Source organism: Cajanus cajan, chromosome 8 (assembly GCF_000230855.2).
Source record: "Cajanus cajan strain Asha chromosome 8, NIPB_CcT2T_4, whole genome shotgun sequence".
Lineage (NCBI taxonomy): Eukaryota > Viridiplantae > Streptophyta > Magnoliopsida > Fabales > Fabaceae > Cajanus > Cajanus cajan.
This window is the reverse complement of record NC_138524.1, coordinates 7,936,034-8,207,635: the sequence shown is the minus strand read 5'-3', so window position 1 is coordinate 8,207,635 and position 271,602 is coordinate 7,936,034. Positions and strand designations below refer to the sequence as shown.

The 271,602-nt window shown below is 31.6% G+C and overlaps 22 protein-coding genes, 1 long non-coding RNA gene and 1 other non-coding gene across 41 annotated transcripts; 12 read left to right on the top strand and 12 right to left on the bottom strand.

Moving 5' to 3' along the window:
• The first annotated feature begins 2,930 nt into the window (after positions 1–2,930).
• LOC109798425 (glycosyltransferase family protein 2) lies at positions 2,931–8,241 on the top strand. 3 transcript variants are annotated; one of them, XM_029271352.2, is made up of 4 exons: positions 2,931–3,142; positions 3,889–5,040; positions 5,889–6,559; positions 6,965–8,241. In XM_029271352.2, coding segments are annotated over exons 1-4 (2,847 nt in total). In that variant the 5' UTR covers positions 2,931–3,140; the 3' UTR covers positions 7,987–8,241. The 3 variants fall into 3 exon arrangements, with proteins under 3 accessions (XP_029127185.1, XP_020214286.1, XP_082919086.1); XM_020358697.3 differs by lacking the exon at positions 2,931–3,142 and adding an exon at positions 3,205–3,793; XM_083062960.1 differs by lacking the exon at positions 2,931–3,142 and having other exon boundaries at positions 3,205–5,040.
• A 6,549-nt stretch (positions 8,242–14,790) lies between these two features.
• On the top strand, positions 14,791–19,984 carry TPST (tyrosylprotein sulfotransferase). The gene is made up of 13 exons (XM_083061869.1): positions 14,791–15,076; positions 15,152–15,220; positions 15,308–15,476; positions 15,561–15,632; positions 16,286–16,574; positions 16,994–17,134; positions 17,553–17,657; positions 17,753–17,894; positions 18,143–18,189; positions 18,283–18,351; positions 18,453–18,572; positions 19,114–19,242; positions 19,670–19,984. The coding sequence occupies exons 2-13, from the start codon at positions 15,169–15,171 to the stop codon at positions 19,802–19,804; spliced, it is 1,470 nt and encodes a 489-aa protein (XP_082917995.1). The 5' UTR covers positions 14,791–15,076; positions 15,152–15,168; the 3' UTR covers positions 19,805–19,984.
• A 1,630-nt stretch (positions 19,985–21,614) lies between these two features.
• LOC109798958 (GATA transcription factor 11) lies at positions 21,615–26,240 on the top strand. The gene is made up of 3 exons (XM_020359413.3): positions 21,615–21,800; positions 21,983–22,170; positions 25,346–26,240. The coding sequence occupies exons 2-3, from the start codon at positions 21,994–21,996 to the stop codon at positions 25,985–25,987; spliced, it is 819 nt and encodes a 272-aa protein (XP_020215002.1). The 5' UTR covers positions 21,615–21,800; positions 21,983–21,993; the 3' UTR covers positions 25,988–26,240.
• Positions 26,241–35,175: 8,935 nt separating this feature from the next.
• On the top strand, positions 35,176–55,191 carry LOC145950616 (uncharacterized). Its single transcript, XR_014428415.1, has 3 exons — positions 35,176–35,517; positions 49,773–53,998; positions 54,883–55,191. It is a non-coding gene; the product is annotated as an uncharacterized LOC145950616 (long non-coding RNA).
• Positions 55,192–55,575: 384 nt separating this feature from the next.
• LOC145950223 (uncharacterized) lies at positions 55,576–58,617 on the bottom strand. The gene is made up of 6 exons (XM_083061279.1): positions 58,441–58,617; positions 57,588–58,398; positions 56,964–57,096; positions 56,672–56,816; positions 56,171–56,548; positions 55,576–55,605 (listed from the first exon to the last, which is right to left on the bottom strand). Exons 1-6 carry the CDS (start codon positions 58,615–58,617, stop codon positions 55,576–55,578), a joined length of 1,674 nt encoding a protein of 557 aa, XP_082917405.1.
• Positions 58,618–70,377: 11,760 nt separating this feature from the next.
• Positions 70,378–74,120, top strand: LOC109799078 (auxin response factor 18). Its single transcript, XM_020359567.3, has 4 exons — positions 70,378–71,645; positions 72,242–73,101; positions 73,229–73,294; positions 73,585–74,120. Exons 1-4 carry the CDS (start codon positions 70,608–70,610, stop codon positions 73,664–73,666), a joined length of 2,046 nt encoding a protein of 681 aa, XP_020215156.1. The 5' UTR covers positions 70,378–70,607; the 3' UTR covers positions 73,667–74,120.
• A 10,061-nt stretch (positions 74,121–84,181) lies between these two features.
• Positions 84,182–94,547, bottom strand: LOC109798260 (uncharacterized). 2 transcript variants are annotated; one of them, XM_020358467.3, is made up of 20 exons: positions 94,397–94,547; positions 94,168–94,291; positions 93,467–93,570; positions 93,225–93,311; positions 93,046–93,121; positions 92,866–92,940; positions 92,716–92,769; positions 91,998–92,057; positions 91,793–91,909; positions 91,096–91,190; positions 90,807–91,015; positions 90,052–90,149; positions 89,744–89,847; positions 89,433–89,598; positions 89,003–89,125; positions 88,069–88,151; positions 87,618–87,759; positions 87,435–87,464; positions 86,575–86,645; positions 84,182–85,224 (listed from the first exon to the last, which is right to left on the bottom strand). In XM_020358467.3, exons 2-20 carry the CDS (start codon positions 94,204–94,206, stop codon positions 84,393–84,395), a joined length of 2,565 nt encoding a protein of 854 aa, XP_020214056.1. In that variant the 5' UTR covers positions 94,207–94,291; positions 94,397–94,547; the 3' UTR covers positions 84,182–84,392. The 2 variants fall into 2 exon arrangements, with proteins under 2 accessions (XP_020214056.1, XP_082917915.1); XM_083061789.1 differs by having other exon boundaries at positions 94,168–94,531.
• A 15,325-nt stretch (positions 94,548–109,872) lies between these two features.
• LOC109798301 (CASP-like protein 5A2) lies at positions 109,873–113,887 on the top strand. The gene is made up of 4 exons (XM_020358519.3): positions 109,873–110,067; positions 110,345–110,624; positions 112,881–113,013; positions 113,388–113,887. The coding sequence occupies exons 2-4, from the start codon at positions 110,398–110,400 to the stop codon at positions 113,577–113,579; spliced, it is 552 nt and encodes a 183-aa protein (XP_020214108.1). The 5' UTR covers positions 109,873–110,067; positions 110,345–110,397; the 3' UTR covers positions 113,580–113,887.
• Positions 113,888–117,554: 3,667 nt separating this feature from the next.
• REV (Homeobox-leucine zipper family protein / lipid-binding START domain-containing protein) lies at positions 117,555–124,187 on the bottom strand. Its single transcript, XM_020358518.3, has 18 exons — positions 123,386–124,187; positions 123,141–123,300; positions 122,822–122,907; positions 122,645–122,735; positions 122,386–122,481; positions 122,163–122,276; positions 122,001–122,084; positions 121,702–121,857; positions 121,553–121,627; positions 121,119–121,225; positions 120,807–120,990; positions 120,250–120,438; positions 120,007–120,087; positions 119,428–119,562; positions 118,867–119,195; positions 118,574–118,679; positions 118,266–118,415; positions 117,555–118,164 (listed from the first exon to the last, which is right to left on the bottom strand). The coding sequence occupies exons 1-18, from the start codon at positions 123,616–123,618 to the stop codon at positions 118,015–118,017; spliced, it is 2,526 nt and encodes an 841-aa protein (XP_020214107.1). The 5' UTR covers positions 123,619–124,187; the 3' UTR covers positions 117,555–118,014.
• Positions 124,188–139,829: 15,642 nt separating this feature from the next.
• DRB2 (dsRNA-binding protein 2) lies at positions 139,830–142,962 on the bottom strand. Its single transcript, XM_020359660.3, has 3 exons — positions 142,599–142,962; positions 142,271–142,490; positions 139,830–141,045 (listed from the first exon to the last, which is right to left on the bottom strand). Exons 1-3 carry the CDS (start codon positions 142,842–142,844, stop codon positions 140,114–140,116), a joined length of 1,398 nt encoding a protein of 465 aa, XP_020215249.1. The 5' UTR covers positions 142,845–142,962; the 3' UTR covers positions 139,830–140,113.
• Positions 142,963–149,986: 7,024 nt separating this feature from the next.
• LOC109799135 (vacuolar fusion protein MON1 homolog) lies at positions 149,987–157,905 on the bottom strand. 6 transcript variants are annotated; one of them, XM_083062251.1, is made up of 15 exons: positions 157,428–157,905; positions 157,254–157,333; positions 156,404–156,475; positions 156,246–156,285; positions 155,706–155,807; positions 155,421–155,542; positions 155,195–155,327; positions 155,035–155,126; positions 153,611–153,692; positions 153,242–153,306; positions 152,820–153,110; positions 152,606–152,697; positions 152,281–152,345; positions 151,103–151,227; positions 149,987–150,343 (listed from the first exon to the last, which is right to left on the bottom strand). In XM_083062251.1, the coding sequence occupies exons 1-14, from the start codon at positions 157,656–157,658 to the stop codon at positions 151,132–151,134; spliced, it is 1,563 nt and encodes a 520-aa protein (XP_082918377.1). In that variant the 5' UTR covers positions 157,659–157,905; the 3' UTR covers positions 149,987–150,343; positions 151,103–151,131. The 6 variants fall into 6 exon arrangements, with proteins under 6 accessions (XP_082918377.1, XP_082918378.1, XP_029127180.1 ...); XM_083062252.1 differs by having other exon boundaries at positions 151,108–151,227; XM_029271347.2 differs by having other exon boundaries at positions 149,987–150,337; positions 151,108–151,227.
• Positions 157,906–160,938: 3,033 nt separating this feature from the next.
• LOC114915916 (double-stranded RNA-binding protein 2) lies at positions 160,939–174,016 on the bottom strand. 4 transcript variants are annotated; one of them, XR_014428413.1, is made up of 4 exons: positions 163,131–163,570; positions 162,692–162,911; positions 161,619–161,800; positions 160,939–161,416 (listed from the first exon to the last, which is right to left on the bottom strand). XR_014428413.1 is itself a non-coding variant. In XM_083061848.1 (4 exons), exons 2-4 carry the CDS (start codon positions 163,374–163,376, stop codon positions 161,298–161,300), a joined length of 585 nt encoding a protein of 194 aa, XP_082917974.1. In that variant the 5' UTR covers positions 163,377–163,427; positions 173,999–174,016; the 3' UTR covers positions 160,939–161,297. The 4 variants fall into 4 exon arrangements, 2 of the variants coding, with proteins under 2 accessions (XP_082917974.1, XP_029127181.1); XR_014428414.1 differs by having other exon boundaries at positions 161,619–161,684; XM_083061848.1 differs by lacking the exon at positions 161,619–161,800 and adding an exon at positions 173,999–174,016 and having other exon boundaries at positions 163,131–163,427.
• Positions 174,017–180,262: 6,246 nt separating this feature from the next.
• Positions 180,263–181,211, bottom strand: LOC109799142 (protein S40-4). The gene has a single exon (XR_014428412.1). It is a non-coding gene; the product is annotated as a protein S40-4 (transcript).
• Positions 181,212–191,216: 10,005 nt separating this feature from the next.
• Positions 191,217–192,016, top strand: LOC109798772 (Ribosomal protein L11 family protein). The gene has a single exon (XM_020359163.3). The coding sequence runs from the start codon at positions 191,283–191,285 to the stop codon at positions 191,781–191,783; it is 501 nt and encodes a 166-aa protein (XP_020214752.1). The 5' UTR covers positions 191,217–191,282; the 3' UTR covers positions 191,784–192,016.
• A 9,132-nt stretch (positions 192,017–201,148) lies between these two features.
• On the top strand, positions 201,149–203,289 carry LOC109798839 (aquaporin PIP2-7). Its single transcript, XM_020359242.3, has 4 exons — positions 201,149–201,546; positions 201,872–202,167; positions 202,478–202,618; positions 202,784–203,289. The coding sequence occupies exons 1-4, from the start codon at positions 201,240–201,242 to the stop codon at positions 202,895–202,897; spliced, it is 858 nt and encodes a 285-aa protein (XP_020214831.1). The 5' UTR covers positions 201,149–201,239; the 3' UTR covers positions 202,898–203,289.
• A 5,786-nt stretch (positions 203,290–209,075) lies between these two features.
• Positions 209,076–209,858, top strand: LOC109799172 (uncharacterized). The gene has a single exon (XM_020359710.3). It carries the CDS (start codon positions 209,222–209,224, stop codon positions 209,624–209,626), a length of 405 nt encoding a protein of 134 aa, XP_020215299.1. The 5' UTR covers positions 209,076–209,221; the 3' UTR covers positions 209,627–209,858.
• Positions 209,859–210,927: 1,069 nt separating this feature from the next.
• Positions 210,928–211,929, bottom strand: LOC109799120 (zinc finger, C3HC4 type family protein). The gene is made up of 3 exons (XM_020359634.3): positions 211,768–211,929; positions 211,551–211,652; positions 210,928–211,215 (listed from the first exon to the last, which is right to left on the bottom strand). The coding sequence occupies exons 1-3, from the start codon at positions 211,786–211,788 to the stop codon at positions 211,099–211,101; spliced, it is 240 nt and encodes a 79-aa protein (XP_020215223.1). The 5' UTR covers positions 211,789–211,929; the 3' UTR covers positions 210,928–211,098.
• A 793-nt stretch (positions 211,930–212,722) lies between these two features.
• LOC109799119 (protein disulfide isomerase-like 1-4) lies at positions 212,723–216,609 on the top strand. Its single transcript, XM_020359633.3, has 12 exons — positions 212,723–213,404; positions 213,512–213,641; positions 214,079–214,244; positions 214,345–214,463; positions 214,582–214,662; positions 214,966–215,052; positions 215,170–215,244; positions 215,387–215,455; positions 215,533–215,613; positions 215,705–215,839; positions 215,981–216,037; positions 216,150–216,609. Exons 1-12 carry the CDS (start codon positions 212,833–212,835, stop codon positions 216,318–216,320), a joined length of 1,743 nt encoding a protein of 580 aa, XP_020215222.1. The 5' UTR covers positions 212,723–212,832; the 3' UTR covers positions 216,321–216,609.
• A 3,963-nt stretch (positions 216,610–220,572) lies between these two features.
• Positions 220,573–221,475, top strand: LOC109799013 (uncharacterized). Its single transcript, XM_020359487.3, has one exon. It carries the CDS (start codon positions 220,766–220,768, stop codon positions 221,279–221,281), a length of 516 nt encoding a protein of 171 aa, XP_020215076.1. The 5' UTR covers positions 220,573–220,765; the 3' UTR covers positions 221,282–221,475.
• A 3,638-nt stretch (positions 221,476–225,113) lies between these two features.
• LOC109798379 (DHBP synthase RibB-like alpha/beta domain-containing protein) lies at positions 225,114–228,415 on the bottom strand. Of its 4 annotated transcripts, XR_002239781.3 has the most exons (6): positions 228,263–228,415; positions 227,764–227,986; positions 226,708–226,883; positions 226,168–226,459; positions 225,862–226,011; positions 225,114–225,346 (listed from the first exon to the last, which is right to left on the bottom strand). XR_002239781.3 is itself a non-coding variant. In XM_020358620.3 (5 exons), the coding sequence occupies exons 1-5, from the start codon at positions 228,327–228,329 to the stop codon at positions 225,948–225,950; spliced, it is 822 nt and encodes a 273-aa protein (XP_020214209.1). In that variant the 5' UTR covers positions 228,330–228,415; the 3' UTR covers positions 225,701–225,947. The 4 variants fall into 4 exon arrangements, 3 of the variants coding, with proteins under 3 accessions (XP_020214209.1, XP_020214211.1, XP_020214210.1); XM_020358620.3 differs by lacking the exon at positions 225,114–225,346 and having other exon boundaries at positions 225,701–226,011; XM_020358622.3 differs by lacking the exon at positions 225,114–225,346 and having other exon boundaries at positions 225,701–226,011; positions 228,250–228,405.
• A 2,985-nt stretch (positions 228,416–231,400) lies between these two features.
• LOC109798378 (uncharacterized) lies at positions 231,401–237,119 on the bottom strand. 2 transcript variants are annotated; one of them, XM_020358619.3, is made up of 9 exons: positions 236,973–237,119; positions 236,774–236,858; positions 234,909–235,406; positions 234,626–234,788; positions 233,993–234,290; positions 233,180–233,252; positions 233,015–233,105; positions 232,439–232,518; positions 231,401–232,052 (listed from the first exon to the last, which is right to left on the bottom strand). In XM_020358619.3, exons 2-9 carry the CDS (start codon positions 236,852–236,854, stop codon positions 231,792–231,794), a joined length of 1,545 nt encoding a protein of 514 aa, XP_020214208.2. In that variant the 5' UTR covers positions 236,855–236,858; positions 236,973–237,119; the 3' UTR covers positions 231,401–231,791. The 2 variants fall into 2 exon arrangements, with proteins under 2 accessions (XP_020214208.2, XP_020214207.2); XM_020358618.3 differs by having other exon boundaries at positions 236,966–237,113.
• A 7,336-nt stretch (positions 237,120–244,455) lies between these two features.
• On the bottom strand, positions 244,456–249,866 carry LOC109798923 (zinc finger (CCCH-type) family protein). The gene is made up of 14 exons (XM_083062372.1): positions 249,301–249,866; positions 249,108–249,200; positions 248,706–249,011; positions 248,526–248,598; positions 248,125–248,257; positions 247,902–248,055; positions 247,687–247,767; positions 247,255–247,377; positions 246,773–246,946; positions 246,552–246,686; positions 246,244–246,339; positions 245,540–246,052; positions 244,965–245,008; positions 244,456–244,876 (listed from the first exon to the last, which is right to left on the bottom strand). Exons 1-14 carry the CDS (start codon positions 249,811–249,813, stop codon positions 244,630–244,632), a joined length of 2,685 nt encoding a protein of 894 aa, XP_082918498.1. The 5' UTR covers positions 249,814–249,866; the 3' UTR covers positions 244,456–244,629.
• Positions 249,867–256,719: 6,853 nt separating this feature from the next.
• On the top strand, positions 256,720–265,078 carry LOC109798317 (putative FBD-associated F-box protein At5g56700). Its single transcript, XM_020358535.3, has 7 exons — positions 256,720–256,850; positions 257,166–258,090; positions 258,184–258,321; positions 264,004–264,225; positions 264,580–264,679; positions 264,843–264,929; positions 265,029–265,078. Exons 1-7 carry the CDS (start codon positions 256,720–256,722, stop codon positions 265,076–265,078), a joined length of 1,653 nt encoding a protein of 550 aa, XP_020214124.3.
• Positions 265,079–266,067: 989 nt separating this feature from the next.
• On the bottom strand, positions 266,068–268,284 carry LOC109799108 (F-box/kelch-repeat protein At5g60570). 3 transcript variants are annotated; one of them, XM_020359620.3, is made up of 2 exons: positions 268,071–268,284; positions 266,068–267,887 (listed from the first exon to the last, which is right to left on the bottom strand). In XM_020359620.3, the coding sequence occupies exon 2, from the start codon at positions 267,541–267,543 to the stop codon at positions 266,350–266,352; it is 1,194 nt and encodes a 397-aa protein (XP_020215209.1). In that variant the 5' UTR covers positions 267,544–267,887; positions 268,071–268,284; the 3' UTR covers positions 266,068–266,349. The 3 variants fall into 3 exon arrangements, with proteins under 3 accessions (XP_020215209.1, XP_020215210.1, XP_020215211.1); XM_020359621.3 differs by having other exon boundaries at positions 268,077–268,284; XM_020359622.3 differs by having other exon boundaries at positions 268,083–268,284.
• Positions 268,285–271,602: the final 3,318 nt, after the last annotated feature.

The following is a 271,602-nucleotide window of genomic DNA, read 5'->3' as shown; positions in this document are numbered from 1 at the left end:
CATTTGACCAAGTTTGATATAGAATTTACTAAACTTTTAGTCTTACAAACTAAATTAAAGTATCATTTTAATTTTAATTATAAAAAATATATTAATTTACTTTAAATATAAATAGTTAAATTTGTTTATATTAACAAGTCATTCACTCATTTTTCATGAAAATAAATTTAATTATGTTACTAATAGTAAAAGTCATACTTACGCTGACCTGGTTGAAATTATATTTAATTCTCTTAAGTAAGGTCTCAATGTCTAAGTATTGTAAGTAAAAAAAATGCAATTAAGAAGAGAGACTTCCCTAAAAAATATAGGTTAGCTTTTAAATACATTAATCATTAGTTTTCTTTTATACCCTTAATTTATTATAGGTTTATTAATGAGACATCGACTCATTTTTTTAATAAAAGTAGATACATTTATCGAGTTAAGTTATATTTATATGTATTGATCTAAATGAAATTAAACTTATTTTTTTTATGTAAAATATCATGTTCAAGTATGATAAATGAAAAAAAATATAATTGAAAGAAGAGCCATTTTTTAAGATGATTAGTCAAATTAGTTATTTAATAAATATTAGATATCAATAAAATCAATAGACATTTTGTATTAATAATATAAAAAAATATTAAATGAAAAAGAGAGCATATAACTTATAAAAATTAACATAACTCTTATAAATCTATATTAATACAATGACACAAAATGCAACCTGAGAAAAAGCCACCAAGATTTTAAATAATTTCGTAAAGAAGAGAGAGAGATTGAGATATTTTGTGAGGAGCGTGTAAAGCAGTGGTTTGAAGATTTTGTTTAGGCACAAGTGCACTTTTTCATAGTAAAAATTGTTCATTTAAGACCAGAAATTTTCATAAGGGCGAACTATTGCCTATGTGGTTTCCACTACAGTAGCTCATGCATATCCAGAAACCTACCAAACACCATTATAAACATACCAAACTCAAACGTAGGAATACGAAGGAGATTCATTATGTACACTAATACACCAACGTTGACTCTCTTTTCTTTAAGACTTTCAATAGATCCTCACGAGCATACTTTGAATGAAATGAAATACATTATAAAACTATACATTTGTTGACCTTCTTAAAGTGTTTTAACAGGTTCTCACGTGCAAACTTCGAATAAAATGGAAGTTATCGTAATCTATATTATTTATAACTATTAATAAAGTCATATGTTGTTTTTGGTGTTCACATTAACTTTTTTACTTCTCAATTAATATTTACAACTATCCAATTATTGCAAACTTAATTACACATTCTCATTTTATCATCTATATTTTTATTTTTTACTTTTTAAACTAACAGTGAAACATGAAATATATCATTTTTCTCTGCTATATATAAAGAAAATAGGTGCTTTTAATACACATTTTAATGCCTAATTTTACTCTTATGATTGCTTTTTAAATCACATTTCTTTTTGCTCTATTTTTTATATTTTTTTATTTTGAAAAAATACAGAGACAAAAGTGCCTCTTTTATCCTAGTGTACATATAAAAAAAATAAAAATAAAATAAAATAAGATAAAAGGTGAAAATAAGAATAAATAATAATAATTGAGATATAAAGAAAATATCTGGTGACACGAGGAAAATTAATCTTGGCATGGATAGTCAATATTATTTCATTCAACTTATTCTTGACTATTTACTTTAATTGTATAATTATTATATACTTTTCACCTAATACACTTTCTTCATGTATTTTAAGGTGTCTTTTTGGAAAATGGATTTCTATTAGGACTTGTCGGCCGTAGCTTAGCACAAAATTAGTGTTTGGATTAGTGCGATACGTACGTAGTGTAAATATATTTTTTTAATTTGATATTTTTAGTTTTTTTCGACAGAATGATATTCTTAGTTAATATATATACAATTTTTTTAAAAATTAAATTTTGTAAGGTTAAAAATACAAAAAAAAAAAAAAAAAAAGTTAAGAAACATACATAAAACAAATGAAAATAAACTAATAAAATAATGCACCAAGATTGTAAATATTCTTTACAGTATTTAACCCTAAACTATTATTTATGATAAGTTGATTAATTATGATAATTACTTTAAAAGGTTCTACAAAATATTTTTTGTAATTAATTGAAAATGTAAATATAAAAATCGTTGCCTGTTAAACTCAGGTCTTAATATTATATATAGATAGATGCTGTCAAAAAAAAAAATATTATATATAGATAGATAAGAAATATAGATTTTTTCCTTAAGGTCCTATCATTCCCTTCTTTCCATGTGTTACTCTTCATTTAAACATTTATATATAAGTTTTGTAGCAAACAAAACTCATCATTTTCACCAAATGTCATTCGATCATTACAAGTGATCCCTTTTTCTTTGGTGATCTAATGTCTGCCCCCAAAAGGTCATGTATGGATAGGTTTAACATGATGATGAAGAAGGGCATCCCTCAATGCCTATACTAATTTAATTTGGTCCTAATAATTGACTATTCTAAGATAAATTTTACATCTATTTAGATAGTGTAAATATATATATAACTTCTTTTTACGTTCGTAACGTATAACTAGACCTAGGCATATAGCCTGATAATTTGTCATTCAATTAAGGTTCAACCCATGTGTTGATCCTTCTCTCTCCACTCTCCATATGCAACCTATAAATGGCAAAGCACCAGAAAAAGAGGAAAATAAAAATGAAAAAGTGACCAACTAATTTGATAGAAAAAATGTTGTGTGTTCCCATTATTCCAATACCTTTTTTTATAGCCTAAGCGACCAAGATACATTTGAATTCTCTGTTCTAGTGTTGCACAAGCGAACCAAGCCATGAGTTTCTTGCGTAGAACCCGCCTAAGTTCGGCGATCAACCATTAACAAAACGTTGATATTGCTGCTAATTTCATTTACGTATCTTCCTTTATAAGGTCAAGCACACCATATATGTAACATTTAATGAGTTCTAACTGTTTTATTTAAGCCTCACTCTTTGCCAGCAAATCAACCATTTATTTTGCTGAATCATATATATATGTGTCAAGCTTAAGGTCTCTTGCTTGTTTTGCTGAAGAAGCCAAGGCTCTTTTCGTTTTTTTTTTTATTCTCACCCTCTTCACATTTCTCTTTGTAGCCAAGCTAGTGTGTGATGTACGTATTACTTCCACCCCCATGTTCTTTTTCGTGTTTGTTTGTGCCTTTAACGTTATATAATATGTTTTTCCTGCAATGTAACGTCTCCACGTAGAGGTTGATTTTCGGTTTTGACTTAAGGCCCTTAAATCATGTTTTTTTTTTTCTCTAGCAGTTTAAGATATCTTATATTAATAAAATATCTTGGTTTGGGAGAGGGAAAAATGGGACAAAAACGTAACACGAAAATGATTTATGAGGCCATGCAGTGCCAAAAACGCATGGGTGACCCTTTTCTACGCCATTAAATTTGGCTTTCATTGATTTTTTAGCACAAAAGTATCATGAAGTAGTGTATAGTGAATGAAGAGAATGAATATAACGCGTCTGCTAACATTTCTTAAATACACCATAAACCTTAACCCATGTGACCTTTGATGCATTTTCCATGGGAACTTCTTAGCTTTGTCACATTTTCCACTGATATATATAATATAAAGCACACTTGCCATTGCCCTTCAAATTTCAATACCGTCACCACATTTTCATAACCACCCCCCCCCCCCTATCGGTTTTTCTCTTCTCTTCCATGATCCTCAGTGTGGTAGATTAGTTCAAATTTCAATCAAAAAAACAGTGGCATCACTTGTTGTGTTGAAAGACTAATTGGTTAGACTCAGTTGGAGCTTCCTTAGCAAAATTGTAATTGCAACATGTCCATGTGTAGGACTAGGGACTAACTTTGTCTAAGTGTTGTTTTGCAGGTTAGAGGACATTGAATCATCTAGTCCAATTTGTAACATGGGTTTTGGTCGAAATTCAAAATCATCAACAAGTGGAGATTACTTGGAAGGGATGCTTAATGACTATGTTGGAGGAAGGTCTAAAGTGAAGGCTCCAAAGAGTGCCTCAATAAAGTTTGTGGCAGCACTCACATGCCTTCAGTTTTTCTTTGCAATTTATGCAACATTCCTATTGTATTACATGGGCCCTTCCATTGATTTACGAACCAAGCCAGAGTTCACATGGGCCACAAAAATTGCACAACAATGGAAGCAACTTATGATCACACCCCACGTTGTTGGCCACTACCAAGAAGCTGCTTCCTCCCTCATCAAGGAGGATGTTGATGTTCTTCCCATAACTCCTTCCCAAGTATGTGAAAATGAGAAGATAGACTTTGGGCAAAAGAAGTCCAATGATGTCCAAATGATCAAGTTAAAGAGAGAGCTCTACGAGGAGGTGTTGAACTTCCAAAGCAAAACCATTGGCACTGAGACTCTCCAAGAGTTAATGGCAATGAAATCCAAGTGGGATTTGAAGGGTCCTAATAGGCCTAAAATCACAGTGCTGCTAAACCACTTCAAGAGAAAGACACTTTGTGCTCAGCTTGACTCTTTGCTCCAACAAACCCTACCTTTCCATCATGCTTGGGTGCTTTCATTTGGGAGCCCCAATGAGGCCTCACTAAGGAGAATTGTGGACACCTATAATGACTCAAGAATCAGTTTCATAAGCTCAAGCTATGATTTCAAGTACTATGGAAGGTTTCAAATGGCTCTTCAGACTGAAGCTGATCTTGTGTATGTTGTTGATGATGACATGATTCCTGGAAGAAAGATGTTGCAGATTTTGGCACACGTGGCAGGCACGGACAAGTACAAGAACTCTGTCTTGGGGAGTATTGGAAGGATATTGCCCTTTAGGCAGAAGGACTTCACGTTTCCAAGTTACAGAAAATTTCGGTCTAAGGAGGCTGGGTTGTATTTGCCTGATCCTGCTTATGATATCACTGTTGATAAAATTGTGCAAGTGGATTTTCTTTCTAGTTCATGGTTTCTCTCAGCTGATCTTGTCAAGACACTTTTCATCGAGACACCTTTTACCTTCTCAACTGGTGAAGATCTGCACCTCAGGTTTGTCAATTTCTACACTTTTACCATTTTGTGAAGGTTTTTTGGGCGCTGAGAGAATCTTATTTGGTGAAAAGAGATCTAACTGGCTGTGAAATTTATTTGAACGTTGGCCAAACAAGTCAAACAATCATTAATTTGACTAAGCCAAAGAGGATCTGGTAGTATTCAACTAGTTGATGGCATTAGGTTCAGAGACACTAATAAGTAGTACAAATTGCAATAAACGTCAGAATTGGAAAAATCTACCTTTTTGAGTTGTTGTCATGTGTCAAACAAAGTAAATGCGTGTCTTAATTGACCGTATCAAATACCATTTTTTTACTGGATTATTCATGTATGTAAAAATAATTTTTCTTTCTTTTACAGCAAAACAATTCTCTTGATTTTGAGACAATTTTTAATTATACCATCCCATAGAAAACTGTTTAGTTAGAAAATTGTTTGTAAATTAGGTAGAAATCTTTAAGAGATAAACGAGAATCCTAAAGTCCAAAATGGTATAAAACCTATCTTCAAACTTGTATTCAGTCTTCATTTGAAGGAACCTTCATATTTTATTCTTTCACTGATAGTCAAATTATCTTTTTACACACTTATCCACACAAAGATACGAAAATTATTTATTAATAAATCATTGATCCAAATGAATCCCTTAAGCAAAATTTTGGATTCAAGTTTTATAAATAGAAGAAAAAAAAAATAGGAAAGGGTGACACTACTAAAAATGACTAATCAAGTTTATTGGCAAGATTAATCACAAAGTTGGTAGATATTTTGTTCCAATAACGTGACTATGAAAATATTATTATTGTATGATAGTTGCTGAATTTATTTATTTTTTATTGCAGTTATCAGCTTCAGAAGTACAGAAATGCTGCCTCTTTTGTTCTTCCGGTAGACCCCAAGGACAAGGAAACTTGGGGTGACAGTGAACACAGACTTGCATATGTGTCTGAAACCACAGTGATTTTCAAGGACATAGTTCAAGTCAGAGATGATCAGTGGTGGAAAGCACTTTCTACAGGCTATGTGACTCAGTGGGCTGCAATGCACCCTCAAAAAGTTGATGCACTCTTCTATGCTCACTCAGTTGATGAAGTGAAAGCCCTTGCACCACTTCTTGAAAAGTTCAGGTCCACAGTTGGCAAGAAGGCCTACATCGCGGTCTCTGGAGGCAGTTTCTGCCCCTGTGAAGATGCTGCAACAGCTCTCAAATGGCCTTCATTGGTCTGCAAAGAACGCAGGTTTAAGATTTTTGATTTGGCCATTGGAACACTTTCTGGGGTGTCAAACTCAGAGGCACCAGTGATACAAGCAGTGTACACCAGCATGAAGGGTTTGATCAAAATTCACAATCCCAGTGTAATCATCAGTGTGGCTGACATTGACCCTCATGTGAGGAAAGCTCTCAAGATGGCATCAGAAACCAATTCAAATGCCACCACATTGGTTCTCTTACCCAGGGCTTCGGTGTCTCAAGTTCTTTGGATGGCTGATCTACGTTCAACAGCATTACCAAGTAAGAATACAGAATTCCTCATCTCTTGTTAAGTATGACTGTAATGTATATTCTTAGTTCTATTATAATAATAATGGAATAATGTGAATGAATGGTCATCTTCAATAAAAAATAAAAATAAAAATCTAAGCCACTACATAATCATGCGTGTGGGATAAGTTAGCTAATAGAATTTGAATAAATAATACACGTACTTTTATATTGTTATCTAATCACAGGTCGGTTAACTTTTATAATAACTTCTTTAAAAGTAATGCGGCTTTATTATTAGTTGAAAATATAAAAAATTTTACTACCTTAAAAGTTATACCATACGATATTTTTTATTAGTTGACAATGGAAAATCTGTTACGATAGTAGACAAATAGTGCATGTCTACTAAACTCGAAGGATTGTGTCTTGCAGATTGGAATAGGATGAGGATTTCTGTGAACATCATCACCCAAAACAGGGCCAATTCACTATCAAGGCTTCTCAAATCTCTGACCGATGCCTACTACCTAGGAGATGAAATTCCCATCACCTTCAACATGGATAGCAAGGTGGACGAGGCAACCATAAGACTAGTGGGTACATTTGAGTGGCCTCATGGGCCCAAAACCCTGAGAAGGAGAATCATCCAAGGTGGGCTCATCCGGGCTGTGAGTGAGAGCTGGTACCCATCTTCTGATGATGACTTTGGGCTCCTACTTGAAGATGACATTGAAGTTTCCCCTTACTACTACCTATGGATCAAATATGCACTCATGGCATACCACTATGACCCCCAAGTCTCTCTCCCTCAGCTCTCCTCCATCTCTCTCTACACTCCAAAACTTGTTGAAGTTGTCAAAGAGAGGCCTAAATGGAATGCCACAGAGTTCTTCAAAAACATCCACCAAAACACACCTTACTTACACCAATTACCATGCAGTTGGGGGGCAGTGTTCTTCCCCAAGCACTGGAGAGAGTTCTATGTGTACATGAACATGAGGTTCACTGAGGATGCCAAGGCCAACCCAGTTCAAATTCCAAAGTCTAGAACCAACGGATGGCAAGCCTCATGGAAGAAGTTCCTCATAGACATGATGTACCTTAGAGGGTATGTTAGTCTCTACCCAAATTTCCCACAACAAGCAAGCTTTTCAACCAACCACATGGAACCTGGGGCACATATTAGTGCAAAAGACAATGTGGTTAAGCACAACAAACAGGACTTTGAGGTGCCACTATTGAAACAAGACTTCAGAAACTTGTTGCCAGGAATGAAAATGCCACCAGCATCAAGGCTTCCATCACTAAACCTCTTTAACCAACCAGTTTCTCTAAAGGGTCTTAAAGCTGCAGGAGCTAAGTTGGGCCAGGACGTGCTTAGATGTGACAATGCCACTGAAGTTGTTGCTGTTGATCAAGATACTGGTCTACCTCACACTTGCTCCAAATTCTGAAAAACTTCATCATTTCGATTGATTAATTATTCTTTGTTGTTTTCTTTTCCTTTTTCACTTATGCTTAAGTTAAGAATTGTTTCTGCTTTGCTTCTAAACTAAGTGGGAAATTGGGTCAGCGATTTTGCTGTCAAGGGATAAGAATGAGATAACTCATGTTTCCCAATTGGACACTGATCTTTCCCAGAGATGCAATTGTAATTAATGTTCATATTCATTAATTATTATCATATACTGTAAGATTTTCGGCATAAATTTACACGCGAACTGAACTCCTAAAATAAGAGTAAACTGTAAACCCTCGTGCCAGTCTTCATAAATTTACTTCGTAAGAATCATATATGATATATATTATATTTCTAATAACACTAGTTGCTATATTTCTACTATCAATTGAGAATTGGTGATAAATTCTAAAAGCACAACAAGCAGAGATGGGAGGTATGATGCAACATTAATTCGTATAGATTAATAAAGAAAATAAAATAAAGTGTTTAAATAAAAGTGAAAAACCTTTCATTGCAGTTTATAAATTACTTTGTATTTATTTAAATATTTTGTAGATTTTTAATTTTGTTAATTCAATATCACGAGTTTTGATAATTGAAAAATTATGATGCCGTCAAAATTTATAAAATAAAAACACGTTTAAATTAAAATATTGGAAATAAAAATATTATTATACCATTGATAGTTTTCTTGGCCGCACACAGAAATGGTGTTACTGTTGAAAAGGATTGGAAAATAGTGGATTAGTGGGAATTGGGAAAATGAAGTCTATGATTCTAAGATATTACCAAAATTAACATAGATATATGTGATTTTTTTTTCCATTACAAAGAAATATTCCTATTAAACATATGAATTAATCTCTTTTAAAATTTTGACAAATATCATATAAATAAACATATTCTTTTAATTAAATTTTTCTTGTCAAAATTTAAACTCTAAATCCTAAACTTTGATATTAGAGCATCCCAAATTGATAAATATACGTGATTTAATTAGCTTAAGAAAAGGAAAGAGAAAGAGGAAGAGGAAAAAGGTGTAAGATTCCATTACATGCAACTTTCATTTTTCAATTTAGATAAGTCATAAGAAATGTGGGGTAGGAGTGAAGCGCCACTATCATGCTCAATAGTTATTAAATCAATATACAGAAAAATGGTTCGTCATGTCCAATGTGCAACCCATATATGGCAGTTTCTAAAGCTTCTTCCCTTTTAATAAAACTAATAAAAATTTATCACTATTGTAGTATTGGTATAAATCTCGCCATGTTCTTACGTTAACAAATATATTTTGCTCCTAATCATGTTTTCCTTAAATGAAAATTTTTCCTATTTAAATATCTTAGTACCGGATAAACACTACAATGAATAAATTTAATATCAGTACCTATTACAGGTCGGTGATTATTTACTAATTATTGATAATTAGTAATTATTATTTTGATTGATATACATTAATAATAAGTAACCATATTATTTAACATTAATAAAAGAGTTTTACATTTTGATTTAAATATTTTTTCCTTGAATGAAAATTTTTCCTATTTTTACAAACATTATAATGAATAAATTTACCATCAGCATCCGTTATGGGTAAGTGATTATTTACTAATTATTAATAATTAGTAATTATTATTTTGATTGATATACATTAATAGTAAGTAAAGTACAAAAAATGTTATATAATTATATAAATTCTTATATTAATATTTTTAATTTAAATTTAATTAATATTTTTGTAACGATCCATAAGGTCTCATACAATCTATAGTGTCAGGGGAAAATATATACAATACATTTCTCTTATCATACATAATGCATAAAATAAAACATCACAATTAAACAATTATATACATCATGAGAATAGACCGTTAAATCTCATATCTACATATAAAAAGAAAATGTGACATAATAATATACATAATATCTAGTAGTCACTACTTCAATACAACAAAATAAAATATCAATTCTCCTGTTGAGTCTCATCCAAAAGCCTACCTACCTACCATAGCATAGTACCTACCCACTCCTGATCTACTCGCATACGAAAGTATGATCATCACAGTCTCAACCACAAGGGAAACAGTCAAGGTAAGCTCACAAAAACAACCATTATATAAAAAGCATCAATATATAGTAAACAACTAAAAGCAACACAACATTCAACTCTTAATTTCAACCTCAACCAACAACATATACAACAATATATAACAACATCAACATATAATAAGCAACAAAAGAAGCACAAAATTCAACTTTCGACCATCAACTTAAACAACAACAACATATATATAATATACACAACATACAACTACAGTTGATGCGTCGTCACGCTTATACAACTTAGGAGATCTCTGACAACTGAGGTTGTGCAGTCTAGGTGGCATAAACCTTATTGAATCCAGCTTTAGACCTATCTCATCAACTAGGTCAGGTATAGGACAATATTAGGAACTCCGAAGAGAACCAGGTATAAACAATAATAGTTGATTGCTCAGGTGTGCCACTTAAATTTGGAGGTACAATACTACTGTCAAGGTATAAGGGTTTGGGTGTGGGCCTACCACGTAGGGTCAACCTAACATATTTTAAGGTCTAAAACGAGTTTTAAAGTCGAGCCTTTTTAAAGATGAGAGAGTGGTAAGAAAATCAACAATCACCTATAAAAAAAGGAACTTTTAGCAAAAAAATTACAATACTAGAATCGAACCTAGTCCTTAGAATGCTAGACTTAAACAATGACCAACAAACTAAAGTCAGTACTGATACAACTGTTTCATTAAGTTCTATAAGTAAAAAATAATAATTTGAGGGTCTAAAGTTAGGGCCTAGGCAGCCTTATGCTTGGGCTGACCCTGCTACCACGGCCTTGGCTTGCATCACTAATCCACATATGGAGTTAGCTCATCCACTACCCTCCAAGTACCACGTACTCTCCAATACCTAGTCAAAGGCTACATCTTTAACTAGATACCTTACTCAAATTGGTCATTCAATCATGATATGGATCGACTACTTCCATGCCATCCACATAGTACTAAGATATTCAACTTTAAAAATAAATAAAAAAACTTTCAACTTATCACTTTAGTATTATGTATCTCAACATATGACATATATCTTCATCATATGTCCCCAACTTTACAACTTTACAATAATAAACATCTTTATATAACATTACAGAGGCATCATAATATCAACTTGAATAAACAATTTGAGCAATTATAGTCATCACAATATCAACTTTAACGGCTTCACAACTATAGACATCATTCTTACAACTTTACAATAATAATCATTTTGACAACTTTAAAACAACTTAATGCAACTTAACAACTTTTAATCAACTCCCATAAGCAACTCTGACAACTTTACAACATAAACCACTTATATATCACAACATCATCATAACATCATCAACAATAGGCAACACACAACTTAGCAACTTCTATACAACTATACAACTCTTTTAACAACATAGCAACTTACAACATTAAATCAATCTTTCAATAGATTTCAACTTTATCAACTTGATAATTTAATCTACACTTTAACCTTCAAAAGAAAAGAGTGAAGATTCTCAAACAGGGTTAGTCACACCCGTGACTCACTCTGAGCAGTATTATAAAGATTGAGGAGATCACGACCGTGACTCACCAATCATGCTCGTGACTCACCTGAAAAATTGAAAACAAAAACACCCCTTTGATTTTTCATCAAATCATGCACTTTCATCTAAACGCAACACATGCAACCTATAATCTCGCCAATAACATTCACCCACAACACAGAAAAATACCAAGAATACCAACATGCAACTCAAAATCAACCCAAATCATCTATTTTCCAATGCAACCCAAAAACCCACTTTTTTCCCCTCCTTCAACAACTCAAGCACCACGAATTCAACCCACAGCTAAAAATGAACTTCTCTAACCTCGAATCAAAGTGAAGCAACTCCGAGTTACACCATAAGGAGAAGGAGGAAGAAGGTGTTTCGGCTTCGCAACCCTAGCTCGACCACGTCCGAGAAGAGAAAAAATGGAGAAGATTGAGAAATCTTCCAATCACAAAGCTTGAAGCTTCCTTACTCTACCAACTGTCCAGCCTTGAGAAGAAGAAAAGAGGATTTAGGAAGATCAAGAGAGTGAAGGAAAAACGAGAAAGAAGGGGACTTGAGGGCATCACAATTTTAGTATTGTATAAACTCTATCATGAATAAATTTAATACCATCCGTTATACATTAGTATTTATTTACTAATTATTAATAGTTATTGAAAATAATTATAAAAATATTATACATAAAATCATTATACATTAGTAATTATATAAGAATTTTAATTAGTAATTATTAGTGATGGATAAAATTATGGAAATGATAACAATTTTTTATGTTAATATTAAAATATTTCAAGAGCTACAAACTAAAATAGTTTTGGTTCTAGATTATATTATATATAATTAAACAGATAAAATTAGTTTATATTAAATACAAAGTGATTTTAATTTTTGTAACTCATTTGTTACTTGATTTTTTAATTTTCTGTTAAATTAAATAAATGTACATTAATATATATAACTATCAATATTATTTAGATCGTCTTTTGTGTATTATTTTTTATTATATAAATGATGATTTAAATCATCTTATTTATACAATCATGAGTGAGGTTATTTGTTGTTTTAGATTTCCTAAATAACTAAACATTGAGACTTTTTTTAATTTTTTTTATATTTGTTTTAATAACTTGTGCCAATTTTTATTTACCTAAATGACCTGTTTTTAGGTCCAGAGTAACCGATTTCTCAATAGGATTTGAATTTTTTTTTTTTTTTAAAATTTCATTAAGAAAACGATTACCCAGTAACCGGTTTTTTAATGGGCCTTTTTTCTCTTCTTTTTTTTTTCATTTTTTTTTTCTGATTTTAATTTTTTAAAAAATATATAATTAATTTTAATTTTTAGAATTTGGAAATGATTTATTATAATTAAATTATATATATATATATATTTGAAATAATTAGTATTATAATTATATCTTAAATTTAAAATATTATACATTATGTATAATATTTTAAATTTATGTTAAAAATAAAGATAATGTTAAAACTTATTTATTTTATTAAAAAAGAAATTTATTTAAAAAATATAGATAATTTAATTTAAAATTCACAAATAAAATACAAAAGAATAATATATTTTAATAATGAAATTATATTTTTTAAATATACAAAATTTAATATTATAATTTCGTAAATTATTCGTTAAAATTATAAATATGTAAAATATTGTTTAAGTTGTTTTTTTTTAAGTTATTTTCATTTTAATGATATAACTGTTATAATTATTGTACTTAATATACAATGCTATTAATTAAGAATACCATTGATTTATATGCGTCAGGAAAGAGTGTCACTGATGCATAGTGTCATTGATACATAGTGTCATTGAATTACACGTGTCAAGAATTTAATGTTTTAGTCATGAGTGTCATTGATGCAAAATGTCATTGATGCAACGTGTCATTGATGCAAAGTGTCATTGAATTACGTGCGTTAGAAATCTAATGCTTTAGTCATGAATGTCATTAATGCAGATTGTCATTGATTTACGCACGCCAGGAATCTAATATTTTAGTCATGAGTGTTATTGATGTAGAATGTCATTGATTTACGCACGTTAAGAATCTAATACTTTAGTCATAAGTATAATTGATTAAACCCTATCTCCACCTTCTATTTAAATGAGACCATTCTTGGGTTCAAATGCAAAGTGCAATTGAGCCAAGTATTTTTATTTTCAACATGGGTATGTAGTTCTTATCATTAATTATTTTTATTTGTTTGACCATATTTCAACAATGCTAAATTGTTTATTTTTTACTCATCTAATTTCACAGCTTATGGGATGACTAAACCAAAATTCAATTACTACTACAACACACTTAAGAGCGAACTAGAAACTGAAGGTGTAATTGAATGGCTCAACACTATACCAATAGAACAATAGACTCTTGCATGAGACGGTGGCCGATAATATGGACACATGATTACCAACTTGGCAAAGACAATAAATTTCATTCTTAGAAAAACAAGAAAATTACCAATTTTTGCAATTATCATGTCGACTTGTGAGAGATGTAATGTCTTATTCATCCAAAGAGGGAAGGAAGTCGATGCTAAACTTTGGGTTAACCATGTTTATACTGAAATAATTAATAGGGCAATGAGAGATGAAGAATTGAAGACTAATAGTCGTCATATCCTCGAATTTAATCGTCATAGTACACGTTTTCTGGTGCAAGAAATTATTAACTCAAGAAAAATACCATCAACCAAAAATTTCACAGTTAAACTACATGACAAGTGATGTGATTGTGAGAAATTTTAGAATAATCAAACATGGTACGGTCAACAAATTTAGTATGTAAAAATTATAATATCCCGTGTAAATGTACGAATATATTGTTCTAATTAATGACAAATTAAAAGTGTGTTGATTGTAATTAAAAATATTTAAAAAGTAATTGTTTCCTTGCAAATTTATGATGGGGTTGACTGGTATTCAAACCGATAAGTAATTCATGTAAGTTTTAAAATAAAAAAAAAGTGATTATGAAAAATATCCGTTCCAGTTTTTTCCATTTTTGTAAAAAAGCAAAAAAAAAACATAAAACTAGAAAAGTGGTGGTCGCTGGCATTGTTGTAGGGCGTTTTGACCATTTTGTCCCCACCCTTTCCTTATGCAGTAAAATAGTGGAATTGAAAGGGCGAGAAAAAAAAGAAAAAGAAAAAGAAAAAAAAAAGGTTCCTCTCGTTTCAACATTCTTTTGTTTCAACTTTCCAAGTAACAACAATTAATTAGAGCAGTGTCTTGCGTTTAATTCAAACGCTGCTAGCCTTCAGGTTCTTTCCCATCCATTTTCCCGGGAAAGTTTCTGTTTGGCTGGCCACAAAACAGAATCTCATCTCCACACACAAACGCAAAAAAGCCGTTTCGCCCCCAAAGTGGGTCCGCATCGGAGTCCAAACGCACTTCTGCCAATTTACGAGCACGAGATCCCGTAATTCGATACAGGTAGGTCCATTGCCTACCGTTGTTCCCTCTCTCTCTCTCTCTCTTCGTTAGGGTTTTCATTCTTCTTTCTCGCAGGAGGAGGGGTTTCGTGCATGGATCCTACTCTCAAGCTCTGCGCCTTCTTGCTCATTCTCCTCGGATTAGGTAACAATCATTCGTCGTCGATTATTATTTATTTATTCTCCGTTTCTCTGTTTGTGGATTAACTCGTGTTTGGTTTTGATTTATTAGTGAATGGCTCTTTTGCGGAAAGTGATTTTGGACAATGCCACAGCGTTGTCAGGAGTTGGGCGCGGTCTTCGCTCGATGAAGAGATGAGAACAGAAGATAAGCACACGCTAAGGGATTTGCTCTATTTTCTGCATGTTCCCAGGACGGGAGGGAGAACCTATTTTCACTGGTAATTTAATTTCTATTATGACTGTAACTTTGACCTCTTTAATTTAATTGAATTGAATTCGTTGACCTGTTGTTGTTTCTGCAGTTTTTTGAAGAAGTTGTATCCCAACAATCTGGAATGCCCTCGCTCTTATGATAAGTTGCGCTTTGATCCAAGGTGCTGCTTTAATTCATTGTTTTAGTAATTTTTGTTCTTCTTCAATTATTATGCCTGCATGTGGCTGTGGCATGTGGATTTTGTTGCTACGTTTTTTAAAATGCTAAAATGAGTGTTTTGGGTTTTGGTGGAGTAAAGTGGGTGGCACTTCTAGTGAGGGTAGTAGCCCCATCTGGCACAGGTGTGGACTGGGTGCCTTTTGACAACAAAGGTCACTAAAGCTTTTAGGAGTGCCTTTGATAACATTTTTTTAAGCTGCTGTGGCTCTTGAGAAGTTTATTAAGCTATTTGACATTTTCTCTTGCCGAGTTTTGGACCTTGTTGTTGTTGCTTATCATTATAACCCACATCTCCGTAAATCTAGTAGTTTTCAGCTGCTTTTTCTGGTTTTTTTTTTTTTTTTTACACAGTAATTTGTGTACAATGCACAGCAGTTTTTATGATATTTTCATTCAACAAAATTATGACAGATCTTCACAGCTGTTTTTACTTCGCATCTAAAGCATAGCAGCTTCTGTAAGGTCACCACATTCTCACCAATAGTCTTAGTCCATTGTCGAAAACCCACATTTTATTTTAGATGAAAAAAGTACACTCTGAATTTCAACATTCATTTTTTATTTGTGCATTCTATTGTTTCCGTGAATTTGCAGGAAACCAAAATGCAGGCTGTTAGTTACACATGATGACTATAGCATGACATCCAAACTTCCAAGAGAGAGAACTTCTGTGGTGACCATACTTAGGAATCCAGTTGACCGTGTCTTTAGTACTTATGAATTTTCAATAGAGGTTGCAGCTAGATTTTTGGTGCATCCAAACTTGACATCCGCAACAAAGATGGCTTTACGTCTAAGCTCTAAGACTAAAGGAGTAAGCACACTGGATATCTGGCCATGGAAGTACCTGGTTCCATGGATGAGAGAAGACCTATTTACTAGGGTATATTTTATTTCACTATTGTTTGGTATTGGCATATTTGTGAATTTTATTTCCATGCTTCTAAATTTATGCAAGGTTGTCAGAGTCTATTTGCTGATACACTATTACTTGTATTAAAAAGCATGGAGCCTGATTTTTGTTTTTAAAGCAATCTTGAACATGACTTTGTTTCCTATGGTATGGTTATGGATGTAAATGTGTTTAAATATGCAACTGTAGCCATTCATTTATTGTTGAAGATGGAAATAATTGTCATTGAAGTTGCCGAAAAAGAAAATGAAGTCTTTGCTTCATGATGTCCTTCTGTTGGCTAATGTATGTTTTCATGTACTGGGTTATACTAGTTGTCCATTACTTTTACATGTTCTTCTGTACGTCCATGTGATGTATATATGATTGATGTAGACCTTAATTGACAGAGAGATACTAGGTATAGTAGGGGTCAGAATATCATTGAGAGCAGTGATTCTTATGACATGGAAGATTTTGCAATGCCATTACAAGAATACATCAATCATCCTGTGGCTTTGGATGTTGTACATAATGGAGCCACATTCCAGGTACTTCAGCAACTGTTAGCAGTGTTGAGATTCTTATGCTTCATTTTTCTGGAAGTACTATGAATAGCTTACTGTTTTCTGAAATCATGATTCAACTGTAGTATGTTTCCCAGAATTTACGTTTCTGTTCTGATGCCGCTAATCATGGATGCATATATTTTTAAAGCCATGTGACTGCTTACCCATTTTATTGTTGTATGACCCACTCTCACCTTATACCTTAACACCAAATACCATAGCCTTCGTTTAAATAGTACTTGGTTAACAATATGGGATGTGCAGTGCTTTTTAGTTGTATATCCTGCTAATTTAAATCCCCAAATGCAATTGAAAACCTCAAATCATGTACGCATGGAGTTGCCTGATAATGATTTCTGTAATATATGTAATGAAGTTTGATGTACTGCTCAATTATCAGGTTGCAGGTTTGACAAACAATTCTTATATAGCAGAAGCACATGAAGTGCGCCATTGTATACAGAAATACAAGACTCTCGGTAAATATGTGCTAGATGTTGCGAAGGTATTAAATAAGCTTTTAAACTTGTGATAGTTGTTGGCTTCCCATACTGTTTCTCTCCTCAAAACTGTTATGGTATGTGCTTGTACATCTTGCAGAAGAGACTGGATGATATGTTATACGTTGGTCTTACTGAGGAGCACAGAGAATCTGCAACGAGGTTTGCAAATGTGGTTGGTACTCAAGTGATATCACAGCTTAATGCACCAAACACTAGCTTGGAAACTACTGATAATACAGGTTGGTGTGGTTAAACACTTTTATGTTTCCATTGAACTTTTTCTCAAGTTACAAAAGCAAATAAGGCGTCTAAAATGGTGCAGCATTTGAAGAATGACACAGGACTCTGTCGTGTGTGTTGTGTGTGTGTAAATATCATTTTTTGAAATGACCTTTAGTTGGTATTTTGGTGGTGACATTTATATTCTTGGACAGATTTTGGTGTGTTTTCATTTACACATGACATTGATCATATACTTGTACTGCAGAAAAGAGATCATTTTCGGATTCTGATCCTGATATCAGTCAACATAAGGTAAGACCTAACAAGCATATCTCTGATGGAGGAACCTTTTTAATGAAGTTGAATAAAGAAAGCATTCTTACAACATTTCTCACTGCAAAACAGAATAGCACCTCAGACGGGGGAGTAAGTGAGGTTACTTCAAGTGAAGGTGGAGAAGCAACAGAATCTAATGTAAGCTTAGTTTTCTTAGCAAGTGTGGTGATTTTCATGGGCTTATTAGATATAATGTGTTTCTCATATTTAAAAGGATGCTGATCTGTTATTGATTTTAGATGACGGCTGGAGAACTAATGGATGCTTATGAAGTCTGTATTTCCAATTTACGGAAGGCCCAGTCACGTCGACGTGTCTCTTCTTTGAAGAAGATTTCTCCTGTGAACTTTACAAAGGAGGTAAGCTTAGCAGTTCTCATGCTCGGAAAATATTCCTCTTCAGGTGTAGATATTTACCACTGTCCAGCATTTGTATTTCTTGTATGGGTAGGCGGTGCCTGTATTTCAAGCTATTTAGGCTTTGGTTTCAAATTTGTGGTGTACAGTCTGGGATACTAGTTTGCGCACTCTTTTAAGCAAACTTGTCTATCTCCAAAATCATTTTACAGGCTTTCAAATCAGCAAGGATGCTCTAGCATTGACATTTATGCATTATAGCTGGAAATCTCATGATTATGTGGCCAGAGTTTCTTGAAAGGGTTATTCTATATATATTAGAAATTTAGAATATATAACATGAATATGGAACTTGTTAAACATTGATAAATTGTTTCAACATCTTTTACATTTTTTTACAAATTTTTAGTTACCAATGACCGAGTCTGTAGTGTCTGATTAATGTTGACATCTGACTTTAGGTGTTGGATTGGAGTGTTCTACAGCCTGTTGTTATCTTTTACTATTGCATTATCCCTTTTTAGTGATTTTTGTGATTTTACAGGCACGTCTTCAGGTTCCTGAAAAGGTTCTCGATGAGATACGGTCTCTTAATGACCTTGACTTACAGCTCTACGAATATGCAAGAACCATTTTCTATAAACAACATAAAGCCTCATTGCTGAATGCCGAGGTATGACTGCTGGTTTTATATGTTCTCTCTTTGTATAATCCTATCCATGGGAGTTAATGGTTGGAGAAGTTTGGGAGTCTTAATTTTGGACAACTTTAAAAAAAAAAAAATCATGATCACAACAGCAAATATTTTATGCATATTATTTATTTAAATTTTATTTTAGGAGAACTTTACAACAAATTGGTGTAAATGGTTTATCTTTATTAGATTTTAATTTTAATAAAAAACCATCTATGAAATTTGGAACCCGATATCTTTCATTATGAAGCTTATGTGTGAAGTATTTATGTGTATATCCATGATAAATTGATAATCTTATTAGATCTCTCTGCTCGTGGAAGGTAGGAACTGCTGGAAGACATTTGGTGACTTGCACCCAAATTGTGTCTTGAATTTTGATTGATTTTACTATGTTAAATTGCAGGAGAGTTGGGACATATCAAGCAGTGCATATGGCCTCTGGAGGGTCGTTACGCTAGCAATTACTTTTGCCTTCTTCATTTTCTTATACTTACTAATTGTAAATGTGAGAAGAAGAACGTCGAAAGTTAAGAAGTGAAAGTAATTAAATCATAATTTGTGGGATCACAGTCTAAAAGATTTTAGAGAAGAGATATTTTAGACAAAATCTGCATCAGCCATGTTTTAAACGATTGATATTCTCATCCCCGGTCGTATAGCTTAAACTGGAGTTTGTTCCAAGTTTTGTCCGTTGATGAGAACAGAGAAGCTTAAATTCTGTTGAGCGTTTCCTCTTTATTTTTATTTTTGTTGACTAAGAACTGTGGTTATCGTGCAACTAATTCAAAAAAAAAAAAAAAAAAAAAAAAAAGAAAGAAAGAAAAGGCATTCTAAGTTTATTTTTTGTGCCAACTAACCTAAACCTGTACGCAAGCAAATAATGAGACAAGGGAGTTTCACATCTAAAAGCTGATTACAAGTACTCCTTTGTCCTACTTATCTTCTTGAATACACAGTATTGGCTCAACAATTTCTTAATAAAACGTTTTATAAAAGGTACATGGCCATGGATCCTCTCCAGCTAAAAAAACTGAATAGTGCATTTAATACATTTTTTTATGTTAAAATTTAAAATTAATGAATGTTCAAGATTTTTCCACTTATACTTTTGTAATGGTGGAATGTATTTAAAATTTTAAACTTTTTCTTTGAACTGTTATTTTAATAATTTTGATTAACATTCATGTGCATTTAATTTTTATTTTTCACCGAACTTAATATTTTGGTACATGTCAATTACTATGTTACAACCTAATTGTTTTAAACTCTACTAGCATCTTACTGATATATACTTAAAATTTGTAACCATTTGCAGTGTCGAATTTATTGCTGAACTTGTAACGTTTGAATTTATTGATCGTGTTAATGTCATCTGTCCTGTGTGGTTCCACATCTACCAATGTCAGTTGTTATGAATCAATTCATATATGTAAAACATGCTAGAGTGTTTTTAGAGTTTTTTTTTATCAAAAGATTTTTAAAGATACTTATAACTTCATATTTAATTTTTTTTTAATTTATTATGATTATTTATAAATTAAATTTTAATAATTTTAAAATAAATTATCAATAAATAAAATAACCTCTTCTCACTATTATAATACAAATTATTTATCATAAATTTAAAACATAATTTATGTGATTAAACATGATATTTATTTATAAATATAATTTGTTTTAAATTTTATTTATATAATAAATATTTAATCTATGCATTGGACAACTAAAATACTAATTTTAAATAAAAAAGGAAAAAAAATGAACCTAATAATTATAATTAGGCCATGATTTTGCTCGTCCGTGGAAATTACCATTATTTGGGGGCCCAAGGCCAAGGGGGCATGGTTGAATCAAATATGCCTAAGACAATAATTCAAATATTTAACAATTTCTAATTTGCTTCTGGTCTTGTGAATTATGTTTCTTTTATCGAGCATAAAAATTTCTAAAATACACATACATATACTTTTAAAATTTTTAGTTTTTTATCATCCAGTTAAAGTAGGTGGATTTTATTTTTGTTTACATATATTTTTAATTCACGTATTTAAACACAATAAACATAAAAATGCAAGTATTATGTAATTATCATCATTTCTTTATAATTAGACTAAACTCTCTCTGTATATAAAAACATACAACAAAGGCATGCTGGAATAAAATAAAAAAACAAAATATAATTTTTGATGTAAATTCTACCATAGAAAGTGACTCCAAATTACCAACATAAAATTTTAGCCACGCCAATAATAAAGAATGCAGGAAAAAGAATAATGTTGGGATAAAATAGAGACATGTCACATGCGAATAGGAAAAAGAAATAGTGATTAAGTTAAAAGAGTTAAGAAAGGGCAGAGGTAGGAAGAGTGCAGATAAGGGCTTCCGCATGGTAGCGCCACCGCCGTAAATAAAAATAAAAATAAATAATAATAATAATAATAATAATAAGAAAAGCAAAGCAAAGACAGAGATTGAAAGGAATCTATTTGAGACTTTGAGTTGAGTTTGAGCAATTTCACCTGTCAGCTGTCACCGTGAGTCTCTTCTATTGTCAAACGCTTCTTTCTTTCCGACACTTTCACTCTGCACCACAACACACTTCTCTTGTTTTCACTTTAACATTCACGACGTAGTACAATGTTATGTTTCCTCAGCATTATAACAATGACCCTTTCTCGGACTTGAATTTCTAACCTTTGCTGTGTTTCTCTTCAAGGTATTGTAAACATGAAGGACTGTTTGTTTTTTGACAAGAATTTCAATGGTTTGTCGGATAAGATTCTTGATGATGTCCTCGAGTTATTTGATTTCCCCCTTGAGGATGTGGAAACTGATGCTGGTGTGGACCTAGATTGGGATGCTGAGTTCAAACTCCTTGAAGAGCCATCACTTGGGATTTTTTCTGTGAGTTTCCTTTCCTCACTTATGCTCTATCAATGGATGTCTTTGTTTGGGTAACTTCCCATGTTGCCCCTTGCTTCATGTACAGAGAACCTTACAATTTTACTTCATTTCAATTCAATTTTTGACTCCTTGGATAAACTTATTCGGAATCACTTCTAGAGAAGAAAATGGGAGACTAAAGTTAAATAAGTTTATCTATAAGCTAAAATTAGCTCATACATAAGTTAAAAATAAGATTTTCGAGAAATTAATATGATAGAGCTTCTATAAATTGGTTTATGCATGAGATAATTTTAGCTTGTGTAGAAGTTTATTAGTGTTTATGGAAAAGTTAATCCAAACAGGTCCTATATCTGATAAATTAATTATGCATATAGTTTAAATGTTCAATTATGTGAAACTAAGACAACATGAATATAATTTGGTTACTAGAACGGTTGTTTCATTTGATAGGATCTGTACTTCTCAATGAGTGTAACCTTCACTGTAGACCGTAGACCTTCTTAATTGGAAATGTTAGCATGGTTATTTAGATAACTGGGAAATTTTCTTAGTCTGAATTTTTAGCAGGATTGTGATTTACTGCATTGATGTTGTTAAGGAACTTCATCAGCTTGACAAAAAAGGAACATCGGTAATTCAGTCCAAAAAAATCAGCAAGTAATGTTGAGAGAGTGAGAGGGGAGATTATCTTAATATTTTAGCAGCCTTTGACTCAGCTCTTTGTGTTCTGTTTCCCTGTTAGAGATAGATGCGTTATATCAAACTTCTCTGTGAGTAAGAGGAAAGATTTGTTGAACGAATTTTGTCTAGTTTAGAAGAAAAACTTGCAGTGAAATCATATGCTAAAGATTCAGCTTTCATGCATCTACTTGATAAGCAGGCTATGAAGCCCAAATACTCCAAAAATGGCAGTGTCAATGTCATACCCGTTTTTGATACTGATGTGGATGTGTGCATGTGTCTCCTAGATGCATATCGAAGGAGTATCCTCCATTTTTTATCTTTTGTATTTATTGACTGATACGTTTGGGATGTGGCTTTGATACTTTTTATAGGATTAAAATTATATGTCTCTATCTTGCCTTTGTATCCTTAAAGCTGTAGTAAATAGTAGGCAATTTATATGGATCTAAGAACTTTCGTGATATTTTGATTTGGGTTGGGAAAAAATGTAACTTTGAAACCTATGAAGCCCAGATACTCCAAAAATGGAAAAGTATCAATGTCGTACCCGTATCAGACATTGATACGGCTCAGATACGTCAAGATACATATCCAAGGAGTATCTGATTATTTTTTATTTTTTATAAAAAAAGTTATTGGATACAACTCTAATACGGCTCCGATATAGCTCACAATGGCTAGATATGGCTTTATAACATTTGATATGGCTTGGATACATTTTTTTTACCCAAATGTTCGTTTTATTAATATTTTAAATTTTTATTTTTAGTTTTAAAATTTTTAAACGAAAAACCTTTTAAAAGTTAATATGTGTACTCTACAAAGACACATTTCTCCCTCTCTTTTTTTATCAATATTTTATATTTGTATAAAATTTTATATTTTTTATTAACATATCTATATCGTATTGTATCCTTAATTTCAAAAAAAAAAATCGTATTCCCATATCCATGTCTTATCGTACCCATGTCGTTCTAAGTATCTAAGCTTCATAGTTTGAAACTTGTTCATAGTGGAAAGCATATTCTGAAATGTGCAATGGAAAGATTTGTAACAACCTTTTGTTGTTATGATCACATGTTGTTTTTTTGTAAACTCTGACATCATTCATTAATATAGTTAAGAAAAACACAAATATCGAGCCACTTGTACTAACAACTTTCAATTTGTCTCTAAATCTTAGGATTTGATATAAGCTATGATTCACAATTCAAAAATTAGCTTAATGATTCATGATTTGGATGTCGATCTAGTAACCAAGCCTCATAGTAAGTAGGATTATTGGGCTACTATAATTGCATAACATATTTTAGCTAGTGAGTTGATTCCATCCTCATCAGATGTTTTCTTAGAATTTGAGCTTAGAGCTTAACTCAATCTCATAAAATTGACTTGTTAGGTGAGGGTTGTCTAAGTTTTATAAGTTCTATTTTAAGTCATATCTTTAGTCAATATAGGACTAAACACCATCCTTGAGGCTGCAATTTAAAGCAGACCCTAAAAAAGCTGCTACTAAGGTGGCTTTCCAACATGTTTCCTCCAGTACAGTGACACAGAGTAAAGCTAGCTTTTCACTGATTCTTTGAATTCCCTTGAAGCGTCCTTATGCTTTTTTTGCTTTTCATATTTTTTTTGTGCGTTTTGGTTGCAAACTTGAATCATAGAGGGAACTTTTCTTATATGCTTTATTTCTATTAGTTTTTAAATATAATAGTTGACACCATGAAAATTTGAAAATCTGTCTCAAAATTATCTTGGTACTCATGCCTTAACTTTCTGGGGTATTGCCGTCAAAAAATGACAAATGTTCTATGCAGTGCTTGAAAGTTGGAAGTGTTTAGGTTATTTGGAATGATGAGTATATGGCATTTGTATATAAAAATATGTAAAATGTGCTTTCTTGGATCCTTTAGAAGTAGATGGATTGATGTCTCACGTGTGTGCTTGAACTTGGTATATGAACACAATAATGAATAACCTGCCTCTTGGCCAAAGCCTTTCGTGTCTGTATGGGTTTAAATTTAGGAAACTTCATGCATTGGCAAGGTTGCTGAAACCTAAGCCAAGACTGATAAGTGATCCCAGATTAAGTAGAAAATGTCTCATGCAAAGGGTTAAGTAACTTAAGTTGTATCATACAATTTGTTTAGCCACAAATATTAGGCAAGCCTATGCCAATCACAAACTGAAACCGCAGAAGACAAGTGGTTTTATTGACTGTTCTTATTTTGTTCATGATAGTATTGACTTTATGGCATCTGATAATTGATAAGTGTGCATGTTTTTGAACTGTAGCATTACTTTCCTGTGAATAGTGCTGTGGCATACACATGTAAATGTTGAAAGAATTACTCAGTTTCTCTTTCTCTCATTACTTACAACATTATGTGTGCTATCAAAAATTTATCGTTTTGTCAAGATACATAGGCATATCCATCATCTGTGGATCTGAATGTTTTACCCTTTTTTTTGGGATTTGAAAAAACAGCTAGCGAAGACTGGCGAACCTACACATGGCAAAACTATTCCTATCCAGAATGCCTCTTTAAATGGAAAAGATTTGCAGCAACTCCAAACCAACAGCCCAGTTTCTGTTTTTGAAAGCAGTAGCTCTCCCTCAGTTGGGAATTCCAACTCTGAGTTACCTGTTGTCCCTACGAATCATCCTCGAGGCAAACGAGGCAGACGCCAGCGTCTCTCAAACATCAATCTGCTATACTATGTTCCTGTCAACTTAACTCCACCAGATTTTCAAAGGATAGCCGTCTCTGAATCAGATTTGCCAACACATTCTGCTGGGAAATTAATATACATAGTCAAAAAGCAGCAGAGGAGAAAAGACATTTCCTTGCCAACGTACAAAATTGAGATGAAGAGATCATCATCACAAGAGTCAGTTGCAACCAGAAAATGCATGCATTGTGAGGTGACAAGCACGCCTCAATGGAGAGAGGGACCAATGGGTCCTAAGACCCTATGCAATGCTTGCGGGGTTCGGTATCGGTCTGGACGGCTCTTTGCTGAATACCGGCCGGCAGCTAGCCCCACTTTTGTAGCATCATTGCACTCAAACTCTCACAAGAAGGTCTTAGAAATTAGGAACAGAGCAACCCAGGAGAGTGTTAGATAAACCTTGTTGGAAATCCTCTAGGATAGTATTGTGTTAGATTTTATTTAGTGGTAGTCCTAAACATGATTCTCTTGATTATTGTTCTCCTTTTTTTATGGTCTAATCCTAATCTTATATTGCCTAGCAAGTTAGCATCATTTGTTTTATGTAAATTGATTGGCAGAACAATAAAAGGTAGTAAGACTATAATAGTGGTTCAATGCATGCTATGCACTCAAGATGTTGAAAATTCTGAGAGAATTAAATTAAGACACTGTTGAAGCAAAGAGACAATATGGGATGAAAAGAGCTAGAATCCTAGAAATTGGATGCTGGTTGTGTTACTAGGGCATGGCGTAGAGGATCATGCATAGTTCTTCAGGTGCTTTGTGATATTTTTTAATTAAAATTATATTTTCTTTTCCTTTACAATTCATACAATAAAGGTTAATATTTAAAGTTGGCATGGAATATTGAGGCGAAGTTTCACTTTTGATTGATAAACAGCAGTAAAAGCAGACCTAAGCGGTGTCCAAATCAAGTGTTATCCATGTAGGCAAATATGTTGGGACTGATTAAAATGTTTTAAAATTTTGCATAATGATTTTCATTATTCGTTGAAGTTGCACAGTAGCATGTGATTTTCACCCAAACGTAACTCTCAATTCTGGTTCTCCCTATCTTCCAAAATATTATATTGAAGTGTAAATTATACTAGTGTCCTTTGAGGTTTTGCGAAATTATACATAATTTCTCTTTTTTCTTTTAATGTTCGTAGCAATATCTCTTATAGGAGAATACGGTGGAATGTTTTTCAAACAATTAAGGAATTTAATGCAATATATATGTAAAGGTTGTAAGTGTATTAGTTTTCAAATTAAGGAGTTGGTGTAAAAGTAGAAAAATAGGTGGTTTATATTAAATCGACACATTATCTCCATTTTATTATATTATTTTATTTTATTTTATTGTCAATAAAATGATAGCTTCATTTTCTTTTCTTCTGGAATAAATTCATCTGAAATAATATTTATGCTTAGTCACTTTTAAAATAATTGTTCGCCGAAATTGCAAAGCAGGCCCGATTTCTGTCCGAGCTTTTTGTATATCCAAAGATATGGGCCGCAAAGCATTTGTAGCCCATGGTCAGTGGTCAAACATGTTATTTTCTCAAGGGCCACAGCCCACAATCATGTACTTGGTACAAATGTTCCCAAAGAAATAAGGCACAAGTGCTTTATAGTAAATATATTAATAAGTATAAAAAATTATAAAGTTTTTAATTGATGATTTTTTAATAAAAAATTATAATTTTGAAGTTGATCTTTTGAGTACATTTTTTTAATTTCAAAAGGAGGTAAATTATGTTCAAGAAAAAATGATCGCATGCATGGAGAGTAGTTTTCCTGCATTTAATGTTCGTCCTTTGTTAGTTGATCCAAATTTGTGAATAATATTGACAAATGAAGTTCGAAGAGTTGGTGAGATGTTACATTCAACGTAATATTAATTAGACTAAATTATAATTTTGGTGTTTCTATATTTAATTTATAGTTTAGTCACTTAATTTTAGTTTTTGCATTATATAAAATCTACAATATTATCCCAAACATTAAATGTTTATTTATGAATTATTAAAATTATAACATTAATCATGATTTAATATTAAATAAAATGATGCAATAATTAATATTTAATAATATCTAAATTAAATTACACTTTAGATCTCATTTTTACCCTATAAATATTATAAAATGAGATAAAGTGTTAACAAATGAAAATGTAATTTAGACTAAATATTATTAAATATTAATTATTTTGTTATTTACTTAATATTACAATTTGAATAAACAGTTAGACTAAGATTACAATTTTATGGGCTTGATGTGGTTAAAGTTTACTTGTAACGCATGAATTTGAAACCAACAAGAAGTCAAAAAGCACCTTCCGAGTTAAGAAGGATTAATTAGTTCCACAAAATGAGAAGATATATATATATATATATATATTAGTTCAAAGTATTTATTGATGATTAATATTTATTTTTAATTCAGAACCATTTGAACGAACTATTTGTTATCCTTCTGTTTTTTTAAGGGTTTTGTTATCCTTTTGTTATATAACGAAGGTTACTACTATTATTCAATTTATACTTAGAAGAAACTTCATTTATAATTGATGTTCAAATAATTAGTTTCATATAACCGATGTTGGCTTCTATTTTTAAATTGTACCATTTAGACAAAAAAAAAAAAGTATTAAAAATATAATCACTTTTAAGAGAAAATAAATGAATTTAAAAAAATGACACTTTTCATAATTGAAGAATTAAATTCATAACAAATATCCTTCGATGATGACCAAAGTTGAAAACAAGAGTTTATTCTGATTATTACTATGATGATTCTTGCTGACAGGTTTTTCTCAATGTTCATGGGCAAGCATTAAACCAAAAGTTGAGACCGTGTCTGTTATAGTGAAATTATACCTTTCAATGCAAGTTAAACTGAACTCTCCTCTCACAATGATCCAAACACACCTAAACAAATGGGAAAATTAGTTCAACTTTTTTAACTTTGTTGCTTTTTTGTGTCCTTTTGCTGCTTAGTTTACATAGGTTCCATTTCTAGGGAATGACCGTGAATTGCAATGTTACTATGTAGTTTTAATTAAGAAGGTGCAATTGTGTTTGTGTAAATGCAAGTTGCCAAGTTTAGGTGAATGTCCATGTACCTCTCTATTCTCTAACTCTAAAGTCTAAAAGACTAGATTTTAGTTTACATATCCTAACCTATGATGAAAAAATTGGCATGATATGAAAGCACATGCATTATTATTCATAAATTAAAGTACTTCCCATCCTCCATGGTCCATTATCCATACCATAACTTCCTATTTTGAGACAGCAACATTACCCCAATTCCTTCTCCATCATTCATATGGCCTATATAGCTATCCTAGTCTATTTATGGGGGAAAAGTGAACTAGATATTTCGTTTATCACACTTTTTTTGTACTAAATTCAATTCAAACAATAATTTCTTTTTACGTTGCATATGTAGTTTGTTAGTTCAATTCCATCATGATTCCTCACTATAATCAATTAATGTCGCTTTCTAGTTGGGGTTGCCCTACAAAGATTACCCCTTTCCTTTTCACGGATAGGAACAACAAAACTAGAAGGAATGAATGGATGATGTGTACCTACTATCTTCATTTTCTGTTCTAAAATAATATTAGTTACACACTTTTATTTTTTTTCGATACTTTTAAACTAAGGTTACACTTACACGTTGTGAAATTATATATTTAATGAGAAATTAATTTCGTGTTCCAATTTGTTATGTATAAAAACTCTTTAAATTACAAACAAATAAAATATCGTAAGTAAAATTAATCTTTGAGACAATTCAAAAGATATATATATATATATATATATATATATATATATATATATATATATATATATAATAGAATGTATATATACATGTTAAGCTTTTTTTTATTTTTTAACTTTTCATCATTTAATTACAATTAGTTTCATCTTCACTTTTATATATACTCTATTTTTTGTTGTCTTGAAGGCATAGTTGTTTGTTGTCATATTTAGGATACGTTTGGTTTAAGAAAAGGTTTTAGCTTATTCGAATTTGAAGTTAAAGAATGTTTGTTTTTCATATTTAGTTTATTATTTTTTTAAAAATACTATTATCATAAACTATTTTTTTACTTAGATTTCCAACGGAAGTGTTCTTATTGAGAAAGGCGAATCTAGCTTTCCAGAGTTGGAAACAAACATTTACTACAATAAAATTGTTATGTTATGTATATTCTCTAATTTAATGTGATAAAAAAAAATAGTGTTTTCAAGAAAATTTTATTAAAAATAATATATTATAATTAACATAACTGATATAGCTGGACTCAAAAATTAGGGGGCAAAGTAACAAAATAAAGAAGTTTAATTTTTACTAATTAATTTACTAAAATTAGTAAAACAGAAAATTTATTTTGATGTAAAGAATTTTTTTTTCATAAAATCAAGATTGGTCCAAGGTTGTCTAAATCCTTACACTAGGCCATTAGAAAGACGTTATATATTTATTATTATACTAATAATTTGGTAAAAGTTAATTTAGTCCTCTAAATTTATTTAAATTTGTTTTTAATTCTTTGATTTTTTTATATTATGTTAGTCCCTTTTAAAAATAAAATTTGTTAGGGTGGGTTCTTGTTTGATAAAAAATAAGTTTAGGATTGCTCCTTCTAAAAATACAAATAAGAACATTTTTTAATAAAAGATAGAAATTAAAACAATCCAACAGATTCTCATGCTTTATAGTTCAGTAATTATACAAAAAAAAAAATTAATTAATTAAGATTAATATGCAAACAGTTATTGATATCCTTTCAACAATATATAATATGTATAAGAATAACAGTTGAAAACATAAATATAAGTCTCTCATTGAGATTACACATACAATCAAAAGAACATAATCAACATTGGCATGTTTCTATAATAATATAATCATCACAGTTTAACTACACAAAAAAAAAAAAAAACAAGGGTAAGCTCGTAAACAAGAAATCAACATGATGTAACATGGCAGTAAGATTTCAAATATATCAATAACTTTATAAATATCACGTATCATTAGTCTAGCTAAGACTTAGATAACAACACAGAACAACATATTAATACATCTTATTAATTCCACAACATATCATCATTTCAACTTATAACTTCAACATATAATAACCAACCAGCATACTAGTTTACAACTAGTCAACATATCAACTTGGTAAATAACCACACAACTTTACCATACAACACAACAGAATAACATAGCAACACAACAACACAGTAACCCACACACAACATCACAATGTGTCATCACATATTTCAATTAAGAAATTTCTTACAACACAAGTGAACAGTCTAAGTTGTTTAACCATATAGGACCAACTTAACAACATAATCTTTTTGGACTTATTAGATTAACAATAAATTTGGACATTAATCTACAACACATCATGAATTATTGGATTTAACCACTTAAATTAAGAAAGTCCAGTATCTGTTGTCAGGAATAATATAGTTTGGGTATGGACCCTCTACAATATTAACATGCATTAACCAAGTCACATATCTGTACAACCCACTAAATATCTTTGCGATACCATCGACTTTTCTAGTAACCTGTTAAAGATTTTACCCATTAACTTCGTACCTTACTCAATTTGTTCGATCTTAAACCCATGTTCGATTCTACCAAACTCGCGTCCAACGTCATTTAGGTAGAGAGCCTTTGCCTAACCCACACCCAACGCTATACAACTTGCACTCGATGTCATTAATGAAAAAAGCCATTAACTTGATCATGTCTAACACCACTCAACCTGCACCTAATGTCATTAGTTAGAGAGCTCCCAAGGCAATCACATTTGACGCCCCTTAACCTACATCTGATCTAACCAAGTTAAAGAGCTCATAATTGACTCACCCCCAACACTACATATCCTACATATGGCATTAGTGAGGCACAGAGCCTCTAACCTACATCATGCTTGACGCCATGAAGCTACGCTTAGTATGAAGACAATTTATGCACTTGGTAAAATCGTGATTTTGGCTCAATCCATCGAAAACTTGTTCCAAACCAGCATGCATCTCACAATCTAACAAATGCACATCACATGTAATCCAATTACACAAATTTAAGCAACATGCAACAACCAAAAGGTTCCAAAATCATCATTCCTCTACAAAAAGCTTAAAAACACCAAACCCATAGCTTAAGGATTTCCACTTCTCCTTTTAATCAACACAGCCACAAAAAGATCAATTCATTCAACATTCAACATACATCACAATATTAATTAATCTACAAGTTTCTCTTACCTCAAACCACCAAGAAAAGAGGAAGGAGAAGGAAGAATGACAAAGAACATGGTCCTCCAAGCTTTCTCCCTACGACAACTCTAACTATTGATTCTGAGCTTCGAAGCTTCAAATCACGACTTTGCAATTAGGGATGGCAAATATACCCGTACCCGCGGGTAATACCCGAACCCGTCCCGACTTTGACGGGAAATACCCGGTTTGACCGGGTACGGGTACGGGTACGGGTAAAACCCGATATATTAAATCGGGTACGGGTACGGGTATGGGTATGTACTTACCCGCCCCGTACCCGTACCCGTACCCGTCCCCGTTCTTATTTTTAATTTAATATTCATTTTAAATTTAATTATATTAAAAAAATTTAATATTTTTTGTATGATTATTTATTATAATATAGGATAAAGAAATAACCTAATTATAATTATAATATAATATAAAAAAAATTTAAAATATCATTTTTTTTACAAAAAATAAAAAATAAAAAAATTGATGGGTACGGGTACGGGTACGGGTATACCCGATACCCGACGGGGACGGGGATGAGGATGAAAATCTATACCCGACGGGTATGGGGACGGGGATGGGGATGAGTTTAACTTGCGGGGACGGGGACGGGTATCATGAAACCCGTACCCGCCCCGCCCCGTTGCCATCCCTATTTGCAATACCAACTAGGCTCCAAGGGAAGGATCTGAGCAATCTGCAAAGTCAAAAGAGAGAATGATTTCCTTTGACTCTAGAGCTCATTTCTCTAACTTCTTTTTATATTTCTTAAGGAAATTAACTTATGAAGTTCAAGTATTAAAAAAGTCTTATATACCTTCTCCCAAACTTGGTCAATAATGACCTCAATTCACAACAAATAAAAATATAAAAATTTCTTAATCCTTAAAGTTTTAAAACATTAAGATAAAAAATCACATAACCAATTACTTAATAAAATTAAATAAACAACAATAAAATTCATAGTGTTACATAAATTCTATTGTATCACTATACATAAAATGATCCTAACTGGTTAACACCATTATCTATATCAGTCATTTGTAACATTCCTAAAATATTATTAAGAAAAGATAATAAAAAAAAATACAATAGAAAGGGGGGGGGGGACATCAAACCCATTTAAGAGAATCTATAATGTGAGAAGTCACATCTATCATGACTAAAACTATGTATCATACAAATATATACATAATCTTACCAATGATATCCAATATTTCTAATACAAAATTTTGTTATACTATCAACACATGAATTCCCTTCTCTATATATGTGAAAAAAATCAAAATCCGATCTATAAACACCAAAGTATTATGTCATTTGTTTCTCAAAAGACTAAGGCACCAAAGAGTGATCATAAAAATACTCGACTGTTAAAAAGTGAATTTGTCTCATGTAATAAAGCATTTCATCCTTTAACAACTACTATCTCTAGTGTGTGTATAATGGTCAATATTTCTACTTCTACTTCAAAAGCATAATTAACATTCAAAGATTTAACAATGCATCCAACTAAATCTTCATTATAGTATCTGAATATAGCAGTACAAGAAGACAATCCTTCATGCTCTACATATGCTCTATTAGTATTTCTTTTAATCTAGTCCTTAGGAGGAGGAGAAATCCAATCAACCTGTAAGACTTTCTCTACTTTCCTTGGTCGACAAGAAATAGAGAGTGCTTTAAGAATTTTTAATTCAGGTATTGTAGATTGCATATTACCTGCTGCAATAGAACCACAATTACTTACGACAAAGAAAACTCTATTTTTAATATGTTGGTAAGGCAAAAAAATATTTTCAAACTTGATTTAATTTCTATTATTCCATATTTCTATGACGACCAAGTAATACAATCCTAACAAGATCACTCCAAATTTTATTTGATAACATAGAAATAATATATGCAACTGTGAAAGATAGATCCGCTTTTGCAGCTAATCAGAACCGTAATTCGTCAACAAATGAATAAAATAAGAAATCTTATTTTAAGAAATTTTTTTAATATTTTATTTACAAATACAAATAAGAACATGCCTCTACATATTTTATTTTTAAAAGAAATAATTTATAAAAATTATAAACCAAAAAAGATTAGAGAAACTAAAAATAATTTTTAGCCGTAAAATATCATGGTTAGTTAATATAGTACAATGGTAACCGACGATGTCTTCTTAGGGAATTTCTTTAAGTCCAGAAAAAGGTTTTTTTTAATCATAATACAACTCACTGTGTCAGGAAATAAAGGTTTTCTTTTTGGTACACTGTCAGGAAATAAAGGTTAATCATTGAGTAAAACTTATATTTATTTTTGTAAGATCTTTATTTATTTTTGTATGTTATTCTCTTATAGTTAAAAAAATGTTACTCTCTTATAGTTAAAAATTTTGTAGCCTTTAATTTCGATTGAATAGGGTGTGTCTCCAAGGTAATTATAGCTCTATGGCACCAAAGGACACACACCACACCAATGGATCCTATCATTTCAATTCCGCACACATTCATTCATTATTTACTTTGAATATCATTTTCACCCATCCAAACCCAAATTTAGACATAGCAGAATATTTGATTAGTGATGAAAAGAAAGTATATATTTGAAGTGTTATGTGTTGTTTGGTGCAGCATGCGCCATGCAGAGTAAAAGAGGTAATAGTTAGAGCCTTAGAGGGTGACAGAGAGAACACAACGACAGAGATTCCTTGCATTGCACCTAAGAAGTGGGGCCCACACATTACGTATGTGATCGATGCCAACGAGGAACATCACCCTCTCCTCTATGAAATTCACATCCATAATCTATCCATATTTCATAGCATGGGGTTGTCTCTAGCTGTCACATAGACTATGTATTATATGTATTATGAATTATGTGCCATCATTCATCATTCATCATTCTCCATTCTCTTTCCCCCACTGCCTCTACCATCAAATTTAAATGCAAAGCACAACAACCTTTTTCTAGAACCCCATCCAATTTCCTCTAATTAATTACAACTATTCCACCTTTCCCCTTCCCTTTTCATCTAATTGCCTCCCATAAAGGATCATTTATAATGCCTCAAACTTTCACTTTTTTTCAATTATAAAATACAAAATATTAACATAAGTGATAGTCATCTCTCTTTCCTTTTTAAATTGTTTAAAATTAACATTGATTAATATAAGGGTTTATGATTTTTCTTTCCTTTCTAAGTTGTTTTAAATTTAAATCACAATTATTTTGATTTGGATATGAGATTTAGAGGTCAAAATCAATATTACGTAAATTATGTTGAAAAAAAAAACCATACAAACGTGCATTAATATCTTTTTCAAGATATTTATGTTTCATTAATTAAATAATTAATCTATTTTATGACTTAATGTTAAATAGTTATTAAAAATATTATTTAACTATTAATATATTAATTATGGTCGAAATTTATCATTATAACATCTAATTATGTGGTGAACGTTGTATTGAATTTTGTCCTAAATAGTGTATGATGAATTAGATTGATAGCCGAAGAAAGAATTTTGCTCTCACCCATTAAGCTATTTAATCATTGTTGCATTAAACAATTAACACAAATCGAAAATCAAACAAGGAGAGTCTTACCTCATTTTTGTTCTCTCTCGTGTTCTTGCTTTCTTTCCAGGTACATGTATCTAACACAATTTATTTTTATTTTTATAATGTGTATGATTATAGCACTTTATAACTTTGTTAATTGGGGCTTATTTTTATTTTGTTTCATCAATTGGTATGAGAGCTAGATTAGATATAGATTATGATTGTTCTATTTTTGTATTACTTAAAAACTAAAATTTGTTGAATTTTCAGTTGTTGTATTTTTAATTTCATGAATAAAACACTCTTATTATCTACATGAAATTCAAAAATTGTTTGAGGGTTTATTTTGCATGTTGTTATAATTAAATATTTAAATGTTGTACGCCTAAGATTACATACCAAAATGAAAAAAATGTACTAAGACTTTATGTGATTTCAACAACGGAATCCGGAAAATTTGTTGATCATTGTCCGTGGCTTCTTCTGCTAAACCTTTAATTTTTTGTATTTGATTTCTATCGGTCAAATAAATGTTTTTACCGATCTATTTGAGGCATTCTTAGATTAATTAATTTCGAATTAAACCCTTCAAATCAAAATCATAAGTTATGCTTGAGCCATTTGGGAGAATACAAAAGTTATGTCTCGTGTTTCATTCTTTTGATGAAAATCAGAAGGTTTTTTTTTTTTTTTTTATTTCAAGTTTTTCTGTGGACTTCTCTTGATCATTATTGATAAATCAGTGTGTCCGGAACTTGTAGCCTATTGTTGCTTGTGGTTTGTCCTTTTCTAATATTAAGAAAACAAGAACTAAAATGTTAATCTATCGTTTTTTTTAAATAAAAATATTAAATTCAAGTCACATCGATCTATTTTATAAAAATAAATTGATTAAACAAATTATGTTTTAAAAAATTAAGTGATACAAATTTTTTAAAAATGAATTATTTTTTTAAAAAAATTGAATCAGTTCAATTATTATGATTATCTATGTGACTACTTGATAAGTTCTTACATTTAATATAGTTCAATTACCACACAATGAAATATACCAACTAAAATCTATTAACCTAAGATTTTCATACAACAACTGCTTAACCATTCATACAATCTATATATGCATAGGATAGAAAATAAAATAACAAAAATCAATAAATCTCCTTATGAATTTACATATATATACCCTATATACATATATATAATCTTCAACGACTACAAAATTATACACAAAATAACTCATAGTCGTTGATCAAATGTTTATACATTGGTCATGCTACACCATAGTAGCATCAAATAAAAAGAGTCATAATTAGCATGACTCACCCTCAACATCCAAGCAAACCTTCTAATCATGTTTTGCTTTTGTACAAAATATGATCATTGTAGTTTTAACTATAAGAAATAGAAAGGGTAAGCTCGTGAAATGAAATCAACATGCATTCATAACATCAGTTTACAACAATACAACATAAATAACTTACTCAACATTTAATCCTACTCTACATATCAACTTCAACTTATAAACCATATATCATCATACCAACATCTCAACAACTTATAACACCACAACAATATCATCATAACATTTCTAAACAATTAATGTGTTGTCATGCATATCAACTATGGAGATCTTCTACCATAGAGGTGAGCAGTCCAAATGGTTAAACTCTATCGAATGACAATATTTGGCCTATCGCAATCAAGTCAAGCATAAACAATCTTAGGCCTCAAAAAGTGTTAGATTTACAACTTAAATTTGATTTATCAGGTTTTGTCACTTAAAATTATGAAGTCTAGTATTATTGTCAGAGTAGAACAATTTAGGTATGAGTCTACCACAATATTAGCTTGCAACACTAAATCTCCTATATGATTAGTCCATCAATTATCCTTCAAATACTATGCCCTTTCAATACTCAGTTAGGGACTAAGTCCCCAACCTTACATTATACTTGATTGATCATTTTATACACATATGTCTCGACTTTGCCTATATACGGATTCCATATAAAACCTAAAGGAGACAACTTAAAACAACTACCTATTTAGTAACTTGCTTGCTTACTAAAGAGTTTTCAACTGGGCTCTTATAGTGTTATAACTTATATTCACACAATGAGATATTTTAATTTCTAAAACAACTATTACTCTCTTATAGTTTTTATGTGTCTCAATAAAGACATGTATCTATACCATATGTCTAACAACTTAACAACTAAATCAACTATAGCATCATACAACTATACAACATCATCATCTATCAACTTACAACTTAACAACATAAACATCATTAAATAGTTTATCAACTCAAAACATAATGAGTATCATCATACCATCTTCATCATACAATTTAATCATCATCATTTAATCATAAAACAACTTAAAACTTCATATTATAATCAAGCAACTTGTGCCCACCATCCCTTAGGTGCCTAGCACCATTAAGACAGAGGGTTTCCTTATGCTCGATATTATTCAAACCCATGCCCAATGTAACCAAGTTAGAGATGATTATCTTTCCTCACATTTGATACCACCAATCTTGCACCCAATGCTAAGAGAATGAAAACCCTTGACTTCAAACCATGCCCGATGTCATGAAGGCGTACCCAATGTGATACTAGTTTTTGCACTTATGTAGAAACTCGACTAGCCCAATCTACATGAAATTCAACCAAAATCCAACATGCATTACAACATACAACATCTACACAACATGTAAAACACAATTTCATCCTCAGAAACAACATGCATCTATCAAAATCCAAGAATCAACACATTATACTCAAAACACCTTCAATTAACTCAACTATAACCAAATTATCACCCTCATGAATCCAATAAATATCAACTACACTTAAGTGATTATGGGCAATAGTAAACACCATGCATCAACAATTGTTCAAAAATACAAAGTTTTCCTTACTTTTTGTCGACCCAAACTGAGAAGAGAAAAAGATAAGAAATGAACTTCGTACAACCTCTGACTTGAGATTTCCAACTCTTGAAGCTTGAAATCTCCATCTTGCCAAGTGAATTGGCTACAAGAAGGACGAAAGGAAAGACTTTCAGTTTAGAAGAAGGATAAAAAAGTTTGAGTTCAAAGAACTTCTCTCCAATTTCTCTATGAAATTTCATAAAATATGAACTTACGAGGTTCACATCTTAAGAAAAATCTTATATATCCTTTTTGGGGTTGAACTGACTTAACTCTGCATCCACTACCACAATGATAATTTAACTCTTAGAGTCCTTTAACTCAAAAGTTCTCAAACAACAACACTACAACAACTTACAACTAATCATATAATTAAATTAAAAATATCTAAAACTCACAGTGTTACAATCTACTTTATACTCATATATGAATTGATTTTTCAAAAAATCAAATTGAATCAATCCTGACATGCACGAGGGTACTCCAGTAATTTTGCTACTCCTGCTGGGTCTTCGTCTTCCATGATGTATCCTAAGGAAAGAGAGGGGTACCTGAAAAAGGCACTCCAATGCTTAAGTCAGTCCTCAGTCTCAGAGATATCAATGCTAATTAACTGGTAATTATGAAAACGTACCTTTATAATCAGTCGTTGATTACACTTATTTATACTAACCTTAATGGATTTAGGCTCATAACCAAGCCCATTAGGATCCAATAATCTTGGTATGTGTAGAGTGATTTAGACTCTTGTAAACTGCGCACTCCTTAAAATATCTATGTTGAAGATTCTCCTATTTCCTCTTATGGTACTTTGGTCTTATCTATATCCGGTATGCCTAGTAAATTCAAATGTAGTATTTTTTTTAGAGATATAAATATCATACTACCTTAATCTTTTGTGTTGAAAAATTATATTCTCTTGACAAATTTGAATATATGACACACTTCTTTCTTTTTATAAATTTTTTGTTAAAGTTATGTTGCTTTTGTTTAGAAAAATATTACCAAAATATTTTTCTAAACTACCTCATTCTCAAAATTGTAATTATTGTGCTACTCTCCCTCCTCGAGTTAAAAAATTAAAATACTCATTTAGTCTTTAATTATTATTTTAAAAATTATTATAAATTATGTTAAAAATATTGATCATAAGAATTATAATAACGGCAATAAAATTTGAACTTATGACTATACATACTCTCCACCATTAAATTCACATTTGTGGTGAGTTAATTTTAAATTATTTATTTTAATTATTAATTTTGAAAAATATTTTTAAAAATAATCAAATTAAAATAATAAATACATATGAGTAAAATAAAATCAATAATCTTAAAATAGTTGTGATTTTAATCCTAAACTTTTGAGATTAAAAACATTAATTTATCTATCTATATATATATATATATTATCACATCATTTTTATTTTTCAATTATTACTTTGATAAATTTTTCTTATGTATTTTAAAATTTTTATTGAGTGAAGAAGTAAATGATAACTTAGCAAATTAAAGACATTTTAGTATATATTTTAATATTTTATAATGAATGTTTTTAGAGATATTAAATTAAAATATAATAAATTATATATTTTAGCATAAAAGAGATAAAGATAATATTTATATTTATCCTAAAAAGAAAGTGTAATTTATTTTGCATTTGACATGTAAAATAAAAGTAATGTAATGTTTGCATATTTTACAAAGACGAGAGTGTAATTTAGTTTAATAATACTAAATAAAATAAAATGAATTATATATTTGAACACAATGTTAGCAATTTATTCTTTGTCATTAATTAAAATTTAATGAAAACAACAAAATTAAAATAGAGGTATCAAAAATATGTGGGGCCCACAAACTGTTGTAATTTGTAAAAAGAAATTGATTGATAAGATAATGTGCTTCAAAATAGTGTGTTGTTTACACTTCTCTTTCAACATAAAAGGGGAGTATATTTCTAGTTTTGTCCAAAATAATTTATAAAAAAAAGGAAAAATAATTGCTCCAAAATATTTGTCATTTTAACTTTTAAAATAGTAATTTTTTTCATTTATATCCTTTATATTATTTTTAAAATACGATTTTTGTGATGCATTGTTTTTATTAAATAAGGTTAATTTTATAAATTATCATTATCATTTGACTATTTATTACTTTTTCTTAATTTACATAAAACACAAAAAATTAACAATTATTTTGTCACGACGAATAGAGTATAATATTTGCATCTCTTAGAATATACTTTTTTTTTTTTTGTTAATAGTTGTTAAAGGTTGTTGTTATACAAAAAAAAGATGTAGTAAATTTTCTTGTTTTTTATAAATGATTTTGATGCTTTTTAATATATATATATATATATATATATATATATATATATATATTATTTTTACTCAATAATAGTTGTTAATGTATAAGTTAATTAAAACTTAGGTATTACGGTGTAAGAGTATAATTGATAAAGAAAAAAATAATGTTGTATTGAATTTTGAGAATGAAAAACTGTAATGACCCGGCTGGTCACCACACACAACACAACATAACAGTGCCACTCAGATAAGAACAAGTATATACATATAACCATCTAGAATATATATACATAAGATCCAAATCTGGGCTACAACACGAAGTACACAAAATACATCCAGCAACGCTACACTAAGTAGCTAAAAACAACAAAAGAATAAAACTCCATCTGCCAACTGCAGACTCACTTCAGCACACCAACCTAACCCTGCTCTGCTCCCATACATAGTATGATCATCGTAGTCCAAACCACATGGAAACAACAAGGGGTAAGCTAGTGAAAGGAATCAACATACATATATATAAATACATGAATGGTAAACAGCTACAGCTATCAGCACATCATCAGCATACAACTTATCACATCTACAGCATAAACAGCAATAAACACACAAATGCGTCGTCACGCATATCAGCTAGATTTGGTCGCTTGTAAGCGGTATAGCTTGACCTTGCCCCTATATCATGGTCGCTTTGTACACGTGTGCCTCGACCTTACCCACACACGGGACCACTATGAACTTAGAGGAGAACAACAAGTTACCACTCCAAGGGTCAGCTTTCCAGGGAGGATTTTTAACAAATTGGACTCTAAGAGCACCACAGTCACTCAATCCACACAATGGGATGAGGAATTTCAAAAAAAAAACATCTCCTCTAGTCCTAGTGATCAACAGCTCAGCCTTACGGCCTACAACAGCTCAGTCTTACGGCTACGACAGCTCAGCCTTACGGCCTACGACAGTTCAGCCTTACAGCCTACAACAGTTTATATCAGCATGCAACACAACACAGTATTATACAGCACAGCTTAACATTATACAGCACAACTTAACATCATAATTCAGCATTTTATCTAACAGCACATCAATATTCATCATTTACAGCTCAACTCAGCATGTAACAACATCTATCAGCAATTTCAACATAATTCAACACATATCAGCATATAACAGCATGTAATACAACATCTCATCCACGCCCGGCGCACTCATGGTCGCGCCCGGCGTGGCACAACCAGAGAGCATCAGGGCTCAAGCGCGCCTGGCGCAATTCCCATTATGCCCGGCATGTTAGGAGGCAGAGACCTCAAGAGGTCTCACACGCCCGGCGTGCAAACCCGCGCTCGGTGTAGGGTAAGCAGAGACTTCCCCAAAGTCTCACGCCTGGCGCAATACCAATTGCGCCAAGTGCCACCTCTGGCAGAGACTCCCAAGGAGTCTCCACGCCCGGCGAGACGTGGTCACGCCCGGCGCCACACCAGAACCACAAAGTACCAAGTTACTTCCTGATATCGCGCCCAGCGCGGTCCCACCATGCCCGGCGTGGGCCATCTAGAGGCTCACATTCTCAAGCTCGCCCGGCGTACACACCCTTGCGCCCGGCGGGCTTGCCCAATGGAGCCCTCTGGTGGTCATGCACCCGACGCGTAGAACTATGCCTGGCGTGATGCTCAGCAGCAACCCTCAAACTTTCGAAATTTTCTTCAAAACCTGTGAAAACAACCAGAAAATCCGCATGCAAACCATCCAAAAGTTCACATTTTCATCAAAGAGTTCAAAAACATCATCTTTTTCAACATGCAACCATAAACAAGGAAAATCCCAAATTTTCACCCCAAAACCCGAAAACCCCGAAAGTGAGTTTTCTTCAATCTCAGCCAAAATCATCCAACATCAAGCAACTAATGAGCTTCTAGAGCTCATTTACAACCCAAAATCAGCAAAAACCTAGTTTCCCTTACCTCGGTGCGAGAATTCGAGCTTTCGGGAAGGAGACAAGCTTGAACAGAGAAGAAATGGAGAAGAAGGGGAAGCTTGAGAAAGCTCCGCACGGCTCAGCAAAAATCAAACACCTACTCAGCACCTTAAATACAAGCAACGAAAGTGAATCAGCAAAGGAAGAATTTGAGAGGGAAGAAGAGAGTGAATGAGAGAGTTTGAGTGAATGAGAGTTTTGGGGAAAAAAAATCCGTACGGGGTCTCACAAAAACAAATAAAAATAAATTAGTAAATTAGATAAGAACAGAGAGATTAAAGTGTAATGTCCTATTTATTTATTTATTTATTTATTTATTTATTTATTTATTTATTTACTTTTAATGTGATTTAATGAGCTTTGATAATATAATAAATTCTAAATTAATCGGGAGTAAATGAATGTCAACATTTGTGTTGTCTCATTTTTCCTTTTTTTTTCAATATTATTAATCGTTATATCGTGGAATTTAATTTAAAATAATTGGGTTTTTTTTATCCAAAATAATTTTATATTATTGATCTTGGGGTTTAGGCACTCCAAATCTTGTTGTCACAAAATTAAATCCACTACATGGTTAAATCTTACTTGTTTCTAGATTAAATAAGTGTATATATGAATTGTATATTATTTGCCATTTATGTGTATTAATAAAATTTATAATTGACATAATTTAACATTTTAATATATACATTGTGTTTTTTACTATTATACTCTCAAAATTTAGACCCTTAGTTTATTTATTCTTAATATTGTGACAAATTTTTACCAAGTATTTTTTTTAATGTTTTTATTATATATGAGAATTGAATTCAGTATACAAAAATTTATGACAATCCACACACTGTTCAACCAACTAATCTAGAATGCATTAGTATTGAATGTGCCTTGATCAAACAAATTTTGGATTGTACTACATTTAAATCATATTTATTTTATATTAATTAACATATGCAGTGACCGATGCAATTGTGCATTTTTCTATTTATAACAAATAAAAATCCAAAAGTTGGGATTAAATTTTATGTGGCGTATGTGCTTTTAAAGTGTTCACTTATAAAATATCATTAAGATATTTTATCGAGTAATCTTTAAAGCAATTGAAAATTATGCCATCCTATACTACATAAGTTGTATAGATTTATAATCAGAACCTTTTGTTTTCTTCATAATGGTTTAATGTTCATTTATTAATCATTTAATATGACAATTGTAAGTTGTTTATAATCTCGTAAAGTCATCCGAGTTCATTAGATAACACAAAGATGAATCACATATCAAGGTTAGTTCCGAAAATTGTCATCCTAAACTATATAAGTGGTATAGATTTAACTGAATATCAAATATTTCAGTATTTATTGGTTTAATTTACATATAATTATTATTGTTATTGGGCTTTTGTGAGCACTTTGATACACAAAGATTATGTTATTAACCTTTACAAATTTTAAACTTAAATTGACAGCATTGTATAGAGAAAACATACTTGCGTAGATCCGTTAATCAAAGACTTAAGAGTTGGAGTTTATTGAAATAGAGTAACTCGTATGATTTGGTTAACTAAGCTTTTTTGTTATAGGTTAGCGGAAGTTTTAAAATATATTAGACTTAAATATGTTTTTAATTCCTTAAATTTTGGATAAATTTATTTTTAGTTTTCAAATTTAAAAGTTATAATCTCATCATCTATTATACTAAAAATCATAAAAATATAATGTTTTGAACTAATGTTAACAGTTTGATCTTTACTCACAAAAAAGGTCATAACTTAAGTTAAAGAACTCCTTTTTAGGTGATTTTAAAGCCATTGAAAATTGAACATCCAAGGCTAAAACTTTCTTGAAGATCTCAACAACTAACTTGACTCATATAAGGACTCCTAAGACAATCACGATCGTGACAAATTTTGTCACACTTGTGAGAAGCTTTGTTCTAATACTGCTCATGTTTTTCGACTTCAGGCTATAAGGACCATGATCATGAACTCTGAGTCATGTCTGTGATTGACTTTGTTCTCACTCTTATAACATTTATTGACCTCTGACAGTGCCAATCACAGTCGTGACTGTCGCAACCAAAAAATTTCCGATCTCGCGGTTAATGGTTTAGACATCCTTTTGAAAATCTCATCAATTAAGGAATGCCCGGACACCAGACTAATCCTTAATTAATGGTTTTGAAAATAGGTTCATGGAGTCGCTACCAATGTTTTACTCAAAACATTGGAAAAAGAAAAGGTTTTCAAAAGTCCAATAATGGCCTTGATAACCAGAATTGGGTTCGGGGGTCGGTTACGTGTAGGGAAGGTATTAAGCACCCCTACAACGCCCTTAATTGGTACCCTATGATGAAATTAACATGATAAGAATTAATAAATTAAATATTGAATCCCCTTTATTAATGTTTATTTACATGCTTAAAATATAAATTAAGCGATTAACCCAAAATATCTACATTATGACGTTTATTATAACAAAAAAAGAGATAAAGATGAGGAATAAAAGGAAGAGAAGAAGATTGACTGAAATACCTCTTGAACATGTGACACCCTTACTAGTTCACATCACAATAATATAAATATAAAACATAAAACATAAGAGTTTTACAAATTGTTTTCAAAATAATATTACAATACCAAATGCATATAAATATTTCGTCCTAAAAATCCTCTGCTCCGATGTCACAATATCAGAGCATTTCCCAAAATAAAATGCTAGCATCTTATATGCCACTTGCAGTTGGATCCTCTCCACCTAAAATATCCACAATTTATACGGTGAGAAAAGAAAATATCTATATGCAAAGTACATACAAACACATCACAGTATAATATCTACAAGCATATATATAGTTTAAATATCAATTATTCAACATTTTCATAATCCATCAAACACGTCAATATCACAGTTAACATTATGCCCAGATCTCGCCATATCTGACACAAGTGATACGGGTTAATTGCCTCACTCAACTCACACCATACCAGGGGTACGCTCGTCCCTGAAGCATCACCTACCCAAGGTTCGTATCATCCCTGATCTTACGAGGAATACGCTCGTCCCTAAAGTATCCACCACCCAGGGTTCGTATCATCCTTAATCCTTTAGTGTGAGTATCCACAATCACATTACAATCAATACAATCTCTTGCAATTAACCCTATGTCAGGGCAGCCATAAATGACATAAGTGGTGGTGTTAACTGTCTTACTCATCACACACCATGCTAGGTCACGCCTTCCCTGTAGCACCACTTATACAGGACCGTGCCATCCTAGTCATTGATGTGAGACATCACAATCACATCTATATCACAACCATACAACATTTCAACTCATAATTCAATTTCTATCACATATGCAATTTCATATTCATAACAAATAAGACAACAAAATAGAGTTTACATACCCCTCAATCATTCTTAATAATTCCAACAAAATATAGCAAGATCATTAATGATACATGTCATATATTTATTGATTCAACACTCGACTTATTACATCACATTATATTCCCTTAATTATAATCTAAATTGTCCATTAATGCAGTTCATTAGTCCAATAATCCAAAAGTTCAATATTCCAAGGGTCAATAATTCAATATTTAATATTTCAATGGTCCAACCGTTCATGGGTCGCTTAGTTGTAATATATATATACAGATAATAATAAAGAAAATATAAATTAACTCTAGTAAAGGTGGCAGTGTCTCCTGGTTAGGAATCAATTTATATCTTCAATAGAATAATTATTCTAAATTATAAATTATATATATACAGATAATAATAAAGAAATATAAATTAATTCCAGTAAAGGTGGCAGTGCCTCCTAGTTAGGAATCCATTTATATTTTCCAAATCATGTAATAAAAATATAACAAAGATGTACATTTTAGTCTTTTATCAAAAACGTTTAAATTACAAATTAATAGGAGGCTCAGCCTTCCATTCAGATAAATTAAACATGCTTCTGAGAAATTCTACCCAATACCCTCATGTACTCTACATATAAATAACCCTCTTTTCTCCCGTACCTGGATAAATAGTAACTTGGGCAGAACCTCCTCCTCTTTTTCTTAAATCGGAACCGGAACTAGGGCAGAATCTCCTCTCTTTCTTTCTCCCTTTCTATCTCTCTAGAATTTCCTTCTCTCTAGAATTATGAATTTTCAAAACCCTAGGCCCCTATTTATAGAAATTTTGAAATTACTATGCACTATGCACTATTCATTAAAATAATATTATTTCATTATTATAATATTAAAGTTACTATGCACTATTCATTAAAATATTAGAATTAATTAAATTTTTAGAATTCTGAATTCCGCAGCCCCTCGTAGCCGCCCCTCATGCGCAGCCATTCACTATGCATGCATAGTAGAATACTATTCATACATACGTATACATGAATAGTAAAATACATATACGTAAATAGTAAAATACGTATATGTATATAGTAAAATACGTATAAAAATATGGTAACTCTTCTATTAATTCCAATACATAAAAAAAATAAAATTTTGGAATGTTACACTACTTCCCTCCTTTTAGAAATTTCGTCCCCGAAATTACCTGATGCAAATAAAAATGGATATGAAGCTTTCATCTTCTCCTCTAATTCCCAAGTAGCACCTTCTGGTATAGCTCCTCCCCAAATAACTTTTACCAAAGGAATTTCTTTACCCCTAAGTTGCTTTACCATTCGATCCTCGACTCTTATCGGGGTAGCTTCCACCGTCAAGTTCTCTTTAACCTCAATATGATCCGACTCAATCACATGCGAAGGATCATGGATGTATTTTCGAAGTTGTGAAATATGAAAAACATCATGAAGATTTGACAGATTAGGAGGCAAAGCAATTTTGTAGGCAACATTGCCGACTCTTTTAAGAATTTGAAAAGGACCAATAAATCGAGGAGTAAGTTTTCTGGATTTTAATGCCCTACCAACCCCAGTCCACGGAGTGACTTTCAAGAATACATGATCACTTTCTTGAAATTCTAAATCTTTTCTTCTCCTGTCAGCATAACTTTTCTGTCTACTCTGAGCTATCCTCATCCTATCCTGTATCAATTTAACTTTTTCAGTGGTTTGCTGCACAATTTCAGGTCCTAAGATGACATTGTCTCCAGGCTCACTCCAACACAAAGGAGTTCTACACTTCCTACCATACAAGGCTTCATAGGGTGCCATACCTATGCTAGAGTGGTAACTATTATTATAGGTAAACTCTATCAAAGGTAAAAGGCTATCCCAACTTCCTCCTTGGTCCAAAACACAGGCTCTAAGCAAATCCTCTAAAGACTGAATAGTCCTCTCAGTCTGACCATCAGTTTGAGGGTGGTATGCTGAACTAAGTCTCAGTTGGGTTCCCAAAGCTTGTTGTAGGCTCTCCCAAAATCTAGAGGTGAATCTAGGGTCTCTGTCTGAAATTATACTAGATGGTATACCATGTAATCTCACAATTTCATCAATATACAGTCTAGCTAATCTTTCCAGAGAATACCTAATGTTAATAGGTAAGAAATGTGCACTCTTGGTCAACCTATCAACTATAACCCAAATGGAATCATGCCCTTTCCTAGTCCTAGGCAAAGCTGTAACATCCCAAATTTTATTCAATGAAAAGAAATATTTTTTTTATGTATTTATTATGTGAATAAGTATTTTATTTATGTATTTTACTATTTACGTATACGTATTTTTACTATTTATGTATACGTATTTTACTATTTATATATATGTATTTTACTATTTACGTATACGTATGTATGAATAGTATTTCACTATGCAATTGCACAGTGAAGGGCGGCTGCACGAGGGACGCGGGTTCAAATTTTATAATAAATTTGAATATAATAATGAATAGTGCATAGTAATTTATAATATTATTTTAATGAATAGTGCATAGTGCATAGTAATTTATAATATTATTTTAATGAATAGTGCATAGTGCATAGTAATTTATAATATTATTTTAATGAATAGTGCATAGTGCATAGTAACTTCAAAAATTCTATAAATAGGGACTTAAGGTTTTGAAAATTTAGAATTCTAGAGAGAAGGAAATTCTGGAGAAATAGAGAGAGAAAGTAAGAGAGAGAGAAGGAGAAAGAAAAGGAGGTTCTGCTCTAGTGTCTTGTTTAAGGAGAAAGATGAAGAGATTCTGCCCTAATTCCGATTCCTTTTAAGGAAAGATAGAGAGGAGGAGATTCTGCCCAAATTTCTGTAAACCCAGGTAAGGGGGGAGTGGGAAACCTCACTTGGGGGTGTGGGAATAATTGTTAAATAGTTTGTTTGTTGGATTGGCTCCCGATCCCTTGCCTGTTGTTTATTTCTTTGAATATGTATTATTGATGTGTTTTGTTTTATATCTTATTTATTTACATATTAGAATCTGTTATTTGAATGGAAGGCTAAGCCTCCTAAGTATTTATAAATTTGTAATCTATTATTTAAATGGAAGGCTGAGCCTCCTTATTATCTTATATTACCTTTTAAGCTTCCTACTTTACTTAAAAGATCTTAATATATTATTATTGAAAAATATGATACCTAAGCAACCTCTGGACTGTTGGATTGTTGGACTGGTGGATTGTTGGACTGTTTGGACTGTTGGACTGTTTGGACTGTTGGACTATTGGACTATTAAATTGGATTATTGAAATAATTCTTAATTATGAAATATGAATATGATATGTGTAACATGCTAAAGGTTGAGTCTGTGAATGTATGACATGCATCATATGCACATATTACTCCAGGTGTGCCGCTGAGGCCGCATACCCACGACTAACAAGGTGTACCTTTGGGTCACCCACGATATGCTAACGAGGTGTATGAACACCAATGATAGGTGTACCTTAGGGTCACCGACAATTGTATAGGTGTGCCTTCGGGTCACCAGTGATGAATTCTGCAACTTCCGTATGGCGCCACATGCATACATTAGTGAGTCAAGTCAAGAAAATCATTATACATAAGCATATATGTGAGATTGATTATATATGTGAATTATATTGCGTGTGTGTGTGCTATTTAACTTTTATTTCTATATCTGCAACTGAGTGAGAAGTTTCTCACTCCCTTGTCATTTTTGTGTATATTTAAATTATGATGCAGATAATTAGCATGAGGCTGAGGATGTTGGTGGTGAAGCTTAGGCTTCTGTTTGGGTTTCGCTCTGATAGGATGTGACATCGGGATTAGCTAGACTTATTGTTAAATTATTATTATGTTGAAAGTGTGTATTTTTGTCATATTATAATTTTACTAAAAGATTATAAGTTAATTCCTAACTAGGAGGCTCTGCCACCTTTACTGGGATTAATCTATAATCTTTATTTTATTATTTCTTGACAATTTGATACTTACAGTTGAAAATTATGAATGTGCATCTTTTACCCAATGATACTTGAGATAATTATTTTATATTAGACTAAGAAAGAATTTATATATAGATGGTTTATATCTATTGTATTTATGTTGGGGTAGAGGGTGTCACATTTAGTGGTATCAGAGCAAGTCGATTTTATCAACCGTGTGTGTTATGTGCTTATCATGACTCTGTTGTGTACTCTGACTATGTCTTGTTTGTTGTGTATTATGATGATGATGTTCGTCCTGTGTTGATATTGTTGAGTTTGAGATTGTTAAGTTAGTTTGTAATCAGAGGAATGATAATCATGATAGTGTTAGCCAACTCGAATTATTAGAACCTTGGATGGGAGGTGATATATTGAGTGTACTAAGAGTTTATGATTGGTGAAGTTTCTGACATCTATAGTTGTAGCAGGTTGAATCTAAAGGTGGTTGTCTCTTTGGTGAGAGATCGAAATGATGGTAATTCCCTTAAGTGTTATTATTGGTATGTTAATTATTTATGGTTTAGGTAGCATGAGAGTTGTTTTGATTGAGAAAAGTAAGGAGAGACTTGAATGAGAAATTAAGTAGTGAATTTGGAAAAAGTTGAGGTATTTTGTGGCATTAGATATATTGATACATTATTGCTATTTGGTGTCGAAAATATTTTCATTATAGTTTGTTATGATAGTATGAGTATTATATCGACAAAATTTATATTTTGAGGTCTTTATGAAGAATATGGCTTTAGATATTATCTTTTCAATAGAACTAGGATAAGATGAAACAAAAATCTAGAACTTCAAGTTATGACTGCCTTGGTGATTAGAAATTTAGTAAGCACTGAATTTATTAGTGGTGATATTTGAAATCACTTGGATGAATACAACTCTGTGTGTCAGGCAGATATATGCTATCATGATATTTTGAGTTGTTAGGTATAAAAATAGATTTAAATATGATATTTTGAGGTTTTGTATTTGATAGGTCTATTAAAATGATATAATGCAGAGTAGTAAAAGTTGGTTCTTGTACATGCTATAGGATGTAAGCAATGATCAATTCATACATGCTTAGGAATGATATTTATGAAAAAGGTATTCTAATATGATTTGATATACATGTATGTAGAAATAAGAATAGATGACTTTATGGATCAATCAGTGGAGGGTTGCGATAATAAAATGTTTTTGACCTTAGGATGTGAGATGATCATATTAGAGTATAGATTTAAACTAGATTGTCTAAGTATGAATTTGGATTGTATGAGGTGAGTATTTTAGACCATGAAATTTCTTGCGGAGGAAGATTTACCTAAGTTGTGCTTAAGTGAGAGATACTTGAGTCAATTAGTAAAATCAGGAGTCTTGTTTGATAGTTTATATGAAAATTCAGTGAGTAATTTTTTTTTTTTAACAGCTGTTCATGGTTTAAACTGCTCTCACTATAAAAATTGCTTTTGCCTTCGTTTCTTTGGTTATTAAGATGTTTCAGTTCACTAGGTTGTTTCTTGCCTACCCTTGGAATCAACCGTAAGGATAATCTATATCAGGAATTCTTGAACCTATGTATATTTTTAACTACCCAAATCATTTCGTTGCTTACTTCTTTGAATTACTTACTATTACCTTTGACTGAATTGACTAGAAAGGAGTTACATTAGTATGGGATAACAATTGAGGAAGTAGTTTTCAAACTCTTAAGGAAAGATTGACTAGTGTTAATATTACTAGATTTTAGTAAGATTATTGTGATATATAAATATGTCTCTGAAAATAGGTTTAGGAAGAATATTGTGGCAAGAAGAAAAGATAGTAGCTTATGTTTCTAAGAAATTGAAAATTCATGAGAGAAATTACCTTACCCATAACCTTGTTAGCGACTTTGTCATTTATACTAAGATTTGGAGACACTAACTATATGATTCTATGGTTGAGGTATTTAGTGATCATAAGAACCTTAAATATCTTTTGACCAAAGGGGTTGAATACGAGATAAAAGAAATAGTTGAAATTTCTTAAGGAGTAAAATTTTGATCTTATTATTTGGCTAAAGCCATTGTGGTGATTGATGTTTTGAGGAAATCTTTATCTTTCATTATGATTAGAGAGATGAATCTTTTTGGCTCAAATTAGAAATTTAAGTTTGGATTATAAGGTTACTTCTAGTATTGTGAGATTAAGTATGAACAACGAATGGATTGTTGAAGAAAATTATAGGAGCATAATTAGTTGATTTATTTTGGTAACAAGTTATAAGGCTATAGGTTAAGGTGATGGATATGATTATGACTTGGGTGAAGATGAAATGGTGAAACTAGAGAACTGATATGGATACCGAGTGTACATTATGCTTAGGTACCTGATCTTTAGAATTGATCATAGAAGAGTTTGAATTGGTTGTAGATAGAGTAGTAAAATTAGTGATCTGATATGTGTATCTAATGCTTAGGTGTTGATGTTGTGGCAAATATCTGGATTACAATGATAACCAAATTATTATTTTGATGATTTAAGGATTGAATTTGATTGCAGAATTTAGAAACTTATGCTTGATGTGTAAGATTACCCTAGTAGCATTGAATTATTTATGTTGGAAGTAACTATCAGATTAATAGATGAGATTAGAGGAACTAGGAGTTAGATCCTTTATTAGTGACCCAAATAAGCAAGAGATTAGAAAGGACACAGTTGGATGTTTAGTTATAAAACTTGAAAGGACATAAGAGTACTCTTAACATTTATTTAGAAGTTACTAAAATGTATCAGAGTGGCGCAGGGGAAGCGTGATGGTCTAATATGGAAAGAGAAGTAGAGAACTTGAATCAAGATATGGAGAGTGAGTTTAAATTTGGAGTGGATGGAGTTTTGAGATTTAAGGATAAGTTGTGCATTCCTAGTGTGCTAGAATTTAATAAAGCAATCCTAGAAGAAGGTCATAAGAGTATCTTTAGTATCCATTCAGAAACTACTAAGATGTACCAAAATCTTAAGAAGATATTTTGTGACCTAAGATGAAGAGAGGAGTAAAGCAATTGTATATTTATGGTTAGCATACTAGAAGTTTTTAAGAATCTTGTAGCACTTAGATGCTCCATTTTGGAAGTAAGATGGTGAATAGATAGACCCTAGTGGAAGATTTGTCTAAGACGCTTAAGAAATTGATTTTGTTTGTGTTTAAGTGGATAAATTCGTCAAGATCTTTCCCTAAGCAAATCCTTTGAGGAAATTGATAAAAGTTGTACATCAACAAGGTAGTGATGTTGCATAAGAATTAGAAGTAAGAATGCGAAGAGTTTACCATTGCAAAAATTTCGGGGACGAAATTTCTAAAAGGAGGGGAGAATTGTAACATCCCAAATTTTATTCAATGAAAAGAAATATTTTTTTTATGTATTTATTATGTGAATAAGTATTTTATTTATGTATTTTACTATTTACGTATACGTATTTTTACTATTTATGTATACGTATTTTACTATTTATATATATGTATTTTACTATTTACGTATACGTATGTATGAATAGTATTTCACTATGCAATTGCACAGTGAAGGGCGGCTGCACGAGGGACGCGGGTTCAAATTTTATAATAAATTTGAATATAATAATGAATAGTGCATAGTAATTTATAATATTATTTTAATGAATAGTGCATAGTGCATAGTAATTTATAATATTATTTTAATGAATAGTGCATAGTGCATAGTAATTTATAATATTATTTTAATGAATAGTGCATAGTGCATAGTAACTTCAAAAATTCTATAAATAGGGACTTAAGGTTTTGAAAATTTAGAATTCTAGAGAGAAGGAAATTCTGGAGAAATAGAGAGAGAAAGTAAGAGAGAGAGAAGGAGAAAGAAAAGGAGGTTCTGCTCTAGTGTCTTGTTTAAGGAGAAAGATGAAGAGATTCTGCCCTAATTCCGATTCCTTTTAAGGAAAGATAGAGAGGAGGAGATTCTGCCCAAATTTCTGTAAACCCAGGTAAGGGGGGAGTGGGAAACCTCACTTGGGGGTGTGGGAATAATTGTTAAATAGTTTGTTTGTTGGATTGGCTCCCGATCCCTTGCCTGTTGTTTATTTCTTTGAATATGTATTATTGATGTGTTTTGTTTTATATCTTATTTATTTACATATTAGAATCTGTTATTTGAATGGAAGGCTAAGCCTCCTAAGTATTTATAAATTTGTAATCTATTATTTAAATGGAAGGCTGAGCCTCCTTATTATCTTATATTACCTTTTAAGCTTCCTACTTTACTTAAAAGATCTTAATATATTATTATTGAAAAATATGATACCTAAGCAACCTCTGGACTGTTGGATTGTTGGACTGGTGGATTGTTGGACTGTTTGGACTGTTGGACTGTTTGGACTGTTGGACTATTGGACTATTAAATTGGATTATTGAAATAATTCTTAATTATGAAATATGAATATGATATGTGTAACATGCTAAAGGTTGAGTCTGTGAATGTATGACATGCATCATATGCACATATTACTCCAGGTGTGCCGCTGAGGCCGCATACCCACGACTAACAAGGTGTACCTTTGGGTCACCCACGATATGCTAACGAGGTGTATGAACACCAATGATAGGTGTACCTTAGGGTCACCGACAATTGTATAGGTGTGCCTTCGGGTCACCAGTGATGAATTCTGCAACTTCCGTATGGCGCCACATGCATACATTAGTGAGTCAAGTCAAGAAAATCATTATACATAAGCATATATGTGAGATTGATTATATATGTGAATTATATTGCGTGTGTGTGTGCTATTTAACTTTTATTTCTATATCTGCAACTGAGTGAGAAGTTTCTCACTCCCTTGTCATTTTTGTGTATATTTAAATTATGATGCAGATAATTAGCATGAGGCTGAGGATGTTGGTGGTGAAGCTTAGGCTTCTGTTTGGGTTTCGCTCTGATAGGATGTGACATCGGGATTAGCTAGACTTATTGTTAAATTATTATTATGTTGAAAGTGTGTATTTTTGTCATATTATAATTTTACTAAAAGATTATAAGTTAATTCCTAACTAGGAGGCTCTGCCACCTTTACTGGGATTAATCTATAATCTTTATTTTATTATTTCTTGACAATTTGATACTTACAGTTGAAAATTATGAATGTGCATCTTTTACCCAATGATACTTGAGATAATTATTTTATATTAGACTAAGAAAGAATTTATATATAGATGGTTTATATCTATTGTATTTATGTTGGGGTAGAGGGTGTCACAAAAGCAACTACAAAGTCCATAGAAATGCTATCCCACTTCCACTCGGGTATATTCAAAGGCTGAAGTAGTCCTGAAGGTTTTTGATGCTCTATCTTAGCCTTCTGACATACTAGACAGGCACTCACAAATTCAGCTATATCTTTCTTCATCCTAGGCCACCAGAATATCTTCCTTAGGTCTTGATACATCTTAGTTGCTCCTGGATGAAAACTAAGCTTGCTCTTATGACCTTCCTCTAGTATCAATCGTCTAAGTGTAGGGTCACTAGGCACACATACTCGGTCTTTAAATCTTACCACTCCATCTGCACCTAAGGTAAATTCTCCTCCCACCCCTTGTCCTATAGCCATACGTCTAGCCTCTAGAAATGGGTCTATTAACTGTGCTTCTCCAATTTCCCTTAACAACTCGCTAGTCACTCGAGTCATACCTAATCTCACACTACTATGGGTCACCTCACAAGTTAGACTTAAGTCTCTAAATTGAGTCAAAAGATCCATCTCTCTAATCATAAGAGAAGACAAATGCAAAGATTTCCTACTCAAGGCATCAGCTACCACATTAGCTTTTCCTGGATGATAATTAAGATCAAAATCATAGTCCTTAAGGAACTCCAACCATCTCCTTTGTCTCATATTTAATTCTTTTTGATCAAATAAATACCGAAGACTCTTATGATCACTAAACACCTCAAATTTTGAACCATACAAATAATGTCTCCAAATCTTAAGTGTGAATACTACAGCTGCTAATTCAAGATCATGGGTGGGGTAATTCCTCTCATGTACCTTCAATTGTCTGGATGCATAAGATACGACCCTTCCTTCTTGCATTAACACTCCACCCAAACCCATCTTAGAAGCGTCACAGTAAACCACAAAAGTCTTACTAAGATCAGGCAATACTAAAACAGGTGCACTGGTCAATTTTTCCTTAAGGGTTTGGAAACTATCTTCACATTTACCATCCCAAACAAACACAACCCCTTTCCTAGTCAAATTTGTCAAAGATAATGCTAGCTTAGAGAATCCCTCTATGAATCTCCTATAGTATCCAGCTAATCCAAGGAAACTCCTAATCTCACTAACTGACTTAGGTGTCTCCCAATTCAACACAGCCTCAACCTTAGATGGATCTACTGCTATACCCTTACTCGAAATTACATGTCCTAAGAAACTCACCTCCTCCAACCAAAAGTCACACTTGGGCAACTTTGCATAAAGTTGATTCTCCCTGAGAGTTTGTAGTACTACCCTTAAGTGTTCCTCATGCTCCTCTTTAGTCTTGGAATAAACTAGTATGTCATCTATGAAGACAACTACAAATTTATCCAAGTACGGATGAAGAATCCGATTCATGTAGTCCATAAAAATTGCAGGAGCGTTTGTCACACCAAAAGGCATTACTAGATACTCATAGTGTCCATAGCGAGTTCTAAAGGCTGTCTTAGGTACATCATCTTTCTTAACTCTAATCTGGTGGTACCCTGATCTAAGATCAATCTTACTAAACACACAAGCACCTACCAACTGATCCATAAGATCATCTATCCTAGGCAATGGATATTTGTTTTTAATGGTTACTTTGTTCAACTGGCGATAATCCACACACAATCTCATACTACCATCCTTCTTTTTGACTAAGAGTACGGGTGCTCCCCAAGGTGATACACTAGGTCTCACAAACCCCTTCTCCAACAAGTCTTCTATTTGCTTTTTCAATTCCACTAATTCTATGGGTGACATCCTATAAGGTGCAATAGAAATAGGTCCTGCTCCTGGAACTAAATCTATGGAAAATTCTACCTCTCTTCTAGGTGGTAAACTAAACACTTCAGAAAAGACATCCGAAAAGTCACACACAACAGGCAGTTCATTTATCAGAACATTTTCTCAGAATTTAAAGAAGCTAACAACATGTATACTTGGGCATCCTCTTGCATAGATACCTTAACTTGGTTGGCAGTCAAATAATCCTTACTCACTTTCTCAACAGGTTCACCAAAAACAATAGATTTACAAGCACAGTTCAAAAGGACATGATTGGAAGATAACCAGTCCATACCCAGAATAACATCTAGTTGACTTAGAGGTAAACAAATTAAGTCAACCAGGAAATCTCTACCTTCAATAATCAGAGGACATTTTGGACAGACATTAGAAGTAATTACAGAACCATTAGTGGGTGTTTCGACAATTAACTCAAAAGATAAGGAAGAGACAGGTAATTTTAACTTAGACACACATGCATGTGATATAAAAGAGTGAGTCGCACCAGAATCATATAAAACGGTTAAAGGAGTTCCATTAATGAAACACATACCCTGAATTAAGTCTTCGGATTGAGTAGCTTCGACACCACTCAAGGCAAATACTCTTCCTATGGTTCGAGGTTTGCTAGCGTTGCCTCCATTCTCTGTTGTTTCTTTCTTATTCTGAGGACATTCACTAGCCTTGTGTCCTTTCTGTTGACATTTGTAGCATATTATTGCTTTTGGTAATCGACAATCAAATGCCCTATGCCCTGGTTTTCCACAGTTATAGCAGTTTTTGTGTGGAACAATGTTCACACTCCCACTTCCAGAAAGTTGGCTAGCTTGGTTCTTTTGCACAAAGTCTTGACTATTCACTTTAGTATTCGTATTCCCAGCGGGCTTGTTATAAGGTTTACCCTTATTGGATGAACCAAACTTATTATTTCTCATTGGTCCCCCACTTTTATAATGAGTTACCCTAGCTCGGTTGTCCTCATCATAAACTCTGCATTTATTTACCAATTCGTGGTAGTGCGTGATCCCTTGATAATTGAATACTTGTTTAATCTCTGGGCGAAGACCGCTCACAAACTTTACGCATTTGTCCTCCTCATTGCCCACACCATCATACATAGGACAGAATCTAACCAAATCTTCAAACTTGGTCACGTACTCCGCCACCGAATCCTCTCCTTGTTTTAACTCAAGAAATTCCACCTGTTTCTTATGTCTTATATCTCGGGGAAAATATTTCTCTAAGAATAACAGCTTAAAATTATCCCAACTTACTTGGGTTCCCGTAGCTATTATTCTTTTCCAAGTACTTTGCCACCAGATGCCAGCTTCTCCAGAGAGCATGAAGGTAGCCAAAGTCACCTTCTGTATTATAGGACATCCCATAGCTTGGAATATCTTTTCAACTTCAAATATCCAGTCAGCAGCTCCGTCAGGATTATAGCCTCCACGGAAACTTGGTGGATTATTTCGCTGGAATCTCTCTAGCCAATCAATGTCTGGTCGTTGGTTCAAATTACCAAGAGCCTGAGCCATTGCTTGCAGAGCATCAGCTATTGCACGATCGTTTCTACCTCCTGCCATTGTTTTTCTGTTTTTCCCAGAAAAGTTAACAATTTTGCTTTAAAACAACAATTGTCATTTTAACATATCAATTAAGTTCAATAATCAATTTACTACACCATTCATCTACCAAACAAGCACAGTAGACTCATGACTCACGGCCGATTGAATCGACATGCTCTGATACCACTAAATGTGACACCCTTACTAGTTCACATCACAATAATATAAATATAAAACATAAAACATAAGAGTTTTACAAATTGTTTTCAAAATAATATTACAATACCAAATGCATATAAATATTTCGTCCTAAAAATCCTCTGCTCCGATGTCACAATATCAGAGCATTTCCCAAAATAAAATGCTAGCATCTTATATGCCACTTGCAGTTGGATCCTCTCCACCTAAAATATCCACAATTTATACGGTGAGAAAAGAAAATATCTATATGCAAAGTACATACAAACACATCACAGTATAATATCTACAAGCATATATATAGTTTAAATATCAATTATTCAACATTTTCATAATCCATCAAACACGTCAATATCACAGTTAACATTATGCCCAGATCTCGCCATATCTGACACAAGTGATACGGGTTAATTGCCTCACTCAACTCACACCATACCAGGGGTACGCTCGTCCCTGAAGCATCACCTACCCAAGGTTCGTATCATCCCTGATCTTACGAGGAATACGCTCGTCCCTAAAGTATCCACCACCCAGGGTTCGTATCATCCTTAATCCTTTAGTGTGAGTATCCACAATCACATTACAATCAATACAATCTCTTGCAATTAACCCTATGTCAGGGCAGCCATAAATGACATAAGTGGTGGTGTTAACTGTCTTACTCATCACACACCATGCTAGGTCACGCCTTCCCTGTAGCACCACTTATACAGGACCGTGCCATCCTAGTCATTGATGTGAGACATCACAATCACATCTATATCACAACCATACAACATTTCAACTCATAATTCAATTTCTATCACATATGCAATTTCATATTCATAACAAATAAGACAACAAAATAGAGTTTACATACCCCTCAATCATTCTTAATAATTCCAACAAAATATAGCAAGATCATTAATGATACATGTCATATATTTATTGATTCAACACTCGACTTATTACATCACATTATATTCCCTTAATTATAATCTAAATTGTCCATTAATGCAGTTCATTAGTCCAATAATCCAAAAGTTCAATATTCCAAGGGTCAATAATTCAATATTTAATATTTCAATGGTCCAACCGTTCATGGGTCGCTTAGTTGTAATATATATATACAGATAATAATAAAGAAAATATAAATTAACTCTAGTAAAGGTGGCAGTGCCTCCTGGTTAGGAATCAATTTATATCTTCAATAGAATAATTATTCTAAATTATAAATTATATATATACAGATAATAATAAAGAAATATAAATTAATTCCAGTAAAGGTGGCAGTGCCTCCTAGTTAGGAATCCATTTATATTTTCCAAATCATGTAATAAAAATATAACAAAGATGTACATTTTAGTCTTTTATCAAAAACGTTTAAATTACAAATTAATAGGAGGCTCAGCCTTCCATTCAGATAAATTAAACATGCTTCTGAGAAATTCTACCCAATACCCTCATGTACTCTACATATAAATAACCCTCTTTTCTCCCGTACCTGGATAAATAGTAACTTGGGCAGAACCTCCTCCTCTTTTTCTTAAATCGGAACCGGAACTAGGGCAGAATCTCCTCTCTTTCTTTCTCCCTTTCTATCTCTCTAGAATTTCCTTCTCTCTAGAATTATGAATTTTCAAAACCCTAGGCCCCTATTTATAGAAATTTTGAAATTACTATGCACTATGCACTAGTCATTAAAATAATATTATTTCATTATTATAATATTAAAGTTACTATGCACTATTCATTAAAATATTAGAATTAATTAAATTTTTAGAATTCTGAATTCCGCAGCCCCTCGTAGCCGCCCCTCATGCGCAGCCATTCACTATGCATGCATAGTAGAATACTATTCATACATACGTATACATGAATAGTAAAATACATATACGTAAATAGTAAAATACGTATATGTATATAGTAAAATACGTATAAAAATATGGTAACTCTTCTATTAATTCCAATACATAAAAAAAATAAAATTTTGGAATGTTACAGAACAAGCTTTATTGAATCTTCAAATATCGAGAAGGTGCTTTGTGGCTACCTTTCACACTACAGTATGTCTCACAAATCTCAAGAAATACAATAGGAGGGAGAGAGAAGATAGAGATGCGACACAAATCTCAAGAAATACAATAGAAGGGAGAGAGATAGAGAATTTTCGTGCTCAAAGGAGTCTTATTCGAAATTTCTCTAGCCGCCCTGAGAACTGTGCCCGAAACTTCTATTTATAGGAATCAGAAGGGGCCAGAACGGCCTGTTCCGGATTCAGAATGGCCCGTTCTGGCCCAATCGTTATGTGCAAATTTCGTACCCTGGAACAGCCCGTTCTGAAAACGGAACGGCACATTCCAGAGTAGAAATTAACACAAATTTTCCCTTTCCAGAACGGGCTGTTCCACATTTGCCTTGTTTGGAACGGCCCGTTCTGGTATAGGAACGGCCCGTTCCACCCAAAATGTTTAGGTGTTTTTAGTTACGTTGGAACAGCTCGTTCTGATATTGGAACGTCCCGTTCCGGGGTTCAGAACGGCCCGTTCCGATTTTGGAACGACCCGTTCTGATTTTGGAACGGCCTGTTCCGATTTTGGAAGCTCCTTCCCTTCATAACGGAGATCCATTTCTTTGTTTGTGTGCCTCCGGACGAAATTGGGTGTCTACAATAACCACTAAATCAAGCTCGTGATGGCTCCCAAATATGGGGTTACAAACATGAATGCCTCAAGAACATCTACAATAAAATTTAAATCATCCCAAACTCATTTGTAAGCCCCCAAAAGAATAAAAACCATCAACTCATATGCATTCCATCAAAAAGACTCTAAGCAATATATGCAACATGAAACCATTTCATATGCAACATGCATGCACTCAATGATAAGCAATCAACAACCTTGGGGTTGGGTTCACCTTCCCCGAAAACTCTAACTTCATAACATGAAATTCATGTAAATAATTCTACTTCTCCACAACTCTTACAACTCAAAACACCACAAAAATATCACATGCAACCATTTTCAACTCAAAATCATCAACTCATCTTCAACATTTAATAACCCCAAAAACCCACAACGTAAAATTCATGCGTTTTCAACATATATGTTACTAATGGGCAAAATAACATAGAAATCACCTTATGCAACAAAAAATACATCAATCAACAAGCTCCCCTTACCTCTTGATGATATAAAAATGAAAATAAGGAAGGAGAAGACAGTGAGCTTCGTACGACTTCGGGGAGAGATCCTTAGCTTTAAGAGTTTTGATCTCCATGTTGGTCAACTGGTTCAACTATAAGGAAGATGAAGGGGAAGGGAGACTTCAAGGGTAGAGGAGAAAAAGCTCTAGTTATTTTCTCAAGTATTTTGAAAGAGTGAAAAGAAAAGAAAGACCATTGCCTCTTCTTAAGAAAGTTTTATAAGACCAGTACTCCTTCTAAGCTAAACCAATCAACTAACCATAACTCTCTAATTAATCCCACAACTTTCAGCAACTCCATAATCTTGAGTATTACAATGATCTTTTATTTGTATCAAATGAATTTGCACAAATTGATATATGACTAGGGGTGGGTATACAAACCGATCCGACCCGTTTAAGGTCTGACCCGTAAAACCTGCGTTTTATACAGATCAGGTAAGTCTGCTTCGTAAAATAAATTGACTTATTTTTCATATCCATATCTGGTCTGCCAAAATCCGTGGATAACGGATCGGTCCGCAGGTCTAAACAATGGTTCAAAAAAATGAATTTTTAAAAAAATAAAAATACATAAAATTAGAAGAAAAAAATATTTTTTATTTATAAGCTAAATTTCATCACACTAAAGTTTATCAACAGTTAAAAATTAAAATGATTTAAAATACTAAATATTAAAGTGTTAAAATAAAAATAATTACAAATACTTATATAATAATACCAAATTTTCAATAATAAAAGCATCAAAATTCATAAAAATAATTTAAATGACAAATACATACCAACTAAACATAGTTTATATGTCATAATAATTTAAAATATTAAATACACAACTTAATATTAAAGTCTTAATATCTAAAAATATTAATTAGTGAAGTCTACGGACTAATTTGCGCCTGCAGATTAAATCTGCCAAGTCTGCAGACTTCACAGACCGGACTCAAAAATGAAATATAATCATACGAATTTGAAAAAAATGAATCTGTTATCCACGAAGTTCGCGGGCTTTTGGACTAGTCCACGGACCTGGATCCATCTACCCACCCCTATATATGACTAACTATTATGCAACGTTTGGGTTGAGGTACAAGGAATGGGAAGGAAATAAAAATTTTAAATTTGAAAAGGAAGGTAAGATAATTTTTTTTTTAAATCTTTCTATTGAAATCAATTTTCTTTTTCTATTTTTTTAATTAAACAAAAGAAAATACATTGATATATCATTATGTGTGTTTTTTATTTAAATTTTTTTTGCATTTTTTTATTTTCTATTTACTTTTATTTTCTATAAAACATATTGATGTATGAATTTCACATCAATCAATAATATAATTAATGTATACAAGTAAAAAAAAACACTTCTTAATCTAATTTTTGGAGTTAGATCCAGTTTAAGCTCAAATTTATAGTTTTATATTTCCACCTATTTATTATTATATGGCTTTCAGTATGTTTTATGTAACACTACTCACAATTGATGTCTTCACTGTTTCACTTTATGGCATTTCACATAGTAATGCTTCACACAACTCCTCGTTGATCAAAATCCTTCACCAATTAGAACCTTCCATTAGTAGTCAGTTTTTAGATGTTTTTCTACCCTTAGAATAAATGATTATTCCTACAAATTAATGCAATATTTTTTCGTGTTTTGTCCCTAGTCACACTTTTCATAAAACGTTTTAGAAAGTCATTCATCCCTAAATCATTCTAAGTCAAACACGTTTAACTATAAAGTTTTTAACTGATGAGATATCAAAAATTAGATATATTTTATTGATATAGTTAGTACAAATTAATTTCTTTAAACTATCATTAATTGCATAATCCCATACATGTGTAAATCTTTATATCCCTTTCATTTAGGTGTGTCTACGCCGTTACATTTTAAAAGTGAATTGTTTTATCATTAAAAAAAACTCACATCATAGAGTTAAGGAATTTAATTTATTTTAAATTTTTATAAATACAATTAATAGTATTATAGAAATAAAACTTTTTTTATCAATGTTATTTTAGTAAAATCATTACTCATTAAAAGCATAAAAAAAATCTTTTATAATGCTAAAACATTTTTTATATATATAATTATAATTTTTTGACTTTTTGAAAATGTATAAAACTCAAGTTGTGAGAGATTCACTACTTAATTAGTGTTGAACTCTCAAGAGACCAACCCCTATTTCACGTGAATACCCTTTGATTATGAAAAAAACTTTATAATTATTATAGAATTTATACTATTATACCTCTATTTATGTATACTTAATCAAATAAAATGTGCATTTTTAATGTAAAAGCCCAAATCAAATAAAAATGTCATGTTTTTATTTTATTAAATAATTGATAATTAAGAAAATATTTATATTAATGTGTATTGTTATTAATTTTTTTTATTACTATTAGAGGAATATATATATATATATATATATATATATAATTTACATTATTTTCTATATCTTTTGAATATTTAAAAAAATATTAAATGAAAATTAATTTTATTTAATGTTTAAAAATATAAAATGTTTTTATTTAATAAATAGATAGATTGATACGAACATATTTAATCGATTTTAAAGTATTCTAAAAATAAATATTAATATTAATTAGTGTTATAAAAATAAAAGTTAATAATGTTGATTTAAAATTTTGTTAATACATTTTTATAAAAACAAACATATATTTTAAATAACATTTTTCATTAACCTCTCTATTAATACTCTTAAAATACAGGTTAACGAGATTAAAATAAATATATAATTTGTGTATTATCTACGAAATTAAAATTCTGACAATTAAATACTACATCAAATTTAAAAATAAAAAAAATAGTAGTTGACCCTTGCTTCGGTGGAGGATAAAAAAAAACAGTGGGACAATAAAATAAATAGTATATGATATTTTCATAGAAAAAATGTTATAAAATTTTCAAAATACATATTTTTTTTTTATGAAAAAAATATAAATACCTTGTTTTATGAATTACCTGCTTATTTTTTATTTATTTATTTGAGATTGTATTAAGAGATGTATTTTTGATTTAGCGTGTCTTAATTAGTATGAGAGGAATGAGACAATAAAAATTAGAAAGATAGAAATAATAAAATTAGTTTTAATTTATTATCGTTTGTTATCTCTCATAAAAGTAATAAAAGTTTTATGTGGACAATGCCTATTTATTTTATGGGGACATTTTTTTATATTAAATATGTTAAATAAAACATAAAACTTTGTGGGGGTGATTGCTCCCATGCCTCATTAATTACGTGGGTTTACCCTTATTCGCTACATTAACTAACATTTAGAGTAAGTTTACGAGTTATGATCCATCAACAAGTTGTTTAACCTGTGATTTATGTTCATCATAACTCTTGTAAAATGAGGACCATTTAAATTCAGTTTTCTTTTTTTGGAACTACTATACATAACCTTCACTTTTAATGGGTTCGGTCCCTAGACTAGTGGGTCAACTTGCAAATTATTAAATTAAAAAAACGAAATAAAAATAATTTCAATAATTAATTTTTCTAAAATCTCTATTATATAGTGGATTAAAATATTTGGTGATATTAATTATTGGTAAATAATATTATAGCAAAAGATGTTTATATATTTCTCTACTTTGATAAAACAAAGAAAGAAAAACAATTTTTTTTAAGTTAAAAAGACAAATCAACTAATCTTGATAAGATAATTGACTTAAGTGGAATCTTTTAAAATACATATATTATCCTACACACATTATATATATATATTGCATCATCTTATCTTAATTTGCAAGACAAAATGATGAATGTTCTTCATAAGTAGATGAATGTATCAAAGAAGCTTTGCAAAGTGAAAGACCCTTGCACACCTGCCTCGCAAAAAGATGCACCTCTAAAATATTATGTGTGATAAAACATAACTTTGTATTGTCACTCACAACTCCAATAAGATAAAAATAAGATAGGAATAATGTTTTATTTTATTATTTTAAAGTGATTAGTTGGTGAAAGACATTAAATATTGTATTTAATGCTTTAGCATTCATTTTCTCAAACTTCGATGAAAATCTCAAACGGTTCTATGGTGAACATTTTCTACTTGTATGCAAATACCCAGAGTTTTAATTTGATGGACAAGAAAGATAAAACTCTTACGTGTGAAAGATTGTAAACTAGGATGTGAAATCTCTTGTATTTCTTTTTTAAAAAAATTGTGTAAAAAAGACTTGTGTTTATTATTGGAAAAAACTCAAATTCCACATCGACTAGAGATTAAACAATTTTTTTTTTATCAGCCAAGCAATAAATATTATATATTATATGGAAGCACTAGAGGTACTCAATTACATATGTAAAAAGTCACAAAGCAAGCCTAAATAATAACCTACTATGGATTACTTAGCTTGTACCTCCATAGTTATAATCAAAGAGGACCTTCTACATTAATAAAATTAAAGTGCCTTAGTCGTAGTATAAATTAATCTCAACTCAATTAACAGTTTTTAAGAGAATCAAAGCAACCCTCACCCTACTAGAGATTAAACAATTAAATAGTATATAAGTAGAAAACAACTCTCACCTTACAAACCTGTTTTGTAGGGTTAAGTTAGGCTTAATCTACTAATTCTTTAAAATTGGTCACTCATCATTGATACATGCACCATGAGCATGAGGAAGTGTATTGAGAAAAATCTTCACCTTACAAACTGGTTTTGTAAGGTTGAACTAGGCTTAATCTACTATTTTAATATTTATATTTACATTCATTTAGTCAAGATAAAGTAATAGTGGTCAACTTTAAATTTTTTTTTTAAATAAAAAGAACTTGAAGCCTAGAAATATTTTGCATAAAAAAAAGTACTTGGATTGCGTATGAAGATGTTGACTTGTAAATAATATTTAGGCCATTGGCTCATTACTTAGATAAGCAAGTTAAATAATAATTGTACCGAACTTAAAAAACTTATTTTTAAAAAATACTTATAAGAAATTTATTCGTTAGCAAAAACTTGTGGTATATAAAAAAATTGTATATTTTCATTTATTTTTATCTCATGTATTGATAACCAAGTGTTATATAAAAAGTTATATGTCTAAATCGTTTTAAGATATATTTGTGTTTAAGGAGATTTCAGACAATTTCATTTTTCAAAAGTTTCGTATAACGTCAAGACAAAAATAAATACATATTAAAGAGTAAATTACATTATTTTTTTAAAGAAATAAGAGAATTTCATTGTTTTTTATTTTATGTTAAAATATATAATTTAATTTATTTAATTTAATGTTATTAATGTAAATTATATTATCTCCACTAAAAGATGTAAGTGTTACATTATTCACTCTCTATATATTACAATATCAATTAAATTATACTTTTATCCTTTAGAGAGATACATATATTATATTATCATTCTTCTATTATATTAACTTAACATTCCTAAAAAATAATTAGTATAAAATTTTTAAAAATATTTTTAATTTAATTATTTATTAAAAAAATATTCTTTTAATTTATTTATTCATTAAAAATATAATTTTAAATAAAATATATTTTAAAATATTTTTAATTCATTGTATTTGTTCACTTGATTATTATTTTTTAAGTACATAGTTAAATTTAAATTAATTTATTAAAATAACAAACAAAATATAAATTATATAAAATAAATTATATATGTGTACTTTTATATATACGTCAATATATATAATATAAATTAATATATATATATAATATTAAATTTTGTAATATTTATATTTTATTTAATAATAGATTTTTAATATAAATACATATTTAAAAATTTTAATATTTAATATACATATTTTGACATTACATTAATTAAATATAACAAATAATTTTTTTATCATAAAATACTAATTTATTTAAATATTATTAAAATAATACATTAGTAACATCAATCAAATAATACCTTAATACTTACGTATTACCTTTAATACATATAATTAATTCTTTATAATAAAAATATCATTTTATTTAAATGTTTATAAAATATTACACCTGTTTATATTGATTAAATAACATATTAGTACTTGTATTTAATTTTATTATACTTATATATATATATATATATATATATATTATTTTATATATAACAGTAGAAATATTTCATAAAAATAATAATGAAGTTTTTTTAAAGACATATATTATTAATTTTAGTAAAATTTATAATAAAAATTAAAATAACAATTAGTTAAAATATAATATGTCTAAATTTGGCAAGAGAGAAAAATGTTTATTTTTTCATAAACAGGAAGAATAGTGTAATATTTATATCTATGAAGGATGTTAATGTAAAGGTGTTTTGGTAAATTTTTTTTTTATTTTTAAAGAAAGTCAATGAAACTTTAACAAAAAATTTATGAGAAAAATGAATAAAATTTTATATATTGAAATCTATTGGAAAAAAGAATTGTAACTTTTAACATGAAAAGAGAGACCAAACAATGTAATATTTATATATCTTACAAGAAATGAGTGTAATTTACTTTAAAATAAATATTATACTAAAAGTATATAGTTGAATTCAGCCATAGAATATGTGTATGTGATATAAAATATAGTTTTTATAAATAAAGAATAAGAATAATTAGTGTAATTTATGGGTAAGAAAGCATGAAAGTGTAGGATTGTTTAGGGATGATGTGCGCAACGTACATCATTAAATTTTACAGTTTGGAAGGAAGGAATAAGGATAGCATTACATTGATTTTGCATAATGATTTCTGATTCAATGGATGACGATGTCATTCCTCCACCACCTCCTGTTCCATCTCAGCCTAGCCTGCAAACATTGTGGGAAGGGATGTCACTGCTCACTGCTTCAGAAGCTTTTGTTTATGGCCAAAATCCTTTGCTTTGTCTCTTTGCTCAATCATTTCATACATCTCTACTCATAATATACTATTTCTATTTCAAATGTGATTTAATCATTTTTTGTTCTTTAAAATTGCAGTACATCCCTGCTCATGTAGTTTCCATAATAATTGGATTGAGACAACATTGGCAAGAACTTTGAGGAAGAACAAACGAAAACCAAATGAGTTTGCGTGGTAGGGGATATTTTTTTGACAATGCTCATATTGACTAACATAACAATTAGTCTTTTATATGTTTTGTTTATATTGATGATATCATACTACATGTACTCTCTAGAACAACTTCATTACTAATTGGTTGTTATTTTGAATCAAAACAATATATCTAACTTTCAGCTTTATATCCTCATCTATTACTTAGGCTATTAAAATTGTTAATTATATTGATAATATAAATAAGGGATGCTATTATTTTAATCATAATAATTTATTAAATTATTTAAAACAATATTATCAGTGATTATTATTATTTTCTTTATTCATCAATGTGAAGTATGTATCCTATTTTTACCTAATTTTTTAGCCAAATCCCTTAAAGGTGTTTTCTTTATTCATTTTATCTTTATGTTTTTAAATTCAAAATATTTATAAATCATTTTTTAACAGTTTGTCATCATTTTTTAATTTAATGTTTAAATAATAAAAAATATTAATTTCATATAACATTAATTTTTTTAAAAAATATTCTCCTTGTGCATGGCACGGACTCTACACTAGTTTATATTTATGAAGGAATGTTAATATACAGGTGCTTTGGTAATAATTTTTTTTTCGTAAAGAAAGTTAATGAAACTTTAATAAAAAAATTTATGAAAAAAAATGGATAAATTTTCAAATACTGAAATTTATTGGGAAAAAAATTTGTAACTTTTAACATGAAAAGAAAGATCAAACAATGTAATATTTATATATTCTTGAAAAAAGGAGTATAATTTACTTTAAAATAAACATTATACTAAAAGGATATTCACCATTAGAATATGTGCATGTGGTAAAATCTTTGATATAAAATATAGTTTTTAATTATAAAAATAAAAATAATTAGTATAATTTAATCTTTAAAACTAAAAAAATATATTATTTTATTTAACATAAAAATGTTTGTGATATAAATTACAAGCTTCTCATGGTTACCCGCGTTAAATCTTGGGGTCATTTATCCCACCCTTTAAGGTATTTCTAACGTAGTGAGAAGATTAGTCACTACTATTAGCGGTGATACTTCAAGAAAAAAATAAATAAATAAAGCTTTTTATGGTTACCGATTAACCCTTCATGGATTAATTAATTATACTTCTCCTCATTAAAAACAGTAATATTCAATTTTTTGATGAACGTATATACAAAATTATTTGTGGAGAGATGTAAATTCTTTAAATTGATTTTAAAGTTTTAAAGACGAGTGGTTATTTCTTAATTACGAAATTTGTTGTTAAAAAAAAAAAAGGTGAGATAATAACGTGAGACATTGACATGTATAAGTATTAAGTATAAGGCCCAAATTAAAAATGAGATTGTATGAAAGAAATAATAATAAAAAAAGTGTTGGGGTGGGAAGAAGAGGTTGGTTTCATATGGTAGCTTGCTTGCCCACAGTCTGAGTCTGATAGTTTGAGAGATCTGAAACAGTGAAAGTGTAATTGGAGGGTGCATGTTACATGTTACATGTTACATGTTACATGGTACATGTTACATGTTACTTGTTACTTTCTCATTCTCTAACTCTCTCTCTCTGTTCCAATGAAGGAAGCTGAGAAGCTATTGGATCCCCAGCTATGGCACGCCTGCGCCGGTGGCATCATTCAGATGCCGCAACTCAACTCCAAAGTCTTCTACTTTCCGCAGGGTCACGCCGAGCACGCCCACACCACCCTCGATCTTAAGGTTCCGCCGCTCATTCCGTGCACCGTCGCCGCCGTCAAGTTCATGGCCGACCCCGAAACCGACGAGGTCTTCGCCAAGCTCAGCCTCCTCCCCAACTCCGACCTCGCCCGAGACTCCGGCGCCGCTGACTCCGCGCCGGAGGCGGCGGAGAAGCCGGCGTCGTTCGCGAAGACTCTGACGCAGTCCGACGCGAACAACGGCGGGGGGTTCTCGGTGCCGCGGTACTGCGCGGAGACGATTTTCCCGCGGCTGGACTACACGGCGGAGCCGCCGGTGCAGACGGTGGTGGCGAAGGACGTGCACGGCGAGATGTGGAAGTTCCGGCACATTTACCGAGGGACGCCGCGTCGGCACCTTTTGACGACCGGTTGGAGCAGTTTCGTGAACCAGAAGAAACTGGTTGCTGGGGATTCCGTTGTGTTTCTGAGGGCCGAAAATGGTGAGCTGTGCGTTGGGATTCGGAGGGCGAAGAAGGGAATTGGTGGGTCTGAGGCTTGTTCATCTGTGTGGAGTTCTGCTTCTGGGTCTGGGAATTGTGGAATTGGGCCTTATGGGCCTTTCTCTTTTTTCTTGAGGGAGGAGAACAAGCATTTGAGGAATGGTGGTGGGAGGGTTAGGGTGAGTCCTGAGGCTGTGGTTGAAGCTTCGACTCTTGCTGCGAGTAATAAGCCCTTTGAGGTTGTGTATTACCCTAGAGCTAGCACTCCTGAGTTTTGCATTAAGGCTTCTTCTGTCAGGGCTGCTATGAGGATTCAGTGGTCTTCTGGGATGAGGTTCAAGATGGCCTTCGAAACTGAGGACTCTTCCCGGATAAGCTGGTTCATGGGAACCATTGCTTCTGTTCAGGTTCTTGACCCCATCCGCTGGCCTAATTCCCCTTGGAGGCTTCTTCAGGTACTACTCTTTCTGAGTCATGTCAGATCATTCTTATTTGCCTTCAAATACCATTTTAGATAAATGTTCTTATGGTTTCTTGTTCCGTGTTTAGGAATTCAATCCTTTTTGGTTCCATGTGGAAACAATTACTTGCTTTTGCATTAATTTTCATCTGATTCTTACTCAAACTTGGATCATAGACATGCGCTTTATATAGTTTAGGGTTTGGATCAAAGATTTTACACTTGGTTTTACTACCGACTTGCTACCACATGACATTATTTCAAAATCATTTTTTGTAAACGTTCATCCAAACACGCGTTGGATGCTATGTCTTGTGTTTGTTTTGGTAATTAATTTGGAGAAAATGCTTTTTGAGATGTGTTGTTCCAAGCATGTTGTTGGTGAGGTGTAATTCAGATGCAGTTGTTAACCCGTGAATCTTATGATTATGAGGATGGTTGAAATGCCAAATGTTGATTGAGGAAATGTTATTTGGTTTTGTGTGCTTGTTGTGCTTTATTGCATTAACATTGCGGTTGGATTTGATTTTGTTTTGTTGAAAATTATGCTGTGCAATGTTGTTGATCTTGCTGCTACTGTTATCTCTGCAGGTCACTTGGGATGAGCCAGATTTACTACAAAATGTGAAGCGTGTTAGCCCGTGGTTGGTTGAATTGGTATCAAACATGCCAGTCATCAATTTCACACCCTTCTCTCCACCAAGGAAGAAGCTGCGGTTTCCACAGCACCCGGACTTCCCCCTTGATGTTCAGTTTCCGATACCAGCGTTTTCAGGGAACCACCTTGGGCCTAACAGCCCCTTTTCGGATAATGCTCCTGCAAGCATACAGGGAGCCAGGCATGCTCAATTTGGAATATCTCTAACAGATTTCCACCTAAACAATAAACTGCAGCTGGGGTTGCTTCCAACTAATATCCAGCAACTTGAACTTTATAGTGGAATTTCAAATGGTAACATAGCCAACCATGATAAGAGCAAAGAAAACTTATCATGCTTGCTCACCATGGGGAAATCTAGCAAGAGTTTGGAGAAATCTGATGATGTTGTTAAGAAACACCAGTTTTTGCTTTTTGGTCAGCCAATTCTCACGGAGCAACAAATTTCTAGCGAGGTGTTGTCTCACAGAAAAAATTCACTAGATGATGATAAGGACAAAGAGAAGTGCGTTTTGGATGACTCCCAATCTGCACTCTCACAACAGTTTTCACCAGGAAAAGCTTCTGCTGCTGAGTTTTCTTGGCACCTTGGCTTGGACACTGGTCATTGCAAGGTTTTCTTGGAGTCAGAAGATGTAGGAAGGACCCTAGACTTATCACATCTTGGTTCTTATGAAGAGCTGTATAGGAGACTAGCCAACATGTTTGGCATAGAAAGATCTGAGATTTTAAACCATGTTCTCTACCGTGATGCAACAGGTGCTGTTAAGCAAACTGGAGAAGAACCCTTCAGGTATAATATTTTCCCTATTTTTCCATCTTGTGTCAAATGAATCATTTTATTTGTACCTTTCAGATGCATGTTTTTATCTTAGTCCTATATTTATTGGGTTTTTGTTTCTCTTGTGATCTTATTGCAGTGACTTCATGAAGACAGCAAAAAGATTGACAATTCTAACAGATTCAGGCAACAAGAACATTAAAAGGTGAGAAAGACAATAAGTTCAGTCTTGCTACACACTTATCTTCACCTTTGTAAATGAATATATGTTGATATGTCTTGTTGGAAATGGATCATAGCTCAGGCGACCAAACAGAAAAGGAAAGTAAGAAAACTTTTGGCAAAACCATTAAGATGAGCATACCAATAAAATATCTATCATAGCGTAAAAGTAGTGATATTTTAGAATTATCCCAAAGTTGTTATGTACAAGTGTGTAACCTTACCCTCCAAAAAATAAAAAGTTATAACCTTTCCTCCTAATATTTTCTGCAGGGTCTGGATCACTGGAACTAGGAATGGTGAACATGGGCTGGATGCATCAAATAAAACAGGCCCGCTGAGCATTTATGCTTAAAATAATATATGATGCAGCATCTGAGTAGTGGAAGGACAGTTTTAACTCTATTTACCTCTGCAAAGACTGAACATGAACATGATCATGGTTACTGCTGTTGCTGTGTACCAAAATAATATTTTATCTAGGTTGGCATTGTTGGTTTAATTAAGTGTACAAATAATGATGCTCTTATGATGGTCAACTATTATTGTAATATTAACCAAGATTTGGACCCCATTTGGCAACTTGCACTGTTTTTCCATTATGCTCTCACATGCTGCTGCCTACGTGTATCCACGTCACCATTTCTCTACAAACATTAAATTGAGGAAAGTTGTAATGTGTGGACGAACATATTAACGCGTCACCAATTTTTGATAATGTCTGCCATTTATTGGTCTCAGGGCAATGTAGCTTTCATTAGTATTTAACAAGGATTGATTGTGACTGCTCTGGTAGTCTTTTTCCTCCATTTGTTTCCGTGATGTAACTACTCCTAACTAGATATATTAGATAATAAGATGCACCCTTGCTGCTATGGAATAGCTATAGCCATAGCTATAGATATTCAGTTTTCAATAAACCCATTTCTATATAAAAACCTATATAATTGGTGTAACTTCTTTCATACAATTTGATTTAGTTTCGGTTCTGATACGTAAAACTGAATCAAGTCAAACTAAATTGCAAATCACTTGTTACATATTTTGCAACATTTGTACAAATTAAACTATTCACTAGGGTGACATCACCTATCACCTTTTTCTTGTAAGCTTTTTACACACATATTTTCACCTATGTAAGAGACGAAACACACTAAATATTTAAACAAAAAAAGAAGTTGCAACAGAAACACATTTAAAGGATAGGATTGTAATTTAAGAATCTACGAAAGAGAGAGATGTACTAATATATTAAACTTATTGGTCGAGTTTCGATTCTCATAGGTAAAACTAAACTAAACACCACTTATTACATTTTACGTAACACTTGAGCAAATTTCGTTTTGATAATTCAGTTCACTATATGTATTGTGGTTATCCTTTATTGACTTTTTGACTAGTTGAATCCAATTTAAAATTTAATTATAAAAATTCACTTGGGTGATGTTGCCACGTGGTCCATCACCCTTTTATTTTAATAGTTTTTTACACGAATTTTTACCTTTGCTAGACAAAACACATTAAATATTTAAAAAAAAATTGCGACAAAAGCACAAATATTTAAAGAGAGAAGAGTGTAATCTAAGAATCTATGAGGGAGGGAATGTAATTTATTCAACTTATTTAATGCAATTTGGTCCAGTTTGGGTTCCTGTATGCAAAATGAAATAAAGTCAAACTAAACCATACTTCACTTATTACATCTTACGTAACATTTGCACAAATTTTGTTGCATTAATTTTCGCTATATATATTGTGGTTGTCCTTCATCGACTAATTTAATGCAATTTTAAAAACCATTTATTATTTTTAAACTATGCACTATACAGCGACGTTTGCCACATGACCACCCTTTTACTTTAATAGCTTTTTACATTTATATTTTCACCTTTACAAGAGATACAACACACTAATATTGTGTTGGGTAAAGAAGAAAAAACGAAGAGGAAAAAAAAGTGTGAGCGTAATGAAGAAGGGAAGAAATAAAATAAAAATAAAGGTTGTTTTATAAAAGAAAAAATTTAAAGTTAATTTTTTGAAATATAATTTTATTTAAAAATACTAAATAAAAATATTTATATTATCATATTTATTTATTTTGTTATAAAAAAATATTTTATTTATTGTCATTATTATTATAAAAATTATTTATTATTATTTTAAAATCCACTTATATATATAATTTATATCTATATTTATAATATATAATTTATAATTATAATTTCTATACAAAGAGAATACTTCTTTCAGTAACTTTCTTTCAATTTTCATTTTTGATTAAACACTTTTACCTCTAATTCACATTTTATAATTTTGTTTTCATAAATTTTAAAATCACTTATCACTCTTCATATAAAAAATGACTACCTAATTCTACTAATTTATACATTATCCACTCTTCATATATGCAAAGTTTGAAAATTATTTAATTTTTATTTACATAAATTCAAATTAATGTATTTTCATTAAAAAAGTATTATATGTTAATTTAAATTTATATAACAAAATATCAAATAGTTATAAAATTTTACAAAAATTTGTAGACTTAATCTATTCAATTATAACTTTTAATTTAATAATTAGATTGTTGAAATTTAATATATACTATGAGTTATTAAGTAAAGTAAAATTTATAAAGAATTACTCTTGAAATAATTTGATTCACATACTTATAGAGTTACTCTACTTAACAACTCATAATTTATATTGAATTTTAAAAATTAAACTGTTAGATTAATAATTCTTAATAAATATATCAAGTTCATAAGTTTTTATAAAATTTAAAAATTATATAATACTTTATAGAGAAAAGATAAAAACTAGAAAGGGAATTAAATAATGTATATCAAAAACTTGCATTATTTTTCATAGTAAAGTAATAACTCTAGTCAAATGAAGTATGAAGAGTAGTCAGATGAAATACTGAGAATTTTTATATTGGTTCGTCTCAACCATCGAGACTATATCCAGTTCTCAATCCAACCAGATTAGGTTTCACTATCTTTAAACAAAGGTACAAGTATTCTTTCAACAAATCATGTTTGGCTCAACCCTAATTATTCTTTGATTTGTCTCTTTAAGTAAATGCTCAAGTATTATTTTATCAGCAAGTCTCTCCAAGCTTAACAATCAAGTATTCTTTTACAGTACAACCTCTCCAGGCTCAAGATAAATATTCTTTTCAAACAAACCTCTATAGGCTCAACCTTATAACAATGGTTATGAGGGTTACAAGTGTTGTATATTCGTCTCACTTAGACATTATACAACCAGTACAAAACAATGAGTGTTTACAAGAAAGAATAGATTTATAGATAATATGTTTCTATACAGAGCATATGTATCACTTAAAATTTGTGTCTCTTATGTAAAAAAAAATTCTCTGTCTTTTTTAAACTTTGAATCTTCTTATATAGTAACTTGGAAAAAATGATCGTTGCAATACTTTAAGTCAAGCTCACAAGTTTGTTTTGTCTAACTTCAATGTCTTTCCTTGTGATAGCAAATGGTTGTTTGACTCATTTAAAGCGAGCATTAATATTGTATTTCACCAAATGATACCTCTTATCTGATCAAGGAGATTTACTTATTATATTTTCATACCAAATGAAGCTTGAAGAGGTAATGTCAACACAGTAGCAGCAACAAAGACTTTATCTATTTTTCTATGTGATTTCAAGGATTTTTGTCATTGATCTTGACAAAAAATATGATCTTGTTCTTTTTTATAGATTTTTGAGTTTTGAGAATATCTCCTAGTTCAATCTATTAAAGAATGAAATATTAAAAATCTTTTGTTGTTAGTTTCAATAAATAATAAACATTATTCAATGTATGAGATAGATTATATGTTTCGTTTGATTTACAACGTCTCACAGACTATCTATATCTTATGTTTCATCTGATAAATTTTTTAAGGATATTTTTTTAAGACATTTTTACAGACATTTCTTCTTTATAAAAATGTTTTGTTTATTAGCATTAAAACTTAGAGTTTAAAAAATTTAAATTATCTTTTGACTTAACATATTTTATTATATTGATCCAAATTAATGTATATTTATAAATAACGTGTTTTAAGAAAATACTAGAAAAAAAAATAATATACATGATACGGTGAACAAATTTTAATTATAAAATTAAGAATTACCTTCAACTGAAAAGAGGGAAAAAAAATAGTTGTTTAGTTTGTGGTGAGATTGTTGGATCTTAAAATCCCGAAAAGGTGATAGTATTGGTTTAGAGGTGTGATTGTTTGACAAGGCAAAGATGGGTTATTAACCAATTAATGCATGGTATGCATTGCATAGGGTTTGTGAATTGAATTGTCCCTAGAATATGTGACGTGGGACATTGAAGAGCAAGGACAGACAGGTTCAACCTTAATATAAGTGTTTTGTTGAGTCCTAAGCCATAAGCACACGTGGGAGTGGGACCAAACCAACCATATGAGGATTAATCGATTAATAGATCGAGGAAGAACTGAATACCACCATTATAAATTTGACTCTTTCGCATTCACGTGCACCTTCCCACCTATGTCGCCGTTTTCATGGCCGGCCATTTCCCCCTTTTTAATGCCCTTAACAGATTATTAATACTACTACATACCTTTAATTTATCTAAAATTCCATGTACTACTACTAATTATTGTTCTCACAATATAGTTTTTCAAAACTATGATAGGGTACATTGATAAACCGCATTAGTACGTAAACTAAGTTTATAAGAAAGTTCTTGTTAAAGATACTTGAAGATATCATATGATTCATATCGATCTTAATTGTTTGTGTTGATAAAAAAAACTGTGTTCACGCAATTATTTCTCTAGCTAGCTCTATTTTCTTCTTTCAAACCCGCAAACTCAAAATTGAGGTTGTTTCTTAAAAATGATACTATGAAATGAATGAATAGGCTTCTAGGAATGAAAGATAAATAGAGATCAAGTAATTTTATTTTATTTTTCGGTTTTTCATGTTGAAGCACGATGATGTGGTTTGAGGGGTGCTCTCTACTCAAAGGAGAAAAAAATTAAAAAAGAAGTAGCACACGTGACAAGAAAAAAGTATGGATAAAGTTAGGTATACATTATAAGTACAAGTCAAATGGTCAAAAGGGTAGGGATAGAAGTTTGTGTTATGGGGCATGGCAATGGCAATTCACAAATTGCAAAGGCAAAAGAAAACACGTTCCGAGGAGATGAATTCCTTTTGTATTCAGTTTCAAGGCCTAGTTATTGGACTTTATTTACTTTGCATGGGGATGGGGAAGCATCTTACTCCTTCATTATTATTTCTCATTTCCCTCGTCAAAATAACAAGACTACTATGTTTTTCTGTTCTTTTCTTTACATGTTTTCTCTTTTTCATACATCGCATGGGTAGGTTGGCTTTGCTAGGAACTAATCCATGTTGTTTCAACTGTGTTTCAAGTTTCAGATTTGAATATGCAATTGTATTGAGTATAAAGTGAGAGAATTTTGTCATTCGTAATAATTTTATCCAATTCAAATAAAATTATCTTTAGTGAAGGATGCATGTGATCTATTAAAAAGAAATAAATTATATTAATTGGATTTGCTAGACATATTGATCAATTTTTTTATTTAAAATAATTAACTAGTTCTCCTAAACATTTACTAAGATATTGTTTAATTAATGTAATAAAAAAAAAAGTTAGTTGATGAATATGAGCAAAGTAATGAAGAAAATAACCAATATTTTTTTCTATTAGAATCTGGTTAAAAAATAATAAATAACTTTGATTAGAAATATATGACGTTTATCTAGCATACCTACTTATCATAAGCTTTCATTTTTAAAATGTTTAAGTTTGACTTTTTTATCTATCATAGACGCTTATGATTCACATAAAAATTTGTGTTGATCTATAAGTTTATTTAGGAACTATTTTATAATAATGTAACATCAATATATAAAAGTGCACATATATATATATATATATATATATATATATATATATATATATATATATATATATATATATATATATATATATATTAGGTTTATAAAAACCGAGGCTAACTTGTTTATATGATATAAACATACTTTTAAGGTCAAATATGATATAAACTTGTTTAGAAGTCTTATGTAAATATCATATCAGACCTTAAAAATATGTGACGATGCATGTAATTGTTGTGTTGTGTATATGATATGTTGATAAAATCGTGTTGTTCATATGCAATGTCGATATGTTGATGCTTGTATGATTGCATTGAAAGTTGAGAACTTGTGTAATTGTGTTGCAAGTTGAAAATGTAGCTATATTTGGAAAGTCGTTACTTGGAGTGATTGTTGCATATTGAGTTGTTTAAGTATAGTATAGCTAGTCGATTTCTCTATACTTATTGATTTCTTTTGAATACTAGCTTACTCTTACATATTTTCTTATAGTTGGACTATGATGATTATACTTGGTATAACAGTAGGACATGGATAAATCAAAGGGATTCTTTTGAGAGTCATGTTGGTGGATGAAAATGTTGTCTTGAACTACCCTTGGTGTAGCATTTACTTTATAATGTTGATTAACCAACAACGATGTACACTTTCAATAATGGATTACTCTATCTATACACACACATATATATTTTGTATAATTATAGTTATTGTCCTATTGAAGGATTTATTTTATTATTTCAATTGTTGACAAAACTTTTACACATGTATATATTATTATTTGTATATCCAGGTATTGTTTGAATGTTAACCCTAGATAATTATATTTATATTTTTGCTGCTAGTAGTTGAGTTATAAAGTGTAGGGACCTATTGGATTTTTAAAAAGATAAATTAAATGTATGTTTGTAATACATAATAACACAAATTTAATATAATGATAACAATAAATATTTTTTATTTCATTTAAATAGGTGAGTATGTTAGGCTTAAAAAGTTCCTTAATAGTCTAGAATTTAACCTTTTTAATTAAATATATTTTAATAAAAAGTCTTAAAGTGACTTATATTCTTAAAAAGTTTCTAACCTCGACCTAATGTAAGATAGTTCATAAATTCTTGTTGAGTGGCATAACCGATTTTCATTCTTATTTTCATCGATAATCTTTAGGAATTTAAATACACAGACAAAACTAACTACGAGAAAATTATGGGACATCTGTATTGAAGAGCAACCAAAGAAATAGAGAGAGATAGGAAAATATGATAGTTATGTAGGTCCTTGATTCTTGTCTGCATAATCAGTAGCTTCATCTCCTTTATTTCCTTTTTGTTTCTATGATGGTTCCCTTAACACCCCGCGTGAAAAAGTTAACCATTAATGGCGTGGTATCATTCATATAAACAGATTCGAAATTTGTTGAAAATATTATGCAAGTAAGATTGACTATATAAAGTTATTTCAAAATTATTTATAAATTTTTTAAAATAATGTGTGAGCTATGAATGAAAACATCATATTCTTCTTGTTATAATTATTGTATGCTCTTGATACTAGGAGCCATTACATAAACACAATTGTCATTTTGTTACAATTATCTTTTTTTCTCTTAAGATATTTTTATGTGACAATCTTTTAAATATTGTTGCGAATTCCGATTACGACGTTCTCCAATAATATTTTTTTCTAGAATATGAACTTTAATTTTCTTCCTAAGAATTTGACTTGATTTTTGCCACAGTGAACCCTTATTAATTAGTGTCCTAACAGATAAGTGAAGAGTTTCAACGTGGAACGATATCCGAATCTTTGACACCATAATTCATTCACCTGTCTAATCAACCAGTTAATAACAAATTAGTGTTGAGCATTAAAGAAACTGAATCTTTGCATACTAGATTGCGAGAATAATGAGAAAAATATGTTACAGATTCTTTAAGAAAAAAAAAATAGTATAATGAAGAATTTAACGATAGTTAACCGTATAATTTTAAACAATTAACTAATAAAAAAATTATAATTTATATAATTTTCAAATTAATTATTATAAAAATTAATAAATTTATTATTTGATAAATTATAATTAAATATAATATATGTTTCATTAACGTTAAATCTATAAAAGACGAGTTTTAATAATTTCAAATAATTTTTTACTCCCTCCATCTTACCATGGATCGTTTGGGTTCTATCTTCTTTTCAAAGTATATCTCAACTTTTATCTTGTTTAAGAAAAAAAAATCATTTGCGTTCTCTCTTCTCTATTGATGTGTTCAGTGATTTGATATTTTTATGATCGAGTGCAGAAAGAATACAAAGAAGAGACAAGAAACAAATATTTTGTAAAAGAAAAAGCAAGAACAATTAATTATATTTGGATTTGTAAAGTTTATGCGAGTCCCAAAGAAAATAGGTTAATTAGTGGACATGATATGATATTGAAATTGCAGACAAAGATGTAACAAGTGCTTACAATGACACCATCAAGTGATGGGAGTTGTGTTAGTCAAATGAGTCGTTATGGGCAACATGACATATTAATGTAACCCTAATTTTCAAAATATTTACGATTCTTTCTAGAATGATGAAAATACAATTGATTACGACTTTACGTTTTCTTGAATGTCACATCTTGGCCTAACATACAATCTCTAGCAAGGATGAGATTTAACCATAGGATACTTCATGTTAACTTGAGTCCTTGTCAGAAGACAATTTTAGTAGTTATATTTTTTATTTATATTAAATGTTAGATATCAATTCTTCATCTTTTGGTTTTCAATACTACTTTAATTTTCATGTGCCGAATAGTGGAAAATAAATTATATATTATTAATTAATTAGAAATAATAATTGATATAATTTTTAAAATTATTATATAAAAGGCAACAAAATTATTATATAAGTGAGTGATAAGATATATTTATGTCTCTATATATTTACTAAGTAACATAATAATTGGTAGTTTGTATTGTAAAAGAAAAAATAGTTGGTGGTTTATAGTTAAAGCGTGGGTAGTTTAGTTTAAGAAGCTATCCCTTTTATAAAATTTGATTAAAGATATTTTATGTCTTCGTTAACTTTTACTATTTTATTTAAAAATAATTATAATAATAAGTAATTGAAATTAACAATGAGAGTGGTTAACAATGGGTGTGGATGATTTTTGGAAGTTAATTAGATAATATGATAAAAACTAAATAAAAAAAAGTATTTTAAAAATTATAAGAGTAAAATAGTCAATAAAAAGTGAATAAAATATAGTCAACAAAGTGTATAGAAAAAACATATAGTCTTTGTTAAAGTATATATTAGTGAAGAAAAAAACATATTTTGTATCTTCGTAAAAAAATAGAAAATAATTTTTTTTTTTATAATTTGTTTAGTTATTCAAGATTATACGTAATTATTAAGAGTAAAAAAAAACGAACACAAGATGAAGTTATTCTTGATATTATTAGTATAGATATAACTGAGAGAGATATTATCTTTGTATTCAATGAAAAATACTCTTGAAAAAAATATAAATAATAATTTGATAAAATAATATTATAAAAATCAAGTGTGCATATCATTTATTCTTTTAATAGTTATAATTTTTATTAAATGTTACAAATCAACTTCAATATATATATATATATATATATATATAATTTTATTTTATTTACTGAAACTTGGATAGTTATAGTAGCCTGAATCCTGATAAGAGGATTTACATTTTTTCGAAAACCAAAAGATTAACAAGAGAAACGAAAGAAAGTGGTAGCATTATTTACTATCCTATTTCTATTTAGAACCTGTCATTTCATGGTTTGGCAAGAGTAGACAGCTAAAGTAGGATTTCCTTCTCGCTCACACACTACACAGGGTCTTAGTCTTCTGTATGATCATTAATTTTATGTTTTCAAATATCACATAGTTAAGGTATTAGCTTGATCTTCAGAAATTCACAATTAAGTTAAGTGAATTGTTAAACATGTCCCTGTTATCATTAAATATTTTTTATTTTCTTTTTCCATTAACAACTTTACATAAATGTTCCTCTTTTCCCTTCTCCTTTCACTTGCTCAAATACATTTTATTCTTCTCTTTTTTCACTTATTTCGTTTTCTATTATCTGACAATGTTCTTCATCTTTCTTTCTTTAATTGTTTGGCTTTTCTTCTTTAATGATTCAGTTCATTCTTCCCTAAAATAATACGTTGAAAGCTCATTCGTAACATTATATGGAAAGAAGAAAAAAAATTGTTTTGCTCGAATTACGAGTTTAGAGGTTAAATTGTTGCGGTGGTTGTGTATGAACGTCCTTCAATATTTGTGATAATACCACATTTTCTTTTGTTTAGATAATATTATTTCAACAATGAATTTGTCCTTGTTATTTTAATGTCAAACACATACAAGACATAAATCAATAGAAGGCCTTCGTAATTCTGAATTGCGAAAATTTTTAGGAAGAGTCAAAGGATCACAAGAGGGGTCAGAAATAATAGGAAGAGAAAGGTGTATGAGTTTAGACATAAAAATACGAGAAAACTACTTGAACAAGGGATTTTTGCATCAGTTTAATTGTATCTTTGATCCTTATCTAACTGCTTTCATTACATTGTCTCTAATACTAATAACAAGTAACAAAATGAGACATTCTCCATTAATAATTATCCCATAAGCTGAAGTATTTAGATCATAAACATATCACTTTCACCAAAATAATCCAAAAGAAGGCACTATTTTTTTTATTCTACATAATTTAAAAATTAAGAAAAAAAAAAGATTATCCTGCCTAATTTATTTATATATATATATATAATATAATAAAATAAAAAAAAGTAATCCTATAGTCTGATCCTCCTAAACGCACTATTTTAATTCTACGTTTAATGAATCCTCGGGATGTAGAAACTTGCCCCTCTATCCAAGGAATGCAAATCAAGAACACTATAAAGAACTGAAAAAAGAAGACCAAAATTAATATTCAATAAATGTGGGAATTCCCTTTCAATCACTTGCAGGCAGAGGCAAAACTTCAAATTAATAAACAAGCTTAATATCTAATAATGCTGAAACATCAGAAACAGAACATAATGGAAACAAAAATATACTGTACACTAATTTGTTGCATAACCTTGTTGATCCAATTTTTCATACAAACACAGTCCATCATAACTCTAGAACAGCAACCTCTTTGTCAACCCTCCAGTAATTCGAATCGTTAAACTCCTTCAGACCAGGACCGCCTTCTTCAGAATTTTCCTTTTCAGGAACTTTGGAGACAATGTTTTTTTTCAAAGGTCCTGCTTCTCCAACTACGCCTTCTTTGAGAGCATGGTCCATTGCCTTCTCAGTACCTTCTAGTTCTACACCTACAAATTCTACATCCTCTTCAAATAGTGAGGGTGCTGCTACTGATGTTTGATTTGAGTCATTGCCCCCATTGGTTGAATCTCTAGTAGTTGCAGACCCATTTGAAGGTATGGATTCCCCACCTGAAGGAGAACTCAGACTAGGGCTGCCTACTTGAGACTCAATAGACAAATCACTGCCAGACTCAGCATGATCCAGAAAGGGATTCATACTTGAGCCAGCATGTTGTATATCTGATGGTTCACCCCATCCCACCCAATCAGGTAAGGGCCTATCCCCGAACAAGTCCTCATTGTCTGGTGCCTCAAACCTGAAGAATCCCATATCTTGTGAAGGACTTGCCTTCTCACTTTCTAAGTCTAAAGTGCCCCCATTCATGGAATCATTACCAGTTAATCCACTAAAGAAGTTCGTGCTAGAGCTAGATGTACCATTCACAGTATTATTGGTGTCAGTCAATTCTTCATCCTCTCCAACCACTACCTCATCATCACTACTGTTGCTACCACCATTTGCAGCTGCATTCAATTTTATCTCATCCATCATCTCAGAGGATGATGTGCCCCCAGATGCATCACCAATTCTGTCGTCTTGGAATGCAAACCAGTTGGAGTTTGTAAACAGATTACTGCATAAAACAAACACATCAACATTTAATGATGGATGAAATAGAAAACACCTTGGGCATCCAAAGCTAGACTCACAATTTAGGTAACAGTCAACCAAAAGGAGGGAGGATAAAAACATAAGGCAGTGCATGACTGGGTTTATGTCAGAGGTTGAATAGCTAGCACTTACAGGTTATGTCTAAATAGAAAACACTAAAAAAGAATTTAACACAACCATAACTCCAACAAGAAGCAGGGGCAGAACATATATATAGGTGTATAAATGAAACATAAGAATAAAATTGCACGAATAAGGTGAAAGAAAAAGAAAATTGAAACATGACCTTTTGGAGATGCGTGTAAAACTGTAACAGCCATATGATCATTTTACCTTGAGCATCATTTCTGTGTTTCTTTCAGTCAATCTTTATGACTTTATCACAATAATAATAAATTGTGTAAACCATCTAATTCAAAAAGTATATCCGAGCATAATTTTCAAATTAACCATGCCACAATAATTTCCTGACCATGGTGGTCCAAATTCCTAAATGCTTCCCCCTCCTTACTCTATTCTCTTATATCACCACCTAGCTTCCCCCACGATACTAGTTTCTGTACATGATGAAGCAGAACATGGAGGCAGACACTAGTCACACCATGAAGCAGAAAACCAAAACTCAAATATCTTCAGGGGTTACAAAAATTAAAAAGGCATATATATTATATACTATTTCCCATCACGCGATGTGAACAAAATCTCATGTCACTAGATGAGGTCAGCTACATGGATTACACGTGTCACATGTCATTCAGCTCAGTTAAAAATCAAATCTTCAGAGATATTATTCACCAGGATGTGAACATTTGTAATTAATTGCGGGTGTAGCTTCTTATAGCAGCCAACAAAATGGTATGAAGATCTCCACAAGCAAAGATAAAATCCCTTTATAGAGAATCTATAAGCACAACACAAAGTAAATGCCGAGTATATCAATATGTTGTTTCTCTAGTCACATATCCATCCACATTTAATTTTTCCTTAGTTGCAACTTGCAACCAAAGAATATATCTATAGTTTGTGACTGCACGCTAACTACACTGTCATCTTCATTAAAAATGCATAAAGAATTAAGGAAAGAATGGTTACCACATGATGAATATGAATAATGAATTATACGGAAAACCTAGAAAGATAAACACTTAGAATAGTAGTACACAATACACAACGCATGTTTTAATGTTTTAAAGGCATAGCAAGTGAGTTATTTATTGTATGCAAGTTATTTTGCACAAATTATCATGCCTTATAGATCCATGAGATCAAATTCGTGATGGTTGCCAGTTATCCAACAAAATAAAATACTCACCTCCCTTGATCATCACCTAATCTTAAAGATGATATGACTACTTCAGCAGAATCATCGTCAAAGTAGACATCCTGCATTCGATAAAAACACATTAGTTTATTATCAAATTAGTTAAACAAAGAGTAAAAGATTACTGTATTATAGGCACTATTATTCTAGATCACGTTTGAATTTGGGTTGTGAAGGCATTGCCACACTAGAAGGAGGCAGGAAAATTTACAGAACCTCAGATTCTGCAGTATTCTATCTCTTGTTTTCTTTTTGCGAGTAAGAATGATGAACCTGTGATTCTGATCTTATTAAGTGTTGTTAGATAGCCAATGTTAGCAGCATGCATCCTATATCCTCTAGTCATTTCTGGCGAGTCTCCAACTAATTGAACTTTTCAGTTAATATTATGTCAATTTTTATGCATTTTATTTTTATTTGCAAACAACTTAGGTTTTTATACATATATAATTGATATATACACATTTTAACTGATATGCAACTTCTGCTATTTGCCTGAGATGCTATCCGTTATATGACATAGCAGATTATTGTCTTCCGGCATTTTCCACAATTGGTAACAGTCTTTTAACAACGGTTTATCCCTATTTTCTGTTATAAAATAACTAGTTTCCTGTAGGAATATATGTTGGATGATTAATTACTGTGTATCTTGGAGACAGGCTACCAAAGTAAAGCAACTAATGCCCAAAATAGTAAAACTGCAGGGCACAAAAACGCAAAAATTGTGCTTATGAATAACAGGACCAAAATGAGAATTAGACAGTCACCTAATTTCCAAATGAGACATATATTTGCAAGTTAATCAAAGAAAATACCTTCAGGTACAATAAAAATAAAAATAAAATTACCTCATCATCTCGATCAAGACCGCCATGATCCTATACAAAACTCGTTGAATTAGTCCATTTAGGTAATAGCAGTGTCCAAGACCAAAGGCAAAAATGGGAAACTAAAACAAGGGGGAGAGGGGCAGATGATTCAAGAAGAACAAAAGGTCCAGACAGGGTAAGGAGCAACCATTAACTACAAACCTCTTCATTATCATCATTTCCATAAATTTTGTATCTAAAAGCCTGGCTCAAATTATTTGCTAAAGCTGCAACATCGTAGTCTCTGTCATGAAGGTCTTCATCATCACTATCCCTCATTCTATCTTGTAATGCAGTTGGACGCCTGTACATAACAAGGACAAATAAGAAATCAATCAAAATTATAAAGAATTCACAACATAACATCAATTCTCCTATATTTTTAATTACATACACAAAAAATCATGCCCAACCAACCCTCGTTGCTTGAGATAACCTCACTTGCTGTCATAAGACTACCCATTTTAAGGTAGCATTGTATTGACACTTTTATTTATATTGCTAAAACCAAAATTTACATAACCAACAAAGACATTATGCTGAATAAAAACACATACTCTCGGTGACGCTTCTGCTAAGAATTTAGAGCTAGATAATTGAAATTGGAACTTACCCACAAGCCCAACGGTGAACATTCTCAACCACATTACGCTGCTGAAGAACTGTAGCTTGCCACTCATTCCAATCAGTATTCTCCTAGAGCATTCATGCCAACACATTTAAGAAACAAGTTCAACCTCATCATTTAAGGCATGGGATAACAATTCAACTGAAAGCACAAGGAAGTCCAACAAGAACACACTATAATGGCAGTTAGGGCTAAAGGGTATCACAGATCAGTTTGGGTTCAATTTGGCCAAATTTGTTACCCAACCCGATCAAAATTCCAAGAGTTGGGTTGGATTTGTGTAAATTTTTTGTCAAACCCAAACTGACCTGACCTGATCATGAACTGGATCAATCAGATCCAACAATTTAAAATTAGATTAAATTTTCTGAAAATTAGAATTTTTAAAATTAAATTATTTTATATAAAAACAAACTATAATTGTATCAATATAAGATATTGCTATTAAACACATTAAATAATATATAAATAATCTTACATAAATAACATGTTTTGCGGTTGACCCAAACACTAAAAAATCTGTCCCAAAGTGATTGCTTTGGTTTTGTTCAATTTAAGTTCACGGGTTACTAGGACCCATGAACACCCACCCTTAATCCCAGTGTTTCAGAAGACCATGCTCTGGGATCTAAATCCTCAACACTGTTGATGACATTTTCATTTAAACAATTATTAAAAGCGAACTAGGCACATATGGGTCTGACTCACATCCTCCATGAAAAAAAAAAAAAAAAAACTGTTTCAGAAGACGACTGTTAATAACCATCTGCCATGAGTTTATAAGCAAAGCTGGATGCCAAGGATTAAATTCAAAGTAAACATTACAGATCTCAGATATTTATACTAGTCGGAAAAGTTTCATATACTAGATACTAAGAAAACCATGAATCTTGTCTCTGGAATTAAATACAAAACTAACCTGAAGACATGCCAGAATGTGGGTTTGGTTATGAGCCAAGTGAACAAGTTTATTGAAAATGCGGGTAATATGTCCAATGTTTCCTACCCGTGTTCCCCGTTTTCCAGCAGCAGGTACTGTGGGCTGAAAAAACACACAAATTTAGTTAAAAGATGTTCTTATAGACTTAACAGCATATTGAAACTAAGTATATAGTTACAGTGCATGAGATATCACATGAACTCATATAATGCATCTTTGTTTTCATTTTTTATCCAATAAAACATGAAGAAAATCAAGATAACTAAACAGTACAACAGAAAAGTTTTCTAAATCATGTTTCTTTCCATTCTAGGTTGAGAGTTGTAAATTAGTGGCTCAAAAATATAGACAGCTGAAAAACTAATGGCCAACCCAATCTCCCATCCATCAGTTTGAAGCATAAACTTACCTGATTGCTTTCAGCAGAAAGAATACAATGTTTATCTGCTTGGAGAAACCTTCCAACTAAATCACAATCTCGAAGAAGATGATCAATAATGGCATCAGATTTGCTCTCCAAACATGATGATATGATACTCTCTACATGATGGTGTAATGAGTTATTGTATGGATACCTGTATTAGTGCAGAATATGTCAAAAGAAGAGAAATATTAATGCAGATTTCATCAAGATTTCTTACTCAAGAATATTAATGCAGAATATGTCTACATGAAGAAAAATATACAACTCTGCAAAATTGAAAATTAAAAGTTGCTTACTCAAAGAAAAGATCAATGACTCGTCGAATGGTTCCTGTGTTGGCCAATTCTTTTTCTGCCACTTCGTTTCCAGTTTTAAGAAGTACTGCAATAAACTCCACAATCTGAAATAAAATGCAAATTGATCAGAGAAACAAAATGCATTCAAAAATCACATCGGTTCTCTCCTTTCTGAGAAATATGAATGTTCAAAGTACACAACCAAGGTTATCGATGGAATAAAATTCAATATCAACTGACCAACTACAACCTAGTTCTGGAGCGGACGGCCATACATGACATTCATTTAAAAAAATTAAACAACAAACCTTTAATCGATGCTTGCCAAGTGGAGGTCTCAATTCGCCATATGTTGTAGGCAATACCTTGTTATCGGATGACACATCCAAAAGCACAAGAAATTCACCTGTAGACAAGAAATATAATCTTACTTATAATGTGACAAGGCTGCTTCAACAAAATGTGTCAGATTTTGCAACAGAATTAACATATCATTCTTCAAGCCTCTAATTGAGGAATAATTATAAGATGCAAAACATGCACATAATTACTAAAACAGCCACCCCTCCACCCCAATGATAAAACCTGATAATAATGAAGGGTACAACATCTAACCAAGAGTACTTTGATATCAAAAAGAAAATCAATATGTTAATTATTCATTAAACATTAGAACTCAAACCACATTATAACCCATTTTATATAATTTTGTTACAAAAATGAAAATCATAAAATGCCCACATTACAGCAATCCCCCCTCCCCCAAAAAATAAGCTATAAATATATATTTCCCCTTTCTTGTAGGCTTCTTTTTTTCAAGCCTTTATATACATCTTCTAGACTAGGGTTCACCATTTGGTAGTTGAAATCTTATTTTCATTAAAATGATTATACATCTCATAACATAATTTTTGAAAAAAATTACAGCATTTACGCTATAATTTCCTCCAGTCATATTATGTTCCACATTATTCTATACAAGCAACACAGCTAAATGAAAAATAAATCATCATGAAGCATTTACACTGTTTCCACTCATGGGAATAAAACAAACCATACTTACCAAGTTTAGGTAGCATTGCACCAATAGTATCTGGGTTTACAGGTATTGGTGGCTCATACATGTTTTGACTTCGGAATGAATGGAAAAAAGGAGATGAAATAGCTGATTTTTTAGGATCCAACAAAGAAATACACACTGAGAGCGAGTTGACAAGGCTAGACTTTGATTGTGAATCTTCCAATGCATAACCCAAAATTTTTGCAACAAAACTGCAAAGTAACAATTGTAATGATCAATTTACAGGCATATTTGAAAGAGAGAAAAAAAGTAGAGCCTTGCAACACAAAACCTTGGACTTGAAAGCTTAATTGCTAGAGTAGATGATGCAACTCGAGTAATGGTACACAATGTTTCAGCTACATTGGCATGAACTTCAGGAGGACTCTGGTTAAAAACAGAAAAGACACAGCTGTCAGATTATTTTAAGCATTAACAAAAAACGACAAGGAGGCAAAGAGCCAATAAAATTCAAACACTCAACTACAACCAAAGTCAGATCTTTTAGTTTCCCAGAGTTTTTTCCTTCTTTTTTTTTTCCATTTATAGCTACAAGATGCAAAAGATGTGTTTTATGTGACCCTTATAAAGACCAACTCAAAACACCACAATCCAACTTGAGTTGTAAGTGGTAACAGCATTCCTAAAAAATTTGTGTTGTCAAATGTCAAGTAAAAAAAATTCCTTTAGCTGGCCAAAACATGCACTCACACTTGTAGAAGCGGCCTATATTCAAGAGTAAGGCTTCATGTAAGTTCAATGAACAAGACTTCAATAACTTAACACCAGGCAAGTGTAGAATGGCTAGGTGAAGTAGGTCAAAGAATATCCCATGGATCATCTACTAATAAATGAATAAACTAGCCTCCTACAAAACATGGTAAACTCTCTTAAGTTTGCTTTTGCAACAAGGTGCATATGCAACATACAGCTAATTAGCAACATCTGATTGAAAAACTATAAACACAGAATGTGGACGTTTCACTTACAGATGGACTTAATTTATCGACAATCATCTCTAGCAGGTTGCTCTCAGCCAACCATTGCATCACATCTATAAAATTGGTATATACGTGGTCATCAGCACCAACTAATCGAACCAAAACCTGTGCAAAGAACTTAATTTAGGGCTCATTCTAGCAAATCATATTAGCAAGATTTCAATAATATTAAAACTACTAGATAGATGTTTACCTCCATAATGGATGTAATGCCTATCAAATCTACCAGTTGGCGAAAAACATGTTGATGGGCCTGCAAAAAGTAACCAAAATAATGAATGGAAGATATCACAAGTAGAATAGGATCACATATTATAGAGCTTAGTTGTAAAATAGACTCCCAACTGCTTCACAGAGTGATGCTTAGAACAAAATGAATAAGTTTTATATCTGGTAGTACTTTACTGTCTCCTTAAAATTGTATAAATCATATTAAAAAAAAACATTCTGCTATGCATGTATTTGGATGGGATTAATTTTATATATACTAATTTGAATGATGGGAAAACAGTTGAGTGTTACTATTTAAATGTGTTAGGTAATTTGGATTTATAATCAAAAGATCATACTCTCTCAACAAAGGAAATAAGGTTTTTTATGATAAACAAAATTTTGCAGGTTATTTAAAAGCTAACAAATTATTTATCAGTTAACTTTTATTTTGGCATTTTATCCTCAACAATTGATTAATTTAATTTAAATACAAAACCAACTACTACAAATAACTCTACCCATTTTTCATAACGTTACTTTTAAAAAAACAGATTATTTTAATTTACACAAATCCAAATGAAATAATCTTAAAACCACTTTTCACCTAACATATCCATACATAAAACTTATTTCTTATAATCAATTATTAAAATAACCCAATACAGAAACACACTATAAAAACACATTGGTTTACTTACTTGAACATAATTCATAAGTGGTACTGTCTTTCGTATCAATAAGCAAACGACAACCTGAAAAATTGAACACAAATTATCAGAGCAAATGGTTTTAATACAACCATATAACTAATGTCTTCAATGTGTCAGACTAAAAATTCCAGCATATACCTTGCTAAAGTACCCGGCCAGTAAGGTACTATGAGATCGATCAGGCTCCAAGAAGGAGAATAATAAGTTCATGAGCTGCAATAACAAGAATAGTAAGCAGAAAATAATACAAGCAAAGCATTACTATAGGACTTCAAACAAGACTCAAAGTATGAAATGAAAATAAAATATACTACAAACCTCTTCTTCATCCACCAAGGTCTTCAAAATTACATCAATTTCACATGTAAAGATCTCACAGGCAATGAATGGAAACCTAAATCACAGACCAATGATTAGATGATAAAAGGGAAACAAGAAAGTTGAAACATTGAAATATATAGCTCTTCTGCAACAAATTTTCAGTTGCAAATGCATACTTGAAGATCCGTTTGTTTTCAGCATCCTCTGGTGGTTCTTCAATGATGTAGCGTAGCAATTGCTCAACCTGAGCTCTATCTCTCAAACTGAAAGTAAAAAAAAATCGAAGACAATAGCCTTAGTTCCCATGAGGTAGGGACAGCTAGATGGATCAATCAATTCAGTGGACTTGTCAAAAACCAAAAAGTTATGAGCAGGAAAAAAAGTAAAACCCTTTATTTCAAACTGATTAGGAACATACAAGTTAATGAGACGACTGTTTAAGGCCTTGCATTCTTGGATTATTTCCTCTTCATCGAGAATTTCTTCCAAAGTGAAGTTCTCCTTGTCCAATATCGCCTCCACCTGCAGAGCACCAACCACACAACAAGACATTGAACAAGTAAATAAACAAGGCAAGCTTTCAGCCACGTCAAAGTTTGACCATAAAACCAAGACACAGTCTTAAGATTCTTCCGGTTCAATTACAAAATTTCGCTCTAAAGATCCATCATTACAGAGAAGGCCAAAGAAATAAGATAAAATTGAATTTGCCATTAAATTCAAATATAAACATAAGGTTTTCTCCCTCTTTCCTTCTTTCTTCATTTTTCATACAATTTGCAGTAATTTAAGTGAATTCACAGTAAAACTCATGGACTTTCATTGCTAAGTAAGAATGCACAAATTAAGACACTAAAGCGGAGAAAGTGGCAAAAAAAGATTACAGAGAAAACATTAATTAAAAAGCAGAGAAAATCGCGAGAGCGAAGCTAAGGCGGATCCTGCAAATGGAAATTAGAAGCGGCAAGTGATGGAAGAATTACTAAATTGGCAATTAAAAAGACGCTAAATAAATGTGCATTCGAAAAGAAATAATTCGAGCGGAAAAAAGAAGAAAACGAAAGAGAGTTGGAATTCGCGACTATTCCATAAGCGAAAGGGGAAAAGAGAAAAACTCACGGGAGAGGAGGAGGAGATGGAGGCGAGCTTCCAGAACATGAGGGATGAGAGAGAGCGAAAGAGAAGGTTTGTGGATCTGTGAGGCGTTGGCGAATCTAGCCGCGGAACATGGAACCTCCAAACCCTAATTTGAAGATCGAAAAGGTGCGAGGCGGTGAAGATGGATGGATAGGTAGAAAAATAGAGAGAGAGAGAGAGAAAGGGTAAATAATGGATTGATCGTAGCTACCTACGGTACGGTTATGGAAGAATAAGCGAAAGGTGAAGAAAGAAGAGAGAGCGGTGTACTAGTACAAAATCCCAGAAATCAGAATTCCCATTTGCCACATTTGCCACATTTGCCACACAACACAACTTCACCATCCCAATTCCCACATACATAACATCCACATCTACCTACGTATCTATACGTCCCACTCTTTTTTTAATTTATTTTCTCATCCATCTATGTATTTCTGTCTACATTCACCTACGTATGCATATACATACATGTATGCTAATTGCTACACCTATTTCAATATCTATTTTCGCTCTCGCTTATATTATAAAAATTAAATATCACTGTCTTTAATAAGGATTTCTTTTTTTTTTCTTTCTGATGTTGCATTTAAAACCTTTTGACTAATCAATGTAGAAATCGTATCATTAAAATTCAATATTTTCTCTAAAGAGAAACCATAGGTAATGAATAAATAATGAATGAATACCAACTTATGATCAGAAAGGTTATAATATAATTTTTACGACTGAAGATTCAAACGTTATAAATATGATTGATGATATACAATATTAATATTAATATGATGCGGTTGTTTTATTATGAAAATATAAATAAATAAAAAAACTATAAAATATTATATATTGTAAATGAAATCCTAATTATAAAGATCGAATTACAAAATTATAAAAATAATAAATAACTTGATTACATTTTTCTTAATTGATATAGCTAATTATAAATTCTCAAAAAGTTTAGTGAAAGAAATAATGTATTCAACCTTATAGTTAACCATTGTAATTTCAGGCTTGCTAGTTTATAGTGAACCAAAGTTGTGTGGAGTAATAGGAGGGTAGATGGATTATAACTTTTAAATGGAATCTTGAAAACATAAAAACAAAATTGTTGTCCCAGCTTTCATTCAAAAACGATGAATACGGAACTGTAAATTGTAAAATATGACAACTCATTTTTATTTTTATTTTTGTAGAATATGACAACTCATTTTTATATCCCAAATTTGGATCCTCTTTCTTTTTAAATGAGATAATTTTACGTTGATCTCCGCATAATTAATTTTGTCCTATTTTACAGTCTACATTCTTTGACTTGAAACAACTTTTATAAACTTTGATTTATTTGATCAATACACAAAGTTATTTAATTAACTTTATATATAATATTTTACGGTGTATACATTATTTGACTGTAAACAACTTTAAGTTTGATTTATTTAATCAATACGCAAAGTTATTTAATTAACTATATATTTTGGGATATAAACACCAGCAAGATAATAATGTATTATCGAGTCGTAAAAAATAAAGTTCATTTCCGATCAATCAACCTTTAAATTGATTTGGGTTTGGGTTGAATCAAATTCAGGTAAAATTCATTGAACACATGCAAATCTAAACATTCTTTCAACTCTTAAAAAGACTCAGCATGTAACGCATTTTGTAGTGTCGTGATCACCAATAGAGACAAGATAGGTAAGGAAGGTATAGTGAAAAAGTGAAGTAGACAAAGGGGAAGGGAAAGGGTTACAAAAAAAAAACGATTCAGCAATAAATGAGAGAGAGAAGATTTACAGAGAAGAATCTAAAAAAGTGATGATGAGATTCGAGTGAGTGAATGTGTGTGGATGTGTCTCTCACTCTCTTATTCGCTTTCGCGTCTTTTTTTTACGTCGGACTTGGTAGGGTCAGACGTAAAATATAAAATCTACTTCGGACACAACGTATATCTGTCGTAAATTTTACATTTTACGTCGGATCCTACCAGGTTCGACGTAAAAAAATTTACAAAAATTACAAAAATACTACCGTATCTTTTTTACATCAGATTTTAGTGTGTCCGATGTTAGAGAGGTGACGTAATATACTAATTTTTAGTAAAAAGCAAACAACAGTGTGGCATATTGGAAATGCTTACCCTATCTTTATGCCCACTGCCACAAGCAAACGCATGGTGGAATTGCTTTCTTCTTCAATGATGGAAGAAGTTTCGATGGCTATCACATACCGCACCAACTTCTCTTCTAAAGAGATGAAGAAGGAAGAGGCAAATAGCTAATAAGGGAAGAAGTGATTTATGGAAAGTGAAACAGGTCATATGTGTGTCATTGTTTATGTGACAAGAGAGTGAGAAATTGAAAAACTGGGTGGGATAATGTGAATCTGATGTGAGGCTTAATAAACGTTTTTACTTTTCAGTTTTAGTGATAATGAGATTTGTAATTGTGATATTTAAAATTGAACTAGATACAATAGTACATGAATCAGTTTTAACATTTTATAAATATAATTTTACTGTATTTGGATAGTAAGTTAAGTCTGAGTTTCAACGAAAATATTTTCCTTAACTTGTACCCGCCCAAAATTAACCGCATAAGTTTGACTTTCTAAATCATATAAACCAACATGCAGATTTTAAACGAACAAACATTATATTATTGGATCAAGTCGTGCAATTTGTGATCGATGACAACTTTTTTGCTCAAGCCTGAGTATTACCTATTGTAACACTTTGTTGTGTGTTGTTATTTATTTTAAATTTTAATATGTAAATGATTATGATGATGTGTTGTTTTATGTTTTAAAATTATAAGGATTGAGAAATTCTCAAGAGTTTAGTTGTTTGAGGTCATTTCGTATTGGTCAAAGTTGACCATGTTTAGAGAAAGGTACCTAATATCCTTTTAAGACTTAAACTTCATAAGTTATTTCTTTAAAGTTTTTAAAGATAAGTTTTAGTGAGATAGATTTTGGAGATCTTTCTTTCTTCTAACTTTTTAAGAGTGCTCTAATTTAGGGATGGCAAATAAACTCGTACCCGTGGGTAATACCCGAACCCGTCCCGACTTTGACGGGGAATACCCGCTTTGACCGGGTACGGGTACGGGTACGGGTACGGGTACGGGTAAAACTCGATAAAAGAAATCGGGTACGGGTACGAGGACGGGTATATACTTACCCACCCCGTCCCCGTCCTCGTCCCCGTCCCTATCCCCGTCCCCGGTTAAATACTCGTCCCCGGTTTATTTTATTTTTAAAAAATTAACATTTTGTTCTAAAATGTAAAAGGGTCACGCACGCTGAACAAGAGCAACGCAAACACTTATTAGGGTTTCAATTTTCAAACCCCATTCGACGACCAAGCACTCCAGCGACGGAGCCACCGGACCAGCCACGGAGCCACCGCGCCATCCGCAGAGTCAGGGAACTCGTCGGTGAATTTGGAAATAACCTCTCCTTTCACAAGGTGCTCCTTCTGTTGCCTCTTTCGTCCAATTTCGATTCGTTCCCTACCTTTTTCTATTCCTCCATTATTTTGCTTTGTGGCTTTTGCTTTTTCTGGATTCATCATTTTCTGGATTTAGGTTTAGATTTTTAATTCGTTCCTGTCAGATTTGTGGAATTTTGGGATTATAAAGATAAGTTGAAAAAAATTTGTAAAAAAAATAAATTTTAACGGGTACGGGTACGGGTATACCCGATACCCGACGGGGACGGGGATGGGATAAAAATTCCATACCCACCGGGTATGGGGACGGGGACAGGTATGAGTTTCAGTCGCGGGGACGGGGACGGGTATCACGAAACCCGTACCCGCCCCGCCCCGTTGTCATGCCTACTCTAATTCTTTTCCGAAGCAGAGATTGTAGTGGTTGAGTAGAGATTCAAAGCTAAAGAGTTAAGAATCTAAGGTTAAGGTTGTCTTACGGTGAGGGTTTGAGAAGTCTTGTTATTTGCCATTTTCTTCCTTTCCTTGTTTCTTGCAAATTTGAGGTTAGGGAAACTTGTAGTTTAACCTTATGAACTTATGTGTTTAATTCATGCTTAAATGATGTTTTATGTTGAAATTTTAAGGGTTGAACCCAAGGTGCTTTGTTCTTGAGGTTTTCTTAATGAAATGAGAAGAATATATGATCTTAAATCATGTTATTGCATGCTGTTTATTTTAGCAAACCTAAGTTGTAAAAGTTGAAAAGATGTTAAATTGATGATCGCCTGTTAAGTTGGTATATTTTGATAGTTTAAATTGTTGTTTTTGAGGGAAAGAGATAGGGTTTAAAGATTTTGAAAATCTCTAGATGATAATTTTTCTAGGCAAATTGGCTTAGTTTGACAAATGTGACTTAGCTGATTTTGGCCTCTATCATGTTTGTTTTTAAATTGACTTAGCTTGGGAAATTTGACTTAGCTAATTTTGGTTTCAATTATGTTTTTGTTAAATTGGCTTAGTCATACAAGTTTTATTTAGCCAATTTTCATCTTTATTGTGTTTCTTGTAGAATTTGAAGATGAAATGTGTCAATGTGTTTGTGTTGCATGTTTTGATGTACTAAGTGTTGTAAGTTGAATAATTGGGGAATGGTGTTGCACTGTATTATTTACAATGAAAGATTATGTTGTAGAATATTTATATGAAGTAAGTTAAGATGATTTTTTTTAATTTAATGATATTTTTGATGCATGATACATGTTGTTGAGTTGAACCATGTTGAAAACATGCACGATGCATGTTATTGAGTTGACCTATGTTGTGAGATGCATGTTGTATGTTGTTGAATTATGTTGTTTAGTTATGTTGTTGAACTATGTTGTGAACTTATTAGAACTAAAGGTGAGAGTGTTGTTTTAAAAGACGAGATATCTCATTGCGTAGATATGTGTTATGGTGTTCTAAGAGTTAAATTTGTTAAAAAAATCTTTATTGAGTATGTTGCATCTTGAAGTAAAGTGTTGAATATTTTTTAAGTCTTTAATTGATATAATATGGGGTTAAGTCAAGTTATACTATTGATGCTGTGACTTGTTGAGTAAGGTATGAAATCAACAGGTAAAATCCTAAACCGATTACTGGAAGGTTGTGTGACATTAAGGAATGATATCGAGATATTCCATATGTAACTTGGTTAATGCACGTTAATGTCATGGAAGGTCCAAACCAAGTCATGTCATACTTGACAACGAGTACTATACTTTTTTGGTGTAAGTAACAAATTTTGAGAAATAATGTTATGTTATGAATTTATATATAAATTTATTATTAATCTAACAAGTCAAAAATTCATATTATTTTTGGTTCGGTAGGATCAAGTAATTTAGACCGTTCATTTATGTTATAAGTAATCTCTTAGTCATTATAAATTAAAGAGGAAATAATGATTTACTATTTCATGCATGACAATCATGGAAATAGATAAATGTAAGGATATTTATGTTTAAATTACATGTATGTATTTATTTTTGTTACCAAAAATTGTATGTTTATATTTTCAAATATTGAATGAAGTTACACAATAAAATTTAAATTTAAAATTATTAGAATCACCTTAAGTGGATGTTCAGGATAGTGTGTTAGAAAAAAATTATAATCTTTTTTATATAAATTTAATTAATCTAACTATTACTTATTAGATTAAGTATGTAAATTTTTTAAATTATTTGTTAATTTTTTCACATCACTTTTGTTTTGACATATAATATTAAAAATATATAGAAACATATATTAACAGATAATATATATAAAAATATAGATATATAAAATTTGATATACGTAATTAATATAATATTACATAATTTAATAATTAAATTTATTAAATTTGCATATTACAAAAGTTATTGAATGTATAGTTTTATTAACTTTGACATATAGTGCCATCCTATATTATATAAAATATAATTTATTAAACAAAAAAGTTATATTATCTACATATCTATACATAATATATATACATAGAGAGAAAGATTATAATAACACCGATATAACTTTTATTAAGTATTATACCGTTCAATAATTTTATATTAGATGTAAATTTTGTAAATCCAACCGTTAGATTGAAAGTTCATATTTCTTAGATCATATATACAAAATTTTATATTAATCAAAGATGATTTGATACTTTATTTTTATAAAATAAAATTGACGTAATATCATTTCAAAATACACTAAAATATGAACACTTTGATTACCTTTAAGTTGTTGTTCAATTTTAACAAAATTTGATATACACATATAAAGTGATATGAACTTTCAATCTAACGGTTGAATTTACGAAATTCACAATTAATATAGAGTTATTGAGCGGTGTAATACTTAATAAAAGTTACACCGGTATAATTATAACATTCCTTATATAATACGATTGATAAATCACTTCCTTAATTTTTATTTTTAATGAGATATTTTTATTCTCAAATTTATACTACTTGCCTTCCATAATAAAAAAAGAAAGACACTCATACAATTTCCTTTCATTAACACCCAATTTGAGTACATACTCTATAATTTGACTAAATTGCACATTTTTTTTTATTTTCATCAATTCATGATATAAAATTTTAGTCTTCTCGTCAAATTAATATTTATTAATTATTAAATTTTAACATTTATTTGTATTTAAGTGATGTGATATTTAATAATATAATATTTAAAAATAAAAAATTATAAAATAAGAAAAAAAATATTAATAAAATAAGTATCAATAACTCATAAAAATATATACAAAAAGATTATTTTTAAATTATTTTAAAATTTTTATTTATATACATTACATTATTAAATATCATGTCATTTAAATTATGACTTAAATTACTAAATAATAAAATTTAACGATTAACAAATATTAAATTTTTGATAGGATTAAAATTTTGTATATTTTTAAAAAAAAAAATTAAATATCTTCATTTTAAATAAATGGATCAAAATTGTAAACTCACAAAAATAAAAGATGAAAAGTATAATTTAATCTTATAACTTTAATATTTTTTTCATAACCTTCTTTTATAATTCTTAAAAAATGAATAGACATAAATCCAAAGTGACTCTTTTCCTTATGAATTTTTTAATGAAATTGAATATAATTATTTTATAAAGAATGAGACAACTCAAGATGTATCCTTGTTAAAATAAAATAATAAAATATTAGTGAATGAAGATGGTGAGATGGATAATATTGAAGATCCCACGCAAGTCTAACAACTAACAAGAGGAGTGTACAAATACAAATGTCCAAACCTCACCCACAAACAAGTACAACACATGACGTTCACACTCCCAGTCAAATGAGTCAACCATCCAGACACGTGTCATGTCATGCACATTCAGATCCTTCTTAGAGCATCTTCAGCGGGGTTGTTTATAAGCAATCCCTGTGCCACATCAACTCTTTTCTACTTTATGAGTTGTTTAAATTTTAGTAAAGTTACTTATAAAAGTTTTAGTACTAAAATTTAAACAATTCATAAAGTGAAAAAGAGTTAATGTAGCACAGAAGTTGTTTATAAGTAACCTCCACCGAAAATGCTCACATTAGTATCATTTTTTTAGTGTTTATATAAGTAATTTTTGTAAATTTTAAACAACTCACACACTAAAAATGAGACGGATGTATAGTAACCCCATCAGAGATGACCTTAGTTCTTACTAACTTACTATGCTTTTGCTCACACTCACGTGCCCATACCTATTCTAGCCATGCATATGGATGGAATGAACATATAGCTACACAAGTAAATTCGTATGTATAGTTGATGTTCCAACTTCCAAGCCATTTTAATTTCAATGTGAAATATTCGATTTAATCAATTATAGGTATAACTACAGATAATATTTATTTTATTAAATTAAATATAAAAAGAGATAAATATATATACATTTATTATGTATTATATCTATTTTAAATTTATAAATATTTAATTTATTTTTTAAGAACTTATTTAAAATTTATGAAATTTTTTATTCTATTTTTAATTTATATTAAATAAAATTTAATTAACATTATTTTATAATTATTATTTTATATATATATATATAATTAATTTTTAGACGAATATCAACAAATATAAATATATCCTAAATTTGATGGATATGAAAATAAGAACATAAAATTCATATTTATCAAATATAAAGGATAATGAGAACGAGACTAATTATACAAAAATTCGTATCCATCCTGCCATCCCATGGTACATACATGCATGCACCCATGATCAACCAACTTGCCCTCAAATCAAAAGTTATCATTTATATTTTCATGTCAACATATAAATGTATTATATATATATATATAAATAAATAAATAAAGTGATGATGGACAGTGGACACAAAGAACAAATGAGAGCACGTGCTTACTCTCTGCGACTTTTTGAATCCAAAGAAAAGGTGACACATTGCTTTCTTATCTAATTTGGTGACTACTTTTCTTCAGTTTTCTCTTTTTTATTTGTTTTCCACTTTTCTCAATTCTTAAGGCATAGCGGGAAATTTGATTTTAACTTTGTTTGGAGAAAGAAAGTCCAGGAGGGTGGAGTGAGTGTCTGGTTAATTTAAAACTATCATTTCTTAAATTTGATAAGAATCAAAAATGATATTGAAAATATAATTTCAATTAAATGAAAAGTATTTTCAAAATAACAATATTAAATACAGTAAAGTTTGTTTATATTTAAGATGAATAAGTATTATATATATTTTTACTTATATTTAAAATTAGAGGAAGTATAACCACTAGGGTTAGTCTAGTAGTTGGGTGGGGAGGGATTGGGATAGTTAGAAACATAAGGAGCTAGGTTCAATCTTTATTGCAATCATCTTTGTAATCTTTCCTATCTTTACCAAAATAATTAGAGGAAATATTACTTTAATTTATTTTTGAGATTCTCACAAACTTAATGATGTGTTGGGATTTGGAAAGAAAGATGAAGGAGAAAAAAAAAGGTGAAAGCAAATAAATAGTAAAGAAAAAAATGTGAAGCGGAGTAGATGATTTTTTAAATTGTTTGTGTAAAAAGTGAAAGGCAACAAAACTACGGGTATAAATCATTTTGAAAATCAAAATGATGAGGATCGATCCAAAAGTTAACAAAAATTAGGGTTCTTTAAGGGTTGAGTAAGTTTGAATTTAGGTAAAAAATAATTTAATTTAATTAGTTTAAATTTTATAATTTTTTATTTAATTCGAATAAGACCAATTTGATATTGATTGGGATGGTTTAGTTTTGATCATTAGATATTTAATGAAATTATTATAAAAAAAAAATTAAAAAAATATTTTTTTCTCAAATTAAATTTTTTTTTTGAACATTAACTAAAGTTAACTAAATTGATAAATTTGAAATATGATTTCTCTTTATTTCTTTTCTTAATCTACTTAAAAATTTCAGATGCATTACATTATATAAAAATGACACTCAATATATTGTAATATTTTTTTTGTTTCTTTGGGTATTTGAAAAAGGAACGAAAAATTTATATATTATAACATAAAAAACATCTTCACAAATAATCAAAATGATGCATACACATTATTTATTAACAAAATATAAATAATAATATAAAAATTAATTATTTTGATTTTAGTTGGTTCAGACTTTAAATATGTAAACACGATATCCAAACCAATCAACATTGAATTTAATTAATTTGATTTGAGTTTGGATCCAATTTTATTCTAATTAATTTAATTCAAATCGTTAGATTCTTCAAATTGATCTTATCCAATGAATATTCCTTACAAAAATCAAATTCTTTTGGAATCAACCAAATGGAATTAAATTTGGTGTTAAAATTGGTTTAAAGTGATCTTATTTTATTTTTTTTTTAAGTTTTTTTATTTAATTTAAAATATTTTTAATAAAAAAACATGTTTAATAGAAATTATAATTTAAAATAAGTTATTTTATCAATTACCTTTAAAACTTTTCTTATAAAAATATAATTTAATCATTTATATTAATTTGTAATTCTTAATGATTTATATTATATAAATTAGAGAGGTCAAGACACTCTGTATCTCTAATAATTATACAAAAGAGACATTAGATAATTGTAAGTGGTTATTCGAATAAGATATAAGAATTTTTTTTAACATTTAAGGGGTATAATAGTTCATTAAAAAGTAGAGATGAAAAAAAATTATAAACTCTAATATTTCTTGTATGATAAATATAAATTTGATATTTTTTATTCTGATTATTAATGAAAAAAATTATATTTTATTAAAATTTGAACTTAAATATTATATTATATTTAGTTTAGACTTTGACATATATATTGAATATTAAAAACTTGTAAATAATATTTTTTTTTTAATTTTTAATGTTATATAATTATAATATTATATTTATTTAATGTTATTTTGAACACAATTTAATCATGATCAAATTGTTGAATTTAGTTGTTACATTATCATCTCAACTTACAACCACAACTATACAACTTACTATCATATCATCTTAACAACTTTTCAACCTATCAACTAAGGATAAGAATAACTCAACTTTCAAACACAATATATGAACAACATCGTAACTTATAACATATAGATATATCACTCCTCATCATATCACTTAACATTTATACAATACAATTCATTTACGACATATCAACTCAGTAACACAACAACATAACAACTTATTATGTTATAACGCATTTCAACTAAAAAATCCATTACAACACAGATAAATAGTCTAAGTGATTTGACCTTATCAAATCAACTTAATAATAGAATTTTTTTTTTGTTTATTAGAACAACAATAAATCTGGATATCAATTAACAACACAACATGATTTCTCAATCTTCTCCACTTAAATTAGGAAAATTTAGTATCCGTTATCAGGTATAACATAGTTTGGGTATGAGTTTGCCACAACATTGACATGCATTAACCAAGTCACCTATGAGAACAACTCGCTAACTATCATTGTGATATCATGCATCTTTTCAATAATCAATTAAAAATTTTATCTTTCGACTTTATACCTTACTCAATTTAGTCACTTTCAAACTAGTATGGTTTGACATAACCTCCATATAATATCAACTAAAAATTTAGAGAAGACTCAACACAGACAACAGTATTCAAGAAAGATTTTCAATAATTAGACTATTGAAATAACACAACACATATCTACACAATAAAATATTTTAACTTTTAAAACAATATTTATACAATTATAGAAGAAAACTGCACATAAAAAAATGAAGTAATTTATTATCTTTAGTTATCCAATCAGTGAATCAAAACATCCTCAAACTCCAAATCATTCTTCCTGTTAGTAGCTTTATTTTTTTATTCAATTTTTTTAGTCACGCTGACGTGTGGCATAATTTACTCGTGTTGGCTAAGTTTATTTATTTATCTTTTCATATAACAAATTGTTATTTTAGTCAGTCAAATGAGACATTCTTAACTTTATATACTTAAATACAGTTTTTTTTCTTCTTGCACATTATGTGGTTGTAACTTACAAAACAACAACAGCCGAACACTTATTTTATCTAGTATGTGTTACTTTAAAATACTTTTTTTTTCTTTAAAAATAATTTAAATCAAACACTTAATCTATTAAAATTAATTATGATGGCTGACTAAAGATTAGATGGGGAAGAGAAGACCCATTGAAGGAGAAGGACGTGGTGAAATTCCATGCAAGAGATTAACGGTTCTCATTAAAAAAAATAAAAATCCAAAGTGACATAACAGTATAAGAATTAAATGAATAAGGTTGTACCTAGAAAAAATGATTTTAATAATATTTTTTTGCACGTTAACAACCACCTTGTAACGACCCGCTTAGCCGTCGCACAACAAACATCACCACACAGAATAGAGTATGCATATAAAAGAGTAATTATATATACATAAGTCTAGCCTGAAACTCAACAAGTCAATATACAAAACTACCAAAATAACTACACCAAGTAGCCCATAAACAACAAAATCAGCTCCAGCTGCCAACTGCAGTCCTGCTACTACACTCTGGCCTATCCCTGCTCTACTCCCATACATAGTATGATCATTGCAGTCCAACCCACATGGAAACAAGCAAGGGTAAGCTAGTGAAAAAAATCAGCATATAATTAAATTTTAAACAACTTCAAATTAACAGCACATCATTAATTTCAACAAAGTTAACATACAACACATAACAGCATACATCTACATCTCAGCTTCACAACACACTGCACACATACAGCTCATATCATTCAGCAAAATCAACATCAAACAGCTTATGCATCGTCACGCATTTCAACTCGGAGATCTCTTACAACATGGGTGAGCAGCTTAAGTGGCTAAGTCCTACAGAACCGACAACAAAGAACCTTTTTGGGTTTCCTAGGTAAACAACAATTTGGATATCAATCCACAACTTTATGATTTCTCAGACTTTGCTACTTAAACAAGGAAGTATGGTACTATGTCAGGATAAAACAACTGGGTTTTAGGCCTACCACAACATTAGCTAGCTTAACTAAGCCCCCTATGGAATTGGCCTACCAACTATCCTCCAAATACCACAACCTTCCGATACTCAGTTAGGAACTAAGTTCCCGACTTCGTACTTTACTCGATTGGCCGCTTGTAATCGGTATAGCTCGACCTGGCCCCTATACTGTGGTCGCTTTGTACACGTGTACTTCGACCTTGCCCACACACGGGACCAACTAAGTACTAGAGGAGAACAACACAATGACCACTCTAATGGACAACTTTCCAAGGAGGGTTTTTAACAAATTGGACTCTAAGAGCACCACAACTTCCTCAATCCACACAATGGGATGAACATCTTCGAAAAACATCTCCTCTAGTCTTAGTGATCAACAACTCATCATTTCAGCTTAAACAACTCATACAACATACAACATTTTCATAGTTATAGAGAAAGACACATCAGCGCCCGACACAATAGAATTTGCGCCCGGCCTGGACCTAACCCGAGAGCTCTAAAGCTCTTATGCGCCCGGCACAATAGAAGGCAGAGACTCCCAGGAGTCTCCCAAGCCCGACATACCAAACTCACGCTCGACGCAAGTAAGGCACAGACCTCGCAAAGGTCTCATGCCCGACGCGCTCATTCTGCGCCTGACGCCATAGAAGGCAGAGACCCCCATGGAGTCTCGATGCCCAGCGAGATCTAATCACGCCCGACGCCATACCAGTAACTCAACTCCTTGAGTCTCTATCTGGTATCACGCCCAGCGCGGTTCTCTCACGCCCGGCGTGAGCCATCCAAGGACTTCCATTCTTAAGCTCGCCCGGCGCAACCAACCTTGCGCCTGACGTGCTTGAACAATGGAGTTCTGTGATGGATACACGCTCGACGCCAAGAACTACGCCCGGTGCAATTTCAAACAGCAACCCTCATAACTTCAAAAATTTCACCCAAAACCTGCAAAATCAGTCAGCTCAAACACATGCAATCCATCAAATGAACCACATTTTCAGCATACAACTCAAAAATCAACTCTTTTTCAACATGCAATCATCAACCGCATAAAAATCCCAATTTCCCCAATTTTCCCGAAACCCCAAAAATGCACAATACTTCAAATCAGACCGTCATTCTCCAAAAATCAAGCAACATCTGAGTTTCTAAACTCAGTTCCAAACAATCTGCACGAAATCTAGCTTCCCTTACTTCGGAGAAGAAGAATTCGAGCTCCAAGGAAGTGGAAAGGAAGAAGGAGAGAAACGGAGAAGGGAGAAGCCAACTCGGAGCACTCAGTTAGCCTCTACTCAGCACCTTTTGAGACCAAGGAAGAAGAAGAGAGTGAGAAGAGAATGGGAGTGAAGGAAGATAAGGGAAAAGAGAAGTGTTGAGAGGAAGGAGGGAAAACAGGTCTCACACACCTAAGGTTTATACTTATTAGGTTAAATACCTATTTTCGTCCCTGATAACAATTTTTTGTTTCAATTTAATCCCATTTTAATTTTAGGTCTCAATTTGGTCCCCAATAATTTAAATCATTGCAATTTGGGACTTCCGTCCAAATGATTTAAACGGGATTAACTCCTGCTAACGTGGATGTCAGGTGGATGTCACGTAGATGCATAAGTGGATGCCAAATGTCATGAATACACCTGGAACCAGAACGGGCCGTTCTGAAACCAGAACGGTCCGTTCTGCATGCACAGGTTATGTGTTAATTTTGCAAATGGAGCGGGCCGTTCCAAATGCAAATTTAACACAACATGAGTGCAGCAGAACGGGCCGTTCTGAAACTAGAACGAGCCGTTCTGCTATTAGAACGGGCCGTTCTGAATTCAACACGGGTCGTTATGCTTTTAGAACGGACCGTTCTGAATTCATAACGACCCGTTCCAGAACGCTAACTTCATGCTTTTATTATATTTTTTTATTATATCTATATTAATAAAAATGTAATAAACAAAAAATACAATAAATTAATATTCATTTATGAATAAAACTAAAAAAAAATCAAATAAGATAAGACTTTCCAAAATTCTTCTTTGATTTGAACTTATACAGTTCAAAATCTTAACTAAAATGCCGCAATGTGATTCAAAATTTAAAAATAAAAATCCATAATATATCATAAATTCAAAGACAGAAACATGGTTCAGAAACTGAAAACAAAAATTCAGAACATAACATATATTAAAAAAGTTCAAAGAAATTATTTCACTCTAGTTTGACTAACAATGAAATAAAACTTGTTACCATTGTCCTTAGTGATACACTGCATCATCCTTAATGATATACTGTATAGTCCAAATGTTTAGCAATTGAAGTTATCAATCCCCATTAACAATATTACCAAATCTAGTGTTTGAAATGTTTTGTACAGTAGTTTTTTTGTGAATGAAATTCTGGAACCAGAACGGCCCGTTCTGGAACCAGAACGGCCCGTTCTGGTTATACTATTGATGTGTTAAATTTGCACCTGGAACGACCTGTTCCAGGTACAAAAATTACACACCAATAATGTAACCAGAACGGACCGTTTTGGTTTCAGAACGGGCCGTTCTGGCTCCAAGTGTCTTCAACTATTTTGGGATCCACCTACGTGGCATCCACCTGACATTCACGTGGCCACCAGTTAACTCCGTTTAAATCATTTAGACAGAAGTCCCAAATTGCAATGATTTAAATTATTGAGGAACAAATTGAGACCTAAAATTAAAGTGGGACTAAATTGAAACAAAAAATTGTTATCAGGACGAAAAGAGGTATTTAAACCTACTTATTACTATCACATTATTAATAGAAAATAATTTAATAGTTTTTTAAATATAAAGACCAAGTCAAGAATATACAATATATACGTGAACAAAATAAATGTATACTTGCTGTAAAAAAATAAATAAAATTATTGTGTTTTCAAGAAGTTAATGGTAGTTTGAGACAACGTCGTGACAAGAAACACTATTAAAAAAATAATGATTTCCTGTATATAAATTAATCATTTTTTTTAAGTACAACGTGATGCGAATAATAACCAAAATACATGCTAAATCAAACATGTATTACACAGTAACTTAAAACATTATTAAGCCTACATATGTACCAAAAGAAACATTATTAAGCCTAATAATTTTTAATATTCGGTGAAGTAAAATAATTTATCTGATATTAAAAACCTAAAAATAAAATTAAAATCGATGTGATGTTACACAAAATAAAATCCCAATCGAATAAAAGAAAATAGAAGGATTATAAAATGTGAAGATGGTTCCTCTTGCCATTTAAGTGGCTCAGCTGGTGCACCAAACAAAAACAACGACAACTCCACAACTGAGGCGTACACGAAGATTCATTCAACGACTGCGCTCTGCAGCCACTCTTCTTGTCTATTTCCCTTTTCCTTACTTCCATCGCAGATCCCACTTCCAACGATCAAACCCATTAACACTGCAAAATTCTTCTGGGTACGTCACTTTTTCTTCATACCCTCAATCGATTCTGTTCACTTTTCCTGCTTCCGAGTTTAAATTCACAGTCTTTTGAGGAAACAAATTAAAGGGCAATCGCTTTTTCAATCCACCGAAGTCAATTTTCACCTCCCCATCAAAAATTAAAAATAAAAAAAAAAGTCAGCATTTTTCGTGCTTTCTTTCGATTATATTTTTTTATATAAAATTCCCATGGAGGCTTAGATCACAGGCGAGAATGGGGTTATTGACGATGTTTGATGGGTGTGATCAGATTTGGTGAAGAGGAAAGTGTGATGATGATGAATTGAATTGTTGAGAGGAGACATGAACGTGAGCCATGCTTCGGTTCACCCAGTTGAAGAAGTTCCAACGACTGAAGGTGGTGGTGCTGACCAAAACGTTAACGCTCCGAGGGTGAGGATGAAGGATATTCAAGGCATGCCCGGCACTGCCGGTGGCCTTTCTCTGCGTATTTCTCAGCTTGTTTTCGCTGCTGCTGCTCTCTCTATCATGGCCTCCACTAGTGATTTCCCTTCTGTCACTGCTTTCTGGTAACCACTGTTGTCAATATAGTTTTTTTTCTTGTTTCTTTTGGTTTCAATTTTGATTTGTTTGTAATAGTGATTGTAATTAAGAAACCTTTCTTAAGAATAAGGTGTGTATTTTTTTTGATTCGTATGGAATCTGGTGATGGCAACAGGGTTCAAACTTAGAACTATGTATACTACCCCAAGTATCACTAGGGAGACCCTAGTAGTTCATTAGATGTGTGTAAAAGAGCATATGTTGGGATGATAGATATTAATTCCTCAAATTTGGGCATCTGAGCTCTAGAAATTAGTCTTTGATTATCAGACAAGGACATAAAAGGAGGGATTTGGTTCAATTATCAAGTTTTGGATCAAGGAGATTCCAATTCTGATTCTTTCCCTATTGGATGCTTGAAGATTCAAAATATATAAATTGTGAATAATTCGGATAAATTTTCTTTGGGACATCCACTGCATGAGTATGGACTTAAGTGGCATGTGGATCTGGATTGGTAATGTAATATTGTGCATCCCTAAATTTTGCATGTGCTTCTGATAGATGGTTATGAATTTGAAATTGTTGTTTGGGGTCTGAGTGTGTTGTTGTATGAGACTTAATCCATTGGTAAGTCACTCATCATATCTTTCATTCTTAGCAGAGTGAGTCTTATAGAGCAGGATGTATAAAATGTGCTACGAACGTTGAATTTTTTACCGTCACAACGAAGGGTCATGATGGGAAAGACACAACATGTTCAATGAAGGCGACATCAAGGGGAAAACATGGGAAAATTATTAAAAAAAATAGCCTTTGAAATTAGAGACAATTACTATAAATGAAGGATGATTTAGATTTCGTAATAAAATGATGCCATTTGCATTACTATTTGGTCCCAAAATGGATTGTAAGATGCGGGTGAGAGTCTGGTAGAGCTGTATTTTTATAACGTTCTATGTGCATCAAATTTTTCTACATAATAAAGGGTCATTTAGGGAACTATTTCTCAACAAAGTGATGCCATTCATATTACTATTTGGTGCTTAAATGGAGCCATTGTAACATACAACAACTTACTGACATGTTTAGTTCATCTTATGCGTATGATAGAGTCGACTCTGCTTGACTTTAAAATATTCTAAGATTCTTGAATTCATCAAGAGTTTGAAAATTTATGATTTTTAATTAAGATGGTTTGGTTAACTGATTACAGACACCACTTCTGTTGTCAATTATTCTTTTATACCTCGAGGAGTTTCAACATTTTCTTAACATCTACTTAGCTGCTGAGAGGACACATTATAACTTTCTTATCTGGAAGGAAATCATTAGTGTGGATTTGTTTTTGGGAAAAATAAAGGATTTATCTTTCCTGTATATCATATCACATTAATAATTTTCTATAAAACACTAATTGTTGGAATAGTATTTGTTGTGTATAGACATACGAAGGAATGGAAAGACTTGGATAATGACTCAATGTATTGGAGTATATCTTTACTCCTTAAAATTGTATTAGATATGTTAATGTATAGAGTTATTTCAGTCAGTTAGTTTCTGTATTTTTCTGTTTTAGCTTAATTACCTGTTCAACAGGTCAATGTTTCAATAGCTTCCCTTGAAGCTATTGAAACATATAAATAGGACAATTGTATTACTGATTAATTACTGAAAATACAATTCACTCTTCTCTGTTAATTCTGCTCTCTCTCTTACTTTCTTTCTCTCTGATTTCTAAGACTGTCACGATTCTAATACAATGCCATGCCCATAGGCATATGTTGTGGCTGTATGGTTGGAAGGATATTACTTAATCCAATGCGACTTTAGATAGTGTTTGACCTTGCTTTGTTTGGATTTCTCTTCTCCTTAAAAGGAGAAATTGAGTCAAGCACATTTTGTCACTTCTGTTTTGGGCATATCTTATAGACTAAAAAACTGAAAATTGGTGAGTAACTTCTACTTTTAAAACTCTTATTTTGATCTTTAAATTTAATGTAGTTTTTAAGTGGGGAAAACACAAAAATGGGTTTGGTGTTGGATAGTTCTGATCTTAGACCTGTTTTTGGCACTTGTACCTTGGTTTGTCATTGCATATATAATAGCTTAGTTCTTACGTGTATAGTCGCCCATGCTAACTTGCCTGCACTATCTAGTTGGAACATGTTATTATTGCATTTATACTTTTTTGGCTTTATTCTTTTCAAATTTCCCTTTTGTTTATGAAATGGCATGAATGCCACGACATTACGTATAATCTTTGTCTCATCTTTTATCAGTTACCTTGTTGCTGCTGCCGGCTTGCAGTGTTTGTGGAGCTTTTCATTGGCTATTACTGATGTGTATGCCCTTTTAGTAAGGCGTTCTTTGCAGAACTATCGAATTGTCAGCTTGTTTACAATTGGTGATGGGGTAAGATCTAGACTCAATAATCTTTTCACAATTTTGCAACGCTAAAATACTTGTCACTTTCTGGTTAATTTTTTGAACTCTCTTCACTTTAACTGCCATCTCATGTTCAACACTACTTTTCAAATATTTATCAGAGTAAATTATACTGAACATCCTAAGGTTTTGTGAAATTATACTGACCAATCACTTGGATGTGTTTTTAACATCCCATAACTTCAGTGGAAAGCTTATTCCACTGTTTTCTCTTCATTACTTACTTGTTCATAACTGTTTCAAAAGTTTCACTATAATATGTAACTTTAACTTGTGTTATTTTTTTCCCCCTCTGAAAATGCTGCAGTGTTAATTTCAGAAGAGCTGTGTATTCCATGCAGGTGACTTCCACCCTTACATTTGCAGCGGCCTGTGCATCAGCAGGCATCACAGTCCTGATTGATAATGATCTCGGAAGTTGTGCACAGAACCACTGTGTGCAGTTTGAAACGGCTACAGGCATGGCCTTCATTTGTTGGTTCACCACAGTGCCATCTTTTCTCCTGAACTTCTGGTCCTTGGCATCGCGGTAATTCAAAACAGTGACAACCAGAATCTTGGGTAGCTTGTAAAGTAAATGTTGGTGTCAGGGGTTTGTTTGGCTGTTATGTTTTGCACCTGTCAAAGTTTTTTAAGCTTCATGTCATGTGTTAGCACCAAATGGTTGCATGTGGTTATTACTCACTCACTTGGTCATATTTGACGGTGGAGTGAAGAAATAGGACTTTATGGTTAGTTCATATTATGCATGGTACGATGTAAAGAAACAGATTCTATATGAACTTGGTGGCGTTTTGTATGCGGAAGTCTGTGTAGTCTGTACACAGTTTTGTTCTGTTAACTAAGGGGGGTGTATTGGATTAGGATTTTAAAGGACTTTTTTAGTGAAAAAAAATCCTGCGAATTTTAAAAGACTTTGCAGGATTTTCATGACTTTTAAGATTTTGCAGGATTCTACAAGATTTAAAATCAGGATTTTAATGGATTCTACAAGACTTTTAAATCAGGATTTTAATGGATTCTGTGGGATTTTGTGGAGTTTTGACATTTGATAAGATTTAAAAAAAAATTCATACATTCAAATTTAAAAAGAGTCAAAGATAAAATAATTAAAAAAAACAATAATGTCTAGATAAATAATAATAATAATTCTCCATAATATTCTATCATCTTTTTATAGCATCCACTATCAATTATAACAATTTATCGGAATCCTCCTTGGTCCAAGCTTCATAGTTTTCTTTTTCTTTTTCTTTTTCTTTATTATTTCCATGTGAATCTCCCATTTGAATTACTAAAATAATATATGTTGAAAACCAGTTATATAAATAATTATGGATAAGAGACAAAATCAATAAAATTATATTATTATTTTTAGAAGCACACCAATTATACAAGATCGAATATATTTTGGCTATCCAAATAGATCAAATATCTCAATCATTATAAAAAAAATGTAAAAACGAAAATATAGAAACAAAAGATAATTTTTATATAAAAAAATTAGTATATTCGATACTGAGAAAATATTTAGATATATAATCTTTTTATATAAATGAGAGTATTTAGATATAGAGAATATATATATATATATATATATATATATATATATATATATATATATATATATATTTATTTATTTTAGTTATATATTATATGATAATTTTTAACGATATTTATAAATGTAAATTATTCTAACAAATATTTTAACAATATTTTATTTTTTAAAAAATAAGCTAATGAAGGCATAAATCCTAAACCCTAAAAAATTAGATACTGCAATGTCTTATGTTAATTTTCTTTTTTAAAAATATAAAAAAAATCTTAAATTCACAATATAAAAATAAAAAGAAAAATTCATAGTAAAAAAAATAAAATAATTGTTGAGTCATAAAAGGAGGGATAAGAGTAACAAATTCAAGGGAATGAGAGAGTTCGCAGTTTTTATGCTGAGAGGGTTCTTCCCCCAACTAAGATCCATTTTCATCTCATTCTACTCACAGAAACTCTAACAAATTCATCTTATATATATATATATATATATATATATATATATATATATATTTAGAGATTATGATATCAATTTCATCTTTCACCTTTTTTTTCTTCTTGACGTATGTTATAAAAAAAATTACCACTTAAAAGTTAAAATTTCAAGCATTTTTTTTGTTATATAAAGGAACAAATTCAACTACATAGAATAAAATAAAGCAAGTCAATTAAAGAGAACGAACAGAAAAATAGAGTAAGTCAATGACACTATCATTTACATATCAGAGTTTCACAAAATAGGAGAATGGGATGAGAACAGTACTACAATATTATATATGAGCAATGAATAATAGTATAGTATTATTAGTAGAGAAAAAATGGAGAAGACAGGAGCATAGAAAAAAAAAGATAAAAAACTCACTTGAAAATTATTGTAACACTTGAAAAATCACTTCAAACAATCCTTCAAAATCCGTTGGGTTTGGATGGGATTGTTTTATGAATCTGGTATTTATAGATAACACTAGAAAGTCTTTCAAAATCCCTCTCACACAACAATCCTTTAAAATCCTTATATTTTTGAATACCAATGGATTGTTTTTAAGTTGTAAAAAATCTCAAATGAATAACAGTGAATTTTAATGGACTCTTTAAAAAATCTTGAAAATCCAGATTGAATACCACTGGATTGTTTTTAAGTGACATAAAATCCTGATTGAATACCAATGGACTTTTTTACTCAAAAAAAGTTTTTTAAAATCCTACGAAATCCTAAACCAATACAGTAATACACCCCCCTAAATGTATTTTTAGTTATTAGAGTCTTTTAGCCATATGTTTTTCTATGATTATATATCATTTGTTTTTGTTGAAAGTGCCCGCCATTTTATACCCTTAGTTTAGTTTTACGTCTATAGACACAAATGTTTGACTATATTAAAATAATATTTGGTCAGTAGTTGTATCTTATGTGTATTAAAATAATATTTGGTCAATAAAAGTTATGTCTCGTAATTAATATTTAATTGTTAATTTTGGGATATTATGTGTATGGACAAAAAAAATTGTCTTTTACTCTTTTGCAAGATTTATTATTTGTTGTCACCTTATGAATCACGAGTGTTTAACACAATTGATTTTTTTTTAGTTTGGATCAAACTTAAAAAAGATCTCATAAGAAATCTAATTATATTCCATCAAATGAATGCATGAAGTGATTTTTTTGTCGTTAAATTAGAATTTTGTTCATTACATGTATATATATACATGAGAAATGTTAGTGACACTTTTTTCTAACATTGTTTTGCTTATACTTTTTCTTAGTGTTATTAGTATTTTTACACAGTGCATATGGACAGTTGAATAAGTTAAACTCAATCAATTCGGAGATAGTCCTATGCTTCATTGAAGCATGTGAAGGAATAAACCTAAGCTTTATTTTTGAACAGAAAACAAGTAATACTTTAAATTAGTAAAATAAATTTTAAAGATAAACCATAGGTTGGTTAATGCAGGTGAGGAGCAACCGAGTTGTTGGCGGTGGAATCTCTTTATACGTAAGTTGGGATTTCACAAATTTTAATTGATTCTGCTCTGATTTTACGAGGCATATGGAATAGACAAGACAAGCTTAGCTAAAACAAAAGGCATGGGAAGGACACATGTTCAGGATCACTTTATTTCCCCTTGTCGTGAGGGTGTAATAAATGGAAAATTAGAGCCACTGCTCCATCTCTGCTTCACTTTAAATATCCATAATTATTTCTTTCGTCAGAACCATCATTTTTCCTGTCATAAAATAACAAATTATTAAATGCTTATTACATTGAGAAAATCACACTAATTCTCTCCTCAGGTTAGTAAAAATATGTCTAAACCTTAGCTCTAAATTTCAACGTATCTCGCACATTTTTTAATTAATAATTTAATAGTAGAGTAAATTAGATAATTGGTATTTCTATGTATTTCTTTTTAAAATAAGTTGATTAAAACCATTTTTTTTCGCAACTCTAAAATTGCTTTCACTTTTTTAGAAACAAAAATAAGAAATAAGTAATAAAAAAAGAGCTACAAACTGAGGGGCTTACAATAAGGAAGAGTAAACTGAAAATAGTTACGGGTTACGGAAATAAAAGATGCCAGAAAAGAAAATGCTGAATCTCCTTTAAACATTGTTCTAGATTATTATTATATAATTCATAGATAGTCTTGTATTTCTTTCTGAAAATAACAAGTGTTAATATGTTAAAAAGACGCATAAAATGTGTAAATAAAAATATTTTAATCAAATTATCACTTAAAGAAAAATCATATATAAATGGTCCGTATGATTATCCCTTATATTTATTACAACTGCTGTTCCGATCTATCTTATATAAATTCCACTTCTTTGATGTACTAATGATATGTAAGCTTTTACACCCTGGCAAATATAGAATACGTAATTTAAAATTCAAAGCCATAGATGTATTTCATACGTTATCACAATCGTTACTGATGTACCTAATAACACCTCAAATTTTAAATTGCGCAATCTGAAAATATACTTGGGTTGAACAAACTACAAAGACACAGTACATCAGATACACAATAAAACAAAGTACAATCAGTAAAGATGTACTGTGTTGGTGTGACACAAGCCAGAACTTTGATTGTGTGTAAGTAAACGTTACACATGCGCTTTGTCATCACACAAGTGCTTTGTTTTACCTTAACTCGAGTTGAAAGATACACTAGAGTCAAAAACATGTGTCATTCAAGTCTCAACTTCACTCTAGCACTAAATAATTTACAAGATTAATTCAATTTGGTCTCTGCACTAAATAAGAAATAAATTAAATCGAATTAAATGCAAACCTGACCCTGTGTTAAACAAAAATTTAGGATTTCTTTTTCCCTGCAAATTTGTCTGTCTCAACTTTTAACCCATTGTTTTTATATTCAAGTGGGAAAAAGCAGGGCACACGAATTGGATTCTCATACAAAAGACCAATTTATGAAAGAGAAAGCCAAGCAATGAACATTGTTATCTTCTCCAGTAAGCACTTTCCATGCAATGGCTTGGTCATATGAAACATGCCTCCCCATGGTGGACATGCAGATTCCAGCTGGCAGATAAGCAAACCCCTGATGCAAGAATACATTATATAAGTGAACTTGTAACTTCAATATTTTGTGATCACAGGTCAAGTAAATAAAATAAGTGCGTTTGTGTGTTTAGAATTTACCTGTTCCATTAACTTGGCAAAGTCTGAACACAATGCCTTGCGTCCAGACTCATCAAATATTTTATCCAATGTGATGTCTTGTAGAGCCACTAGAGTTGTTTCCAACATGTCTAGGCCTGCTTGATTTGCAAATATGAACACTGGCAACGACTGCAATATCAAAAGGAGAAATATCACATTAGTCTCACGTGAGAAAGAATTAAATGGCTATCATAAAAATTACGCCTTGCAACTTCCTTCATGATCAAAAGGGCCACCAACACCGCCCCATGTCGAAATGAAATGAATTTGAAATCACACACGCTTACCTTCAGTGAACAGCATAGAATGGCATCCTGATGATGCCACAGATGCTTCAGCATCATGTCACCAACAAGGGAATCTGATCTCAGCAAGTCGGACCCCAAATAGTAACTGATTTTGGAAAAAACATAGGAAAAGAAACATATTAAACATGCTTTTAATTTAAAGGAAAATGAACTATAATAACTTGACCAAATTGTTATTGAATTATATAATTCTCAACCAGTCAGACTTGTGATAACATGCATGTATTAACTTCTAAGACAGAACTGCCAAACATCGAGATAAGTAGGCATGCCTGTAGCTTTGGCAGATCCAGTGAGCGAGCGTTACAGCCTCTGGAGAACCAGGAGAAAGTTTTGCTCCGACAGCTGGGTTTATACCAGATGGAGATATAGCCATGGCAACCCTCTGCACAGAGGAAATCACACTACGGACGTATTGACGTGCCATGACTGCAACATTATCTTGCAAACTGCTGTCAAATGGGAACTGGAAAGCAATAGTCAACACTGATCGAGTGTTGTGACTTGACGCGTCTGCACCTTGAGTTGTTGCTGGGCTCACTTCAAAACCAGATGTCAAATCCAGGGTCCGATTTGTAGCCACTGTATCCTTTTTATCACCCTAAGACAAGAATATAGATTGTTACAGCAGGGAAACACAGACATAAACAACAGTAGGTTCATTCTAACTTAAAAAGTAGCAGAGAAATATATCCGTGTTATTAGAGGGCACATGAAATTCAGTGATACGAACTTTCAAGTACATGTGCTCACAAGCTTGAGTGAAGATGAAAAGTGCTAAAAAATAAAAATAGGGATTATTGAAATTAAAATATAGAGGAACAAAACTTAACTGGTTTTGAATCCAGTGGGATGATGCGGAAACCAGAAGGAACCAATGGAGCATCATCCGGGAACATTTCATCAATTGGAGCAAATATGAGCTCAGAACAAGCACCCACAGCATGCTCATCAATCCCACTACAAATCTGCAAAAAAATCATAAGAACATACTTATATTAATTATATTTGTTAATGTATAAATCATTTAAGTATTTAACAGCATAGAAAAGAACTACAATGAAACGAATGCTAAGAATGAAGGCAGAAGAGAGCCCAAAACCCATTGAAAGGCATGCATATATTTAAAAGGCAAAGATTTCAAGTAGCATTTTAACACTTAACAAGTAAACAGCAATGTAAAAATCTTAATCTAAGACTGAGATCTGTCTTAATGGTATTGTTCAAAATCAGAGGTTTTGCAAGACAATGACATTCACACTTGTACCAAAAAAAAAAAAAAAAAGGACGCAATTTTGTACCAACAATGACATTCACACTTGATGTGATTCAGCTTATGCAAAAAAGAATTTAATAAAGATATACAGATACTGCTCAACATTCCAATAAAAGACAGAGGCATCGGCCGTCACCTGTAAGAGATGAATGTCCCTAGAAACAAAAGCATCTTCTTGAGCAAGAGAGTGGCCTTCAAGTCTAATAACTTCAAGCATCTGTAGTGAAAACACAAACATTCTCAGTAATGTTGCTTGCAAGTACAAATTTCCAATATTATTGACATACTCAATAACATGTACACATAAAAATGTCAAACAGATATTGGCTCAATGCAAATAAGCATCCTCCATCCACTTTTTAAAAGAATGCAAACCTACCTCTTCATGTTCAATGGTATGACCAAGAGGCATGATTATTTGACTGCCAGTGAATCTTGTAGGCCTCATCCCTGGATAGGCATAGGTGCCAGCTTTCAATGATGCAGCAGCATAAGCATCAACATTGAAATCAGCCCACTCTGAGCGGTGCTCCCTCAGAAAACGAACCAAAACTGCAGGAGGGACATTCTGCACATAATTGTCAACCATAAGTTGTCGCATAACATTGAAAATGGTAAATGTTAGCCAACTAAAATTTTAAATTAAAGAATCATAAATCCACTTGATGCTAGGATCATGTTCCATATTTAGGAATGTATCAAAGAAATCCCATATTTAGGAATGTATCAAAGGAGTCTATTTTGACCAAGATATTTTTTTTTTCACAGATCAAACCTATCAATGTCATGTTATAATTGTTAACAACTACCAAGCAATGCAAACAACAAATTAGTTAGTAAAAGGAAAAGCAGCAACTACAAAGTTAATTACACAACATGGCCTTCTCTTCTTTCAATTCATTAAAAATATCACAACATTGGGTTCTCAAGACTTACTTGAAGAAGCATAGAAGCTTTTGCACAGAGAATTCCTCCGAGGAACGTAAGGGAACTCGCTGGATTAGAAGTGCCACTCAAATTCTTGGTTGAATTAACGGCAATAATTACATCCTCAGCACCATCACAATTCAGTACAGTCCACCCATCATCATTGAATCCATTTACAGCATCATTGAAGCCTCTGCAAGTCAAATACATCAATTTTTTGGCCAAAAACTAGTTGAATTGGAGATGATATCATAAGAATCAATATTCTAGAGCTGCAAACTGAAATGACCTTCAACAAAACAAATTGTTTCATGTGGCTACCTGCTTAATCTTTGGCTGAAAGTTCGCAGAACAGCAGGCTGCCTACCCAATCCATAAACCACTTCACCACTTGTTTCCTGAGCTATTTGCCTGATATAGCGAAGTGCCTATCACAAAAGCCATTATTAAATCAATACCTATCTTATTAGAGAAAGGCATAAAACATGGGAATCACATGAATTGAAGGTAGATCCAGAAAACCTGCCAAGTTCTTGTAGAACTTGAAATGAAGAATTAAAAAAACAGAAGGGAAAAAGAGATGTGTAGATATCAGAATATTTTAGTGCAAAAGACCACTCAAACATTAAATGATATAATACTGGATTTGCTCAAGGATTGTGGTTCAGTTTGCACATTGTTCACAATAACACTAGTGAGTCAACCAGATTTTGATATAAATCCCTATTTTATGAATTCAACAATAATGAACTTACCGCAATTGTCATTTTCTGAGCTATCACCTTTGATGATTCATAAAGTGGCCGCAACACTTCAGGCACACTCCATGCCTAAAAGAAAACAATAAGCAAATTAATGTACACAGAAAAAAAAAATACATTAGCTTAGTGTGATGAAATCAAACCTCAAGATTTAGGTGGTCTACTATGTGAATAATTGACCCTCCGCCCTCACATGGTCGAATCAAGTAGCCACTAGGGAGCGTTTCAGCCCTTACAAATTGAGCAGCAGCAGCTGGATTAGGGCCCGAGCCAGAACCAGAAAGGGACCTCTCACAAACCTTCAAAAGTGGAATCAGAAGAAGACATGTAAGTCCAAAGGACATCCCTTCAAAGAAGAATTTATAGAAACCACAATGCAATACAGTCTTACATATAAACTCAACACATCTATTTCATGCATCACATGACCAAACATACTCACCACTAGACTGCCATTTTCCAAACTTGTTGTGTATCTCAGAGTCCAGAAATCCCGGGCAGGAGCCAGTGTTGTTGGAGCATATGTCTGCAGAAATTTTGAAGTATATTCACAGAAGTGACAAAAAACAATAACAAACAAAGATGCATTAAATTTGAGACTCACCTGTGTGTAAACAAGTTCAATGGTTCCCCCATTTCCAGCAGGAAACATAGTGAAAACTTCTAGGCTCCGACAGTCCCGAAACCAAGATGGACGATCTTTAAGGATCTCTGCAATCTATTGAAAATAGCGCATTTAGAAACTCAAACTCCAAACAGTTTACAGACACTGACTGAAATATCAAGTGACAAGAAAAGAAAACCATACTTTTACTTGGTCAATTTACCTTTGTAGGTTCTAAACTAACAAGACCACAGGCTCGAGCTGCCACTCCACTGCAACTTTGTGAAATGGCAAAGATCCCAACCGAATCCGGACCAGGCTGGCAAAAAGAACTATTTTTAGATGAAGAGGTAATTGGCGAGTTCAGTAAATTGAATAACAGCACAGAATCACAATGAAATTCACAATAAGTACCCTCTAGATGCCAAAGGTCACTAAATTATTAAGCAATACTATTGCAAGAAACAGAAGGAAAAAAAAACCTTCATCCCAGGCATCTGGACCCAATCTACAGCAGTTCCCGTAGCCTTTGAAAGGAACTCTGTCAAGGTCTCCTCCGCAATTGATAGGAGTCTGAAAGGATCACAATAGAAGAAATAATTGAGCAAAGCTTCATCACACAAAATGCAGAAAGTTCAATTCAAGATGCTCAAAATTACCCAGCAGGGTTATTAGCATCTCTCATGGTCTGCTGAGGAGTAGTAACCACCGAATCACAACTAGCATCAGTAGTTGCTGCTGGTGTCTGCAGGAATAACAATTGAGTCAATAACAACCCAAACAACCATCAAAACTTGTATAGTAACAGCTGCAACATCCATCAAAATCAACACAAGACCAACATGCAAGAATACAGAAAACAGATCGGTTCTTCTCTCATCTTTTCTTCCGAAGGCCCCCAACAAAGTGAAGAATTGACGATCAGAAGCAGAAAAGCTGACATGATTTACAACAAGGGTGGTCTCCCCACACACTTACAGTATGCAATTGCTGCCTCATGTAACCATTTTCACACACAAGCTGTGACACCTGCTTCTGCAACCGATCATTCTCCTCCATCAACAACTTGTTCATTGCCGTGAGTTTGCGGTTCACAGTCTGAAGCCGTGAAGCCTCTTTTCTCTGCTTCTCCCTGCACCTGCACACCATCCAAAGCCACACATCTCAGAACCACTTTGAGAAAATGACCTCATACGAGTGTGTGATTCATTGGCTAGTCTTACCTGCGGTTCTGGAACCAAACCTTGATTTGCTTAGGCTCGATGTTGGAGAGAATGGGGCACTCTCTGATCAATTGCTGCCTCCTCAAAGAACTAGGCTTAGGGCACTCAGCATAGACCCTTTCAAGAGCCTCAACTTGCTCAGCAGTGTACCTCACATACTTGCCAGAATCTAGATGCTTGTCAATGCTCCCACTGCTGCTACTCTCTCTGTGTTGAGCCACAGCCATGGCCATAATGAAAAGCAAGGTGGGTGGTGGGTGGTGGGTGGTGGGTGATGTTGGTACTAGCAAAGGGGCATAAGAAAACTGAAACGTTGAAGAGGGGAAGAAGTAGTGTGTGTATACTTGTGCAACCACCGTTATTGGTTCCTTCTTTACCGTGGAACCAGCTAAGATAATAAAAAATAAAAGGAAAGAGGGATAAAAAAACTGTCTTTCATTGAAATTGCAGGGAATGCTCCAAAGTGGAAACAGGAAACGCTCGTTTGTTTTCCCAGGTAAGAGTAGAGAACCCCCCCACCCCACTTCAGTGTCCCCTCTTTTTGTTGAGTTGCAGAGAGAAAGATTTGAGTTTGAGCTGAAATTGCGGGGTTTTGTTGAGGGAAAAAAAGAAAGGAAGGGGCTTGAAGAAGAAGGAAGGAATAGTAAAGAAACCCTAACCTAACTAAGCATGGTGGTAATAGGTGAGGAAGGTGAGTGAAGGAGTGAGTGAGTGAGTGAGTGAGTGAGTGAGGGAATAAAGTGAGTGAGAAATTGTGAGTTGAGGTTTCAGCACGAAGATCGAGAAACATGGGAGGTTCTCGTTTTTCTTTTCGTTTTCCTTTTGTTTATAATTTTCGGCGCATTTACGTCCTTGTCCCTGTTCCTGTTGTTCCTTTGATTTGACACGTGGGACCCACACTCTCACCAACTCTTTTCTCATTGTCAATTCCCGACCATCCAATTATTATTATTACACAAAATACATAATTAATCCCAATTACCTTTTTCTATATTTCATGCTTTGAATTCTTTCTACTAATAAATTTAAAACCTTTCTTTTTCACAATTTTAATGACTATTTAATATATTAATTTAATAAAATATTAATTCTTATTCTATATCCTTGTTACTGGCTTATAAACAAATTTTACTAAATCTTCTCTATAAATCCGATATAAGACAATAATAGAATTTCAAAAAGATAAAAAAAAAAAAAACTTTAATGCATCGTGGCATTCTTATTTATTTAACGTAGAAAATAGACTAACAATTAAGAGAAAATATAAAATTTTGACACCAATAATTAAGAAAAATTAATATAATCTTAAACAAATTGTTTTAAATACTATTGTTATAATTATCTTATTAATACTTAACAGAAATCTTTTGAATATTATCTTCATAGTAATTTAATTCATTCAAAATAATATAACAAAATAATATGCATTTATCATTTTACATTTTAATATGAAATTAATTAATTAATTATAGTCAAAATTTCTAAAAGACATTACATTTCCAATTCCTAATTTTTTTTAATTAATATTATAATACAAAATTATTATCTATATATAGCTAATTTCCAAAAATAAATATTAATTTTTTTACCATTTTAATTTATTGGAATGAAATCAGTGAAACAATAAATATAATTTTGACTCGTAAATTAATCATATAACCTAAATTTAATTCCTTTAGGACCTATATGAAGTAGTGCTGAGTTCTTAATCTTTAGTTTTCAAATCATAATTTTAAAATAAAATATATTTTATGAGTAAGAAATATAATAATTATAATATATATATATATATATATAATTGTTAACTTTCATAATAATTACTTTAAAAGTGGTGTCAAAACTTAATTTTTAATTTGTCAATGATGGAAAATATTACATTAATAGTGTCTATCTATTAAATTGATCTTAAATCTAATTATTATTTTTGCTAAACAAAAACTTAAAAATACCTGATTTCTGAAAGAATTACTATTACTGTCAATAATTTTTTTTCCAAAATAAAATTAAAAGATTGATAGTAACTTTTTTCTAAAACTAAAAACAAATATTGTTATTCTGGTAATTTTTTTCTTTGTTTTATATTCTCTAAAATTTGAAACCATTATTTTTAATTTTATATAATAAGTAAATTTTAATTTTGATCTTTAATCTCTCTAAAATTTAAAATCATAAATTTTGATCTATAATTTAATTTTAAGAAAGATAAATAATAATTATTTTAGACACATAAAAAAAGAGTGTTACATGATGATAACATTGGTTTTAAGAAAGATAAAACATTATTTTCATCATTTTTACTTAAAATATGATAACATTTTTTAAATTACAATATTACTTGAATATTGTTTTTTTTGTCTATTTTTATTCATCTTATTTTTTACTTTCCTGCCAAACCCACCCTTAATTTGGTTTACAATTTCTTCACCTCTCATACTATAATTCAAATGTTAATTCTTGTAAAATCATTGAATACTTGTCCATTTATTATTATTTATTTTTTCTTTAAATATGTTTTTTTTAAATAATTTTACTCGAGACACGACTAAATATTAAATACAAACAGTTATTTATAATAAAAGAGTTGAATGTTTATTATTAGTTTCTTCATAGTTGTTGGTAGCATAATGACGCTATTTATACTATTAAGTATTAACTTTACTAATCCTTTAAAGGTCAACCTAATTAATAAATATCGAAATAGTATGTATGAAATTATAAGTTTGAACTCCAAATTATTGTGCACCCAAAAACATTACTAATCTTTATTATTGATAACATGACATAAGCTTATTACTCCTAAACTTCAATCACCGTCAAATAAGGTTTAATTATCATAAATATATTAAAATGACATTGTTGTCGTTGATCATATAAGACACTGAACAACTTATTGGGTGAAGATGAATTTGAGGGAAATTAATTAAGGATAAAGAAAAATGTAGGAAAATAGTGAGGGATCCACGTATTTTTATTTTTCTACAAAATTGCAGAAATAAACAATACTTTAACTATATGAGATACGTATCGTAGTGGCTGAAAACAGTCATGCCATTTTTTGTTTACAATTTTTGAGGTTTTATAACAATTTTAATTTGTCATAAACAAAAAAAAAAACACAATTTTGAAAAATTAAAATCGATCATTATTATTTTTATTTCTCTCTGACCACGCAATCAAAAGACTATTTATATTTTTTAATTTACTGTGATCTACTTTTTTTTCTTCTCATTTTCATTCATCCCATTTCCTTCGTTCTTCCCAGACACACCATTTACTTAATTACTCACCCAATAGCAACAAGATCATGACTCATAGGTATATGTATCCAAAGAATAAAACACAAGAAATAAAAATAATATATATTTTTAAGTCTTGAAATTTAAAAAAGAAATAATGTTTTCAGAAAAACTATAAGAAAAAAAAAACCAAACAGACCATATATTTATATTTTTCTAATATTTTGCTAACTTACTGCCCAATCTCTTATATTGATCTCTAAAATAATTTATTACCTATTAATGTGTTTGGAAGAACTCATTTAAAGTTTAATTGGGTTTCACTTTCAATATAAGCACTTGTATAAATATATAACACTGGTATAAAAATATTTTATGATGCACTGGTAAATTTCTTGGAACTTTTGAACCAACTCAATTATAGTTTACATGCAGTTAGCTTAATCACATTTTTTAATTAGAAAAGCAACTTATATATAAGTATTTATATGACAAGCATTCATTTAATAAGTATTCAATTATTATTTAAGTAGCTTTTTTTACACTACTAACGATATATAATGTCATTCATCATCTTTGTGTATAATATTAGTGTTCATGAAAAGATTATTATTGACAAGAAAGATGTTTGAAACTTTAAACTTTAAAGCATATTCGTTGTACTAAACCAATCAACACTTTCCGTCCACAGTTGTCTTATACATTTCTTAATTATTACCTTAGCTGCAAGGATAACGGATTATGTGTTTATTCTTCATTACATTACAAATGCAAATCATGGTCAATCTTGGAACTTTGGGGTCAATTCAATCGACATATTTATGTACCAAAACTATTTTTAATCGTCACTCGGAATGAAAACAGATGAATATAAAGTTATTTGGAGATAATGGAAATGGCAGTGTGGAGATTCTTCAGGTAAGGAAAGGACAAATTCATATTACAAAATATGAGGGACCATTCTTCCACTTCAAGAATACCAATAAAATAATACACCCTAAAAATTTATAGGTTTTTCGATTTTTACACGAATGAATCAACATGGTTAACAGAAACCAGCAATGAGATCAGTTGACATGAGATTTCTGAACTTAGAGATCTCGATTTCTAGCAACATAAAAAAATTGCATATAAAAAATAACAATTTTAAGTATCTAGAAAGATTGTGTCTTTTATATGTATTAAGTTAATTACTAAAGTTTTTTTACACTAACAATCAATTATATATTTTAATTATGTCATGTCATTATAAATATATTTACTTTAAATAATGACATGGTATAATTAAAAGATATAATTAGTTTGCCAGTATAAAAAAAAACTTTACATTAACAGTATATAAATGATTAATTCATATACATTTGTATAAAAAAACATTTGTTAGTAAATATTATTAAAAAAAATAGTATCTTGAATCAAATCTAATTCCCAACCAAATTGATTATTGTACATTGTATATTATAGTTTTGTACTTATTTTTTAAATGAAGTTGGCACTATATTATAGTTATGAATAATCTTCCGGCGCCGACCACACCATCGGCGCACGTTAGTTATGATCGGTGAGATTTTGAGATTTATTTTTTAATTGATTGAATATCCACCAATAAAAGTAGGTGTGTAGGTATTATTATATATAAAAAAGGAAATAGAAAAATAATTAATGACGTGTCATTTATATGTTTAGGGTGCTTTTGGCATGCGCGAAAAGTAATGTCACGTGCTTCCCATAAATTGAATACTGAGATACAGCATATATAATTATAGGTATCGTAGATTAAGACTAGTTATTATTTGTTGTTTCCTCATTATACTCAATAATTAATCCAACTTTTCTATTATTGCATCACAAGCAACAACCACCATAACATAAAAATTTTGCCTTTCAACACTTCAAGTCCAAATTAATCTTTTGGATACAATGATTTTATATTGTGCCACCCTCATTAAATATTTGTTGCTGTCAATATGATCCTCTACATGCAGATCTACCTCATAAAACTCCCTACACTTGCAAAAATAATCAAAATAAAAATGGTGAATACTTCAATCAGTTATGTGTTTAAAAATAATAGATTAATGTATCAAATCAAAATCATGCATGTAGTTGAAATGAAAAGGTCAAAGCTTTTTTATTTAAAAAAAAGAAAATATAGAAAATGCACTAGTAATTAAAGTGAAAATCACCTCAGAATGGTGTGCACATATGTACAAGGCAATTAATTCGGTGGTGGTGAATGAATTGACACCATATAAAAACACTTTACATTAGAAACACAAAAGAACAAATATGGGTGTCAAAGGGAGGGTTTGAAAATGTACAAAATGACAGAAAGAGAGAAATTTGGAGAGTTAAATACAAAAAAGAAAATATATAGAGAGAGTCAAAGATGTTTGTTTGGATATGATAAGCTTAGATGGAAGAGCGAAGTTTGAAAAAAGAGAAGATGGATTTTTGCAATCTGCTCCATACGACTTTGCGTTAATTCCATTGGAAGCATGCCAATGGCAAAAACCCATGTGGAAAAAATAGGAAGCAAAAGGTCGAAGAAATTGACTTGCAACATGGGAAAAAGCTCTTCATGCTTCCATGGTGTTGTCGGCATTATTTGGGTGCAATGCAATCACTTCATATCAGACAACAATCCTCTCTCTGTCAAAGTGATCTAAAAGAATCGTTAATATTCAACATTAGTGCTCAAATCCCCCTTTCATCACAAACATATCAATTCATAATGTCTTTTCCATAGTTTTCCAACAACTTCCTCCTCCAATAATCACCATTTTATTCTTCTTTCTAGTTTTTTTTTCAGGAACCAATAATTCCAACCCATACTTCTAGAATATGTGTGCAAGAGTTTTTCATTTTAAGGGGAAAAACTTGCAATCCTTCTAATTTTGGATCTTTCTTTTCAAATCACGCATCTTAAACTTGGATGTACCGAAATTCCAAGGACCATTAATCATAGAATTGTGAATGGAATTAGTTTATGGTTAAGGAAATTGAAATATGTAGCATTGCAAAATTTTACTTAATTTTTTTTTTGAATATAGTACGACTGAAATTAACACTAACGAATCATATATTATTAATAAGAGTTTAAAAATATAGTAATATGTTAGAAAAGAATATTTTAGAAGGTTATGATTTATTGGGTAAGCAGATAGTTGGAAGGAAGTTTGATTTGTTGTTTTGTGAAGTTAGGGAAGAAGAGGGTGACATAAGAAGGGGTATATAATAAAATTTATTTACCCTAAATATAGATGTAGTACAATGAATGGTGTATGATGAGATATAAGAAAGTCAAATGGGAATATTTTCTTTTCTAAACTTTACAATGATGGGATTAACATCCTTCCACTTTGTCCCCCTCTCGTTCCATCTTTTATATGATTTAATTGATCTTCTTAGTGTCTTCTCAATGGGTGGAGGGTTCCCATCTCCTTTTGCCTTGAGTCATTGCTTTTCTCATAGGAAAGGAATATAAGGCCCTTTTGGGCCCCATCTCGGGTCCAATCACGTGGGCCCACCCTGTCTGGGCCGGCTCCCCATTCCTTTTAAAAAATTGGTTTGTTGCGTAAATCAATAGAATGCTGAGGTGGCCTTGCTTTGAGGGGTTGGTGTCGTTGAAGTGGAGACTTGGGCCCACACAAGTCAGCCACTTTGACACACACAAACACTCTCTCCTTTGCTTCAGTGGCACACTTATTATTGTCATTATCGTACCCTTCTCTCTCTTATTGTTTTCTCACATCATTTCACCCTCCCATGCTCTGTTCCTTTCACCATAAAGCTTTAACCCACATATGGATAAAGATGCCATTGCAGGCTCTCGGTGGTTAAGGGTGTTGCCTAAGCAAAACTGTCTACTTGGTTTTAATGGAGACTCTCCATTTCATCAACACCACTCCTTTACATCACATTATTTTATTAATATTATTCTACATATATACTCTATAATCTATATACTTCAGGCCAATCTTCATCTAACATCTTACATCTTATTTTCACTATATTAATTAGCATTCATTCTTTTTCATATTGACTACTTGATATTTTCAACAAAATTTATAAAAAAAAATTCAACATTTATGAGTAATTCAATAAGAATTTAATAAATTCCACAAAATTATTAAGAGTGTCTTAATACTATTTAAAATATTATTTTGATAATATCATTTCCTAGTTGCCAATTTTTTTTTATTAAAAAAAACTTGGTTATATGTAAGTAAAAATTAATTTCATCCACAAAAGTAATAAACATCTCATACTAGTTTTTAAAATTAAGAAAATATCAAATAAGCTTCTATACTCAATATTTATTGTCAATTTAGTTTTTTAATATATTTTAATATTATATTTTAGACACATATACACACACATATATATATATATATATATATATATATATATATTGTATTTTAAATAAACATATTATCAATTTACATTTTTAAGAATTTATTTGATATTTTCTTAATTATATGTACCAATATAATGCTTTCTAAATTGAAGAAAAAAATATAATTTAGTCGATATGAATGCTAGACAGATATGAAAAAATCTGGAAACAAACAATAATTTGTCCACTAAAAGACAAACAAATTAATTGATATTGTATAACTACCTGATTTGAGCTCCTAACCTGGCATAAAGAGCAGTATAAATAGGCCAAGGTTAAAGGAAAAAGGGACCCATTAGTCACTTCAAGAGAATGTAATCACAGATCACCGATGCTTAAAATCTCAATCAAAATTGTATGGGGTTCTTGTCTTATCCTTTTATCTCTTTTGCACCCTCAATATTTGAAAACTTGTTGGTATACTCCAATGTGGCACCGTATTGAATCTCTTGTTCCCACCAATAAAATGTTACCATTCAAGGTCCAAACAAACTGGCATGAATTGAATTTCAAGAATCGTATGTGTGATATGAGATGCCCCTAGGACACTTTTACCTACACTTTGTCCTTATCTGTTATCATGCATTTTACTATGCAAACCTTTCTTAATACTCTACTATCTGTTAGTGATTCTTATATTTTTTTTATTATAAAGTTAGACATAAATGTTGGCTCCATTTGCAAGTATAATAATTTCTTTCTACTAGTGACTTCCCATCATTTTCTATGAACTTGTTAAATATGCAAAGTGGGATAACGTCGTACATGCCACTTAACAACCTTAACTTCTTTATCTTAATGGAAACCAATCAAGTTGGAGAAAGAAAATTCCCCTGATACACATCAAAATTCCAAAGCCAGCTACTATAATTTTGATGGCCATGCAGCATTATTGCATAACAAAGCTAGTATCAAAAAAACCAAAAACACAGATATAACTTTTTGTTTTGCTTTTGGTATATCAGGAACTAATCGACCAAACTAAAAACCTCTAAAAGGAAAATAGCCAACCAAGAAATCAGAATCCATGGAAGTGGATTCCCAAAAACATGCACTCCAACTCCATAAAATGCTCACGTTTTGTCAAGATATCAACAATTTGGTTAGCTTCTGTAAACATAAACCTACGTGTTACTTCTTGCTTAATGTTGTGTTGCTTATAGTTTTGATGAATATTGAGTTTAGATTCTTCCTATACCCCATTTAAGAGAGTCCAAAGATAAAGAAAGTGAGGAATAAAATAGTTCTAATTTGGTAGATAGGAACCAAAAAAATGGAATATGATGCAGAATAATAATAACAAATTTGACAGATAAAAAAGAAAGAAGGCCTCGTGGCAATAAATGAATGAGAATAAGCAGTTATACATTTTGGGAATCTCTGAACTCAATTATGGCACATACTTGCAGTTTGTGATTGTAATGTTTATAGAAACGAGGACCGGAGTCATAATAATGATCAAGTTGGGAAGAATCATGGTCAGCTAAAAAATTCTGTTCAATTCAAACAAGCATTAAACCAAGACCAACTACCACCCCATGACTCATTCTGCACTTCCATTTAAGGCTGGGACACAGAAAGGTTTCAGATGATTAATCTAAGGTTCTGTTTGGTTAATTTTGGAAGCATGAGTTAAGTTAATAACCCCTTTTCTCTTGTCATTTATCTCAGATTTTGCATTATTTGCAAAGTGAAAAATTTTATGTCTCATTGAACAGTGGCTCATGAGGACTACACAGGAAGGTGTTGTAAATCAAGCACAGAATGAAAATGACTTGACAGGTTAGGAAGGCATTTCATGCGGATTAATGTGATTTCACATTTGAACTACTCCAAACAGTGCTTCTTTCGACCCGTTGAGTACAACGTGGCGAAGATAAATTAATTAGAAAAAACAAATAGGGATGAATTTTCTCCACATAAGGCAGGGTGGATCAGTATTCAATGCCAAGGAAGGTCTATGGTACTAATAGTAATAAGTAATAATAACATCAGTGATCTTCCATCTTGAGGTAGATAATCTTATCTTATGCCTCTCCAATATCAATAATAAGAGCGCATTTGTCTCACGGATTGAAATACTATTTGAATAGAAATGTATAATTTTTATATTTATCTTAAGTTTTAAAAGTATATTTTGGAGTATTGTTTATTCTTGAAAAAATAGTTATCTTACATTTTAAATCATTTCAATTTTCATGATAAGAGGTGCCAAAGTTATATTTCATCAGAATATGATTTTCGAAAATTTAATATCTTTATGTAAAACAAACACCCTCTAAATATTTAATTTTCATAAACAAAATGTGTACAGTCTTATATAACTTTTAAGATATTATAAATAAAAGTATTGTATATGATACATTAATATTCATATATTAAATACAAATTTCTATCTAAGTATTTTTGAAAACTTATATTCGATGGAAGAGTTTTTATAATTTTTTTTTAATCTTTTTTATCTTATTCAATTTTTATTTATATAATTATTTATAAATTAAATTTAAATATTTTCAAAATAAAAAAAAATATTTATTTTGTTACAATATAAATTATTTATTATAAATATAAATATAATTTATATGTTTAAAAACATCTATTTATATAAATTTTAATTATGGTATATATATAATTTATTATAAATTTTAATTACATATAATAAATATTTAATCCATTCATTACATATATTAAAATACTAGTTATAATTAAATGGTATTAAAAAATACAAAAGTCGATATATTCTACCACCATTACATATAGATAATAGTATTAATATTAAAATGTAGCTTAAAAATATGGTAAATTAAAAACCAAAAGTAAAAAAGATATAATACTATGTAATTTTATAGTCTTGGGAATTTTATCTTTTAATTTATATAATTTAAAATATTTTTAATTTCTATATACATTTTTATTTTTATTTTTACTTTTGTTGTCTATTGTTATAATAGTTAAAAATAAAGTTTATAAAACTATAAGGATTAAAAGAAAAAAATGAAATCAATACAGACTAAAAGTTGTTTTTATATTATAAGATTAAAAGGTAAAAATTTCATAAAATTATAATTAAAGATCAAATAAATATTTAAACCATAATTTTAAATTTTGACTAGACCGGTTGATTCAATTAGTGTCTCGTTTTTAAACTCAAAATAATCAAAGTGTTTCAAAATTGATGCATACAGATCAAATCGATCTAAAACAAATGTAGAAATCTAGTGGAACCAGTACTATTTTTTTTTTAAATATATATTTAATTTATAAGATTATTTAAATCACTTTTATGATAAATAAAAATATATTTAACAAAAATTACTTATAGGAAGAAATCATTTTATCTATCATTTTTAACAATTTCCTTATGATGACATAACTTATTCATTTATATTGATTTATAATTTTAATATCTTTATATTTTACAATTTTATATTATATTAATTTGACTATAATTTTTCTATTGTAAATATAAAATTCTAATAATTAATATACATTACTATATTTCATTAAAATTTAAAATTAAATATTATGTTTATATTTTTACATGCATTTTAAATGTTAAAAACCTATAAAATAATATTTTATTTTTAGTGAAAATTATGATATTATATTTATATAATATTAAATTATGTATTATTTAATTATAATTATTATTTTATTAAGTTTGATTCGATTATGGTTGAAACATTAAATCATGAACTAAATGTCTTGACAAAATCGATATTAAAAATATTGATTTGAAAAAAATATTTTTTTTATAAATATGACATTTAATATTATTAATAAATCCATCCTATAAATTTTAATAAAAATAATTTAAGTATTTTTTAAGATAATAATAATAATTTAATATTATTATTATTATTATTATTATTAAAGGAATATCTTTTATGGTGTATATAAATTTAGGATTAATTTACTCTTATAATTATTTTTAAGTTATTTTTTGTTTTATTTATTTATTCTCACTCCTTACTTTATCATTACATTTATCAATTCTTGATTTTTCATCTTCTAAATAATTATTCATTGTTTTATTTTCTTTTAAATAGATAAACGAAATGTCTTTTTTTCTCCTGTAATAATAGTAGTATAACTTAAAATTAAGAGACATTAAAATCAAACTAAATTTATTTTAAATAATTATATATATATATATATATATATATATATGAGGAGGGATTATTTTGCTCTAATAGTAAGTCTACCTAAACTTACTCTGTTCAATAACTCATGTTTTACATCAAATTTCAATAATCCAACTGTTTAATTTAAAGTTCTTAATGCATAGATCAAATTTGCAAATTTTTATAAAATTTAAAAATATTTGATACTTCATTTCATTAATTCAAATTGACGGATAATCATAAAATCATTTTAAACATAGATTCGAATTAATGAAATGAAGTATCAAATGATTTTCAAATTTTATAAAAATTTGCAAGTTTAATCTATGCATTAAGAATTTAAATTGAACGGTTGGATCGTTAAAATTTGATGTAAAACATTAGTTATTGAGCGGAGTAAATCTATATAGACTTACTCCTGGAGTAAAAGGATCTCTCCTCTATATATATATATGTCTCTATATATATATATATATATATATATATATATATATATATATATGTCTGTGTGCGCACCTGTTTTCTTATTTTTTTATTTATATATTTTTGTTATTATTTCTCACTTCTTCTATTTCAAAATGCGATTTTTTTTCTTCTATTTTTTATTTATTACTATTTCTATCTTCTTCCATCCCAAATTGTGAAATATATAGTAAAATGTATATTATTATGTTTTTGAATAATTTCAACGTGAAAAAACCTATCTAACTATTAGGTTTTGAATTGAACTACCGGTCAAGCTGATGTCACGACCCTCACACGAAGTAACTTTTGAAGTCATGTGATGGAAAAAGGAAAACTAATAGTCAAATCTAAAATATAAAAAAATGATAGACATTATTAGGAGATTAGAGAGAAAATAGTACGTAAATCACTATCTCACACATGCCTATGATATATTTATTAAATCTTCATATGTTCATTGACTTATTTGTTTATTTTTACAAATAGGACTTTTAGCTTATTTGGGCTACTAAGATTATTGATTTATTTATAAACCTTAATAAACAATTATTTAGATTTGGTCAAACTTTAAAACGCATTAAGTTTAGAAAAAGAGTCGTTACCAGTAAATGGGTCAAAATATGTTTTGCAATTAAAATTTTGGTCAAGTTTAACCGTAAAAAAGGAATACAAATTAAAATAATTAAAAATTCATAATAAATAAAAATTTTGGGCGTATAAATTATATTTAAATTTATGCTAAATAATTTAAATTATTTTTAAGTATTTGATAATTTCTTATAAAATATTAAAATTAAATTTTAATAAAAATTAAAAAGACAAATTAAAAAATATGAACAATAGAATAAATTAAAAATATGATAATGATAACAACGCCTAAAAACTTTAAAGTTTAAGAAAAACCCTGAAAACAATGCAAAAAAATTTAATTGTTCGTATTTAATCATCTTAGTCACTCAGTTGTTCGAATTAAAATCCTCGTCTCAAAGTCCAAAAATATAGCATAGGTATGACATAGTATAAAAATGTGAAAAAGAAACTTAAATAAAAATAAAATGTATAAGATGCAACTAGGGTCGATAAAAGCGTAAGGTGAACAAAATTCTTGTTTTAGGTTCCTTCAAAAAAAAAACAACTACATTGTGGTTTATATAATTTTGTTTAATGTCTATAATTTAAAAGTCATTTTTGTTTTGGTATTTTTAAAAGTTCATTCTAAAAAGTTTATCTTTATAAAATATATAAATATAATTATTTTTTGAAGATTTATCTCTAAAATATTTTTGTTTTTATCAAAAGATATTATTATTAATTTTTTAAAAATTTTACTCTAAGATTTGTTTAGGCTTAATAATATATTGGGTCAATTCTAATGATTGATGCAACAAGAGTCATTTTTGTTTTTTTTTTTTAATGTTTTCATGATTATTTTATTTTAATTTAATTATTATATAATAGTGTGTTAAATTGAACAAATCAATGATGGATAGCATCTCAATTGTATTTTGAGAAAAATTTTGTTTCCTCTAAAACTGAGGATTTGAAAGAATTTTCATCACATTAAAAAATTCAAAAGTTAAATATATATAAATATTTTATTGTGTATCAATTAGTAAGAAAAAGAGACATTTTATGTCACTATGTATTTATTTTTTAGGGAATTTTGAGAGAAAATAATTCTTAAAATGCTATAGTGTCTAATAAGAAAGTAAAAACTAAAAAAGTGATCGTGAAAATTTATTACTTTTATAATAAGTATAAATTCATAGAAAATTTTAGTTATTTCTTTCACAAAAAAAAAAAAAAACAAAACAACTCGTTTAATATATTTCAAAGCATTTGATTTATTTATTTTACTACACAATCTTTGTATACTATTTTTGACATTCTATATGGGCATATCTTATATTCCACTAAGTATGATTTAATAAAAATTCTATTTTTCTCCTAAAAAAATGTCATAAAAAGTAATTACATATTAAATAATCAAAAGAAGATGCTTGATAACACTCAATAAAATTATAAAAGAGCCAAAATGAATGAAAAAGACAGAAAAGATATTATTATTAATTTTTTAAAAATTTTACTCTAAGATTTGTTTAGGCTTAACAATATATTGGATCAATTCTAATGATAGATGCAACAAGAGTTATTTTTATTCTTGTTTTAATGTTTTCAAGAATTTTTTATTTTAATTTAATTATTATATAATAGTATGTTAAACTGAACAAATCAATGATGGATAACATTTCAATTATATTTTGAGAAAAATGTTGTTTCCTCAAAAACGGAGGATTTGAAAGAATTTTCATCACATTAAAAAATTCAAAAGTTAAATATAAATAAATATTTTATTGTGTATCAATAAGTAAGAAAAAGAGACATTTTATGTCACTATATATTTATTTTTGACGGAATTTTGAAAAAAAATTATTAAAATGTAATAGTATCTAACTATTCAATTGAATAGCTTGACATAAATATATATTATTATATGAGTTAATCACTTATAGTTAGTGTAAAGTTTTTTTACACTGACAATCAATTATATCTTTTAATTGTGTCATGTCACTGTTAAAAGTAAATATATTTATAGTGACATGATACAATTAAAAGATATAATTGGTTGTCAATGTAAAAAAACTTTATACCGACAATGTATAGGTGATTAACTCTTATTATATTTATGATTTATCATCAACCAATCAAAAACCACTGAACTGCATTTTTTTGGTAAAAATTTTAAAAGTTTGAACTTGGTGGAAAATCTGATTATGCTCCAATGTTTTACCAAGCACAGTGACTTAAAAGTAAGAAAAAGAGGCATTTTATGTCACTATATATTTATTTTTGACAGAATTTTGATTTTTTTTATATTAAAATGTAATAGTATCTAATAAAAAGGTGAAAACTAGAAGAGTGATCGTGAAAATTTATTACTTTTATAATAAGTATAAATTCATAAATTTTTTTGGTTATTTATTTAAAAAAAAAAAAAAACAACTCATTTAGGTATATTTCAAAGCATTTGATTTATTTTACTACACAATCTTTGTATACTATTTTTGATATTCTATATGGACATGTCTTATATTCCACTAAGTATGATTTAATAAAAATTCTATTTTTCTCTTAAAAAAATGTCATAAAAAGTATTTACATATTAAATAATCAAATGAAGATGCTTGATACCACTCAATAAAATTATAAAAGAGTCAAAATGAATGACAAAGACAGAAAAGATAAAAATAAAATAAAAATACCAGAGTCTAAAAGTTGGAAAATAATAGATCAAGTGATTGGGTTTATTCAAGTTGAAAAATAATAAAGTAGAAATCAATCATGTTATAATTAATTTGATTTAAACTTGAAATAATAAATAAATTAATCGAACCAATCTAAACTAATTTAGCAAGTTTTCATTGGCAACTCAATCCATAAATATCCCTAATATTGATTGAATGAAATATTTGGGTGAAAGACTTGATTTATCAATTGAAAAGTTATGGACATAAAATGAGAGTAGTTAAAATTAGGGGATACACTTAAAAACTGGTAATGAAGATATGATATAATTAAGCCACATACATATGCACCCATATTTCTTTTTAGGACACACTTACACTCATATAAGAGACAAATTTTGAAAGCATTTTTTATTTTAAAAATGTAAAACAGTAAATCTAAATTGTATAATTGCCATATAATCAAAATTAAAAGTTGGAAATAACAGACTATTTGGTAGAATAATTTATATTTACTTTTTAACCTTACCTATTATTATTCATTTCTTTAAACAAATGATCATTCTTGTTTAGTGCATAGTGACATACCCAAGTCGTGCTTAAGTTGCGTCAAATTTTCTGTATAAACTAACTATTCAATTGAATAGCTTGACATAAATCTATTATTATATTTATGATTTATCATCAACCAATCAAAAAACACTGAACTGCATTTTTTTGGTAAATTTTTAAAAGTTTGAACTTGGTGGAAAATCTGATTATGCTCCAATGTTTTACCAAGCACAGTGACTTAAAAGTATATAGATTGGTTGCGTCTAACCCATTTCATCACTGAGGCTTAATAGCACTGAATGAAACTTCTTCGTAAACGAACAAACCGGCAAGGGGGCGGTGTCCATCTTTTCATTTCGACAAAACAAACAAATAACAAATGGTGACCCAAAAAACAACCAGAGATCCAATTGCCTGCTGAAATAAAGGGAATGGAAGATGAATATGTATAATACCATAAATATATAACTAACATATATAAAATTAAAAAAAAAAAGGCAAATTATATGGTAAACCGCTCTTCAATTTCACAGATATTTGGACTGTTGATGCTGCTAACCCGCACCAACTGTCTCATTTTAACAGGGCAAAAGGAAGGGATGATATTACATCACTCATTATAACATGAGAAGCAAACTCCACATCATCATAAAACCATGACCACATTTCCATGGATTCAGATATCAGACCTCTACTCAAAATAAACATCAAATTTTCAGCTGCTCCATGCTCGGCACCATCTCAGATTCAGGTGAAATAGTCCCAGTCTTGGTTTCTGTCTCCGGAGTTTGGGCTGGCAATTTGTCTTCCAGGCTAGGGGCACTAATTGTTGGTGGATCGTCTTTTGGGGAGCGAACAGGTTCGTCCGTTCTAACCGGTGGAGCAGCAAACACTGGTACGTCTTTTAGGATGGGAACAGCTTCATCTTTTCTAACCTGTGGAGCAGCAAATACTGGAACGTCTTTTAGGACGGGAACAGGTTCATCTTTTCTAATGGGCGGAGCAGCAAATACTGGAGCGTCTTTTATAATGGGAATAGGTTCATCTTTTCTAACTGGTGGAGCAGCAAATACTGGAACAGCTTGCCGGATAGTGACTGGAGGAGCAACTCGTACAGAAGGAGCTCGTAGTACTTGATGGGACACTGCAGCTGCAGTGGCTGCTGCTGGTGGTGGTGGTGGGGAGAATACAGGTATTGCAGTCCGAATCGTTACCGGTGGTGCCATCCCATGGCAAGGTGGTCTCATTTGTCTAATGGGAACATAAGGAGCTGCTCCGGCAGCAGGGAACTTGGGGCGACGAATTCCTCGGCTATCTGGTGTAGCAGAAAGTTGCGGCATTGCAGAATTGTCACTCACAGCTGGTGCTGGAGATGCTGCAACTAGATGCCTGTTACGAGGAGCTGCCTTTTGGCAAATTAAGGGAAGAATCTTTGATGTGGCGGCAGGTGGAGGCTGAGGACTGGTTGGCCTGGGATTCTGAATCTGAAACATCTTTGGAAATGGAATTGGAGCATTTGGATTTGACATTGAAATCTTTTCCTTCAGTCGGTAGTTCAGTAAGGCCCGTGCTATAGTGATTTGTTCTAGTTCGTCATTGTTCTCTGGCTCAGTTGAAGACTTGGCAGTTTCTTTTGCCACTGCCAAGAAAGAAAACATTAGTTAATTCATAGTTGATCATTTTTATACATACTTAAGACCATAGTTGCCAATCATGGATAACATAGAACGTAGCAGTCAATCCCAGACACTTGAAAATGACCAGTATACTTGAACATTATGGATACAAGATAAATAACTTATATAGTACATGTATATGAATACTCAACAACAAAAAACTACCAAAATTGAAGACATATTTGTAATTAATTAGTGGAAGTTCTTGCTAGGTGCACAATCACACACACCCTAAAACACAATAAACAAGTCATGATCAAATGCAGCAACGCAGGAAGTAGGCGTTGGTGGAACTAGAACAGTGTGGGGATCTACAATTGTGTAACAAGTTTGATTGTTGGCCTGTCTAGGCACCCAAATGAAGAAAAAAAAAATACTCAATTAAGTAACAAGTATAATCAACTAGAAAATAAATGGTTAAATACTATATCTAGAAAGTTGTGGGAAACAATGGTGAGTGGTGACAGGGCAAAGACCTGATAACAAAAGGGCAGGTTTGATTGGAAAATGATTGAGTTTCTGGAATATAGTTGCAAAACCAACAGAGAGAAAACTGAAGTGTTAATAGGTGGGGCCTTTTTTATAGATTTCATGCATTTTTGGTTCAGCTTAATTTGGAAATCTAATCACAGATTTTGATCAACTTGCAGAGAGAATTTTTGAAAATAGGCTATTATCTCCCATATTTAAGCTGAACCAAACGTGGGAGAAGGCCGTAATATCAACTACACTCTGCCTAATGTACAAGCACAAAGTGATAGAAAGACAGAAGAGAACAATTGTAAGCAGCCATGGGAGTCCCTGCCCTGCATTGGCACTATAGCAGGGCGATTTGCTTCTATTAAGTAGTTCACTAAAAAGTTAAAACTCAATTGGACAAAAAGAAATCGGCAAAAGGAAGATTATAGCGTCACATATGCAGGTAAAACTATGTGGCACATAACACTAGGTCATCTGAAAGAAAGTCACACGGAAAAAGGATCTATAAATGCATTGAACATGATCTTGGCCTTTACCCCGGATAAGCGGGCACTACAGGCGAATTTTCGGAAGAAACAGGGAATCGACAGTGATCTAGTTTCAGTTTGTGGTATTTTGAAGCCTTATTGACAAGACAAACTGAAGCAAAGCTGGATATCCCTTTACATGAAATAAAAGCATGGAGAGAAAAGGCAGGGAGGCACTTACATTGCTTCAAAGAAGACCAAGCCGCCATGGCAGCATTTTTCTCTGCTTGTTTCTTATTCTTGGCAGGTTCACCAGTAAACATGATTCCAGCCAACTCTACCGTCCCAGTAAAAACAGGAAGATGTCCTAAGCCTGACCTGAATGTAAAGTAGTGCGGCAACGGAGCCCCCACCCTCTGAGCAATTTCCTGCAAGAGGTTCTTGTAAACCCCCGTTTCATCCTGAAAATTTGCACACAAGAACCCAACGTCAGCAATAATAGAATTAGCAGGAATGAATAGACAGTAACGTGAAGAGAGAGAGAGAAAGAAATGTGAGGATCTGCTTACGAGGATCCTGGCGGCGAGGGAGTGAGAGGGGGCGCGGTGGGAGAGGGAATTGAGGGCGACCTCGGCGGCGGAGTGCTCGGCCTGGCGGAGAGTGGAGCAGTAGTGGGGGCTCTCGAAGATCTCGCCGTTGAAGTTGACGGTGGCCTTGAAGCGGGGGGCGTGATCGGGGCCTTCCCGAATGCAGGTGTAGGAAGGGAGGTTGAAGCAGCTTCGCTGGGCCAGCTCCTGAAGCTGGTTCTTGTACATTTTCCGATGGAAGACAGCGTTAGGGTTTTGTTTTGAGTTGCAGAGGCAGAAGCGAGGGAGAAGAAGAGAGAGAAAAGAAAAGAAAGATAGAAATTGGAACTACAAGTACTTTTATTTTCTCATTATTATTATTATTATTATATTCAAATTTCAAGACCCTTATTTATTGCTATTTGCTATGCTGCTGCCAGTCAACTCAAACGCATCCATCATCCTTAAATCTTAATTACTAATTCTTGCGCCTCGTAAGTTGATTAATTATTAATCATGCCTGCTTTCACCCTTAATCAAACGCATGCGTTTCACCCTTTTTTTAATATCTGTTGCCATATACGATTATAAATATGTTTTTTTGTATTGCAAAATTAAAGTTTTAGAGTACCATTTTTCGTACAAAATACTACTTTTTATGGTTTTAATGAAACGGGTGGAAGCTAATTATGTCTGCATTAATAAATAAAACCTATCTATCATTCTCTAACCTAATTGCATTCAACATTTCAACCTAGTTCAGAATTTGTAGATTCAATCAATTTAGACCATTTTTTTTTATTGTAATTTATTGCAGCATTGTTTATTATTACTACTACGTACTACTAGTGTATTTATTTGACCATTTTCAGACTGCACTCTAATTAAAGTTTGTCACGCTGAAATATGAACCCAATTATATTAAAATCACAATTGAAGCGTGTTTCCCTTTTCTCTCTCTCCTAGTAAAAGCTTCAGTGTGCTGTCAAATTAGATGCAAGAATTTAAGTTTTTCACAGTTTCACATTTGTCTTCTTTATTTATTTCAATCAACCATTATTTATAACGTTGAAATGTTTGCCATTATCTCCTTTAACACTTTTTTCTTTAATACGGTTTTTTTATTATTAAATCAATTTTATTAAAAAATTGAAGATTCATTTTAGTAATATATATTTATATTTAATATAAAATTTATTAACATATATTTATGTACATTATAAAAGTAAATATCTAATTTTTATTAGAGAATAATATTAATTGTTTCTAAAAAATGGTGTCTAATATTTGTCATTTTTTTAGTCTTGCAACTTCATTATTGTATAAAGTTTCTCTCCTGGATTACGATAAGACTTGTTAAAAACTATGTTTTTCAACAAATAATAAAAAAAATGTTGAAGATAGTATTGCTAACATTTCTCATGTGTAATATCCTCTTTATTTCTTAAGTATGGTTCACTAATAATTAATTTGTGTTTACGGAGTGTAACCATTAAGGGAATAATATTTAACTAGCAAAAAATAGATCATAAGAATGCGAATTAATCCATGATTGTCAACTTTAAAACATCATGCATATAATATTTATGAAACAAAAAATATTTTATAAAAATTAATTAACACATACTCCCTCTGAACTAATGTATAAGTAAATATACCTAAATTTACACATATTAAAAATTTTAGTTAAAATTATTTAATTTGATTGATTTCATATAAAAACTAAAATTTACTTCCTAACGTACCCTTAATAATATTTATTGGAAATAGTAATTAAATTTGATATAAGGAATATTTTTGAAATGATAACATTAAATAGGATCAAGTTAGTTAAAATTTATTTATTTTAAAGTTTAAAATTTTTAGATACTTTTTTTTTTTTATATATGGGTTCAGAAGGAATATTATTAAAAAAAACTCTTTGAAATTTTTTTGAACATTCAACAAAACTTTTCTATTAAGTAAGTAGTTGGGAGGTTAATCTTCAAGTACATGTATATAAAAAATATTTGCTAGAAAATGTTGATGTTTTAAATAGATCCCAAAATTAAGGTCTATTTAAGGATGTGTATAGAACCCTAAACCTTAAACCTTAAATCATAGTTTTAATTAAAAATCGGACCGGTCATTGAACCGGTTAGGGTACTGAGTTAGTGGGTCAAAGGTTGAATCGGTGGGTCACTAATTGAACTGCATGACTCGGTTTTTTATTAATTTAAAAAAAAATATTCATGTTAAATATATTTTATACTTATAAATTTTAATAAATTCATATCCTATTTTAAATTTCAATTTTCATCTTATTTAAAATTATCTATATTTTTATTTTGTATAAAAAAATTACATGTTAAACTGTATACTAATACAAATTAAAAATATAAATAATATGTATATATATAATATGTTTGCAATTGATATCACAAAATAAATATGTAATATCTACATAGATATTATATTATTAAATATATAATTTAAAATTAATAATATGTTATAAAAGTTATTTAAGTTGCATATACATTAGAACAAGTAGTCATTGTTATGTTTAATAAGACTATTTGTTCTACCATTAAAAGATTTAATTCTCATTGTTATTTTTGTGGTTTGTGATCCCTTAAAAAAAAAAATTTATGGTTGAACCGGTTTGACCCACCGGTTCACTGGTCGGACCGGAAAATTGACCGATTCAATCCTGTTTGAAACAGGTCAAATGCATAACCGATCCAACTTAAGATTCAGACCGGCTGGACCACTGGTTCCCAATTTAACCAGTCTGACCGGTCAGTTCGATCCGATTTTTAAAACACTACCTTAAACTACTATAAATAAAGTTATCTCTTATGAATATTAAATATAGTTATATTCTCAAAACTAACATTTCAAATATCTGTTTAAGCATATATAATTTTGTATAAGCTAATCTATCTATCTATATATATATATATATATATATATATATATATATATATATATAAAGTTTATATTAGAATAAGATACAACACTATATAAGATTAGAGTCAATCATCAAATTTTAAATTTTTTTAGTAGAATTTCAATGTAAGTTCACATGAAGGATATAAAACACAATTTGATATAATGTTAATTTTTTAAAACATATGTATGACCTTTTAATTATACTACATCTTTTAATATTTATAATAAAGATAATTTAGGAAAAATTTTATAAAAATAACAAAACTTAATATAAATAACCAACTTTTTAATATGCATAAAATTAATTATTTATATTGATAATAAAAAAATAAAGAGAGTATGTACTAAAAAAGAAGAATATTTGGATAGAAATAGAAACATAGGTGATGGGTCCATAAAGGAAGGTGATGATTGTAAAACAGTAAGAGAGGCACTTACTTTATTCATAATGGTGAAAATAATGGAAGAGGCACTGAAGGTGAAGGACACGTGATCTGAATTAGTGAGATAATTATGGCATGTTTTATTTTTTTTCTTGAGTATGAATGCGTGGTGGTGTCCACACAAAGAAGAAGACCATTTATTTTATTTTATTTTTATTTTTATTTTATTAAAAGCACTAGGGTTCATTATCTTGGTGGAGTTAAGTGGGGAACACAACTTTTCTAATCTCCGAAATTGGTGAATAGTGGTTTTGACAAATTGGATCCACAACACAATGAAGATGGAAAACGTAAATGATGAAAGAGGCTTGGGACGAAAAAGTTTCTTCTTATTTATTATATTTTTCCCCACCCAACTAAATTTAACACACCTTATCATCATTGACATCCATGCATTTAATGGGGCATCATATTTTGGTACACATGCCATTCCATGGAACACACCACATACCACATTCATTACAATTACATCCAACACTACTGTATTTTTCAAGCAACAAAAGTACCACTACTTTCAATCAGATTCAAATACACATAATGTTTATCAAAATTCCTTAATTTTATCCTTTTTAAATTTTCATTACAAGACATTTCGAGAAAAAATAGATTACAAGTTGGAAAAAAGTATCTTGCTAATCATAACAATTAATACTTTTCAAAAGCTAATTCATATTTCAAATGGATATATTAAAACATTCCAAACACTTTTACTTTATATTTTTTTAATCTTTATTATTATAAGACACAACTTAAGATAAAATAGTGATATTTTTATAAGATGTTTTTATCATTTTTATCAAATATTAGTTTTATCATAAGTTTTGATATAGAATAATATGAATAAGAAAGTTAAAATTAAAATATATCATAATATTATTCTATAAATTCAATAAAAATAATTAATATAATTATTTATATTTATTTGTGTGATTTAATTAAAAATATTTTATAATAAATATCTAAAGGTATATCAAACTCCTGATTATCTTTTAAAAAAAACTTATATCCGTTTAAAAGCAAAGTTTTTTCTTTCTATATCATAATAATAACATAAAAGTAGAGACAAAGAAAGACAAGGAAAAAATAGATAAAGTAATTAAATAATAGTGAATTGATTTAGTTTAGCCACTTGTATCCTTCTGTTGGCCACATGACAAGTACAATTCTTGTCCTCTTTCAGTTTAGATGCTTAACAATACTGTATGTTATTTATTTACTTTTCTTTTTTTTTTTTTCTCTTTCTCATTACCACCATAATGCTTTGAAATTATCTTCAGTTTTAGATTTTGATAACATTAATATTAAAAATTATTTCAAAATAATTAATTCCAAATAAATAAAATTTTAGATTATTTTTTAAAAGTGAGTTTAAAAATTATTTAATTCATATCATAGATCAATGCACATTATTATTTTTATTTAATCACTATTCTCAAATTTGAATATCAAACTCTCAAAATTATCTATCAAGTTCAAATAAAATTATATCTAGTAACGTATTTATGGATATAATTTACATCATATCAAGATCACAAAACAAGATGAAGTAAAAATAAATAAATAAATAAATAAACAAAACTAAAATGTAAAATACAAAATAGATAAGAAAATAAAATTATCTTTATTCAAATTCATGTAGAAATATTTCCTCATATCACTTATGTAATTTAGGTTGCCTTGATGAAAAAAAAAAGAGTCTCATAAATATCAAAGTTCAATTCATCAATCTCATCTGACATTTCCATTATTTCTCGAAGAACTACATACCACTTTTATTAGACGAATCAACAACGCAGAAGTTTAATACATTCATTAGTCCCTAAACTTTAAATAGGTTGCTAAAATTTTAATTTTCGCAATAGAATCTGTTCTTACCGGGAATTGAGGTAGAGTTGATCCGCTGGGTAAGATTAGTGAGTCTCCTTCGCTGGTACGCTTGCTGCTCCAAGATGGAGGTAGTACCTGCAAAAGAGACTCCGATGTTAAAGTTAGTATTTGTGGGTGTATGAGTCTCGTATAAGTAATGCACGTACCTTTGTGTGTATTAGGGTTTTGTTGGACCTTAGGCTCGAGATCAGTTTATGACCTAATTGGATAGCGAGTCGATGTCGCCTAGCACGTGTCCGAGGTCACTCCGTGCTACCAAGCTCGAGCTCGGCATAGCGGTACGGATAGTACAGAATCTTTAATCATTTCAAATTTTTGTAATAGGACACCTAAGATTAATGGCCCTTTTACAAATTTTTGACATACGCTCATGTATCTAATTTCAAAAATTGAAAATGCATCAAGCACAAAAGCTTACAAATAAAAGATGATGAATATCATTAGAATTATGTCGATCCATTATATAATATACTAATAGTAAATAAAATAATGTTACATCATTAATGAAATAAATACATTTTATATTAAGGATTAAATATTAATTATAAATTAAACAAAAATAATAATAATAAAAGAGTTAATCACCTATACACTGCCAGTGTAAAATTTTTTTATACCGGCAATCAATTAGATTTTTTAATTGTGTCATGTCACTGTTAAAAGTAAATGTGTTTATAGTGACATGACACAATTAAAAGATCTAATTAGTTGTTGGTATAAAAAAACTTTACACTGACAATATATAGGTGATTAACTCATAATAAAATTACTAAAATAAAGAGGTAGCCTGATATTTACTTTACATATCTCTCCTCTTAACCCTAAAGAAACCCCCAATAGAGGAAGAATGGTTCGATTTTCATCCCCTTGTTGAGCCTAGTCACCAGGCCCAAATACGCTCCCTATCCCTAGCTTCACCATCTATCATTGGCCTCTCAAGGTAACATTCTTTAACCATTTTGAATATGCTATTTTCAAAAAATAATTTCAACCAGCTATTATTTATTTTATGGACCACTTACTGTGTAGCTTAATTTGGTCCGTCGGATAAGATTAAATTGGTCATTTTTATTTTTTATTTAAATTATAAATAATAATAGTAGTAGTAAATAAATAAAGTACTAGTTTAAATAAACTTGGTATATTTTAGGGTTGTTATGGTTTGGTTCTATTTGCCTCTCTTCTTTATTTTTATCGGCCAGCCCGTTGAACAATACTTTTTTTTTTTAACACAATAAATATATAAATTAGAGGCAAAGTTTACTTGTCTCATTGGATAAGGCACTAAAAATAAACATAACTGGTGATTGGGAGTAAACATGGAAAACATAAGAAATTAAGAGAGTGTAACTTGGTTGAGTAGTGTGTGTATTTTAAATTTTATTGGTACCCGTGATCAATTCCTATGGATAAAAAAAATGGAAAGCCTAAGAAGAGAAAAACCCATAAGCATGAGAAGAGTGATTTAAATTTAGGGTTTGTTTTGATTTTAATTATTATTGATTTAATATTTTAAAAAATAAATTTATTATTTAATCAATCATGTGTAATTTTTTTTTTCGCTATCATTAATGTAAAACATTGTGTTATTCACTGAAAGTTTCAATGCATTTGAACTAAAATATTAATATGCTAGAATCGTTATTTTTAACGCAATTCATGTTAGGATTATTCAAAATTATATTGAAATACTATTTAACCTGATTTTAAATAAATTTTTTACATATTTGGTTTCATGTTGAGGAATATTGATTCAGGGGTTTACGCCTGAATTTGACTCAAGAACTTTAAATAACTTTTAGGTTGAATTTAAAAATGTATACTGAATTTAACTATATACTTGCTTTTATAATAACAATATCTAAAAATAATCCAAATAACTTAAAAATCGATTTTATTCAAAATTAATTTTGTAAAATCAATTTTACAAAATCATTAAACACTAAAAAGCACGCGTAATTATTTAATCAAAATCAATTCATGTCAAGTTTGAATATCCATAAACTAAACGGACCAACCCATCAAACTCATGGCTTAACCTTTGGCCCGTTGAAACTTATTTTCTCAAGTTTGAAAAAAAACCTTTCCTTAGAAACACTTTTGGGCTTTGGCATTGAAAATGTGATCAAGTTAGTGAAACAGGGAAATAAATTGATCAATAATATTCCAATACAGAATAGTTTAAAAAGAAAGAAAAAAAAAATATCTTTAATGACCCTATTCTATGTATAGAAAAATATTTATCCAGAAAAATCAACTTCTAAAATAGATTTTAGTATATTGAGAGATTAATTTCTAATTTTTTTACTAAGAAATAGCTTGGATTACCAGTTGAGTATCATTCTATTGTTTCAAACTCGTCACCGACACAGTTCCAGGATTGTTTTGATATTAATGTTTATCAGTCCAATTTCTTCCTCTCTTTTTTTGTGGATACGCTCCATTTCTTACTTCCACGTTTCCCCTTTCGCCCTCGACTGTCTGCATCTTTGATACATCATTTTCATTAATCAGAGAGAAGGGGAAGTCGCATTACATAACAGTGGTACTATAAAAATATTAAGTTATTATAGGTTTTCTAGTAAAAATTCATCGAAAAGATAGTGGAAGGTTATACTAAGAAAGTAGCACTGACTTGGTTATATCTCTACATATTTTATAATTTTACTATTATGGAAGCACTATAAAAAAATATGGTGTAAACTCATGATGCCAGTTTATTTTTCTTTTCCAAGTGACTTATTTATTTTTTATAATAGTTATGGATGATTATAATCTGCATGAAATTGCGCAACCGAGCCTTGATGTTGAACAAATATTAAAATGTAAATCACTTTATTTTTACTTTTCATTAAAATCAGTTCTATGAAATCAAAACTAACCAAAATTAAGTTTACAAATACGTATTAACAGCTCAATAAAATAAATAATAGTAAAAAAAAGCTCTGCAAAATGGGTTCTGGAAGCAGCGCCCAACAAAACTGCACGTTGGTTTTGCAAATAATATACAAGTTGCCAATTGCCACACTGTTAGTATTAGAAGCGCAAAAATCAGTTGATTGTCTTTTTTATATGTAACTGCTCTTGAAACAGATGATGGGAAAAGAATGAAGTTAACACATCATAAATTGATAGTAAAATGGTTCTTCACGGAAGATTTTCTTTTTTTCAATATAAAATAAATAATGCAAAAGGAATACTAAAAAAGAATAAATTGTGTAAGAATTTTATTAAATTAAAATTTACCGTACATGTTTACAGCATTTGCAAGGAAATCACCATGAAAAAGGGCTAGCTCCTAGCAAAAATATTTCATTTTCCACATCTTTTATCCATTGACAAACATGGTTGCAGGTCTTTATAGCCGAGGCCTGCATATGCTCATTTTTCAAAAAGAAAATGAAAATTTGGCCCAACAGTGTAACATAAACATAAATGCAATTCATAACATTTGATAATTGGTCCCTACTTTAATATAAGCTCCCCTGTCTCTGTGTCCGTTGTACCTAAAGTAACACAGAAAAATGCTTTTCCTAGAAATCATAGGTCCAAATTTCACTAAATTGTTTCTTCCCCTTTCACCTGCTCTTATTACTCTTCCCCCAAACAAATGGACCGAATAGCTTAAAAAAACAGCAATTCGAATGATTAAATACTAAATGCTAACCCCTAACTAGTGTCCTAAGAGCACTAATTAAGGAATACAAAGTGAAAAGATTTTATTTAAAACTGTTATTAATGCACTTTCACTGAAAGAGGGATAAAATAAACTACATTAAATTGAACTTATAAATGAACTGAACTGCAGTTTAAACCAAACTAAACTGTTTGGTGCTTAGGAACTAGTGGCCCAGCCTAGTTTGATAGACCCACCAAACTTGACCAAATTGACTTGATTCTTTTTTTGGGCCACTTTTTTTTTTTGACAGACCATTTTTAACACCTCTAATTTTTTACTTTTTTTATAAAAATAATTCAGTTTAGTTCAATTTGGTTTAATAGTTCCGATCAGTTATATATATATATATATATATATATATGTGTGTGTATAAATAGTTCAGTTCAATTTTGAGTATAGTTTTAATTTTTATAGTTTAGTTCAATTTTGTTCAGTTTTTTTTAACACCCCTACTTTCACTATGATTTTCAATGCATCCTCGATGCAATTTTCAATAAAATATTCTATTTAATGATTTATTAACCAGTATCCAGAGAGCATTTGGTTAACAAGACCATATAATTTCAAAGATACTAAAGATAGTGCTAGATTCAAAACTTGTAATATTTTTTGTATCAAAAAGTTTTCATTGAAAGTCAAATATGAATCTGAACCTGGGCACTGATAGAAAACATAGGAGAGATGAGACGTTAAAAATGATAATAGAAGATAATTGAGATATCTTCGAAACAAGCAAAAATTGTACCTTGTCTGCAAGGGGATCAAAGGCAGCATAGAGCTCAAAATCCTGTGTCACCCAACAGAGAAGAACTGCCATAAAAAGAAGATCCTGTTAGTTTCATCGAAGTTCAATTGGTTTAGTCTTTAATTGGCAAAGTTATAAAGAATAATGTTAACAATACGCTCATTGAAATACTTTTTCCAATATACATTTTATGATTTATTTACAAAACCAAATGCCAAAAACGCATTTCCATACTCATACATAATTTTCCCACCAAAATGACAATGCAGATATCCATTTCAGACAAAAAACCAAACACAATCAGGTATCAGGTATGATTTATTACCGTAGTTTTCATCTCTTCTAAATTGAGTTTTGTGTGGTCCAATTCCTTTATCATGCATGGATGCAAAAAGTTTCTGGTAAGCTCTATACAGTCTGCAACAATGAAGATAAGTTATACTTCAAACTACAATAGACATGCATAAAGAAAATGAAGGGGAAAAAAACAGGGTACTCAAAGGCATGGAAAGCGAACAAGTGGTGATAACAGTTAATACCTTTTCTGCTGTTGTGGTGTGTTAATTGATGATGGAAACTCTGAAGACACGTATTGATCCAGATATATACTGCGATACATGAAATGCCACAACCCAGCAGGACCCCCAATGCCAGAATTAGCTTCCTTAAATCTGTCAGGAGAATCTGAAGGTAGCATGTGCTGGCCCAAATGAGATGATCCAGAATGAGGCAATGGTGGCAGATCCTCAACATGCATTCCCCCATTTAGCAAGGATCTCTGAACTTCACTAAGGACACTTGACTTCAAAAGAACCATTTCAACACGAAACCTACAAATGGCATGCAAATTTCTGAACCGTGCAAGAAAGATAATTGCTACACAGACACAATATCTTTTTGTAAAGTTAAGGGTAGGTACTACCTCCAATAACAGCATATTGGATTTTTAACAATCATTTACCTGCAATCCTTAAGATTATAAAACGCATCCGAGCTAGTGGTTAGCAACATCAAGTATGTGTCAGCCTGCCACATATATATAAAGCTCCATTATGTACGTTCTAATGTACAAAGTATAAGGAGTCATTTGGTTTGAGAAAATATTTTTTATTTTCACTTTAAATTACAAAAATACCGCATTTTTTCACTTTGTTATTTCAAAAAATGTGAATATGAAACGGGAAAATGTTTACTGTTTCCTACACAAATCTTTGAAAACAGAAAACAAAATATAAAGGTGAAATTTTTTAGATTAGAAGTGAAAACAAAAATATTTTCCCAAACCAAACAGCCATTAAATGTGCCAATGATGTCTTACAATCTGACTCACATCAAAATAATCGATATATGCATACAAAAATGCTGAAGGATTATATCTTGGCAAGCAAATTGGAGAAAATGATTCTGATGTCCTGCATGATAATAGCCCAAGAAATAGAATAAGAAAGTGCAGAACTGAAGGATAAAGCAAAGAAAACTATTTGAAACAAATTTTCTAGTGCAAAGATTTAAACGGTTCTGATGATTGACTGCTCAATAGCCACAGGAAATGTGAAAGACGAATTTTAAGACAACATATATATCTAGGAATGAAGCTGTAAACCACCGCGAGATTGTAACTTCATCTAAAATGCTGGTCATTCTATAATAGAACACTATTCTAAACTGTTTAGTTTGAGAAACTTTGGGAAGAATACATGTAAACATAAATTGCTTTATGGTGTGTTTGGATGAGGAATTTATATAGGGTAATTCATTTATTTGAAGAATTTCAAATTCCTTGAGGTGAAATGCTTTGTTTGGATGAGGAATTTACAAAGAATTTGAAATCCAAGCATTTGTAAATTTCCTTAAAATAGTAGAATTTCAAATTCTCTCAAAAATGGGAGAATTTGAAATTCCTCATATTTGTTTTTCTTATTTCACCTATATATTTTATCTTATCTCTTCATTCTTTTAATTATTGGATATTCAAAAATATTTTTAAAATTATTAAATATTATCTTATATTAATTTTTAAAATTATTAAATATTTAAAAATGGATTAATATTTATTTTTATAAAATTTAATTTAAAAATCTCAACATATAAATATATTTTTAAAATCAATTTTACTATGATGGAATCAAATTATCATATTCAACCTAACAATTTAAAATTTAAAAAATTTGAATTGACTCATCCAAACAAAATATTTTAAGAATGATAGAAATTGAAATCAAAGTAATTCAAATACCAAGAATTTAAAATTTCTTGAATTTGTAAAATTCCTCATCCAAACACACTATTAATGTATATTTCAGAGAAAGATTCAAGAACCTCACGATAAAACATTTCTAATTTAGGAATATTAACAACTAAAGTGCTTAGTTCGATCAATATGTGGATTAATGCTTCTAATTTTTAAATATTTCTACCAGCAGGTTTGTAATTTTGGAATACTAGCAACTCAAGTGGATTATTAAATCAGTATGAGGATAACAAATACCACTGTCGCAACTCCTCCAACATCATTATCTATTAACCACTTGAGTGGTTAACGCTTCTAAATTGGAAGGTTTTTTACATCAGGTTTTCATAAATCATAAATCACCCCATAAATATCTTTAAAAGAAAACACCAGAATGTTTATAACTTCCATTACCAAAATAAACAATCAGTTAAGCCTCTAATGAATGAAAGTAAGTTATTCCATAAAACCTTATGTGAGACTGAATGCTAACTGAAAAACAAAATCTGTACAATTTTACTTGCCTGAAGGATTCTGATGACATGACAAAGTTGGCCAAAAGCAGCATATCATCAGGATGAAGGGAAGCTTTCTGAGCACCAACAAGACTGATTACCTGCATTCAATCTTCAGCATATTATTTTCAATCAGTAATTATGTAAACAAAATCAAGTAGAGTCAAACCTTGTGCCTGCACATCAGTATTGCAAACAAAACACCTGAATCAGCAACATCTTGCAAAATAGCTCCTGCAGCTTGCCTTGTTGCATATGAAAGAGGGAGACAAGTATAGGCATGAAGAAATGTAGCTGGGTTCCTGAAACAATCAGACAAATAAAAACATTTACTACCAAAATTAAAAATAAAAAAAAATTGGAAAACTGAGCATGCTAAGAACAGAGAAACAAACCAACTGAAAGAGTGGATTAGAGAAGAGAAGACAGTTTCTGTTCCACCAAGCAAGGGTGTCATATCAAACTTTGGGTTCTTCTCAAAACATCTGTTTATTGATCTTGTTAGTATGACAAGCATCTGCACATGTACGAACAACAGAGATATATCATATAACCATCAACACAACATAAGGTGTTCACTTGAATGTCCTAAAGAAGCAACAGTAATTGAGAAGCACAGAAGCATGCATAATGAGCAAGCAAATGAACCCACAAACTTCTACAGTGCTATTCAGTTATACCTGACCATAAATTAGCTCCAACTGCCCCCTTAATGACTCATAAGGTTCTTCTGTGGAGCTGATGCAGACTAAGTAAATTGGTCCTTTAACAAGAAAAACCACCTACACGATCATTTAAAGTAGAGATTTCACAACCCTGAAACATTGTATCAGTCCAACAAGACACAATAGAAAAACAAACTCTTTCTAAGGTTTTTGAAAAGTAACATGACCCATGCAGGAAAATAAAGAGATCTGACATGGCAAATCAGCAATTTTATTTTATAGAATTTTGAAATTTTGCATCATTTGGGTAGAAAACCAGTCTCAAACAATAGTTACATGATGAGAAGAGCAGCTCACCAATGAAAAAGCAAGGATAGCCACTAAATGTCAATTACACTTCAAAGCTAAGAAAGGATTGAAATATGATTTTTCTTAGCATATTCTTCAACGTGGGGGTGGGGGGGTTCAAGGAGCTGGTTTTCAATTGAGGAATGCTCAAATGAAACATACTATTAAAGCACAAAAACATGAAGAGATAAAAACACATGACTCCACCTGATGCCTTCCAGCCCTCACCAATTTGATGGAGTCACCCCTAGAAACAGAAAACAAAGAGTCCGTTGCAAGTTTATATTAAAGAATGCAGTCTGTCAAATACATTACAGGAATACAGGCATTATCTAATTGACCAGAAACAGAAACAGCCACAATACCCGCTCTCAACAAAGGAAATAATTGCTTGCAAAGTTGCCGAAAAGCCTGCAAGCCTGTGTTCATCTCCATACCTAGAAGGAAGTAAACAGTATAAAAAAATAACAGAACAGAAATTTTAAGAGAGTAACATAATTTTCGCCCTTGAAATGGACATCATCAGTCAATTTAATCCTTAACATTTATGGAATAGCAAATTCAATCCCTAGCTTAGACAACCATCAATCAACTTGATCGATGAAATCGGCACCATTAATTAATTTGGTTTTTATAATTACCAAATCGGTCAATGTAATCCCTAAAATTGACAACTAGCAGTTAATTCGGTCCCTAATGTTAGAGGTGAAATTGACTTACACACACCAATGCCAAAGATTAACTGACTAATAGTTGACAAAACCAATGCCTAAGGGTATGTTTGAATAAACTACTCCAAAAGCACTTAGAAGAGGAAAAAATGAAATAAGTTTCTCCATAAGCTAAAATTAACTTATGTATAAGCTTAATTTGTAAAAGTTATCTGATATTAGCTTATTTAAAAACTTGTTTTTAACTTATGCATAAGTCAATTTTAAGTTATGGAAAAACTTAGTTCATTTTTTCCTCTTATAACTTATAACCTGGATGAGTTTATCCTAACAAATCCTAAAATTAGTTACAATTAGCAAAATCTAGTACTAGATTGATTTTCCATAATGTGAAACGGCCAAATTGATTGAAAGTCGGTACCTAAATCCTCTTTTTTGTAATTTCAATTTCAAGGATCAAATGGAGCAATGGTACTAAACTAATGTTTTACCCAGAAGCTAAACAATTAAAATTGAGTTTCGTGCAAACTGAACAAACACTAACCTAGAGTATATAGGTTTGCCAGAATGACTGAGAACGAAGAAATGCTTCTTTCTTTTCCTCCACGATATGGAAGCATCATCCTGCACTTTACTCATTAACGAAACGCAACACGACATTCATTCTACAGTTATCTATCATGACGGAGTGAGTGTGTGCCGAACTCAAAGCACATACCTCATCGAGGTGGCGCTTCCCGGGAATCCAGGACGTGTGGGAATCGGAAAGTGAGATTCTATCGATTTCAATTCTGGTGTCGTCCTCGATTTCCTGGTGCTGGATTTCAAATTGGGAACCGCTGGTGGCACTGGTGCTGCCTCCTTCGCCGGCGTAGCCGCTGCTGCCGGGGCTGGAGGGAGCGTCCTCGAGGGAAGCCCTAATCTCTCCCTCTCTTTCTTCGTCGGTCATGGTGGTGATTGGAGAGAGAGAGAGAAGGAAAGAGAGGATTGGGGTTTTGAAGAAATGCGGGTTGTTGCGCTGCCAGTCGCTGCTTGTCTCGGCTGGGTCTGGGTCTGACTCTGACCGGTAGCTGCAGTCAGCTCAGCGGACGTTCGCGTTCAGACCCCGCGCCACGAAATGCGATTTGCGGGCCGAGCTAACAAACTTTCTCCGTTAGGCCCAACGTTTCCCGTTAGTCACACTCGATGCTATTGCTTATTAGTTATTGCTTACCATTTACCATTGTCCTAACTCCTAACAACTTACACAGTTCCATTTTGATTGATTAAATGTGAATTCTTAACTGGTAAAATTGCATATAGTCCTTTTATTCTTTTTCAAATACTCACCCAAACATTCTTCAAATGGACTAAAATTTCGTCAGATTGCACGTAATCCATTATTTTTTTTATACAACAACAGATTATAATGTTATTTAAATAATTAAATGGAGTATTTTAAATATTGTCAATGTCACCTTTTTTAAACAATTAAGAAAAATTAGTAGAGATACATTACACCAAAATTCATTTTTAGCGACTATTAATGCTTTTAGTGGTTTTGTAAATGACTACCAAATTTTTTATCAACAATTAATTAATGATCAATATATTTAAGATTGGTGAAAATATTATCGATATTTATATCAAATGTTGATAAAGATCGTATAAATAACTGATAAAAGTAAAAAAAAAAAAAAAATTAGAGGTAATTTTTGTAGTCATTTTAATGACTACATAATATATCTTTTTATTAACACTTTTCATTCACTTACAGGTATTTATGTATTAGATTACAAATAGAATCAACTGAAATTTATATAGTTTTTCAGATTTGGTGGGGTAATTTTAGGTAGTGTTTGTTTCCAGGGATTTACTGTTCACGAGCAAGGAAAGGCGAAGAAAATTGCTATTTGTTTGTGGTGATTTGCGACGACGGAAAGACGAAGAAAAGGGGGGAGAAGCGTGGTTCGCGTCCTCCCACAAAAGCGAAGAAAGGAGAAGAAAGTCACGTAGGATTTGTGAAAACCCGGAAATGCCCCTGTCCCATGCATGCATAATCAATTATACGAAGGAAGCATAATCGATTATGGTTGGCCACATAATCGATTATGGCCTTGCATAATCGATTATGACTGAGCATAATCGATTATGACTGAGCATAATCGATTATGCTGGGGTATTTTTGCTTCCAGTGGAACCCAGAACGGCCCGTTCCAAAAATGAATTTTATGTGCAAAATGCGAACTCAGAACGGGCCGTTCCACTTTGGGAACGGGCCGTTCCAGTTTTAGAACGGGCCGTTTCATAGATGGACGATGTGGGTTAATTTGTAACCCCAGAACGGCCCGTTCTGGTCTGAGAACGGCCCGTTCTGGGTATCAAAATTTGTTTTACAAAATATAATTATCATAATATATTTTGTTATTATTATTTATTATTATAAATATTATTATTTTCATTTTTATTAATATTATTATTATTATTTATTATAATTAGTATCATTATTATTTATTATGATTCTTATCATTTTTCTAATATTTATTATTATTCTTATCATTATTTATTATTTTTTTAATAAATTATACCTATTAATATAATTTTATTGTAATTATTATTATTTACAATAAATAATATTATACTCATTTTTAATCCAACGGTAAAAGTGTAAATTATATATTCATCTATTAAATTTTTAATTTTTATCTATCATTAAATTTAAAGCAAATATTTAAATTAAATTATTTTTAAATTAATATTTTATATTTTTTTTAGTTAAAATTTATATATTTATCTTTTAATTATAATAATTAAAAATCTTTTTTTAACCAAATGGCAAAATAGTAATCTTACACAATTATTAATTAAAAAAATTATTTTTATATATCACATCAATCAATTTACTCACAAACTTTCTCTACACTTTTCACTCACTTTCCCTTAATTCAAACAACATCACTTTCCACTCACTTTCCCTTCAAATCCCTCCTTTTCCACTCCCCATTTTCCATCCTCAAATCCAAACAAAGCCTTAGTGTAGAGATCGAAATTACTTAATATTAGTTGGTATGGATATTGGAATAGGAACATTGGTCTCTCATGCTTCCAACTTATAACACAAAACAAGTATATATATTTAATATTTTGACACTTTCCTTCTTAACTTTTATCTTTTGTTAGCTTAGTATCAGTTATATCCAACCACAACTTGCAAAAAAACTTTTGAGAGTTGTAAAAAAAATCTTTGACAACTTGATGTGTCGTGCATGGACCATGGTAACAAAGAGTCTTATAATTTTCAATCACAAACACAACCTCATTAGTATTCTTTAAAAAAATCATATCGCTCTTTGAGTAAGGACTAATTGTTCAAGCTCCCCAAGGTACAATATATGTCATCAACTCTACAAATTTTGTAACTGTGAGAAGGCAAAATGAATTTTCCTTGTATACTTACCATGATTTAACACTAATCATAATTACACATACACCCTTTACTTGATACGAGTTACTTTTTAAAATTCAAACACTTAAGGTAAGTGCAAATAAGGCAAAATTTTAGAGATTTTAGTGTAATCCTCCTTTTATACTGCTTGTAGGTAACATTAAAACATATAATAGAGGTATTGGTCTTTGATCTACGACATGAGAATATTAATAACCTTTGATGAATAGAGAAAGGCTGAACATGACGAACATAAGCTAGCACCAACATGACTATAAGATGCAAGATTGTTGGTGGATGAGCAAAAACCTAGTGGAAAATGACTAACATTTTGATTATTAACCGATCTTTGGCCTCGCTACAGTTGCCTAGGATTGAGGTAATTAGAACAAGTAGAGTGTGATATAAATGTGTGTTTAGTAAATGTGGTGTTTTAAGCCAGAGGCAAAACTTAATAAAAATTTAAGAAAAAACTACCTTTTGTTCGGGGATTTTGTTATCTTAATATACTTTGACACTCAAGCCAAAGCAATGTTAAACTAATAAAGGTGTAGTTGGAACTGATGTCTAGAAGAAGTAACATTCATGTCTAGATTATGCTAACTTTGTTTTTAAACAGATCAAACAACAAACCTTCTTATAAAGGTTACAAATTTGAAAATTTTACCAATATTTGAGAAGCATTTGAGTGATAAATAACCACAAAAAAATAGAGGGAAAAAAAAACATACAAATATTTTTGGTGACATCAACATGAAGATTCAATTTGATGTACATGAATTCCTACTTTAACAAGATCAACCACTAAAAGGAATAAACTATAAATATCTTTCTCTTGAAAATCTTTGTCAGTTTTTCTATACAACCACCAAAGTCCAATGCAATGCTCCTATCAACTCATCTTTGTTAAGATTCAAAGGAGTTGTACCTAAACACTCACTACTATAATTTCTCTTATTACATGAAACTTTCTGCGAATTTTTTGCAAGAAGAAAAAAAATAAAAAGAAATTACTATTCGAATGTAATTTTTGTACAATTTCTATTAATAATTATTCAACTTTCAAATGCTTACAATGAATTCATCTAACATGCAAATTATAGGTCTAATACTTAACCATACAAAATTAACTTGTAAGGTGAGTGTTGCCTCAATTTATATACACTATAACATGTAAATCTTTTCCTTCAGTCGGTAGTTCAGTAAGGCCCGTGCTATAGTGATTTGTTCTAGTTCGTCATTGTTCTCTGGCTCAGTTGAAGACTTGGCAGTTTCTTTTGCCACTGCCAAGAAAGAAAACATTAGTTAATTCATAGTTGATCATTTTTATACATACTTAAGACCATAGTTGCGAATCATGGATAACATAAAACGTAGCAGTCAATCCCAGACACTCGAAAATGACCAGTATACTTGAACATTATGGATACAAGATAAATAACTTATATAATACATATATATGAATACTCAACAACAAAAAATTACCAAAATTGAAGACATATTTGTAATTAATTAGTGGAAGTTCTTGCTAGGTGCACAATCACACACAACCTAAAACACAATAAACAAGTCATGATCAAACGCAGCAAAGCAGGAAAGTAGGCGTTGGTGGAACTAGAACAGTGTGGGGAACCACAATTGTGTAACAAGTTTGATTGTTGGCCTGTCTACGCACCCAAATGAAGAAAAAAAAAACTCAATTAAGTAACAAGTATAATCAACTAGAAAGTAAATGGTTAAATACTATATCTAGAAAGTTGTGGGAAACAATGGTGAGTGGTGACAGGGCAAAGACCTGATAACAAAAGGGCAGGTTTGATTGGAAAATGATTGAGTTTCTGGAATATAGTTGCAAAACCAACAGAGAGAAAACTGAAGTGTTAATAGGTGGGGCCTTTTTATAGATTTCATGCATTTTTGGTTCAGCTTAATTTGGAAATCTAATCACAGATTTTGATCAACTTCCAGAGAGAATTTTTGAAAATAAGCTATTATCTCCCATATTTAAGCTGAACCAAACGTGGTAGAAAGCCATAATATCAACTACACTCTGCTTAATGTATAAGCATAACGTGATAGAAAGACAGCGAACAATTTTGAGCAGCCATGGGACTCCCTGTCCTGCATTGCCACTATAGCAGGGTGATTTGCTTCTATTAAGTAGTTCACTAAAAAGTTAAAACTCAATTGGACGAAAAGAAATCGACAAAAGGAAGATTGTAGCGTCACATATGCAGGTAAAACTATCTGGCACATAACATTATGTCATCTGAAAGAAAGTCACATGGAAAAAGGATCTACAAATGCATTGAACATGGTCTTGGCCTTTACCCCGGATAAGCGGGCACTACAGGCGAATTTTCGGAAGAAACAGGCAGTGCACTGCCTCAGAAGCCCACATTTCTTACGCAAATTTCGGAAACAGGACTGGGCTGGGAATTGCGAGTGTTCTAGTTTGTGGTATTTTGAAGCAATATTGACAAGACAAACTGAAGTAAAGCTCGATATCCTTTTACATGAAATTAAGGCATCGAGAGAAAAGGCAGGGAGGCACTTACATTGCTTCAAAGAAGACCAAGCCGCCATAGCAGCATTTTTCTCTGCTTGTTTCTTGTTCTTGGCAGGTTCACCAGTAAACATGATTCCAGCCAACTTTACCGTCCCAGTAAACACAGGAAGATGTCCTAAGCCTGACCTGAATGTAAAGTACTGCGGCAACGAAGCCCCCACCCTCTGAGCAATTTCCTGCAAGAGGTTCTTGTAAACCCCCGTTTCATCCTAAAAATTTGCACATAAGAACCCAACATCACCAATTATAGAATTACCACACAGCACACAAGGCAAATCAATAGACACTCACATCAACATAGAGAGAGAAAGAAAGAAATTAAGTTGACAACAAAAAATAAAAGATGCAAAAGCGGAATCCCTATTTTAGAAAGAAATCTCAGTAAAAGGAATTAAGGGAGGGCGAGGGTAGTATGGTAATTAGCTTACGAGGATCCTGGCGGCGAGGGAGTGAGAGGGAGCGCGGTGGGAGAGGGAATTGAGGGCGACCTCGGCGGCGGAGAGCTCGGCCTGGCGGAGAGTGGAGCAGTAGTGGGGGCTCTCGAAGATCTCGCCGTTGAAGTTGACGGTGGCCTTGAAGCGAGGGGCGTGATCGGGGCCTTCCCGAATGCAGGTGTAGGAAGGGATGTTGAAGCAGCTTCGTTGGGCCAGCTCCTGAAGCTGGTTCTTGTACATTTTCCTCTCTCAGTGTCTCCAACGCGGATGGAAGCGTTAGGGTTTGAGTTGCTGATGGAAGCATTTGAGTGATAGATAACCACAAAAAATAGGATGAAGATTCAATTTGATGTACATGAATTCCGTCTTTAACAAATAATTAACAGAGAAAAGATCAAACACTAAAAGGAATAAACTATAAATATCTTTCTCTTGGAAACCTTTATCAGTTTTTATATACAACCACCAAAGCCCAATGCAATGCTTCTATCAACTCATCTTTGTTAAGATTCGAAGGAGTTGCACTTAAACACTGTTTAGAAGATTCACCTTATAATAAATAACAACAAATCCGTTTGTCCTTCAAATAGTTGTAAAACTTCTAAATCATAAAAATCAACTAGTAAAAAAATACAGGAACTAGAAAATGAAAAATAACGCATTAAGTAGTAAGCATTCAATGAATAAAAGGATATAGTCCTTCTGGTGTTCCAACTAAAATGAGTGCATAAGAACACAACCATTAAAAAAAGATCAATCATCAAAACCTAAACAGCAATGGACACATACAAATTGTACCTGTCTGAGGGTACACTCGTAATCTTCAGGGGAATATGAGGACCGAACGAGAGCTTTAGGTGGATTCTTCGGAGTGGGAGGTACCTGCAAAAGATACTCCGATGCTTAAGTCAGTGTGGGCACGATTTTCTAGGGTAATGAATGAACAGTGACATACCTTGTTACGTGTGACCTATTTATAGCATCTGACATGGGCCTGAGCGTGATGGGCCCTCTCAGATATTTACCAAATTAGGTAATACGGTACTAATTGGTCGTTTAGGCTTTAATCATGTACTTACCTTTCTTGATTGTGATTACTTGTTATGACTTGCTTAACCCTTCGGCAAGAGGCCGAGCCGGCTAATCAATACTAGTCGGAACGGCAAATGACTGAACCGTCTAGTCCGTATACGGCAGCCTGTATACTTCCGGTATGTTCTATGTCGGCACGGTACCTGACCGAGCCGACTCGATGAATGGTAATGGTCCATTTGCATTAACCAGACTGATGTCGGTTCTCGGCCTCATGCCGAGCCGACGTTGACAGTGATGCTTGTTCGTGGCTATGCATGGGTGTCTGACGAAATGGCACGTGTTGGCCCACGTGACCGATACGGTCTCTCCGGTACACAAGCCCCCCAGCCTTTGAGGAACGAAGTGACGCGAAAGGTTAATGAAATAAAAAGAATTTTTCAGTCGGTGTCGTGAAGAAGAAGCTAAGGGTTACAACTGATGGTGGGATATGAAGAGTTGTAACCGTTGGGTATTTGATGGCGTACGCGGGAAGTTATGGTGGGATATGAAGAGTTGTAACCGTTGGGTATTTGATGGCGTACGCGGGAAGTTATGGTGGGATATGAAGAGTTGCGCGCCCTAGACCGTTGGATCTAAATGATCCAACGGTAGGCACGAGGGGGTGTCTCTTCAGTTGCCTATTAAGAACGCCTATAAATAGGTGTGTAGGAGGAAGGATTGCCACACGCAAACTTACTAGCTGCTCCGAGCCGAAGATATCTGAGAGCGTTTTGAGTACTCAACAGCAATTGGTCAAGTTCAATCATCAGGTACGTAATGTCTAACCCGGACATTGTTCATGTTGACTCCTCTGGGGACGAAGAGGTATCTAGGTTAAGGACGACGCCGCACCAGGAGGTAGCGTCGGCTTCAGCTTCAAATAGGGACGATTCCACAGAGTCGGCTTCGGGGTCCGGTCGGTCGCAAAGCGGGAATGAGTCGGCATCGGCTGTAGATTCCGATGAGCAACCTAGTCGGGGTGGAGAATCATCAAGAGTGTTCCCTCCAATATCAACTCCCGGATATTCGTGGGTGCACGGTGAGGTTGGTAGTGTATACTCTCGGTATACAAGTAAAAAATCTCTGGTGGATTTTGTATCGGCCGTGAAGTTTTTGGACTTTCCTGAAGATGAGGAGCCTTCGGCCATCTTCTTTCAACCATGCCGAGGCGACGGGGTGTCCAATCCTGATTTTGTTTATTTGAGTCAGGGGACTTCTAAATACCCCTTTTTCTATGTGTATGATTATATGTTCCGGGATTTGAAGATATCTCTCCCATTTGACGATTACTTTATGGGTATACTTCGGCTTTTGAATGTGGCGCCGAGTCAACTTCACCCGAACACCTGGGCCGCTATGCAAGGGTTCAGGCATTTGTGTCTGGGTCTCGGTCTTTCTCCTACTCCACATCTATTTCTGCACTTCTATACTTCTCGGCCGACGAGGAAGGCCAAGTGGCTGTCTTTGATTCGCCACAGTGATTGTCTACTACAACCTTTCACCACCTCCTACAAAAAATTTAAAGTGGGATTTATGAAGGTGATGATTCGGCCGGAACCAGGGAATAAGTATTTCTTTGACGCTGAGGGAAATCCACTATTTCCCTTCTACTGGACCCGGAAGCCGCGCAAGTATGACACGGTTTCCAAGTCACGCATGTCCCCAGAGGAGAGAGGAAGTCTTGATTTGTTAAACAAGTTGCCTCGGCCCTTACCATGCCGTCCTCTTGTCCGATTGTTTGATTCGGCCGATGTGGTCGAAGAATTGATCGGTATAGTACTTTTCCTACTTGTTTGAATTCAAGTGTTATCATTGATTTTGACTAATGATGTGCAGGTATAATGGCGGGTCATGACGATTTGGATATCCGCAACTTGCTTCGGAACCAACTTGCGTCGAACACCGCGAATAGGCCTGCGCCGGCCGCGCGCGTGAATCAACCAGCTGGTCAAGGTAGTGGGGTCGGACCCACGTCTCGGCCGAAGAAGACCACCCGGCCCCAACCTGAAAAAAGAAGGCCTGACTCTAGGGCCGAGGAGGAGAGTCGCCGGGCAAAACAGCGCCGAGTGGTTAGCCCCCCTGTTCCCGAAAGCTTGTCGGCACCAAGTTTCTTGGCTGGCAATGTTAACGCTCAGGATTTCCTGAGTCAAGACCTGACCTCCGAGGTAGGGCAGGGGCTGCTGAGCCGAATGAGTTCGGCGCAGAAATGGAGCTTCTTTTGTGAGTTCCAAGTGCGCGCTGTGGCCATGGCACAGAGTATTGTCATGCAGCCGAACGGTGAGGCGGATGAGTTGCGCAAACAGCTAGCTGAGCAGGAGAAGTCTCTTCAAGAGACACTGGCTGCTTTGACCGACGCCCAGACGGCTAGTAGCAAGTATCAGTCCGAGATGGATCGCCGAGGAAGAACCGCTGATGACTTGGCCTTAAAGGTACAGCGTCTCGAACTTGCTCTGAAGGGCGAGACTGATAAGGTGACAGCTCTGAGCAAGGAGCTGGATGCTGAAAAGGCTGCCTTTGGTGCTTATCAGGAGAAGGCGCGCGCCAAGGTTCTCAGTCAGCATCAGGCCGGTTTTGCTCAAGCTGCTCGGCAGGCTTGCTACTTCGGTGACTTTCCCCCTGACTTCCACCTGGACATGACAAAAGATTTTTTCCAAGGGAAGTTAGTGGATATGACCTCCATTCCACCTGATCAGGAAGCCGACGAGGAGGCTCCGGTTCGGCCAGTTGGGCCAAACGAAGAGGAGACTCTGAACGAGGAGGCTGCACCTGAGGATGGTCCAGTTCAGGGGGAGGCAGAAGTAGCGTCTTAAATGTTTCTTTTGTATTATGGGGCCGATAGCGCCTATTGATAATGTACCTTTCTTTTTTTTTTTAATGAAATTTCTCCGTCCTTTATGTTATAACTGGCGTGAACTCTTGTGGTGATTAACAACTTAATTTGCATGAGCCGTCTCCTTGGTCGAGAGATATCTCGGGAAGGAAGACTTGAATAATTTAATTAAAGCCACATCCTTGGCCGAGAGACATCTCGGGAGGGAAGACTTGAATAATTTAATTAAAGCCACATCCTTGGCCGAGAGACATCTCGGGAGGGAAGACTTGAATAATTTAATTAAAGCCACATCCTTGGCCGAGAGACATCTCGGGAGGGAAGACTTGAATAATTTAATTAAAGCCACATCCTTGGCCGAGAGACATCTCGGGAGGGAAGACTTGAATAATTAATTAAAGCCACATCCTTGGCCGAGAGACGTCTCGGGAGGGAAGACTTGAATAATTTAATTAAAGCCACATCCTTGGCCGAGAGACATCTCGGGAGGGAAGACTTGAATAATTTAATTAAAGCCACATCCTTGGCCGAGAGACATCTCGGGAGGGAAGACTTGAATAATTTAATTAAAGCCACATCCTTGGCCGAGAGACATCTCGGGAGGGAAGACTTGAATAATTAATTAAAGCCACATCCTTGGCCGAGAGACGTCTCGGGAGGGAAGACTTGAATAATTTAATTAAAGCATGAGTGATTGAATCGTGTTGTTATTGATAAATGGATGTCTCGTTAAAAACCTTGCCGGCCAAAACCTCTTTTCACTATTTTTTAAGAGGGAAAAAGACCGGTTCAAGGAAAAGAGTGCACCCTTACAACGCTTACAAGTTTGTGAAAATAGGCAACTAGCTATAGTAAGTCTTCAAGTGCGTAGAGTTCCATGTCCGAGGAACGACCTTGCCGGACAACTCTTCTAACTTGTACGCTCCATTGTTGAGGACATGCCGTATCCGGAAAGGGCCGTCCCAGTTAGCTGATAGCTTTCCTTCTGAAGAGTTGCGTCTGGCTGACCCGGTTGCTCTCCATACAAGATTACCTTCGTGAAATGTTCTCGGCTTAACACTTGAATTGAAACGGCGTGTCATGCGTTGTTTACATGCCTCGGCCACAATCTGTGCTTTTTCCCGTGCTTCATCGAGGGCATCGAGCTCGGCTCGGAGCGAAGCATTGTTGGACTCCTCATGGAAGTGCTGTCTTCGGAATGATGGCTCTCCGACTTCAACCGGGATCATGGCGTCTGCGCCGTAAGTCAGGCGAAAGGGTGTCTCTTTTGTTGTTGATTGTGGTGTACATCGATACGCCCAAAGGACCTCTGGCAACTCTTCGGCCCATGCCCCTTTTGCCGAACCGAGCCGTTTCTTTAATTCGGTGAGGATAACCTTATTGGCTGCTTCGGCCTGGCCGTTCGACTGGGGGTGTTCAACTGATGTAAACCTATGCCGGATGCCAAGGTTTTCAAGGAAAGAGTTGAACTTTTTGTCCGCGAATTGTAAGCCGTTATCCGAGATGATGGCATATGGGATGCCGAAACGGGTAACTATGTTCTTCCAGACAAATTTCTGGACATTAGCGGCGGAGATGCAGGCAAGCGGCTCGGCCTCAATCCACTTTGTGAAGTAATCGACAGCTACGAGGAGAAACTTAACTTGTCCCTTTGCCACCGGAAATGGGCCGAGTACATCAATGCCCCATAAAGTAAACGGCCATGGAGAGCTGATGCTATGCAGTTCAGCAGCTGAAGCATGGATGAGGTTCCCGTATTTTTGGCACTGAACACATTTTTTGACAAAGTCGGCGCAGTCCCCCTTCAGAGTTGGCCAATAATAACCGGCCCGCAAGACTTTAGCTGCTAAGGTTCGTCCTCCGGAATGGGAGCCACAAATACCCTCATGGACTTCCCTCATCACGTAATCTGCTTGGTGACTATCTATGCATTTGAGCAGCGGGGTGGAGAACCCCCGTCTGTAGAGGTCCTCGGCTATCATGGAGTACCGAGCCGCCTGTGTTCGCAACTTCTTAGCTTCCATCGGGTCGGCTGGTACTGCGCCGTTAGTGATATAGTTCCGAATGGGTGTGGTCCATGAGGGTGATTCATCTATTGCCATGCACTCGGTTGTTACGCTTGGGGAGGGAACTTCAAGATGAATAGTGGTGCGCAGCTGTCCCGGCTTCCGGCTGCTGGCGAGCCGAGCTAACTGATCCGCTCGTTCATTATTGCTACGCAAAACATGGCGAACCTGAACCTCACTGAATTCATCCTTCAATTTTTGGAATAGATGATAGTATTGTAATAAGTTCGCATCTTTAACTTGGAAATTATCATTGACCTGCTCGGCCACTATCTTTGAGTCGGTCCAGCATATGACTCGCTTCACATCCATCTCGGTTGCCAACCGCATCCCAGCTAGTAGGGCCTCGTATTCCGCTTGGTTATTGGAGGCACGAAAACCGAACCGGAGGGACTGCTCAATTGTGACGCCTGAGGGACTAGCCAGTATCACTCCTGCTCCGCTGCCTTGGGCGTTAGAAGACCCATCGACATGCAAGGTCCATGATTCGTCTTCAAAACACCCCGAAGGGGTAAGCTCGTTAACAAAATCAGCCAAGTGCTGCGACTTGATTGGACCTCTCGGCTCAAAGGACAAATCGAACTCTGACAACTCGACCGACCATGCCATCATTCGGCCGGCAATCTCTGGTTTTCTTAATACTTTTGCCACTGGACAATCGGTCCGAACAATTATCTTGTGGCTATGAAAGTATTGTCTCAGTCGACGAGCAGTGTAGATGAGTCCTAAGGCTACCTTTTCAATTAACTGGTATCGTCGTTCGGCCTCCTGCAAAGTCCGACTGATGAAATACACTAGTTGTTGCTCTTCTCGGTTTTCTTGTATTAGCGCAGCGCTAATTGAGCTGTCGGAAACCGCTAAGTATATAATCATGTCAACGTTGGCAACTGGTTTGGAAAGGACCGGGGGTGTACTAAGGCGCTGCTTGAAATGTTGGAATGATGTTTCACACTCCTGGGTCCACTGGAATCGCTCGGTCTTCTTGAGCAGGAGGAGGATGGGTCTAGCTATCTCAGCTAGGCAAGGAAGAAAGCGGGAGAGCGAAGTGAGCCGGCCTGCCAACTTCTGAACTTCTTTCAGGGTACTTGGGCTTTTCATGCTTAGAATGGCTTGGCACTTGTCAGGATTTGCTTCAATGCCGCGACTGGACAACATAAACCCTAAGAACTTGCCGCCTGAGACCCCGAATACGCACTTGTCGGGGTTGAGTCTCATCTGATGTTGGCGAAGCGCGTGAAACACTTCGGCCAAGTCATGCGTATGTGCCGATTCATCACTTGATTTTACCACCATATCATCAACATATACTTCCATGCTTCGGCCGATCTGGTTGTGGAAGATTTTATTCATCAAACGCTGATATGTGGCCCCGGCATTTTTTAATCCGAACGGCATCACCCGGTAACAGTAATTGGCTGTTTCGGTGATGAATGCCGTTTTTTCTTCGTCTTGGGGGTGCATCCGGATCTGGTTGTATCCCGAGTAAGCATCCAGAAAAGACAAGAATTTGTGGCCGGATGCCCCATCGACGAGCCGATCGATGTTCGGGAGTGGGTAGGCGTCTTTTGGGCATGCTTTATTTAAATTGGTATAATCGGTGCACATACGCCATTTCCCATTTGACTTTCTAACCATGACCACGTTAGCCAGCCAAGTCGTGTAGTGCACCTCTCGGATAAACTGAGCGTCTAGCAACTTGGTCACCTCTGCTTCGATGGCGGTTTTTCTTTCTTCCCCCGTTTTTCGGCGCCGTTGAGCAATCGGCCTAGCCTCTTTGCTAACGGAGAGCTTGTGGCACAGGAAATTGGGGTCAATGCCAGGCATATCAGATGGGTGCCAGGCGAACAAGTCTCTATTCTCGAGGACCACACGCTGAATGGCTAGGCGCTCCCCTTCGGTTAAATAGGTTCCCAAGTAAGTAACTTGGGATTGTGCCGTTCCTACTTGGAAGGGTTGTTTGTCTTCAATGGGCTCTACCCTCTCCTCCTGATCGATTCGTGGATCGAGGTCGATGGCCGACTGCTGCGAAACCGAGTGCACCCTTCTCGGTTCGGTTGGCTCCTCCATTCTCGGCAACCTTAAGCTACTAAAATAACATTCGCGCGCCGTTTTTTGGTCAGCGTGTATGGTGACGATTCGTCCGGACTCAGCCGGGAACTTCATGGCCAGATGAGGAGTGGAGACAATGGCTCCGAGCCGATTCAAGGACGGTCGTCCTAACAGAATATTATAAGATGTGCTGGCGTGCACCACTACATACTTGACTGGGATATCGCGGTGATCAGCTTCATCAAATCCGAACCGTGTGGACAGCTTGATATACCCCTTTGTCTTCACTCGCTCACCAGAGAACCCCACCAGTGGCTCGTTGTAGGGGACCAATTCGGATTCTGGAATACCCAACTGTTTGAACGTGTTCCAGTACAAGATATCTGCCGAGCTTCCCTGATCTACCAACGTTTTACGCACAATGCAGTTATGGATTTCTACACTGATTACCATTGGGTCATCTTGCTCCGGATCAATGCCTTTGAAATCGGCTTCGGTAAAGGTGATAGTAGGTAATTGCCGACGGACTGTTTCAACGGCGTGAACATGCCGAACGGCCCGTAGATGCCTCCGTTGCGATGAGGAAGATGAGCCACCACCAGCAAATCCACCTGCAATGGTATTGATGACTCGCCGAGGCTGTGACGAGGGTTCGACATCTCGTCTTTCTCTGGACCGGCTCCGTTCTCTATACTGACGTGGTTCCATTCTCCTTTGCTCAGGGTCGTGCCGTCTTGACCGGTCGGCGTGCCGAGTTGTGTGCGGTCGGTCGATGAAACCCTGTAGCTGGCCCTGTTTGATTAGGTCTTCGATCTTGTCTTTTAAAGCCGCACATTCTTCTATCGAATGCCCTCGATTGCGGTGGTAGCGGCAAGATTTTGTTGTGTCGGCCCTGGGGGGGGTAGAAGCTCGTTTTGGAACGGCCAATACGTCCGAGGCCAGCGCTTGCTCGAGTATGGCTGCTCTGTTGGTGTTAAGTGGTGTGTATTGGGAATACCTCGGCCCACGAGGGGGTCTCTCCCGAGGTACCAATTCTTTCGGGCGACCTCGGAAATTATTCTCGACTGGCCTTTCAGGCTTTGCCGCGACTTCTGCTCTAGCTTGGTTGCGGAACTCAGCTAGCTCCTCCATTTGCATATACTTATCGGCTCGTCGCCGAAGGTCATCCATGTCGGATGGTGGCTTCTTGCAAATACTGTTGGCGAAGGGACCTGGCTTCAAGGCGGTAGTCAGATGATGCAGGGCGACGGCCGGGTTTAGGTCTCGGATTTCCAATGCCGCCTTGTTGAATCGGCTCATGAATGTCCGAAGGGATTCCTTTTTCTCCTGACGAATGCTTACCAGAGCCAACGAGGTCAGTTGGTGAGGCCTACTGGTAGCAAACTGAATTGTGAATTGGGAGGCCAATGTACTAAACGAATCAATTGAGTTGGCCGGAAGCCGAGTGAACCAACTCAGAGCTCGTCCTTTTAGCGATGTTGGGAAAATTCGACAAAGGGCGGCATCATCGGTTGTGCTTAAGGTGACTTGAGTCAAGAACACATCTACGTGTTCATCGGGATCAGTGGTCCCATCGTACTTGTCGAGAGGCAACGACTTCCAATGATCAAGAAGCGCGGTCTGCATGATATTTGATGTGAAGGGATGCCGATGTGCTCCGGCCGGCATCGGCAGTATCGGCCTACTAGCTGAAGCATGAGCGGCTGGGGTGGCAATAGAGGTGTGGTTGGCAGGGGTGTGGTGTCCGTGTGAATGAAACGACCCCTGAGTATGGGTCGTCTCGGATGGTTTCCATGTGGGATCTCGGTATTGGTTTTTCAGGGCAGCATTCTCTTCTCTCAATGCAGCCATTTCGGCGGCATCTCTCTCTCGCTGCTGTTTCATGGCAATCATTTCCTCTTTCATTTGTCGTACCACATCGGTCAAGTTTGTCTCCTCTACCGTTTCGGCCCCGGACTGATGCTCCTCCTCGGACTGGTGTTCAGCGTTAGTCTTCCTTGTCTTCACCATGACGTCGAAACTGTTGAATACGTCTTTCTCGAGAGCTATCGGTTCGGCCCCACGGTGGGCGCCAAAATGTACCTGTCTGAGGGTACACTCGTAATCTTCAGGGGAATATGAGGACCGAACGAGAGCTTTAGGTGGATTCTTCGGAGTGGGAGGTACCTGCAAAAGATACTCCGATGCTTAAGTCAGTGTGGGCACGATTTTCTAGGGTAATGAATGAACAGTGACATACCTTGTTACGTGTGACCTATTTATAGCATCTGACATGGGCCTGAGCGTGATGGGCCCTCTCAGATATTTACCAAATTAGGTAATACGGTACTAATTGGTCGTTTAGGCTTTAATCATGTACTTACCTTTCTTGATTGTGATTACTTGTTATGACTTGCTTAACCCTTCGGCAAGAGGCCGAGCCGGCTAATCAATACTAGTCGGAACGGCAAATGACTGAACCGTCTAGTCCGTATACGGCAGCCTGTATACTTCCGGTATGTTCTATGTCGGCACGGTACCTGACCGAGCCGACTCGATGAATGGTAATGGTCCATTTGCATTAACCAGACTGATGTCGGTTCTCGGCCTCATGCCGAGCCGACGTTGACAGTGATGCTTGTTCGTGGCTATGCATGGGTGTCTGACGAAATGGCACGTGTTGGCCCACGTGACCGATACGGTCTCTCCGGTACACAAATTAAACCAAAAACACAAATTAAACAAAAATAAAACCATAGGAATGCACAATCAAGGCAAACACGAATCAAAATCAATACACAAATCCTATATTAGGTAGAAAATAAGTGCAGAGATGAGAGAGCTGAAGAGAGAGAGAGATGAACCAATAGAGAGGGAGCTCAAGAGAGATGAACAAGCGAAAGAGAGAGAGAGCTCGAGGTTAAAAACATTCAGAGAGCATGAGAGCTTGAAATTGAAGACAATGAGAAAGCTTGAGTGCGAGAGACAATTCGAAATAGTGCAAAATGATTAAAATTATTTTTTGCTTTTTTTTTTAGTTATTAGTTTATAACATCAAATATTAAATTACGGATTAATCACCTAATATTATTAAGGATTAATTATTTTTTACTATCTATAAAATAATGACTAATAAATAATAAATTTAAACGACTAATATTTATCAGTTACAAAATTATGTAGTTAGTGATTAAAATTATTATTAAAAGTTTTTCTTTTCAGTAGTGATAGAAAAAACATGAGATTTATCTATAATCTCATAAAACTTTTGGGTTATTGATATATGTTAATTTTTATTAAAAAAAAAATAGTGATACCAATTTATTATCTTGTAAGGATGAGTAGATGGACTAAATTTGTGGGCTACCAGACAAGTCCGCGACTTTTACTAATTTTTTTTTAGATATTAATATTTTAATATCTTATTGTAAGACATTAAATTATAGGTTACCTCTTTTTGGTCTTTGATAAAAAAAATTTATTTCAATTTACTCCTATTTTAATTTTTGGTCGCAATTTGGTCCTTAATAACTTAAATTAGTGCAATTTGGGACATCCGTCCAAATGATTTAGACAGAGTTAATTGTTGGTTACGTGACATTTACGTGGATACTAGATGGATGCCTACGCCAAAATTTTTGAAAAACTTGGAACCAGAACGGCCCGTTCTGAAATCAAAACGACCCGTTCTGGATGCACTCTTGGTGTGTAAATTTTGCAACCGGAACAGGCCGTTCCAAATGCAAATTTCACACACCATCAGTGCATCAGAACGGGCCGTTCTAGATTCAGAACGGGCTGTTCTGGATTCAGAACGGGCCGTTCCAGAAGAGCCAACTTCATGTGTCCGTTGATCAAAATGTCGCAACGTGATTCAAAAATTAAAAATAAAAATTCATAACATATCATAAATTCAAAGACAGAAACATGATTCAGAAACTGAAAACAAAAATTTAGAACATAACATATACTAAAAAAGTTCAAAAAAATTACTGAGAAAGGAAATCATCTGGGTAACGTTGAAGGGAAACCCTAAACCACAAAAATTCAAGTTGTACCTATTCAAAAACATGTTATTGTTAGGGTACATCGTTAATGACTTCAAGGGAAAACACCGTTTTGTTTCATCCTTGACTATATAGTGTCAATTTGGCAGTAAGTGGTTCACTCCAGTTTGACTAACAATGAAATAAAATCTGCTACCATTGTCTTTAATGATACACTGCATTGTCCTTAATGATACACTGTATAGCCCAACTGTTTAGCAATTGAAGTTATCAATTTTCATTTACAATATTACCAAATTTAGTGTTTGAAATCCTTTGTACCTTGGGTTTTTTTTCTTACACGATTCACAACCGTAAACTATAATGAGTGACCATTTGTGTTTGGTATTCTGGAACCAGAACGACCCATTATGAAACCAGAACGGCCCGTTCTGGTTGCACTCTTAGTATGTTAATTTTGCACCTGGAACGGGCCGTTCCGGATGCAAAATTAACACACCAAGAGTGCATCTAGAACGGGCCGTTCTGGTTTCAGAACGGGCCGTTCTGGTTTCAGAACGGGCCGTTCTGGTTCCAGGTTTTTCCAGAAATTTTGGCGTCCACGTACGCATTCACGTGGCATCCACGTAGATGCCACGTGGCCAACAGTTAACTCTGTCTAAATCATTTGGACGGAAATCCCAAATTGAACTAATTTAAATTATTAGAGACCAAATTGAGACAAAAAATTAAAGTGGGACTAAATTGAAACAAAAAAATGTTATCACGGACCAAAAGAGGTATTTAACCTAAATTATATTTAGTTGATAGTTATTGTTCAGGATTATTATAAAGATATTTTGATATGTTTATTATTGAAAGGTTGAGAAAATTATATAAATATTAGGAATATTTTTAGTATTAATACTTAAATATTTAGTGTTCAAGATTATTTTAAATGTCGGTAAATTTTTTTTGTTATAGATTTTAATTTAAAAATAAAATAATTTTTTCTTATAATTTCATGTATTTTTATTTTTTTAGTAATATCTTTTTTCAAATCATTATTTAAGCTCATGAACTAGTCCATCTATTTGTGATACAAACTTAAAAAAATCTATTTATTTTTTAAATTGGACTTGTCTAGTCTATTTAAAATACAAGTTTGGTGAATTAGGTCTTAAACAAGTCGGACTGGTCAGTATACTCATTCCTACGATTCTGGTCTCAAATATAAATAAAAAATTATTTTATGCTAACTATTAAGTTAGTTAACATTATTTAATTTCATTGATATCATCTAATTTGTCTTTTCAAAACTATCATTTGTTGGAACTTACCAACAATAAATAATGACATTGAAAATATCTCATTTGAATGTAGGGATATTTTATGGGATAAAATCATTAAATAGAGAAATTTAGTTAAAAATTGCTTATTGTTCTAACCTCAAGTATGAATAATTTTGTCCTTCAGAAAATGTCTTAATAAGATAAGAGTGAGATTATTTTTAGTCTTGACTCCTAAATGATCTATAATTTTTTGACATGTTGAAATATATAAGCTCTCTAATCGAGTGTATGTGAGAGGAGTGATTTACGCTTTCTTTCTAATGTCAATGATTCAACTTAAAGTTTACCGGTATCATTAGGATTACTTCATCCAAAGGTATTATCCACTTACACATTCACTGGGTTGTCACAAAATTCATCCTTAAAAAGATGTTTCAATGAATTAAAAGAAAAAAAATTTATAAATATACCTTTACTTTTAATTAACAATTTGAGTCTTTTTGATATATAAGATCAAATATAAAAGTTTAATACATAACCGCACAAATAATACTACTTCATTCTTATCTATAAGAAACAAAAGTATAATTTTTTTCTTAAATATAAAAAACATAGTCATATTTTCATTTATATAAATTAATAGATTTCTTTTATACCATGAGAGAGATACTGACCAATTTTTTATATTAGTGACCTTAATTTATTAGAGAACTTCCATTTTAAGGGATGTCAAAAGGTGTCCACTATCTTTACTTAATGTAGGTCTTGTTTTTTTTTTTTTAAATATTTCATACAATTTTGTATTTGTAAGATTTTAATGATATTTTAAACATTCAATTTGGCAAATTGTCGAATTTATTCTACAACTCAACTAATGATATCCATGAAAAAAAAATAGTGACTTGAAATGAGGAGATACAATTAGTGACATTAAAGCATTTAATTGTATGAGTATTTTAATAATAAAATTTAAACTTAAGATATATTAATTATAATTAACCGCTCAAATAACATTTTCTTGATCCGGATGATTTTCGTCATATATTTCTTATATATAGAAACGCGGAGGGAGTATTAAGCTTTATCTAGGAATCATGTCCGTTGAAAAGCGATGGATGATGAGACATGCAGTTTATTTAAAAGATTTTGATTTTGAACCCCCAAAATGTATGGTGAGATATATTCATTCGGTAAGCAAGTTTGGTTTAGTGGTTAGTTAGTTATAATTGGACAGTGCATATTTGCTAACTTGGAGGCAACAAAGTTATGTGTGATAATGAGATATACCTAGCTAATGAGTAAAACTGTACTCGTACAATCACTAAAACAAAACTATTACACATATTTATCATTAAAATTTATTCTTACATTATAAGTTTTACATTTTAAATACAATAATATATGTTGGTACATTATTAAAAAATATAAATAAGTTATAATAATATATAATATATATTATTAAATTTTATTAAAAATAAATATTAAAATTATATATAATTATGTATTAAATATATATATATATATATATATATATATATATATATATATATATATATATATATATATATGATAATGTGATTGTATATAAGATTGTTTTTTGTTGGGAATGATTTATCTCCTATCTTTGAGGCTTGTATTATTAATCTCAAAGTTGTGGTATAGGCGGTGAGCACTTTTAATTACATTTTTATAATTTAAGGAAATAATTATCATGTGTATATTATCATCTAAGTCGGTGTCAGTTGTAACCTAATTATAACCTTGGTGTATTTTTCGCAATATTATGTGTCTAATTTCATCTTAATCTCTTATCTCAATTAATAGGGAGGAATTCTTGCGATTCCTTCAATTTATAAATACCATAATCTGTGCTTATTTAGCTTTGAAATTGATTATAACTATCACGCCATTAATGTGTCCCTCCTATAAATTCGCTCAAAGTTGAGAGCTGGATTTAACCAAGTAAGATTACAATTCAACTTTAATTTAATCTCCATAAAACTTGCACGGTTATTTACAATTCTAATTCTTAAAGTGATGTTAAATAATTAAAAAGAACTAGAAATTTGATTATAAGTTTTTGATTTCAAGTCTGATTGGATTTAAATGTTGTCTTACACCAAGTCTTGCTCATTTTTTTATTGTGAAAATTAAAAAAAAAATCATCGAAGAATATATATTAATTTATTATTGCACATTAGTTTAGGAAATTTTTGTATAATGATACAATTTTTGATTGTTGATTCTTAACCATAAACGGTTAAACCCAAACCATACCAAAAAAAATAAATGAACCTGTTAGAGAAGTGTTGAGCATCGGACAAGTGTGTGTATATAAGACAAGTGTGTGTATATAAATTAATGTTCATTTTCTTATTTGAACAATGTGAGACTTTACTTGCATCCTAACAAGAAACAATAATATGTATGACATGTTGGAAGAGAACTAATGAAGTTACAAGAAACATATATAATTAGAAAGGTTAGAAGAATCAAGAGCTAAGTCTGGAAATTTGATATACATTTTGACGCAAGCTGATATATTTTTAACTTTTCATATGGAGTACGACCTCGGTAGACAAACTTTCTCAGATTTCTAATAATAGTGAAGAATAAAGGTCAAACCCAGGTTTCTCCTTAGAAGAAGACTTGTAATGGTCAAACCCCAAACATTACATTGTGAAAACCTTTTATAGAAATTCCATTGTTGCCTTCCTCCACCCACCTTCCTTTCCTAAGGTTAACATTGGTGGAAAAGAGGAGTAAAAAAATGAACAAAAGGAGAGGAAGGTACTTGGGAGTGAAGAATGCAAGAAAAACTAAGAGTGTCGAAAAAACTTCAAAACCATAATGACTATGTGTCGTTAAAGTCGTAGAGAAACAAAAATATGAATATTTATGAAGGGAGAATGAAGACAACCGTAAAAGTGGATCGACCCTACTTATAAGCAATTTACAAGGGTAAACTTGATATTCCAACCATGAAAGTAAGGGCAACATGGTACCTCGATCCAAAATTGAGTTGTCATGATTGTTGCATGAAACTAGTGATTGACATAAATTTTGGAGGGCTTGATAATCCACATCCAACCACAATATGTCGTATATATGTTCTACTAATTGGATATTACAAGTCAGCTAGACATGAAAGAACATGATTACAACCGCACCTCAACTTAAAACACATTTTCATCTTCAACCAAGTGAGGATCTCAAAACTAAATTCACAGCATGACATGCATGATCTTTGAGCATGCCATGTTTGGGGGAAAATCGTTCCAAACTAACCCTATGAGACTTTATCCTTAAATGGACTAGTTAATTACCTTGACCTAAGGTGTGACATTAATCGAAGTATTGGTTAAAGTCAACACTTGAAAATGCAATTAAATACACTTGTGAATAGTGAATGATACCTAGAGTAAAATTATTATATGGATCATTGATATACCCCAAAAAAAAAAAAAAGTAATGTTAACTCATGCGTTTCTAAAACTCTTCTAAGGTTCAATTTCATCATAATATGATTTCTCTTTCACTTATTATTTCATTTTTTTAACCTAAAAATTTAAAAAGGCAGCAATGAATGGATATTTGATGATTAGTGCACACTAGTTGGAAAGTTTGTGGTGTAGAATGAAACAGCCTTCCCCGTTGGTCCCAAACCCTATATCAAATCACCCAACAAGCTGGCCCTACTTTCCTTTTCTTCTCCTATAACGTCCCCACCAACCCCTCCCCTAACTTTCCACTCACCATTTAGATTTTTCATCAACACAACACCGTCCATGAAACTAAAACAGAAGCAATCAACCCTAGACGCATATCACATCTCAAAACAACGTCAACATTGATAAAAGTTATATATTCCTTTAGAGGGCACGTAAACACGAAATTACAAACCTCAGGTTTCGAATTAATAACCGAAACCTTACATTTAATATGCATACAGCATACGCGAACGTAATTAACAACCAAAAATACATACCAATTACAGTAGTAACCAAAAAAAGAACCCAAAAATTTAGAAGGAAAAAAAAAGAAGATTTGGGAGATGGTTAAGTGTGTTTGTACTCTCTTTTTTTTTTTTTGTTCAGTCTTGGAAACCGGTTTTGGCCCAAATGGCGTTTCGGAGTGTGCTGAGATCCCTTCCCTTGAGGGTCCTCCCAACACCCTCGTGCACGGAAAACGAAGCCACCCTCGTCCTCGCTAGGAACTCATGCGGTGGCACCCTCACACTGTTCTCCTCGTTCTCCTCGTCGCTGTTCCTCCGCCGGTGATACTCGCCGCCGAGGATCTTCGACCAGTCGGGGATGTTCACCGGCACCGACGCCGGAGCGGTGGTGGGAGACCCCTTTTTCTTGGCGAAGCCAGAGGCGCGACCATGTAACGATCCGCGGCACTCGAACGAGTTGGCCCGGCCCGAGTCGTAAATCTCGGACTCGTGGAACTCGAACGCGGAATCGGAATCGGAATCCACGGAAAGGGAAAGAGAGTCCGTGTCTGGAGCTACGGGGAGGAAACGGTGGCTCCGTGCGGCGAAGTAGGTTTTTCTGGTGGCCATTGTAAGCATGCAGGTGGTGGTTTTTATAACGCGTGGAAGTTTAGGTTGTGTCTCTGTGTGTGGTGTTGTGTTGTGTTGTGGAGAGGGTTTGCTTTCTCCTACGTTGTTGTTTATTATGGTTCCTTTGGTGTGCTTTTATAAAAGGGTTTGCTTCCTTCCTTTTCTTTATTCTCGTTAGGGAAATGAGTGTTGTTGTAAATACCGTTTTCATTATTATTTTTGGATAAGAATGGGAAAGGAAAGAGAGAGAGATGTGGAGGTGGTATATAAATGTTGTTATTCTTGTTCTTAAATAATATCGTGTATCGTGTGAAAATAATTATACTAATATAGAGAAAATGCTGCGTTACATTATGGATAAGGTTCCATCTTCTATATATGCCTTTTCTTCCTCACTAATGTGTGAGAATGAGAAACTACCAACTACCCACCCACCCATTTTACTGTTTCAATAAAACCCCGCTTCATTAACAAAATTATACCTAACAAGCCGTTATTTTTCTATAAATACTTTTATTTTTACACTCATTTTGTTTGTTTTTCATCCTGTTTATGGAAAAAATTATATTTAAAATTTTGAATTGATCATAAGAAATCTTTTAATTTATTAATGATTATATAATTTAAAATGAATCAAAATAAAGATATCAAATGAAGATAAGAAGAATGAGAAAAACTTTTTAACTCTGATTATGAGTGAAAGTCACAATCAAAAGATCGAGATGAGAAATTTAAAACTTTGTTTAATAAGGTTGTTATTGCATTTTTTTTTCTGCTGGATGAAGTCTTTTTATTAACATATGTAACCTTTTTAATTTATATATAAAAGTCAATAACAGATAAATTTTGCTGATGAGCCAAAGAAATTAACTTTTATAGCAACTAAACCCTGATTACAGGGAATCTGCCTGAACATTTCACAATGCTTCTTCAAATGCTATGACCAAAAGGTGTAAATACTTTTTGTGATCAATCTCAAACAGTCCATTACATGAGATCAACTTAAATTTATCTCAAGAACAAACAACATTTGTATTGCCTTTAATTATCATAATATGCTGAAATAAAGATAGTTGATATCACCTCACTATATATATGATGACAGATGTGATCCTGTTTAATAAGATTATTGCGTATCCATATTGATAAATTTAGTTATCAAACTTTAAAAAACAAAAAACGAATTTAGTCCTTTTAAAATAAATGTGATTACTTTTTAGTAAAAATGAACTAAAACCTAAAATCTTTGACCAAAAATATTAGAATTATTATTGTTTTTATTTGTAATTTAAAGTATGTATAGTGAAGAAAGGCGTATTATGGTAGCTATATATAGGAGACGTGGCATCCAATGATTTGGAGAAAGATGAAGGTGCATGGTGGCATATGACAGTAAGACCTCACTCCTATCATTTAACGCTAATTCATTTCCTGCTTGCCAGCTGGCCCTGACCTCCAATGCGACACGCGTAATCTCTTCATTCTCTTCTGTTTATCGTTTCATTTATAGTTTCACTGAACCATTCAACACTTTTTGTTTCAACTCCAAAAAAGTTGTTATTTCTTAATATTCACATTAATCATTCATGTATTAACATTTGTTCATCTCTTCTTCAGGATTCTAGAGAAAGTGCATTTGGTGTTTATGCTGGACCGGACAGACTGCACAAAGAATAAATAAATGCTCATTACTTTACTTTCACATATCACTTCCAGCCACATGACCACATATCTTATTGTAATTCTAATACTCATTAGTATTTTCTATTCCTTATATATAGCTTGACTGAAAATGTTGTCCATTACCCAACAGTTTTAGCTTCAGCCTAGAGGAGGAATAGAAGAATTCCATCATAAATTATTGTTTATAATAAATTGTTAACTTTTTATAATGAATAAGTAAAAAAACATATTAAAGGTGATATCTGATTAGACACTGTTTTACTGAAAGAAGAAAAAAAATTTATATCACTAACTATTTTGTGCACGGGCATTTGAGAGAGCTTATTGTAGCGATAGTATTTATAAGTGATTGTTTTTTCAATAAAATCACGACTTTTAGAATTCTTTTAAATTTTATTTTATCTATTTCCATTTATATTTATCATATTGTTTTTAATTAAGTTTTAATATTTTTACTATAAATTAATAATAACTAAAATAATATTTTATCATAATAAAAATTATTTCTCAAAAATCTAAAATACAATTTATATGTTAAAAGTATTTATTTAAACACATTGTAAATATAATCCAACTAATAACTTTAAATATATATTTATTTATATAATATATTATAACTTTTAATTATATAATAAATATTTAGTATATAAAATGCTAGTTTTATTTAAATAATATAACAACACATTATTATGTCCGACACAATTCAGATTTCTTTTATGTTAATGGTATACGGCATGCTGCACATATCAGGACAGCGTATTTATATTCATAGATATGCTAAATTTTTGTTTGTCATTTATTAAGTTTCATTAATAGCAATTTCAATGAAAATTACTTGTCCCAGAAGCAATTCAAGTCCCGATTTTTTATTATTAGAGGATTCTGACGTGGTAACATGAGTTGTTTGAGAAAGAGAAAGAGTTGTTTCCTCAAGCAACCGTTCCTTACCAGATTTCAAACAAATTTTATTGAACATATTTGGAAACGTTTCAGAAATAATAATGATGAAAATTAATTTTGTATAATGTCTATGTATTTATTATTATTTTATTTTATTTTTAATATCTACTTAATGTGTATTTTTTCTCGTAATTTATTTTCTTTCATTATAGTGCAATTTATCCTTTTTAATAAAAATTTAAAATTGGTTCATAAATAGTTAGAAAAAAATTTTAATTTTTAGAATTTCTTAAAGTTTCTTACCATTAGAGTAAATTTATGTTTGAGTTGTTTAATACTGACATGGCACACTCGGGACCACTTTTTTCATTTTTTAATGCATGAAACAACTCAAATGAGTTGCTTTCATTGAAAATACCGTGTATTTTTTTGGTACATTGTGAAAGAAAAAAAAAAAAAAAAAAAAAAAACTACAGCAAGGACAAGTCATGGCAGGCCGAGGGCCATCAAGTTGCAGCTGTCATTTTTTAAGAACTGACTTTATTTCTTTTTCTAATAATATAAAAAAATATTTACTATACATGATACAAATGGCATTCATCGTAAAGAATAAATTAAAAATATATATATGTACATATCATACTTTTCATTTGTCCACGTAAAGCATTTAGAATAGTTGTATTTTTATAATATTTTTAACTTATAAAATTGTATCTTAATTTTATTTTTTATCGAAGATAATCTAAGTGACAGCGTGTATTAGTTTCAAACACCATATTTTATATAGAAATGATTATGAGAAATATTAATAACATATTTTTAAGTGATTAAAATTTACTAAAGATATAAAAACTGATAGATTTTACATTTTATTTAATGATAATTTTTCTTACTTTTATTATTTTTTAATAAACTTAAATTAATAAAAATAAATATGTTAGAGAATTTGTTATTAACACTTCTGTTATTTCAAATTTGATAGACCTATCAACAAGAAGGAGGAGAGAAAAAAAAAAAGATTACTAGAAGAAGAACAACAAGAAGTAATCAAAACATGCATTGGGTAATCCAACAAGCATCCACAAGAACTGTCCATAGATGTTTATTATAATTTTTCTTATTTTCCCTTGGAATTTAGTTTGAACCTTTGCTCCTCTCCTAAAAATAAACAATACATTGAATACAACATCTAAGTTTATGCCACTTTTAGGTACCCCAAGTTGTGACTCACGGTGCATAACAGCACAAGTATTTTTGTTTTATACTTTTATATCTAGATCAGAGAGAAGGTGTATGATTAATAGTTACAATAATATTAAAAAAAATCATCTAATATCATTTATGATATGTTCCTCTTTGGTTCTTTCAATAACACTGGCTAGTACTACAAAGTTAACTATGAAATGAATAATCTATATGGATGAGCAATTGACTACAAAAGAAACAAAATAAAAAAAAGGATATGAAACAACAACAGTGATAGTCTACTAAAAACTTTTAATGTATAGAGGATGAAAAGAAATCTGTCTACCCTGTTATGACGGATAAGAATTATAAATTATGCGAGACAAGGAGGGTCCTACTCTATGCTAGTGTGTGGCTTAGCCATTACAAGTTAAACATTGATTATATTATTCCATTTAACATTTTGATTTTGGCCTTTCTATTCCTTTTAGGGGCAAGGATTAAGTTTAAAATTTATATCCAATTTTGTTATGATGTGGAATAAGTGACAAAGCATTGAAAGGATTATTGATTGGAGTTCTTATTTATTGAAAGTTCACTTACAGGGCGGCATATCTGGATGTTCATTTTATTTGAATTGAGGTTGTGTCCCACTTATGAAATCAACAACTCTCAAGGGGCCAACAATATTGCACCCATGGATTAGTGGATTTTAGGATCAAGAATAAGAGCTTTATACAAAAGAAAAGTCAGGAGCACCTAATCGAGGATCTTGAAAAACAGACTTCATTAACTTCAAATTGGTGGGTTATTCTTCCTTTTTGGGAGAGATAACAAGTGGGAGTCTTATTAAGATTCCTCTTACTCAGTCATGATTTTTACTTTAATCAATTAAATTACAAACCTTTGTTACTTTTACATTTAGTAAGTCCACGATATTAAATCCATGTATCGTGATCAATTCAGAGAAAAGTTTTGCACCTTATATACGTAGATAAAATAAAATGAGAAAAGTAAATTATAGCTAAAGTAATAAATAATTAAAATTTAAACTTAATTATATATTTTTAGGAGATTATTATTATTATTATTATTATTTATTCTATAATTATCAACATTATCATCAGTCATTGTTGTAAACATCCATGTTATTATTATTATTTTCATTATTAATAACGACAATGGTAATAATAGATGATAATATTAGTAGTGACATTGTCACCATCTTTATCATTAATTATCGTTATTATTACCATTAGTATTGTTATTGTTGCCGCCATGTGACAACGTCAACGAGAGTAACAATGACAATGATTATGATATTGAGAGTGATAATAACAACAATAATAATAATGATAGTGGTAGTGATATTGATAGTAGTGAAAAAATTAATAATATCAATATTCTCATTGTTCTTATACAATAGTGCTTATAATTAAGTTTTAATCTTATCAATTGAATATTTTTATCTATAATCTAATGATTATGATTTACTCCACTCATTTTTCATAATAAGACATGAGAGGTGTAAATCCAAGTGTAAATTTAAATATTTATACCAAATTTTAAAACTTTAATAACTTTTTTGTATAATACAAAATTTAACTAATTCAACTATTGAATTGTATAATATCACGTATATCGGATTTTACATGATTTAAACTTTTTAGTTTTATAAATGTTTTCCAGAATTTGATATTCATGCATATTTTAAATATCATACCGTATATTTAAATAAAACAATGTGCTGAACTACTAAATATTTTTTAAATCATGTTAAATTTGATATATATAATTTTGAGTATAATATCACATGATTTAATGGTTGAATAAATTAAATTTGCATTGTACAAAAAAATTTTAAAGATATAAAATTTGGTGTTAGTGTCTAGTAGGGAGAAATTTTTTTATACTTAAGAATCATGATTCCTGAGAATTATGAGTATAAAAAATCATAATTCTTAAGAATGACTAAAAATCGTTTGGTTACTTGTAAATATTCTTGAAAATATTTATATGATTTTTGTTGGGAAATAAAGATTTTCATGTTTGGTTACAATATTACTTTCTTATATATATAAATATTTTTTACAATATCCTTTACAAAAAGTTGAATTTCTTCTTCCTTGTAGAGTATAATTGTATCATAATCTAGCATAAAAAATATCATATTCATTTTAAATAACACATCAATAATTTGCATACGATTAAATTATATACAATAAATCAAAGAGTAAAATATAATTTTTATAGTTTATCATAATAAGAAAAAAAAGTTAAAGTAACAATCAAAATAACAATTAAAATTAAAATACAAGTAAACTAGAAAATAATATATACATATATATAACATTATTTTGCTTAAATAACTTGTTAAATTTATAAATTAAAAATCTTAATAAGAAATTAGCAACACAATTTTATAATTTATAGATTTAAAATAATTATAAAAATATCATATCTTATGAAAAATTTATAATTATTTATTTTTAATTGTCAAGTTAATGAAAAAAGTGATAAAATAAAAATATATTAACTCCTACCTAATAACAATAAAATATTTTGTAATAAAAAACACAATGAAATAATTTGTTACAAATTTATACATGAAATGCTATCCTAATTTTCTCTTTTTTAAGACAATATAATTAAAAGTGATAAAAAAATATGTCTAATTAATTATTTAATTTAATTTATATTTTAATTAGTTAATAAAATTAATGTGTTTTCATATTTGATGTCCAGTGACAATGGATAAAAAAAATATAATAATTAGGGTTAACATATTAAAATTGTATTTGATGAAATTACGAAAACACTCAATTTAACTATTTAATCAAATAGGTATTGACACGAAATTAATTAAATAAGAAATGATGAAAATAATGAGTTTTAATCAATAAGGATATTACATCACACTTACATACAAAAATGAGAGAGAGGGAAAAAAAGGACTTACATGGAGTTTATGAAAGTATAAACGATGTTGTTACCTTTTTCTCAATATTTTAAAATTGAACAATGAAATGTATGAAAACATGAATGTCTTTTTCTCAATATTTTAAAATTGAACAATGAAATGTATGAAAACATGAATGTTTTAGAAGAAGATAAATTCCGACTATATATATTTTGTTTTAAAAAAAGATATTGTGATATTTGGTATATATCAAATTTTTTCTTTAACTCGAAAAAAAATGGATTTCCAACCCTTTTATATAAATGTTTTTGTGTGAAAGTTAGATAAAAATGGTTCTTAAGAAAATATATCTCATGAAAATCTTTTTTATTTAAATAACTACAAAATATGAGAAGTGTAGCGACATGTCATTGTTTCTACACTTAACGGTTCAACTACTAGCAACGAAAAACATATAATACCTAAACTAGATATGTATATAGTATATGGATATATGCACAATACTACATATATGTGAAAATTCTCAACAACAACTAAAAGAAGACAGAACACTATACAAGTATATAAATATAGATAATAAGTTAGTACTGAAAATAAAAATGTTAAGTTCTCAATCGAACAACACAGTTAAATTAACTACATCAAGATAGTCTAAAAAAGTTATCATAGTCATTGTTAGACGTGGCATCAAAATGCACTGGCTCCAGTCTAACCCTGTCATGCTCTCATATATATATATGATCATCATAGTCTAACCATAAGGAAAATATACGTAGGTAGGCTAGTATTTAAGGAATAAACATATATCTAGTATAGAAATAAAAATAAGGCTAAAAACCTATTTTTGTCCCTTATAATAATTATTTGTTTCAATTTAATCCCACTTTTATTTTTGGTCTCAATTTGGTCCCAAATAAATTAATTGGTCTCAATTTGGTCCCTAATAAATTAATTGGTTTCAATTTGGGACTTCCGTCCAAAATTATTTAAACGGAGTTAACTGTGTGGCCACATGGATGCCGCGTAGATGCATAGGGGGATGCCACGTGGATGCTAAATTTTTTGAAAACACCTGGAACCAGAACGGCCCGTTTTGAAACCAGAACGGCCCGTTTTGAAACCAGAACGGCCCGTTCTGGTTGCACTTATAGTGTGTAAATTTTGCATCCGGAACGGCCCGTTCCAGGTGTAAAATTTACACACTAAAAATGCAACCAGAACGGGTCGTTCTAAAACCAAAACCGGCCATTTTGAATCCAGAACGGGTCGTTCTAAAATCAGAACGGGCAATTTTGAATCCAGAACGGGCCGTTCTGGTTTTAGAACGGGCCGTTCTGGTTTCAGAACGGGTCGTTTTGATGTACAAGTGTTGTGTTAATTTTGCATCTAGAACGGCCCGTTTCAGATGCAAAATTAACACACCAAGAGTGCATCCAGAACGACCCGTTCTGGTTTCAGAACGGACCGTTCTGGTTCCAGGTGTTTTCACAAAATTTGGCGTCCACGTGACATCCACGTATGCATCCATGTGGCATCCACGTGGCCAATAGTTAACTCTGTTTAAATAATTTGGACGGAAGTCCCAAATTAAAACCAATTAACTTATGAGGGACCAAATTGAGACCAAAAATAAAAGTGAGACTAAATTGAAACAAACAATTATTATAAGGGACCAAAATAGGGATTTAGCCTAAAAATAACTATATTACCAAATGTCCACATGTAAAAAACATAACACAACATCTGAACATGACATTCAACAACCTTGAAAGGTAGACAACAATCTCAACTTACAATAACAATCATGTCATTCAACAACAAATCAACATAACATATAAGCAACACCAAAAATCAATGCATCATATATATAACACCTCAACTACATATGTCGTCACACATTCAAACCAACACAATTTTTTTACACTTGCTAGATTAATAACCAAATAGGACACCAATCCACAACAACTAAAATTAAAGTCTTAAAAGAAACCTTATATACCATCTCCTCAGGGTCAACTGAACATCTGTCCAAAGAACCCTTAAACTTCCTAAAACGCATAAGGAATTCCTAAACTCCCTAAGTTTCTTGACAATTAAACCTCAAAATCACCACAACATATAAATAAACCAAATTATCAATTATTAGTAAAAATATATAGTGTAACAATACTCCTCAACCACAAGATTTTTCATCCCAAAAAATTAACCTACTTAGGAATAGAAATGGATATTGATCTTTGAATTACTCTTCAACCTCCCAGAAAACCTCATCAGTAGTTGCATCCCATAATATCTTCACTAAGCAAATGAATTTGCCCCTCAACTCCTTCAGCATGTAATCAATTACAACAATAGTCTCTTATAATAAGTCAAGTTCTCTTTAAAGTCCAATATGCACCTCATCCACCTCCACTACATGACTTGGTCATAGACATACTTTCCTGACAGAAACACATGTAATACATCATGTAGGTTGGATAAGAATGGTGGCAACGCCAATTGATAAGTAGTGGACATACGTGACGAAGGATTTGATAAGGTATAATAAACTGTGGGGTCAGTTTCTTGAACTTTATCACCCTTCCTACTTCGATAGTGGGTGTCACCTTCAGAAACACATACTCTCTTTTAGCACTCTCTTTTAGCAAACTCCAAAGGCTTTTTCTTCTTATCAACATATGACTTTTGTCATTCGATATACTTTAGATTTTAAAAGAAATATATATAATGCCACAAAGAGGGAGAAAATGAATAATTTTTTATTAGACAATAAAGAGTTTTCTTATTCTTATCCAATAGTAACTTTATAAATATTTTTCATAACTCATTTGTCATATTCTAAATATTTGACACCTATTTTAATTTGTTAACAAATAAAAATAATTATGGTAACAAATTAAAAAACATACATGTGCAATATCATAAAGAAGAAGTAAAAGAAATCATTTTCTATTAAAGGAACAATTCATGTAAACTCATGTACAATGTTGTACAATAAACATGATAGTGAAAATTTGCATTTGTAATTTATTGATTTTGTATGAATATGATACATAAAATGTTTAAGTAAAAGTGATAAAATATTGATAATTTATTTATTTTTTATTTTATAATATTTATTTATTTATATTATTAATAATATACATATATTAATTTTTTTGTTATATTATATAAATAAATAAACTAATTTATTAAGCATAACACATTTTTAAAAAAACTTAATTCTAATACTTTTATTAAATAGATCAAATCGGGTTAAATTTTATAAAAATAAGAACATAAATCCTTATTTAAGGCTTAATCTATTATTGTTACTATATATATATTGAATATTATTTTTCTCTATAATTCTCAAGATATGGACTCCAATTTTTATGAGAACTAAGTATCAAGTAAAGCCCAACACATAACATTATCTTAAAAGAGTAACCCAATTAGAAAATATAAGAAAAATAGAGTAACTTGATCTGAGTGGATCCACATATAAGGGCCCAAATCCAGTTAGTGTAAAGAAAAACCCTAGTGGTCAATATATATAACCCCTCCTTGTACTCCTTGAACCCGCTTCGCCTCATTATCACCCCCAAACCCTAACCCCTCTTCCATCTCTGCAAAACAATGCCGCCGAAGTTCGACCCCTCCCAGGTCGTCGACGTCTTCGTCCGCGTCACCGGCGGCGAGGTCGGCGCGGCGAGTTCCCTCGCCCCCAAGATCGGTCCCCTCGGTCTCTCCCCCAAGAAGATCGGAGAAGACATTGCCAAGGAAACCGCCAAGGACTGGAAGGGCCTCCGAGTGACCGTGAAGCTCACCGTGCAGAACCGTCAGGCCAAGGTCACGGTGGTCCCCTCCGCCGCGGCGCTTGTTATCAAGGCCCTCAAGGAGCCCGAGCGCGACAGGAAGAAGACGAAGAACATCAAGCACAACGGCAACATCTCGCTTGATGACGTCATCGAGATCGCTAGGGTTATGAAGCCGAGGTCAATGGCCAAGGACCTCAGCGGCTCGATTAAGGAGATTCTCGGGACGTGTGTCTCCGTTGGATGCACCGTTGATGGGAAGGATCCCAAGGACTTGCAGCAAGAGATCACCGACGGTGATGTTGAGGTCCCTCTCGAATGAGGATGAGGAAGACTCTTTTTCCCTCTTCTGTTTGTTATGTGCTTTTTCTTTTTTCTTCTTTTTAATATAAATTTGGGGCAAGTATTGGACGTTTTGTTTTATGTTTATTTACTGCTTTGGATAATTTAGATGATTTCGAGAGATATTATTATGGGATTATTAGTTTTTTTCTGCTCACAGCATAATATGTTTTTGGTATAATTTTGTCAATGAATTTTAGCTTATTATGCGTATACTTGGCCCTTTTGTTAGTATATGTAGGTTAAACTGAATTGGTGGTTTGTTTAGTTCATTTAATTTCTGGTGATTTTTGTTCTGGTGTCATTGCTTATCCTCTGTTGTGTTTGTACTTAGCACGAACCCCTGGGGTTTTTAATTAATAGCAATGGTTTAAGTAAACTTTTTACAATTGTTTATCTGTTCATATTTACTTGATAAATTTAGCCTTGGTGTTTATTGTGATTGATAGATGTGGCTCAAAGGATTATAATGACCCTTTTATATAAGTTTTATCTAACATCTGCTGAAGTGCAGATATCATGGGCTCAAATCATATCTCTTAGTAATACTCACCACTGACTTATCTCGTGTGTGGATTTCTGAATTGAGTTTTCTTTTCTAGTTTTTAGAAACACTGCCAGATGCATATCAATTTGCATTGAAGTTTAAAAGATGTCTGAAATATTGCCTTAATATTGTAGGATTGTTGTGTCATTTTTTTGCATGATGCTTTTTCTTAGTTATGGGTTACGTAGCTGGATGTCAGAAATGTTTTACTTTGTTTTCTAATGTTTATGTTATGCCTGTGTGGTGATGATGTTCTCTGAAATTGGTAAATATTATTGACATTTGCATTTTAGTTATATCCTTCATGGGCGATGAATGATTGTTGGAAATTCATTTTCTTCACTGTAACTTTTTTTTACCATTTCTTAATAGAATGCAAGGGTTGATTGTTCGTCGCTTGTGAATTGCATTTTATGTTTCCGGATATTGCATGTGAATATCATGAACAAGGAGTGATGGTGGAATTGTTAAGCTGGTTTATAATTTGTAACTTGCGTGATGTTTTGCGGAGATCATCTATGTATCTCTGTAGGAAGTTGACATCTCCATTTTTATGGATGCGTGTATAAATATTATCATGGCTAAGTCTATTTGTTTGAAGTTGCAAATTTCCTTGATACACCTAACTTAAATATTAAAAAAAGATTAGGATTTTTCTGTAAGAAATGGTGAGGACCTCTTCCATTATTTGCTAGATGGCACTTCTATGATGTTATAAGAACTCCTATATAGATTATTATCGTTAGCAAGAGAGAAGTACCGTAATGGAAAAGGTGATTTCAATAATCGCTGTCTTCTGTTTTTTGATTGTAGTTTCAGTTTGAATTGGATGTTGAATCTTCGTGTGCAGTGCTGTTATTGTATTTTTGATTGGTTTTGGCACGAGTTGTTTCGTCTGAAAAAGAGTCATATAGGTTTCATGTTATTGCAGTTTTTTTTTACCTGTGGAAGACAATGATTTACACTTCGATAATATTTAATTTAATTACAATTTGGTAGCCAATTTTAGTAGGATGGTTGTATATGTTCAGTGACATTAATAATGGTTTCACACTTTCATTGTTGAAGTACTAAATAATATGGACCAATACGTACAATTTTATAAACTGTGTTGGGTGTGTTCAGTTATGTTTCGGATCGTAAATTGCAATCCAATCAGTCCCGATAGTAGTAGACGCTTCTGTTGGTATTTCTATGTCTCTTTGTTATCTAAAATGCTTCAACATGTTCTCCCTAATCAGCAGTAATTGTACTTTGCTTTTGATTTTTATTAATTCTGATAAATTTAACAGAAGGAATGTATAGTAAAAAATGGAGAATTAATGTAGTGGGAGTAAATTAAAATTTTTATTTATTAAAAAGTCAAATTGTAAGCTAGTATTGGCAATATTCGTAAGCGTCTACTAAGGTCAAAACCTCCAACTTTTGATTTTACTCGAGCGTCCATACCTGGAAGTAGGGGCGAGCATAAATCCGAGGCTTGCCGGAGAAACCCGCGAGACTAAGACTATGCAAGCCTTGTGAACTGGGCTTTTTTGCACAAGATTGGCCCAATTAACTTGGGAGTCATTGGTAGTTACTAGTTAGTTAGTGAGAGTTGATCAACATGACCCAAATAACATGTTGACTATTCTTCAAAACGAGATGGATCTTGTTATTGTTCGATCGCTTCCAAATTTGTTTCTTATTATTTTATTTGTCTACCTCTTTATAATTAATAAATATAATAAATAACGTTATAACGAGATAAATACAATGACATTGTACAGAGTGTTATGTGTTTGTTTTACAGTAAACTTTCCTTTAAGAGTTATCTTGAACAGCGAGGCAATTAAAAGTAATAACTACTTTTTGGCCAATTAAAAGTTTAAAAAGATTATTTTTCTTGAAAAAGTAATATCAAACATGGGTCACAATGTATGAGTTTTAATTTAAAAAGAAAACTGAAGAAGATACATTCTAAATGATAATACATTTTTAATCAATAAAAATAGACCAAAAAACTTTTTTTTTCTTCTTTAAATACATTTTTAGTTTATGTGAAATTAGTATTTTAGCATGTGTAATATGTTAAATGTTTATTATATGTAACTAAAAGTTAAAATACATTATATTTAATCTTATTTTGGTCTCTTATAATAATTGTTTGTTTCTATTTAGTCTCACTTTTATTTTTAGTTTCAATTTGGTCCCAAATAAATTAATTAGTTTCAATTTGGTCCCTAATAAATTAATTAGTTTCAATTTGGGACTTCCGTCCAAATTATTTAAACGGAGTTAACTTTTGTCTACGTGGATGTCACATAGATGCATACGTGGATACCACGTGGACACCAAATTTTGTGAAAACATCTGGAACCAGAACGACCCGTTCTGAAATCAGAACGGGCCGTTCTGGATGCACTCTTGGTGTGTTAATTTTGCACCTGAAACGGGCTGTTCCAGATAGGGATGGCAAACATACCTGTACCCGTCCCGACTTTGACGAGAAATACCCGATTTGACCGGGTACGGGTACGGGTACATGTAAAACCCGATATATTAAATCGGGTACGAGTACGGGTACGGGTATGTACTTACCCGCCCCGTACCCGTACCCGTCCCGTTCTCATTTTTAATTTAATACTCACTTTCAATTTAATTATATTAAAAAAATTTAATTTTTCTTATGTGTGATTTTTTATTATAATATAAGATAAAAAAATAACCTAATTATAATTATAATATAATAAAAAAAAAATTAAAAATCTCATTTTTTTATAAAAAAATAAAAAATAAAAAATAAAAAATTGACGGGTACGAGTACGGGTATCGGTATACCCGATACCCGACGGGGACGGGGATGAGATGAAAATCTATACCCGACGGGTATGGGGACAGGGACGGGGATGGATTTAACTCGCGGGGATGAGGACGGGTATCAGATGCAAAACTAACACACCACTGGTACATCAGAACGTGCCGTTCTGAAACCAGAACGGGCCGTTCTGGGCCCGTTCCAAAACTGAGAATAGAATATTTTTTATTAATTATTAAAAAATATAATAATTTTAAAAAATATTTTTTTATGGTAAAAATTTTAAAATTACTTATTTTTATAAAATACAATTATCTTATAAATAGAGTAATAACTTTTTCTTTTTCTCTTTCGGTCTGAATAAATATTTAAGTGTTACTTTATAATTTTTTGCAACTTATTTAAAATTAGAGAAATAAAATGATAAAAATTAATTGGATAAACATAATAAAATAAAATATAAAAAAATATTAATATATTTATTATATTAGATATAACAACATAATTAAAATATAATTAATAATATATATTTTATAAAATTATTAATATTTTATATATAAAAAAAGAATGAAAAATTTTTTAGTGGGGCAAGTGTCCCCACTATAATTAACTTAGATCTATCCCTGCATATAGTTGTGTGGTGAAATGTTAGTCCTGTGTATCTTCTTCCTTTACTTCAGGTTTTACCTCTTCAAGAACAAATTGTTGTTGTTGGGGTACATCGTTAATAACTTTAAGGAAAAATACCATGTCATTTCATCTTTTACTGTATAGTGTCAATTTGGTAGTAAGTGGTTCACTCCAGTTTGAAATGAAATAAAATCTGCTACCATTGTCTTTAGTGATACATTGCATTGTCCTTAATAATACACTGTATAGCCTAACTGTTTAGCAATTGAAGTTATTAATTTCCATTGAGAATATTACCAAATTCAATGTTTGAAATACTTTGTACCTTGGGTCTTTTTCCTTCCATGATTCACAACCGTAAACTATAATCATTGATCGTTTATGTTTAGTAGTGTGGAACCAGAACGGCCCGTTCTGAAACCAGAACGTCCCATTCTGGTTGCACTTTTAGTGTGTTATATTTGCATCTGGAACGGGCCGTTCCGGATGCAAATTTAACATACCAAAAGTGCAACCAGAACGGCCCGTTCTGGTTTCAGAACGGGCCGTTCTGGGTCCAGGTATTTTAAAAAAAAATTGTCATCCACGTGACATCCACGTGGCATCCACCTATGCATCTACGTGACATCCACGTGGCCAATAGTTAACTCCGTTTAAATAATTTGGACGGAAGTCCTAAATTAAAACCAATTAATTTATTTGGAACCAAATTGAAACCAATTAATTCATTTGGGACCAAATTGAAACAAAAAATAAAAGTGGGACTAAATTGAAACAAACAATTATTATAAGGGACCAAAATAGATTTTAGCCTTATATTTATAAATAATTATTATATTTAAATATATAAATTATATATTAAATACATATTTAAATATATAAATTATATTTTAGACTTATGTAATATTTTATATTGTAGCATAACATTTTTATTTATTAATAATTTATTTTAAAATATTAAAATTTAATTTATAAATAATTATGATAAATAAAAAGCATATTAGATATAAAACTAAATTTTTTTTAAAGAATTTTCTTATTGAAGAAAAATCTTTAAAAGTACATTCATGCAAGATAATCAATCATTCGTGTTTTACTTATTGGAGTTGACGAGTAAATTTTAATTTTAATCTCTTAATTTTTATTTTATTTTATTTTTCCTCTATAATTTTTCATTTTTTTATTAATTACTTTAACTTATAAGTTTCTAAAAGTCTTAAATAAACCTATTTATTTATTTTGATCAAACAAACACCCAAGTTAGTAAAACTAGTTTACAAATTTCTCTAATATATTGTAAAACTCACTCATACTATAAATTAAAATATTTAACTTAAAAGTTTGAAGTTCCTACTTTCCCCATTATCTCAATCAAAAGTTCTGAACATTCATTCTCATTGGAATGTGCATTTCATATGCATTCTTCACAGCCAACTAAAAAATATTTGTTTCAATTGTCTGATCTATCATCATATTATTCCTAACTTATTTGTTTTTATAGAATTTTTAATTAATTAAAACTCTTTTTTATTTTAAGAAACAGAAACAAACGGTTGTATGAGATGCACAAGTGAAGACACGTAGTGCTGCTAAAGTGTAAAGCTTAGCTCATGCAATTGCACTTTCAAATTTTAAAACTTGTAGTGCAGCCACCGTCCAGTGAAAATAGTCATTCTCAAAATCTAAAGTTACACATAAAACCAAATAAACAAAATGATTTTTTTATATCCATCACAAAGTGTTCAACACATGGTGCTCTCTCAGCCACAACATCATATTTTATATCAATATTCAATATCATACAACATTCACAAATTCACTCGTTAATTCATCATCGAATAATTATGCACAAGATGCACGAGTAAAATAATAGGATTAAACTGAACTTGCACTCAATCAGAGGATGGGCGGCATTACATGTCAATTCTCACCTTCATCACCATCAATTCTCATCATCACAGATACACAAACCCTAATGTTAATATTTGCTCTTATATACCCTCTTTTATCTTTTAATTAAGTTATTATTCTACCTGTGAGTATCAAGTAAATTATGTATATTTATCTTATATGTTAGAAGAAAAATACATATTTATTATCTTTAATAAAAATTAGTCACTGTCTCTGATCATGTATATTTGAAAAATTAAAAAAAAAAAAAAACATTTGTTTGTCCATGCTGATGATACGAGGGTGGTTGGAAAATTAAGTCCACTAGGTATTTCTAATCACAGCTACTCTGTAAAGAGGACCAACCATTTTGGTCCCATGCAATTAGTCTGGCATCCATTTCTATATACTATAATTAATCATGATCCATGTTGGCTTCAAATATTATTCATTATTATAATTTATTAGGGCTTAAACGTTCGCACTTCACCTAATAAATTCATTTGTTTATATTTTGTCCATACATATGAAAATGTTCAGTGATTTCTTGGTTCCTCTCCGAATGCCTTGGATATCTTTTCCCCCCACAGTTATAACAGATTTGCTATGCTAAGGACAATGGTTAAAAGTTATTTTTTTTTTAAATTAAAATTGTAACATTTAATATTGTTAAATATTTTTTTACCATAAATTTTAATAAATTTGTTTTATTTATTGATATTTTTAACCGTTGCTTTTTTAAAACAACAATTAACAAATTTGTTATGTTTTTGTTTACTCTTTTAAAATGCAAAATATGGTCTATGAACACCTAATGCAATTATACGCTTGAAGAAAGAAAAATAGAGAAAAGTATTCATAAAATAAATAGTATAGTAGTGATATTTATTCACTCCATTTTAGAGTGGATTGAAGTAGAAATATTTAAGAGCTAGATAGAGAAGGAAAAAGTAGAAAGGAAATAATAATAGAAATGCTAGTCGATATGATAAAAAAGGAAAGAGATAGTAAGTAAATGATGTAAATATATGATGAATGTTTTAATAAGTAATATGATGTGATAAAAAAAATCATCGGTATTATTTTTCTTTTCTTTTCTTTTATTTTTATAGTAAATGTGTATATATTTTTAGTATATAGTATAATTATCTCAATAAGATCAAATTCATTTCATTGCTTTACGTCCAAAATATAATTAAACTTAATTTTTAATTAAAAAGTACAAATGTCAAATTATTTGCACCAACAATTTCGATTGAGTAAATATATTTTATAGAATAAATTTATATTTGTATAATATGAAAATAAAACTGTTTGTTGGATATACTGAAAATTAAATTAAAACCTTTTCTAGCTCCTCACTCCATTTAATACTTGAACTAATAAAGCTAAAGCTAGAAGACAACATGATGGAAATTTGAATTGTTATAAAAAAGTAAAAAGAGGAAAGTAAAATAAGGGAAGACCTTTAGTTTTTTGGGAGTTTTCTTACAACGGTTTATGAATTAAGACAAATAATTTGCACAGTATTTTATTTTGGTTTAAATAATTGAAGTAACGTTTGTGTTTATATTTGGTGGTAGGTGTGGGTCGAAGAGCAAATAGTGTAAAAAACATATTCTAATATTAGCAAGAAACTTGCAATAAGATTTCCTAATCCGGTTGAAATAGTTATGACATAAGATTTAATTAACTGCCCAATTAATTATTAAATTTTATAATTAGAATAAGTAACCTCAAACTTGTGGCCATCGAGGAACACTAGGACCCTCACTGTGTTCAAAATCCATTTGATTTTAGGTGCTTCCAGATAAGTTCTTCTGGCAAGTCTTCGTCATCCAACAAGACAACAACTATTCTACTCTAATTCTTATAAAATTCATAATAATTGCAGTACTGAAAAATAATTATTCTTAACTTTCTTTTTCATTTTTCAGGATAATATATCTTAATCTCTTACTATTTGTTATGCTAATGTTTCTTGGCCACTAACTTCATGCTTTAGTTCAAAACCAAGTTCAACGGATGTATAGTCAATATTTTTAAAACAAAACTTCTGGTTATTCAAACGGAACTTCTAGACAATTCCAAATTTTAAAGGACAAAAACAAAAAAATCTTTTAACGTGATAAATTAGTGCTCCTTTTCTCTCTCGCACAAAATTAAATGGTGGAATATAGTATACACACATATATATCAATGTTAATAAGTTTGCAAGTGCTTTAACTAAATTATCACAAATTTTGTTCTGTAATTTCTATGTTGTGACATCTATTAGTACATGATAAAATGTTATCGTTTTAATTTTCTAGTTGATTTTTTTATAATAAAATTAAAGTAGATTCATATAATCCTTATAGATTTAAATACATTAATTTACTATATGTAAATAAGAATTTATGCCTTGAGGGGTCGAAATTAATAAGAATGAAAAATTGAATATTGTTTTTCTCCCATGTGCAACGAAAATAAAGAAGATAAAGTTAAATGCGTGGAAAGAGTAAGGAGGACCCATTGGTAAAACATAGGGGACCATAGCCATTAATTATCCCTCCCCTAAACTTGTGAGTTGTGACAGACAGGGCAGCAAAAACAGTAGACCCAATTTGGGGGATTGCTCCGGTGTCCTCTTATTTGAAGGGGTTTTGGTGCCCCTTAGTACAAAAGTTGGGTTTTTAGGGGTAATAAGGTAAATTGATAAATTGACCAAAAGCTATCAATTTACCTTATTGCCCCTAAAAACCCAACTTTTGTACTGAGGGGCACCAAAACCCCTTCAAATAAGAGGGCACCGGAGCAATAGCCTATCCTTTGAGTTCCTACTTAATTTTGTCATCCTAATAATTCCTATATCTACAATCTACATGACAATGCAATTTGGGACTTCCCCATAACCCCTTGTATTCAATAAAGCTTTCTAGCTCACACTGGGCCATAGCCGTCTGTGTGTTTATTGTATACAACTAGGTTTTTTATATTTGTCCCAAACATTTCCTTTAACTAGCAGTGGGAGAGATCGCATAAATCACTCAAATAAATTGTCACTCTTTCAACACATACTTAAAAAAACTCAATTATCTCTTAATGCTGATTGACACAAATTATAGACTTATATTATGTAATTAAGTTATTCAGAATTTAAATTATAATCTTAAATATAAAATGAATTATCTTAAGAAGAAAATAGTCATTTTATATGCAGTTAAATCTGTTGCTACTTTGAGCCTTAAATATGATGTAGCACAATAGGATGATTAGTGAGTGATTTAAGTGTGATATAAAGCTTGTTGGTGTAATTATACATATTATATGTATATGAAGGAGTGCCCCTGGAATGGTAGCCCAGGCGTGGGGCCATGCAAGCGAAATCAAGCTAAGAGGGGCGGCAAAAAATTATGTTAATCATGTCATTGTCCATACACAAAAACAAAAGCAGAGAGTTTAATTATTCGATTCATTCTCATAGTCTCTCTCTTTCTTTCATTACTTAAATACCACCTCTCTCCACTCACCCCCTCAATCCACTCCAACAGCACACAACTAGCAATAGTGTTGAGCCTGTGAGAGAAAATATGGCTAAAGATGTTGAGGTTCAAGAGCAAGGAGAATACTCCTCCAAAGACTATCAAGACCCTCCTCCGGCACCCTTGATCGACCCTGAGGAGCTCACAAAGTGGTCCTTCTGGCGAGCCCTCATTGCTGAGTTCATAGCAACCCTTCTCTTCCTTTATATCACTGTTCTCACCATTATTGGCTACAAAAGCCAAACTGATCCTAGCAAAAAGGGCACCGAGTGTGATGGGGTTGGCATTTTGGGCATTGCTTGGTCCTTTGGTGGCATGATCTTCATCCTTGTTTACTGCACCGCCGGTATTTCTGGTATACATCACTCCCCTTTCATCTCTCACAATTTAACACACTCTACACATCACATATAGCTACAAAGCAACACATACTCTTAATACAAGTAGTAGAGACAAAGAAGAAATAAAATACATATTATACTATGTGTGACATGATTATCAGATCATCTTACCTTTTAAACATGTTATGGTAAATATATTCATGTTGTCACCTTTTAAATAGACCTTACTAGACAGTTAGAAGGAAAAAAGTTGAATAATTAGTAGAAAGTTGGATATGGAATGTGTGTGTGTGTGCATGCAAGAAGAAATTACAATTATTGTGGAGTTGGTGGTTGTAGGAGGACACATAAACCCGGCGGTGACATTCGGGCTGTTCCTAGGACGGAAGGTGTCGCTGATAAGGGCGTTGTTGTACATGGTAGCACAGTGTGCCGGTGCTATCTGTGGCGCTGGACTTGCCAAGGGCTTCCAAACAGCATACTACGACAGATATGGAGGTGGTGCCAACTCTGTTGCAGATGGCTACAACAAGGGCACTGCTTTGGGTGCTGAGATTATTGGTACCTTCGTTCTTGTTTACACTGTCTTCTCTGCCACTGACCCCAAGAGGAACGCTAGGGACTCCCATGTTCCCGTAAGTACACCCTTACATTATCAACTTTCCTTACTTCATACTCACAAAAAATTAAAATAAAAAATATTACTACCAACAAATTGTTGATCTAAATCAAATTAAATTCATCTTTTTGACTAAAGTCAAAAAAATCTTACTAAAATTGACTATCTGATTGAGAAATTAATCATCAATAAAACTTTAAGATAATCTGCATCAACATGGTTATATAAAAAAAGAAATTGTTACAAAACTTTTGTAACTCCAGAATTAGTGACATAAATTTGATTAGTAATTCACTGTTTGACTTTTGTGATTAATCAACGTGAAGGTGCTAGCACCACTACCCATTGGATTTGCTGTGTTCATGGTTCACTTAGCTACAATCCCAATTACTGGTACTGGCATTAACCCAGCAAGGAGTTTTGGAGCAGCTGTAATCTACAACGAAGACAAAATCTGGGATGACCAGGTAAACATATATATCTATATTCATATTCTTTATTGAAAAAAAGATTACTTATTTTTATTAAGAGAGTACTTGAAAGAAAAACATATACTTATTAACATTCTTTTTATATGTTGATCGATGGTGCATGGTGTAATTAATTTTGGTGAATTGTTTTTTGATGATCAGTGGATTTTCTGGGTTGGACCCATTGTTGGAGCAGCAGTGGCTGCATTCTACCACCAATACATCCTTAGAGCAGCAGCTATCAAGGCTCTTGGATCATTCAGGAGCAACGCTTAATTAGCTTCTTAATTTGCTAGCCAACATGGTGTTTTTCCGAAGAATTGATAATAATAAGAATTTCTATGTTGAGGGAGTGCTAGTGTGTCTCTGGGGTTCCCTAATTTAAGGTTTTTCGTCTTTTTCTTTCATCAGCTACAGTTGTTGGAGGATAAGGCCAAAACCATGGGGGGCATCAAATTGTAGATAACCATGCTTGTGTCCAAGGGTCTATTTTCTATCCCTTTTTTTATATATTTTATTTTAATTTCCTTGTATGTATTCCTAAAGTGTTCCCTTCCTGTCTTGTGCATCCTCAATCATTAATTTATCATTTTACTTTTCTTGTTTCTTAATTATCATCTATATATGTAATGTACCTTAACTTGAGTAATATTATCTACATGTATTAAGTTGCTGGTTTTTCGTATTCATGGTTAAGGTTAATATAGAGATAAAGTGAGTAATAAGTGAAAACATTCGAATAGGATATAGAAGAATAGAAAATTAGAAGCTTCTCCAGTTATTTATATAGATCTTAAACTTAACTGTGTCACCACCATTAATCTTAGGCTTGGCAATGTGGACAAGTGTCCTTTGGAATTAGGCCAAATTTAACTATGTAATTATTAATTAAGCTTTACAAGATCATTCACCGATTTGCGTAACCTAAGCTTCTTGAACCTTCAAATTTGTCCGTGAAGCCCCATAATTATATATTTCGGTTGGGATGCTTATCCTAATGTAATATTAAACTATTGCAAATGTGTACTAGTGGAAGAGCTTAATTAGCACCATAATTAAATTACTATTCCACTCAAAAGTTAGGCTCTTTATTAGATAATCTAACTTGGCTTTTGTGGTGGTGGTTATCGACGTGACATGAAACTTTGAATTGTTTGTGAAACTCATCGCTGTTGCTGGGGACACTATCATATAAGTGTTGAGAAAAATAAAAATAATGGAAAAGAAATAAAGAACACAAAAGTAAACATGTTAGGTGGATGGCTTCGGATTCCTTACCTTCGTGCCCCTTATTTCATGTAATATACGTTATCTTCGCCATATTTTATGTCTTCATCCATCACTTAATTTGTGACCATTAACTTATTTATGAACCCGATTAGGTGTACGTGTGTTATTTGTTTGATAACATGATTATTTATGGGTACAATTTGTGTTGATATAGGCATTACTATTTATGATAGTATTGCTAAACCCATTTAAGAGCACTTGCGAAACTCGTCATCTTCAACCATCCATGAAGTCATAATATTCAAATCCATATAGATTAGTAATCATAGCACAAATGGAGGTTTAAAAGTAGCTAGCTTCTTCTTTTCACTAAAAATTTTCAGGTAAAATCAAACCACCCAACATAGAAACCCCAAAAGAAAAATTGATAAGATGTGTTTGTTGGCTTAGCCACTATAATACAATTATGAATTTGAAGAAAACTAGAGAAAACGAGGTTTGGATTCATTGTCTAGCTCCTTATCTTTTATCCGATAAAGTCACTAAAAACAATCAAAAGAAATAAAGAAGTCTATTTTAGAAAGAAAATGAAAGTTGAAAAAGAAAAGAAAAGAAAAAAGTTGGGGTTTCTCCGCATATTCTATTCTCAAGCGCATATCCATAGAAGGTGACGGAACATTTGAGATTTTTTTAGAGAAACAATCATAATCATGCAATGGAGCTTAAGTTAAGTATCTTAGAAAAAGTAAGATTCTGACGTATTATTTATTATTATTTTTTTGCACAAATTTATATACAACTCTACAGCTGTAATTTTTTTTTTGTTGATTATATCTATAACTTTTTGATGTCTATATTGATATCAATTCATGTGATGGAAACCTATGAGCTACTGGGCCCTCTAGTGGGTTCAAGCTTTGAGCCTAAATGTTAAATGGAAACATTGTTTTGTACCAAACTGGTCACAAAAAAGAAGCCCAATCGATCAACTGTTCTGCCCAAAATTCTTTATTACATTCGGTATTTGTCTCTATAATTGGTGGAAAAGAAAACACAACGAAAGTCAATAGTCATGGTGACAGTATTAATAATTGATGGTGGTGATGGTCATTATAATATATCAATGAAAAAAAAAATGATAAGAATAACTAGACAAGAGTATTGTTAATATTACACCTCAAATTCATCCAACATAAGTGGTTAACTAATTTTGTCTTACAAGTGATTAAAATAAATGAATAAAAGTGTATATCATTATAAAAACATGATTAATAGTTTCACGAGGTTATTAAATGTCTTAATAGTTAACTTTGTCTCTTGGCTCTTGCAAATGGTTAATAATGTCATGTGGTATCATCACGTTTACATGTGTAAATATAGTTGCTTTTGCCTTATAAGTAATCAGAATAAAAGAAGGTAATTGAATATAATTATCAACATGTAGTTAATATTATGTAGTTATTGAAATGTTTAATAATGATTAACATTATCTTTCAAGTGGTTAATAGTATAATTTTGTCTCATAAATAGTTAATATTAATTTAATATCAATAATCATATACAATCATGCAATTTTTTTAACTACTTATAAAATAAAGATTAAAACCTTTTTTTATTTTGTTATAGCTTCACTTCCTTTACTTTTTAGTTTTTATAGTTTAAAATAATTTTTTTTGTCTTTATAGTTATCTTTTTAAATTCTTCTTAGTCATTATAGTTTAAGATAAATCTTTGTAGTCTTTATATTTGTAGAGTTTTCATTCTTTTAGTTCTTGTCATTAATATTTTTGTAATATTGTCTCCTTTATGTTAATGTGACAGAAATATCCATCCAATTTCATATGTTTGATATTAAATTTATTTTGCTGTAGTTACTCTAAATTAATCAATGTTTCTTACATTTTTTATACCTTCATCTATAATGTTTATTATTGAGACACCATTTTTTTAGTTTCACAAAATTGAAGACTTCTACCATGTTAATATAAAATAGAATGTTAAAAAAAAATAACAATAGGAACTCAAATTATTACAAAACTGCAAGTATAAAGACAAATTATTTTTTTAATCTTAAATTATATAAGAATTAAAGAGAATTGAAAAAGATAAGTATAGAGACTAAAAAAATTTATTTTAAACTATAGGAAAAGATAAAATAAATGAAAGTATACGAACTAAAAATATATTTTAACCTAAATAAATAAATATATATAATTAACCATGTTTTTGAGTGGACATTAGGCAAACAAAATTTGGATATATGTTGTTCTCTATTAAAATATAAATTATATCTTAAATTTATGATAAATAATTTATATTGTAGTATAAAATTATTTTTATTTATTAATAATTTATTTTAAATATATTAAAATTTAATTTATAAATAATTATAATAAGTAAAAATCAAATTAAATATGAAATTAAAAGAATTTCTAAAATTCTTCTTATCAAAGAAAAGTTTCTAACAATATTATCATAAGATAACTGTTCCTATTCCTATTTTATATATAAGAATTGATTATGATCTTTAAGTTGTGTTTGAATAAATTTCATAATTATATTTTAAAAATTAATTAAGTAAATTTGGTTCTTTTATTGATTTTATTTTTATAAAGATCACAAATATCTTTCATGAACGACACAATCTTACTTGAATCAGATAAGAACCATTATAGATGATAAAATTATTTATTTAAATATTTAACACAATTCTAAAGCTCAAACTTGATTAATTAAGTTAGAGGAACCTTAAATCAATTTAAGTTTTTAAGTTCCCGATCCTTATCCTTTGTATTACAATTCTTAATCATTTTTCCCGGTTGATTTCGTTCAACTCAAAATCCTTAAATTATTATTTTTCATCTAAATATTTGAGAGTTTATAATAAAATTAACATGAATTTTCAGTCTATATAGTAGTTTTAAAAGTTTAACAGTAAAACATTAACAAAATTTATTAATATTTGAATTTACGTAGGATCTGAGATTAATTTCCAAGAAGGAAAATTTTGGTTTTTTTTTTTAATGAAATCTAATATTTTATTTATGGGCTTGGAATAAGAAAATATTTAAATTAATCTAGTTGTTTGAATTTGTGACGACTTCAAATAGAAAATAAGAATTTGAGAGCTTCAAGATGAATAAGATTGATAAAAAGGACTAGATTTTCTTAATTTTAAAAATTGAAAAACTTATTTAACTAAAAAAAACTAAAACCACACGTAAATAAAACTAAAAGAGCAAAAATACAATTGAGTTTTAGTTACATTAAAATTCTATAGAATGGAATCTTAAATTTGTGACTCTAATTCTAAAAGGACTATATCATAATTACAATTTAAGGTGAAATTCCTATTTATTTTGTGCTAATTAAAAATAAAAAGTATACAATTTGTTTTTGTCAATCTATAACTATTAGATACTATAAATTTCATATGCAAATCTTATATAGCTTGAATCACGGGGTTCTATTTTCTTCGAGTTGGTTCATTTAGTAAAATTGCAATATACTGTTTAATTTTTTTTTTTTTTTTGGAGATGGTTGTACGAGTTTAATTCCTCCTAATACAGTCTGCTCCTTTGTTCTTCCTTTATTTTATCATCTTTTCCCCCTGTAAGGCTTATTATTAACCTCAATGGTTAAAAAATCATTTTCATAAATTTATTGGTTTTAATTTAGGATTTTGCTATTTTAAAGTGAGGAGAGTGTAATTATTTTCCTATTTTTCTCAAGTATTATTAACAATTTCTTTTAAATTTCACAAGAGTGATATAATTGATTAAGTCTTTTTACTCATACTAGTTAGAATCTGGGATCGGATCTATAATTCCACTGAAAATCTAAGAGGTTAGTAGGTGACTTTATCCTTACATGTAATTTACCTTACCATGATCTAAACTTATTATTGTTGATACTTATGTACGTTTTATTTAGCATATTTTGATTAAGAATTTGTAGAGTTAATATTGGCGCTGCCACGGGGAATGGATTAAAGAGAGTCACAATAAGCATCCACTTTCCGTGTGAAGGCATGAGATGGATAGAAAAGGAGAGAAAGCATGAAGACTGACATGATTTTGAATTAACATGACTATCATTTTCACATTTACTGTGTGGCTATTGCTATTCAGCTCTTGCATGCGTTTTGTGCACTCGCAATTATGTGACGGGGTAGGCCAGCAATGCCCTTTGCCCTTTGCCCTTTGCTGCCCCTCTAAGCTAAGGTACCCTTATTATGCTTTGCTTATAATGTTCCACTTAGCCAGAAAGCAAAGCTCAAAACTTTTCATTTACTACATAATATGCACATTAAGCCTCTTCATCATAGGCTATTCATAATATTTTTTAAAACTAGCATTTGACTATTGACACAGTAACACGTGTAGACAAACCATGGGAGAGTGAGTTTGTAAACTGTAACATAACGAGTACTCCTTGCATTTTTTAAGTGTCTTAGTTTGTGACTTAAAAAAATTGATTTTTTTTTTTTTCAAGATGATTCTCATTTATTAGTATCCCAGCTAAATCTTTAAATGAATTTATTAACTACATCAGAACATTTTTCAAGGATGCATTTTTTAAATTAAGGTGGATGATTAGTGCTTTAATTGTGCAAGGATATCAATTAATGTTCCAATAACTTTATCCACTAGTCCCAGCTTAGTGCTTAATCAGTATTGTATGAGAGTTAAGACACTCGAGCACAACCATGAAAGAATAAGTACTCTAGTTCTTACTCAAGTATAACCATTATTTTTCCAAGTGTCTTTGTGGAACTTTTACTTCAATGAGGACTTGACATCGATTTTAGAAGTTCCATTAATAGGTGACTCATAATTTTCTTATAAATCTTTAAATTTTTCTTTAGTTGATAATATGTCTTATTGTGGGTTAAAATCGACGAGCCTTCACTAAGTTTAAATTTTTACGAACTACCCGTCCCTCCCTCCTCAAAAAAGGTATCAGCATTATAATTCCTCAAGTACAAGCATCATTTTTCTTAGAACCACCTCAAGATAATAAAATAATAAGCAATAAGCTTGTGTCGTGAGAAGACCTCTTATGACAGTAATGCCACTGCTGCTTCAATCAATGCAACCTTTAAAGGGGGTGTAGTTGTGCAACCATTGATGTAAATAATTAGCATATAAATGGCATTTTGGGAATTGCAAAAGCTTCAATGTTGGGGTTGGGGTCTGTTGAAAGCAAAATTCACAATTATGTCCCCTCTCTCCCATTAGTCCAAGGAACAACCACTTCTTCAGGACCTCAACACATTTATAAAAGCCTGTGCAATCTCCTACAAGTTTTATCAAAAAACTACCTACTTTTCTGCTTCATAGTGATTTACACAAAACCAAAGAGATCAACATGAGTCCCATTGGCTTGTCCTTCCTCTTCCTCCTTTCTTTGGCACTTTTCTCCATTGCTAGAGGTCAAGAAAGGGCCCCTCATGGGCTTGTTTACGAGAGCCCTTTAGCTTTTCCACCAGCAGCATATGACTTCTTTCATCCCAATGCTCGAAAGCCTGAGACTAGAGACCCATGTACGGCATCCAAATGTTCACCACTGCCTATAGCAGCTCAAGTGGATGACAACACTCAAATATATGAGAACAAAGCTTCAGAAATGCAGAAAGGTGAGAAACAAATTGGAGCTGGGGGTGTAGCTGGCATTATTGTTGCTGTTGCCTTTGTTGTGCTTTTAGCTATGGGAATCTACTATGTTAAGGTCACTCGCCAAGCCAACATGAGTCGAGCCAATAACAGTGTTTAGTCTCATGCTTGATGTGCCTTCTTTAATCACATCAAAACCTCGACTTAGAACAAAGCAAAAATACTCTTCCACTTTGCCCAAATTCTCAAAAAAATCCTTTCCCTAACCATATATGTGTGTATGTATCTCACTGTCTTATTTCTCAGCACTAGTTCCATTTCCCGTTGTTTATGGTTTGACAATGTAACATGGTTGTGATAGTGATTAATATCAAATTTGGATGTTTAGACAATTATCATAGTCATGATATTCCAATTTCTTACTAACTACTGAAAATGCAAGATAAGTTCAATGTGAAGCAACATCAGATACAAGATAGCAGGTCTATCACAGAACCTGGATGGTATCAAAGATTCAAACATATAATAAAAGTGCTAGCAATACACTCATTGGACATTTTCTTTCTAACACCTGCATTATTGGTTGTAATTCATATGAATCACCAAATAGGAAATAAAACTCACATATTTAGCTTAGAACTTACATGAATTCCTCCCAACAGAAGAATGTATTGAATGAAAAAGTGTTACATAAAGAAGTGTGGCCAACATTTCTCAACATCCAATAAATTATGAACATGAATCCTGAACCCATTGCAAGCAGACACACGATAAACTTAAATTACAGCAAACACTTTCTCAGTTTTGAGAGGCTTCTCATCCAAGATACTAAACCTAAGACTATCTTATCTCTTTCATCACAGCAATATCAGCTAGTACAGTAAACTATACAGTAGGCTCATTGGAATATACATCCTCTGCACAAATTCCCGCACTATATCTCTTCTATTGATTAAGAAAAGTTAAATTTACAATTACATTTTTATTAAAGAAACAAAAAAAAAAAGATCTTCGGATTTCAATATTAGACTTCCTAAATGAGTCATTTCTATTTTAAAGTATCTGAACCAAAATTAAAACATAATTGAAATGGCTCTTTCTTTAGGATCTATTGATGTTACTATCCATTCAGCCATTGAAGTGGTCAATTTCCATGATATTTCTAAACTGTGGCTTTATTTGTTTACATAGTTTTTCTATCCTAGAGCTTGAACATGAGAATTGTCCAAACTTCAGATAAATTGTGGCTTTATTCATTTACTTAGTTTTTCTATCTTAGAGCTTGAACAAGAGAATTGTCCAAACTTCAGAGCCATAGAATCACATCAAGACAATGCCAATCATTAAGCGCATTTTTACATTTTTATTGACAACAGGAACCTGCACCGTGCTAAGAGAATGCCAATTCTTGATAAACAATGCAAGTAAATTCTAATATTCAGAAAATAGTAGTGCTCCAAGGAAGAAAAATCAGTATCTTGATTCATATATTAAAGCAACACACTGCCCATGTGCACAACCATTCAACAAACAATTTAGAATGTCAAGGTACAAAAATAAGGCCAAGTATTGTATGTTTTGATATCACAGTTACAAGAGATAGTATTAAAAATAAAATGACTCATAACATTTCTACCATCCACGTGAGCTGATGGACTTTATCAAAGGTCCAAATGTCTGATCCACAGTTTTGTTCCATACATGTGCAAATTCAGAACGCGATTTCTTCCCAAATATAGGTTCCCTAACCTGGTAGAGCATGAAAGCTGAAAGGTTAGAATTTAAAAGTACCAAATCAAAGTTGAAAGTCTTAAGTCAAGGGTGACACTGAATGTTGAATACCCTGTATTTCAAATGCTAACCTGTGCCCCAAGTGTACTGGTTAAAAATCAAAGATAGAATTTTTTTTATGGAAAAGCTTAGCACCACAGTTTCTACACATTGATTCCTTAACTTGGACACTTTAGGGCACAGGTTAGCAAAACCCTTTTAAACATAATGTAACTTAAGCCTGTGGAATTTGAATTACATGTAGGCAATGAGATAATTTGAAAATAGAGGAATAATATGAAGAAGGAGGGTACCTGGGATTGGGTATTGGAAATGGAAGCGTAAATGTATCTGCGTTGCTCAAGCACAAGCACTCCCGTCAATACGACTCCCAGTGAAGCTCCCAGTAACCGTTCCTATTCCCCACCCACCCAAATCCACCGTTAATTTTGGTTTCATTTGAATTGAAAGAAAACAGAACCCTAGAATTGAAAACCCTTGATTGATTATGTTAGAGGAATGAATTGATACCTGGGTGAGAATGCTAATCATCCTTTCTTTTGTTAGCTTGCCGCAACAACCAACGATGATCCAATTCCCAATTCTACTCTGCTCTTTCAATTGCGCTCTATGGACTCCCCAATCACCACCAATCCACGACCTTGCTTCGGGAAAACCGGAAAAGGCTTCGCTCCTCCACGACGTCGTATTGCCGCTTGCTTCTCCAGTTTTGGGCCTCTTTGCTGGACCACAAAAACCACTGCAGGCCCAAAAACTACTGTCTTCTTAATTCTCCTTTTTTTTTTCTCCCTTAAATGACTAATGTATGCCAAGAAAAAAATGGTTTTAACTTCTTGATCAAACTATTTCTAGGAACGGCCCGTTAAAATACGAGGATTTATTCTAAGAGTAAGTCTACTTAAATTTACTTTTTTTAATAATTCATGTTTTATATCAAATTTTAACGATTTAACTATTTAATTTAAATTTTTTAATGTGTAGATTAAATTTGCAAATTTTTAAAAAATTATTTAATACTTTATTTTATTAATTCAAATATAATTATCTGTCAATTTGAATTAATGAAATAAAGTATAAAATAATTTTTAAAATTTTTAAAAATTTATAAATTTAATCTATATATTAAGAACTTTAAATTGAACGGTTAGATTATTGAAATTTGATATAGAATATGAGTTATTAAATAAAGTAAGTCTAGATAGATTTAATTCTAGAATAAAATAATCTCTTATATATTATATAAAGAAGTTATAATAACAACTTTTATTAAATTACTTAATAATTTTATATTAAATATAAATTTTATAAATTCTATAAGAATGAAGGTGGTCTTTTAGTTGTTCCAATATTGATGAAGGTGGAGGAAAATACTTACACATTTTGAGACTTAAGTTAAAGAATAATTTAGAAGATGGCATCTCTTTGATTTGAATGATATATAGTGGAAGAGGAGTGAAGGGAGATGTTGGTGAAAAGGTGTAGTGTAAGGGCGACAACTCATATATAATATAGCCAAATAGTTTACTCACACTTCCCTCAACTTCTGCTCCATCTCGATCCAATCCACAGATCAAAATGCCAACTCTTACACGACTTGTCGTTTCGCTCTCTCTCGCTACTCTCTTACTCCTATCCTCCTTCTCTCTCACTCTCTGCAACAAAGCCCCGCAAAACGACAACGACGACGACGACGAAGATCTCAGCTTCCTCGAGGAGCCCCATGACGCCACCGCCACTTCTCACCACCACTTCCCAGATCCCGACCAATTTGACGACGACGACGGCGACGACGCCGACGACTTCGGGGACTTCTCCGGCTACGACCCCTCCGCCGACGAAGCCTTCGCCGACCCCGCGGTCGACGACAAGGACGTCGTCGTTTTGAAGGAGCGCAACTTCACCACCGTCGTCGAGAACAACCGCTTCGTCATGGTCGAGTTCTACGCGCCCTGGTGTGGCCACTGCCAGGCCCTCGCGCCGGAGTACGCCGCTGCCGCCACCGAGCTCAAGCCCGACGGCGTCGTTCTCGCCAAGGTCGACGCCACCGTCGAGAACGAGCTGGCTCACGAGTACGACGTGCAGGGTTTCCCCACCGTCTTCTTCTTCGTCGACGGCGCTCACAAGCCTTACACTGCCCAGAGAACTAAGTAAGCTCGCTGCATGTTTTGGATCTTCGAATTTCGCTTTCAATCAGTTTCGCATTGTTGTTGTTGTTGTTAATTTGAATCGATGTGTTTCTTGCGTTGCAATTCAGAGACGCGATAGTGACATGGATTAGGAAGAAGATAGGACCTGGTGTGTCCAACATAACCACGTTGGATGATGCTGAAAGCGTGTTGACCTCTGAAAGTAGAGTTGTTTTGGGCTTCCTAAACTCTTTAGTTGTAAGTTTTATGACACAATTGGATAGTTGAATTTATTTGGTAATTTAAGTGTTGTTGTTTAATTACTTTATGGATATGGATTTATTGTTCAATATAGTGCAAAAGACCGTCAACCAATCAGAAATCAAATGCATGACTTTTTAATGTAGTTATTGTAAAAGGCAACAAACTTACCATACATAGCTTGTAGTTAGATGACAGTGTATAGGCTACTTTCTCTTATGTTTATCATGATCTACTAGGGTAAGTTTTGTGTAAAATTTGGATATAGTGATGCATTGCTTGCTTTCCTAATTAATCACTGTAATATAAGGGGCATTTGCCGTTGTTGATTCTCTAGATTAGACTTGGTGGATCTGAGTTTTGATATTTCAACTTGATGATTGTTGATTGTTAGGCCTGATGATTTGCTTATCCTGTCATGATGTGATGTGCAGGGTGCTGAAAGTGACGAGCTGGCTGCAGCATCAAAGCTTGAGGATGATGTCAATTTTTATCAAACTGTGGTACCTGAAGTGGCAAAGCTTTTTCATATTGATGCGAGTGCTAAACGCCCTGCATTGATCTTGCTCAAGAAAGAGGAGGAGAAATTGAACCATTTTGGTTTGTTCCTTGTTCTTCTCTCTCCCTTCCTTAAAAAAAAGGCATTCTGTTTTTACTTTTGTTGTCAGAAACTTAGATGTATTTCTCCCTGTCTCTGCAGATGGTGAATTTGTAAAAGCTGAAATAGCCGAATTTGTGTCCTCCAACAAGCTTCCTTTGGTTACAACTTTTACGAGAGAAAACGCCCCATCAATCTTTGAAAGTCAAATCAAGAAACAGGTAATTGCTTATATTTCTGTGTTTTTTTTTTTGTTATTGTCAATCTAGGGATAAATATTCCTTGAAAATGGAATGGTCACAGATTTCTAACCTTGTGTGTTAAAAATTTCACTTTTAGTTGTTGCTGTTTGTGACATCAAATGATACAGAGAAGTTCCTTCCAGTATTTAAAGAAACAGCAAAACTTTTCAAGGGAAAGGTATATTTCTTATCATGCTATTACTTAACACTTCTGTTGATGCATTCTTTCTCTATAGTCTGGACAAATTGTGTATTGCGAATGCTGAGTGCTGAATCTTCATATATCTCAAATTTGATTTTTTTTCCTTCTGTTCATACATTTTTCTCACAATAGTCCCATTTATCATTTAAAAATTAAGAAATGATAAATTTTAGTGTCCTTACTTTTAATTATAACTCATTCTCCGCCTGCCCTTCCCCCGCAAAATAATTTTAGTTTTTGGACAATAATGTATTTCTACTGTACAATAATCTGTTGCAGCTGATCTTTGTTCATGTGGAAATGGATAATGAAGATGTTGGAAAGCCTGTTGCAGATTATTTTGGCCTCGCAGGGAATGCTCCCAAAGTAATAGTTTCCTCCTCTTCTCTTAATCTCATTTTAGTGGTCGAGTCATGAGATTATTCACGTTATTCAAATTCAATATTGGAAGTAAATTAAGTAACTGATGAATTTCCAATATAGGTGCTTGCATACACAGGAAATGATGATGGAAGAAAATTTTTGCTTGATGGAGAGGTTACTGTTGACACAATTACGGTACTCTTTTCTCTCTTCATGGTGACGAACTCTGTTCATTTTTGTTGACATGTTATGGAACATCCATAAATGTTTTCTTCTATGTTTTAGTAAGGCTTGGAAGAGATTGTGGCTAAAAGTTTCTATTCTTTATTTTTCTAAGGCGTTTGGTAAAGATTTTCTTGAAGACAAGCTAAAACCTTTCCTGAAGTCAGATCCAGTTCCTGAAAGTGTAAGCTATTTTGTTGCCCATCCATGTTCTCTTGGCCAGAGTTTTCATGTCTGACACGTTTGCTAACTTTATGACAGAATGATGGTGATGTGAAAATAGTTGTTGGGAATAGCTTTGATGAAATTGTCTTGGACGAGTCAAAGGATGTTCTGCTTGAGGTACAATTCTAGCCCATAAGTTTCCAAGTCATATATATTTGCATGTGCAGGTTGTTCATGTCAATCTAATTAATGGTTGCTGTAATATTAGGTTTATGCTCCTTGGTGTGGTCACTGCCAATCCCTGGAACCAACATACAACAAGCTTGCTAAACATCTCAGCAGCATTGAGTCTATTGTTATAGCCAAGATGGACGGAACAACAAATGAGCATCCCAGGGCCAAGGTAAACCCAAATTTAAACTAGATGTTGATAGAATAAAGTTTGTGCTATTTATTATCAATAATTGGCAATTGCTCTAACAGTTGTTGTTTTGAATTTTCATAACATCATAGTACTGACCGAGTTATGTTCTTCATTTTGCAGGCTGATGGATTCCCCACTCTTCTCTTCTTCCCTGCAGGAAACAAGACTTCTGACCCTGTACGTAATTATTAAACAACGCGCAGTTTTTCTATTCGGCTATGCTGGATCTGCATACACTATATCTCTAGATGATCTAATATAAAATGTATCTGTTTCATTGTGTATGCAGATTCCTGTTGATGTGGATCGTACAGTGGTAGCCTTTTATAAGTTCCTCAGGAAACATGCATCAATCCCATTCAAGCTCCAGAAACCCACCTCAACCTCTAAATCCGGTAGTGGGAGTTCTGATGTCAAGGAGAGCCAAAGCAGCAGCACCGACGTGAAAGATGAATTGTAAGTTAACTGACATATGTATAAAGAGATATGATTCAGGCAGGTGATAACGACGTGAAAAGGTGCTTTAGCCAAGAAAGTGACATAATGATTGGGTGAAAAAAACTATTTTCCCTCACCCTGACCAAAAGACAAATAGCCAAGAAAAGGGTGGCGAAGAAACGAGGCAACAAATGTATTAGCTTCTTCCAACTTTTACATGTTTGAGTATTAGGATTTTGGGTGAGACTTTAATTTAAAAAAAAAATGCCTCGAAATTAATTTTATCTGCCTCCAATTTTACTTTTCCTAAATGGGCTGTGTTGTTAGTTGTTTGTACAAATAAAATTATTTTAGACTATCACAAGCTACCGACAAAAGATATTGTTTTTTTGGCGAGACAAAGAAAACAAGCAGGCTAAGATCCCCTGGGGAAAACAATGGCTGGTTTAGCAGTCAGTAACTGTAAGCTAATACACTTCAGCAGTACCTAAAAAATTTGGAACTGAAGTACAGAAGAAAAACTAAGTTTAATAAAAGAATTTGCAGCCTAATTGGCCTCCCTTCTGATATGAAAACAGTGGACATGCTCACCAAGTGCCATAATCTGCAAAGGAAAAGCCGGGTGATGAAAAATAGCTCATAACTTTGCATTGGTGATGGAGCTGTCACCTACCGTTTTTAAATGAAACCCGCACAAGATATCCCAGCATAATTTCTTAACATTCCACCACACCCAGCTTGGGAATAAGAATGGCTAGTAGAAGCATCACGATTGAAATAGCACACTTTTTTATTATTATTATTTTTTTATCTTCGTACTAACGTTTGAAAAACTTTACCTTGACATTCTTTAAACATTACATTAATTCTCTAAATTTGTTTGATAAAACATTACAATTTGACTTATGAGAAAGTTACTTAAAGCGTTAAAAAAAATTGTGTTCAATCTCACAAAATATCAAGATCGTGAGTTTAGTTTACTCAAAATAATTGTTAAGTTAGTTGAAAGATAAAAGGAAAATGTTAAATTAAATGATAAATAAAAATTTAATCTAAGTATTAAAAATAAGATAAATAAAACTATAAACTTAAATATTATTTTTAGTAACATTTTGAAAAAATTAAATTTCATGAGATTAATTTATTTGTTAAATGTTTATGAGTTAGAACTTTGCTAGCCTGTGACCTTGTTCCCATCGTCGAGGCCTCAAGGTATGATTAAAACGTACTTTCCACTTGTACTCAGAATGAGTTGCGAGTAATGCTTTGTTTTGGAGAGATAAAAGAAGATAACAAATGACAATGATTCGATGGAAAATAGTTAAGAAAAAAAATAATGTAAAATTTGTAATTGTTTGATAATGTAAAATTAGATAAAAATAAAAAATTAATATTTTAAAATTATATTATTTTATATAGTTAAATTTTATGTAAAAATAAATTATTTAAACAATCACCGAATTACTTCTTTCTCTTTTATGTATGATAATTGATTTTTTAAATATAATTTAGTAGTATATATTAGTTATCATAATTGATTACACTACGTTTTAATAAGTTGGTGGATAATCGACTATCTCAAACTATAATAAATTGATACAATTGGCTATCTTAAATCATAATGAATTATCAATTGAACATAGTTGATTAGGATCACCTCAATACACAGGTAACATATGTTAGCTAATGGATTATGAATCTTTGATAATATATTATGGTCATAACTTTTGGTGCACAAATAACATATGATAATGGATAATGGTCACCACCTCGGCTGCAAATAACATATGATACAGATTTGTACCTGGAGTTGCCAAAGAAGGTGAGTTGAAGATGAGCTATCCAAGATCTCACTTTAAGCTCTGAAAGGTTGGGTTGAGAGGTAGCTGGGTAGTGAGAAAGCATGCAAGTAACAGATTACCACAATAGTCATACGTATAGCATTGAGTGAGGATAACTTTGTCATCAAATTTTAAGTGTTTTATTTCCCTTCAAATTCTCGTTGTTTAAAGGGTAATTTTTATTTTATTTTATTTTTTTATAGTAAAACTCACTTTGAATCTCATTATCTTATACAAATTCTTTTTATTAACCAATATTTTTTTGTTAAAGTTTCTCACTTTTCTCTCTCACCTCTTAAATCCTGTTTATTTCTCCTCTCCAAATACACCGTGAAATTTTTAAAAATATTTTTTTAGTTTTAAATGAGATAACAATAAGTTGTACTTTAAATATTTTATATAAAAAATAATATTAACAAATACTTCCTCTATCTCAAATTTTAGTCATTATCATAAGCTTATTATCTCATTTAAGTGAATAGTTGATGAAAAAAATATAAATAAGGATATAATCTGGAAAAAATAATTAAATCTTAAAACGTGAATTGTTTTATAAGTTAAAAGGACTAGATTTTGAAAAAGAAAAAATTATTGATAAATTTAAATCTTGATTTAAGAAGTGTCAAAATTTATTAAAAAGAAAAAACATGTTGAGAAGTGTCTGTCAGAAAATTTTGGTAGCATTTCAGAAGTAGAGTTTTGATGTTAGGAACTGGAACTGAAGTGTTTTATTGTGCCAACTGGTTTCTGAAGAGGCATTGAAATAAATTAGTGGATTAAAGAGAATCGTAAGTTGTAAGGAAAAAGGTTAATTAGGTTTGATTACAGGACATCGGCATCTACGTCAGTTCCGAGGTCCGTCACCGCCGGCACATGACAGTGCCAGACTGCCCGTGGATGTAATCGACAATAATGCTAAATTGGTGCACTTAACAATGTCTTTTCTCGAACCAAACGTAACCCTTACATTACCATCATTTTATTATAACAATTTTTTTTATTATAAATATTTCAACTTCATTCATGTAAAATACTTTTGCTATTTTCTTTTCTACTGCTGTGATTTATATTTGCCTTTTTTTATTAAATGTTTCTTTAAAATTAATTATTTCTCAACCTATATTCTTATAGGACCACTAAGGTTAACTTAGTAGTTGGATAGAGAAGAGTTGAGATAATTAGAAATATGAGGACGAAATTCAATTTTTATTGCGATTATTTTGTAATTTTTTTATCTTAAAAAAAAAAACCTATATTCTTATAAAATCCTGATCGAGAAAGTATAAGTAAATTAATTTATTAAAACTTACATTAAAATTAGAACGTTGGTTAAGGAATATTTTTAACGATTAAAACACTTAATAAAATGTACTAAATACAAACATTATTTATGTCTAAAATGTTTTATAATTAAAAGTTTGAGTAAATTACATTTTTGTCGTTTTTTTATACTTATTTTAATCATTTATTTGTTAAAAATTTTATTTTTTTTCCTTTATCTTATAAATTTAGATTAATTTTAGTTATCTTGAATAGATTATCAAATATAATTAAAGTTTAAACAAAAATATTATATACATGATAAAAATTGAATAACTTAATTTTATATTATTTTTAGTTGTCTATGAACTATATTTTTTATACAACTTTTACTATATTTATCATCTTTTAATTCGAATATTGATTATATTTCATGATTTTTATATATGTGAATTTAATGTTATAAGTTTTACGTCATGAATTAATCAAAAATTGATTTGAAATTGTATCACAAAATTAAAAATAGTTATTATTTTAAAAATATCAAATTAATATAAATATAAAGATAAATGATTAAAATATATTAATAAATAAAAATTAAGATGAATTAAAAAACAAGATAAAAGATATAAAAAAAGTATAGCTTAACTTAAAAAAAAATTATAATTAAAAACCATTAGTGTAAGTGATTTTTTTAATAGAAATTTAAGTTTGATTCATATTTTGAATATAAAATCAAAATCGGAAACATTATTCTATTTCTAAAAATGAGTTGATTCGATAAAGTAATTCACTTCTATAAATTTGTCAACAGTATTAAATATGATTTTTGTTAAGGAAAGTTGATATGAAAATGTATTAAAGTAGTAATAAAAGACATTAACAACATATTTTCAATTACTATAAGTTTTGAATTAAAATATTTTAGGCAAAGTGTTATGTGATGGTTAGCATTTGACTTTGGGTAATTAATAGTTGGACATAGAGTTCCAACCTCCCTCGTTTTTCTCCTCAATTTGTCCAAATGCATTCCGTATCACATTCACGTCACTTCCCTGCGAAGCTTCCACCCAAACAGTGAAAAACGTAAAACAAACACCCTCACTTTCCAGTGCATCGCGCTGCCTCACCGTTCTTTACACTCGCCACGTGTCCTCCATCGCCGTTCCAATCCACATTCCCCCCAATCACCACCCTCCGATCCGCACGAATCCCAAAGCCTCACCCCTTATATAAACCGCACTCATCATTTCGCGTCCTCACACTTTTCCAGATCCATCCACCGCTTCATTCCGTTCCGTTCAAACAGTTCCTCTTTCTCACACTCGTTTCAATCTCAGATCCAACACTGTTCAATCCAAATTCAATGGCCAATCCTGCAACCGCCGCATTCTCCGCTCTTCTTCTCCTCTTTTCTTTGCTAGTCAACATCGCCGCCGAATCGCCGGCGCCGACGCCGGCGCCGCATTTGTCACCGTCTTTTTCTCCTACTCCGTCGTCGTCACCGTCGCCTTCTAACGATGTCACTCCTGCATCGAACCCTTCCCCAGCCGGTCCACCGGAATCTCCATCTCCGGCGCCTTCTCATCACGATTCGCCGCCGTCTCCTTCGCCGGGGAGCACTCCTTCTCCTTCTCCGGCTCCGAATACGACTCCGGCGGATGCAGGAGGTGACGGAGTTAACCGCTCCAACGTGGACGGCGGCGACGGTAAATCGTCCTCCTCCGGCGGAGGAATGAGTTCCGGCAAGAAAGCGGGGATAGCGGTGGGAGTGATCGTTGGCGCCGGCGTGGTGGCGTTGGGAGCAGTGGTTTACAAGAAGCGCCGGCAGAACATTCAACGGTCGCAGTACGGTTACGCGGCGAGGAGAGAACTTCTGTAGGTTCGGCACCATTGATTCATCATACTATTCTAGTTTTTTTGTATTGTTTTAAATTTGTATTCGATTGTAGAGTATATTCATCTATTCATGATCTCTGAATGATTTCAATTTAAATTTCATTTTACAAACTACTACAAATTTGTTTTGTTCCTGGTAGTCAAAATTTAACCACTCGTGTATTCAATTTTGGTCTATTACTTCCTGTGTGGAAGGATTCAAACTAGTGAAGAAATTACTCTGACTATCAGAACAAAATGAATCTTGGATTCCCTTAAAAAAAAAATGGTTCGAAATATAATAGTGTAAAATGTAGATAATAAATTAAAAACGAGTATTGCGTACAAACATGTGAATTTATGCTTTTAGTCTCTTTAATTTATGTGTATTTAGTCTTTTTGATTTCTTAATTATTTAATTAAGTTCCAAACATCAAAATTCCAAGGAATGTGTGTATGTATTAATTTGTAGGAGTATATGTATACAAAAAGTATAATCGAAGTGTCATGTATCATTACTTTGTATAATTATACAAAAAAAAAAGTGTATATATATTAAAACAAAAGTAAAATGTAAAATTCATACTAAATTTTGTGCAACAATGACATTTTCAAACTAAACATTGAATGATGGTAATTTTAAAATTTTTAATTTCATATTATTTGGTTGAAATTAATTATTAATTATACATATTAAGCAATGCACGCTTTAAGTTTGACGTTTTTAAGTTAAATAAGCTTTAAAACAAATATATGGATTAAACTTATATAGGGATGGGTTTGACTTATTTTTACTTTAAGGGCACATCTTAAAGAATTTTTAAAAAGAGGTTTAATTGTACATTGTAAGTAAACAATTATTATTATTATTATTATTGCAAAAACTTGTTAGTATATAACATAATGCTTATGTTTTTTTAAATAACATTTATTTTGAACTTGAGTATAGAGCCTCCAATGTAGGTAATACTTTGTTTTTAAATAGGTCGACTGGAACTAAATTTGTTAATTATAAAAAAGAATACTTTCATTTAATATTTTAAATTTATTGAGGGTGATTTAGGTAATTTGGATAGCGAGAAATGAAATTGTAATTGCATTGCCTCAGTCCAGACTCCAGAGTTTGTCTACTGTCTCTACACTCTACACAACGAGAAGTCTTAACTAACGTTCACGATCGGTTTCTACAGAATAACATTAACAACGTAATATTCGCGATGCGTAATTTACGCAGCCTAATAAGTATAACTTTTAAGTCAATATTTTTATTACTCACTGTAGCCTGTAGCCTGTAGCCTTTAGGCGATCGTGATTCGTGATCCTATTACTTATACGATGTGGCAGTGATTATTAATCTACTTTTTTAGAGATCAAAGGTACGATCACTGTGCACGGTAATTTATTTATAATATTTTAACGTAAATTACTAATCTATAAATTAAATAATATACGTTTCTAACATTTTATTTACAGCATTAGTAATATCGAAGTGGTGTAGGCGATACATAATGCAAATTTCACTTTCCCCATCGTATGTTGTTTGTTTGTTTTGAGTTGGATAGTAATCTAAGTTCCTCCACAACAACGGTAGTTTGGAGTTTGAAGGACTGGTAAAGAAACACGTACGGGAACTGGGTGGAGGCCACATATGACATATGACTTATGAGGAGCAGAAAAAAGACAACCCCTTCCTCTCCCAAAACAAAACTTAACAATGAAGAAGTGTGGGGTATGAAAAGGTTAATGATGCTAGTACCCTAATTGTAGGCCAAAAAGCGTGAAGGATATGTGTATCTCTTTTATCTCTCAATCATTCCTCTCTCCTTTCCCGTGTTTGTCAGAAATTTACGGGAAAAAAAAGCACAAGAATAACTATTACTTATTACTTTGTAAATCTATGCTCAAACTAACAAACATGTAAGTTAGGGTCACATGTTTTAACATATAAGACTAGAAATGAATATAGTGAATGTTTGAATACACTTCTAACTTCAAGGTAACACATATGTTAAAAAATTGAATATAATATATGTTTAGATACACGTTGAATACACATGTATGTATACAATAAAATCTTATTAAAATTTTCAATATGTTAAAAACTACAAGTTATTAATTCTATCGAAATATCTGCAAATTACAAAAAAAAAAAATGTAAAACCTGGTATATTTTCTCAACAAGAAAATTAAAATAGATTATTTATCAGGAGAATCACTCAAAAAGAGTAAAAGAATTGAGATGATAAATAATAATATTTTGTTATTGAGTACATGATCAATTGAGATGAGATTATTTTAATTTAATTAATAGTTTCAAACTCAAGTAAATAATAATACCTAATAGAAAAAGACTAAACACTATAAGTAATTAGAAATTGTCAAAACTTACAACTTATATTTTATGTGTTCTTTTACAGAACATATATTTTATATAAAAAAAAATGGCATAAGAGGATGAAATCTTAAATAAGGGAAACATCTTTTTTCAATCCCTATCATACAGGTATGCATACACCAGTGTTGAAGGTGACACGATGCGTAGTGCTAAAACATCTAACATGGAATTCACTAACTTGCATGGTTCTAGGAAATACTGTATTGTTTATATTATTATATTGTCATTAATGGAGATTCAGAGCAAATCCATTCTGGTTGGTATGTATCCATAACGGAGTTGCGATTCTCACGGACCCCAGCATTAATTGGGGAAGCAGTGTTAAAACATTGAATTCCATATTCTGCTTTTGCCTTTTGGAAATTGTGTTGAGAGTAAAACTATGACTATGAGAAGACAGTGATCTTTGGCCAATCATCAAATCAAATGTAACATGCATTGTCATTTTTTATTCTGCTGGAGACCATATCTCTTTTTATGAGATGGATCAACTTAGTTTTTCTTTTTAGACTTTTTAACTAGTTATTTGATTTAGTTTATTTTTTTTAAAAAAAATTCAATAGTTTACAATTGTTATAAATACTTAGAAAATAGTTTTGTCATTTCTAATAATTTTATTTGACTTGAATAAAATCATCTCACATAAAAAATACCTTGACTTGGAAAAGAAAAGAAAATTTTATTTAGCAAGACTAAAAGGAAAAGTTACCGAATTACACCAGGCAGGAATGATTTCTTCTCCCTAACTTTGCGCTTATTTCTTGACGTTTTGTTTATCAAAGTTCTGCTTCAGGATGACCATGAACAAATATAAATATCACAAATCTCTTTAATCCAATTTCACTTTTGTCCACACTTTAAACAACACAAACTATAACCCTCGAGTACCCGAATTAACTAATACAATATTATTTTAATTTAATCAGTAGTTTTGAGTTCAAATATTTTAGTATGCATAAAAGAAAATTTTATATCTAAAATAATTTTATTCAACTTAAATAAGATTGTCTCCTTAAAAAAATACTTGTAATCTATAAGAGGAAAAAATACAAGAATTAAACTACTTATTACTTGATTAACAAAATTTTGTTATCAAGTCAATAACCAAATAATTTTGGGTAGAGTTTATGTTGATATTGTTGGCACGAGATTAACCATCTTGCGTAGACAAAGGGCAAGGGCATGCCCCAAAATCAAGCTCATGAATATATATAAACACAAGCTATAGTAGTCCAAACTCAAGGAGCTGATCAAGAAACACAAATTTACAGGTTCACTTTTCACCCTTTGCTCTCAATAAGATAAATTAATTTTCAGGACCAGTTTGTTTGTGTTTAAGAAAAAAGAAACAATTTTTTTTTTAATTTAAAACGTTTTAAAAAGTTTATAATGATTAAAAATAATCTTCTAAAAAAACCCTTCAAAAATATACCTTTTCAAATGCTTATCCTAGTATTCCTTTAATTGCCAGGAAGATTCAGAAATATACACTTTTATAATGATACTCGTGAAATCCAATGTAAAAGCAATGCCACAACAAACACGTAACATAATTCGTGATGCTCGAGATAACAAGATTCAGCATCCATATCCAGTGGTTGCTTTGTGTTTCAAAGATGTTAAATATAGAAGGAATCCCACAATGCACTATCTACCACGGTCGTAATGCATCAACTGTCAGAACAAACGCACAAGTGAATTAGCAAAAAAGTTGTTCAGTTTCTTTCTGCTATCATTTTCATTAGTTATGATAATCGTCATTGTTACCTTTCAACATTTTTCTTAAAATCTGACATCATTATTACACAACACAATAAGCTTATAATCATGTGATACAAAATCTAGAGTTAACACAACCTATTTCTGAGTTTTCAATTATGTCAACTATGATTCCTTGGCATTATAGCCTTTAATAATGCTATCCATAGGTCAAATGGTTATGTGGATGGATTTCACTTGACTGCCTACAATTCCATAGCAAGTGCTTGGTATAGAAGTTTTTATATAAATGTATCACCATGCTACTAATTGATTTAAATTCTTTTCTTTCAAAAAGGTAGAATGGAATAACTCAGTTGAAGCTTAATGATCATACATTTATAACGCATTGTTTCATGCATCCTAGAGATCCTACGGAAGATCATATAAACAGTTAATGGAAATAATTAGCCTGGGTGGTAGCTTCTCACATGTCCAAGCGAAATAATTGTTTTTTTTTGCAAGTGAAACATTATGCCTAGCTACAACGTGACACTGCAAATGAATCACAAATTATTTAAGAGGTCACTTCCTCAACGAAAGAATGCTTTTCCAAGATGGCAACTGTCTCGTCCTTTGCACTGCAAATGATAGGTGAACATGAACACAATCAATATCATCCTATATTAAATTGAAAAGGATTTCTTATCAGAAATCTTTTTTAGCATCTGCATCTAACACTTGGCAGCGTAGTCCATGTTTTAAACGATGCTGATAGAAGAGTTTAGATCAGCTACCTTCCAGGTCTAAGTATCCTGTATTTGTGCGGTGCAGTGAGGTCCACAACTGTTGAACCTGCACGACTTGATGGAAGCAAACCACCATCATAAACAAAAGCACAGTGTTCCCAGAGGTTCTCAAAATCTTTGATGGTCACACTACTTGGCTGTCCACTTAGGTTTGCACTGGTTAGAGCTAGGGCAGTTCCTGAACCACGGGCAATGATCCTGATGAAGTTGCAATCAGGTACTCTAACTCCTATACTATCAAATCCTGGGTTCAATGATCGTTCAAGAACACTTGACTCTCCTGTAAAATATCCAAGCATACTATCAGACAATATATACTATCTTTAGTTCTTTACAACAAAATCTGAGGTTCACAGAAGATATGTTGTCAAAGGGATTGAAGAAATGGGACTACATTGTCGCACCAAATAAATTTTGTGAACTGATTGATCTAAACATATGTTGAAGATTATTCTGCATATATTACTTCCATATATTTCCTTTTCCATTACACAAATGCACGCACATACTAACGTATGACTTACAAACCTCGTTTTAGTACAACTGTAACAGGCCCAGGTAGGAGGGAATCAAGCAGACCATGAGGTAAATGGTCAGTGACAGCAAAACGGGCTATATCTGATACGTCACCGACACAAATAGCCAGAGGGCTTGTATGTCTACGGCCTTTAATCTCATAAATCCTGTTAACCGCTTCCAATGAACTGCCAACATGCCCCAATAGAAGGTAACGGGTAATTATTAATCATTCAGATTGCAATAGAATACAGAGACATAATATTGGCCTAAATATGTGGACATATTGGGCAAATGAAATTTAAAACATATTTGATTAGAACGCATAAAACATATTGCAGGCATTCAGAAGGATGGGCATAATGTGAGCTAACTTTTCTCACATTTGATGTCCATGAGGAAAAAATTATATCTTATCAAAACCTGTGTGAAATGGAGATAGGATAAAGCAATTATTCATCTGCTTCCCTTCATGAAGATCAATCTTTTTTGATACAACACTATTGGATATTTTGCCAGGAAAGGTTGTGAATAACTTAATATTAGGTTACACATTAAAACAACAGAAATGTTGTAGACTTATAACAGTTTTATGATCCAATTTGAATCCAATAGGACCAACAGCAAGCACCCACGCCGATGCTCTGCGCAAGAGAGACAAAGCAATCTCTAGAATTATATACAAATACTGAAATTCATTGAAACATCATGGCGGTAACTTTACAAGTTACAACTTCATTCCCATTCAATGCTACTCTATAACACTTTCATCTTTTCCAAGGCAAAGGTACAACAAGAAGAAAAAATCTGTTAATTTGTCAATATTCACTTCTCCATTTGTCTCTTATCTTGATTATGCCAAGCTTGGATTTTAATTTTCAATCCTAGAAAACTCAAATTCCAGATATTAAAACCACAACAACCACTGTTTGTTTCATTTACCTAAGAAAACATACATGAAAAGAATCTAGAGGCCAGAAACAAAAGTCAAGCTTGAAAGTTGAAACATTTTAAGGATATAGGCTATATAAAGGCAATAGGTTTAAAGCAGAGATTGAAATAAGATACCAAGCATCACAAGCAAAGCCATAGAGTGTATCAGTGGGCACTGCAATGACTTTCCCAGCTTTCAAAGCTTCAACTGCCTCTCCAGCATAAGCATCTGTGGCTGGATGAACCACCCCACTACCCATATCACAATTTTCCACACTGCAAGCCATGCTTTTGGAGAAACCCCTTCTCACCCCTTCACACTGTTGCAAACGTGGAACAACCGACAACCTGCGAAAGCCTGAAGCACAAGTGTCATTGGTTCAACGTGTAGAACTGAGTTTGGTTTGGATTTGACCAGAAGCTAAAGTACCACAGAAAGTCAACATTTTTCTAACTAAATGCCATCAAAGGAAGCACTATTGACCATGAAACTCAAGTGGGCATACAAAACGTTAAATTAAAAGAAGAAGAAAAAACGTTGAAGGGTCAAAAATTTGGTTAATGAATTGATCCACTAACTGTTTGATTGAAGTCTCGAAAGAAGAGAGAGAAGAGACTGACGACTAAAGGGCACCTCGGAAGGAGAAATTGGAAGAGATACGAGCGTTGATGAGAAGCACTCCTCGCGTACAAATGCTCATCCTCTCGTTCACCAATGCCAAATGTCAATGCTATGCTCCATACTCACTCAAGGTTGTTCTTTTTTTTTTTGAGTTACCATGTCACTTTTTTTCTAATATATTTCTTTTTTCTCTATACAAGTTTAAGGATTTAATTTTAATATGAAAATTAATAAAAAAATTATTAATAATATTTAAAAATATAGTAAAAAACACATATTTAATATTATATTGATATTATAAAATCACAATCAAATTAAAACAGAGAAAAAAAAATGTTAAAACATCAACCAGAATAAAGCTGACGGAGTACTACATAAGGATGCCACTATTTTAATAAGGAATGCTACCATTTATCTTTAAGAAAACATGTTTAGTTAATAATTAAAATTTATTGAAAATATTTTCAATATTTCTGGAAATAATAATTTAGATATAGTCAGATAGGTCGAATTGGTCGCTGGCTCAAACTCTTATCTAATAAATGTAGAGTTTTGATTTTGATTTTTGAGTACAAATAAATATTTTAAATTTAATTTATCTATAGCTGGATTTAACTATACAAAATAAAGGGACTTGTATTATTAGCTTGGTTTAATACTTAAAAAAAATATTTTAAATATTTAATAATTTAAAAAATATTAATATTTTTTATTTTGACTTTGAAAGAGAGAAGGACATGAGGGAAAAAAAACAAAACAAAGAAATTAGAAAAAGAGAAGAGGAAGGGAGAGGGGAAAGAAAATATGAGATATGAAAGAGATAAAAATGCAAAATGAAAGATTAGAAATAAATTTTACAAATATTTGAATTTGAATTTTTTTTTATATTTTAATTTTATTTTATTTTCTAAATTCCTTATCTAAATAAAACATTTCACTTCAAAAACATTTGAAATGCTTAAAAAAAACTCATTTTATTAAATTTTTTTATCCAAACACAATATAAGAAATCAACAATTTCACTAACACAAACCAATATGAAGAGAATGTGATGTGGCACCAAAAATATTGAATGATGAAAAGTCATGTAACTTCAACACTCCTAACAAGTGTAGGAACACCTCTATCCAATTTTTAGCAATTTAAGAATCATTTAGGTCAAGTGACTACGTTTTTTTATGTAGACTTCCTTAAAATATGTTGACAACTTAAGAAGATTGAACTAGCTACTCCCACTCCTCAAAGCCTAAAGTGGATTCTAAAAATATGGTTCATACACTTTATGACTATTGTTATGATGTACATGTTTAACATGTTAATTGGTGGACAAGTGACCAATAACCCTTCGATATTCACAAATATGCAAAGGTGATGCATTGTGGAAGTGGAAGGAGGAGGCGATGTGGTGTGAAGGAAGTGTAAAGGTTAGAGGAGGAGACAATATTAATGTGGTGCAAAGAAAATGTAGAGGTTGGAGGAGGAGGCGATGCATTAGGAATGTGACTGAGGAGGTAGTGCGAAGGTCGTGAAGAAGTTGGAGGAAGAGGAACGGTAGAGGTCAGATGACAATGATAAAGGTTGAAGGAGGAAGATGACAACAGAGGTATCACAGAAGAAAAAGAAAAAGGCATGGCAAAGGTTAGGAGATTGGTGCTGCTCAATGCTCATACTAAAGGATAAAAATGACATTTTAAATTTTAATATAATTTTTTAATTATTATATCATTTAAATAATTAAGATAATTTACATCATTTATCATATCCAACAATGATAATATAGAGGTTCATCCATGAACCACTTGATTCATTGGTTGACGGTGAATTTCATCCCACTTTATAAGCTTAAGAGTTGGATTCTATAATTTTTGTGTCTATGATAATGTATGAGGAATTTTGATTTTTTAACAATTTTTTACTAAAATCAAAATTCTTAATTTTTATCTTGTTACTCTAAATTTTACTCGTTAGATTTAAGTCTGCAATCTTTTTTATTTTTACAATAAGTTTTTTAATGAGCTTTTCTTTTCTTTTTCCAATTTTAGACTCTCAAATCCTCGTTTATTTTCTCTTGGTGTTTTAATAAAACAAAACCCATTGACGAATTTAAAAATCTCATCCGCTCACATTTCACCCTAAATTGGAATATTCCCAGTTTTCTACGGTTCAAAATTTTTATCTCATGTCTTATCAAGTCTTTTAAAGTTTCATTTTTTTTTTTAAAACTTTAAAATATTTTAAAGAAAAAGAAGCTTAAGCATTCATCCAATATCTTCATGTATCATATGCTTATTAAATTTTACAATAATTATCCAAAAGTTATACCTATAGTAATTTTTAATTAATTCACAAAGTAAAAATAAAATTATCAAACCTTATTTTAAATAATTCTCTTTTGACTTCATCCTAAACTATTTTTTTCTGGGCCCAAAATAAGGGTTCAAGTGAATTCCTTTACAAAATTAAAAAGAGAAATAATAATATTTTATCAAAATTAAAAAACCTTTACAACTAAATTCCTCCTACCAAAAAAGAGAAAAGATTTAAGTAAATTCAAGCAAAAATTGTAGAAGATCAAAATTGACATTGATTATAAATGCAATTATCCAACTACATGAAATTAGACTCTACATTCCTGCTCCATATTCCAGTAACTAAATGTGCAACTAAGTTGTGTCAGTGTCAAACCGCTGACACGATTTCTTATACTTCCAAAAACAAACGGGAAAGCATAGTACATAAAGTAGATAATACAATTCAGTGTCAGCTTGAATAGAATAAAGCAGCTTCTTTATCTTGCTGATAGATTATGGCAAACACTCTTTAGTCAAAAAACAACATGGCAAACAGACAAAGACTACGTGTCACAAAAAGTTTCGCAATGATCGTGTCATACATACATATCATTAGACACCAACCCAATCAGTACATAATAGAATAAAGATTAGAGATTTCCTCCTTTCTAAGAAAGATATATCTTTCACAAATTTCCCCCCACAAAAAGTAATTGTCAATTATTCTTGTAACATAACAAGTTGCTAAAATGTAGTGGTAGCTTTAGATGTACCAGTAACGTGTTATACAATTCAAGTGTTTCTTCCAAAAGCTGCATGGGGACAGTGTAGATGTGGAAAATCTGCTATAGTCCTAGAGTGCAAGGGAATAAAGCTTCATTCAATTTACTACATCATTACATGTGGTATTGGCCCATCAATGATCAAACCTCCAAGACAAACCAACAAACAAAACTTCCTCATCACTCTGACCAAAAACAAAATCATTATCTCTCTCACCCAAGACTACAAAAAAGAAGGCTAGAAGCCTTCTGGTTTTAATGTGCTGAAAATTGAAATTCCCAGTACAAATAAATAAACAGAAATTCCATAGCATGAGTAGCTATATTCTAAGTCACTCTATTGCTACCATAAGCTGTACAATGAATTCTATTAAAGATGTAATGAAGTTTAATTCCCTATACACAATAAGTACTTCAAATTCCAGCTTGAAAACTCCTAGTGTTAAGAGAAGCCACAAACACATCAATTCAACTCTGATTTGAGTTTTGTTCATTTTGCACCACAGATTGACTGTGGTTGGAAGGACCTGAACCTGGACGTGGCGTGTTTGAAGTTCGTGGAGTTTGTGCTGCTTGTGGCATCAATGGAGGGCCGTGTCGCTGCTCTGATGAAGCCTGCAATCTTCTCCTCCATCTAAAAAACTCCACAAGAATAGAGCTCCCACTCATCACCACACCAAAACCAGCAAATGTGGCCAGAAGGATTGACAGAACTGCTTGCACATGAACCTTAAGGAGACAAAATACATTAAAGGAAATCAGAATGATTAGCCTTCTACACTACATGTTGGGGCATCAATAACCAACCAAGCATGCTGCACAAGCAGAATGTGATGACTGGACTTTGGAATCAGGATACGCATAAACCAGAACTTAGCTAGAATCAGATTAGATATATATTGTTCCATTATGTCACCCAAGAAACCGTCATGTTACTATGAAAATTTTGAGAGGGTACAATTTCATCTGTACCATATCGGATGCACTATTATCTTAGAGATAAAAACCTAGCACTCTATTCATTTGATCATTTATTTCTCATCAAATATTGTCAAACTTGGTTTCAAATGAAAAATACAGGTAACTAGAATTTAATTTACACAAAAATCCATTACCACGGAGTAAAATATATGTGCAAAGAGAACCACCAGAGCAAACTGGACAGATGCATAAATCCAGATGAACCTGCTCTTCACTGGACAGAAAAGTTTAAAAGAAAAATGTTAGGATTGGCATAAATCAGTAAAACCAACCTGGTATCACGAAATATTTAAATTGGCAATAAAGAACAAAAAGTATCATTGTGAATAAAAAAACTATACAACTTACTAGTTGAGAATAAAAGAATCATTTAGTGTCACAAGTCACAACAGGAATCGTTACATCAATAAAGAAAATTAATAGATGATATAATCAGTTTCCAGGATGTCTGGTCTATTTACAACAAACAAATGACTTTGACTAATTCACCATCATAGATCTATAAAAGAGGAAGTGTCTAGTGTCATTCCCACTCCAACGTGTCTATCACCACTCTTATTTAACAGAGAAGAAGGATAAGCTAGTTAAAAACTATTTGAATATGAGTGGCAATTGATGCACCGAAATGACAATAGACACTCCCTATAAAGGATGATGGGTTCTCCAAAAAAGTATATTTTGACAATATTTAGCGATGTTTGCAAACCTACCCATGGTTGATGATGTCATAGAGGAGAGTAGACCCAGTACACAGGAAAATGGAAGAGATATCGCAATTGCACCAGTTCCCATCTTTCCAACCTGCAGAGAGTTGAATAACTAAGCCTATACAAAAATTGCAACTTTGAAAGTTCTGAGAGGAATGGTGTTCTTACCAAGAGCTGCTCAAGAAAACAGAAATAGGCAAGCATGCTGACAATGACAAGCACTGGGACTTCCTGCCATACCCTATTAAATTGAGCATACAAATTAAAAGTGTGACTCTTTAGTAATAACCTACAGTACAATAAGTTATGAAAAAGATACAACAAGAACACTCTATTCCACTTGTAAGAGTATGGCAATACAGTTGTACTGGCTGCAGAACGCCAAGAAAAATTATTGACTTCACAAGTATATCATGGATGGTCTGTATCACAAACTATGTTTGAATCTTGAGATAGCATGCGAGTCCATTGTTTCAATTTTAAGGCATGACAGTAAACTGGTTGGTTCGTCTTTTAGTTAGTGTTAACCATTATTGCATTTGCATACGCGAAAGCGGTGAAAGCGGTGACAACAATGGAAAAGTAGTACAAATTTAGTAAAATAACAAATGATTGGCAGGATGGTGATTCAAGATTATTAAAGTATGAATCTGTTAGATAACCCTAATAGTTAGTTACTTAGTTGGCATAGTTAGTCAGAAGTTAGTTAGAGAGGGGAAAATACGGAGGCATCATGTCATTTGAGAGGAAATTAGGCCTTTGGACATTGCGAGGTCAAAACCCTCAATGATCTGCAGTGTGTGTTTTGCGTTTGGTAGATTGGGGAGTTCCTCCCCATTTTTCTTATAAGATACCAGGTTTCTATCAAGATCTATTAAGATTCTATGATATGCAATTATATCCTAATTGAAGCATATTGTCATAACTCATGCAACAGAAATCAGTAAAGATCATTTATCAAACAAAAGTGAAAGCACATGCCTGTATCCATTTACATCATCCAGCTGAGACCTATTTGCACCATTATTCCGATTTCGAACACTTTGGATCCGTAATAAAGTGACAGGTAGGTTCCGAACTTCCTCCTTGCACACATCACAGGTCTTGTTACCCTTTATACTAAACCATTTAATAGCACATTCTTGGTGAGCCAAAGCAAGTTCACCTTTGCAGCTGCATTCCAACTTGAAGGTCTCACCTCCTTCACATAAATCAACCAGACAGATTCTACACACGGCCTCTTCTTCTGCTATATCTTCACCATTAGAATCTTCATTTTCTGCACCATGAAAGAATTTAAGACAAGTTACAAACTGCATGCAGCATATGAAACAGTGAGTGTTCTAAAATTAGAAATTAAATCAAAATGACACCAAAGAAAGTTGGAAAAAAGTTTTAAAAAAAAGAAAAAAAGAAAAGAAAACAGTTTGAGACCATGAGAGCGAGTATTCCAATCTGCCTTAAGGTAGCAGAATCTGTCATCATTTTTACCAAGGTGTTAATACTACTAATGTTTGGCAAATCATAAATGTGCCAATCAGGAGGGATCTTAGTTAACATACAAAATTCTACCATTTTTCATGAGTGCAAATGCAAATGCTTATAATGAGATACCAGTATCATTTGTCGTGGGCGAGGCCAACAATTCATTTCCTTCCCTTACTCGAGGAGTGGAAGGAACAACACGGAAAAATGAATCCATTCTCCTTAGGCTTTTATCTTTGTTGTTGACAGGTACTGAAAGAGAGCGAGCTATCTTCCGCTGGGCTTCTCTTTTCTGTAAAAGGAACTAACAGGTTAAAACAAAGGTTGGTTTTATGATGTAAGATTTAGCAACAATGACTGCCAAATATATAATTCCATAAAAGGGAACTTAAAAAGCATTGCTAAATCTCACATTTAGAGGGCCACCAACACTTCCACCATGAGAAGATTCAGTGTTAGATTGTCTAATTTCATCTAGAGGCAATGATGAGGTTCTCTTAATCCTAGGAGTAAATATCTTAGTAAGAGACAATGATCTCGAGATTGAAGGCTTTTCTCCAATGCCTGAAGAGGATACTTCTGGAGCTGCATTATTTGCTTTTTCAGTATCTGCTGGTGTTCGATACCTGAAGCTCAGTTTTGGAAGGAGGTTTCTTATGGATGATCTGCTTCTTGATGTTGAAGGTCCAGGAGAATTATTTGATGGAGCATCAACAGAGCGAGAACTCACAAGAAAATTCACTCTCTTTGGAGTAGGAGTGGGATTGGAACTTGGTGTTGGTGGCATTTTGATTGCAACAAAATCTGGAGAACACTCTTCTGTTCTTGAGGGTATTTCTAGGAGAAGATTCTGTCGCTTCCGAGGAGGAACATGTGTGGTTTCTTCAGTTATCCCCATTGCATCATCAACCTATAAATAAAATATGGAATTGATAAAATAAGTGATGCAGGCATTAAAATACATGTAAACTACTTTACACTGAACACTTAATAAAATTATCAAAGTAGTCGCTCAATCTTCTTCCTAGTCATAGCTTGAAAGTCACCAAACTAAAACAGAATTAGACTATTTGAAAAAGGGCTGTTGAATTTATCCGCCTTATTAATAACCAGAATCTTTCTCCCTCCAGCCTCTCCATTAACTCACCTCCTCACTTGCCAAAAAATTGCTTTATTTTTGAAACATGGAATTTTGTAAACAATAAAAAGACAACGCAAAAAACATGTTCTCATAGATTAAAAATTTGCATGGTGGCGCATGTATCAAATGAATTATAAGAAGAATCAAATATACAGTTAAAAGACAGAACCACCAATATTAATGACAGAGATCCTTTATTTCAAAATTCAGATTAATATAGCACAAGCATATAACAGTGATTAAAAGTTATATAACTGTTTAAATGAATTCTTCCCTTGAATCTTATACTTATATTTTGATGAAAATATAAACAAGCTCATAAACTGCTTCCGTTAACAACAGGAAGTAGGAAAGTGTAATGCATCCCAACAATCATTAAATCAACTCTTTTTCTTGTTCTGGGAAGATCCCAGTTGTGATAATATCCAATACCATGGAGGATAACAAGAAGATCCCACATTCAAATCAAAGTGCATAAGAAATTTTGAGCAAATTACTTAGTGTTGTATATTTGCTAGTAAATTAGTAGATGCTTCAACAGATTCACGTTTCTATCCAACTAGGTTTTCTGGGTGTCTGGTTGCTGACTACTTATGACACATTCAACTGAATAATTCGAAGTATATGGAGGAAAAAAACAAAAGTAGCTGACGCTTGTTGCAGACCGTTTTCATGCACACACAACATAAAAGAGAACAAACACGTTACCAATTAAAAGGAATAAAATTCACACAATGAAATAAGACACTACAATAACATAACCCACAGATGCAGTTGACAGATCAAGCTCCGAGTATTTTAAAATATATCCATAGATATATATTAGTCCAAAAAGGAACCTAATTATTGAATATATATATATATATATATATATATATATATATATATATATATATATATATATAAAAGAATGACTGTTCACAATGATTAGTTCAAGTAACAGAAAAGTTTGTGAAATCTCATTCTGAAAAATCATCAATCACCCAAACAAAACCAAAACAACTAGAAGGTAATGGAAGGAAAAAAATATATATATTCAGAAGTTTAAAATAGTGATTAGTCCTTGAAACAAAATCAGACCCCATGCCGCAGATTGAAGCAAAAGAAGATGCAGAATGAATAACGGAAAGTGGCACCTTTTGAACTGGAAGAGAAACTGTTCTTCTGCAAGGACCTGCATCATGTTCCTCACTCACAGGCTTTTCCTCTGTTCTCATTTTGCTGTAGCAAAAAAAAAAAAAAAAATCAAACCAGAAATTGGAATTCCTAGACCAAGCAAAATTGCAAATAAATTTGAGTCCTTTGAGACACCAATTATATACCCATACCACTTACTTATTGCTTGGTGCATGCAAGAAGAGATGAGTGATGACAGAGACAACTAAAATATGGGTTACAAAGATAAGAGGAAGTGACTGTGATTAAGCACAAAGGCCAAGTTTTGACATTTATTACACAGTTAGTGGGGTACACTGCCCTATGATCTGCTACCACTCACATTTCATAATTTTTTCTTACTCGCCACTGTTAAAATGTGCAGATAATGTTTACTATATTAACAAAAAAAATAGTACCACATATTGTAATATAATGAGATTAATGTAGGTAGCATTACTCAAATTATTATATTTATGTGTCCACTTTTTGCAGAACAAATCTTAATTCCCCACGGCAGTAACGTAAAATAATAAAGGAGTACAGAGAAAGTTAGGAGAGGAAAAGAAATAGTTGAAAAGATGCAATCACATTTACACCTCCTCTGACTCTCAACTTCCCAAGATGAATGACATTCAATATCTTTTTAACTGAGTTTTAAATTAAAAAACGAATAAAGAGTGCATTTATTTCTAAATTAATTTGAATATATTATTATTTAAATTAAAGTATGATTTTATTTTTCATTATTAAGAAGTAATACTTTTATAAATATGAAAAATTAATCTTTTTTAAAAGTTTACAGACATAAAATATAAAGTTTTGTGGAATAATTCTCTATTATTAAATTTGATCATTATCATGAATAAATATAAAGTTTTTCTAGCATTTTCATAAATAGCAGAGCTAATTTAATTAAAACATATGAAGGAAATATTTCATTAATTACCAAGATATTCCATTAATATAAAATAAATAAATATTTTTTCCTGACTTTGAATTTTCGAGATTCAACAAAAGTTGATTAAAATGAACTGCATATATTAATTACAAATATTTTTATTTTTAAAAGAATAACGTGTGAGTTGGTAAGGACTAGTTTAGTGGTGTAAATTCATGCAAAGTATTTTAGTAAACTAGTATATCTCCTCCATACCCCACCTACGAGTAGTTACTTTTTAAAGGAACTTTTATGGATGAGATTAGTGTGGTGTTGAAGGCAGGGAAGTGACGCAAATATTTGTTCCTGTTTTGGGGATCATTCACCAAATCACTTTGGATTCACGCAATTATGGTGAGATAGTTTCTTCAGACAGGTAGCTAAAATGAAAATATTATGTGCATGCAGTTTCGTGTTGAAGGAGTTGGAGCATTATTTTTCTGATAACATTAAATATATTATTAAGAAAACTCCATTAAATTCGATCACCACGAATTAACTAACCATTGAAAAGAATAAGAATAGCATAAATTCACTCTATCAAGCAGTGGAGAATTTCTGGTTATATTCGCCTTTGAAATTCTATGCACAAGCACATGAGATATATAATATATTATTATTATTATTATACGGTACATGAAAATATTACTTATCAGAGAAAAAAAAAAAAAAGAAATAGAAAGATGATGGGATGGGTAGACAAAATTTATGTGCAGCCGCTTTCACAGGATACATAATTATGATTTCGTGGCCACCACAGAATGTGCATTACGGTTAAGCTTAGGCCACTTGTAACAAAATTGAATTTATATTTATATGATATGAATATAACATTTACGAAATTGGAGCTACCTCTAATGTCCTTGAACATTCATATGTTATATGTATGATCTTCAAGAGACCCCGCTTCTTTTGTTTGAGTACTTGCCTTGCCTGCATTATGAAAAGAATCAAGTGCCAACTGCCATATGAAGGAACAGGAAAAAGAAGAAGAAGAAAAGAAAATCAACTTGAGATCTTTAAGAAAGAAAGCAAAAGCAGTGTACTCCAACCCCACATATATAGTTAGTGGATTTATTTGATAATATCTTAACACAAAATAACTTTTTACTAGGAACCGTATGATTAGGCATCATTTAACTGTACCACTACATATCAAAAAAGGTGCCTGTACTTTGCATCCATTTTTCTTTTAATAGAAAATAAATTCTTATATCAACTTCAAGCAGATTTCTAGTCAATTCTTGCACGCAGGATTAATATATAATAAATAGACACTGAGTCACTGATAGATACCTTACTGAATAGCACCAAAACTCGTGTTATTTTGATAACAATATATTAATCTGAGTGCTTTTCTATCACCTTCATGCAGGGTAAAAATGAGATCGGTTTTCTTCTTTTTTTGTTATCTCCATGCATTATTGTAAAGATAGATTACCCTTTTTACCTTTCTCTCCTTTCCTTGCTTCCAGACAGTTTTGAATTAAAGTATCAAACAAAGGTAGAAAGCTCATATGATTATTTAAGTTTAATCAAAACCTTCACTTTTGCTTTTGCCACGAGATGCTTATACCATATTGTGGTCATCATATGAGGAAATTAAAGAATTCAACAGTCAAGTCAAGAGAATCCTTCCCCTTCTGTAACCTTTTCAAAATTATAGCAAACATAATGATTATTTCAGAGAGACACACATGGTAACATTTTTATGTGTCACATTAATTTGAAGTTCACGAATCCAGCCACTTTTAAAACATGATATGCTAATGTACCATATTCACTTTGTTTGTTCTTCATGTTTATAATGATTAATAGTCTAGCTGGTTTTAGAGTCCTCTAAATGTGACGTGTCCCTTTAAATTTATGGATGAGAAGCAATATGGGCCAGAAGAATAGCCACCGTCATGCACCAATCAATTCATTTTCACAATAGTGAAATGAAAAGTCATGATTGTTGAGATATCATGGCACCATAAATGCTCCTCTTTTTATTGTTCATTCATTTTCCCTAATGCCTTGATTCTTCTGTGTAAACTTGAAGCACGTGTGATTTGTTACCACTATTACAGCTTGCAAGATTTTAAATTTGTTTTGGAGAGGCAAGATTCATAGGATTAATGAGGTGTTGGAGGGGCAAAGAGGGAGTCTGGACCTTATAGTTAGGGAAATGTCTTTGTCTTATATTTAATAGATCTCGATTGCTCCTAATTCTCTTGAAAAGGTGTAAAACATTGTAGTTTTCTTTGCGGAATGGTTGAAGTGGATGTTAGGTTTAGTGGTCAATTACACTGATTTGAGTGAAACTTTATTTAATTTAAATTTAGGTTGTTTTGTATGAAAGGAAAGAAAATAAATAAATCTTTCAATAGAGAAAAAAAGCATAGTAAAATGGTACAATTCCATCTTAACCAGTCTGTCCAGTGATTGTGGACTGAAAATCGTACCATCCGAATTAAGAATAGGTTGATAGGTTAGCCTAAAATTAAAATTAAAATTTAATTATTAATCTAAATTAATAAATATAGTTAAATAATTTAAAATATATTAATAACATATTACGCCTAACTTAAAAGAAAATTTTCTTATCTCATTACATGTTACATTATATTTGTACTTTTATAATTTAGATATGCTTGTGTTTGATTTTGATATGTGCTTACGTTAATTTAATACTTTTATTGTTTATTTTATCCAATTTTAATACATTTTCTTAAAAAGCATTTTTCTAACATTTGTCATTCAAAAAATCATGTTATTTTAAAAACAATTTTAACTACGATCAATTCTATAAACTGTGTGTTTAGTTGTCCATTTGACGGCGGTAGACTCGCGTATAAGTAGATTATACTATTTTTTTGCTTCATTTTGTCAATTTGATGTAAATTTAAGATAAAGTGTGATTGTTAATGCATATCAAAAACATGATAAATACAATTAATCTAAAATAAATTATATCAATTCATGTACAATTACACACGAAAAAATGAGATAAGAAGATGGTCCCTTTCCCTTATTATATTGCTTTAGTTCTGTCAGAAAAAAAAAAAAAAAACATTATACTGCTTTAGTGATTACAAAAAACATGTTTCGTAGCAAATTAACTTATTTTAATCTTATTATTCTTATATTTTCTTAGTTCTTTTCACACGAATCTCTAAATAACTGTTTTGAAAATCAAATCAAACCAATTGATATTTTCAAAGAATTGATCAAATGGTCACTCGAGTAATTCAATTAAACCACTGATCATGCCTAACAAAAAATCAGTCAATTTTTTATATAAAAAAAAAATCAAGTCAATAAATGGTTTACAATAGCTCAAAAATGGATGCATATCGATAAACTAATATAATTAGAACACTTGTATATACTTAAAAAGTTAAAAATGCATAAAATTCACGTCTTGTTTTTAATTTTTAGTATTATAAACTTATAATACTATATATATTTTTTAATATCATTATATGTATTATTCAATTATTATTATTTTAATAATATTAATTTAACACAATTTAATTACAGTTGGACTATTCAACCTTTAATTAATATGCTAAATAGTTCATTAAACGATCCAATAACAAAAACATTATTAAATAAGATAAAATATTAAAAGTGATTGCTCAATGGATATTTATAGTGATGTACTAGGGTGGGTATGATGCTCAAATGGTCACATTGTTCACATTCACAAACAAATTTAGCATTTTGGATAACATTAAAAAAGAGTGAAGTTTACAGATGTTATTTTTTGGAGTAAGGTTAGAGCAAAGGAGAGCGACGTGGACTTTAGGGTCAGAAAATATTTTAGGCCTTAGAGCAAAATGGTGATAAAGTAAGCTGATGAAAGAGTGCACTAGTCTTAAAGAATGAGTTTAATCTCAAAGCAAAATAAATATCAATAACATCCTCTTAAGACTTTCAAGCACATTATCGATTTAATTTCCGAGTTTTTGTGGTGTTTGTCCTACCAAAGGCAACATGAATACACTTAGCATCTCAATTTTATCTTTTGCCGAATCTTTTATAATAATTAAATTTCAATCTCAAACAAAATTTAACAGTAATGCTTTCATACAAATAGAAATGATGTCATGGGCAATAATTATGAATAAACAAATCATGAGTCATATTTACTAATGGAGATGGAAGCAAAATGATGGAATAAAATATCAAAAACGAATTGCCTTTTAAGTTCCTATGTAGTGGAAAAAGGGACCCACGGTAGATGTTATTACAAAGTATTGAAAAATAAAATGAAAAATGTAAGGAATAAAAGTGTATATATAACTAAGAGTTAATCACCTATACATTATCAGTGTAAATTTTTTTTACACTGGCAGTTAATCAGAGCTGTTAATAGTGTCTTTTTATCTGCTCATTTAATTAAATTAAAATAAAAAAGATACTATTAATGACGGTGTATAGATAATTAATTCTATAACTAAAAGTGATTTTAACACACCCTTACTATGATTTATACTGTATTTATAGACTGATTTTCAATTAAAAAAATATTTTTAATTACTTAACTAAATAAAGTATAACAATATGTGAGTGAACTCAAGGAAAATTGAAAGTGGTGAAGGAGATATTGCGTCCGTCAACAACTAAAAATGGAAAATAATTTGAATAGTTTGAAATTGTATTATTTCCAATTCAGACCAGCCAAAAGAAACACTAACAAAGGAAGAGAAATACTTATAATAAAATAGAAAAGGAATATAATCATAAGAATTTGAATAGATTTTAAATTATAAAAAGAATTGATCAAAAGCTTTATGTAAAAAATTACTAGGAGTTACATCTAGAGTAAGACCAAAGTGACAAATCATAGTATAAAATTATAAATTGGAAAAAGCACCCACATACACATACTTTACTACATAACTGTTTTGTCAATTTTCAAAATACCCTTCCCCCTCCCTCTTCCTTTTTGTCATTTTTTTCCTTCACCGGCATTGTCTTCTCCACTTTTTTTTTTTTTTTTCAGGTTGCAAACATTTTAGAAACTAGTTTTCTAAAATGTAATTAGAAAAGAGTAATATACGCGTAACAATTTATACAAATTAAAATACTAGTAAAGTTTTCGTGTCTATTTTTCTATTGCATTACTTATTATATTTATAAAAAAAAATCTCCTATTTGTTGTACGTGTATCATTTCTTGAACGTGTGGTAAAATTAATTCATTAAAAAATCATTTTCATAACTTTGTAAGAAAACTTGAAAGAAACATTAAAATTTTCAAAATTAATTAAGTATGTGTTTATATTCACAATTTTTCACGTCCAATTTGAAGCTATAAATATCAATTTTCACATAATTCAACCATTTTGACGTTAAATCGATACCAAATACAGGTTAAGAAGCAACCGATGCAGTAAGACTTTAGATTCAGTGAATATTTTTGAGTTGAGAAATTCCATCCCCTGTTGTAAAATTATTGAGTTGTTTAGTTTGATCTGTTTGATAATGACAGCACTAGCAGCCTGCCAGAAAGTAGCAGCCCGAAATAATTAATTTAAATATCTCAATTAGTAGTCTAGTACTGTAACTCCATTTGTCAAAAGTTCTAGGACCTGTTTCTGATTTCACCACAAGTCCAAATGAGTGTGCCACAGGTGACAGGGTCAACAACTCTTTTTATCAGCTTTAAATAGAAAAATTAGATGTTTGCCCACTAAATATTAAATAATTGCAGCTACGCTAAGTGACTCATCTCCAACAGAGTATTTACTAATTAGTGAGTAAGCCAAGCCAACACGGAACACTTAAACCAATTACGTTCGTAATTTTTGTCTACCACCCATGCCTTGCACAATGCACCTATTAAAATTCTTAAGGTAATACGAAATTCTTGTGTGAATATATGCACACCCTAAAATTTATTATAAAATGCTATAGTATTTAATGTCCATAACACGTTTTACATTTCAATTAGGATATTACACAAGATTTTCTACTCCCAAATAATATATGCATAACATTTAATGTTCATCTCCATTTCCGTCGGGCTATATCGGATAAACATGTGGAAAACCCATGATATTTTTTTATGATTTTAATTTATCTTAAATAAATTAAATTTCATATTATTAATAATATTATAATTCAAATAATATATAAAAGTTAATAAATAAGAAGGAAAAAAAACTTTGAAATAATGACTAAATTATATTTGTAATTAAATATAACTTTTAAGTGTTACTTAATTAGTGTTAATTTAAATTATTTAACTACAAGAAATACTTCATATTTTAAAATTATTATAAAAAAAAAATACCGCATAGTAGATAAAGGGAGTAATATTCCCAAACCCTCGGAGAAAACTTATATACAAACTCGTATCAGTCAAAACGGGTTTTCCTGTCAGGCCAGAATGGTAGCTTCAAGTGCGGGTTTAACAGTATGCTCATAAGGATCTATTTATGTTTGTCAAAGGAAAAGGCACTTTACTAAAAATAATGTGGATAGAAAAAGAATAATCGGATACGAGTTTCCTTAAGAACAACACCCTAAAAAAGACCAAAAGAATTTTCAGCGTTTCTAAAGAATTGCTTCTGATAATACACAGCCGTACCCAACTCTGGGTTTATCCAAAATGAATGATAGAGAATGGGAGATCTTGGTGTATTATTATTATTATCACTGATGCTCTAAGAGCATAGAATATCAGGCGCCAAAATATTAAAAAAAATGTCCACAGGAAAAAGACAAGACGTAGATAATGCTTCATGATACATGCAGCAAAAAGGAAATCATGTTATAGCTGAAACAGTGCGAAAGATCAAAATATAATAAACACTAAAATCAACCACCAGTTACAGTGCCGCCAAAAAATGTCGGATAAATGAAATTTGGGAACTTAGCATATATAAAAAAGTGTCTGGTCCACCTACCTCTCAAAAAGCATAACCAATTCACAGTGTGGAGTATGTGGAAAAAGATCAACAGCCATAGCCTTTACGGGATGGAAGGCCTCTGAGATGGGCATAGACTTGGCCCTATGCCGTGCTAGACCAGCACTGCTCATGTTTCTCCATCCTCTGTTGTCTTTATTTCCTTTCTCAATTTTTGCGGGGGATGGCGTACAAAGCTCAATAGCATTTGCCACCAATGATTCAGGATTACAGGATATGTAACTGCATTTAGAGGTGCACAATCAAATAGATTGCATAGAAAAGTATAAGTTACTTTAAATAATAAATAGTAGAGTTCAGAACAACTAACACAAGCCTCCGCAAGCCTGGATGAGTTCTCAAAGCTTTGATCACCTGTGATCCCAAAATTCAAAAGTTGGAAATTTAAATTAAATATTAACATTCAAAAAATATCCCCTAGAAATTCAACAGCAAGAAGACCACCATATATTTGTACTGTATTCTGCAATCAATTGGAATAAGAAAAATATTCCAATAAAAAGACATGTTGGACCAATGGCATGTAAAGAAAGTTCATATATAATAATCATCCCTATAGAATTGTGGAACATGACCACACAAAACCAGATAATGAATGATGCGTGGAATCACATAGTCAAATGTTAAGCGAAAGTGAACTGATTTTTGTATTTATTTTTCTTTTTGGTTCTAGAGAAGAAAGGTGTTGTTGCACCAAAACGGGGGGATTGGGAAATGCCATTGTAGTGGACCACCAAGTAATATTGCTCTCTATGGTTTTTCAAAATGGGGTGACAGCTAGACAAGGGAACTAAACGAAAATTTCATGGGAAATGCCATGTTTCGGACCATTCAGTATATTAATAACAATTGTAATCACTTGCATATAGAGTATATGGTTCTTACAGTAGGATGAAGTCCAGCACGTGGAGGATCAACAATAGCAACAACATTTTTGAACTGTTGCATGGAAGTATTCCCATTTTCAGGAGTACTACTTTTCTGAACCTCACTTCCAACTTCTGTATTGTTGTTTTCTGAACGAGATGCCATTTCACTGTTTTTAGTCTCTGGGCAGGTACTGTCCACAGGAATGTTATTGCCACTCCCAGAGATATTCGGATCATCACTAAGTTCCTTTGCAACATTTAAATCATCCCTTGACACAGATCCCATCACATCCTCTGCCTGTTCAGAGATCTCATCAACTTGTTCAGAGGTGCTACCCTTCTGAACCTCACTTCCAACTTCTGCATTGTTATTTTCTGGACAATGAGATGCCATTTCACCATTTTCAGGCTCTGGGCAGGCACTATCCTCAGGAATGTCATTGCCACTTCCAGAGATATTAGGATCATCAACTTGTTCCTTAGTCATATTTAGATATTCCCTTAACAGAGATCCCATCACGTCCTCTGCCTGTTGCCTCATATAAAGCCAGCATGCAAAAGTGCAATATTACAAGTCAAAAAATGAATCTAAAGAAAATATTTCCGTGAGATAAAACTTTCAGGGCCACAGGTGACATCAACTAAAAATTCCAGTCTTTTTCTAGGCAGCATCCATTAAATAATTCAACCAGGATTTAAAATCAAGACTGCTTATCTCACCTTCGCACATATAAATCTAACATTTTTTATGCCATTAATCTCAGCATTCCTATGTGCATCACATACGGCAGAAGCATTCATTTCAATTCCAATCACCTGAAAAATAAATTAAAATAAATAGGGCTCAACCAATTTTTAAAAATTAGGAATTTTGCAAGAACTCCAGTTTGATTATATTTTAACCTCTGCAAAAGTAATCATTACATCTTATATTTTCACTTTCCAAAGGGGCACATTAACAGCAAATGCCCCAGATACAAGAACTGCAAGCCAGAAAAAAGAAAGGAACTTAAAATGATGATTATTACCATACCAACTCGATGTGCTAATGTCAAGCCAATTGTTCCTGTCCCACAGCATACATCAAACAGCAGTGTATCAGGACCTAAGCATGCCCAATCTCCAGCAAGTGAGTACAACTTCTCAGCAGCAAGAGTGTTAACCTGCAGTAGAAGTACATTCAAAAACTCTATATAGAAGGGAAAATATAGCCCTGAAAACTAGGCAAAACAATGATTGCTATTCCAACCTGAAAAAAAGCTGTTGGAGATATAGAGAACCGGAGATTGTTGATATAATCATGGATTCTTACATCCATGGCATTAGTGTTTTCATCCATCTCAGGAACACCAACTGCTTTACGAATGGGAAGCAATTGCAGTGGTGCATCAGCTGGCGCCACATTGGATATTCCTTGGTGATCCTACACATAAAACCAACTACCATATTAGAAGTCCTTTAGAAAATTAAATATCATAACACCATTAAAATTGATAGTTTGATATGGTAAGCAAAATGAAGATATTTGAAGGAACCTAACCTACTGACACTGGGAGCGGGAGAGGGATAATAACATGCTACTATCTAGCAAACACTGGAACAGAAACATCATTATCCTTCTAATTATATTACATAGATATGCATATGTACAAAAATTAGTACATTAATACATTACATACAATTACAACTACAATGTCTTACAAAAGAAACTTGGAGTAGAAGGACTGATACCTGAACAACCAGAGCTGTAAGGGGTAATGATGGACAATGTGAAGTAGCTCCGGCAACAAATGCCTGAGAAAGCCTCTTGAATTCAGCAGCTACTTTTGCATCATCAAAGCTTGCACTAGAAACCTATAATCAAGGCCAAAGAGTTATGAACGAGATATGAAAAGAAAGGAGGAATACAAATCATAAGCTTCTGGTAATTAGGGGTCCTGTCTCCCTATATAAATCATACCACAAGTTTACAATTTATATGATAATATCAGTACAGATTAATTTGGCTCATCAGTCCGTTCAATCTAAATGTTCACAATCACATTAGCCTTGTAGATTACGGACAAGAAACCATCACCCATCCCCAGCCCACCCCAAAGGGTGTTACAACACCATTTTTTTACCAGCACATTTACCAAGAAATTTAAAAAAGTAGAAATTTACCTGCACAATAAGCATGACTTCTGCAATACCACCAAAAGCTTCAGCATCAACAACATTCCCATTTGTCCTCCCTTCTCGAACCTTGCAAGAGAAATATGAAGAAGAAGAAAAGCTTCAAAAAGGGTAAGAAATATATAAGAAAATGGAAATAAACATGTAACATATTCAAATGTGACCCTAAAACTTCAACACCAAGAAGTGCAGCAAAATTATACCGTCAATTGACGCCAAAACCCAGTATTTTTAAATCTATTCCAAACTGGTAAATCACTGTGCTGCAGAAATTCCTGAAAGATTGTAGCATATTTGCAAGCAATTGTTGAAACATTTGGGCAGTCCACCGCTTCCCCAACTGCTGTTACACCTTCCCTGCTATAATATTTTAGTATACAACTAACAACTTACATGAAATACATTCTAGAAACAGAGTAAGATTACCTGAAGTTTCCAAGCATGAAACCTACAGTCACTTTGCCTTCCAGAGAATATCCAACCGAAAATTCACACTTGTTACGATATCCATTTACAATTGGAGATGCAATAATACCCTCTAGTTTGCACGGAAGACCACCTGAAGAAGTGTGAGAAATAAATGGCAAAAGAACTGCATAAGCCATTAAAATTCTTACAATACGTTTTCAAAAAAAAAAAAAAAAACTTTAAAAAAAGATTACAACTCACAAGAAGAGAATATAGGGGGTGCACTAAATTATGAAGACAACATCTGTATCAGATATCTCAAAATAACACCATCATACAGTGCTAAAACCCAAAACTATAAATTAAAACTGTTCTAGAAGATCTGAAGGAACTTCGCAGATTATAAAATAACACACTACCTATTTCCCTAGATTTGAGAATCCACTCAGGAAGTGAAACGCCATTTGGACAAGCTTTCCGAGCATTTCTAGTCTGTCAGGAAAAAAATTAATAGTTTAGTTTACTGATTCTTTATAAAAGTAATAAACGTGTATATTGACAAAATTACAATGATAAAACAGAAACAATCAATGACTAACAAGTTTTTTGAGAATCTGCATGAGAGAGCTTTTTTTCTGCTCCAACTGATCAGCATAGGCCATATGAGCTAGAGGAGTAACTGCATCACGCACGTTTCTTGTCTTTGTCACAGAACCATCAACAGCCAACTTATCATTACTCGTTTCACCATCCATAGTCCCACTTGAAGGGACATCAGCCCCTGTATTCTCCTCAGCTAATTCTTGATGGGATGCAACATTGGCGCTACTTTTCTTTTTAAATGATCGAGGAATGACATCAGCAACCTTTATCTTTTTATTGCCAATTGTTTTTCCATCTAAATCCTGTTAAATTGATAACCCTAAACCATCAAGTCCGAATTACAATGCAGACCAATGAAAAGACAAAGCAAACGGATCATTAGACATAAATAAAACTACCTTTGATGAACTCTTCATTTGTTCTTCGTCTTCGAAGGTAACAAAACCAATCATCATTCCTTTCTTTTTCTTAGCAAACTTAAAAGGTACACCCTGGAAAAGAGAAACAAGCAATTATCAAATTGAAAATGCTGAGTGAATTGAAATTGAAAATCAGAAACTCGAAAATAATCAAATAACCAAACATGCTCGCCTCTTCGTTGAGGAAATTCCTCAAATTCTCGGAGCTCCATTTCCGCGGCAAATGCACCAAGCATTTACTAAGCGCGCGATTGGAGCCGGAACCGTCGTCGTCGTCGCCGCCGTCAACGACGGCCTCCGTCATCATCACGTCCTCCGAGACGGCGCGCTTTTCGTCGGCCTCGGCCTCTAAGGCCTTCTTCGCGCGCTTGGAGGTCGGGTCCCACGTGTTGTCGGGGCGAGGGCGGAGCTCCTCCTCGCCGTGCGCGTATCGGCACGCGCCGCCGTGGCTGCAGGAGGCGTTATGGCTCCTGAAGTAGGAACAGAGGCTGGTCTTCCACAGTGGATGGAGCGAACGCTCGTCGTCCCTCTTCCGCTTGGCGGTCGAAACGACATCGTGGTTTTCTGGATTGAGTTGAGCGTCTTGTGGAGCCGTTAGATTGGAATCTAAAATGGAATCGGGGCCGTTGGTTGGGTCTAGGGTTTTAGAGGGAGAGAGTTCGGTGTTTGAAAGAGGTTCCCCCATTTTGCTCACAACTGCACTCTCACTCTCTCTTTGCTATCATAACTGCTTGTTGTAGTAGGATCATAACTGAACTAACTCCGTTTTCACAACACTTTCCTATTGGGCCGCATATTGGCCCACTATCAATAACTGCCGGCCCATCAACTATCAATCCACGAATGGCGGATGATGTTATTATTTACACTTCTACTAATTACTAAACCACACCTTCATTTTTTATTACTAAAATTATCCTTTTAAATTTATGAAAAAAATATTATTGCCCAAAGTATTTTTCAATTGAAAGTCAGATACTAATTCATTAAATTATGTACATTCATTTAAGAAATTGATTTTTTTGATAAATACTTTTTCATGCATACATGAAATTTATTTATATTTTATAATTATGTGCGTAGGGAGTATAATTATTTATCAATCATATTATACCATTTTTTAAATGATAAACAGGGATAAATCCAAAATTCTATGAAAGGATGAAAAATTTGTAATAATAAATTCAATTAAACATTAAATTAGAATATTTAAATATTTTCTATTGATTATTTAAGTTTTGCGGATATTATTTGTAAAACTTATATTAAGGTTTTGTTAACAATAGCTAAACAAATTTAGGAGTGTTTATGTACGGTACATTTTGATCCGATATTTTTTTAATCTTAAAAGTCATTCAAACCAAATAAAAAAGTTAAGTGTGATTTGATTTAGTTTAATTTGAATAAATTATAAAATCTAAACTAAACCAAATTAATATTTTATAGTTTGGTTTAGTTTATTTTTTGCAATTTTTAAATTTGTTATTTAAATTTTTTTAATATTATATTATTATTTGTTCAAGATCATATGTCAAAAATAAAACTAAAAGTATATCAATACTAAAATATTTTAGTCATTTAATGTATTTAATACAAATTCTTAACTTATTTTTTTAGTAAAAACATTTCTTTAATATAATTTAATTTATCATAATAAATATTATTTCTCGTATATATAGTTTGTCATATAAAAAATTTAATTTCAAACATTATAAATAATTTTATTGTTTTTTATTCTGAAATTTAGTTTAGTAGTTTATAATTTTATAAAATACCTTTTGAATATTATAACATATATTTTGGAGGAAAAAACACTTTTTAGTAACTTACAATTTTATAAAACACTTTTTATGTTATGTGTCAATTTTGTATATATGTACTATTTATTTTGTGACATTCTCTACTCTACATGCTATTATAGTATTCATTTCAATAATTTTTAAAAGGCATTGCTCAATTTATTTTACTAAGTAAAAAATTAAACCACCTAGGTAGAAGTGTCACATCATAAAACAAAACTCATCAGTAAATAAAGCTAAATTTGGAACCAAATTACAAGAAAATAAGAGTTTGATACTAAAACAAATTCAACTAACAAAATACTAGTCCTAATATAAGATAACTAGTAGAAAAATATAAGCTCTTATCCATTACTCTGATGTCATATCCTTTCATAGCACTTTCAACACAAGGTTTAAACCTTCTCGTCATTTTCATAATTAGTTTCACCTACGAGCATACGCAAAAACAAACAACAGATAAAGAAATCTCATCCAAGCTATTGATGCAAGTTATGGTTGAGTAGTCTCACACAAATAAACAACAAATGTGCAATTATAGTTAATATCAAAATACAATAATTACTATACCATATATCTCAACATTTATCACATTCATAGTTCATAGAACAAAACTCAACTCACAATCAAACTCACTTCTCCAAATCCAATCAGTAAAAACATAAATTAAAGTTTAAAACTGCTTTGTTATACCATCAATTACTAGAACCCAACATTAATTTCACATATTCATATTCATTACTTTTATTCGTTAAGTTTATTTCATCTTTAGGATCCTTCGAGAACCACAATCGCTCATAAATTCACAATTACAAGCAAGTATACACGATTGAAGGTCAATTTCTTTACCTTGTTGAATGGACATCAAACGTTGGGTGCAGATCTTTGAGATCGTATTTGATTGTCCATGATTCTCCCTCCTATTTAGATCAAAAGAGCGCATATTAATTATTAGAGGCAAACATAGTCTCATTAATCCATATATACAGAGAAACTCTAAAAATCTGTACCCGCATTTAACTACGGTTAATGACTCGTATGTTATAATTAAATAATAATACATAATAATTAATTAATTTTGAAATATTCTTTATTTAGAAGAAAATAAAATATCCTTAATTATTCACCACCTAAATCTTATATATTTCGATTAGATAATTATTTAAAACTTTTTTAATATGTAATTTTTTTCCCTATATTTTAAAATAGAGATACCTAATCATTCTAATTTTTAAAATAAATAAATTCTTTGTCCAACCACTAATTTAGCATTTGTTGATCATTAAATTTTAACATTAACCTCACATAAGTGATATGACACTTAAAGATAAGTATATAAATACTTTTCATTTGTATTTACTTTAACAATTTTATTTTATTATTAAACCTCATTTATTTTGCTTTTTATTTTTCATCTCTATATTTCATGCTACTAAATGCCACACAACTTAAGAGGTGATAGGTCATGCATCAACATCAAAACTTAAAAATCAATATCTGTGGCGTGATAAATATAATTAAGTCTTTGGGATGAAAATAAATTAAAGTTTAAAAATTAACATCATAACATTTAATATTTAGTTTTTTTTAAAATGTATTATTAACTTACGATTTTTCAAATAACTAGTATGGTTACATGTGCGATGCATGAGATATTTAATCTAAAACACAATTTATATTTTAATAATTAATAAATATAATTAAAAAATAATTATGTGTTTATTATTTTAATTAATGTGTTTAAGTGTATTTTTTTATAGTTTTAAAATATTTTTATTTTAAATTTATAATAAAAAAATTGATTATATAGAGTTTATAAACTAATGTATATAATAATGAGTTTGATATATTTATTGAATTTATTATAATTAATGTATATGATATTTGAAGTCATTACTACTAATGTTAATATATAATATTATCTCTATGAAAAATAAATTATTTATTATAATTTTAAATTATTCATCATACACTTATATCTTATTTCAAACTTTTATAGCATTAAAATATTTTTTTAATGATGTATCGAGAAAATTACAATCAATTTTATAAATAAAGAGATGATATTTTGTTGTAAAATGAATTGAGAAAGACAATATATAACCAGGCTAACAAAACATTTTACTCCTTTGATGTTTCAAGATTTTCTTTCTTTGTGTTGCTTAACAATTAAATAATTGATGCAAGAAAATAAGTTGTTTTAAAAAATAATCATAAATTAACTCATTGAAATGTTGATAAGAAAATATAAAAGAGAGAAATAAATTATAAAACCTGCTATATTTATTCAATTTGTTTGGATGAAGTTCACATAAATTTTCATATGTAAGAAAATTGTAGAGAGCATAAAAAAGTAAAATAAAATACAATAAAATTATTAACAATAAGCATTACATGTGCCAATAGACTATGAATATGAATGATGAAAAAAAAAATTGATAAGTGAATGAACCGGTGATAAGTAAGGTGAATCTAAAAGGGAGTTAGAGTGAAGAAAACTTTATAGAGATCCTATAACAATTACTCAGTGACATTGAAGAAATGTAGTTAAAGAAAAAAAAAATTAAAGGACAAATTAGTGTGTACACTATCATTGTTTTTTTTATAAAAAGATCATGGCAGTACAATGTTGTATAAAAAAGCATTGCATTAAATATTAATTTGGATTGTTGCATTTATTTAAATCCTTATACAAAATAATGCTATTTTATCAAAAATACATAATGTCCTTTTAATTCATTGCATTTTTTCCTTTCAGAGAGAAATAGTTGCAATTTTACAATCAAACAATCATTTTAAAAAAATATATTTATTAAAAATAATTAATATTACAGGTTAAATATACATTACTGAATTTGTCAGTTTTTTCTTATCAGTATGCTCTGTTATATTAAGAAAAAAGGTTCTCCATTTTGTATATTTGAGTTTTCTCTAACATTTTTTTTGTTGAGATTGAGACAAAGAACTTCAATCAATGGTAGATTTCTCCTTTGTATCAAGAACTCTTCCCAGGTAAGTTTTATACTCTTTCGTGTATCGCTTAGTTTTGTTCTCAGTTTTATAAAACTTAACATAGATTTTTCTTTAAAATATTAGTTAAGAGAAATGAGAGGGAAAAGAGAATCTAATTCCAATATCAGTTCATACCACAAAAACTTAAAAAAGTTTTATAATGAAATTCATATACCAGTTGTCTAGTAGAAAGTGGGTTGGATAATTGGACAAGTTAAGAGCATACTTAGTTTTGAGTTTTGAGAAGATAAACATAATTTTATTTAAAAATTTTCTCTCACATATTTCTCCATTTAGTTATTTAAAAATGTATATTATCGATAAAATAAACACAACCTGCTTAACCTGCCAAAAATAGCATGATGGGTTTAGTCCTCCAAGTGAAGTTCAATCACTATGTTGTTACTAGCAATTTACTAGGATTTTATCCACATCAAGATTGGCAAACCAGGTTAAACTTGTGAGGCCAATCTATTTAACTCCTTTCTTTGGGTGGAGCATGTTGGGGGCCTTTAACCTATCAACTTGTTTTTATAGTGTGTTTGTTTAAGTTGCTATAATAAAATAAGTCGGGTGAAAAAAGATACGAGTTCACGCTTCATTTTTCTTCAAATTGGAAGATGATTGAAATTGATTTTGTTTATTTTTTTATTTTGGCTTTATGAAAATTATTTTATAATACTCTTTCTCATCACTACATTTTATAACACTCCACTTAGTTCACTTTAATTAATTTTGTTGATCAAAATTAATATACAGTGGGACATTTAATTATACTTATATAATTTTTGAATCCCTTTTATTTTAGTGTGCCTAGGATAGTGAGATGTTACTAGTCCACCAACTTTCGCTTGGTTTGTCTCCAAATTACATCATACTAGGATAAAGGACTTACTATTCATACCATTTGTAACACTCATCAGATTTGACGTTTCAACTTTTCTTTGATCAAAACTCTTTACAATCATAATCTTCTATAGATAACCCTTTATGAGATTTCTAGTCACTTTTTTTTGGGTCAACTATTATCCCATAAATCAACATAAGACATTTTGACATATTTATCTTCATTTACACTTTTTTAGAAAACTTTCTAGGAGGTCATTCATATCCCTAAATTGTTTTAAATCAAACACACTTAATTAAGAAGTTCTTAAGTAATAAATTACTAAAAAATTATATGGAATATTAATTAATTTATTCATCCTTGAATATATAGTACCACACTTTACAATCTTTGGATCACTCTCTTTTCGATGTGTCCAAATTGTTACAAGTCCACCAGTTTTCACTTGGTTCTAAACGTCGTCCTTAGATAAAGGACTTGCTCTAATGTCATTTTCACGGCACTTAAACGATTTACATTTTTTGTTCATACGATATTAAAAAAAGTTGTAAATGAAAACTTTGGTAGCTTTATTTTTACTTGCTTTTTCCCTTCATTTTCATAGTTAGTTATTTAAAATACTTTAAATGAGATATAGAGAATATTTAGAATGGTTTTCTGATAAGATTATCTTCTTTTATGTTAATAATAATAATAAAGTAAACTATTTTATTATGCAAATTAAAAAAAATTATCGTGTTAATTAAAAAAAAGATTCATGCATGTATTTAAAATTATAATTATTAACTTATTTAAAATTAAATTTATTAAATTATTTAATGTTATTAACGTAAAATAAACTTTTAAATAGACTAATAAGTTAGGTTAGACTCATAAAAAAATTTATAACAAATAATAAATCAGATTTAAACTTTAATTTTATAGGACAGAGTTGAACTATATATTTAAAGTCTAATTTATTTTTATCCTAATTTTTAAGTGTTAGGGTAATTTTTTTTATTTGTTTGGGTTAAGGTGCTTATGAACTAAGTTTATTCAATTTGGTTTAATATATATGTAGTTCGAACCATATCTAAATATTTACGTATAAGCAAAGCATAACATTTTAAATAAAAAAATATTTAGAGATGTTTTATAATTTCTTTTTATTGATATAACATAATCAAATTTAATATTAGAACATTTACAAATAAGACCGTCAAATTAATTAAAATTGATCTATTAAGACTTTTAATTTAAATACTAAATTCTAAACTGTAAATTATAAATGAGAATAGATATAATTAATTTGTATTATTTATTAAATTAGGTCGATCTTTTTAAAAATTTAATTTAATTAAAAATATTTTAAAACCATATAAAGTTTGTTAAATTCGTTACGCACATTATTTTATTTTCCATTATAATGTAAAAAATCTTTATTAAAAAATAGGTTTATGTTGAAATAGTTTTTTAAATAGACTTTGGCTCATGTTAAACTTTTAAAAAAGGAATAATTAATGATATATAAATATTGTTGTATTTCAAAGAGTCTATTGTATCTTTTTTATTTCTCTTTTAAAGCATATATAAATAGGTTAGGTTACATATGTTTAACCTAACTTCTTGTTGATAATGGTCAATATAGAGTTTGATTTTAGGGAATTTATAGGTAAACTGTATTTGGTTACAAATTTAAAAATGTTTTTAGAGTTTATATACTAGAAAACACTTTATTTTTGATAAAAATCCTTTAAAATATTTTTAACTTATACTCAAACTTGTTCATTGTGGGATGGAAATAACCTATCTCACTTTCTTGTCCCACCAATAATATTTTGACACATGAATTAAAAATGCATATGATTTTCTTTCTGTTTACGGTTCCAAATTGGCGTTCTTTTTCCCCCTCCTCCTTTCTTCATTGTCCCTCCCTCTCCAACTCTCCTCCATCATGTACCATTGCACTCTCCCGCCACACCACCCCACAACAGGAAAAATACAAACTATTGATGAAGAATTGTCAGATATCAATGCTTTGATAGGCAAGTCCAGTGTGGTGCCTGCATTGTTGAAGAGTCCGCTGTATTCCCTGTATATGGTGGGGCTGGAGCATATGAGTGTGAATGAAAATCATGAATTGGAGGGAGAACAATGAGAAGGGAAGACACCATCAAGTCACGAGAAAATTATGTGCATTTTAGTTGATATGCCAAAGTATTATTAGTGTTATTGTTATATTGGTTGGTTATTGATAAGTTTCTTATAAGTGCTCACAAAATCTCGGACCTACTTTTACTACATACAGATCGCGAGTTTCAAGCAAAACTGTTTTGGACAAATTAATTTAGCTAGTTCATGTTCACGAATATTTTTTCAATTGAATTGGGTTATTGTCAGGGAGAAAATGACGCAGGGTAACATAGCAAACGAAGGATCAAGAAACATCACTAGCAACAGATTTGAAATGAGGGACTTCATAAGCACTATGCCGAATGAGATCATTGGGAATATTTTATCTCGTTTGACAATGAAAGAAGCTGGTAGAACTAGCGTGCTCTCAACTACATGGAGATATCAATGGACTCATTTCTCTGGGGTCGTGGACTTTGATCACTCACTTAGGAGCTATGTCTTGCGTAGATTACACGTTGGACTTTTGACCAAGTGCATTTTTTTTGTTTCTGAGTGGGAGAAGTTCATGGCTCGTTTGGAACATGTCATGAAATCACTCAAATGCCCCTCCATGCAAGGACTCAGAGTTTGCATGGATTTGGGTAACCCTAGGAAGCTACCTGAGTGGCTTAAGTTTGCCTCAGAGAGGAATGTTCAAGTGTTGGACCTGGATTTTACGTATCACTTCACTGAACCATTCTATGGAATAAGTGACAACATTCGTAATGTGTTGTCATCAAAGAAGTTTGAAATGAAGTCACTGCGAGTGCTGCGTTTGGCTTGTGTGGACGTGAATGGTGAAGTCCTCCAGTGCTTTTTAGCAACTTGTCCACTGCTTGAAACAATACGTGTCACAGAATCCACACGCCTTGTGCGATTGAAAGTTTGGGGCCAAGGACTGAGGCTGAAGCATTTGGAGTTAGTTGAGTGCAATATTTTGTATCTTGATATTTGTGCTGAAAATCTCATGACATTTAGGTACTCTGGTGATTATGGAAAGTTTAACTTTGAAAGTGTTCCAAGCCTTGAGGAAGCCTCCTTTGGAGGGCGTTATGCTAGTTATCTGCAAGCAAACATGCACGATGAAGATTTTTTTGGAGTACTGTTGCAGGTTCATGTTCTGAAATTGAATTTGTCTACATATACTGTGGTCAGTAATTAAGTAGGTTATATTCTTTGTTTCTTTTCATTTATGTGTCTTTTTGTTGTAGTGAATATTTTTCTGTTATGATGCCACTCTCAGGGGGTTATTGAAGGGCTCCCAGTATTCGATAATGTGAGGCAGTTGGAACTGCAAATTCCTCACATCTGTGGAGCGGATCTTGGTCGTCCAGTTTCTGTACTAAGTGCTTTCCCTTCAATATGTATGCTTAAGATTAAGGTAAGGAATGATTAAGTCTCTCTCACCTTCATATTAACCAGATATTGATCTGCACTATACGCATATTTATATATAAAAGTATAAGATATAATTTTAAAATAAAAGTATTCTAAAAAATATTACATAAAATTATAAAATTAAATAATTGTAAAATATACATTAAAATAAGAAGAGTATAAGCTTTATATATGTAAAATGAATATGATATATTTACATTTACTTCACATATGTATGAAGTGAATTAATACTATCTGAATTGAAAAATGAAAAATATAATAATAATTATATTTTTATATTAAAGTGATATTACTTTATTATAGATTAATGTAATTGTGGGAAATTTAGTGACAAAACTTGCTCTTTCATCACTAGTATAAAGAATCATAAAATTTAGTGATATTTTTAAAAATGTGTAAGTTACTTTGTCACCAAAGATAATTTTTGTATGTTAATAATTTTATACATGTTAAGACAATTTTATTATCAACCTTTTAAAATATTTTTTATCAAATTGAACTAATTTCAAAATATTGTAAAGAAAGATTAATGAATGAGTAAATCTATACTAAAAGTAGCTATAAAGAAAAAATCATTGCAATGTTTGATATATTAATTTATAAGTATCACTTGTTATAATTATTTTAAAATTTTTATGATGTGTATTTATTCCTTGTAAAATATGGTTGAAATTTAAATATCATTTATTGTTACAATGTTATTAAAAATACAAAATGAATTTAGAGTTAAAAATATTAAAATAAATTAAAATAATATAAAACTTGATACATAATTGAATGTGAAAGATTATACTTGATATTTAATATTAGTGAGTATTTGTTAAGATATTAAAATTAATTTTAAACATAAGAATATTTAAATTAGGATATATATAACCCTAAGCGTGTGGTTCAGTGGTAGGGGTTGATCCACGCTTAAGCAAGGTCAAGGGTTCGAATCATGTCTTGTGTATGCAGCTGCGTTAAATCTTGGCGCCAGCTATCTCACCCTTTGAGGTGCCTCCAACGTACTCCAGATATATATATTTTTAACCCTCTCACCCTCTCATAATAAATTTCTCTCACTTGATATGCTCCGTATATATATATATATGTGTGCGTGCGTGCGCCCTCTCACCCTCTCATAATAAATTCTTCTCACTTGATATGCTCCCTATATATATATATGTGTGCGCGCGCCCGCACTCGTGTGTATGTATGTGATTAAAGTTAATCACTTTGTAAGAGAATGTTTTAGGTAGATTTATATAACGAAAAATTAAATAAATTTTTTGTTCAAAAGCATGATATATGAAACAATTTGTGTGATTGGAAGAGAAATAACACAATTTAGTTAAATTAATAATTATAATTATAATTATAATAATATTTAATTAAAAACAATTATTTTTAATTATTCTGATTATTTAGAAATTATTTTTAAATTATATAATTGAAGTATATTGATAAATTATGTATAAATGTATAAATTAAAATTTTATATTAAATATATACATAGGATATAATCATTAAAAAAAAGATAATAAAATTAAAGTTAATAATAAGTATTTTAATAAGAGTATAGTGAAACTTGATAATAATGCTAAAATTTTATTTGTAATAAGTAATATTTTCAAAATTGGTTGACACTAATTTAAGATTTGTGAATGAAAAATGACCGAATTGATATTAATAAAATAATAATAATAATAATAATAATAATAATTATTATTATTATTAAATATAAAAATATTAAATAAATATAATATTATAATTTTATAAAACTAAAAATTAAAATATAACTTTATTTATAGATTCTTAATATCTATTATATACATAAAATTCTAAATTATATATAATATAATATTATGTTCAAATATTTTAATAAAATATAACAATGTTCATTAATAATAACATGTTTATATTTAGAATAAAAAATATTAAATTAATATAATATAAATTATAAAAAATAAAGATATTAAAAATCATAAAATAATATAAATTATTAAATTATATTTATTAAATAAATATTAAAAATAAATTATTTTATATTATAATTTTTTTATTAAAATAAATTTTATTTTACAAAAAATAAACCTTTATTTTCCGACTCAAACTAATTTAATCAATTGGATGTAAAATAGTTTTTTAGGCCAACCGAATTAATTGTGGATTGGTTCATGATCGAATCAGTCTGACCAACCAATTCGATTTAATTTTTGCAACTATATTATTAAATCATTGATAATATAATAATAATTAATTGATAATTATATATTAATAATTACTTTATAATTAAGAAACTCGATTTTTTATTAGTATGTTAGTTTTTAGAAAGTTAACTCAATAAAAATTATTAACTATTATTTAATTATTAATAAATTTTCTCTTTCTCTAGGAGTGTTCTTCTTTTCTAAGTCATTGTAAGTTTTTTAAAAAACAATTTAATCAAAGATTATGGAGTGAAAACCAATAATATATGAATTTATTATATATATATATTATCTCTTTCATTAAACAAAAATCAGTATTCTCAACCTTTTATATATTTTATATATAGAGTTCATGATTTATTAAATAATTTAATAATGATTTTGAGAATAATTTGATAATCTATTATCTAATTATCATATTTATATCAAAAGGGAAAAATCACAAATTTAATATAATAATAATGTACAATTAAAAGTACTTTTAATGTTTTTGGCAATTTATTATTAATAATTAATTTTATATTATATATAATTAGGAATAATATATTAATAATTGATGTGTAACTAAAAAACTTAATTTGATTAATATGTAAGTTATTGAAAATTTAACTCAATAAAAATTATTATATATTAGCAATGAAAAAGACACTTCATGTGTCTTGTAAAAAAAGTTTTTAATATATTTTTTTTAAAATAAGTTAGTAGTTACTATTTTAAAAAAGTAGTTATAATTTTTTATATGCATTTTCCCCCTATTTTATCCTTAAATATATTGATAAAAAAAATAAGAATATCAATATAAGAGTATAATTGTCTTTGAAAAGTGGACCAAAAAGATATGTCTCCTTTATATATTTTTATAGATGATGCTTATTTTGTAAAATAAAAATTAACTCAATTTGGTATTTTTAACTACATGGTTGAGTATTGAATTACTAAATAATTCATATTGATTCTGATACAAATAGGATCTACTAGTTAATTATCATATGCAAATTAAAAATAATAATATGAAAATTTTGATGTTTAAATTAAAGGTGGACTTGGAGATATTTTAATTGTATATTATTTTATTTATGACACAATTATATGATTTCAAAGAATATTTTATAACAAAGATGCATGATATCACTCGTACAAATCGTAAAGAGAGTCATATAAGTAAACATAAGGAGTCTAATATTAATATAGCAAAACTAACAACAATAGAAGAATAAAAATTGAATATTTTGCTTAGGTGTATCCCAAATTTGATGACTTCAACATTTCATATATATTGTTTTGGTTTCTGTTCTTATTTACATGTAAAACAAATATTTTTAATTGAACATCATTCTCTAATAGTCCTTGAACGATGTAAAATCCTACAAAATTCAAATTATTAGTAATACAGATTCACAAAACCTAAGAAAAAAATGTGGAGAACAAAAAAAATGTAACATAAAAGTATATTTATTTTTTTTTCAAAATTAAAAAAACTTCTATAAAGCAAAATAAGATAGGATTGTCAATATTATCTTCAATTTTTAGTGAGAATTGCAACATAAGAAGAAAATTAAAATTTAAAATATTCATAATAGAAAAGAACAACAAAAAGTTTTTAGATTATGAATCAGATAAAAAGTAACTTACAGATAATAAAATAAGATAAAGAATCAAGAATATCACCTTCTATTTTTTATGAAAATTAAATTGTTAGTTCATCACCATTTTTCAGTAGTTTCTAAAGAATATAAAATACTACAAACCTCAAATTATTTAAAAGCACAACACAACCCTAAAAAAAGGTAAGCTCAAAATGAAGAGAAATACAACAATTTTTTTATTTACAAAAGGCCTTTAAAATATGGGATGGAAACAAAACCTTATGAAGAGTAAAATATGACTCAGGTCACTTTTTATACCTTAAATTGTGAATATCACCTTCAAATTCTAATGAGAATTGCAACATAAGATAAAAATTAAAATTTAGAACATTTAAATTAGAGAAAATTAACATGAGAAAAAGAAAAAATACAAAGAGCAAAATAAGAAAAAAGAATTGTGAATATTACCTTAAATTTCTATAGAAAAAATTGTAATGTCAAATGAGAATTAAAATTTTTAGTCAGAAAAAAGAGAGAAGAGAATTTAAGTTTAAATTGACAATAAAAAAGAATGAATTGTGTAGAGGGGAGAAATATAATAGAATGTAGAATTCTTTATGCACATTGATAATGAGTGAAAATGTACTTATACCGTATGGTGGCTGACTAGGCCGAACACCCGAGTTTCCGACCCGACCGACCCAAATAAATCCCCCGAGCACACTGACTACTCACTATCCGAACGGAACGTGTCGGTGTGCTCGGCCAAGTCACGGATTCATGTCAGGATAATTACGGAGAGGTTAATTTACGTAATGCACCGGATTAGCCCCCTAATTTCCCGGGCCCAGTCCCTAATCGCGGCCCAATAAGAATCACTATAAATAGGACCCCTGCGAGGTACGTAACTAACTTTCAACTACCGCATTTATTACGCCGAACACTTACTTGAGCGTTGGAGTGTCTTTACAGGCACCCCCCTCACTTCGGACTACTCGGAGAAGGACGAGAAGACCTAGACCCAAGACCAGACCCGCTACAACAAGAATAATTGAAGTGTGTATCCTAACACAGCAACAGTATTGATTAAAACTTTTAGAAGAGAAAAAAATTCAATAGTGTAGTATCTCTTATTGATTGAAGGCATAACTATCAAATACTATATTAATTGTGGTCATAACAACTAAAAGTTACATAAGAAAATGTGAAGGAAGGAATGTGAAAGAATTGACACTTGACACAAATAAATATGTTAATGCGGTGAAGATTCATTTTATTATGACATATCAATACAGCTTCTAATTCAACTTTTATATTATAAATAAATAAATAGACAAATAGTTCAAGCTTGATTATCTGATGTTATCAACTTCAACCATTTTGGTTTTTGGATAAATGACTTGATTGCTTGTTCAATCGGACTTATGTCGTTAAGGCTTGATCATAAAATAAACTTCAAAACAAAACAACCTACAAAAAGGCCATGTACCACTTTCATAAGCTAAACAATTTCAATTCTCAACTCAGTAGTGCATGTTTGGTTTCAGAATCGTCCAAAATCTCGTTAGAATACTAGCTAACGTAATTAAGTAATGTTCACATGTTTGGTCTCGTGTTGTAGATAGCTTTTGGATTCAGTGTTGAAGCAACTTTATACAAAGTTTAACAACCAACTTGCTTTTAGAATAAAAACTCTAGTACATAGATGACTTCATTTCAAAATCAATTCTAATAAGAATTTGCAAACATCCACCCAAAGAAACACACAAACTTAAACAAGTTCCTATTATTGCTGCTGCGTGTATGTGGATGCTGATCTCAGCACATTTTATGTTGATATATCAATCAATGATAGTTAGAATTGTGTGTGTATCTGTAATTTGGCAGTTCATGAGGTCCAATCTCGTGGATGTGGAGCATGAGTGGAAGGCAAATCTGAAACAGGAGTATCCAAAACTGAGGGAGCTGGAAGTGTCAGGATACAGAAGAGACCCCAGTCAAATTGAGTTGCTGATCAGCATATTTGCTAAGGCTCCTAATCTAAACAGGATTCTTGTGGATCCCTTGTCTTCATACTATGCGGATAGGTCACCTGATGTCAAGGCCAGGGTTAGAAATACTCGTCGTGACTCTACCTTATGGCTTGTTGATGCTCTCAAACCACATGTGCCTCCTTCAGTTGAGTTGATTGTCCTTTAGTGGCAACAGCAGTGATCAATGGATTGGAGGCTTCTTTTGAGATTTTATGATGCAATGCCAGTTTCTAAAGTTTCCTGCAGACTTTTTAGTTGCTTGCTTTGGTCAAAACTTTTTGTGTGAGCAAGAGTGGTACTTTTATGCTTTTGAACTTTGAAGCTTCTTTTGTCCTTTAGCTGGGGCTCTTAAAAGAGACCCTTGTGACTCAAGTTTAGTTTGATTGAACAATTTGCCTCCATTTCATTCATATTTTTTCTATACTTTAAGATATCTGCAGGTACTGATATTTCCTCATTTCCTGCTTTTGTGGGCATGGTTGGAACTACAATTAGTTTTGGGAACATGCATCTTATACATGTGTTATATGGTTCACAATTTTTTTTTTATTGAAACCCCCTCTTTACTATTCTGCCACAATGTTGTATCAAATAATAAGTCATATACATAAGTTCAACGATGAATGATACCTAGTTTTCAACAAACAAAATGGCTGTTTTTACTTTAAACTGAAGAAATGGAAATTTTATCAGATGGAAAAATATTGGTTGACTTTAATGATACTCATGTGACTTTTTTGGGGGGGAATCTCCAAGTGGAAAAGAAACAAACAGCAAAAGGTATGGTCGGTCGGTGCACAGTGGCCGTGGTCCTACCCCCATTATCAAGCAAAAAGGATTATGCTTCTAACATGCTAATATGAACTTTCTTCACGTTAGATGTTAGCCAATTTGAAGTCTCACGTCTCAACCGTTACAATCTTCGGTAAGCGTTGGCGTTTTCCATGAAACTATGTAAAGTTCTACAATTTATTGTCACCGTTGTATCGGTGTAAAAGCAAAGGGAAATGTGACAGAATTCCAAGCCGTTTTAGAGACATAAAACAGCAGGCTAAAAAACCATGTAAATACAACAATTTATCATTTAAAATAGTTAAATAAAACTTGTACCAATGATTTATTTTCTTTCGCATTTTTTTTCTTCATTTCAAGTCCTAGAAAATAGGTAAGATTGTTGACCAATCCCCTTTCTGTTAATTGGTAGAAATGTCATCCTAGCTTCCAGGGAATATATGCACCGACATGTAGTACAAAAGGATTCCAAATCACTTATCTGAAACAGACACCAATGAATTCCCAACATGGCTAACATAATATGCTAAGCTCATGAGGAGAGGGGAATATTCTTTTTACAGTATGGCCCAAGTATCATCCAGTGACTAGAAATTAAGTATGTATGTGTGAACTGTAAACTACTATTATTACTCAATAAATAGGGTGGCCATTGCACTGAGCCTTCTTTCTTGATTTTTAAACTAGTTAGTCAATCAGGGTAATGAAAGATGGTCCCAGTCTCTCAGTTAAACTAGCTTATTAATGAAAAGAAACATTTCTGGATCAAGTTGTATAACTAAACAAATACAGGAAGATGAAAACAGTATCTCAATCCAGGAAGTACAGCTGGAAGTGTGGACAATGTGTTAAAAGACATCATAGAACTGAGGGGACCTCATTTTCTTTTGGCAGCTATCTATTATTATTGGCCTAAATTGAGAAGCAATCTTCATCGTTCAACTTAGTGCATTAGTGACTTACAGTCCACAGCATACCCCATAGAAATTAGTTTTGAAACTCTAAACTAAAGTAACCCACCCTCTTCCCCTCGAACACTATTTCCACTAGGCATACACAGAGGACATAAATTTTGACAGATATACCAATATTGCATACACTAATGCAAAGAATAAGCATTGGAGTATTAAAAAAATAAAACTCTATGATTTATTGGTTTACATAGTTGGATAAGAAAAAGATAACAGATCATATCTGTGTAAGCCTAGTACGTAATCTCAAAAGCAAATAAAAATTATGATCATGAAAGTGAGAAACACATCCAAATAAGATGTCAAAAGAAGAAACCCAAATCTCATCAAGGGAAAGCTATCCCAACGACAATTAACTCAGTAAATGAGATGAATCAACATGGAAGCACCCCTCAAAGCTAAGTCAGATTGTAGATACCAGCAAATCTTCTGCTGAGTCAATCTAAAAGCATCTCACCAGACCATCCCATAACGGCACAATTGTACACAAACACCCCAACATGCTCCTTCACACCAAGTACTTGCCAATCTATGGTTCCATTTCTGACCCCTGTCCTAGGACTCCATGAATTCAGTACAATAGCTTCACCTTCTGGACCCCTTTGTCCACCCACAACCAGAAGTTTATCTCCACAAGCCTTGAAAGCCAGGCCCCATCCATTAGAAGAATCGGCCCGTACCGGAAGCCTTCCCAATTCATTCCAAGTGTTATTTTCCTTGTTATATTTCTTCACCATGTTGGTAAGATGCTCTACTGCATACAACTGATTATCCACAACTGCCACAAGTGGAGGTGCCTGAGCAGCCCCATTAACATATGGATACATACCCTCTATTTTCCGCCAATTTCTTGTCTTAAGATCATACTCCTCCCCACAAGTTAATGAAACAATAGGACTTGCCATGCCACCAATTACATAAAATTTTCCATCCATAAAAAAACCAGAGCACAATCTACGTGGCGTATGCATGTCTGGCAACAGTTCCCACGTACCCGAAGAAGAGTCATACAACTCCGCGGATTCAAGAACATTGCCGTATTTATCACTTCCACCAGCAACAATGGCAATCGAACCAAGACTGCCAGATCCAAACAAGCAGCGAGGTCGGTTCATCTCCTGACACTTCACCCAACCACGGCAAATCAAGCTGTACTTCCAAATGGCAAATTCCATCAATTCCCGGCCAAAAACCAACAATTCACTCCCCACAGCCAATGACTCCTTGTCTGCATGATTAAAACACTCATCACACGGTATCTTAGGTAATGTTATCCATCTATTCCTCTTGGGGTCATATGCCTCCCATCCTCTTGGATCACAAACCAAATAAACCAAATGCTCTAGCTCCACAATCCCCAATTTCTTCCTCAACCCGGATAGATACCCACTCCTAATCAGCAAGTTGTACCTTTTATTTATACATGCTAGTGAAGCATAATCAGATCTACTAACCCAAGCAAGACAATTCAGCGCAACATCATCAAAAAGACCAGGGAGAAGCGAATCATTTGGTCCAATTCTAGGAAAACCATCATTCACTCCTTCCCTTATATCCAATTCCACAAAGCTATTACTCACTTTCTCTTCATCCTCCTGCAAGGAACAATCCAAACGTATTTTCTTTGTCATGTCAACAAACCTTCAGCGAACCCCAACAAAATTCTTCACACAGCCCACACCCACAAAGAACATCCGCCCAACAGATGCATGCCACCAATCTCTATCCCTGTATTCTCTCCATCAAATCTATGAACTTCAATTAAAATCTGCAATCACCTCACACTAAACAATCATCCCTTCACGGGACTAACACCCATTTGGAACATCAACTGAAATATCATCACAACCTCATATGAAAAAAGAGAGAAAACAAGAAGCAGAGTTGCGGCACCAGACAAAGATTTGAAATTCCGGCAATACCAGAAAGTCAGGAACCTTGGTTATCTGATTTCCGGGTTCAGAGACGGAATCATCTGCAAAATGATAAGGAGAAATGACAAAAAAATGAAAAACAGAAGAAACGTGCATGCAAGGGCAAAAGAGAAACCCCAGAAAGAAAAATCAGATTTTGAGATAAAGGGTATGGTCTGATCCAATTGAAGGAGGATTCGGATCCAAATGAAAAAGGATGAGAGAGAAAAATAAAGAGGGTGTACCTGTACCTGTACCTGGAGGTGCGGAGAGAAACGGATCTCGGGCGCCGTCAGAAGACGTGTTAGCCGGAAACCGGCGACGGGAAGAAAGGGTGAATGCGGTGTGTTAGATAAGTTACAAGTTGGGGACACGGAAAGAGCGTGCTACTAAGTACTAACACAAACACTAACCATAAAATATGCGACCCTGTCTTACCAATCAAATCTCTTCAATTCACAAATACAATTGCACTCACTCTTTTAACTATTTTCTCTCTTCTCTTCTCTTCCCCATCTTGCATTCTCTCTTAGCTTAATTTTCATTTAATCATGGATTCAAAATTAATTCAATTTTCCTTTAGTATTATGTAATTTTATATTTTTTTAAATAACTTGCTGTAAATTAATTATTGTATGAGCATATATATATATATATATATATATATATATATTACATTACTAATTCAATCTTATTTTAAATTTAATTTAATTAAAATTCATAAAGTAATATTTTTATTGATTAAATAATCAATCTAATTTGAAAATCGATAATTTTTTTATTACAAATACAAGAATCTTCTATGCAAAAAGTAATCTTTCTCTATCCATGTAAAACTATTTGGATATCAAAGTTTTTTTTTCTTGAATTGTATATTAAATACTTGAACTCAAAATTAATCATTAATTACAATATCTTTGTGTTTGGTGATTTTTAAAAATAGGTTTAACATATATTTTGAGTGTTTTTTTTTAATTCAAAGTTTGGTCTTTATAAATATACTTAAATAGTTATTAATTATTAAATCAGTTATTATAAACACAAATGTTACCGATTTAGTTTCAAGATAAATAATAATTTAATCCTTATATATTTAGCACATTTTGATCCATATATTTAAAACATTATTAAATCAAACTCTGCAATTGTTAATTTCTTATAATCCCTATTGTCTTGACACGTTTGGACACTAACTCTATCAATGTTAGTGAACTATTAATTCGTTATGTAGATGTTGCAAATAATAATAATAATAATAATAATAATAATAATAATAATAAGTTTCATCCTCAGCATTTGACCTTTCTCCCTCTCCAACCCTAAATAACTTTTATTGACTTCATTTTCATGTAGGATTGTGCATAAAAACCAATATAAACTAAACCAAAAACAAACAAAACAGAATATATATTATAAAAACATAACAAAAAAATATATTATAAAAACATTTAAAGAGGTTGTAATTTGTAAAACCAACATTAATTTGGATATGGTGAGACATTTCTTTCAAGCAGTTTGCAACATTGCATTTCAGGTACCACCAATCTAAAACTCCTTCACCCTTTCAACCTCGTCCAAAGATCCAAACCAAATTTGAGTTATGAACCAACTGCACAAAATTCAAACCACTTGAGATATACACTATTTGTACCCTAACACCACAGTGCATTTTTTTGCCGTCTAATCATGTGTAGAGTATTTCTTTTCTTTGTTGGATAAACTAATTTAATTTTTAATTTTGCATGAAAATGTTATTCTTGGTTCTCAAAATAGACATTTCCAAACATTTGTTTAAAAAATATCAACTTAAATGGATTCCAATATATATATATATATATCAAAGTTAAGTTTTAAATTTTCATACATATTACAAATATAAATTAATTATTAAATTTTCTATTTATAATTTTTTATTTATTATTTTTATATATTATTTATATTATAATATAATTATGAAATTATAATTTTATTTATTTAAAATATAAAAATAATTAAAATTCTAAAAAAAATGTAATAGATCTCATGAGTTCGCCCAAATCCTGCAAAACTCGATAAAAATGGGGATGAAGATGAGTTTTAAAAATATAAACTTATTTCTTTAAAACTTAAATTCACCCTACCTTTTACGGGTAGAAATGGGGAGAGTATAACTCACCTCCAACCCACTTTATTGTCACACCCAACTAAAAGAATTTCTTTTATTTTTTAGGGCTCTCATAAAAGTATTTTTTTTTTTTTTGTGTTGTGTCTCATAAAAGTATTTGACATAACTTAACTTTTAATAAAATTATTTTTGACACATCCTTCACTTATAAAGAAAAAAAAAACTCAATGTAAACTTATCCAAACACTATCATAAATATAATAAAATTATAAATGATCTATATTAATAATTTCAAATACAAAAACATATTAAATGCATTAAAGTTTGCTTTTATATATATATATATATATATATAGAGAGAGAGAGAGAGTTATAATAATATCAGTGTAACTTTTACTAAATATTACACCGCTCAATAACTTTATATTAATTGTGAATCTTATAAATCTAACCGTTAGATTGAAAGTTCATATCACTTTATATGTGTATATTAAATTTTGTTAAAATTGAACAACAACTCGAATGTAATCAAAGTATTCATATTTTAGTATATTTTAAAATGAATATATTACATTAATTTTACACTACAAATATTGTCATGCATTCAACTAAGAGATCTCTTACAATACAGGTGAACAATTTAAGTGGTTTGACCTTACCAGATCAACTAACAACATGATCTTTTTACACTAGCTAGATCAACAACTAATTTGGATAAAACTTTGCAACAACATGGTTCCTTGGATTTCACTACTTAAACTAAGGAAGTCTAGTATTTATGTCATGATAGAATAGCTTGGGTATGAGCTTACCACGACCTTATCATGCATAACTAAGTCTCCTATGAAATTATCTCGCCAACTACCCTCAAAATATTATGCCCCTTCTAGTACTTGGTTAGGGATTAGGGTCCCCAACCTTGTATCTTCTCGATTTGATCGCTTTATACATGTATAGCTTGACCTAATCCTCATATGGATCAACATGTGGTCGCTTTATAACTAGTATAACTTGACCTAACCTGTATAATATGACCACTTATATACCATATGATTCGACCTTGCTCCCATACCACATCAACTAAGGTCTTAAAGGAAATTAAACAATCTATTTCAAGAACCAACTTCTCAAGAAGGATTTTCAACAATTGGACTCGTAGAACACCACAACACAATATCCTCACAATGAGATATTCAACTTTAAAATAACATCTCCTTTATTTATAAGTCAATCAACACAACACAACTTAATGTCTTAAGCATTCTCAACACAACCACCTTAACATTTCAACATACAACTCAACTAATAACTTTGAACAATTCGATCATCAATATGCATTATCCAAAATTAATGTATAAAGGACTAATATGTTACATCAACATACAACATGATAGAGGTTCAACAACATATACATGTTTAACAATTAGTCAATAATTCAACACATATTAGGCAATGCATGCTCGACTCATTCTCCTCGCTTATGACCGACCCCAATCTACTTGCACATGGAGTGAATGAGGTAGAAAGTCTATGGCAATCACGTCTGTCGTGATCAAACCCATGTTTGATCTCGTTTAGATTGAAAGTCTTTACTTGACTCACACTTGGTGTCACTCAATTAGTGTTCGATGTCATTTTGACAGAGAGTCTTTATCTTGATCATGCCTGATGCC

Bases quoted from the DNA above. Each gene is read 5' to 3' on its own strand.
- LOC109799135 (XM_083062251.1), bottom strand. From the start codon at position 157,658: ATGACCGACGAAGAAAGAGAGGGAGAGATTAGGGCTTCCCTCGAGGAC. The intron at 153,307-153,610 runs GTGAGTCAGATT...TATATGTGGCAG, and splicing joins CATATATCGATTATTTTGAT to GCTGACACATACTTGATGTT. The intron at 151,228-152,280 runs GTACAATTTTTG...GAGCATATGCAG, and splicing joins TTGATCCCCTTGCAGACAAG to GCCTCGGCTATAAAGACCTG.
- LOC109798958 (XM_020359413.3), top strand. From the start codon at position 21,994: ATGAAGGACTGTTTGTTTTTTGACAAGAATTTCAATGGTTTGTCGGAT. The intron at 22,171-25,345 runs GTGAGTTTCCTT...TTGAAAAAACAG, and splicing joins CATCACTTGGGATTTTTTCT to CTAGCGAAGACTGGCGAACC.
- LOC114915916 (XM_083061848.1), bottom strand. From the start codon at position 163,376: ATGTACAAGAACCAGCTTCAGGAGCTGGCCCAACGAAGCTGCTTCAAC. The intron at 162,912-163,130 runs GTAAGCTAATTA...GCAAATTTTTAG, and splicing joins CCCTCGCCGCCAGGATCCTC to GATGAAACGGGGGTTTACAA. The intron at 161,417-162,691 runs GTAAGTGCCTCC...CTTTCTTGGCAG, and splicing joins TTGGTCTTCTTTGAAGCAAT to TGGCAAAAGAAACTGCCAAG.
- LOC109799172 (XM_020359710.3), top strand. From the start codon at position 209,222: ATGAGTCCCATTGGCTTGTCCTTCCTCTTCCTCCTTTCTTTGGCACTT.
- LOC109799108 (XM_020359620.3), bottom strand. From the start codon at position 267,543: ATGACAAAGAAAATACGTTTGGATTGTTCCTTGCAGGAGGATGAAGAG.
- LOC109798923 (XM_083062372.1), bottom strand. From the start codon at position 249,813: ATGGGGGAACCTCTTTCAAACACCGAACTCTCTCCCTCTAAAACCCTA. The intron at 248,056-248,124 runs GTAATCTTACTC...ATATTATAGCAG, and splicing joins TTCATGCTTGGAAACTTCAG to GGAAGGTGTAACAGCAGTTG. The intron at 245,009-245,539 runs GTAAGAACCATA...TTGGGATCACAG, and splicing joins GTGCTGGACTTCATCCTACT to GTGATCAAAGCTTTGAGAAC.
- DRB2 (XM_020359660.3), bottom strand. From the start codon at position 142,844: ATGTACAAGAACCAGCTTCAGGAGCTGGCCCAGCGAAGCTGCTTCAAC. The intron at 142,491-142,598 runs GTAAGCAGATCC...GCAAATTTTCAG, and splicing joins CCCTCGCCGCCAGGATCCTC to GATGAAACGGGGGTTTACAA. The intron at 141,046-142,270 runs GTAAGTGCCTCC...CTTTCTTGGCAG, and splicing joins TTGGTCTTCTTTGAAGCAAT to TGGCAAAAGAAACTGCCAAG.
- LOC109798839 (XM_020359242.3), top strand. From the start codon at position 201,240: ATGGCTAAAGATGTTGAGGTTCAAGAGCAAGGAGAATACTCCTCCAAA. The intron at 202,168-202,477 runs GTAAGTACACCC...ATCAACGTGAAG, and splicing joins CTAGGGACTCCCATGTTCCC to GTGCTAGCACCACTACCCAT. The intron at 202,619-202,783 runs GTAAACATATAT...TTTGATGATCAG, and splicing joins ACAAAATCTGGGATGACCAG to TGGATTTTCTGGGTTGGACC.
- LOC109798301 (XM_020358519.3), top strand. From the start codon at position 110,398: ATGAACGTGAGCCATGCTTCGGTTCACCCAGTTGAAGAAGTTCCAACG. The intron at 110,625-112,880 runs GTAACCACTGTT...ATCTTTTATCAG, and splicing joins CCTTCTGTCACTGCTTTCTG to TTACCTTGTTGCTGCTGCCG. The intron at 113,014-113,387 runs GTAAGATCTAGA...TATTCCATGCAG, and splicing joins TGTTTACAATTGGTGATGGG to GTGACTTCCACCCTTACATT.
- LOC109799013 (XM_020359487.3), top strand. From the start codon at position 220,766: ATGGCCAATCCTGCAACCGCCGCATTCTCCGCTCTTCTTCTCCTCTTT.
- TPST (XM_083061869.1), top strand. From the start codon at position 15,169: ATGGATCCTACTCTCAAGCTCTGCGCCTTCTTGCTCATTCTCCTCGGA. The intron at 15,477-15,560 runs GTAATTTAATTT...TTGTTTCTGCAG, and splicing joins GGGAGAACCTATTTTCACTG to TTTTTTGAAGAAGTTGTATC. The intron at 18,190-18,282 runs GTAAGACCTAAC...ACTGCAAAACAG, and splicing joins CTGATATCAGTCAACATAAG to AATAGCACCTCAGACGGGGG.
- LOC109798317 (XM_020358535.3), top strand. From the start codon at position 256,720: ATGTACCATTGCACTCTCCCGCCACACCACCCCACAACAGGAAAAATA. The intron at 264,226-264,579 runs GTTAGAAATACT...CTATACTTTAAG, and splicing joins CACCTGATGTCAAGGCCAGG to ATATCTGCAGGTACTGATAT. The intron at 264,680-264,842 runs GTTCACAATTTT...AAATTTTATCAG, and splicing joins TCTTATACATGTGTTATATG to ATGGAAAAATATTGGTTGAC.
- LOC145950223 (XM_083061279.1), bottom strand. From the start codon at position 58,617: ATGGCAGGAGGTAGAAACGATCGTGCAATAGCTGATGCTCTGCAAGCA. The intron at 58,399-58,440 runs GTTGAAAAGATA...CCTATAATACAG, and splicing joins CTGCTGACTGGATATTTGAA to AAGGTGACTTTGGCTACCTT. The intron at 56,817-56,963 runs GTTGGAGAAGGG...TCCATTGCCTAG, and splicing joins AAAAAGCAAATAGAAGACTT to GATAGATGATCTTATGGATC.
- REV (XM_020358518.3), bottom strand. From the start codon at position 123,618: ATGGCCATGGCTGTGGCTCAACACAGAGAGAGTAGCAGCAGTGGGAGC. The intron at 122,908-123,140 runs GTAAGTGTGTGG...TTATTCCTGCAG, and splicing joins TGAGGCAGCAATTGCATACT to ACACCAGCAGCAACTACTGA. The intron at 120,991-121,118 runs GTAGCCACATGA...TTTGACTTGCAG, and splicing joins TTCAGCCAAAGATTAAGCAG to AGGCTTCAATGATGCTGTAA.
- LOC109798260 (XM_020358467.3), bottom strand. From the start codon at position 94,206: ATGTTCTGGAAGCTCGCCTCCATCTCCTCCTCCTCTCCC. The intron at 93,312-93,466 runs GTATGTTCCTAA...TTTTACTTTCAG, and splicing joins AACAGTCGTCTCATTAACTT to TTTGAGAGATAGAGCTCAGG. The intron at 89,848-90,051 runs GTTTGTTGTTTA...ATTTTATTTCAG, and splicing joins TTGGCAAGCATCGATTAAAG to ATTGTGGAGTTTATTGCAGT.
- LOC109798772 (XM_020359163.3), top strand. From the start codon at position 191,283: ATGCCGCCGAAGTTCGACCCCTCCCAGGTCGTCGACGTCTTCGTCCGC.
- LOC109798378 (XM_020358618.3), bottom strand. From the start codon at position 236,988: ATGCACCAAGCAATAAGTAAGTG. The intron at 236,859-236,965 runs GTATGGGTATAT...TTTTTGCTACAG, and splicing joins CACCAAGCAATAAGTAAGTG to CAAAATGAGAACAGAGGAAA. The intron at 232,519-233,014 runs GTAGGTTTGCAA...TTTTCTGTCCAG, and splicing joins TATGACATCATCAACCATGG to TGAAGAGCAGGTTCATCTGG.
- LOC109798425 (XM_029271352.2), top strand. The intron at 5,041-5,888 runs GTTTGTCAATTT...TTTTTATTGCAG, and splicing joins GGTGAAGATCTGCACCTCAG to TTATCAGCTTCAGAAGTACA. The intron at 6,560-6,964 runs GTAAGAATACAG...TGTGTCTTGCAG, and splicing joins ACGTTCAACAGCATTACCAA to ATTGGAATAGGATGAGGATT.
- LOC109799120 (XM_020359634.3), bottom strand. From the start codon at position 211,788: ATGATTAGCATTCTCACCCAG. The intron at 211,653-211,767 runs GTATCAATTCAT...GGTGGGGAATAG, and splicing joins TGATTAGCATTCTCACCCAG to GAACGGTTACTGGGAGCTTC. The intron at 211,216-211,550 runs GTACCCTCCTTC...ATGCTCTACCAG, and splicing joins TTTCCAATACCCAATCCCAG to GTTAGGGAACCTATATTTGG.
- LOC109798379 (XM_020358620.3), bottom strand. From the start codon at position 228,329: ATGAGCATTTGTACGCGAGGAGTGCTTCTCATCAACGCTCGTATCTCT. The intron at 227,987-228,262 runs GTGCCCTTTAGT...CTTGTGCTTCAG, and splicing joins TTCCAATTTCTCCTTCCGAG to GCTTTCGCAGGTTGTCGGTT. The intron at 226,012-226,167 runs GTAGCTGATCTA...TATCATTTGCAG, and splicing joins AGGATACTTAGACCTGGAAG to TGCAAAGGACGAGACAGTTG.
- LOC109799078 (XM_020359567.3), top strand. From the start codon at position 70,608: ATGAAGGAAGCTGAGAAGCTATTGGATCCCCAGCTATGGCACGCCTGC. The intron at 71,646-72,241 runs GTACTACTCTTT...TTATCTCTGCAG, and splicing joins CCCCTTGGAGGCTTCTTCAG to GTCACTTGGGATGAGCCAGA. The intron at 73,102-73,228 runs GTATAATATTTT...ATCTTATTGCAG, and splicing joins ACTGGAGAAGAACCCTTCAG to TGACTTCATGAAGACAGCAA.
- LOC109799119 (XM_020359633.3), top strand. From the start codon at position 212,833: ATGCCAACTCTTACACGACTTGTCGTTTCGCTCTCTCTCGCTACTCTC. The intron at 214,663-214,965 runs GTATATTTCTTA...AATCTGTTGCAG, and splicing joins CAAAACTTTTCAAGGGAAAG to CTGATCTTTGTTCATGTGGA. The intron at 216,038-216,149 runs GTACGTAATTAT...TTGTGTATGCAG, and splicing joins GAAACAAGACTTCTGACCCT to ATTCCTGTTGATGTGGATCG.